We start from the raw sequence: 286,882 nt of genomic DNA, 5'->3' as shown, positions 1-286,882 counted from the left end.
AAGGATAACAGTAAAAAGTGATGTATACAGTTATGGAGTTGTTCTTCTAGAAGTATTAACAGGAAGACATCCATTGGACCCAACATTACCAAATGGAGCTCATTTAGTTCAATGGGTTCGAGACCATTTAGCTACTAAAAAAGACCCTTGTGATATTCTTGACCAAAAGCTAAGAGGAAGATCTGACCCAACAATGCATGAAATGCTTCAAACATTAGCTGTTTCATTCCTATGTCTAAGTTCAAAACCAGATGATCGACCAACCATGAAAGACATTGTGGCTATGCTTATGGAGATTAGACATGTTGAGGATTATTCAAGACAAGAAAAAGGTGAGTTTTCAAAGACAGGATTGGCTTCACCACCACAATCACAATCACAACAAACTCAATCTCCTACTAGGAAGATGATTTCACATGGTTCGTCTAATTGTTCTTTTGCTTTCTCAGACGATTCTATCTCGAAATGATAATACATATAGAAAAGTTCTTAGGTAGGTATCAGAGGCGTCGCTTTTGCTCTTTATTGTTTTCGGTATATAGAGAAATAATAAATTAATTTTTTTAATATGATGGTGTACGTTATAGTTATACTAGATATACTGATTGTTTTTGAAATTTTTTTGAATAATTTACAGTGTTGAAAATAGAATTCAAACAGTTAGTTGTACGCGTGACAATAAACTGTTTTGAATTTTATTTTTGTCATAATAAATTATTCAGAATTTTTTAAAAATATACATCTGTTATAACTATAATATATAACATCGTATAAAAAAACTTAGAGTATAATTTCTTAGAAAGCCATATATATTATTGTTTTTTTTATATATATATTATATATACTAAATATGTGTATATTAGTGTTATTACATAAAGAAAAAAAAAGGTCCCATTAGAGCAAAAGTGGGATACTATTAGTGGAAGAATTTGTATGGTGATTATTATTAAAAAAAAATGTATTTTTTTTACTATATATGTTGTGGGTAATGAAAGTATTGATTTGTAGTAATAACATTTGTGTTAAATTTAGCAAATTTTGAAGAAAGTTGAGACCTTTAGTATGAGAGAGAGAGAGAGAAAACTATGTTGGGAAACATTGATGATGATGATGAGTGAGAGAGACTCAAGGGAAAGTATGTAGAAGTTATTTGAACAATGATTGGAACTTTTGTATTTATGTAATTAGAATTATTCTAAGAGTAACTGATTCCTTCACATACAACTTTCTTTCAATTTCTCTCTCTCTCTCTCTGTCTTTTTCTGTGTTTGTTGTGTATAGAGTCAGTCTTTCCAGCAGTGTTCACATGGTGTTCTATTTTTTATCACATGTCCATGTGCTCTCTCTGAGTAAGACTTTTCAGCTATATAATAAGAAAGAAACTCATTAATTAAACAATACTCACAAGTCTTAATCACATTACTAATATTAATTAACTACACATGCAGAAAAAATGAGGGAAAACATAATGGTATTATGCTCCTCAAATTATTAGTAATGTTAAATATTTCGCCTGTAGTAATTTATGAGATTTCGATTAGAATTTTGTAAAATAATTAGCATGAAGTATGAGAATTTTTACCACTTTCATTATTCACGAGGCAAAATTAATAACAGAAATCTTATATTTAACTAACGTTCAAAGTTGATAGGAAATATTTAACATCAGTAATAATTTAAGAGACAAAATACTTTTATATTCAATTAAGAGTTTTTTACAGTTAAATTCTCTAAACTATCATTCAACTTGCACTTAATCTTTAAGTTCAAATTTTAGTGGTAAAACCCTCCATATTATAAACTGTTAGCAAATTTAAAGAGACATTTATTTTTTACAGTTAACTGTCAACATGGACTACTTATGTATCACTCTTGTACATGTGACACATTTATATTAGTACACTTAATATTATTATTTAAAATTATTAAAAAAATATTTCAAAATTTATAATATTTTTTAAATATTTTATATTTTATTTAATTTTAAAATGAATTTTGAAATAATAATATTAGGTACACCAATATAAACTTGTCACGTGTACAAAACTATACACATAAATCATCTATGATAGCTAGTAACCAAATGACAACTTAAATTTGCTAACAGTTCAGTAATTTATAAAATTTTACCGTCAAAATTTAAACTTGAAAGATCAAATGCAAGTGAAACGATAGTTGAAAGGATTTAGCTGCAAAAAACTTTTCAATTAAATAGATAATTGAAATGGACTTAAGAATACAAGTGCAGTATACTCTAGCTCCATAATTAACTCATCATCATCACCACTTCTTGTTATCTTCCATCCACACAGTGTTATAAAACACCACTATGAAAGCTTCCATTCAGAGATTTTTTGGACTTGAGTGAGATCCCACCACCAACATCAGCTGTTGCTGTCTTTAGTCTAAACTAGGAAGAGAAACTAACTAGACTAGGCTAGACTAGTTGCAGTTGCAACTAACAACAGCTGAAGAAGAGACCTCATTTTTGTGGCCACAGAAATGTGGATGGGCCACACCATTTTGTTGTCTATCACATAGCTATATGAACTTAAGATGGGTCACTCACTATTGGATTCTAGTTTCTTTACTATGGTGCTAATAACATCCCAGCTGAACCCGCGGTACTGAAGCCACCGAATGATCCTTGATTTCCTCTTCTCTTTAGGCACGTCTTGGCCCCCTCGTAGCCATTGTTTCGAGGCTTGAACAAGCAAACGATCCATCGATGGCTCTGATAGGCCACGACTCGTCTCTTTGTGTTCTTCGGATTCTCCATCTTGAAAGACTATTTGTATTGCTTTCTCTATATCGTCTTTACTTACTCCCTTCCTATAAAGTGCCTGAAAAGGGAGATGATTTACTAAACAAAGTTAAATAAACAGAAAAATGATAACTTTGGTTCAATCTTTTGAAATTGAAAAAAAATTCATACATAAAAGATAATGATAAGGGGATTTGGTAAGATAGAAATGATGCCAAAAAAGTAGGCTATTCACAAAATGATGCCAATAAATAGGCTATTTTAGCCAATTATTTCGGTCAATAAGTTTCAAGTAAGTTTTGTTCAATCTTTGAGAAGAATTTCATACATAAAAATGATGTTAAATCAGATCTTGTTGTGTAGAAAAAAGGGCATTTGGCAAGATTGAAATGATGCCCAAAAAAATTAGGCTATTTTCACAAATTATTTCGGTCTAAATTTCAAGTAAAAAATGAATCTGAACAAGCGTAACCAAACTTTTTCACTCCAAAAAATGAAGCTTGAACTTAGAGCTACCAGCTGAGAAAAATATTAGTTAAGAGTAAGGACTCCAAGTGATAGAAAATCTGTTAAAATTAGAAGTATGCCTTTCATAAGAAAGTAGAAAATTTAACTTAAGAACAGAGATTAACTTACTTGCTTGATCCGTTGTGGTCCCCAGCTCGACGAAGACCATCTAGATTGACAAAATCCCTCTGCATACATGCTATCATTGATGAACCCTCTACCGAAAACAGAAACAAACAACAAACTTGAGCAAGACAACAAATTTTGTTCATTCAACATGTTTAAAGAATGTCACTACTTGGTAAAGTTTCTATAATTTGAAATCAACTGAACTAAGAATAAAATACCACCATTTGCGAAAATACCCTCAGCTCTTCGGCGAAAAGGAGTAAGGTGGAAGAGGATTAAAGTTAAAACTCCCCCCTTATACATTAATGAAAGACCCCAGTTAAGTATGGAAGTGGTTATTATGGTTGGAACGAAACAGAAATTTCTTTGAACAAGAGGAAAGTGAGGAAGAGAGGTTCGTTGTGGGATAGTGTCAAACAATAAAGTTGGAGATTTTTATTGTAATTTTTTGATCAATTGGACAAAGAAATGTACATATTAATGAAATGTAGTATAATGATATTCTTAGTTCTTAGAAATGCACCTGCACTTATAGTCATTAATCACTTCATCAACAATATCCAGAGAGAATTTCTTTCCACACAATTTTTTCCTTAGTTCAACAGCGGTGAAAGCCCTGCAAAAACATCCAAGATTTCAAATTGAAAAGATTCTACAATGTATGAAACTATAGATTATCACCAATCTTACATCAAAAATTCAGGACAAAATTTGTTACCACTAACCTCATTGCTAGTAACTTTATGACCAGTTTCTCAGCATCGAGCTTAGTTCGATTTTTCTGAGGTAAATTATCCCGATCACTACTATTCTCTCGATCAATAAATAACTCTTCATAAACCTCCTCATGTTCTTCCATTACATTATCTACTCACAAACAAAAATCAAGAATAAATCTAAGTTGTTTTAGCCAGTTTTCAAAGTTGCAGCACTGCAAAGAACTTGACATAAAAAGTTCATACCATGTTCAAACTCATTAGGCAAAAACTTAAAAGAAGGCGTCGGTAGATGTTGTTCGAATCGTGGCTTCGAATCAAAATTGTTTCTTTTCTGCACACCATTTTCATTTCCATTTCCACTATGGTTACTACTAATGCCTACTACATTGTCAAATGGAGTTATTGCTTCTGAAAATTCTAAAAATTCCTTCTTTTTTGAACCCTTGTTGATAAGCTCAGAATTCCCAATTTCATTACTTTTAGAAGCTTTTTTAGGAATGTACCTAATAGGAACTGAGGAATTATAATCTCTACTCTTCAAACATGAGATTGAACTATTATTCTTAACCCTGAAAATGATAATAATAAAAATGTAAACTTTGGAATTAAAATCACCACAAATTCAAATATAATTACAAATTTGGGTTCTAATGATGAAAATTGAATCTTTAGAACTTCAACGTGCTCTTGTTCAATCAAAAGATAGAGACTTCAAGATCGTACCAGGGAATTCGATAAGCTCGAGAATGAAGTTGGAATATTAGGGTTTTGATGGCAGAAGATCCCAGTGAAATCGTCATTTTCTTCCCCCAATTCGATTGTTAAATTTCAAATTCAGATTAAACCCTCCAATCAAAGAACCCTAATTTTACTTGGTAGTTGTTGTTAGTTAAAGTTAACACTATCTACGACAACAATACATTAAAACGACATTCACTTCGAAAACGACATAATAATAATAATTGGAGAGTAAAGGATTAGAGGTAAAATATTAAGGAATAATTACATATATTTTTTATAAAATTTTTATATTTTTATTTTTTTTTTATATTTTTTTGGTGTTTATAAAAGCAACGTGGAAACTATAAGAAAATTAAGTAACAGAAAAATATCATTCAAACAACATCAAAATAAGAAAAAAAAATCAATAACAAATTAATAAGAGTATAATATATATATATATATAAAAAAAAAGAATACATCAAAAAATTAATTTAATCAAATGAGAAATATATTTAATACATGACATTACTGAAGATCAAATGCTCTTCATAGTTGTGCCATATATGAATGTGTATACATATGTGTTTATTGATTTGAATTGTATAGTCTTCTACTTAATTAACTCATAGAGGTTGTTCATTACAGACATCCCCATATTTCTCTTTTATATATATATAGCAATAGCAATAACTCAGTTTATCTTTGTCGTGAGGTTTATTAGGATTTACCATGTCTATATTTCTGTTTTTGAGTTCTGTATAAATTTAATATATTTGATAGCAACTCCTTTCACAGTAGGACATATGCCAGAAGACTGTGTTTGGAGACCAATAAAATGTTCATTTTATTTGGGATTTGAAAATACTAACGTATACTATATTTTGTATTTGTCTCATTTGCAACTTAGATTGAATTCTAGAGGATGGTCTTGTATCCCTTGGAAAAGTAGGCTACAATTCTGATCTCTCTCAACAAGGAATTCCTCATTAGCCATGGCAATGTTCAGTACCATCTCACGCCGTTTATCAACTGGATCAACGACGACGGCAATTGGTGTTTTATGTTTTGTTCCCTCAGACAAGTAAGTTTCGTCTGTTGCTCTAGTGAAAATCAATGTATCATATCAATCATTCAATTTAATCTCAAATGTTAATTGAGTTATCTTCTTGTCTATTTTTCAGGTTGTGGGGTGCTCAAACTCAAACATCATTGCAGAATTTTGATATTGGTGGATCGAGAGCGTGAGCGTATGCTTGAACCCATTGTTCGTGCTTTCGGGACCCCTTAACAAATGTGCTGCCAAGGTTGCAACAATTTCTGTTAAGGGGTTTTCCCAAATCTATAATCATGCATACCAAAGTTATATTAATCCAATTTTGTTTTCATTAAGTCTTCTCAATCTTTTATTAGCTCTAATTTTTCTTTTATTAAGCGAACATGTAACTTTGCTGCTCACAATGTGGCTAGATGAGCCTTTGCTCATCATATATTTAGATCTATCCCGGTTTCCATGTTACCGGAGAACCTGTATTGTAATGACCGAGAGGTCTAGTTTATGGTTTATCTAATGACATCACGCTAATTTCAAAAAAAAAAAAGTCTTTCAAGAAATTTATAACATTATGTATAAAGTTTGCTATGAAAAATCACAAGTGTACTATTTTTACAAAAATTTTGTCCAATATTTTGAATTAGAGCAATTTTTAGAAACAATAATGACAAAGATACGACTAAAAAACTCGTGAGTAATAGCCCATAAAATTTGCAAAGAAATCCAATTTTGGACAAATTCTTTATTCCTATACTAAATAAAGTATTTTCACGGTAGCAAAATCATTGCTAAAGAGATACTTGTGTGTGTTCAAAAAAAAAAAAAAAAAAAAAAAAAGAGATACTTGTGTCAAAAGATAGTTAATCTTTTCCTCTAACCAGAAAATATCAAAAATTATTTTTAATTAGTAAAAAAATATACTGAATTACATTACTAAAGTACCATATGTATTACATTTACTACAATAAATAATAATTGGGAACTGAATTTTAATTAAATGATACATTAATCTTGACAAGAAATATTCTTACTCAACTTTCCAAGCATACAGAAAATGACAAAACTCAGAGGTACTTTTAGGTGAGTCAACATGATCATGTTTACTTCCATTGCAACAAAAGTATCTTGAATCAAAATCAGTAATGACATTGGAATTGGCTTCTTGTTCCAATGTACCAAGTTTGAAAATGAACAAACCAATTCCATGGCCAGTTTTAGGGCTACTAAACAACCAATCATGAACATCCCAAAAGATCTCCAATGGCACACTATTCACCATTATAGTCTCATTCCCTCTAAATCTCCAATTCAAGTTCATAACCCGAATCACAACCGTCCCTTCGACACTGATCCACATCTCAGGATCACCAGGCCCTGAAAGAGAGTTCTCAATAACAATGTCATGTTCTCCTCTTATTTTGTCTCCATATTTCAACATAGCTTTAGTGCAAAACAATCTTTTACCACAAACATTTTCTTTCTTGTGTAGCAAGGTAGCTTCATCCAAACAAGGCCTTGACCTAGTTCTCTTGTATGCATCATTCTTCAAATCGCCTAGCAACAATACCGCCTCATTATCATGTACCAAGGCAACATAGTAATCCGAGCATGGCTCGGGTGAGGAGGAGGAAGAGGAAGAGGTAGAGAATTTTGCCTGGCGAAAATCCCAAAAGATATCTACGCGTGTTCCTTCTACTATGTCAAAGGATTTTAGGCCTTTTTTACCCCAACATTGTGTGTTTGTCAAATCAATCTTGCATGTGTAATGGTTTTCTTTTGAAGGCTTGTCTATTTTTATGGTAAGGTCATGGTTTGTGACTCTTTTACACCATGTCAAACACACATTGCAAAGAATTTTTGCCAATTTCGCTTGGTAGACAAAGGTTGTAGCGCTCTGAGGCGTCGATTTGTGCATTGGGTTGAGGCTACAAATGTGTTTATGAGAAAGATCTTGCATTTTTTTTCCTTAAAAAAGGCTAGAGCGATACCTTGTTGAAACCCCTCGAGAAAAACCCAGTGGAAAAAAGCTCAAGAGAGGAAATACATAACTTCATTAATCAACAACTCTTTAAAACTCAAGATTTTAGGCCTCATAAGCTGAATGGAAAGAAAAAGTTTTGATTTTGATTTTGATTTTTCTAATTTCTCATCAAGATATATGAAAAATTAGAAAAATCAAATCTCAATCAATATGGTAAAATATCACAAATTGTAGGTTCATAAAAAAAACCTACAAAAAGAGAGAAAGAGAATGAAAATGTTAGACCATTTGGGGTAGAAATGGTGCAAAAAAGATTGAAGCTTTGAGAATTTTATGCCTTAGAATAATATGTGTTGTAAATGATGTGTTTTTTTAGCTATATTTATTTACTTTTCTTTTCTTATCTATAAATAGTTTATTGTTTCTGATCTTAGAAGTTAAAGAAAAAAGTTCAAAGCTTTGACATTGGTTAACTTATTACAAAAATAGTCTGCCATTAATTGAGGCTTATTTTAGTTCAAACAACACATCAAAATTGGCCTTTTTCTTAGCTTTTTGTTCAAATTTGAACAAACTTAATTTTTTTTCTTTTTAATATGAACTAATAATTAACTCAAATTTGCATGGAAAATAACTGCAACACTTGGGTACAATTTTAATTAAATTAGTTTTTTTAATTGGTCATTATAACAAAACAAAAAAGACAAAAAAAAAAAAAAAAAAACCAAATTCATGATCACATAAAAAGCAAAAAAAATTAGCCTAGAGTAATTTTAGAAATTGTAAAGATTTTCATTTCTATAAAAGGATGATAAAAAAATAATTTTTTTAACTCAAAATTAAAAAAAAAAAATCAATATCTTAATTAGTGTGACATTAAACATTTGTCTTTAATTTAATCAAAATTAAGTCTTAATTGGTAAAAATAATTTATAACTACTATTTAATTCAACCAACATAACAAACAAACCCCATAAACACAATTACTGTACTTAGTACTTTTTGCTATACAAAAACAGATAATTTATAGTTAAGTTACAAAAAAAAATGTCCTATATTATAATGAATAATGATATATATTAAAGAAAAACCACCTCTCTCAACAAGACTCTTGATCCAAATGAAAATGTATGCAGTTCATAATAACCAGCATAAAACAAGTCACTATACACAAAGAAACAAATTAAATAAACCAAATAAACATTGTGGTACTATTTTTCAATAACTTCTTCCTCAAGGCACCACGAAAAACTTCCCGCGAGGTGTAGACCTACTCCTTCGAAATTCAGACACATTACTCGTGTTGCTGCTCTCCTTCTGATTACGAGTCGCCCCATATGGTAACTTGTTTTCGACCACAGGCACAAGCCCTCCTCTGCATAACAATGTTAAGAATTAAAACATTTTTTAACAAAAACACCAAATTTTATTCCAATTGAGCAAAAGTACAATTAATTTACCTTGGTTCATGGTTTTGTAAGTGTCTTGAGAGGTTTTTTCGAGGTTTTTTCATGTCCAAAACACTATGAAGAGGTGAACCACCATAAACAAGCTCATTTTCTGGCTCAGAGAAGTCACTCTTGCGAGTTTCGTCCTCTGTCTTATCGCCACCACTACTGATTTCTAAGTCAGAAAACAATGTTGTCATAGCCTCAGGCCTATGAAATCTTGTTGGGATGAATTGTTTTGTCTTAGCAGCCTTAACTTCAGTCTTGCTTTTTCTAATCCCGCCTTGTCTAATGTTGAGAGCTTGTTTGTATTGCTCGTGATCATCGTGTTCTTGTTGTACTTTCTTGAAATTCAACTTCTGAAATGAGTACAAAGCTTCAGAAATGTACTCTTGTTGTGAACTTTGATATGTTGGTGTTGGTGTTGGTGTCATAAGCGATTTGTTGATGATCGGTACTCTTGAGTTGTTATCAGTTGCAAGAGACTTGTTACTAGGCACTCTAGCTGGAAATGGTACTCTTGAAATTGGTTGGTTTTCGATTGTGTCTGGCTTAACTCGGGTTTTGATAACTGATCCTCTATCTGTTGAAATGGATCTTCTAACGGGAGGAGAAGGCGATGATCTTTGCTTCCCATTGCTTGTTACTCTGATTTCTTCACCTAAGTATGACATCTTAGGTACTAAACTCTCCTTTTCTGTGAACCCGAGAGGGAACCTCGATCGCCTTTGCTTACCCGAAGAACAGCTTCTAGTCTAAGAATTAAAAATGATTTGACATAAGTGTTAAAAGGAAAATAGATAGTTCAACATTCCAACAAGAAAACATAACACTTCTATTATAACACTTACCTCAGAGATCTTAGTCTCATCAAAGGGTCTTTGAGAGATTTCGGTTTTCAAATTAGTGTTATTGTTGAGGCCATATCTTGGAAGGCGAAAAGGAGAAACAGCTCTTGCTTTTTGAGAATCCATGGCGGGTTTTAGAGTCCCGTTTTTGTATTGTTCTAGCTCGGCTTCCTTTTTCTCTAATGCTTGTTTAAGGTTTGAGACCTGTTATGGATGTATAATTAGTGCATGATTTGTTAGACAACAAGAAATTAGGAAGAAAATGTGATGAAGAAGTGAACCTCATCTTTTAATTCTTTGATTTCGCCGGTTTCTTTGTTCGATTTAGCTGCCCCGAGTTCTATACAAGCAACTCTCTCAGCAAACTTAAGAGTACTAATTGTTTCCCCAAGAGCATTAACTTCAGGATTTATATGTACAAACATCAATGTCTTGGCATGCCCACCTAGCAATAACAACAATGTTTTTAGGGGAAAAAACACATAGATTGTGATAAATTTAGGAGAATAAGAAAATGGAAGAGTATGGCATAGAACCCACTTCAAAAAAAAAGTTACTTATAGTCAAAATAAGTTAGAAAAAATTGTGACAAAGTATCTCATTAAGCTTTATGTTATTCGTAGCTAACAGAATTAGTAACACAAATTATATTTCGTTGTGACTAAAATTAAATTAGTAATAGCTTGTATTAAAGAACTAGCTAGTTTTTTAGTTACAAGTAACATTTTCTTGTAACTAAAAGAGATATTTAGTAGCAAAATTTTTTATGTTGTGACTAAAGCATTATCGCTAGCTCAAACAAGGATACAATCCAATCCAATAGTTAGCCGAAAAGAGCTACTGAAATTCGATTTTAGATATGTAATAATACACTTATAAGATCATGTGTTAACACCATTATTGATTTCCAAGGAAATTAACAGATTAAACAGAAGCTATAAATATGTCATTACCTAGAGAGTCTTGGAGAACTTGAGTAAGCTTGCTATTTCTATAAGGAATATGTGTACTTTTTTGTGCAAGGGCAGAAATAACATCTCCAAGTGCTGAAAGTGATCTATTAATGTATTGAGCTTCCTTTAGTCTTTCACCAACTGCCTCAGACTTATCAACTCTCTCACTTCCAGCCAAATCCACAAGATGTAGGCAACCCCTAAGAATTGATCCCGAAACCAACTCTTTTCCTTGGACATGAACTGTTAAAATACTAGAAAAACCGAAAAATATCAAACTAGTTAGAATAGTTTCAACCAAATAATTAGCAATATTCAATTGGAGAAACTTTCTTCACCTATGAGAACGGCTGCTCCTCTCGTTTAGAGCGGTCGCACCAACTGCACGATTCCTTTGGCCGATTCTCATTAGATCAAGAACATCTTGTGTACAAGTGACCGGAACTAAACAAGCATCGGGTACATTGAGGCCATTCAATTGAGAGTTGTTTCTTATATCTAATGTTCTGAGTTGTTAAGGTAATAACAAAATGTGTGCAATAAATAAAGACATGATTTTCCAAAAAACTATATCAATTGTTATGTAGGTACCAGCATCGAGTTTGGACTAAGGCAGAGTAAGCCCGCGCCTAAGGCCAACCCAGAAGCCAAAAAAATATACATACTTTTTAGTAGTTTTCGAAGATACAACATATTTTCTTTAAATAAATGACCCAATAATTTTTTTCTAAGGCCCACTTAATCTCAGGACCGGTCTTGGTAGGTACTCGAGAGGGACTCGAACCTCAGACTACAAGGAGCAAACCACATGCTTGACCATTTGAGCTACCCCTCTTGAGTAATAAAGACATGTTATGATCAAGCAACAAAAATCATTAGAGAAACTAATTAATAAAATCATAAAGCAAAGGATATCTTCTGTTGGAGCCATCAATGACAAGTAAATCTCTAACTTGTTCATTGTAAATTTCAATCATTTGAACAGCAACTTCATATCTTACAAATTGCAACCTTTCCTTTGAGATTTCAAACAAGTCTTGTAGCGCTCGGTAGTTTACTCCCCATGTTTTATCCGTTGTTAAATCAGGACCGCTCTGTCATAAATTGCAGAAAAACTTGTCAAGTTTTTACAGCACAAAATAAACTAGTTATGATTTATGATAACAAATCTAGTCTAGCATATTACCATTGTGTAAGTCTTGCCCGAACCGGTCTGTCCATAAGCGAAAATGCAGACATTGTAGCCGTCTAACACAGACCTCACTAGTGGTTGAGTGTCACCATAAATTTGCTCTGCATGATTATGTAATGATTAGAAGAAATCAAGTGATGATACATTCAATACACTAATGTCCTAGTTTAGATATATCAAAGATAAAATTATAAAGCTCCAAACTTTTCGAAACAGTTTAGTATCTCACAAAATCGGTCCTGAAAGTTAGTGGGTCATAAAAAAACATAGTTTTCGACCTTTTCAAAATTAGTAAAAAAATATATTTAAAAGGGTATAATTTTTGTTTGGGCTCTAAGCACAGGCCTAATCCGTCTATTCCCAAAGTTGGGCCTGGTATCTCCCAAGTAATCTTTTACTTTTCGAGACAGTTTGGTATCTCCCCGAGTAACATACTCACATACCTTGTGTGACATTAGTTCCAAAGACTTTGTTAAATGTAAATATTCTTCTTGAATCTTTGCCTTGCTTTAAGGGATTGACAATCATGATGTTTCCATTTTCTCCAATGTAATCAACGGTTGATTGTAAGTTAGATTGGCCATGTAAGAAAGGCCTCACTCTACAATACACTCTAATTGTTCCTGTGGAAAAGAGAATTATGAATCAAGCTCAAATATACTATAAGAAAAATATTGAAAATAGTAGAGTTTATGAAAGAAGATTTCACCTTTAAGGTCTTGAACTTGATTGTATAGATGACGATTTTCTTCAAGTACTTTTTGGTATGAATTAGAGGCCAATTCAAGGTGTTTAACATGATACACTAAAAAAGAAAGAAGAGAAAAAGTTACAAGTTTATCTACTCCTATATGAACATGTATTTTTATGTAACGCAACTGGTTACTAGTTACCCTTAACTGTTTTTCATATAATCAGGTGACCAAATCTTTATATTCTTACCAAGCCTTCTAAGGTCATCTTCCCATTGTGAATGTATATGATGAATTTCAACTTTTGTCTCTTTGAAAGAAGATTTCAACTCCTAAAAAAAGACAATTATATGAAGATGAATCCATTACAACATTGTAAGATTTGACATGACAAAAAATCATACATTGAAGTTATTGTATGGATAATCCTTTACCTGAAGCTGTTTTTGACTCATGTTAATCGCCTCGTCGTGATCAGACGAGTGACTAACTATGTGTTGAACAAGCTCACGCTTGCCGCCACAGATACAAAATGTGGACAAATCATTCGAAACCAAACTAGTTCTTTGGCTAAGATATCGCGAAATGGTTTCCAAAAATTCGGATGTAGAGCAATTTCCATAATCATCCTTCAAAATTTTCTTCAAAAACAATCCAAGCTATGAAGAAGAAGAAGAAGAACATCAAAGCAAAAAATCAATAAGTGTACTTGCATTAATGTTTCTTTAAGGATTTAAAGTACATTTGTATTGTAATTCAGAAGAGAAAATGTCATGAGTACCTGAGTTCCTTGGGAGACAAGTAATGTTGAGAAATCCTTGACTACCTTACTGAGAAAAGTGTCAATAACCTTAAAATTTCCAACCAAACATGTCAAATGTTAGAGGTTAATAAAACCTTAATGTTAACAAAAAACATTGGCTTACATTAACATGATCAAACTAAGGTAAGAGTCTTACCTACCATTGCATTAAAAGGCAATTCTTCTAATCCATTACTCTCTTGAAGATAAGCTTGTAGAAGTCCAAGTCCAAAACGATCAAAGAGGAAAGTCAAAACATTGGCGATTCTTGATTCTTCAACCGAAACCTCGTTGGAAAGATGGATGAACTCTAGAAGTTGTTCGAATTGTGAGGATTCGGATTCATCCAATGAATCATCTGTGCTCTCACTTCCTATCAAGGAGGATGGAGATTCTTTCGGACAAGATGTGATCCTCACCGTTCCTCCATACCTCCACACTCCAATTCCACCCGCTTGTTTCCATTCGTAATACCCTTTGAGGCATAGAATGCAATCCACAACTTTACTCGACGATCCTCCCTAAAAATTTGAAAATGTTAAAAGAGTTATGGAACCTCATGATTCTCACCAGATTGTCAAAAATTACACTGTGCGACCATAAAAAGACTATTATGGTCCTTTTGCAACCATAAACTTGGTCGCAGAGTGTAAATTCAATGTAGTTATTTTGCTAATTTAACATTTTCATGTTGTTAGTTTGGCAAATTTTCCTAATGTGTTAAGAAAGAAAGAAAGAATTCGATTTCACCTTTTCTAAATCAGATGCTTCGAAAGTCAAGAGCTTCATGTTCTTAACAGCCTCAAGAAAGTTTCTCATGTTTTCAAAGTATTGAATTGCAGATTGTGCTGCTGCTTCAACTGATTGTATTGGTATTATTGGATTCTCCACAACCTTTCAAGAAAATTTGTAACAAACTTAGGCAAAAAGAAAAGAGAAACCGATTTCATTCGACACAAAAATGAGCGAAATGCTCACCTTTAGAACAGCACCGGGGTTGACTTTGTTGAGGACATTGCAGAGAATGAGGCCATTTCGAAGCGAGAGACAGAACTCTTCTTCGGATGGCTCTTTAGAGAGTGTTTCCGAGGCGCCATAGTCCATCTGACGAAGCCATTGTGCTGCTTGGTACCTCCTTGAAGCTGAAACCAAAAGTTCACATAATAGTTTTCAGTTAAACATTTTCTAAACTCATTGGATTAAAATTGAATTCACCATAGCAAATACCATTTAATGTGAGCATTAAATTATTTGTTTATTTTCATAGAAGAATTTTGCTATCATTTTCAACTGGTTTCTAAGTAACTTGTAATAGAAATTTAGTGCTATCATAACTAAGAGCTACAGAAACTAAAACCAAAATACAGAAACAGAGAAAAACAGGGAAAATGGTAGTAAGAATCAACTCAAATTTACTAATCAAAAAATGGTTTCTAAGTAAAACTGTTCTAATATTTAAGCATTACATTATAACACTATCATTATTAGCTTTCTATGTTTGATGAAACCATTGTATTTCAATACATGAAAATAAGCTGGTTTTTTTTTCTCTTGCTGAATTTTTATTCTGATCTTATATAGTAAACCATGCTGATTTTCATTCTCACCACAAAAATGTAAAAAAATTTATAGTTGAATTATATCCCATTGAATCACCGAAAGCTAGAGAATAGTCGTGGTCATAGGCATAGCTTGAATCCCAACAAAGAGGAGGTCCCAAGTTCGAATACTCTCTCCCGAAATATCAAAACAAAAATCGAGAGAATAGCCTTAAAACCCCATGAAATAATATTATAGTTGAATTATATGCCATTGAATCACCAAAAACTAGAGAATAGCCTACTTGTAGTCATAGCCTAAACCCTAAACCCTAAACTCACAAAAAAAAGGTCCCGAGTTCAAATCTCTCCTCTTTCAGTGTCAAAACAAAAGGCGAGTGAGTAGCCTTAAAACCCCATGAAACACCAAAGCCAATTAATAAGTGGGACAAAAGGGTAGAGAATAGTCATCCTTGTAGTCATAGCCTAGTGGTACTATACCTCTCCCCACAAAAAGGAGGTCTCGAGTTTGAATCTCTCCTCTTCCAATGTCAAAACAAAAAGTAAGTGAATAGCCTTAAAACCCCATGAATGTTTAAGACAAAGACACCCAAAGGACTAAATATAGGCTCACATTGTGGTTAATAAGTGTGACAAAAGGGCGCTATGTGTGCATGCAATTATGTCTTAAACATGGGCCATTTTCCTAAGCCAATATGGGAAGTAATAATGTCTCAAAAATGGGACACTTTCACATCTCTTAAATGTCTGATAATTTTGCAATATGGTTAGCTCAAATCACACAATAATTGTTTACATGTGTTCATCTCTGTCAAGCCATGCCTTATGTCAAAACACTCTTAATAGGTAGTTTATATCTATCCATTTTGTTTGGTGAGAGGAAAAAAAAACAATTTCATAATTGTCTTTTAATTAGTGTCACTATACATATATGCATACACTCACAACATTAAATAATTAATATAACATTTTTAGAAATTTAGGTTTTGAAATGGTTGACACAATCATAACCATCAAAGCATAATAAAATTTATTTATAACCCACTTACAAAAAATAAATAAATAATAAAAAAAAGTGATACTAATTGTGGTAGGTCTAAGTCTAACCACATTGTTAAATGTTTCCCTTTAATTTTTTGTTTTTGTAAAATATATCTTAGTTGGGGTCAAATTGGACCCACCATTACCAACATTTAAGAGGTCCACATAATCATAAAAAGAAAAAAATCAAGACTATTCCATTAACAAAAATTCAAAAGATTATACTTCTTAATCATGACAATAAGCCTAAAACAATTCTCTTAATAAAGATATAATAATAAATAAATAAAAAACAAAACTTTGATGTAATATAACTTGGAAAAAAGCAAAAAGAAAAAGAAAAAGCAAGAGTCATATTTGATGGGAGAAGTGTTTGTTGGTACCTGCTTCTTCAGCTTTTCTTTGAGCCAATTCATAATCATTGATGATTTCTTCAGTGTATGCATATGAGGTCTCATTGTTAGAGATAGTTGGACCTTTTAACCCTCTCAAATTTTTACATGGTGAAGTGAAAAGTGATGAATTTGAGTTACTACTCTCTTGGGGCATTATTGTAAATTCTTCTTCTTCTTCTTCTTCTTCTTCTTCTTCTTCTTCTTCTTCTTCTTCTTCTTCTTCTTCTTCTTCTTCTTCTCCTTCTTCTTTCTTAACTCTACCAAAAAAAAAATGTCACTTTAGAAAAAACTAACAAGTACCCAACAAAATTCACTAAGAATCAAAGTCAAAGAAATAAAAAAGATTGAAAGTTTATCCAAAATAAAACAAAAAAAGTCATGAATATTAGAGTTGTTAAGTAAAATAACTACCAAAAAGAATATGACACTTTAGAGAAAACTAACAAGTACCCAACAAAATTCACTATGCATTAAACTCAAAGAAATCAAAAAGATAGAAAATTTATCAAAAACAACTACCAAAATTCAAGAAAACCAAGAAAGAAAGAAAAGAAAAGAATGCAGCAAGGCTTGATGAGAAAGTGAAAGAAAAATACTTCAAATGTTTAGAACAAAAGAGCTAAAAAAAAACTAGTTTATATGGCACTATTGTCAATTCTTCTTCTTCTTCTTCTTTACTCTACCAAAAAATATATATATAATGACAATTTAGAAAAGACAAACAAGTACCCAACAAAATTTACTAAGGATCAATGTCAAAGCAATCAAAAAGAAAGAAAATCTATATCCAAAAAAAATACTACAAATGTTTGAAGAAAACTAAAAAAAAAAAGAGGCTCATAAAGCTTTTACCTTTGAATTTGAATGTGATGAGTTTTGATGTGTAATTTTAGATCTGATCTGCCAAAATGGAAGAAGAAGAAGAAGGTGATGAAGTAAGATTCTTGTGAAGTTTATGAATGAGCAAAATATTCATTCAAAATCTAGTGGAAACTCAATAAATGCACCAAAGAGAGAGTTGAGAGATAGAAGAGAAATATTATAAGAAGTTGAAAATGGCAACTTTGAGAGTGAAAATAAGTAATGCAAAAAAAGCCAAAGCCAAGTGTCACACTCACATGTTTTGAGTAAATAGACAGAGAATGGTAGACAACAAATACTATACAATACAACTATGGTTGTTTTGTTTGGTTATGTTATGTTATTGAAAGTGTGTTTTTGACTTAGAGAATTTTCACTTTCTATACTCCAAGTGGTATGGAGAACCAACCATATCATGACAAGTGGATGAGTCTTTAGGTGGGATCATCTGGGCATGCCTATGCTTTTGAAAAAAGATTTGATCTTTATTTTATAGACACTGCATTTTATGTTGACCCCATCTCATCCCCCCAACCGCTATTCAAATTTTTAATAGCCGTTTGATGGGTTTTGTTTGTCTCTTCAAGATTTTGATCAATCTTGTCCCTTCATTTTTTTTTCTGGTTATTTAAGATTTTCGCCCTAATGACTTATATATTATTGTACCCTATAAATTTTTCAGCTCGATACAAATGGTTCTTGAATTATTTATAGTATTGTAAATTGGTCATTCTGTTAAATTTAGTCACGTGACAAACAAAATGATAATATGGTTATTTACTCAATTAATGTATAAGCATTGCGTGTATAATACACAAATCATAATTCGAGGACAAAAATCTTAAATAGTCTTTCTTTTTACTTTAATTGATTGATTAATCAAACTACTTTTGTATGTAAATCAATACCATCTTGTTAGGAGTAAGAATAACAAAGATTTTTACTAAAATATGTAACATTTTTTTCTTTTTTTTTTTCTTTTTTTCATAAGGGTAAATACTATTTTGTACTTTCTGTTTTGCAAAAAATATTAATTGAACCTTTTATTTTATTAAATTACAAAATGAATCTTATATTTTCTAAAAGGATAAAAATATATAGGTCCTTAAGCTAAATTTTCGATATTTTTTTTTTAATATAACCAACTTAAAGACAATTCTTAACATGAACAGATACAGAAAATATAACTAGTTTTGTCATAACACCTCTAGATCGAGTTATTATTAAGTTTTATTTTGACAAAAAATTAGTTTAGAGTTTTATTTGTATCATTTTAAAAAATACAGAGCTCATTTTGTTATTTAACAAAATAGAGGATCCAATCAATCACTTTTGTAAATTTACATAGTTCAAAATAATATTACTATTTAATAAATGTATATTATTTTGGTATTATTTGATGAAGAGATTCTCATGAGAAAATTAAAGTACCATAGTGTCCTTATCAATTGAATATTTGTCAATCAATTTATTCTTATTTTTATTTTTATTTTTTTGGTGTTGGCATCATAGCATACAATATAAGTTATATAAAACACCACAAGTAAAATGACCAAATTGCCCTTATTCAAAATAAGAAAGTGAAGTGCTTTCAATATATTGTGATGGTAGTTGGGTTTTTCACATTCTTTCATGGAATAAAGGCAAAGAAAAGAAAAGTATACGTTATAGAGTTCTTTTTCTATTATTTTTCATTTATTTGAAATAAGCAAGAGGCAAAAGAGTAAGGTAAAAAGACTAAAGAGGACAAGTTTTCAAACGTTGGATCCCAAAAATCTAAATGATTACAAAGAAGAGACCTTTGTTTTTTTATCATGCTCTTTATTTACATTATGTAACCCATTTAATAGACCACACTTAATGAAAGATTTCTATTCACTCTCATATCAAATTATATAACATGTTTTCACTTTGTTTGTTAGCTTTAATTTTGTTTTGTTTTTGATTAGTTAAAAAGAAAGTGGGAAAGAGAAGACTTCACTTACAAGCATGTTAATGGGGTCAATAATCAAAGTTTTTTTTTTTCTTCATTTTACCATATGACTCTTTTCTTTTTCTTTTTCATTTTTTTTCAAGTGATAATTTTTGTCAAAAGAGATATATATCTAAATTGGTAATAATAGTACTAGTGGTAGCACACATATTATTGGTTGTGATTGAGGGGCCTTTGCATATTTTTGGCGACATTTATGGAGCACTCAAAGGCACATTATAAGCAAAGCACACACTATATAGTACTACTATATTATCCATTCTCATTATATGTTATGCTTATATGCCCCATATATAAAAATTTGATGAGGAAATAAAAAACCTCTAGTGCTCTTCTTTAAACATAAAGACAAATACTCTCTAGTTCTTCATGGGTACTTACATAACAATTGTTATAATTATTTGGGTCTCAAATATAGTTAGATTAGGCCGTCGAGATCCTAATTGTAAAAAAGACAAATGTAAGTCCTATATAGCTAGCTAGACACCGGCCTCGACCCTGGGCGTAGGGCCCACCTACTTCAGGGATTCAAAAAAATTATTCTTTTAAAATTATAAATGATTTTTAACTAATTTTGAAAAATTTCATACTAATTTCTAAATAAGAGTCTAATATTTTTTCGTATGACCCACTAAATTTTTTAAGGTCGGCCTTAGCTACACATAACTTATTATGTTGTTATCAAAATCTTGAATTTATTGACTTTGATCTTCTTGTGAAAGACTTTCATGAGGCTTTAAACATGTTGATGTAACAATTAAGGTTTGGTTAGGCACGTCAATCACTATTAAAATTGCCTAATTTTAGAAAAATATTACTTTTTTCTATAAGCATGGCTATGGGGTACTAGTGGTGCTTAACACGTCTAGATATGTCACCTTGCGATAGTTATTACATTAAATTATATAGGACCTGATACTTAGTTAGACTAATAGCGATATTAAAATTTCTCTTTTTCGCTTCAAAATTTTAAAAATTACTATTTGATAGTGATTGAGGTGCCTACTATTAGCTAAAGACGAGCTAGGTCTGTGTCCTAGGCCTAGAGCCCACAATTAACAAAAACAACAAATATTTAGCTTATTGTTTTCTATATAAAAAAGTCTCAAAATTTTACAAAAATACCATTATATATAAAATATTACAAAAATACCAAAATTCTCCTTGGAACCCGAACGCTATCGCTCGCGGGTCGGATCTACGTACGGTATCCACATTACATTGTTGATCTTGATGATTACTACATACTCATGCATGTCTTTGGCCAAAAAGGAGTATAAGTATACATGCATGTGTGTTGTATGTATGTTACACAATTTGTGGTAAAAGTGTTAATTATCAAAAATAAAAAGGCTGTCCTAGTGTGGAACATAAATCCCTAGAAGTGATATCATTGTTGCTTTTCAATGGTGGTTGCATGAGAAAAATGATTGGGGTCCCCTATATAAATATATATATATATTATAAATTCTATATGGCTATATCTATAAATTATTGCTCACGCATGCTTCTACCCTATTTTCTTTATGTGTTTGTGGTTTGTTGTTAAGGTTCTCTATGGACTATGATCATTCTCATGCATGTTTCAATTTGTTCATTTCTTCACTTTTTGTTACTTAGTCAAAAGAAAACTATTTTTGTGGAAGTTTGTAGGTTGCTTGAGAAGTTTACTTCTAGTCAATAGAGAAATGAATCTTATATCATTATTATTTATTCAAAATCTCTATCATTTTGATGAATTGAAGTTTGTTGTCATTCATACCAACCCTTCTTATATATAAGAGGGAATTATTTAGAAAATTACACTATATATTTATTTTTTATTTTTTATTTTAATTTTTATCTTTTTTATTTATTACTCTTTAATTTATATCCAGTTTATATCTTTAATTATTATGTGCGTTAGAGACTCTAATTTTAATAAGTTATGTGAGATTACATTTAGTACTTTGATTATAAAAGAGAGTATTTATCAATTAAAATTATTTTGCAGTTATATTTGATTAATATGCAATAAAAAAATGATAATTTTTAACTTATCTCGAATTATTTAGGAAAAAAATGGGCTTAAGAATTGTGTTATATGAAAGTATGAGTTTGATTTAGGTAAGAATGAGTTCAGGTATTAGTGGGGGAGAAGTTGAAGAATACTCGTTTTTTATATATAGATTAATTAAATTTATCTTTAAATAAAATTTAATTCAAATATATCTCTTATGAATATTGTACTTAAATTATTCTCATATACTTACATAATTAAGACATAATTTCAAACATAATAGATTTGTGTTCTTTGTAGATGGATGAGTAGGTTTGTGGAAAAATTTTGGCAAAATTTTAATTAGAGAATAATGAAAACTATCGTAAAGTAATAAAGGTAAAACTGGTAGAATGATTGAAAAATGAGGTAACATAATAGATTTTGAAAAAAGATGGTAAAAATTAAAAGTATCAAATTAAAAGAGGTATGTAGTGTAATTTCCTCTATGGGCAAGTTTCCTAAAATTTTATAAGATTGCCATTTTTTTTCGTATATTCCAATAGTGTACATAAAAAATATAGTTCTAGTTTAGGTGGCCCTAAGCACAAGTCTAACCTAGGACCGGGCTTAGGATTATTTGTTGCTATTAAATTTTTAGAACTAAGGAATAAATAGAAAAATATTGAATTACTATTTCAATACAAAAGTAGATTATAGTTTTAAAAATATTACTTAAGTTAAAAGTAAATTTTGAGAAGTTAAAAAAATGTGACTTGAGTCTCGTAGGCAGGGTCGGCCCTTAGGTGAGGCGAACATAGCGTGCATCTTGGGCTGCTTAGGGGCCTAAAATTTTAATTTTGTCTTAACCCCAAATACAATAGGACTGGCCCTGCCCATAGATTCTATTTAGTTTTGGACATGTGTTTGTTGTATTTTATAGGAATTTTTACACTACATACTGAAATTTTCAACTTTTTTACTTTTTTTATTGTGAGGCAAATTTCTTTCAAAAATATTGAATAAGTTTTATATTGTATACTGTGTTAAGTTTTCACGGTTATTTTTTAGTTGTTTCACTGTTATTTTAATTGTCCTATTTTGTTATTTTACGGTTGTTTTATAAAAAGACAATATTTTTATAAAAAAAATTCGTGTGACAGTAAAATTGAAATTTTTTAATCCAAAATCCAGTATTTTTATGTAAAAACCCCATTTTATATTTATTATACATGTGATATCACAATATAAAGGAAAGTACAATCTAATTTTCAATTTCAAAACGTTATTTTTTTTCTTCAAAATTCGATATTTATTTTTAATAACATATAAATATTTAATGCCATGAACTCACATGGCACATGTCAAATTTCAATAATTTTGTTGTTCAGTCGTGTGTTTTTGTGAAAGCAATGGCCCATTTTGCGATTTGCTTTGATAACTTGGGCTTGGTTTGTAGCCTTTGGGCTAGTTTGGATATTGGGCCACCAAAAACACACTAGGCCCACTTGACCTAAAATGTCTTTTGTCTCCCAAAACACTAAAGTGGGTATTTCGTTGACAACCTAACTTAAGGTGACACAATAATGATCATGGACCTCAAGGCCATGAATGAGATTCAATTCAAAATTTGTTATTCTTTTATTTTTATATATAAAATTTAATTAGTTTTCTTTTATGTTTTTTAAAAAAAATTAGGGCATCATTAAGTGGAGGCCTTAGGCACAGACCTAATCCATTTGTGTCTAGGACCGAGCCTGATTATGATCGCTCTCAAAAAGGACAATACTATGTATTTTAAAGGTAACGAACTAAATTGTCTTGATAATATAAGTAGGTTAGTTTTTGGGAACATTAGTTTAAGTAGTTAATAGTCTGAAAAACTATGTATAATTTTGTGGGAGCTCCATATCATTAAGTGAGATCTAGATACCTAAATACTTAATATTACTTAGACTATTGGAAAGCATTAGAATATCCAGGTCCAGCCCTAAGTATAGGCGGGCAAGGCCTATGTCTAGGGCACACCTAGTCCAGAGACCAAAAATAAAATTTCTCCATTTAAAATTATATATTTTTTTTACTAATTTTGAAAAATATCACATTTAGTTCTAAGGGCTCAATTTTTTTTTTTTTTTTCTATGACCCACTAAATTTTAGAGCCGATTCTGACATATCCTATAGCATTTTCTAATTATTTCAGTTAAAAGTTAATTATTTAATTAACATTGCTTTTGAATAAAACTATTCATGTAATATATAAGAACTTCTCAAAATGATGAAGCATTAATGTCACTTCTCTTAGAACACATAAGAAGAAAAATAAGAGGCATGAAACTTAAGATTTGAAAAACAAAAATCAAAGGAGAATTAAGATGTAAAAGATTATATAAATATATATTAGTTAGGTCGACAAGAATGACATTACAACTAATACCCCACCAACTATATAGCCAAGGTAGCTGCAAAGCCATTTCTTCCTCTACTCTTCTTTTCAATCCAAACAAAAGGTCCTACAAAATGGAACACAAAGGGCCCTAATTTATCCTTTATATCTTTTGGGGTATTATTGAGACAAAAGGGCCCTTTTATATTTATTTTGTTGACATTATCTTCAAATACATTTGTGAAAATTTACTCTTGACTATATAGATTGTGCAATGATTTATGAGATGCTATTGGGAATAGACACAACCCTAAACTCATCACAATAAGTTGGATCCAAGTACACACCCAAAATCGCGATAATAATATCATTGATTTGTTCTTCGCCTTATCTTGACCTAAATTAAGCCAACTATCTAGTTACACATATTAATATTGTTACGAGATGTTGTATGGTGCTAATATAAAATTTAATATCGAATTCTATATATTTTAATTTAATTTATTGTTACAATATATTTTATTCAGTGGTGTTAGGTATCATTAGTTTTCTGTAATAATATTCACTTATATATTATATCTTTCGAGTTGCAAGAATAGCAGTAGCGCCCTAGCCAAGAGAAGAGAAAACATGATAAAACCCTAGCATAGAAGAAGACGTTTAGTCTTTTGAGAGAGAGAAAATATGGTTTTATTAGTAAATAACATTAAGAAAAAATAATAGTACTATTTAAGATGACAAGAAATATTTGAAAGAAAAATGAAGATAGGTAAATGATTTGATTTATAAACCTAACAATTTTAGGTTAATGTTGTTATTTGGATTATTTGGATCTAATTTAGGAGAAAAAAATTTATCACCTTTTAAATATATATATATATATTTATTGATTTCGAATAATAATATTTTTTTTAAAATAATATTTTAATTTTTTTTTTTATAGTTCATTAAATTTTAAGATCGGCCCTGTGTATATCTAATGGTAAAGTTGTATAGTTTTTACAATATGAGTGAGGACATTTTCACCTTTTACAATGAAATGAATACAATATAATACAAGCTTTTGATGATCATACAATAATATAGTAATAGTAATAATCTTTTGATTTCAAAAAGTAAATAAAAATAATAATCTTTAGAAATGGTATTATTCTAATTTTTATTTATTTTTTATATAAAAATGGCATTCTAAAATTAGAATAGTAGCATACCCTACCACTTTGGTAAGTACTAGTATTATTATACATAATATGTACGGACAAACTATAGGTCACTTTCTCTGTCATTTTTGTCCCCACATGAAATTATTATTATACATAAAATCATAATCTTTTAAGACAATTTTAAGTATTTTAATTCTGCAAGGAACATCTCTAATGAATATTATATAAGAAAAAATACTAATGGATGAAGATGAATGTATGTATTGTACAAGAGAGATTTATTAAAATAATACTCTATAGTGAATTTAATCAAAAAATTCCAAACTCAAAAATTATATAAAAAAATTGATGTGTTTCTTTTCTTTCTGTCTTTTTTCATTTTTTCCACATCACATACTTACTGTCATCATTAATGAGGTGTTAGTGTGTCACTAAATGATTAAAATATATTATGGTATTTAAATAAAAAACAAAAATTGTAAAGAGACATCTCTAATATTACTTGATTAGATTAAGTGAAAAACAAGATTACCATTTTTTAATTTTATCCTTAATCATGTGTATATAAAATTTAACACTATGGAAAAGAGAGAAATGGAAGGAAATGACAAATTCCTTTGTTTGGTAGGAAGAATTGAAGGAGAGAAATAAGAGGTGAAAGGATAATAAATTATTACTCGTGTCACTAATTTAAATTTTTTTATTAATGGAAGGATTGAAACTCTCTATCTTTAATTATTGTAAATTATAATAATACTCTTAACAAATATTATTAGGAAATATAGTTATAAAGATAAAATAGTAGTTTTATAAATTAGTAAGATTATTTAAAAATTTCATCCCTCGAACTATGACTTATATATTATGTGCCCTATTAAGTTTTTAGCCCATTAAAAATGATCATTGAACTATTCACAGTGTTGTAAATTAGTCATTCTTTTAAATTTTGTCACACATAAATAATAGAATGATGACATAGTTGTTTACACCATTGTCACATTAGTACCACGTTAACACCACATGTGTAAAATTAATTTAGAAAAAATAATTTATTTTTTTAATTTAGTTTTACATAATTTTTTAATCATTAATTAAATTTTAGTTTAATGATTTTTTAATGTACACGTGGTGCTAATATGATAATTGTCTAAACAATCACATCATTATTTTGTTTGACACGTGCAAGAAAACTTAACAGAAATATCACTTTACAACACTGTGAATAGTTCGGGGATCATTTTTTACCGCTAGAAAAATTTATGGGCACAATTATTGATAAGTCATAGTTCGGGAGACAAAGATCTTAAATAATCAATAAATAATTATGTATCAGTACTCTCCTTCTTACCAAACAACAAAAAGGACTATTACTCTCTTACCCTTCTCTTATATTTTTCATCATTTAGTAACTCTTCATTCATTCTACTTTCTCTTTTAGTGTATAGCTTTGTTCAAAAGAAAAAGAAATTAACCATACATGACAAAACAAAAAGTTATAAAATTGTGCAAATTTTGATTGAATTGTTAATTTTTATAAAGATTAATTAGTACACATAAAATGATAATTACAACTAAAATAATAGTAACCATTGAACACACATAGTACATATTTGAGAACATTATAAAGGTTATTAGGTCAAGTTCCAAAACCCAAATTGTTATCTTTAGAACTCGAATACATCAAAAAACCAAAAAAAGTTTTAAAAAAGTTACTAAAAAATGAAGATCAAAAAAGCTAAATGCTAGCTTAAGTCACTATCAATCTCTTTCTATCTAGGAAATTTTAGATAAATATCAAATAAAATATTTTTTTGGAGAAAAATATAATAGTTTAAATTTCTCACTCACATATTTAGACTTAAATATCTTATAATTTATTTTTCTAAAGTTACTCTCTAAGTTGGTTAAAAAAAAGTTAAATAGTTAATTATTAAGAAATTAAGAATCACAAAATTTAATTGGTTGTTGCTTTGTGGAAGTTTGATAAGGACTTCAAAAATTTTTAAAAATAAAGTAGAGCAATTGATGGGAGTGCTCTTAAATACTTGAAAAAAATTAATAATAAATATAAAGCATAATTTTTTGAAAATTTTGTAAAAATATAGACTAAAAATTTGAAAAAAAATTACAAATATTACTTCAACACGGAATTTTTTTTAATTTTACTCTGTGAACTTTTTTATTTACAAAAATACATCTCTAGTAAAAATAATAAACTGTTTTTTTTAAATTATTTTATAGTTTATTTATAGTTGTATTATAGTTATCATAAAATTATTTTTTTAGTTGTTTTATAGTTTATTTATAGTGATCGCGAGGTTGATTTTTAGTTGCTTTTTAGTTATTTTCTTTTTTATGTAGTAAAATATATTTTTGTAATTTTAAACTTTAAAAGTGTATTATTATAAAAATTTTAGTTCGTAAAATTATAAATAAAATAAAAATAATATTTTTTTAAAAAAAAAAATTCCCAAATTTTTTAAGTTAAAAATCAATAATAGAGATAATAAAATAAAGTAAAACTCAATGAATGACGTGGCCTACTCAGAGCCAACAATGAAATGATTCTATATCGTGTTCTTCACGTGTGCTTGCATGGCCATATACCATTTTTATTTTTTAAAATTTCAATTATTTTATTTTTGTTATCATAAAATGAGATTAATTACCCTTTAAACCCTAATAATAATGACCATATATTAACTATGAAGAACTTTTATTTATTTTTTAGAAAAAGCAAACAATATATTGAAATAAATAATTAAATTTGATACTGTCAAATCAGTGCATGAACTTAATTTGATTATGAAATCTATAAAAATATTTGATTAAGACAACTAATATTTAATCACTAAATATGTGAGATCTTTAGAATCATTTCCATCATAGTTTCTTCAATAATAATATTTAAAAAAAAAAACAGAAATACTGAAAATCGGGAAATTAAAGCTAGGTTTAATTTAATTTGCCAAATATAATAATATGGAAAGAAATGGAATATGTACTTTGATTTTATTTTATATTATTATTATTGGAGAGATTATTTACACCAACCATTTGGTTAGGAATAATATTATCGATTGTACTCAATAATAAAAAAAAGAATATGTATGTCTATCAAAATAAAAGAATATATGTAGTAAAAATGATGGTTTATTTATTTATTTTGTAAAAAAGTGATCACATAGTAATTTTTATACCTTAACATGTCTTGATTATCGATTCGTAACACTTTGAGGGTTTCCATTCAAAATGACACCACCTATAACAATCGTGCACGTGTTAAGGTGGACTAAGCATGCACTTAGGCTCCACTCAGTCTTACGCCAATAATATTTTTTCTTTAAATAAAATATACGTATTTTTCAATAATTTTTAAAAATACTATATTTTTTAAAATAGAGAATTTAATAATTTTTATTTTCGTAAAACCTACTCTATCTTAAGATCAACCTTGCTAGCCTTGAAGTAAAAATGATGTTGTTACTAAATATATATAGAGTTTTGAGTGAAAAATTCTTTGGTGGATTTTTTATTTATTTATTTTTTAAAAGTTATAATTCCTTAATTGATGAGATGCTCTACCTAGATTTTTATCTTGATTTTAAAATATTTTGTTTTAATATAGAAGTATTTATTTATGATTTTTTTTGCCTATAGATGTCTTTAATTTTGTTGCTATATATTTAATATCAAATATTATTTTTTTTTTAAAAAAAAAACTAAAATAGACCCTTATTATTATTTTTTTTTTTGTGTGTAAAAGAATTTAAGTTTTATTTGTAATAATGAATAAGAGAAAGAATCCTTTTTATTCATAATTCTTCTCCTTTTATCTTGTCGAGTGTCTAATATTTGTTAGAAAATATAATTGTTTCTTTTGCTTGATTAATGTTAATTAATATAGTGATCATAAAAGATATATATACAAACATAATTACATCGACTCAGCATTGGTCACCACTTTAGATTTGGACTCCCAATTTTGTAAAATGATAATTTAAATTTTATATTTTTAAAAATGATACAAAATTAATAGAATATTAAGTTCAATTTTTTTAGTAATTTTTTTAAGTAACTAACTCAAAGACAATTTCAACCACTCGAGGTTAGCTTAAGTGGCCATAGGAGGATGCGTGTGTGTTGGAGGTTCTGGGTTCGAGTCCCAGATTATGCATAGTTGTAATATATAAACGCTTAAATCAAAAAAAAAAAAAAAAAAACTCAAAGATAATTTCTAAGAATAATAGATGTAGAAAATGTATAACACCTTGTGATCGGGTTATTATTGAAATTTATTTTGATAAAAAATTAGTTAAGAGTACTATTTTGTTATTTAGCAAAATTAATCTAATAAGTAACTGTTATGAAATACAAGATCTAAAATGGTATGTAACGACCATAAAAAGAATATAATTTTTTTTTTTCCATAAAGTTGAACCTTTTTTTTTTTCAACAAGTTAAAGTTTTTACTCTTTTTAGTATCATGCTCTTATCACAAACTATGAAGAAATTACTAGGAAAAGAACTAAATTCTCTCAAAAATGTCAAATATTAGGAAAGTTGTATTTTTCATATTCATTTTTATTGAGTTAAAAGATGTGGATTTTATTAAATTATTAATTTATTCACATGGGAATAACCCATAAAAAGCTCTATTTTTTTTAGTTGATTTTCTAAAATAACTACTTATTACCAAGAATAACTTAGGAAAAGAAATATAAATGCATTAAAAACACATTCCACTATTAACTACTATTTTTGGGTGAAAAGTTGTGTTTTTATTTAATTAATATTCTATATGGCAGAAAGAATTACAGTATAAAAATAAGTGTAATTAACAAAAATAATTATTTTCTTAGGTATTAGTAAAAAATGAAAAAGTACAGGTGAAAAAAAAGGACAAAATCTGTAAAAAGCACTAACTCAAAAGAAAGTAAATAATATCCTTTTCAGAAAAAGAAGAAAGTAAATAATATAATTTCTACTAATGGGAATGTTGGAATTATAAAATATAAATTTTTTATTATTAACTAATAATTTCCATAATTAATTATTGTTTTAATTTTAGACAGCAAATTTTGATAATGAATTTTATTTGCACCGAAAATTTGTTAAGTGCACTTTATTTTTATAATTTTTATTTTATATAAAATATATATTTTTAATTATAATATTTTTTTTTTCTAATTTATATTCTTAAAAAAAATAAATTACATTTTAAATATTATAAAAAAAATTAAAATAAAAAATTATATGAAATATTATTAAAAAATTATACATGATTTAAAAAAAAGTTATAAAAATAAAATTAAAATATGTATTAAAATTAACACAAGATAATTTGAGAAAAAAAATATTAAAAGTGATTTTTAAAAATAATTTTAAACTTGAATAAATATTATAAATGAACTTATCATTTTATGAGGTGGAAATATAATTACCTTTTAAACCAAATGCAAAGTAAAAGTGCATTGAAAGAAGCGTAGAGTGCAATATAGAGAAGCGTTACCTGAATACAAAAAGATAAATATTAAGAAGTACCATACTGCTATTAATGCAATTAAGTATTAGATACCATATAATTTTAAAAAAATAGTTTTTAAAAAATATTTCTAATCAATCCTAAGAAGCCACCTATAAAAAATATCGGACACCACTAGTATGCCCAATAAGAATGCTCATAAAAAAATAAACATTTATTATTTGGAACCAATAGTGTTCAACACCATATAATTTTAAAAAAATAATTTTTAAAAAATATTTCTAATCAATCGTAAGAAGCCACCTATAAAAAATATCGGACACCACTAGTATGCCTAATAAGAATGCCATAAAAAAATAAGTATTATTATTTGGAACCAGTAGTATTAAACATCTTCTATATGTAATGCTCTACGATTGATTAACAATATTTTTTAAAAAGTATTTTTTAAAATTATATAAAACACGATACTTAATTACATTAATAACAGTATGACACTAACGAAAATACTAAGCACGGAGCATTTCTCATAAAAAAAAAATATATAATGTTGGGTTTGAGAGAAAGGGCATCTTAAAGTGGGGCCCACATCCGATTCAGTGCCACGGTGGAATCTAAATCTAATCTTCACTTTCTCCCACCGTCCCTACTACCCACTCTTCCCTCCAATCCACCGTACTCTTTGTGAAATTACACCTTCGCCCTTTATTTTCATTTTGTTTTTACTTTTCACCCCTTCAAATAAAAATTACCCTTTTTTGAAATTACATAATTGCCCCTTCACTTTCTTTTTGTTTATACGTTTGTCCCCCACTAAATTTATCATCTATGAGTAGGGACATGTGAGTGAGTGATCTAATTTTTTTTTATTCCATTGAATTTTATTTTTTAATATTTTAAATTGTGAAAACATGAGTCAAAGATTCTAAATTTCCTCCTTAAAATTTAAAAATGTTGAAATAAATTAGTGGAGTTTTAAATAGTTTATTATCTATGAGTATATGAGTATGTAGGGACATCAAGGTCTCATACTTTTATAATTAGGGTTTTTGATTAGTTTTTCTTAATTTTTTAGTTCTTTGAATTTTTTGTTAGATGGTTCAAAATAGTTTTAATATGAAAGGTTATTAGTTATGCTCAATATTATTACGAAGTGTCGTACTGTTATTAGTGTAAAAAAATATATCAACTGTTACACATTTTAAAATTAATAATTATTATAATATATCGAATCCCTAACTATTTATTATAAAATATCTCACTAAATCCAGCCTATTTGTTTCTTTAAATTAAATCTAGGTACTTTTTATGTCAACTAAACAATCATAAACATTTGATTATTATATTTGATAATTGACTTATTTTAATTTTTATTTTATTTTAGTGGACATGATATTTTTTATGGAGACTTGAACTCTACATCATGCACCACATGCACTCCATATTAAAAATTATTCTCCTAAATTGTGTAATCTTATTTTCAACCATTATCAATATAAGTATAGTGTTTATACATTTTTGGGTCACTCTATTTTTTTTAATATGAGTTTGGACTTTTAGTTTAAATAATTACAAATAGAACACTCTATTTTGTAAATTGATAAAAATAAAATATAGCACTTCTTGCCCAATTATTATTATTCATATTTTATACCAATTTATAATTATTTAAAAATAAAAAGAGTATTTAAAAAAACCCAATATAATTTAAACTTGATAATAATAAAATAAAAATAGCCTAAGATTTATTGGAATCTTACATGACTACGACCCATATAAAATGGATACATATGAATCTCTCACCAATAAAATGCTAAAATAGATTTTGTATTTATTACCACAAAAATATCTAAACTAAAAACAATGAAAAATGTTTAAAAAAAAAAAATCAAGAAAGTGGGATTATTTGTAATTTCAAGAAATATAAAGGACCACATTGCAAAATATAAAGCTTCTTCTTTCTTGGTGCAAGGTCTCTTCCACTATTTATAAGCTTTCTCTCTCTTTCTGTAAATTTTCATTCTTCAAAAAAACACTTTCTCTCTCTAAAAATTCACGCTTCCAGGCTCCAAAAAGGTAACAATGGTAATCAATCAATCGTTGATTTCATTTCGAAAAACTTCAATTCTGTGTATTAATTTGTTCAATTTTATGTGAAATTAGACCTCTTTCATTCAATCAATTTGTTTCGGTTGATCGAGAACTGTTGTCTGTGTTTGTGTATGTATGTATGTATGTATATATATACACGCATATTTGTATTCACATTGGATCTGCGTTTTGATTTGGTTAGGAATTATTATCGGGCGTATGATTTTAAGTACTAAATGGTGTTGATTTTGTGCATTGGTATGTGTTGAAATGCACAATGATATAACGCGTCGAATGTTTGAGGTATTCCGTGGGATTGAAATTTGAAATCGTTTTTTTGTGATCTGGATTGATTTGGTACACGGAACATGATGTTGTTTGCGGCACGGTGGTGTCGGTTCTTGGACTGTTGTTGTGTTGATTATTGGGAATATTTTGATTAAGAATATGTAACTGAGATAGCATTTTCATTTAGGTTGTTGTTGGTGTTGTTGCTTGTTTTGTTCAATCACTACTACTGTTACTAATATATAAAGCCAATAGTTAAGATCCCATAATATTAGGTGGGCACACTTTGGTTTGTTTATGGTACAGAAGAATTTACACTCAAGAGTCGAGAATCACATTGCTAGACATGATGTGTTTTTGTTTTGTTTTGAGGATAATGATTTATGTTTATTCATTTTCTTCTTTGCATAATCTTGTTTCTGTTATTGGGTAGGTCTCTTTGGGCATGGAGTCTAAATCGGTTGCGGATTTAATAGAAGCTTCCTCAGGGGTTCATTTTTCTGGATTTCACATGAATGGTCTGCAGGAAAGACATTCAGGTGTGGAGCAAGCAACAACTTCTGCTGCTGATAACATTGTTATGCAACCTTTTGTCATAGGTAAAGTTTGATTGGAAAACTTATTTTTGTTTTTTTATAAGAAAAAGATAATTTTTTTAATATATTATACATGTATGTATATACTTTTTTTTACTTGAGTTTGAACATGTATACGCAGCCTATAGTTCACTTTTCTTTATTAAAAAGATATCATCCTACGTAGTGGGAAAAATTATCCTGTGATCAAGGACGGACCTACAAAATATTTATTTATTGTATATAACTTTTTTAATATCTTCCTGAAATTTCAATTACTTATGTATGTCGTTCTTAATTTTTTTATATTTTTTTTCACCCTATAACTACTGTCTCTTGTATTTCTAAATACTGGGCTATGTTCTTTGTGCATAAAGTTTTCTTCTTTTACCTCTTTTTAATATCACATTATTCTTTGCATGGCAGGGGTTGCTGGCGGAGCAGCTTCTGGTAAGACTACAGTTTGTGATATGATTATACAGCAGCTTCATGACCAGCGTGTTGTTCTTGTTAACCAGGTAATCTCATGATGAAATTTTTCATGATTTGTGTGTTCTAAGCTTCTGGTTTTCTTACCTGAATAGAATTGAAATATACTTATTAAATTATTTGCTTGTAAGAAATTTAATTATATATTTTTCAGCTGAACATGGTAAAACTCATAGCATTGAGGGTAATAATATTTTTGTGTTGATTCTGAAAGTTGATTTTTTGGCATGTTTTGGGAAATTATGGATTTTCTGGTTTATGAGATTATGTTTAACTAGATGGAAATCCATATTTCTGCTGTTTGTTTGTTTCACAAATTTTCTTATCTTCACTTCATTTTATGCTTGAGGTAAAATCGAGTAGGTTTTTATTTGTACAAATATCACTGTGTAAGTGTGTTTCATGTCATTCTTATAATACTTTTTTTATGCTTCCTCAGGATTCTTTTTACCATAATTTGACACCAGAAGAACATGCAAGAGTGCATGAATACAATTTTGATCATCCTGGTGAGGGAAATTCTGTTTTACTCACACTATGTCTAGGATTATATATTTTTTAACTTCATTTGAACTTAGCAATGAGGTTTGTGCTATTTAACTTTACGTGATTAGTGCCCATTGTACCTTGTTTCTAATATCTGTATCCTGCTAAAATTTCACAAAAATATAATCTTGTTTTAACCAATTATTAAGGTCTATTAGAAATTTAGAACTGTTTGGTTTGAAGCCATAACTAGCATAACTATGATGTATTTCTCCTATCTGGTGCGGACTGTCTCTTTCATGTCTTTTGATGCAAACTTGCTTTTATTGTCAGATGCATTTGATACCGAAAAACTCTTAGCTTCTATGGAAAAGTTGAGGAATGGGCAAGCCGTAGATATTCCAAAATATGACTTCAAAAGCTACAAAAACAACCAGCATAGAAGGGTAACTTTTGTTTTCTTAACATATCGGTTTAATGTACTGCTTTCTGTTTTTATGCCTCTTTGTCATACTATAGAGAAGAATAAAGAGAATTAAAGTAATTCAGTAATTACAGTACACAAATATGTGCATGCATGCATTTATCAGTATGTTTCTTATCTCTATTATTATTCTCAATTTGAGGACCCTGAATTCAACAATATGCTCTGCAGGTAAATCCTTCAGACGTGATAATTTTGGAAGGCATTCTCATTTTTCACGATCCCCGTGTTCGAGAGTTGATGAATATGAAGATATTTGTCGATACAGGTCATTTATTTTCTTTTTTATCATTAGGCTGCTTGATGTTTTTACTCTGTAATTCTGATGCTTTTTGTTAGTTACTACTACAAATATGTGGTCTTGAGATGCTTATTTGACCATTTATTTATTTATTCAGTGTTATAGCATTGCTTTTGAGATTTCTGCTTTAATGTACATGGGATGCCGTGGTATGTTGATTAGTGTTACTAAGTTGAGACACTTCACATTGAAAATTTTTCAGTGCAGATGCTGATGTTCGTTTAGCAAGGAGGATTAGGCGCGACACAGTTGAAAAAAACAGGGATATTGGTACAGTTCTTGATCAGGTTAGTAACTCTTCATACAGTTTTGTTATTATGCTTATTGGAAAGAGATAGTATCTTTGAATTATATGGACCTCAATTAAGTTTAATGGGTCAGTAAATATACTTGGTGGTAATTATGTTGTGGTACTTTTTAGTAGCTATGAATGTCCCGAAAGTGACCGTTGCGACAGATGGTTTACCCTTATCATTTAACTAAGTCTTGTTGTTTATACATTGTCATTCTCTTTTTGAAAATCTCCACTCAATAGGGTTCAGGGTTCACTGCCAGTCTCTGTTACTTGATTCACTGTTTCATTTTCTTAAAATGTTTATCTTTGATTTGACGCAGTACTCAAAGTTTGTGAAGCCTGCATTTGATGACTTTATTCTTCCTACAAAAAAATATGCCGATATCATTATTCCCCGTGGAGGAGATAATCATGTGGCAATTGATTTGATTGTACAACACATCCGTACAAAGCTTGGCCAGCATGACTTGTGTAAAATATATCCTAATTTATACGTTATACATTCAACTTTTCAGGTATTTGACTATTTGTCAAGCTTCATTTTCTGTTGTTAATGTAATCTCAGCAACTTTTTTATGGCACTAATTACCGACTGACTTGTACAGATACGGGGCATGCATACCCTCATACGTGATTCTCAAACAACAAAGCATGATTTTGTTTTTTATGCTGATCGGCTGATTCGTTTGGTGGGTATATCTGTTCCTTTGAATATAGATTTATTTATGATTTTGCATTTTGAGAATGAGATAAGTCATTGAGTAATGATCTTGAAAACTATTACCAGGTCGTTGAACATGGTCTCGGACATCTGCCATTTACCGAAAAGCAGGTGGTTACTCCAACCGGTAAGCTGATATTCACATGAAACTTTTTTAGTTCTTTGTACCTTTTCCTTTCATGATCAATAAATATAGTTTGACTTCAGCTTTCTGGTTAATTGTGACTACTCGCTTTAGAAAAACAAACCATTATGTTGTCAGTTTAGGACTCATGCTTCATCTGCATGTTTCCTATCCAATGACTAAGTTATGTACTCTTCATCATTTTGAGATATCATTATGCTGTACAGATGATACCCTTCCTTATTTTGTTTCTTTTTTCTAATTTTGATTTGGCTAAGAAATTCCAATTTCTTGAAACTGTAATTGTTTATAGTTTGTTTACATCTTCTTTTTTTCGCAGAGTCGGTGTATACTGGTGTAGACTTCTGTAAGAGATTATGTGGTGTGTCAGTAATCAGGAGGTAATATTTGCAAAGCATTGTCTCATTTCTTCTTTTGTTTGGTTTTTCGTAGTTCTCTGAGCGTTTCTAAATATTCTTCTCATTGCAGCGGTGAGAGTATGGAGAATGCTTTGAGAGCATGTTGTAAGGGAATCAAGATTGGGAAAATTCTAATTCACAGAGAAGGAGACAATGGCCAACAGGTTTCGATTCGTTCTATGGTTGTACCTACTGTTCTTTAAATGTTTCATTTCCATTTTTTTTACTGTTCTTTCCTATGCTATGTCAGCTCGTCTACGAAAAACTTCCCCAAGATATCTCAGATAGGCATGTCTTACTATTGGATCCTATTTTAGGCACAGGTTTGTTTATTAACACCAAATTAAAATTAAGTCCTTGGGTAATCTTAATTTATATGTTTGTTAAGTAAAACTGTATCGATTGTTATCCATCTTTTCTTCAGGGAATTCGGCTGTTCAGGCAATCTCTTTACTCTTAAGGAAAGGTGTACCTGAATCCAACATCATATTTCTCAATCTCATATCTGTAAGTGTTTTGAGTTGAGTCTTTTTTTTACATACCGAAAAGCTGTAAGTTTTATCGAGTTTAAAACTCACAATGCTGTGAACAACCAGGCACCTCAAGGAATTCATGTGGTCTGCAAAAGATTCCCAAGAATTAAGATTGTGACATCTGAGATTGAAAGTGGTTTGAACGGAGATTATCGTGTCATACCGGGCATGGGCGAGTTTGGAGACCGATATTTCGGAACTGATGATGATGACTGGCAAGAAGTGACTCACTCAACTTAAAAACATAATAATAATAGTAATAATAATAATAATAATTAATAATAAAAGAAAGAAAGAAAAAAAAAGATCTCCATACTTATATGTCTTTTATTTTTGTCCACTCCAATCATCCTCTTATCCGAAAATCAGCTAAACTTGCTTTTGACTTATATATAATTCTGCTGGCTTCTCTACTTTTATAAGAGTTGAAATTTTGTTGACTTCCCTTGGCAGATTCTTGCTCTTTTATATAATCCTATAAATATATATCAATACTATTACATACTTCTTCACACACTTTGGGGTTTGTTTTGTTCTGTTTTTCTTTGTCTTCTTATTTTCATTTTTTCCTTTTGGTTAAAGTTTTCTTACCATAATAGGGTTGTGGACATTAGCCAAAATCAAATTGGGCATTGAGCACTTTGGCCCCATCATATATATAAGGATGGCCTCTAGTGTTTGGATATGAATTGGTTATATTATTAAGAATAATATTGTACAAACAATATTGTATATTACTTGGTATGACATAGAATTAAAAAAATAGTATTTTTCTAAGAATGATCATCCAAAATCAATCTATATATACGTAAAATGTATTCACAACCCAAGATGTATATACAAAAAAACTATTTGATAACATGTATATATATATATATGTGTATTTATCGATTGTGGTGGGTTGAAGTTTTGATTCGATTATAGGCGGTGGTAATATGATTGACAACAACCTATATAGCAATGCCAATAATGAGTAATGAGAATTGAAAAAGAAATACCAATGGCTAAGAGTAGAGTAGTTAGTAGAGTCCAAAAGTAGTACTTTGTCTTTGTTTGAAGCTCTTTTTTATCAAGTTGTGATCCAATTATTTAACGGATTAGAGAGTTTAGCTATTCCACACAAAATTAAGAGCTCAAGTTTTTGAGAGATAAGTACTTAAGGATGATGATGCCACTTGGCAAGGAGAGTGATCACTCATTACTCTATCCGAGGATGATAACCCTTGTTGGGCTAATCTTTTGACACGTGTACATGCATGGTATGACTTTGATCCTGATGGTATATTCCATATGACAGTGGTTATCTATATAGTTTGATGGTTGTGTGTGTTTGTTTTTTGCCATTTGGTCCTTCTTCTAAACTACTCATTGTGTTTGTATAGTTGTATAATATATAAAAATTCATTGTGGCAAAACACAAACACAACAACCATGTCGGCCTTTATTGGAAAGTATGCTGGTATAATTTCAATCCCAATCTCAATCTCTCTAACATTATATGTATATGAGAGTTTGATTAATTTGCTCTATTATCACTACTACTCCTATCTATGCTCTTACACTCAATCTGTTTTTGCTTTCATATTTGATTTTTGAGTACCATTTACAAGTACAAATATTTGGTTGGTAGAATCAAAATTACCATGTAAATTAAGTAAAAAGTGTATGTATAAATGATTTTTTCACATTACATTACCTTGTTTGATAAAAAGTAGTGAGTGAGTTTTTTCATATCACTAGTCATTTTGATTAGTGAATATTATATATGATTTAATAATTCATCTTTTGTACAAATAGAAATTCATAATTTAATATTTGTGGGAAACTAGTTTCAAAACCTTTACAATTGATTACAAACAATAATAAATAGAAAATGAGATTCTTCCCTTCTAAGCTAATTTTCTTCCTAAATTAAGTGGAATGGCTAGGTGTTTTTGTGTATTTGGCCATAATCTTTTCTTTGATATTTTGTATAATATTTGGACATATTAATATTAGTATAATTTACAATTTACTAGATTTTGATATTAACTTTTTTTTTTTTTTTTTTGGATTTAAGTGTTTATATATTACAATCATGTTTTATTTGGTACTCGAACCCAGGACTTCCAAAACACACACACCCGCTTATGGCCACTTGAGCTATCCTCAAGTGGTTAGATTTTGATATTAAATTAGACTATATATATATATATATATATATATATATTTTTTTAATTGAATCTTGATTGAATATATGAACCATATGAGCCATTCTCAACACTATTCTATGTCATCTAGATGAACTCATCAAAACTGCCAAATACATTGCTACTCCGGGTAAGGGAATCCTAGCTGCGGACGAGAGCACGGGCACAATTGGAAAACGTCTTTCAAGCATCAATGTAGAGAACATAGAATCCAATCGCCAAGCCCTACGCGAGCTCCTCTTCACTTGCCCCAACGCCCTCCCATTCCTCTCAGGCGTCATTCTTTTCGAAGAAACTCTCTACCAAAAGACCTCAGATGGCAAACCCTTCGTTGAAGTCCTCCAAGAAAACGGTGTCGTTCCAGGCATCAAGGTCGACAAGGGCACTGTTGAGTTGGCTGGCACTAATGGCGAGACCACCACTCAAGGCTTCGACTCACTGGGTGCGCGTTGCGCTCAGTACTACAAGGCTGGCGCACGATTTGCCAAGTGGCGGGCTGTGCTTAAAATTGGCGTAACTGAGCCATCTGAGCTGTCGATTCAACAGAACGCGCAAGGGTTGGCACGTTATGCGATTATATGTCAGGAGAATGGACTTGTGCCGATTGTGGAGCCAGAAATTTTGACTGATGGGGCCCATAGTGTGGAAAAGTGTGCAGCTGTGACTGAGACTGTTCTTGCAGCAGTTTATAAGGCTTTGAATGAGCAACATGTTCTTCTTGAGGGGACTCTTCTTAAACCCAACATGGTCACTCCTGGTTCTGACAGCCCAAAGGTACAATGAATAATTTTTTTTTAGAAGTGTTAATTACAATCTCTTAGTTAACCTTTACTTTTAAAATTACATGTCAGAATATATTTTTTTGAATTTTGTTCATAACAGTATTCACTATAGTTACAACATTATTCCTGTAAATTTTTGAATAGGTTACAGTACCGAAAATAGAGTTTTCGATATTCCAGTCTATGGCACGTGTTTAAAAAACTTCAAATTTATTTTCGGCATAGTAAATTATTCAAAATTTTTAAAAAATTTATAGGGAGGATGTTGTAACTATAACGAATATTACTATGAAACAAAGTTTTAAAAAAATTATTCTGGTATATGTTCAAGTACAAAGATTGACTAAGAGATTGTAATAGGAGATTGACTGTAGTACTCTTTATTTTTTTCCTCTTCTTCTCATCATTCTAAATTATTTAGTGAATTAAAATAAATATAAAAAATAAAATCAATTATTTAACACTTCTAAAATATACTAATATAAAACTTAGATATTAACTAATTTATTGTTTTTTAGTGATTTTTTTTACAAATAGAATATTTTCATAAATAGTTTCAATTAAGAAATTTATATTTATTTTTAGGTCTTATTTTAAGTTTAAGAAATTTAAAATTTGTGTTTGGTTGTTCTTAATACTTATGTGACATGTTAGACTAATTTAAATTAAAATATATGAGATCTGATATTAATATTGTACTAATAATAATACGAAAATTCGTGAACATGGATAGATAACACCAGAAGTGATAGCAGAGCACACTGTGACAGCCTTACGCCGGACAGTACCACCAGCAGTACCGGGGATCGTGTTCCTCTCGGGTGGACAAAGTGAGGAAGAAGCAACCCAAAATCTCAACGCCATGAACAAGCTCCAAGTGTTGAAGCCATGGACTCTCTCCTTCTCCTTCGGCCGAGCTCTACAACAAAGTACACTCAAGACTTGGGGTGGCAAGAAGGAGAATATCGGCAAAGCTCAAGAGGCGTTCTTGACGAGGTGCAAGGCCAACTCCGACGCCACTCTTGGAAAGTACACTCCTTCTTCAGCCTCCGGTGGCCTCGCCTCGGAGAGCTTGTTCGTTAAGGGTTACAAGTACTAAACAATTTGAAGAAAGAAGAAGATATGAGAGAAAAGCTTACTCTACGTACTCACTATGCATGATCATATAATGTGTTTTTTTTTTCAAGATTTCAATTTATGTTAATATATCATACTCTTTGGTATATATATTGTCAACTTCTTTCTTTTTTCCCTTTCTGATTAATTAATATTTTTTTCTTATACAAATTGTGTATGTAATTAACTTAATTTTACTTATTTTCAACTATATTTTTTGAATTTTTATTAAGGCAAATTAAGATTTTTGCTCCCTGAACTTTGACATGTACTAAATCATGCTCCCTGAACTTTTAAGGTCGTTAAAAATGTCTCCTGAACTATTGAGTGTTGAATTTAAGTACTTTTGTCTAATTTCATTCAATTTCACTAGCTATTTTTGTAATTGTTTATGTACGAAACCATGCTCCCCAAACTTTGATATCTACTAAATCATGTCGCTCTAACTTTGACATGTATTAAATCATGCTCCTGAACTTTCATCAATATATTAGACTTTTTTACTAAAATTGGACAAAATCCAACAATCTTAATAGCTCAGGGGGCATTTTTAACGACCTTAAAAGTTCAAGAGGCATAATTTGGTACATGTCAAAGTTTAAGGGACAAAAATCCTAATTAGCCTTTTATTAATGTTTTAGTCAATATGTATTGGATAATAATAATCAAACATATATATTATTTCAAGGGCTTAGCAAAAAATCATATATTTACATTAGTTGATTAACTTCTAAAAAGGAAAAGAAATGTAAAAAAAAAAAATTATTAGAATTTAATACCCAACACATGTATATTGTTAGACCAAAGATATATACATTACTATCTAGAACACTATCCTATACTGCAATTTTGGGGATTTTTTTTCATATTCAGCATGGTTAGATAAAAAATTCATCAATGTCCAACAAAATATGAAAGTGTTGAGGGACGTCATATGTAATTAATTTATATTTTTTTAAGAAAAAAGTTTAGTACCATGTTGGTCGCCGTTTGCCGCTATTAATCCCTATATTTTCGGCTATTGACTAATAGCGGTGGGATCTATTGCTATAATTAGTTGGTCGCTATTAATTAGAATTAGCGGTAGACTGAGCATCCACCACTAATAATTATTAATAGCGACAAGTATTAGCAGCGGGACCACACCACTAATTATTAGAAGAATTAATAATGTTATGAGCATTGAGAGTGCAAGGTTTGTAGCTCCAAATTCCAAGTACTAGTTGTCATCATTGAGTTGAGAAGCTTGAGTTGAATTGGCCTGTTCTTGAGGTTGATCAGAAGCTAGAAGCACTCTTGTAAAATTCTTGTCAAACTTATAGAAGTAGTCAATTACAGTATGGTCAAGCTTGTGAAAAAGTTGGAATTGAGGATGATTTGGAGGAGGAGGAGGAAAGCGACATCCTCGACTGTGATTGCTGGTGCTAGCTCCTCGAGTGAAATCACCACAAAAATTTCCCCTAGATCCAAAGAATTGAGAGAAATTAGTGGAGTTGAATGTGTTTGGAGCATATACCAACCTCAAGAGTAAGGAGGTTGTCTGAAGTTGCAATTAGTTTGAGCAAAGTATGCCTCCATGGATAGACTTGGGATCTTTTGTAGCCACATTCACACTTGGATCAACAAGTTCATCAATCTTTTTAATCTGAGACTCCGAAGCTAGAAGCAAAGCTTCGATTTCCCCAATCCGAGTATTGGTAGAGATTATGAACGTGTCATGTTCACTCTAGGCAAGCCTTTGAATATGGCAGCAATGTGAATGAGATTTGAGAGAACCTCTCCAACAGATGCAAGAAGGTCAACATGCTGCTTGACTTTGACGAGATAATCGTTTAGAGTCATCGTTCCTTTCCTGAGTTTTTAGAGCTTTGTTCAATATTTAAGAATTTTTTATGAGACTTAGAGTATTGAAATGTTGTTCAAGAGAATTCGAGATCTGTTGAGTTGAGTTACATCCAACCATTCTTGTGAGCAATCCTTCAAACATTGAGGAAGCCAAGAAACAAGGAGTTGGTCTTGAACTTCCCAAGAAAGGCTGAATTGTAGTTGCGCACAGCTTGATCAACATCATTGAGGAATTGTGATGGAGGAGTTGTATCCTGAATGAAATTCTGTAATTGATTTCCATGAATTACTGTTAAGATTTTGTTGAGATTAAACTCACTTAACCTGTCGAGTCAGTATGTCCATCTATTTGCTCATCAAATGAATTTGAAGAAAGCTGCTGCAAGTTATAACAGTTGGCTTTAATACCAACTTAAAGGGGACCCACCGACAACTATATATAGGGGTTTCTCTATTCTCAAATGAGGTCTGAGTTGAGAGTTTTGATCTCTAATCTCCAAAGCTCATACGTTAGATACAGTTTAGAAAGAGAGAGTCCAAGATTATAGTGAGTGTGTGTGGAGGGATGTAAAAGGGAGTATCACTCTTGAAGCGATTTCCCTCGATGTGAGGCATTTCTTTGTAATTTACTTACTGTGTTGAGTTGTAATCTTGTGCTCATTCTATTGCGTACTACTGGCTATTCATATTTAATAAAGATCCACCATTCATTCATTATCAAGTTAAGTTTTTTTTTTTTCTTATTTCAATTAAGTTTAAGTTTTGATTTTGTGATTGGTTTTAGTTTTGAATTATGTTTCTTGAACATTGTTACTGATGTAACAACTTGTTTTGAGGGTGAGGATTCACCACAGATTTGTTGCTTCCACAAGAGAAAATTGTGATCATTCAGTTTGATCGGAACAACGTGATTGAAGTACACAAGAGCATCATCATATTCTCTGTTTCGATTTCGAGCTGGTGGAAGTTGAGAGATATGAGTCCCAATTGGAAAAGCTGAGTTGGTCGGAGTTGTTGAAGTCATATGTGCCATTAATGGAGAAAATGGTTCTAATACCATATTGCAGGTCTTTAAAACCTCTTAGCCATTAAAAAACCATTACAGAAAGCAGATGGAAGAGAGAAGGAAAGAGAACAGAAAGGATAGACAAAGATTAGAAGAGAGAAAGAAATCTCTGGCATTGATTAGGCAATGAATTATGATTAGGTTAATTTAGATTTTTGCCTCATGAATTTTGACATGTACTAAATTATGCACTCTGAATTTTTTTGGTCGTTAAAAATTTTCTCTGAACTATTGAGATTGATGGATTTAAAGATTTTTGTCCAATTTCATTCAATTTTGCCAATTTAGTGATTGTTCATGTACTAAATTATGCTCTCAAAATTTTAATATCTACCAAATCACACCCTTTTAACTTTAATATGTACCAAATTATACCCTAAATTTTTTATTTATGTTAAACTTTATTTACTAAAATTGAACAAAAATCATTAAATATAATAATCTTAATAGTTACCATATTTAATCGTAAATAAAAATATGTATATCATTATATTTTATTGAATTATAAGTATATTTTAGGAAAATATATTGTATAGTACTTACCATATTTTAAGGATCGATATATAGTTATACCATTTTAATGATCGGTATAAACATTTTAGTTCCAATCACCATTAATATGAGATTCGATTACACACAATAAGGAAGTTACCCAAAAACTCCTACCTAGGTTTTCACCTTCACACACACATATATATACATATATATATATATATATATATATATATATATATACAGATTGCACAAAGAGAAGAAGGCTTGAATTCAAAGGTAACGTCATTTTGAGGTTTTAGAGTTTCTTCTATATATTCTTCTTGAATCTAAGATATGTAATTAATATTTGTTTTTTTTTTTCTTTTTTTGTAGGAAGTGGAAAACTCTAAGGACTCAAAGAATAATATTGTTTTATATGTATCATCAAAATGAAGGTACGTACATATATATATTATAAATTAACCAAATAATATGTTACATTAGCAATTAAACTCTTCTCTTGTTTATTATTTCTCACTTATCAACCCTAATATAATATCATTTTTTGATTTTTAATAAAATTTGTAAAACTCCACTAAACCAATTCATCCATCAAACAAACAACCAAATAAATAAATTAATTCTCTATCTAATAAAAAGAAAAACTTAAGAATAAATTTTAAAATTTTCTCTTTACAAAAAAATAAAAATCTTTTTAACATCACATTTTTTTTTTGAAGGACATTACTTTTTATTAATTTCAATAATTATTGTAATTTTGTTTTTTTAAATAACGTATATTTTTTTTTATTCTAATTATATTTAATTTTAGTTTTTCATTTAAATTTTTTTATTAATATTTAAAATATTTTTTATTTTGTTTTATCTATGTATTTAATTTTTGTTATGTCTGTCGACAGAGAACTAAGATCGTTATCGAGGTGGACCAGATGTCTCTTTGTCAAAAGTGTAAAAAAAAAGCGAAGGAAATAGTAGCTGGTGAAAAAGGTATAATAAATTATTAATATATACTACACATATTTATTTGTGTCATATTGTTATTAGTGTAATAATTCGTTAATAATTTTATTTTAGATTTGAACTCGGTGACGATTGAAGAAGAAAATAAATTAGTAGTGATTGGATCTGGGGTTGATCCAGCTCAACTAACAGTTTCACTAAGGAAGAAGTTAAAAACATTGGTGAAATTAATTAGTGTTGAAGAAGTACTTATGGATGAAGAAAATATTATGGTGAATAATGAAGAAGAAGTTAATCAGATTAATAATAATCAGCCTGATGATGATCAGCCTCTTTTATCTACAGTACTCCCACCTTATAATTATAATTATTATAATTATAATTATAATCAGCCTCATCCTAATTTTCCTATAATTTCTCATAATTATTATACTCATACTCCTTATCATAATCAAGATGATCAGACTGATAATGATGATCAGCCTCTTTTATCTACAGTACTCCCACCTTATAATTATAATTATAATCAGCCTCATCCTAATTTTCCTATAATTTCTCATAATTATTATACTCCTACTCCTTATCATAATCAAGATGCCAACATCTGTTCCATCATGTGATCATTCATATATATAATTATAATTATTATTAATAATTAACATAGGTTTATGATCATAATCATTATCATATATAATATATAGTTATTCAAGATTGGGATTTATTAGAGGCCATGGATTGAGGGAGTTTTGTTTATTTTATTTTGTTAGACAAATTATAAAAATAATAATATGTAATAAAAAAATCTGCCATGAGTTTTATTTGTCCATTTTCTTATTGGGTAATATTTTTTCGATTTCAATTGAATGTTAAATTAATTAATTATATTATTGTTTTGGGATGCTTTTGATATAGTTGCTCATTTAATTATTTCTATTAATTAGTATGTGAAAATATGCTCGTCTCAAGCCAATTAGCAATCTTTGGTCAAAAAATTTAATTAATTGAGCATTTTATATAATTTTTTTCATATCCTTTTCTTTTTATATATATATATATAGTAGTAAAAATCTAATATATAGAGTATTTTGAAAATATAATTACACAAAATTATACAAATATTGTATTAGTGACCAATTAGTTATTAGAAACCAAGGGTAAAATTTATTTTTTAATACCTCTTCTCAAATTAAGTGGGTTAGAGACCACACCTAGTTTGTCAATAAAAAAATGAGAAACCTGGAGTCTGAACAAACTTTAAGTCAAGCAATCTGCAGTTTATATTAGTATTTTTTTTTATGATTGTGTACGTTATTGTTATTTTAAGACATTTTATAAAATTTTAAGAAATTTTAAAAAATTTAACACGTCAAGGTTCAAATGGTTTGTTGCACATGGAAATGGAGATTTTTCCACAGTTTAAGTATTAATTAACCTTAGTCCATGAGTCAATTGTATTAAGCCAAATGGCTTAATGTATTACAATGGGATCTTACAAGCTCAAGAACCCTAGCTTCTTGCTATGTTGTTCACAGTCTAATTTTCTCCCTAAGGTTTTTCTAACTTCTCTAAGAAGAGAACCTAAAATGAAGTGAAGTGAATTGTCCCCCCTTACATGAAAGTATAAAGGGGTATTTATAGGCTACGATCTAGATCTGGTAATACTTGTGATCCGTTAGGGTTTCTATGTAAGCTAGGTCTAATATTGGGGTAAATACATGAAATAAATGAATTTGGGCCCACTGGCAGAATTCTGGCTCGTGGGGCAAAGGCGTTCGTACGTCTGGGGACCATACGGTCTAGGACAAATGTCTTGCAGGCGCCACACATGTGTATTGTGGTGTCAAATACGTGCTGTTGGACAAAATGAAGGTTTTTCTTTTAGTGGTGCGCGCACTATCATGCTCTGACACAGGGGACAAACCTTGATTCCGGTGGGACCAGGTGTCACCCTATACTAAGCTTCCAAGGCGCTTCTTGGAGTACCCTCTTCAGATGTGTCCCAATGTTCATCCAGAGGGCTTCGTTTATTCTATCTTGGGAAGGCTAGCGACCTTTCCTAGATCTAGATAAGTGTTGCTATAATTTATAAACACTACGCAAGTATACGCAATCAAGTAGTAAACTCACACAGGTGAGGTCGAACCACAGGGAATTGGACTAATTACTACTAAATTATACTATTGATTCTATCTGGTAAAAGAATACTTTTACGAATTAAATAAGACAATTCAGAAAATTAAAAATAACAAAGGAAGATTAATCAAGATAAGAAAATAGGGAGACGAATCCTGTTGTTAAGTTACCAATGTTAATGTCTAAATGCTATCCTTCTCTTGAAGTGAATGACAGATTATGGATTAACCTAGCTCTTTTCAGATCTTCTAGGTTCTAAATCTCATGCTCTCTAATTAATCTCTTAATTAAACTAACATGAAATCAGCATTAAGCAATAATCTAAATGTCACAAAGGCTATGTAAATACTTTCGTTTCACATCAAAACCTAGACTATCCAATTTTAGCATTCTCAATTCTCACTTTTCAGATTTCGAATTGAGATCATAAAACATGTAAAAGGTGATCAATCTTGCACATGGAAATTAAACACAAATATGAATAGTATTCACAATCAAGATGGAGGAATGGCAATTAATCATTAACTAGGAAAAACTTAAACAACATTCATCATTCTCCCTAAATAGGAGTTTAGTTCAAAACATCCATAATCAAATCCATAATTAACATTGAAATAGAAAAGAACATAGAAAAATTAAAGAGAAGAGAAAGAACTAGTTGAAGCAATTGATTTGGGTCGCCACACGCCGCTCTTCTAGCCTCCTTCTTTGTTTCTAGGGTTCCAATTCTGAATGAACCCTAATTTTCACGAACTCCCTCTATTTAAACCAAATCTCATCTTTAAAATTCGTGAAATTACGAAACTGCCCAAAAATCCCGTCAAAAGGGTCCCCGTCGCGACTGGCAAAGCCCCCGTCGCGACGGGAGTTCAACTTCGAATTTTTGAAACTTTCTGCCAGTTCCCGTCGCGACTGGCAAATTCCCCGTCGCGACGGGAATAGGCAGCATCACCAATTTTGGTTTTTCTTCTCGATTCTTTCACCGTTTTTCCTCAATTCTTGTACATACTTTCTTTAAATGCCCGAGGACCTGAAACAAAAGAATCAAGCGTAATATAGCCCTAAAACTAGAAACAAAGAGTGAAAACTAACCGAAATATGACCCGGATCTTAGACTAATTTTAGCCTAACAAATTCCCCCAAACTAGATTCTTACTCGCCCTCGAGTAAGATGAATGCTACTAACTACTAACTACTAACTACGCTATCAGATAATCATAATACTACTGCCTCATGTGTTGTTCTCTTCTATTGCTCAAATTAGAATTTCAATTCTACCAACTCTAACAATTAATTTAGATGCTCGGTTTATAAAACTATGTACAACTGCAAAAATTTATTCAATTGTGAAACATTGTTATAAAAGCTTTACTCTTTCCAACAGTTCCACAGCCCGATAACTCATAAGCTTGCATGCTTACCTTTCTCCACTAATGTTGACAGTATTCTTTGGAATCATTAGGTCTTTTCAAGGTTTAGGTAATATGGCTCAGATATTCAGGGATAGGCAAAAGTCAATTTTGGCTCAAGATATCATAAGCACACAAACAGAACCCACAAGCTTCTTACTTTTCTTTTTCTAAGATCCCATAATATTCCCAGGTTTACCAAGATTGATAGCAGACGTCTCTATTATTTTTCAACATCACTGAAATTTTTTTTCACACATATGTTTACTTTTTATTGTGTTTTTTTTTTTTTCATCATATTTCATTTTTTTTTTCAGTGACATTGAATTACACAAAATTTTTTTCCTTCTCAATCTTACAAGTTTTTCTCCCTCTCACTATTTCTTCACACTAAATGTTTCTCCTCCCCCAAACTAATTATGTAGCTTATGATATCATGGATAACAGGGTGAAGAAAAATTAATAGTGTGGTTGTAATTTTTTTCAAATTGATGGGTGAAAAACATAACAGGTTTAGGCTCAAAAGGTTAACTAGGGATACACATTATTACGGTAGGCTTGAAAGGCTCAAACTATCCAACAAATGCCTAAGTCATATTCCAATTGAACACTATCAAGGATTTCGTCTCAAAAGAATAAACATGCAAGTTCTAAACTATCCTGTCAATCTTACCACAAACCATCGTAAAACAATTATAACATATTTCACAGATTGAATATTTTTTCAGATAAACACAGGTTTCTAAGCATCCAAACTAATCCAAAGAGTTAACATAATCAAGCACACAGTTATTTTACAATTTCAGAACACATCACACTAATCAGCAGTATACAACTATCGTCAAACTTATTGCCATTCCTTAACTAAAACAGAAAAACTAAAACAGAAAATTAAAATGCAGAAATTAAAGTGCAGAATTTAAAAATTTTAAGTCTCTCCCCCCAAACTAAATATGACATTGTCCCCAATGTACTATTATACTCAAGGTGAGAAGGACTTACCTGAACCCCCATCAGAAGGGGTTTGGCCTCAATACTACTTCAAATTGGATCAAGTCCACCTCTTGCATCCAATAGGGTCCTTGTACCAAATGAAGAAAATTGACCTCCAATGTTGCTAATTTCAGAGTTTTGCACAAGAGGAAGTTTACCTTCAGAATTACCACACATCAATCTTTTCCAACGCCGCCGAATCGTTCGAAGTCGCTCTTTAGGTTTTGCTTTCTTCTTATCAGCTTTAACAAAAGAACCCTTCACCATCTCAATCTTGCAACAGGTAGGAATGTCAGTTGGGGAAAAAACATTAAAATTAACCTCTTCATCTTGCACTCTCAACTTTAACTCCCCCTTTTGAACGTCTATTAATGCTCGGCCCGTGGCTAAGAATGGTCTTCCCAAAATAATGGGAATAGTTGAATCTTCCTCCATATCAAGAATTAGGAAATCAGCAGGGAAGATAAACTTACCAACCTTCACCAGTACATCTTCAATTATCCCACGAGGATGAGTCAAAGAACGATCTGCCAGTTGCAAAGTCACTGTTGTAGGCTTTGCTTTTCCCAATCCTAGCCTTTTGAAGACAGACAATGGCATTAGATTAATGCTTGCTCCCAGATCACATAGAGCTTTAGTTTCCACCGAACCCCCTATAGAGCATGGAATATTGAAACTACCCGGATCTTTAAGCTTGGGTGGTAGTTTCTTTTGCAAAATGGCGCTACACTCCTCAGTTAATGCCACTGTTTCATAGTCCTCCAATTTTCTCTTCTTAGACAATATCTCCTTCATGAACTTCACATAACGGGGCATTTGTTCCAAAGCTTCAGCAAAAGGAATGTTGATGTGTAGTCTTTTAAAGACTTCTAAGAATTTGGTGAACTGCTTGTCTAGACTTGACTTTCTAAGTCTTTGGGGATAGGGTATTTTCACATGGTGATCAATGCTAATTGGTGGAGACTGCTGTGGTGGTGCTGGACTATCAGTAATCTTCTTATCTGATGATGCTTGAGTTGGTGTTGTTTGATCTTTAATCTCTTCATCCACTGGTTGTATCATCTCAGGCCCATCATATTTCTTTCCACTCCTTAAGGAAATTGCTTTACATTGCTCTTTTCCTTTTGCATCATTAGTGCTAGGCGAATTTCCTTGAGCTTGTTTTTCCACTTGAGTAGCCAATTGTTCCATTTGAGTTTCTAGAGTTTTAATAGAGGCTTTAGTTTCCATCATGAATTGGAGCAATAAATCAGCTTGGATAGTGGAGCCTCCACTAGAACTTTGTTGTCGCAACTGTTGTTGGTTTTGTTGGGGCTGGTTTCTTTGCTGGTAGAACCCCTGTTGGTTGTGCCCATAATTATTGTTTTGGGAATAGTCTCCAATGGCTTTTGCTTGATCCATTGGCAAATCATCCACATCTGCCTGACACTCAGAAAAGTGATGGGGACCTCCACATATCTCACAAACCACTTGAGCTTGTTTGGCTTGCACTGCGATCAGCTTTGTTAGGGCCTCAACCTGAGCTGTCAGCTTTGTAATGGCATCCACCTCTAGCACACCAGCTACCTTCTTAGTTTGACTCCTTTCAGTTGGCCACTGCTGATTGTTTAGAGCCATCTCCTCCAATAGATCATAAGCCTCATTAGCACTCTTTCTCATAAAGGCTCCACCAGCTGCTGCATCTATCAGGGTTCTAGTGTTACCAACCAACCCGTTATAGAAATTATGAACCAGCATCCACTTCTCAATACCATGATGAGGACACTTTCTGATTAAGTCCTTGAACCTCTCCCAAGACTCATAGAGAGACTCATTCTCTTGTTGACAGAAATTGTTGATCTCTCCTCGCAGCTTAGCAGACTTTGCTGGGGGAAAGAACTTAGACAAAAATTTAGTTGCTAAGTCTGTCCATGTTGCTATGGAATTTGGTGTCAAGGAGATTAACCAACTCTTGGCTCTTTCTCTAAGTGAGAATGGAAACAGTCTCAAACGAATGGCATCATCACTAACTCCATTGACTTTAAAAGTCTCACAAAGTTCCATGAAGTTCGAGAGATGCAGATTAGGATCTTCAGAAGGGAGGCCACCAAACTGAACTGAAGACTGCACCATTTGAAGTATGGCAGGTTTGATCTCAAAGTTATTCACATCCACTGCCGGTGGCCTGATACATGACTGCACTCCCGTCAGAGTAGGGAGAATGTAATCTCTCAAGCTACGACCATTAGCTTGGTCTTCCACGGCGCCTCCATTATTACCGTTATTACCCCCATTGTTTCCAGCATTATTGTTCACATTGGCAGCCATGATTTCTGATGTTTCAGCAGTTGCTGAAACTCTTTCTTGCCTCTTGTTCTTTCGATTCCTCCTGCAAGTTTTCTCGATTTCAGGATCAACTGGTAATATGACTGCTTGTCCTTGACGGCGCATACACTTAGGATTCCTGAAGTAGATAAAGAAAATATTGCAAGAAAAAGATTAGTAATTAGCAAGAAAAATAAACCAAAGTAGAAGTTAGTATAATTTTGTGTAATATTAATCTTTATACAATTCCCCGGCAACGGCGCCAAAAACTTGTTGCTATAATTTATAAACACTACGCAAGTATACGCAATCAAGTAGTAAACTCACACAGGTGAGGTCGAACCACAGGGAATTGGACTAATTACTACTAAATTATACTATTGATTCTATCTGGTAAAAGAATACTTTTACGAATTAAATAAGACAATTCAGAAAATTAAAAATAACAAAGGAAGATTAATCAAGATAAGAAAATAGGGAGACGAATCCTGTTGTTAAGTTACCAATGTTAATGTCTAAATGCTATCCTTCTCTTGAAGTGAATGACAGATTATGGATTAACCTAGCTCTTTTCAGATCTTCTAGGTTCTAAATCTCATGCTCTCTAATTAATCTCTTAATTAAACTAACATGAAATCAGCATTAAGCAATAATCTAAATGTCACAAAGGCTATGTAAATACTTTCGTTTCACATCAAAACCTAGACTATCCAATTTTAGCATTCTCAATTCTCACTTTTCAGATTTCGAATTGAGATCATAAAACATGTAAAAGGTGATCAATCTTGCACATGGAAATTAAACACAAATATGAATAGTATTCACAATCAAGATGGAGGAATGGCAATTAATCATTAACTAGGAAAAACTTAAACAACATTCATCATTCTCCCTAAATAGGAGTTTAGTTCAAAACATCCATAATCAAATCCATAATTAACATTGAAATAGAAAAGAACATAGAAAAATTAAAGAGAAGAGAAAGAACTAGTTGAAGCAATTGATTTGGGTCGCCACACGCCGCTCTTCTAGCCTCCTTCTTTGTTTCTAGGGTTCCAATTCTGAATGAACCCTAATTTTCACGAACTCCCTCTATTTAAACCAAATCTCATCTTTAAAATTCGTGAAATTACGAAACTGCCCAAAAATCCCGTCAAAAGGGTCCCCGTCGCGACTGGCAAAGCCCCCGTCGCGACGGGAGTTCAACTTCGAATTTTTGAAACTTTCTGCCAGTTCCCGTCGCGACTGGCAAATTCCCCGTCGCGACGGGAATAGGCAGCATCACCAATTTTGGTTTTTCTTCTCGATTCTTTCACCGTTTTTCCTCAATTCTTGTACATACTTTCTTTAAATGCCCGAGGACCTGAAACAAAAGAATCAAGCGTAATATAGCCCTAAAACTAGAAACAAAGAGTGAAAACTAACCGAAATATGACCCGAATCTTAGACTAATTTTAGCCTAACAATAAGCCTCAGTCCTGAGGCGAGTCTTCTAGGCTTCGGTTGGGCTCAGGCCCATCTTTTGTCTAGGCTGGACTTATTCTCGTGGAAAGGCTTTAGTCTAGACCATTTTAGGCTAATCCTACTTTGGAAAAGCCATGTGTCCCCCCTTCTGGAAACACGAACAATATTTATCCCCAAGTTTTGGGACTTGAGAGTAACGGAGGCTTGCATTCTTCTTTCTGGATTGCCATGGACACGTGGACAATCTTGAAAATGAAGAGACCTTTTCACCTTTTATGTTTCCGAATGCGGAAGGTTGGAAACTTTTGGATTACAGCTAATGTCATGCACATGTCATTAGCCTCTTGGTCTGTGAACCTCATGCACATTGGGAAAGACCATGATGCTTGGGATACCGTGATGATGGCTAATTCATGTTACCACAGGTATTGATGTGAATATCATTATGAAAAATGCCTCGGTTCCAATAAAGACAATTAAATGAAAGCTTTCAGCTCCTCAATTGTTCGATCATTTCTTTACGTTCTTAGATGATATATGAGTCGTTGATCGCTTAAGCTCTCATATCGCCTTCCTTCACTTATAAATAGGAGGAAGAAACACACTTCACTATTTTTGTTCACTTTGTAGAAAGCATAAACCTCCAGTTCGTCCCCGGTGAATGTCCAATCCCTTCGACGATATCTTAAATCTTCTTCTTTGGATTCGAGTGAGGGAGAATCCAGAAGCATCACCGCCAAATCTGTCTACAACTTGTTCAAGTTCATTGAAGCTATTGAACGTTCAAGCAGGGATCAACGAAATACTAGCTTGGGCATACCCTTCTCCTTCAGGTAAGTACTCTCCTTCTTTTGAACTGTTGATTTCTCTAGTTTTAAAATGCATCTTCATATTTTGAGTAGGAGTGATTGTTTGCATGTGGTGTATGGGGCATAAATGTGCACTATTTAGTCTTTTTAGGAGTTGTCAAGCCAACTTTAGCGAATATAGCTTACTATTTAATTTGGATTAACATTTGGAGATTTTACTTGTAATTTTTTTTCTGCATCGGTCGAGTTCAAATTGCTTTTGAATAGAATCAGCCTTAAATTCCTTTGTCTGGTGCTCTTACGACTTTGAATAAAATTTGGACTCGGACCCCGAACTGGACCCAAAGTTCGTCTGGGTTCGAGCTAGGATCTGGGGTCCGAGTCTGGGGTTTGGGTCCAGGTTCGGGTCAGGGTCCAAATCTGGGGTTAGGTTTGAGGTGGGATTGATTCATGTCTTGGTATGGTGTAGAATATTCATTTTTTTTAGTAAAAAAATCGAAAAATAATTTTAAAAAACATGAGTTAAACACAATTAAATTTTTAAGATGACAAAAAATATATTCTATTATCACTTCTTTCCCATATATATATGTATATATATATATATGATGAGATCATCAATGCTTTGCTCCTAAATTTTCAAATATAAGCCATGAGAAAGAGTACTCATTGTGTATCATTGATGAATGAATAGAATAGTTCATGTATTTTTCTTAATACACAATAACTCAAAATTTGACTCTATCAAGATTAGATAAAGAAAAAAAAAATTATTATCTTCAAAATGATAGTCACCATTTAACAAAAATTTATTTTACAAGCTCACAAATTTGATAATTGTCACATACATAAGTAGTGATATTCTACTCGTTGACATCTGCAGAATACTCATCCATAGAAATTGTTGATGAGAAAGATGTCTCATTACTATTGTTCTCTTGATTTTGAGGATATAGGTGAAGATTTGGAGGTACTTGTAGGCTTTCAAGGTTACCTTCAAGCATTTCTATGACTTCACTCATTGTAGGACGATCACAAGGTTTTAGTTGTATACACCACAACGCAACTATAACCATCTTCTTTATTGTCTTCAAATCTTCTTTTGTTGCATATTCATCTATTTGTATATCTTTTCCTTCGTTGAATTGCTTGTGTATCCATAAGGGAAAAAAGATGCGGCTTGAGTTTTCAGTAGCTGCATTCACATTTTTTCGTTGATTTGCCATTTCCATTAATAGCATTCCAAAACTATACACATCGGATTTGGCAGATACTCTTCCAATATTTTTATAGAATAATTCTGGAGCTATATATCCCAAGGTTCCTCTTGCAGCAGTTAAAGAGGCTAAATTGTTTTCCAAAGAACATGATCTTGCTAGCCCGAAATCAGAAACTTTTGGAATAAAATTTTCATCTAAAAGAATGTTGTGAGGTTTAATATCAAAATGAAGAATATGCATGTCACAACCTTGATGAAGATACTCAATACCACGAGCTATTCCAACTGAAATCTCAAATACTTTGGCATAACATAAAGAGATGTTCATTTTTTCTCGTGAAAAAATGTACTTATCTAGGGATCCGTTAGACATGAAATCATATATAAGAGCCCACTTCTTCCCTTCAACACAAAAACCAACCAATCTCACGATATTGACATGGTGAACTTTTCCAATGGTAGCTATTTCATTAATGAAATCTTGACCATTATTAGTCTTGCATTTCCCTAACATTTTGACTGCAACAAAAGGACCACTACAAAGTTGTCCTTTATATACAGAGCCAAATCCTCCTTCACCAAGTTTCTCCTTAAACTCTTTGGTGATCTTCCTAATGTCTCGATAAGAATATCGTATAGGCATGAGATTGTTATGACTTTGGAGGAAATCTTCTATGTCATTGTACATTGATAAATGTCGTCTTCTCCATTGATACACCATTATAGAAATTAGAATTAATAGTCCAGTCAATGTTCTTGGTGCGAAAAATCCCACTGATAAAATTATTAAAATAGGTAAAAGAAAAGAAATATAATTAGCATTTTCTTGCCAAGTATTTCAAAAGATCTAAATATAAAAAAAATTATTGGAATGAAAAGTCTCTACAAAAAAAAATTATTTTTAGTGACAACTTTTAGTCACAACATAAATTTTTTATGACTAAATGTGATTTTTAGTTACAACAAAAAATTACTTGTGACTAAAACATAGTATTGAGATACAATTGTCACTATTTAGTTTTAGTCACAACAAGTATTGTGACTAAAACACATTTAGTCACAATAAATTGTAATTTTGGTGACTAATACTTTTAGCCAGAGACTTTTTAATCACAATATAAGAATGATAATTTATAATTAGTTACAAGTTTTATTATGATTAAAAGTAAATTTTTTTATAGTGAGTAACTTGCTTCAATAAAAGTTTTCGTTTGCTTGAAAAATATAATCATACCGGTGTATATGTAACGTCCTTTCTCGTACAAGTAGTCTGCATAGAAACAAAAGAAAACAATAAACAATTAGGATAAATAAACTTAATATAGAAATAGAGATGAAATGATCAATTAATTAAATGTTATGAATAAAAAAAAATTAGCCATCACTTACATTTGATGTAATACATAGCTTGGCGAAGCATTATTAGAAATGTGACTGCATCATAAAAATAGCAAACAATCATTAGATATATAAATATTTATATATTTAAATCATTCTTTATTAATTATATTAGAATATTTTTATTATGGAAATTATTTTCTAATTAAGAAAATGATTTTCTATTTAAGGAAATAAATAAATAATTGATTTTCTGATAAATGAATATTTTATATTCATTAAATCTGGACAAAATCAATTATGTAATATTCTATATATGGTCAGATTTCTATATTCATTACCTGATTTGATTTCCTGAATTAATTGTCAAAATATTCTGACAATTAATGTGGCACGAATCGATGGAGTATCTCACCTATAAATATAGGGTCTCGGTCCCCGAGCTCCTCACTCATTCTGAATCCATTCAGCAAATTCCATCTAAAGAGAGTTGAGAGAGCGAGGAAGCCCGAACTCCAATACTGAAGCTATCGCAGGGATTGAAGCTCTGATACCAACTGTTAGACTATATATATAGTGTATATAATATAGCATATACAATGATATGAAAATGCGGAAAATATAATGAAATCATATCAATAATATGAATAAAATATGAATAAAACGTAAGTAGTTTTGTGGTTTGACATAAGAAAACATGAACCTGAGACAAATGCTCATATCTAGAACGGTTTTTAATGATCTTCGGACGACCACACTAGGAGCACTAATCTCAGTGATTGTCTATTATGTTAATAACGAAATTACTTTTAGGTAGAGCCCAATACCTAATGTCTAAAGTGAAAATATAATTTTTTATAATTAGGGAGTAGCCACAGCATCTTTAATTATATAAAATTATATATTAATTAAAATTCACCTTAATGGACAAAACTTGTAATTAATTATTTGAATATAATAATTTTACCCCACAGGGATTTTATTATATTTTTATAATTAATTAGGATAATATATTAAGTTAAATTCTCTTAATTTACCCCACAGGGAGTTATGAGGATTTTAATTAATAGTGTTATCACAAATTTTAATTAAAGATAGATTTCATTCCTCCATTATTTCTAAATTAAATACTTCATTAAATCTATCATAAAGTTCATCTAATTTTATTAGATTTAAAATTTAGCCCACAGGCAATTTTAGATTTAATAAAATTTTCATCTTCATCATGTTTCTACATTGGTAAAACATGAATTCATTAAAGCCTCAATTCTTTTAACATCTAAATCTTTTGTAATCCTATTCTTGCAGCTATTTCATCCACCTCTAAATATGCTGAAATCACTAGTGAAATCCCTGAGCTTAGGAGTGACAACTTCAAAATCTGGAAGGAACGAGTTCTTCTCCACCTAGCTTGCACTGACATGGATTATGCAATAAGGAAAGATGAACCATTGCTATCATCGATACTAGCACCGCTGCTGAGATTGCACTTTGCGTGAAAAGTGGGAGCAATCTAATCGTCTCTGCATCATGTTCATTATGTCCAGAATTCCTATGGGAATGCGTGGATCGGTGGAGCCACCTGAGAAGGTGAAAGACTTTATCAAAGTTATGGATGAGCAGTTTGACACTTCAGATAAATCTTTGTTCATCAACCTCATCCAAGAGTTCTCGTCCACAAAACTCACCGGTGTTAAAGGAGTTCGAGAACACATTTCTAAAATGAGGGACATCACTGCTCATTTGAAGAAACTCGACGTTATCATTCCTGATACCTTCCTGGTTCATTACATCCTTCACAATCTTCCTTCACAGTATGGGCCTTTCAAAATTTCCTACAACACACATAAAGAAAAATGGACTATCAATGAATTGATGACCATGTGTGTTCAAGAGGAAGCCAGGCTCCTACAGGAGCAAGGAGAAAGTGTTCACCTGACCACTCAACCTAAGAAACGCAAGCCATTCAAGAAGAACAAAGGGAAAAAGCCCATGGCTCCCAAGGCTGCCATAAAGAAAGATTCCATCAAATGTTTCTTTTGTAAACAAAAGGGACATGCTAAAAGGGAGTGCGACGGTTCAAGAAATGGATGGATGACAAAGGTAATCCAATTTCCTTAGTATGTTATGAATCTAATATGGCTAATGTTAATCTTAACACATGGTGGATTGATTCGGTTCAACAATTCACATAACAAATTCCTTGCGGGATATTCAAAATCTAAGGAAGCCGGTGGCAAGTGAGCAAAGCATCTTATCTCGGAAACAAGATGGGCTCACATGTGGAAGCTATTGGAACATGCAATTTAGTTTTAAGTAATGGTTTTATTTTAAAGTTAGAAAAGACCTTTTATGTACCAAGTTTCTCTAGAAACTTGATTTCAGTTTCAAGACTTATACCCTTTGGTTTTTCCTTTACATTTTCAGACAAATACTTTAATTTATATTATAAATCTGAATGTGTTGGAAATGGTATTTTGTCTGATGGTCTTTACTGCCTTAATTTACAAAATAATACCACTAATAATGTCATGCATGTTCACGCTGGCACTAAAAGATGTGTTATGAAAGAGGATTCCTGTACATTGTGGCACGGAGATTGGGACAGATCTCCATTGATCGAATTAAAAGATTGGTAAAAGATGGGGTACTCAATACCTTAGATTTTTTCGACTTTGATACTTGTGTGGATTGCATTAAGGGAAAGCAAACCTCCAAGTCTGTCAAAACTGGTGTCCATAGGAGTTCTGAAATATTAGAAATCATTCATACTGATATATGTAGTCCAGATATGGAGTCACATGGTCAGAAATACTTCATCTCATTCATAGATGATTACTCACGCTACATGTATATCTACTTACTTCATAATAAAAGTGAAGCATTAGATGTCTTTAAGATATTTAAAGCTGAAGTAGAGAAACAATGCAACAAGCAAATTAAGATAGTGAGATCAGATAGAGGAGGTGAGTATTATGGTAGATACACGAGAAGATGGACAAGCACAGTGCATTTGCGAAGTTTCTTGAAGAAAATGGGATTGTTGCCCATTACACCTTGCCCGGTACACCCGAGCAAAATGGTGTTGCAGAAAGAAGAAACCGAACATTAATGGACATGGTGCGGAGTATGCTTAGTAGCAACTCTAATCTTCCTAAATCCTTGTGGACTGAAGCATTAAAGACATCCGTGTACATATTAAACCGAGTTCCAACAAAGGCAGTCTCAAAAACTCCTTTTGAATTATGGAAAGGTTGGAAACCAAGTTTGAATCATGTACGCATTTGGGGATGTCCATCTGAAGTCAGAATATATAATCCACAAGAGAAGAAATTGGACCCGAGGACCATAAGCGGATTCTTTATAGGGTACGCTGAAAAGTCTAAAGGTTACAAGTTTTATTGTCCATCTCATAGCACAAGAATTGTGGAATCAAGGAATGCAAAATTTCTTGAGAATGCCTTGATCAGTGGGAGTGATCAATCAAAGGACTTAGGTCCTGAGAAAGATCCTTCAGAACCTTCCACTTCAAAAGCAAGATTGATAATGGTTAACACTCCTGTAGTTCAAACGAATGTTCAACAACCATTACCAATCACTGAAGATCCACAAGTTGGTAATGATAATCCAGTAGATCAAAATGTTCAAGAGTTGCACCTGCAACCGTTGAACAACCCGCTCTTGAACAATTTCTTGCTCCCAAGAGCCTCGTTGGTGAAGTCTTAAGAAGATCTCCTAGACCTATCAAACCAAAGATTTACAAAGACTATGTTGTGTATTTATTAGAATGCGATATTGGAATTGGAAATGATCCAGAAACGTTTTTACAAGCTATGAACAGTAGAGAATCAAAATTGTGGTACAATGCTATGGATGATGAAATGAATTCTATGAGGTGCAACAGAGTCTGGGAACTTGTAAAGTTGCCTAATGGGGCGAGAGCCATTGGCTGTAAATGGGTCTATAAAACTAAGAAAGACTCATTAGGCAACACTGAGAGGTACAAAGCGAGACTTGTTGCTAAAGGATTCACTCAAGAGGAAGGAATTGACTATACAGAGACTTTTTCTCCTGTATCAAAGAAAGATTCCCTCAGAGTCATCTTGGCATTAGTTGCTCATTTTGATTTAGAGCTGGAGCAGATGGATGTAAAAGCGCTTTTACGAATGGTGATCTAGAGGAGGAGGTATACATGAAACAACCAGAAGGATTCTCCTCTAGTGAAGGTCAGGATTTGGTATGCAAGCTCAAGAAGTCCATCTATGGATTAAAACAAGCATCCCGCCAATGGTATTTAAAATTTCATGATGTCATCTCTTCCTTTGGATTTGAAGAGAATGTCATGGATCAATGCATATACCTGAAGGAAAGTGGGAGTAAAATTTGTTTTCTTGTTTTATATGTGGACGATATTCTTCTTGCATCCAATGATAAAGGGTTGCTACGTGAAGTGAAACAATTTCTTTCAAAGAACTTTGAGATGAAAGACATGGGTGAAGCATCCTATGTCATAGGCATTAAGATTCATAGAGATAGATACCGAGGTATCTTAGGTTTATCTCAAGAAGCCTACATCAACAGAGTTTTAGAAAGATTTCATATGAAAGATTGTTCACCGAGCGTTGCACCAATTATGAAGGGTGATAAATTAAATTTGAGCCAGTGCCCAAAGAATGATTTTGAAAGAGAACAAATGAAGAACATTCCTTATGCTTCGCCGTTGGAAGCCTAATGTATGCTCGGGTGTGCACAAGACCCGACATTGCTTATTCTGTCGGAATGTTAGGAAGATTTCAGAGTAACCCGGGGATAGACCACTGGAAAGCTGCAAAGAAAGTTATGAGGTATCTTCAGGGTACTAAGGATTACAAACTGATGTTCAAACGAACTGACAATCTAGAAGTAGTTGGCTACTCAGACTCAGATTTCGCTGGTTGCAGTGATTCACGTAAATCTACATCTGGTTACGTGTTTATGTTTGCTGGTGGAGCTGTGTCCTGGAGGAGTAACAAACAAACTTTGACTGCTACTTCTACTATGGAGGCTGAGTTCGTTTCTTGTTTTGAGGCTACATCACATGGTGTATGGCTAAAGAGTTTCATTTCAGGCCTTAGAGTGGTTGATTCCATTGCAAGGCCGCTAAAGATGTTCTGTGACAATTCAGCTGCTGTTTTCATGGCTAAGAACAACAAAAGTGGAAGTCGAAGCAAGCACATCGACATTAAGTACTTAGCTATTAGAGAACGTGTTAAGGAAAATAAAGTGGTCATTCAACACATTAGCACTGAATTGATGATTGCCGATCCTATGACAAAAGGCTTGCCACCTCATAAATTCAAGGATCATGTAGAGAACATGGGACTTGGTTCCCTTATGTAATTTGTACAAATAAAGTTATTATTAATGAAACTCTTATTTTTGATTTTTCTCATATTTATGCGCATCTTAATTTTACATTTGAGAAAAATTTCAGAGGACCTGAATAAACATAAGGTTTAGGGTTTATTCACTTAAGTTCATTGCCACATAAAGTACATTGTTATATAATAAATGTATTGTAATACATGGAAGATAATACTCGATTCATAATGAGGACATGTCGCTATGATTCGTATGTTTATTATATAATGAGGAACGTTGGGTTTGAATATTTTAGTTTAAATGCTGACCAAGTGGGAGAATATTAGAATATTTTTATTATGGAAATTATTTTCTAATTAAGAAAATGATTTTCTATTTAAGGAAATAAATAAATAATTGATTTTCTGATAAATGAATATTTTATATTCATTAAATCTGGACAAAATCAATTATGTAATATTCTATATATGGTCAGATTTCTATATTCATTACCTGATTTGATTTCCTGAATTAATTGTCAAAATATTCTGACAATTAATGTGGCACAGATACTGATGGAGTATCTCACCTATAAATATAGGGTCTCGGTCCCCGAGCTCCTCACTCATTCTGAATCCATTCAGCAAATTCCATCTAAAGAGAGTTGAGAGAGCGAGGAAGCCCGAACTCCAATACTGAAGCTATCGCAGGGATTGAAGCTCAAAGATCAATGGCTGGAGGTACATCGATCCTTTCATTGCATATATTATTGATATGATTTCATTATATTTTCCGCATTTTCATATCATTGTATATGCTATATTATATACACTATATATATAGTCTAACAAATTATTGTTGGAAATGTGTATATATATACCCTCACAAAGTTTTTGATCATCTGGTTCGAATGTATCTTTAGTCGCACATTTACCAGAAACACAATGAACTTTGTTGGAATATTCATTGAGGGAACAAAACTCTTGAGTCCATTTTGATTTGTCAAAACTTTGGATCCATGAAAGGTGAAAACCATAAGCTAGTTGCTTGATAATGTCATGACATGATGAACCATGAAAACTTTGATCAATGAGAGTTACTTGTTCTATCAAGCAAAAATCCAATTTAGAAGGACTCATTTCATCAACATCCAACAAATAATATGACCATGTAAAATTATTGCTATTATTCTTTCTTGACATGCAAGGATTAGCATCAATGTAATAATAAGAAGATTTCATCATTCTTCTTTCACAGCTAATCAACACTAGGGTTTTCGCAACTTTTCTCATACTTCCAAACACCAAATAAAATTGGGGTGAATAAAAATTATATGCGTCAAAATATCCAAGGGACAAAGTGTTGGTGTTGAATGAAGATGAATGGTTTTTGTCATGTAATTCGTGAAATTTGGGATCAACAACTCGAATCGTATAGTTATTATAGTTGATTGCTCTTACGTAGTATCTTCGATACTTAAGGTCTGTGCGAATATACAAGTTTAAGACTGTAATGTTGTTCTCGCAAGAAAGATTGTACCTGCAAAGTTGCAATAGCTCAATAGAATTAAGATGCGAGTTTAAATTAGCTAGGGTGCGTTTGGTAATACTTTTTTTAATCAATTTTTTGTTTTTAAAATTAGAAAAATAAAAATATTTTCTAAAATCATGTTCTATATAACTACTTTTACTTTTTAAGTTTTTAATTAAGAATTTAAATTTTCAAAATAAAAAAAATCACTTTTAATTTTTTTAAACATATTTTTTAATCAATATTTTAGATTCCGACCCCAACTTAGACCTTAGAAACCGAATTCAGACCTGGCCTCAGATTTGGACTCGCCCCCGATCCTGACCTCCCTGGATCCGACTTAATAAAGTTACTAATGAAAATAAAAATGATATTTACAAAACACACTTTTGAACCACTTTTGTTTTTTAAAAACAAAAATTTTACTTATATTTTTGTGGTTAAAAAATTTAAAAATTAATAAAAGTATTACCGAACACCACCTTAGTTACTATATAACAGTTACAAAAAGTGCTATCTAAAGAATGGAGAACATCAATAGACATAAGATGTGAGTTAAAATTAGTTTTTTTTATAACAGTTACAAAAAGTGTGTTATATCTTTTGCAAAAATGCTTTATCGTATGTAGTGTAAATTCTCATAATTAATAAGAATGAAGCTACCTACCTAAAGTCTCCACAGCTGGAATGGTCAGTGGTGAGTCTGAAAGGATAATCTATATTAGAGATACTCCCACATGAAGAAGAATAACATATATGTTTTATATTATTCTTTGCATAGCAACTAATTCCATGGAGCATTAATGTTATGACCACCAAGACTAGAAGAAGAGGCTTTCTGCTATACATTTTGAATTGTGGGAAAGCTTCTGATATCATACTGTTTCTCCAATCCATTGTTGTTCTTATAAGTATGTATGTATATATATATATATCTCTGATCACATAATTTTATAAAGTCAGCTAGGTCAACTTGGCAACTTCCATAGTATAGTACGTAATCATAACAATTTGTAGTTGTTTTGTTGAAATTAATAAAGCAAAAAGGTTCTGTCCAGAAATAGTCTTTATGGGTAGCTCAACAACTTCGTTATTATATTATAGTGTTAAACAATGATTTTACTTGATGATATTATACACAACTAATATTGATCCCACATAGATATATATATATATACTAGATGAGAGTTACGTGGCGAGCCACGTAAATATTAGTTTTATATAAGTTCTAGTGGTTTTTGTTTAAGAATTCAGTAACTAATTGTAAATTATTTTACAAACGATATGTTTTATATAACTAATTGTTAAGAATATCATAATTGTGTATATAAACCTATAATATACACATTGTTATTCAAATGTTATAATGAGGATTTCAATCCATCCCGCTATACATCTCCCACACATTCACACACCCAATCAATTGAGATATCTCCAAGTAATTACACACTTAATTATTGTACTCAAAAGTCAAGTAATTATAGATTGGACATTATAATTAAAGAGAGAGCACAAAAGAAGAAAATACCAAATACAAATAGATATAGCTTATTAATTATATCTTTAGAATTTCAAGCTTTATTTTACTTTCTAATTAAGTAACAAGTTATTGTTATTAATGAGTATCTAATTAATTAATTACCAGGTAGTAGCTTTCGAATGCCTATATGTTTTATGCATATAAATATTCTATTAGTATCTATTTATATCTCTTGTTTTTATCGCTTTAATTCCTCTTTTGTGTGTTTTTTGTTTTTCAAATATTTACTTGGTTATAGATATGTGTGTTCAATGAGATGGCATGAAGCTTGAGACTTGAGTTAGCCAATTAAATGAAAAGAAAATAAAGCAAAAGGGATCAGCTGATTAATATGTTTTATACATTAATTATAAATAAATAAGCAAACAATACAATTACCATACTTGGATTTAGACTATAAAGATCAGATTTTTTTTTTCTTTTTTTCGTTTTAAGCTAATAGTAAAATGTACATGTTTTTGGAATCAATTTCGTACAACAAATTAAACCCCACTTCTAGCAAAAAATAATAATAATAATAATTAAACCTCACTCTGATAATTCACAACTGAAATTGAATAGTCGATATATGATAAAAACATTCTCTGGCTTTCATCTCAAACACTACTTTCAATAATTTACCAACTAAAAAATTAAATAAACAATTTTATTATTATTAATATTATTATTATTGAAAAGGAAAGAGCAAAAGGTTACCTTTAACGAGTTAGTGAATTTCTCGTGTCCAATCTAGTTGAGCTACCTTTGACTTAGAATTCTCCCAGTTATGTTCTCGCGAAAGAAATTAAAACCCAGAAAAAACAGATCCTAAACGTTGGCTAATCCACATCCGAATTCATCCCAACTCAGTGAAATTATCAAAGATGCTCGAGATTCCTCCAGTTATTAATTTAAAACATATCCATCCAATCACAAATCAACACAAATACACACACGCAGAGAATAAACTTTGCACCGATGGGTTGGTCGAAACGTAGCTCACCTGAACCCAATCAAGCCACCCGAGCTGAGTTTGTCGCCAGTATTAGAGCTTAGCTTGATCTGAAACCTTAACCGCCGATTCTGCGGGGAATATCGGGTTTGTTAGAGAAATATGTAGTTAAGATGATTTTTTTTTTAATTTTAAAAAAAAAAAAGATGGTTTAATTTTTTGGTTTAATTATTGGGTTTATTTATTTGTTAACGGAGATCAAACCTATTAACATCGTTAAATTTAACAGAATATTCTTAAGTATATTCCGTTAAACCAAGAATTGCCGTTAGATAGGCACTTTTAATATATAAAGATATATATATATATATTAATTATTGGTGAATTTTATAGAGGGACAACACTATAGTGATAATTAATTTGTAGCTACAAAAACAGTTACTTTAGTGATAATTTTTTAGTCACTAACATAAATATTTTGTAACTAAATGTACTTTTAGCCACAATAAAAACTAAAATATGGTATTTAGATACAAGTTTGTCACTAATTTAGTTTTAGTCACAACAAATATTGTGACTAAAAACATATTTACTTACAATAAATTGTAATTTTTGTGACTTAACTACGGACTTTTTAGTCACAACATAAAAATAATAATTTTTAATTGGTCACAACTTTTTTATTTTTAGTCACAAGTACTAATTTTTGTAGTGCCACTTTTGGTCCTACGTACTCATCATTAGGTACATTTATATTTTTTATTCGTTAAAAGCAAAGTTCTAACAATCCGTGACACAATTTTTTTATATGGGTGTAATTTACTATTTTACTTTATTATTGAAAATTTCTCATATATTAATGAAATCATTAGTATAGGTGTAATGTACTTACAGTTACACCATCCAACTTGGATGGATCATGTACACTCACATAAGAGACAACAAGTAAAACAAATATTGGGTAGACAAATATACATTACAAGAAATGTTACTTTTATTAGTGCATCTCGAAACTGTACTAGTAAAAAAGTCAAAATTTTATTAGTGTGCACATTTACAATGGTAAAATTCTAACTTTTATCAATACATTTACGTATTCGAAAAAGTTATTTTTGCCAACAATACTTTTCATTTTACGCTGGCAAAAATTATAATACCAACACAATACCAACTTTTGCGAACGTATTTTCTTGTATTGATGGTATAATATTAAATAACAACAAGTGGTATCATATAATACATAATTATCTAATTAGTATATATATAATATGTATTTACAAAATTTGTATTGAATCCATCAACCTGGTTACCTAGTCTACACTTGTCCACTTGTCCCAGTGGTGCACAAGTGGTATAGTATGTACATATACATATATATATATATATATATTTATATATTATTATATATTTTTTTGTCTATTCATATTAAATAATAATTTGATTGAGTCATGAAAAAGATTAAAACAAATTAATTTCTAAACATAATTTTCTAAAGCTATATAAAGTTTCAAATGCATTTCAGTTATGTAAATAAATCTGCAAATTTAGATATATATATATATACACACACATGAATATGTGTTTAGTAAAAGTGGTGATGATCATTTCATATATCTATTATTCCTTATTTATGATAACCCTAGTTCTTGCTGAGACACAAACCAGCCATGAGTGCAAAGAAGTTAGATGTGATGAGAATGGACCACCAATAAGATTCCCTTTCAGACTCAAAGGCAAGCAACCATCCCATTGTGGTTATGATCCTGGTTTTGACCTCTCATGTACTCATTCCAATCAAACCCTTCTTCACCTCCCAAATCTTCACTTGAAATTACATGTAACAAAAATAGACTATGAAGAACAATCATTGAAGGCATATAATCCTTATTGCATCCAAAAACACAATTTGAAATTCCTCAATCTCTCAAATTCCCCATTCTTTTCACTATACAGTGGTGATTCTATGCTATTGAAATGCTCTTTCAATGAGTCAGATTACTATGGGCACATGTATTCATCACCAATTCCTTGTTTAAGTGACTCATCCAAATATTTTGTTTATGCCATTGGTACTTATTCTAACATCTGGGGGGATATAGTTGGGTGCAGCAGGATGTATAACAATTTGCAAGTCCCACCAACAATATTCCATTCAATAAAAATGGAAGAAGTAGTGAGGATATACTTATGGTGGTCAAAACCGGATTGCAAATATTGTGAATCTAAAGGGAAGAAATGCACACTGATCAAGAGGCCTAACTCAAACAATGCCACCCAATGTTCCAAGGATACAATGAAAGGTATTTTTAATTAATTTATGATTGGTTATTACTTTTTAATTTTCTAATATTTTTAATATAAAACAAGCTTGTGTGTTTATTTATATCTATATTTTTTTTAACAGGTGTTTTATTTCAAGTTTCATTAATGACTTCAGGTGAGTATTTGTATTATGATTATGAATTCTAGAATTTAAAACAAGGTGAATACTAATTGATAATGAGAAGAGTAGTCCATTCATTTTATATATTCTATTATCTTTACACACATTGGAACTCTTTAACATGCACTACTACTACCTTGTTTAAATTTAGTGTCTTGAGAATCACTATATAGTATATATTGATATATATATATATAATTGTTTTTTTTTTAATTATATACCTTACTAATTTTAATAATTGATCAATATATATTAACAGGTTCATTTGCTATCATATTGGGGTTCCTTGCAACTTTTTATGTCTGCCATTTAGGGAAAAACAAGAGACAAAATGGGTTGAGAATCGAAAAGTTTTTGGAAGACTACATAGCATTCAAACCATCAAGATATACCTATGCCGATGTAAGAAATATCACAAGTGAGTTCAAAGACAAGTTGGGAGAAGGAGCGTATGGAGAAGTATTTAAAGGGAAGCTTTCCAATGACATATCTGTTGCCGTGAAGATTCTGAATAGAGTTTCTAAGGAAAATGGTGAGGATTTCATCAATGAAGTGGCAACAATAGGTCAAATTCACCATATTAATGTGGTTCGTTTGGTCGGTTATTGTGCTGATGGATTTAGAAGAGCTCTAGTATATGAATTCTTACCAAATGATTCTCTAGATAAGTACATATCAGTAAGAGGGTCAACTGATGATATTAATATATGTTCTCTTAGTTGGGAGAAATTATTAGATATAGTTACAGGCACAGCTAAGGGAATCGAGTATCTTCACCAAGGTTGTGATAAACGAATACTTCATTTTGATATTAAGCCCCAAAACATCTTGTTAGACCATAATTTTAAACCAAAGATTGCTGATTTTGGTCTTGCCAAGTTATGTTCAAAGGATCAAAGCATAGTGTCAATGAGTACAGCTAGAGGAACCATAGGGTACATTGCACCTGAAGTATTCTCTAGAAACTTTGGTAATGTCTCCTACAAGTCAGATGTTTATAGTTTTGGTATGCTATTACTCGAAATTGTAGGAGGCAGAAGAAGTAATAATACGAATGAAATTTACTATCCAGAATGGATTTTCAATCTTTTAGAAGAAGGAGAAGATCTTCGAATCTATATCGATGAAGGAGGAGATGGTAAAATTGCAAAAAAACTAGCAATAGTAGGACTTCAATGTATTCAATGGCACCCAATAGATCGTCCGACCATGAAAGTCGTAGTTCAAATGTTGGAAGGAAATGAAGAGTTAAGTATGCCACCAAATCCGTTTTCATCTACAAATCCATCCAAACAAAATACCAAGATGCCAAAGAGATTAATGACAACTATGGAACTAGAAACTATAGCTGAATGAAAAAAGAAAAAAATGTTTTTTTTTACTAATTTTATTCGGTTAAATTCACATGTAATTGTTGTTGTTGCATGTATATTGTTATTTTTGTGTGACTTTGTAATGTACCACCTCAACAAAAATTAAGACAAATTAACTTGACAATTAGTATGTTATCTGTTAATTGTTATGTTTCCCCTACAAGGTATTAATCAATAAATACCTTTATTATTGTAACTAGCAACTTAATCTCTTCAATTTTATTCAGATTAAATTCACAGAAATAAAAGGTCTCTTCATTTCAGTTAAGTTCTTTGTGTGTGTTCAATCGACATCGGAGTTTGTTTGAGCTTTGAGGATTGTTCTTGGATGTTCCTTGAACCAATCCTGGTGTATGAGATAGTGATTGTCATCTCCAACAAGAAGTATTAGAGCATTTGGTGTCCAAGAATTGTCATCAGAAGATTTCAAGATTCAGGTGAGCGATCCAAGAAGATGGAAAATGGAAAGTTCGATCTAGAAATCTTTTTTACAGGGAAGAACAACTTCAGATTATGGTGAGTCAAGATGAGAGTTCTCATGGTTCAACATGGTTTGCAAGATGCTCTTTTGGGAGAGAAGAATCTTCCTAAAGAATTATCGAAGAAGGAGAAGACTGAGCTTCTCGACAAGGCACACATTGCCATAATTTTAAGCCTCAGTGACAAAGTTCTCAGAGAAGTGTCAAAAGAAAGAATCTGTAGCTGGGGTTTGGAAGAAATTGAAGAGCTTGTACATGATAAAATTGATGGCAAAATAGGTTTTTCCTTAAGCAGAATCTGTATTATTTTAAAATGATGTCATGAAAAGAAATTGAAGATCATCTTGATGATTTCAATAAGATGATCCCAAATCTATATAGAATATTGGGATCAAGGTGGAGGATGAAGACCAAGCTATAATCCTGCTGAATTCTCTTCCAACTGATAGCTATGGGCACTTTGTTGATACCATGATGTATGGTAGAGAATCTTTGACATTAGAGAAAGTTCAAAGTGTATTAATGTCAAAGGAGATGGAGAGAAAGGCAGATTAGCAAGAAGACAGTGCTAGTGAAGTGCTCTTCGTCCAAGGAAAGTGTTCAAAGAAGGAGAACAAGGAACAAAGCTAAGCAAACAAAGGGAAGTCAAACGCCAAGTTCAAGAGAAGGTGTTTTCTTTGTAACAAATCAAGCCATTTGAGAAGAGATTGTCCAACCTTGGAAGATTACATCTCCAAGAAAGGTGGAAATGTAGATGTAGTGTCTAATGGAGATGAAAGAGATGGCTATGACAGTGCTAGTATATTAGTAATCTCAAAGGATAGATTTGACACATGTTGGATAATTGATACATGGTGTTCATTTCATATTTGCCATGACAGAAATTAATTCTCTAATTACAAAACTATCAATAGTGGGTCAAATTGGGAGATAATCATTTTTGTTCAATTGAAGGTGGTTCATTGAAAAATGTCACCTTAGGTGAATTATACAAATGTGTCATTAATGTATATTTTGTTTCCTTATTTATGTAAGGAAATTTTACTGAAAATCTATCAAGGTATAATGAATCTGTTTGAATGAATTGATAGTTTATTTGAACAGATTCTGACTTTCTTTTTGCGAATATTTTTCATTAATTATCTAATTGTTTCTTTACTTGTAAAGTGCGACTTGTGGTGTATTAATTGAGAGTATATTTTTACTCAGGTTGTAATTTTATATGTGAAGAATAAAATATTTTATTATATAATAAATACTATATATATATATGGAATTTCTTTATAATTGATTATTTTATTCTTTTTTTGATGTGAACTCAATAATCTCTTCAGCTAGGTTGTGTGATGACCAAGGAAAATTTCTTGGGGATGAACTTGGCTTTGATGGAGTCTAGATTCACAATGCTGATTAAACAAATCAGGATTTTGTCTGCACACTTTCTATATCTGTTCATGAATCCCGTCACTTAATGAGTTTTTGTAAGGAAACTAATTAATATTTTTTATTTGTATTCTGACCTTTTGAGCTCAATTTTGGGTTTCATTTATCACTATAAATATGACATAAACTAGCAATAAAAGGTTGAACTCTTCTACTTCTTATATTTTTAGAAGAGAGTGTTTCTTTTGTAAAGGATAGTTGTTCTGCTATTCCTTGGTGAGTTTGTGTATCTTTGTGATTACTTTTAAGTGAAGGAAATTCTAAAGTGAAGAACATAAAGAACAACATTCAGGAGAATGTTCATCCAAGTCTTGCTTTAGGAAGAAGCAAGCACCGCTATCTTTGGGAGAAGATTTCTACAAGTCTTGCTTCAGGAGGAAGCAAGCACCACTATCTTCAGGAGAAGATTTCTACAAGTCTTGCTTTGGGAGGACGTAAGCACCGTTATCTTTGAGAGAAAACTTTTACAAATCTTGCATCGGGAGGAAGCAAGCACAACTATCTTTGGGAGAAGATTTCTATAACAGTTCTCATCTTTGAACTGGTTTGGCAAAGCATTCAATATGATCACAACTTGATCTTCCTCCTTGATTGTTTCTCCTATGTTAGTTAGAGACAAAACAATCCTATTGAGATCATCCAAGTTCTGCTCCAATGGAACAGTAGCATTCATCTTGAATCCATAGAATTTTCCCTTCAAGAAAATCTTGGTGGTTGTTGACTTTGCCATGTACAGTTGCTCTAGTCTTTCCAAATTTCCAAGGTTGTTTTCTCCCTTATAACTTGTCTTAGAACATTGTCAGCAAGATTCATTATGATTGCTTATCTAGCTTGCTTCATTATGGTTTCAGATTCACCCTTCTTTGTTGCATCTCCTTCTTTCTCTAATTTTCAACCTTTTCTTCTAGTGCAGAATTCATTTTCTGGTAGATCAAGATTGCCATCATCTTCTCTTTTCAAAGATTGAAATCCCCTAATCCATCAAACCTCTCTAGGTCGAATCTGGTTGATGAAGATGCCACTGATCAACTTTTCTTGATTCTTGGCAGCTTTGGTGTTGAGTCTTGGATCCTCAAAAAACCTAGCTCTGATACCACTGTTGTAAATACCTACAATACAACCTCAACACACACACACACACAAACACACTGCATTGCACATAAACCAGATGACAAAACCAGAAAACAAATGCACAATAATTGGACATAATCAAAGCATAAAACAGAGGAAAAAAATAAAAGGTTGAGACAAGAAATTTATCCTGGTTCGGATCTCAATGTGTACTCCAGCTCTCCCCCAAGGAGTTTCTCCACTATGCAATGTTGTTTACAAACACTAATTAAGAGTTCTTCAATCAGAGATACACACAGAGAGATATAAGCCCTCAAATCATCATGATCGAGCCACTAACCACTTGGACAAAGCCAACTAACTTAGCAACTTTTAACTAACTTCCTAACCAACTTGCCAAGAATATAAAGTTGGTTATAAGACTTGTTTTCTATGAATTACATACCACAAATCTAAATCCTAAAACTAAACTCAGCAAAAGCACAAAATCTCTGATATTTGATAATGGGTGGTAGTGTAAGATCATCTCTACATATAGAGAGCCATTTTTTTTTAATTCATACTCTAATCGTGATTTTAGAAAGTCTCTAACATAGTAACATGCATTAATTCATGGGAAGAAAAAACAAATGCATTGCAATGTCAATAAAACATGTATAGAATTGAAAAGGTCAATAAATAACATGTAATAATCAAAGATTGTTATCAATATTTTTTCTTTTATCGTACAAACATTAATATCCTTTTACATGATGTGAATGAACATCCTTTGTTTACTCTTTCCTTAATTATTTGTACCCTTCATTACAGCTGGCTTGTGGTCCTTATTGGCCACCCTGCTTCATTATTAGAATTGTTCTAAGTTATTAGGTGAGCTTGCTTTATTGGTTAGCTAGGTTACAACTTATTGTGCCCATTACTACTACTACTACTACAATTTATTTGTTATCGAAGCTGTTAGGAATGCAGCTTCGAATTGTTGCCTCATGCAACCCGAGTTCTTGGACAGAACTCTAACTCAGTAACCAAAACCAGAAAACAGAGTAACCAACAAAACACAAGTTGTAAAAACGTATGAATCTTATTGAATGAACCAAATTGTATTACATATATACAAGTGTCTTGATTAAGAGTAAGCTAACTAAACTAGGATTAACTAATGCCTTATATACTCGGCAGTTAGTTAGGTACAATTAGTTAGGAAGTTAACTAACTCCTATGACACCTAGACAGTGAGGAAATAACTGTCAACCGCCAACAGTAAGTGGCAACTACTTCACAGATTTCCACCTTAGTTGTCACTTAAAGTTGGCCTCACGGTAGTGATTAAGCAGGCTCTGAAATTCCAAGTTGATCTCGAAATTTGTTGAACTTTGCTGTAGTCACTACCTTTGTAAGTATGTCTGATGGATTATCCTCAGATGCTATCTTCTCAAGCCTTACTTTGCCTTCTGCAAGTATGTCTCTGATGAAGTGTAGCCGAACATCAATGTGTTTGGTCCTCTCGTGATACATCTGGTTCTTGCTTAAGTGCAAAGCACTTTGGCTATCACACGAAACTATGATACATCTTTGATCAATGTTCATCTCTCTGCTCAAACCTTTAAGCCAAATTGCTTCTGTACAAGCAATATATTCTGCTTCAGTAGTTGACAATGCAACTATGGATTGCAGATTGGCTTTCCAGCTTATAGCACACTGATTTAAGGTGAAGATGTAGCCAGTTTGTGACCTTCGAGTGTCTGTGTCTCCTGCATAATCAGAGTCGACAAAACCCTGCACTTCTTGCTTAGATGACACTGACTTGTATTTGAGTCCCATGCTTGATGTTCCCCTGAGATATCTCATAACCCATTTAACTGCATTCCAGTGCTCAAGGCCTGGATTTCCCATGAACCTACTGATCACACTTAGGCTGTGACAAAGGTCAGGCCTAGTACATACCATAATGTACATTAAACTTCCCACTAGATTAGTGTATGGAATTGTTTCCATTTGTTTCTGCTCCTCATCTGTAGTAGGTGACTGAGTTTGTGATAGTTTGAAATGTTGTGCCAAGGGTGCACTGACAGGTTTAGCATCAGAGAACCCAAATCGATGCAAAACCTTTGAGATGTAATCACTTTGAGATAGAATTAGGCTCTTATTATTTCTATCTCTTAGTATTTCAATCCCAAGAATTTTCTTGGCTCGACCAAGATCTTTCATATCAAACTCAGAACTCAGTAACCCCTTTACTTTCTTAATTTCTTCACTGCTTTTGCTTGCTATTAGCATATCATCCACATATAGCAAAAGAAACACCACAGATCTGACACCAGCACTCTTGACATACACACAACAATCATAGACACTTTTCTTAAAACCAGATTTGGTGATGTATTCATCAAACCTTTTATACCATTGTCTAGGAGATTGCTTGAGACCATAGAGTGATTTCTTAAGTAAGCACACATGGTCTTCCTTCCCTTTTACTTCATAACCCTCTGGCTGCTTCATGTGAATTTCCTCATCTAATTCTCCATGCAAGAAAGCTGTTTTTACATCCATTTGTTCCAATTCTAAGTCATCTATAGCTGTCAAAGCTAATAACATTCGAATTGATGTGTGCTTTACCACTGGTGAGAATATCTCAGTATAATCTATACCCTCTCTTTGTGTAAATCCTCTTGCTACCAATCTAGCCTTAAATCTGCCTGAGTCACACCCTGGAATCATGTCCTTATGCCTGTAAACCCATTTGCAACTGATAATTCTCCCATCTTTTGGTCTTCTTACCAGAATCCATGTCCTATTCTTCACTAATGAATCCATTTCATTATCCATTGCAGTGCCCCATTTCTTGCTATTTGAACAACTCATAGCTTCCTTGTAAGACTTTGGCTCATTCTCACTCATCTCTGCAACATTTAGAGCAAAGTGAACAATGCTTGCATAGCCAAATCTGGTAGGTGCCTTTGAAGTTCTTTTGGCTCTATCCCTAGCCAACTGGTAATGCTGCAACCCTGTGTCAGCATCTGTTTCGATTTCACCAACTGGTTCATCTAGCTGTGTTCCAGATTCATCATCATCTTCTATCTCAGACTGATGATCTAGTTGTTGAGAACTTGAACCAAGTTCCACCTCAAATCTGGATCTCTCTGAACAGCTTTCATTTTCAGATCTTGTTGCAAGTTTTAGTGTATCCTTGTAAACAGAACTTTCATCAAACACAACATCCCTACTAACAAAATATCTCTGATGATTTCCTGGTTCAATGCTCCACATCTTATAACCCTTAACACCCTCTGGATAGCCCAAGAAAACACACTTTCTGGCTCTTTGTTCCAACTTGTCAAGTCTGATATGGGCATATGCTATGCATCCAAAAGTTTTCAATTGATTGTAGTTAGCAGTATGCCCTGTCCACACTTCAATTGGTGTCTTGAAATCTATTGCAGATGATGGACACCTATTGATTAAATGGCAAGCTGTCATGACTGCCTCTGCCCAAAAATCTTTTGGCAAACCAGATTGAATTAGCAAGCATCTAACTCTCTCCAGAATGGTCCTGTTCATTCTCTCAGCAAGACCATTCTGTTGAGGGTTTCTAGGAACAATTTTATGCCTTGCTATTCCATTCTTTCTGCAAAAGTTAGTGAAATCATCTGCACAAAACTCTATGCCATTGTCAGTCCTTAACTTCTTAATTTTTCTTCTAGTTTGTGTTTCAAGTAAAGTTCTCCAATCTTTAAAGGTATTGAAAGCATCATTCTTATTTTTGAGTATATGAACCCAAACATACCTAGAATGATCATCAATGAAAGTCAAGAAATATCTAGCTCCTCCCCTAGACATTGTTCTTGAGGGTCCCCACAAATCTGAATGAATGTAATCTAGAGTAGATTTTGTGTTATGTAAACCAATTCCAAACTTAATCTTAGTAGATTTACCATAGACACATTGTTCACAGAAATCTAAGTCTTTGATTACATTCTTTCCAAGTAAACCTCTATTGCTTAGAACTTCTAATCCCTTTTTACTTACATGACCAAGTCTTTTATGCCAAAGTGTAAAGGAATTATGCATTTCTCTAAAAGCAACAGAAATTAGATTTGAGGGAGAATTACCTTTTAAGATGTAAACACCATTCATTATAGCACCTGTCATGATGATCTTTTCATCTCTTTTGACATTAAGAACACCATTTTCCACCTTGATTGAGCATCCATCTTTGTCTAGCATAGCCACTGAAATGAGGTTTTTCTTTATTTCTGGTACATGTCTGACTTGTAACAACTCATTTTTGATTCCACCTGATGACTGAACCTTTACTGATCCAATTCCAACTATAGCACAGGATCTGTTGTCTCCCAATCTCACTGTTCCTCCATCAATCTTTCTGTAGTTGGAAAATTGATTTCTGTTTGGACAAACATGAAATGAACAACCAGAATCAATGATCCAATCTACTCCAGAGTCTTCATTTGTAACAACTAACACCCCTGCACTTTCATATCCATCACTGTCATCCCAAACACCAACAACATCTGCACTTCCATGTTTTTGGTGATAGTTGTTTCTTTGATTCATATTCAGGTTCTTGAGTTCAGGACAGTCTTTCTTAAAATGAGTAGTCTTGTGACAAATGTAGCATTTCTTTTTGTACTTTCCTTTCTGTTTTCCTTTCTTTTGGTTTTGATTGTACTGGTTTTCCCTTTGATCAGTTCTTCCTCGAACAATCAACAATCCTTCTCCAGGTTGTTCTTCTCTTAACTCAGATTTTCTTTTCTTGAACCTCTTCCAAAGTCAAAGAATCTCTCCCATAAATCATAGTATCTATGAAGTGTTCATAACTTTCCATGGGAAGTGAGTTAAGAACAATAATTGCTTGATCTTCATCCTCTATGCTGATATCAATATTTTCCAAATCAAGAATGATTTTATTGAAATCATCAAGATGATCTTCAATTCCCTTTCCAGGTTGCATCTTAAAGGAATACAACTTTTGTTTCAAGAACAATCGATTTGCAAGGGATTTAGTCATGTACAGACCTTCGAGTTTTGTCCAAAGACCAGCAGCTGTAGTTTCCTTTGAAACTTCCCTCAAGACTTTGTCACCAAGACTCAAGATTATGGCACTGTGTGCTTTCTCCATGATCTCGATCATTTCTTTCTTAGTCTTGTCTCTGATCTTCTCAACTCCAAGAAGAGCATCTTGAATTCCCTGTTGTACCAGTAATGCTCTCATCTTCACCCTCCATAATCCGAAGTCGTTCTTCCCTATGAATTTCTCCAAATCGAACTTAGCACTTCCCATAATTTCCCTGGATGTTCTTCACGTCTTGTCACGCTTGGCCTTTCTCGAATCAAGCCTAAGAACCCGTCCAGCTCTGATACCAAACTGTTAGGAATGCAGCTTCGAATTGTTGCCTCATGCAACCTGAGTTCTTGGACAGAACTCTAACTCAGTAACCAAAACCAGAAAACAGAGTAACCAACAAAACACAAGTTGTAAAAACGTATGAATCTTATTGAATGAACCAAATTGTATTACATATATACAAGTGTCTTGATTAAGAGTAAGCTAACTAAACTAGGATTAACTAATGCCTTATATACTCGGCAGTTAGTTAGGTACAATTAGTTAGGAAGTTAACTAACTCCTATGACACCTAGACAGTTAGGAAATAACTGTCAACCGCCAACAGTAAGTGGCAACTACTTCACAGAAGCTATAGCATTGAAGGAGTGTTTTTTTTATCAGTTTCGGCTTCTTGCTCAACAAAAATTAAAATATATTTTTTGGGTTATATTATAAAAATCAAGGCTATAGTGTATACCCATACTCATACCTTCAGTTTTTTGTGTTGTGGTGGACAAAAATAAGAAATTGTGAATATTTAGCCTTTGGCTTCAACTATTTTTTATAACCGAAGCCATAAATGCACGTGATGGCTGACGGATGTCCCTTATGGCTTCGGTTATTACAAAATAACTAAAGCCAATGACTTTAATTAACCGTAAACGCAAGTTGAAACCCCCTTCTTCTTCCTCTTTCCTTCTCTCTTTTCTCCGCCATCTCTCTCTCTAAACTTACAATGGAAAACTTAAATCTTGGTTGTATTTCTTCATTTTTTTTCAAAAAAAAAATCTTTCAATTTTAATATCCAAAAACATACATTATCCACATTGAAACAATTTTATTTTAGTGTTTGAAGTGTAAAATTGAGCTTTTTAGAAGGCGATTTTGGTTTCACTAGCTTCACCCGATTTGGTGTGTTTGGATGTTAAATCTCAACCTCAATCAATCTAACATCTATTTAAAAACAATTTTATTAAGGTACATTGCATTATCAATTTAAAAAAAATCTAAAGATAGATTTAAAAAACCTGAGCTAAAACCATTAAATTTTAAATTGACAAAAATAGTTTATTATTCTCACTTTTAAAAACACAATTTAAAAAATTGAAAACACAATTAAACAACATTCAAAAACTCATGGCTCTTATAGTTACATTAATATATCTTAAGGGATTTAATTAAGGTAATATGGGGGTTATAATGAGACTGTAACCATTCAAGTTCTCCTTAAAATCATTGCTGGAATTTGCTCCAAGTGTCTTAGGTGACATGTTGCCTGGTGCACCTAGAGTAAATTTCAACTACAAACTTGTAACTCCCCAATGCATTTTCAATACTGCAATAGTTATTTTAAAATAATAAAAAAACTATTATTTACCAAAAATCAAGAACAATTGTTCTTGATTCAAAGGAGAGAAAAGTGAAAAATGGAGAAAGATGAAGATGGAGAAAATGGACTACTCAACACACTTAGAGCACCCCTGAACTTTATTTATAGGCAGAGTTTATACAAGAAAAGGGAGAAAGCTCTTTAGAGCTGTTACAACAGTTGTAAGTTAGTTAAAAAATGAAATTAATTTTCTAACAAACTTTTTGGTGTGTCTGAATCCTCATTTTTAATAGGCCCCTCAAGTGACACGGGTGAACACTAAGTGTCACCTTGTGTCTAAAATGAGTAAAAGCAAAGATTGGTAACAGTTTGGTGAAGATGTCTGCCACTTGATAAGCCGATTCCACATAGCGCACATCCAATTGTTTGGCTAAGACTCTGTCTCAAATAGGTTTGTCTATTTCGATGTACTTTGTGCGAGCATGGATGATCAGATTCGAGGCTAAGGAGCTAGCTCCTAAGTTATCACACCAAAGGATAGGACAGGTTGGTAATGGTGTTGACAGTTCACTAAGTAAGGACTGGATCCAAATTAGTTCAGAGGTAGATAGAGTAATTGCATGATATTTAACTTCCGTGCTAGAGCGAGCCACAACATGTTGCTTCTTGGAGCACCAACTTATGAGGTTCCCAGCAAGAAAGATGGTGTATCCAAAAGTAGACTTACGATCATTAAAGTTTCCTGCCCAATCAGAGTCAGTATATCTTTACAAATCAAGATTATTTAATGGAGTGAAGGTGAGTCCAAGATGTGTTGTGCCTGCTAAGTATTGAAGAACTCTCTTGCAAGCTTCCCAATGATTAGTGGTGGGGCATTGCATGAACTGACTTAGTCTATTAACAACAAAGGTAATGTCGGGTCAGTTGTAACAGAGGCATTGTAAAGCACCAATTACACTCCAATACTCTATTGCATTGGCCAAAGGTGTGCCTGATTTTGTTGACAACTTGGAAGTTGAGCACATGGGTGTAGATTGAGGCTTGCAATATAGCATATTTGTTTTGATGAGCAGGTATTTGGTGTATTTGTGTTGAGTGAGATGAATGGTGGAGTTGTTTCTCATAACTTCAAAGCCTAAGAAGTAAGTGACAAGGCCAAGTTTCTTGAGAGCAAACTACTGATGTAGTTTGTTGATGATTTTGTTAACTGCAGAGGAATTGACACCAGTAATGAGTATATCATCGACATACACAAGTAGTAGAAGTAGTTGGCCATCTTTGTTTATGAAAACAAGCTTGTGTCTGATTTGGAATTTATGAAACCCCATTGTACTAATGATGTTTCAGTTTATCAAACTAGACCCGAGGTGCTTGTTTAAGCCCATACAAGGCTTTGTTGAGTTTGCAGACATAATGAGGAAAATTTGGATCTATAAATCTAGGAGGTTGTTGCATGTATATGGTTTCTTTGAGGTCACCATTCTAAAAAGCATTATTTATGTCAACTTGTTGAATTTTTCAGTTAAAAGAGGCTGCAAGAGTAAACATAATGCGAATTGTACACAGTTTGATGACTGGACTATAGGTCTGTGAAATCCAATCAAGGTGTTTGTTGGAATCCTTTTACAACCAAGGTTTGAGCCTTTCAACAGTGCCATCAAGGTTGTATTTAATTATATACACCCATTTTTTTGTGACAATTTTCATATCAGGTGAAGGGGGGGGGGGGACTAAAACGTAGGTTTTATTTTTGACAAGAGCAACAACTTCAACATTCATAGCTTTATTCCACATAGGATTGGCAAGGGCAGCTTGGAGAGATGTTGGTTCAGTGAGAGATGTGTCTGTTGTAAGATAAGCTTTGGATTTATAAATCCCAAGCTTTGATCTGATGACCATAGGGTGCAAATTTTGGGTGGCTAGTGGGGCAGAGACTTGAGTGTTTGTGTTTGAGCTGTGTGAAGTTGTGTGACTTTGTGTGGATATATTGTTTGAACTATGAGATGACGGATTGAGAGAATTTGTTTGTTGGGTAGATGACTCTAAAGAGGATGAAGGAGGTGGAGATGGTGGAGGTGCATGTGGTAAAATATGAATAACAGGAGCTGTGGGGATAACATAAGTAGTAGCATCACATATCAAGGGAGCTGAGTTATTATCAACAATGGAGTTGGCTGAAAAACAGAGAGTGATATGGGAATTCACTCTCATTGAAAGTGACACTGCGTGCTACATAAATTCTACTACTAGGATGTAAACATCTATAGCCTTTGGAGTTCAAACAACAGCCCAAAAATAGACACTTGGAAGACCTAAATGACATTTTATGAGTTTGATAAAGTCTTAGCAAGGGAAAACATGTGCAGCCAAAAACTTTAAACATATTATAATCAGGTTGTTGTTGGAATAGTTTTTTGAATGGAGAGAAAAAGTTAAAGAGAGGAGATGGAAGTCTATTAATTATATAGGTGGCAGATGTGAAAGCTTCCCACCAGAATTTGAGAGGCATGTCAGCCTTGGAAAAAAGGGTTAGGCCAATATCAACAACGTGCCTGTATTTTCTTTCAACACAGCCTTGTTGTTGGTGAGTGTGGGGACATGAGTTTTGTTACAATACCAAGATGTTAAAACATCTTGTAAATGGGTTCAAATTATTTGCCAAGATCAGTTTGGATAGCCTTTATTTTAAGTTAAAATTGTGTCTCAACATATGAGTTGAATTGAGTTAAAAGATTGATTGCTTCAGGTTTTAGTTTCATGGGAAATATCCATACGAAACGTGTAAAGTCATCAACAAAGCTCAAATAATATCGATAACCACAAGTGGAAGTGTGAAATGAAGGACCCCATACATCTGTAAAAATTAATTGAAAAGCTGCAGACGTTTTATTTATTGAACTTTTGAAACTAAACTGATGCATTTGCCAATTTGGCAAGCATCACAGAAATCGGGTTTATTACACTTTGTATTAGGTGAAATGCTAGACAATACTTTGGCTAGAATAGGGTGAGAAGGATGTCCTAGTCTATAATGCCAAATTATAGTGAACTTGGACTTATTAAAGACTGGATTGCTGGACTGCTCTGATACCATACCAGAAATCAAGAATAGTTGTTATTGATTCAAATGAGAGAAAAGTGAATGAAGAAAGATGAAGATGGAGAAAATGGACTGCTGTTAGGCTATTTTTAACCTAAGTTTCGGGTCACATTTTATAGTTATTTTTCTTCTTTATTATTGTTTTTGGAATAGAATTATGCTTGTTTTCTCTGGTTTCAGGTTTCTACACTTGGAATGTATAAATTGGTTAAATTTCGAAAGACAGTGATCTATAAAATAGAGAAAATTTTAAAAGAGAATAAAGCTGAAAATTTAAGCCTAAATTCGACTATGTTTTGTTCATATTTTGGAAAAAGTCAAAACATAAAAGTTTTAGATCTCTTTTTTATCTTTTCAACGCATCTTGAATCAGCTCATTTGGAGTTGGATGAGAAAGTTATGCCCATTTTACTAAAAGAGATCGAAGCAGAAAATTCCATCTCGCCGCGGCGAGATTTCCAGCCGCGGCCATAAAGTCTGGGCAAAAACGTGTTTTTTTGATGCACTTCTGGCCGCGGCGAGACCACTTCTTGCCGCGGTGAGCGTCCGTACGGTCAGGGGTATTTTTGTCTGACGAACCCTAAAAATTAGTTATAAATAGAAAACTGCGATTGGAAGTCAAAGGAAGCGATTTGGAACCCTAAAACACAGCAGAAAGCGGCAGAAAGAACAGAGTGATTCAAAGTGAAGATCCAGAATTTATCCACCAACAGTTTCTTTCTTTATTACTCTTTAATTTATTTATGTTGAATATTGTCATAGGAATGGTTATGGATTTATTTCTGAACTAAATTTCCCATTTAGGGAGGATGATGATTGTTGTTTAATGTTTTTGCCTAGTTAATGTTTAATTGCCATTCCTCCATTCTTGTTTGTGAAATTATCTTTATTTGTGTTTAATTCCATGTGTAAGCTTGATCACCTTGTGCATGCTTTATGATCTCAATTCGAAATCTGAAAAGTGAGAATTGAGAATGCTAAAATTTGGATAATCGATGTTCTATGTGAAACGAGAGTATTCACATGACTTATGTGACAAGTAGATTATTACCTAATGCTGATTTCATGTTAGTTTAATTAAGAAATTAATTAGATAACATGTGATTTAGAACCTAGAAGATCTGAAAAGAGCTAGGTTACTTTATAATCTGTCATTCACTTCAAGAATAGGATAGCAATTAGGCATTAACGATTTGGGTAAACAACAACAGGATTCTCCTCCCTATCATCTCATCTTGCTCAACTTTCAATTGTGTTATTTAAGTTTTCTGAATTACTTTCATTCTTTTTAATCATAAAACTATTGATTTGCCAAATAGAATTATAAGTATAATTTAGTAGTAATTAATTGATTGCGTGCACTTGCATAGTATTCAATAATTTTCGCAACAACTGCTCAAGACACTTGGAGTACCCCTGAACTATAATTATTGGCAGAGTTTATACAAGAAAAGGGAGAAAGCTCTTTAGAGCTGTTACAACAATAAACCGTTATAACAGTTGTAAGTTAGTTAAAAAATGAAACTAATTTCCTAACAAACTGTCTGGTGTATCTGAATCCTCATTTCCAATATTATTTTACTAAAAAATTTTGTTAGATTGATGGTCGGTTATTCTGTTAAGTTTAACACTTGACAGTTAAGTTTTTTAGCTGTCTATTTTGACACCAAATGACAAAGCTATAAATAGCTCTGTCCAATTCATTTGTAACTAGTTAATTGGTTAGACACACATTGTAAATACAAGAGTATTGATTCAATAAAAGAGCACTACTGCTCACGGTTTTTCTAAGTGTTCAAACTGGTTTGTAATTGTTCTTAGATCAGTGTGTTGGATTGCATAGGAATCGACTCATTCCTTACAAACTGGTATCAGAGCTGGACGGGTTCTTGAGTCTTGAAGAGACAAGCTCAGCGTGATAGAACGTGAAGAAAATCCAGGGCAACAATGGGGAATGCGAAGTTCGATTTGGAGAAGTTTACAGGCAAGAATGATTTCGGATTGTGGAGGGTGAAGATGAGAGCTTTGTTAGTGCAGCAAGGGATTCAGGAGGCTTTACTTGGTGAAGAAAACATCAAGGAAAGAACAGAGAAGGAGAAGACTGAGATTCTTGATAAGGCACACAGTGCCATTATACTCTGTTTGGGTGACAAAGTCCTGAGAGAAGTGTCGAAGGAGACAACTGCTGCTGGCCTATGGAACAAGCTGGAAAGTCTGTATATGACAAAGTCCCTAGCCAATCGACTGTTCTTGAAACAAAAGCTGTATGCATTTAAGATGCAATCTGGAAAATCAGTTGAAGATCATATGGATGATTTCAACAAGATAATTCTCGATCTTGAAAACATAGGCATCAAGATTGAAAATGAGGATCATGCCATAATTGTCTTGAATTCTTTACCTTCAGATAATTATGAACATTTCGTTGATACGATGATGTTTGGGAGGGACTCTCTGACATTGGAAGAAGTGCAGAGTGCTTTGATGTCCAAGGAGTTGAAAAAGAAACAAGAACTGAAAGAAGAGAATTCTGCAGATGGCTTACTGGTATCTCGAGGAAGATTTGATCAAAGAGAGAACAAGAACCATGGGAACATGCACAAGGGAAAGACCCAGTCAAAATTCAAGAAAAGATGTTACATATGCCACAAAACTTCTCATCTAAAGAAAGATTGTCCAGAATTGAAAAAAGGAGATCACAGAAGGTATGGAAATGCAGATGTGGCTTCAGATGAAGGGTATGAAAGTGCTGATGTAATGGTGGTAACTAATGACTCTGTGAAGTCAAATTGGGTGATCGATTCTGGATGCTCTTTTCATATATGTCCAGATAAAGAACATTTCCTTAATTACAAGGAAATTGATGGTGGAACTGTGAGGCTTGGGGATAATAGATCATGCTCAATAGTTGGGATTGGATCTGTACAATTGCAATTATCAGGGGGAGCCACTATGAAAATTCATCAAGTTAGACATGTGCCAGACATTAAGAGAAATCTGATTTCTGTGGCAATGTTAGACAAAGAAGGGTGTTCTATAAGGGTTGAAGGTGGAATTCTCAAGGTACTAAGAGGATCAATGGTAATGATGAAGGGTTCAATGATCAATGGAGTGTATGTACTACAAGGAATCACCTCAAGCAACCTGGCTTCAGTGGCTTCAAAGGAAATAACCAATTCAATGTCCCTATGGCATAAAAGACTAGGACATGTCAGCTTGAAGGGATTGGAAGTGTTGAACAAGAAAGGACTGTTGGGAAAAGATGCCCTACAAGATCTGGATTTCTGTGAGCAGTGCATTTTGGGTAAGTCTACCAAGGTTAAGTTTGGGAAAGGGAGACATACAACAAAGGGCACTCTAGACTATGTTCATTCAGATCTTTGGGGAGCTTCCAGAATTGTGTCTCGAGGTGGAGCCAGGTACTTTCTAACCATAATTGATGACTATTCTAGATATGTCTGGGTATCAATTTTGAAACATAAACATGAAGCCTTGAGTACATTTAAAGAATGGAAGATACTGGTAGAAACTCAAACAGGGAAGAAAGTTAAAAGGCTCAGAACTGATAATGGACTAGAATACTGTTCTGAGTTGTTTAACTCATTCTGCAAACAAAGTGGGATTGCTAGACACAAAACTGTGCCAAGAAATCCACAGCAGAATGGTCTAGCTGAAAGACTAAACAGGACCATCTTGGAAAGAGTAAGATGCATGATAATCTACTCTGGTGTGCCTAAAAATTTTTGAAATTTGAAAATTTGTAATGACTGTTACTTGATTAACAGATGTCCTTCAGCTGCAATCCAAGCAAACACACCAATAGAACTATGGTCTGGACACCCTGCAAACTATGGGAACCTAAGGACATTTGGTTGCATAGCCTATGCACATGTCAAACAAGGAAAACTAGATCCCAGGGCAAAGAAATGTATCTTTTTGGGTTATCCTGAGGGTGTAAAAGGGTACAAACTGTGGTGTATTGAAGCTGGAAACTTGGATAGATACATCATAAGCAGGGATGTAGTGTTTGAGGAAGACAAGGTGTATAGAGATGTCATGAAAACCCAACCAAAACCTACCAGTGATGAATCTGAGAATGAATTGGAGTTTGAGGTGGAGCTTGCTGGGGAAATTCACAGAGAGAATCAAACACCAGTGACTCAAGAGGGCATTTTTAATGAAGAAGATGAAGAAGAACAACAAGAATTGACTGAAGAAATGACTACAGAATCTCAGGGATATCAACTGACAAGAGATAGACAGAGAAGACAAACTAAACCTCCTGTGAGATTTGGTTTTGCAGACATTATACACTATGCTCTTAACATTGAGCAGTGTAACAATGAACCAAGAACCTATGCTAAAGCAATGAAGTCAGTTGATAGAGAGAAGTGGAATGCTGCAATGGATGATGAGATTTTATCTCTTAAAAAGAATAAGACCTGGATTTTGATTAAGAAATTGCTAGGACAAAGAATAATCCGGTGCAAATGGGTATATAAACACAAAGATGGCAGGTACAAGGCTAGGCTAGTGGCAAAGGGGTATACACAGAGAGAAGGGGTTGACTACACTGAAATATTCTCTCCTGTGGTGAAGCATACCTCTATTAGATTGATCTTAGCCATGACAGCAATGCTTGACCTAGAACTTGAACAGATGGATGTCAAGACTGCATTTTTGCATGGAGAATTAGAGGAACAAATTCTGATGCAACAACCAGAGGGATATGTCGAAGAAGGAATGGAAGACAGAGTGTGCTTGCTTAAGAGGTCACTCTATGGCCTCAAGCAATCACCTAGGCAATGGTACAAGCGTTTTGATGATTTCATACACAAAACAGGGTTCAAAAGGAGTGTGTATGATAGTTGTGTCTATGTAAGATCATCAAAAACCAAGGCCACTGTTTATCTACTTTTGTATGTAGATGATATGCTAATTGCTAGTAAGGATATTCAAGAGATTATTCAAGTCAAGAGAATGCTTAGTGGGGAATTTGAAATGAAGGATCTTGGACATGCTCGAAAGATTCTTGGCATGGAAATTCTCAGGGACAGGAAAGCAAAGACACTGAAGCTATCACAATCTGAATACATCCACAAAGTATTGAGCAATTTTGGCTTTTCTGATGCAAAACCAGTAAGCACACCTATTGCTCAACACTTTAAATTATCTAGCAATTTGTCTCCATTGAATGAACAAGAAGCCAAAGAAATGGAGAACATTCCTTACACAAACCTGGTTGGAAGCATTATGTACATTATGGTTTGCACTAGACCCGATTTAAGTCATGCAGTTAGTATTGTCAGCAGATACATGGGGAATCCAGGCATGGAGCATTGGAAGGCTGTTAAATGGTTAATGAGATATCTTAGAGGCACTACTGATGTTGGGTTAATGTACAACCCTGATGGAAATGAACTTGCTGTGAATGGCTTTGTAGACTTTGACTATGCAGGTGACATCGATACAAGAAGATCTCAGTCAGGCTGGATTTTCAGAGTAAACAATTGCACTATAAGCTGGAAAGCTAATCTCCAAACCATAGTGGCACTCTCAACTACAGAAGCAGAGTATATCTCTTGTACAGAAGCTGTAAAAGAAGCCATTTGGCTTAAGGGAATCACTAGAGAATTGGGGATAAATCAAGGAGCCATCACTATACTGTGTGACAGTCAAAGTGCTCTGCACTTGAGCAAAAACCAGATGTATCACGAGAGGACTAAACACATTGATGTAAGATTACATTTCATCAGAGATGTTCTAGCTGAAGGAAAGGTTAAATTGGCAAAAGTGCCAACTGCAGAGAATGCCTCAGACATGTTAACCAAGGCTCTTCCAACTACAAAATTCAGACATTGTCTGAATCTTCTCAGGATTACAAACTAGAACAGTGATCCTTGTCAAGTGTCTGTAATCTAGTTTAAAGTTCTTTTTGTGTCTATTGTTTGTAATTAGAGTTAGTCTTACCAGAATTCCAACTAAGGTGGAGATTGTTAGATTGATGGTCGGTTATTCTGTTAAGTTTAACACTTGACAGTTGAGTTTGTTAACTGTCTATTTTGACACCAAATGACAAAGCTATAAATAGCTCTGTCCAATTCATTTGTAACTAGTTAATTGGTAAGACACACATTGTAAATACAAGAGTATTGATTAAATAAAAGAGCACTACTACTCACGGTTTTTCTAAGTGTTCAAACTGGTTTGTAATTGTTCTTAGATCAGTGTGTTGGATTGCATAGGAATCGACTCATTTCTTAAAAATTTTTTATTGAAAAGAAAAATAGAATTATATAAAAATAACACATACTTAAAAATCTATAAAAATAATTTTAATTACATAATTTTCATTATCAGCCCATGAGAAAGAGTACTCATTGTGTATCAATATGAATGAATATAAAGTTTCATGTCTTTTCCTTAATAAACTAGTAACTCAAAAATCTAACTCTAACAAGATTAGAAAAAAAAGAATATTATTATCTTTAAAATGATAATCATCATCTAACAAAAATTTCTTTTACAAGCTCACAAATTAGATAATTGTCACATACATAAGTAGTGTTCTATTCGTTGACATCAGTAGAATACTCATCCACGGAAATTGTTGATGAGAAATATGTCTCATTATTATTGTTGTCTTGATTTTGAGGATATATGTGAAGATTTGGAGGTACTTGTAGGCATTCAATGTTACTTTCAAGCATTTCTATGACTGTACTCATTGTAGGACGATCACAAGGTTTTAGTTGTATACACCACAATGCAACTATGATCATCTTCTTTATTGTCTTCCAATCCTCGTTTGGTTCATTTTTGTTAATTTCTATGTCCTTTCCTTTGTTGAATTGCTTGTGTATCCATATGGGAAAAAAGATGCGACTTGAGTTTTCAGTTTCTGCATTTACATTTTTTCGCTGGTTTGCCATTTCCATTAATAGCATTCCAAAACTGTACACATCAGATTTAGTGGATACTCTTCCAATATTTTTGTAGAACAATTCTGGAGCTATATATCCCAAAGTTCCCCTTGCAGCGGTTAAAGAGGCTAAGTTATTTTCCAACGAGCATGACCTTGCTAGCCCGAAATCAGAAACTTTTGGAATAAAATTTTCATCCAAAAGAATGTTGTGGGGTTTAATATCAAAATGAAGAATATGCATCTCACAACCTTGATGAAGATATTCAATACCACGAGCTATTCCAACTGAAATCTCAAATACTTTGGCATAACATAAGGAGACATTCATTTTTTCTTGTGAAAAAATATATTTGTCTAGAGATCCATTAGCCATGAAATCGTATATAAGAGCCCACCTTTTTCCTTCAACACAAAATCCTATCAATCTCACGATATTGACATGGTGAACTTTTCCAATGGTAGCTACTTCATTGATGAAATCTTGACCATTATTAGTCTTGCATTTTCCTAGCATTTTGACAGCAACAAAAGGACCACTACAAAGTTGTCCTTTATATACAGAGCCAAACCCTCCTTCGCCTAGTTTCTCCTTAAACCCTTTGGTGATCTTCTTAATGTCTCGATAAGAATATCGTATAGGTATAAGATTGTTATGACTTTGGAGAAATTCTTCGATGTCATTGTACATTGATAAATGTCGTCTTCTCCATTTATACACCATTAGATAAATTATAAATAGTAGTCCAATTATTGTTCTTGGTGCCCATAATCCCACTGGTAAAATTGTTGAAATTAATGAGTGAAAAAAAAAACTTTAAATTATCATTTCTTAACAAGTATTCCAAAAGATGTAAACCATTTACCTGTGTATTTGTAACGTCCTTCATCCAATAACATGTCTGCATAAACAAAAGGCAAGATAAAAGATTAGGTAATAAAATGAAGTATAAAAAATACATACAATAAAGATGTAATAATGAAGGATCTATTCGTTCTTACATTTGATCTGAAACATAGACTGTCGAATAAATGTTACAAATGTGACTGCATCATAAAAAAAACAATTAAACAATATATCAATATTGTAGATATATATATAAATGTATTCAAAACATTATTAATTATTATTGGAAATGTTTTTATACCGTTACAAATTTTTTGATACCCCGGTACATACATATATGCAGTAATCTGACATTTACTATAGTGACAATGAACTTCGTTGGAATTTTCATCGAGGTAACAATATTGATGTCCTTTTGATTTGTCTAAACCTTGGATCCACGAAAGCTGGAAACCATATGCTAACTGTCTATTGATGTCATGACAAGACGAAGCATGAAAGCTTTGATCTATGAGAGTCACTTGTTGTATCAAGCAAAAATCCAACTCAAAAGGACTCATTTCATCAGCATCCAATAAATAATATGACCAAACAAAACTATTGTTATTATCATTTCTTAACATGCATGGAGTAGCATCAATGTAAGAAGAATTCACCACTCTTCTTTCGCAGCTAATTAACACAACTGTTTTCGAAATTTTTTTGTACTGATCATAAATTATTTTTCCATTCCTCGAATTATATATTTGCGCTGCATATTCACCATAGACATATTCAAGGGACAAAGTATTGTTGGCAAACAAGGTTGAGTAATTTTCATCATGTTTGTGAAATTTTGGATCTACAACTCGAATCGTATAGTTATTATAGTTTATTTCTCTTACGTAAAATCTTTGATATTTGATCTCCGAACTGTAAGAACTTTCTCGATCATGAACAGGCAAGTTTAAGACTGTAATGTTGTTCTCGCAAGAAAGATTGTACCTTAAGTCTCCACAGCTCGAAGGATCAGTTGTGAGTCGAAAAGGAGATGTTATATTAGAGATATTTCCACATGAAGAATAATAAGAAGAAGAACATTTCATATGTTTTGCGTTGCAACTTTGATGGAGCATCGTTATGACTAGCAAAAGAAAAAGAAGAGGCATTTTGAAAGAGTTCATTTTGTTTCCTTTTTTCTTTCTTTCTTTCCCAAATTAATCACTGTTTTTTGAATAAGGTTTCTGTATCATATCATCTATGTTTGTCTATATATATATATATACACTTTAATTAATACATTTCTCGGGTCAATTTTGGTAGCTCACCATTACATATTACATAAATAATTTTTCACAGTACAATAATTAAGTTATAGTTAGGAAGTATTATTTATCTAATATATATCAATATCTTACCAAACATAATTTTATACAAAGCCAGCTTGCTAGCCTATAGGCCAATTTGTCGACTTCCAATGTAATTATCAAATAACAATTTGTATTTGTTATGTGTGAAAATTATGTAACATAACTAAACAATTATATGTAGAAATAGTCTTTACAAAGCTAGAGGTGATTGGTTTGGCACATTTCTTAGTGTTTATCCTAAACATGTGATCACTATAATATTGAGTACTTTAAAATGAAAAATAACAATACATATGTGCGAGTTAGACACAAAATATATCAATAATATTTGCGCGTTGTTTTGTTGTTTTTATAATAAGTAACAAACACAGTGAAGACAAAAGGTAAGGAAGAATCTTTCTAACAGTAGGGAATATTTTATATATTAGTAGTAGATATCTATATCGTCACACTTATCACCATGAATATTAATTTAGTGTAAGTAAGGCCACCCATGACATTAACAGTCCTAAGCCCTAGTACTACTTGTGCCAACAACTGGTGACATATATACCACCACTAGTTGCAGTAACAAGTTGTCACAAGTGGTAGCATTATTTATAACAATTTGGTTGAATCGTGAGAAAGTTTAAAATATAATTCCATGCATGCGCACGGTAGATATTACATTAATTAATAATTAATTACAAATTGTATAGAAGAAAAAAATTAATTTCTATACACAATTTTCTAAACCTATATATATATATATATATATATAAGAGATCATCATATATAGGAGATATGAATATGTGTTTAGTAAAAGTAATGATGATGATCATTTCATATATATATTATTGCTTGTTTATGATAACACTAGTTCATAGCCAAATAATTGATGAGTGCATAGAAGGTAGATGTGGTGAAAATGAGCCAACAATAAGATTCCCTTTCAGACTCAAAGGAAGGCAACCACCCCATTGTGGCTACCCTGGCTTTGATCTCTCATGTAATAATGATTCTAACCAAACCATTCTTCACCTCCCAAATCTTCACTTGAAGTTACATGTAAAAAAAATAGACTATCAAAGGCAATCAATCCTTGTTTACAATCCCAATTGTGTCCACAAACAAAATTGGAAATTCCTCAATCTTTCAATTTCTCCTTTCTCCTTTGGTGGGAGTTGTATGCTATTAAATTGTTCTTCCAATCATAGTACAGATAAGGTACTTTTGAGTTCTCCAATCCCTTGTTTATCCAACACAAAATATTCTGTTTATGCTATGTATGATAGTAATTACCCAAGCAACATATGGAGGGATGTAGTTTCATGCAGGAGAATGTATCAAAATTTACCAATCTCATCAGGAATATTCCAATCTAATTCATCATTGGGATGGTCAAAACCAAATTGTACACACTGTGAAGTGAAAGGAGAGAAATGCAGATTGATGAAGAGGCCTCATGATCATGACTTGATGAACAATATTGATCAAATTGAATGTTATAATGATAACAACCAAACAATAAAGAAAGGTATGTAGTACATATAGTGATTAATAGATAATATTATACATTGGATATGCTAATTATTAAACAATTATATGCATGTATTCATATACATATTTTCTTTTTGTTAATTTAATAGGTGGTCCTTCACAAATTCCATTGGTGACTGCTGGTGAGTATTTGTATAAATTTGGGTAATTAATGTATAGCATGTATATGTGTCTATCATATAAGGAAAAACAAGAATAATCTTGCTAATTTTTTTATAATTGATCAATATAGGTTCATTTGTTATCATACTGGGGTTCCTTGCAAGTACTTTTTATGTCTATCATTTTAGAAAAAACACGAGACAAAATGGATTAAGAATCGAAAAGTTTTTGGAGGACTACATAGCATTTAAGCCATCGAGATATACCTATGCCGATGTAAAAAATATTACAAGTGAGTTTAAGGAAAAGTTGGGAGAAGGAGCATATGGAGAAGTATTTAAAGGGAAGCTTTCCAATGACATATTTGTTGCTGTGAAGATTCTGAACAGTGTTTCGAATGGAAATGGTGAGGATTTCATCAACGAAGTGGCGACAATAGGTCAAATTCACCATGTTAATGTGGTTCGGTTGGTTGGTTATTGTGCTGATGGATTTAGAAGGGCTCTAGTATACGAATTCTTGCCAAATGATTCTCTGGACAAGTACATATCAGTACGAGGGCCAATTGATGACATTAATGTATGTTCTCTTAGTTGGGAGAAATTACTAGATATTGTTTTAGGCACAGCTAAGGGAATCGAGTATCTTCACCAAGGTTGTGATAAGCGAATCCTTCATTTTGATATTAAGCCCCAAAACATCTTGTTAGACCATAATTTTAAACCGAAGATTGCTGATTTCGGTCTTGCCAAGTTATGTTCAAAGGATCAAAGTATAGTGTCAATGAGTACTGCTAGAGGAACTATAGGGTATATTGCACCTGAAATATTCTCTAGAAATTTTGGAAATGTCTCCTATAAATCAGATGTTTACAGTTTTGGAATGTTATTACTTGAAATTGTAGGAGGCAGAAGATGTAACAATACAGACGAAATTTACTATCCAGAATGGATTTTCAATCTTTTAGAAGAAGGAGAAGATCTTCGAATCTATATCGATGAAGGAGGAGATGGTAAAATTGCAAAAAAACTAGCAATGGTAGGACTTCAGTGTATTCAATGGCATCCTATAGATCGTCCAACCATGAAAGTTGTAGTTCAAATGTTGGAAGGAAATGAAGAGTTAAGTATGCCACCAAACCCGTTTTCATCTACAAATCAATCCAAACAAAGTACCAAGATGCCACAGAGATTTATGACAACTATGGAACTCGAAACTATAACTGAATGAAAAAAGAAAAAAAGTTCTTATTTTAAATTTTATTAGTTGGTTAAATTTTCATGTAATTGTTGTTGTTGCATATATATTTATTAAAACTACTAAAAATTATTCATATGATTATTTTTTGTGCGAAGGAAAACCCTAAGGTGTCGAATATATATCATAAGAGGTGGCATATCGTTATTTTTTCATTCCAATATATTGGGTCTCATAATTGAATAAATAGAAAGGATAGTGACTTTTCACAGAATTAGCAATACCACCTCGAGGTGCATTTAGTTGTCTTACATGAGACTCGGGATATTCCTCACTCCATGACACCTTTCGCGCATCCATTCCGCCCGCCCGTCCAGACGCGGCTCGTTTGGCTCCTCGCGGAGTATAGCTCACATCCAAACAACTCCGGAGGAGATTGACCCTTCCCCGAGCCAGTCCAGTCAGAAAGAGGATGGCTCGCCCACGAGCGACAACACGACAGAGACAGCACGCCTTATGACGAAAGGGGAGAGTGAAACCTAGAACGACACCGCCACGAAAATGATACTTACCGGAATGAAAGTTGGAAAAAAACCTACCGAAAAGAGAGATATTTACCAACACTACTAGAGCAGAACGACACTGACAACTCCCGCCTATGCCTATGTCTCAAGTAAATAAATAAGCTAATAGCAACCGCGCGTTATAGCAACTTTTGATTTCAATGTAGCTGTAGCTTCAAAGCCAAAGAGGAAGTTTCTTCTGATTTGAAGGTTTCTGCTGTAGGAGCCCGCCCTGCGAGGCCAGAGTGGGCTCCGCGGTCAGGTTAGCGCCCATTTGAATTACGTTAGGGGGTCTTTCGCTTTCTTTTTCCAGATCTACCGTTAGGTTACTACGCTTCTTGGCCCCTATTCTCCCTGTTGCATCACATGGTGGTGTGGCTCGCAGCAGAACGGGTTTATCCCGACAGCGGGAAGTTTAAATGGAGTGCCCAGTGGTTCCTTGAGTGCCAGCCGTAGAGAGGAATGCCTTCAACTAGGGCGCTATTGGCCACTAACCACTCGCTCGCCGGCCGCTCGGGCTCCGCGTTTCAAGTCAAAGGAAGCATTGGCACTATGGAAAGAATCTATCTCTGGCAAGGGCAAAAGCGATAGGCCAGTTTAACGAGGAAAGGTCTCTCAAGCCGGAAGGAGTCCCCGCGACCCCTACCACGACCACAGGTAGTTACAAAGGCAGTAGGAAATGGATGGTGTGAGTTTGTCAAATGCTCGACAAGCCGCTACATTAGCGGCGCATAAACTATGTTTGTCAACCAAGTTTGTTTAGTGGTCGTAACGTAATGGGTTAGTGGGGAAAAAGCGGGCCGGGATTCAAAAGAATTAGGCGAAGTGTTTGTTCCTGAACGATGGAAGTGGAAAGACACTAAGGGAGAGGGATATACTCCTTATTTTTCTGGTAGTAATTTTAGGTACTATTGCATGTAACGTAGGTTTAGCGGTTCTAGAACCATCAATGATTGGCGAACCTGCGGATCCATTTGCAACTCCTTTGGAGATATTGCCTGAATGGTATTTTTTTCCCGTATTTCAAATACTTCGTACATTACCAAATTAATTATTGGGTGTTCTTTTAACGGTTTCAGTACCTGCGGGATTATTAACAGTACCCTTCTTGGAGAATGTTAATAAATTCCAAAACCCATTTCGTTGTCCAGTAGCGACAACCGTCTTTTTGATTGGTACGACAGTAGCCCTTTGGTTGGGTATTGGAGCAACATTACCTATTGATAAATCCCTAACTTTAGGTCTTTTTTAAATCGATTCCATTTTTATTTATTATTATTATTATTATTATTATTATTATTATTTTGAAAAAAAATAAATAAATTACGACGTGTGTATGTAGGGAATAGTCGCTTCAAAGTGAATTTTCCTTAGATGCGGTTAGTCAATTCTATTTTTGATATATTTCGAGTATATGGTTGATGTTAAAGATTCAAAACTCATTAAAATTTATGTGAAATGCTTTTTATTTCTAGAATATCCAATATATGTTTTATATCTTCTATGCGAAATTTTTTAATTTTCAGAAGGTCTTCTTGACTGTTATTCAAAAGGTCTAATAACGTATGGATATTGGACCTTTTGAGACAATTATAGACCTGGGGCAATTCTGATTGGTCAATAAAAATATATTTCAATGCTATTTCTTTTTTCGTTTTCCTTGGTTTAGCCACTCTACCATGAAAATCAAAAAAGGGTAAAGTGCCTTTGTGTTGATTGTTTTCTAAATGGATTTGCTCAATACAATTGATGAGAGAGATAGGACACTTGTTTCTTGTAGAATAGCTATGACCATAATGAAAAGGCATAACAGAATGAAAAGAGTAGTGTGAGGACTACATAATTACATAAATAATTGTACCAGTAGCAAACTAATGAGGTGATTAGACTGTTGATGTTTCTTAACACCAACCCTAAGTAAAATGGTGATTGAGTCACACCGAGCTTGTTAACAAGAAACTAATATCTTGAGTGCAAGAGGCCCTTAGTTAAACAATCTAAAATTTGGTCTAATGAAGGTACATAATGGGTGTCAAGCTGCTGTCAAAGGACTTTTTTTTTTGAAAAGACAAAGTGTTTATCTTAGATTACACTACTACAATGTTAGCCTTTAGAGGCAGTTTTTTCAACCCCATTTATAAAAAGGGAAGCTAAAGGGTGTGAAAATACCCGCTATGTTCGAAATTGACATTTAGAGGCGGTTTTTTGATAAAAACCGTAGGTATAAAATTGCATTATACCATTTAGAGGCGGTTGGAAATTAATTTTTTTTTTTCTGAACTACCCTATGCCGTCGGTTCCTTCATAGAACCGACGGCATAGGGTACACGTAAACCTGACACGTGTACCCTATGCCGTCGGTTCCTATGAAGGAACCGACGCCATAGGGTCGATCAGAGTATAACCCTTTTGCTCGACCTTCCTTCTTCCTCCCCACTTCACTCAGCAACCCAGAAAAACCAGAGACCCATTTCTCTCAGCCAAAACCCTCGCCTCCACCACCTTCTCCCCACCCTATCTCCCTCATTTCTCAACCATTTCAGCCCATTTTTTTTTTTAAAATCCTCCATTTTCGATACTTAATAACATACACCTAAAAAGTTCTGATTTTTTAGCCTCTAAAAGTGTCATCCGAACCCAAATAGTAAACTTTGGGTGTGAAATCCGGCCACCCATTTTTGTTGAGAAATTGTTCAATCTCAACCTCGTTTAAGGTATAAATATTGCTTCTATTCTTATTGTATTATGTATATTGTTTTATTTTATGTTTTTGTAAATTATTATTTGAGTTTTTTTATTTTATTAGTAATATTATTGTGTTTTATGTGTATAGTGTCGGGATTTTTTACGGTGGTCGTCGGATTGCGGTTATTAGGTAATAATTTATACCACAATGTATAGTATATATATGTATTTGTATATTTTATTGAATATTTGTATATAATGTGTGTATATATTGTGTGTGTATATAGTGTGTGTATATTTTTTATGAAAATAATTTTTGTAATTGTATTTTATATATTTTTTGCAATGTATATTTATTGTGAATAAAATGACATTGGAGGGATTTTATTAGTTTAAAAAAAAAAATTAGTTTAGAAATAAAAATTTTAAAATGGAATTAGTTTATAATGTGCTATACAATTTAATTGGTACTCATTTCATTGTTATAACGTTATGTAGAAAAAGGACCTCGAAGTTGCAGATCCTCCCCGCCACCGTGTTTGGATTAAATCTCGCACCAAGAGTAGAAAACTTGTCACTGATTACGACAAGGAAATTGCCGAGAAGATAGTAAGTATATATTAATTCATATACTAATTGCTTGAATATATAATTCAATTAGAGTTAGTGTATATAATTCATATACTAATTGCTTGAATATATGCGTGCATTAGGCTCAATTAGAGGAGAAGCTTAGTCAGGGACAAATTCAGGTCCAGGGCCAAAACGATATCCTCACGCAGGCGCTCGGGACACCAGAGCATCCTGGACGTGTCAGGGCTGCTGGGTATGCTATTACTTCAAATGTTATTTATTTAGTTACACAAATGAAATCGTTGCTAATTTGCATTTTATGATTTGTAGGTTCCTGACCAGGGCATCTCAACTGTTCGGCAGGAAGAAAAGGGAAGTGTCTGATGTTGTGGCTCGGCAAGCGAAGGAGATTGAACAATTAAAAGCCGAAGTCCAATCCCTTAAGCAGCAGAGGAACGCTGCCGAACAAGAGGAAGAAGGAGAGGTGGCTGGTGAGGCGTATGTTCCACAACCATACGCTCCTCAGGATGAGGTACAACCACAAATTTATGCTGAGGAGTTCATTTCCCTCAACGACCAAGGTATCCTATACAATTTTGATGACCATGCGGCCCTTAATCAGCAAGTACATCTCTGCTCTGACAACATCGACAATATTGTGGCCCGAGGGTATTTGTACGAGCATGTGGGTGTGATCAAAGTTCACTGCCAGGATTACGATGATTCACATGCTCGGATCATGGTTTCGGAAATACTGCATGAGGACGCTGAAATCCCAGTCCCACTTGAAGAGTTCAGATATGTTAGGGACGTGTACCAGATGTTCCTTCCTTGGCCTAAACACTTAATTTTAACAACCGAGGTAACTTCTCAACTGAAATTAATTATTAATGATTAGTGGAGTTTGAATATCTTCAATATTCATCCGTAGTGAAGTAGGTTCGCGAATATATGTCTTTGCGGTGGGATGGATGAACAAACTATCGTTATATATGTGTTATTTGTCGTTATACGACCATGTTCAAAATTTTTGGGATCATTCAATTACAACCGTTATGCTGCCGAAATTTCAGTAGAACTTAGATAAAATTTGATATATATATATTATGTTGTTTTGTTTAGGGTCCACTCGCTCAACCGCCCTCAAGACGTGATGCGTCAAAGGGGAAAGCTCCGATGCTTTCTCCACAAAGCCGTGGTGCACGGGAAGATGAGTTGTTCACGGAAGAGAAGATGGCGTTGATCCCTAATTCGGCCGAAATGGATGATTCATGAATTCCTAAGGCTCAAAGATAAACGTGATATAATCACAATTTCGTCCCCCGAGGATTCATTGCACCGCGTACCCGGATCATTTTATGCGGAGAGGATTTGCGACAGTTGCTACGTGTAACTACATCGGCAACCGGGGAATGCCGTTTGGAATGATGTATACTCTTCTTTAATCTAATTAACCTTATATCAAATTATAGTTAAATTATTATAAGGCACTAACACTTTTTTTGGCGAGGCACATATGGGAGAGCATCAACGGTTCGAGAAAAATTTTCAAGTTTTACGACCCGCAGCTTCTCACAAAGGTGCATGGGATCGGCGATGAAGAACAGAGTCAATCTTTTGACGATGCGGCAAGACGATTGGCTAATTGGTTATCATTAATGAACAGCAACCACCAAATGTTCTTTATTCCTTGGAATATCGGGTAAACTTTATTAAATTCTTTAGTGCTAATTGTTCATTTCTATATTATGTCTTCAAATTATTTTTATACTATCTTACTTATATTCCAATATAATTTTCTAGGATGCATTGGACGCTAGTGGTGGTTGCGCCAAAGAAAATTATCCATTTAAACCCTCTAAAAGGCCGCCCAATTCCCGAAGAAATAGAACAAATGATCGGAAGGTAATTATTTAATGACTTCTTATGTAACGAATTTAAATTAACTAACGAATTGAAATGCTAATATAATTTTTCCAAACGGGGCATTCATGTATATAGGGGACGCACATCGGTATCTTGGCCCGTGGCAAGGAATTGCACAAGCAACCGTCCAAGACAACCTAAAAGCCAAGAATGCGGTTTTTATGTTTTGAAATATATGACTGACATCGTCGCACGTGCCAACCCCAACCGTTACATAGAAGATCAAAAAGCTGTAAGTTTTAATTATTGATCATAGTATATAAATTTTATAATAACAAATATATAATATACATATACATAAACTAATATAAATTTTTAATTTTTTTAACAGTTTGGGGGTAAGAAGCAATACGATCCAAAAACAGAAATTTTACCACTACAGCGAAAGTGGATCGAACAATTGATGGCGGTGATTCACGGTGACGATTGAGGCTCAAAGGTCGAAGAATTTTTCTTCATTATGTAATTTTTATAGATTAACTTGTAATTAGATTTATTAACTTATTAATATTTTTAACTAATTTTACATGTTTGTGTAATATTTAATTATTTTTATGAAATCAAATTATGTTTTTACCCAAATTTAATTACTATTTAATTTAAAATGTAATTAATATATAATTAAATTAAATAAATATGTAATTTAAAATTTAAATAAATATGTAATTTAAATTAAATAAATATGTATATAAATTAATAAATATAAAATTAAAATAATATAATTAAATTAAAAAAAATGAAAATAACTGAAATCTGAGGAGTTTTGGCGTCGGTTCCTACGCCACATATGGCGTCGGTTATTGGCTAGGAACCGACGCCATATGTACCCCTATGGCGTCGGTTCGTAGCTAGGAACCGACGCCATAGGGGTATATATGGCGTCGGTTCAAATCAAACCCTTTAGCGTCGCCCTGATAGGCGTCGGTAGCGAATTTCGCGAAAACCGACGCCTAAAGGGCTTAAAAACCGCCTCTAAAGGGTGTTTTTGTAGTAGTGTTAGCAACTGAGAAAATGGGATCCACAGGGGGAAATCCCTCCCCTTTACAACAAAGAGTATCGCTCTCAGAATAGCGAGCACTTTTAGCCAATGAGTCTACAAAGGCTAGATAAGTGTGATTGAAATGAAACAAAGAAACATTCGAGAAACTGTGTTTAAGTTTAGAGGCAGCCGCAAACCAAGAAACACACTTCCAGCTGGGGGATCTTTCATTTGAAAAGGCTTTGAGGACAACTGAGGAATCGGATATCAGCGCGAAGTCATCCCAATTATTCTTTTTTGCCCACTGGAACGCTGAGAGCCAGGCAAAAACTTCAGCAGCTACCTCAGTCAAACCATCCGTAGCTTTAGCTTCATAGAACCAATCCATAGTTGCACGGTCCCAAGCCAACATTCCAGCACCAATTTTGCCCTCCTTGAAGGACCCGTCGACAAAGATTAGACGATTAGCCGTGGGCAGATTCTGCAAGTTCAGAGAGGGGGAAGCAGAGACCGTTTGCACCGTATCTCCTTTCTCAGAACTCTGAGAGAATTCCCAAAATTTCCTATGGACGGAGTCCAACATTTCCTTGACGTTAGTATCCTTCTCATCAGAATTATGCCACAGAGCATTCCTTTTACTCCAAATAGTGTCTATAATAACTACCAAGCAAAGAAGAAATCTGGTTCTTTGTGCACAGTCAAGATTCGAACCCATCTCAATGATAAACGTCTTCAAAGAATCACAGTGGACAACGTTTGTACAGAGAGGAACAGGGGATCCGAACCATACGCCAGCAGCAAGAGTGCACTTCACAAACAGATGCAGGGAATTTTCTTCATAGTTCGAACAAAAGCAACAGTTAATAGAAGGAAGACCCGCCTTACCTCCCATCGGAAGAGCACCTGACAAGGCTCTCCAAAGAGTCATTCTCATTCTCGGGTGAAGTTTGCCATGCCAAATCCACTTCCATAGGGGGTCAACTGAGCCAAATCTCCCTCCCTGGTGCAACAAGTAGGCTTCTTTAACAGAGAAGTTCCCATTGTTAGCTTGCTTCCAGATAAGGAGGTCCTCATTAAGGTCAGTAGCAATTTTGATAGTACTGATCTTAATTCCCAATTCATCTCCAAAAAGATAGCAAAGATATTCGGAATTCCACTGTCTGGTTCTTCGAAAAAGGAGGTCGGCCACTGACCGAAGGCCCGGGGCCTTCTCACGAATCCACTCCATCAGATCAAGAAATTCAGAATAAGTCAACCATGGGATCCAAGGTTGGAACCAGATATCGATCAACTCCCCCGAAGCAATGATAGTACAGGAACCCGAAAGAATGATTTTTCTCGCATTGAGGATTCCTTTCCACACGAAGGAGTCAGATATTCTTTGCTGCACAGACCAGAAAGATTCCCGGGGATGGCTTTATAAGCTTCAGTCCAGGGTCTTCTAATACCCGACGCCAAATTCCAGGCTAGTTTGGCCAAATAAGCATTGTTAATATCCTCCATTCTTCTAAAGCCCAAACCCCCTGTGCATTTAGGCCGACACAAAGCATCCCAAGAGATAGTGGCCAAAAACCGTTGTTTATCCAAACGCCCGTTCCACCAAAACTTCCTGATAATAGCATCCAACTCCCGGCAAGAAGACAACGGGAGTTGGTAAGGACTTTATCTTTAACAAAGTGCAAATTCAGCTCAATGTGCTTTGTCCTTGCATGACAAATTGAATTTGAGGCCAACACACTTACACTCATATTATCACACCATACAATCGAGACTAATGACGGAGAAAATTACATTTCTTTAAGTAGAGAGTACTCCACCCAAGCTATTTCTACTGAGACATGTGCTAGAGAAATGTAAAGACTTTTTATTGTTAGAATTGTTGAGAATATTATTATAGGATCGCAATTAATTCACATATCTTTATTATTTAAATATCAAATAAAATAAGAAAAACTTAAAACATATTTCTAATGAAAATAATGAATAAATTGAGATTAGATATTATACTAGATGTGTAGCAAATTAATGTGATCTCATTCTATCAATTCTTTGATCCTGGTTGTTGCAAAACAATAACAAGTGATTGACCAGGATCTTCAAATTCAGACTATGTACTTGACTTGGATACAACTTGCTTCTTAGAGTACCGAGATACAAGAGTCTCTCCAAAATAAACAAAGTAGCCTCCAATCAATTTCCTATCATCTGGACAACAAGCCTATATAGCATCTGAGTACGTAACCAACCAAACTCATTGTCTTCAGCGAGTGTCCTTGGTCCATGAGTCTGGAAGCTCGTTCATTCTCCCGAAGGCTCTGGTACTTAAGCTGACATGAAGACTTCACTTAATGAGGAGTTGGTTAAGCTAGTTATTTCTAACTAACTTAAAAACCTCGCTTCTTGTAGCCACCGACTTTAATCTTGTTCCTAAGCCTATAAATACCACCTTGACTTATTATTTGAAAGAGACACAACATGAGGTTCAGAACTCAATTCACAACAAGATTTACAAAGTTAAATGTGTAAATTGTACACAAACTAGAAGCATAAATGTTTACAAAGTTTTTTGGAGCAATTACAAAGAAAGAATTAAAAGTGAGGAGTTAGTCTGAACCACTTTATTTATTTATTTATTCTTTGTTACAACAAAATCAGAACTCAATCCCTCTATCCAAGTAATATTTTCTTATTAATGTGTAATATTTTAATTTTTATGTAGTTTAATATTTTTATATATTTAAATAAAGATTGATGATTGAAAACAGAGCTAAGAAGTTGAGTGCACTATTTGATAACTAAATAAAGATGGCAGAAACTGCAGTTGGTTTTGTCATAAACAACTTGATTCCATTACTAGCTGAAGAAGCATACTTGTTAAGTGGTGTGCATAATGATATAGAACAAATCAAATGTGATCTAGACTACAATATGGCTACCCTAAAAGATGCAGATGAAAGAGCCCAAATACATCAAAGAATCGACAACAATCATGGTGTTAAAATGTGGGTTGAAAAACTTAGGAGAGCATCATTTGAAGTGGAAGACATTATTAATGAGTACACAACTTGTGGCCCAACAACACGGTCGTCACAAGCATACATTTATTATATTTCTTTGAAAAAATTCTTGTTTGGTAATAAAGCTAAGAGAACGCCATGACATCGCCTCCAAAATACAAGATATAAAACAAAAAATTCGAAATATTAATGAAAAAAGTAAAGATTTTGTTTTATGTCCACATTCAGAGAAAAATCTACATCAGTGTGTGGTATGATCCTCGTAAACATTCTTGCTTCCTCAAAGAAATAAAGATTATGGGTATTGAGGATTCAAGAGATGAGTTGATTCAAAAGGTCAATGCTGGTTCATCAGGGTTTATTGTGATCTCTTTGGTTGGGATGGGGGGACTTGGTAAGACCACTCTTGCAAACTAAGTATATATTCGTTCGAAAGATAGCTTCGATTGTCATGTATGGATTGTCGCAGTCATACAAGAAGGTGAAGCTACTACAAAAGTTAATGAAGAAATTTTGTGAGGCAAGAAAAGAAGCATGTCTTGATGGAATTGATGTAGCAGATGAAACTGCTATGAGTACAAAATTAAGAGACCACTTACAAGGTAAAAGTTATCTAGTTATTTTTAATGATGTTTGGAATACTTTTTAATGGGATGACATGCAAAGTGCTTTATCTAGCGATAATGAAAGATATGGGAGAGTAATTATATATCACAACTAAAAATGTGGAAGTTGCAAATTTTTGCAAAACATCATCAAATGTTCATGTCCATAATTTGCAACCACTTCCACGAGAGGAAGCATGAGAAATCTTTTGCAATAAGGCTTTTCGAAATGAGTTTAATGGGCATTGTCCACGTCACTTGGAGAAGTTGTCTCGTGAGATTGTAGTGGTAGTCAAAGCATGTCTTTTATCGACTAAACCTAAGGTTGCTGATGAATGGAAGAAACTACTTACATGCCCTAAGCTCAAAGTTGGAAAGTAATGAACACCTCACAAGCATAGACTAAAATCTTGTCTCTAAGCTATAATGATCTACCTTATATTCTCAAATGTTGCTTCTTGTATGTCGGTTATTTCCCAGAGGACCACTCTATTAGAAGCGGAAGACTCATTCAGCAATGGATTCCTGAAGGCTTCGTGAAATCAAAGAGGGATAAGACATTAAAGGGAACAACTCCTAAAGAATACTTGATAGAACTAATAAATAGAAATCTTATTCAAGTGTCGAAGACAACTATTATTGGAAAAGCTAAGACTTTTCGTATTCATGATCTTCTGTGTGACATTATCCTAAAAAATATGGTAGAATTAGACTTTTGTCAAATTTTTGCTGGAATGATTTGAATAGCAAGATCTTAAGTTGATGCATGTCAGTTGTCAATGGCAGATCTTATGAATGTATTCAAAGCAGTGCTCCAGAACTTGCCCAAGTGCGATCTCTTTTTATTTTCGTTGAAGAAGGATTGCCTCATAATTTTGTAAGTGATATCCCCATCAATTTTAAGCTCCTAAAAGTTCTTGACTTTGAAGATGCACCAAATTTAGATCACCTTCCCAAAAATATCGGAACCCTTTTTCACTTGAAATACTTAAGCTTTCGTAAAACAAAGGTCAAGAATTTACCGAAGTTAATTGGAAGGTTGGAACATTTAGAGACTTTGGTTTTGAAGAGATCACTAGTGGTTGAGCTACCAATTGAGATTAAGAAGCTTAAAAAAGTTGTGACATCTTTTTGTTTATAAATTTCAGTACAATAGTGATGGCCTCATGTCTTTTGATTCATTGAATGGAGCAAAAGTAAAGAAAGGAATTGGATAGCTAAAAGCTTTGCAAAAGTTAAATTTTATTGAGGAATGTTGTGGGATATAACATATTTGAAGAGTTGAAAAAGTTGGTAGAGTTGAGAACATTTCAAGTCACTATGCTGAGAAGTGAAGATAACAAAGAATTTTGTGACTGTATTCAAAAGATGAGTCATCTTGAAAGCCTTTCAGTAAGTTCAATAAGTGAAAATGAGATAATTGATTTGGAATCCCTTTCTTCCCAACCTCAATATCTTGAAAACCTCTACTTACAAGGACCTTTATTTGATGAAGTTTCCCAATTGGATTACAAAACTTAATAATATTGTCAAGATTTCACTTCGTTGGTTGAAACTAGAAGATGATCCACTGAATGTGCTTCAAAGTCATCACAATCTTTTGGAATTGGAACTTTCATTTTGTTGGGAAAAACTATTGCAATTAATAATAAAAAATTATCAAATATCAACCAAAGCACCATAAATAATATAAAATACACAAATCAAGCATAAAAGTGAGACACCAAGATTTTTACATGGAAACTCAATGCGCGAAAAACCACAGGACCGTAGTCTGCTCAAATAATCCACTATCACTAAAGTTTAATAATGGGATTACAAAGTTATTCTCTAGTAAAACTAGAGGCTCACAACAACATCAAGATTAAACAATCTTGGATAACCAATACAATCATCATCATCATCTCAAAAGATGGATACACAAATAGAAAAAGTTTGGGTCACACCAAGTGGGTATTGTAGAAAAGCACCTTAGAGAGGACAATCTCCAAATCGAAACCGGTAGATTGGTCGAACGCCTTTCAAGGATTCACCACCCAAAATTTGAGCTAAAATGGATGAGAATCAACCACTTGATCTTCAATAAAAAATACCAAAACCCTTTTCTCTCTCTAGCTTTCTTTCTCTTCTTTCCCTCTCTTTTTCTTTCTCTCTTGGCTGCTGGTTTCTCCCCCGCCTCAGTTGGTGGACTCTACTAAGCCTGCTCTTCACCTACAAGCTTTAAGCTTCTCTTTACGCAAAGTCTTTATCACATATCGGAACCATTCTCACTGGTTTGCACCTTTTCTAAGTGCAACTCTTTTATCTCAATTACATCATGAATCCAATGATATCTAACATCAAAATTCTTGGATCTTGAATGGAATGTTGAATTCTTGGAGAGGTGAATGACACTCTGACTGTCACAGTAGACAATGTATCTTTCTTGTTGTAAGCCCAACTCTTGTAGGAACTTTTTCATCCATAAAGCTTCTTTACAAGCTTCAGTTACAACTATGTACTCAGCTTCTGTAGTAGACAAAGCGACACACTTTTGTAACCTCGATTGCTATGAAATAGCTCCCCCTGCAAATGTCATCAAGAATCTTGAAGTCGATTTTCCTAGAATCACAATCACCACCCATGTCTGCATCTGTGTACCCATCAAGCATAGGTTTACCACTGCCAAAGCATAAGCACAACCCGAAAGTACCTCGTAGATATCTCAATATCCATTTCACTGCTTCCAAATGATCCTTACCAGGATTAAAGAGGAATCGGCTAACAACTCCAACTGCATGAGCAATATTTGGCCTCGTATAATATGCAATTTGGTCATGTGAGGAAACATATCGACATCCAGAAGAATTTTTTAGTCTTTGTTTTTATGGTCGTGTACGTTATTGTTATTTTAAGACATTCTACAAAATTTTAAAAAATTCAATAAAATTTAACCCGTCAAAAACAAGGTTCAAATAGTCTGTTGCACATGGAGATGGAGATTTTTACATGGTTTAGATGTTAATTAACCTTAGTCCATGAGTCAATTGTATTAAGTCGAATGGCTTGATGTATTACAATGGGATCTTACAAGCTCAAGAACCCTAGCTTCTTGCTATGCTGTTCACACTCTAATTTTTCGCCTTAGGTTTTTCTAACTTCTCTAAGAAGAGAACCTAAAATGAAGTGAAGTGAATTGTCCCCCCTTACATGAAAGTATAAAGTGGTATTTATAGGCCGGCTAGGATCTAGATCTGGTTATACTCGTGATCCACTAGGGTTTTTATGTAAGCTAGCTCCAATATTGTGGTAAATTCGTGAAATAAATATTGGGCCCAATGGTAGAATTCTAGCTCGTGGGGCGAAGGCGTCTATACATCTGGAGACCATGCGGTTTGGGACCATACAGTCTAGGATAGATGTCTTGTAAGCGTCGCACATGTGTATTGTGGTGTTAGATACATGTTGTTGGACAAAAAGAAGGTCTTTCTTTTAATGGTGCGCGCACTATCATGCTCTAACACAGGGGACAAATCATGATTCGGTGAGACCAGGAGTTAGAGGACAGCCACCTCACCATATACTAAACTTCCAAGGTGCTTCTTGGAGTACCCTCTGCAGATGCATCCCAATGTTCATCTAGAGGGCGTCATTTATTTTGTCTCGAGAAGGCTGGCGACCTTTCCTAGATCTAGACTAGCCTCAATCCAGAGGCGAGTCTTCTAGGCTTTGGTTAGGCTCAGGCCCATCTTCTCTCTAGGCTGGACCTATCCTCATGGAAAAGCTCTAGTCTAGACCATTTTAGGCTAATCCTACTTTAGAAATGCCACGTGTCCCTTTTTTGGAAACACGAACAATATTTACCCCAAAGTTTTTGGGACTTGAGAGTGACGGAGGCTTGCAATCTTCTTTCTGGATTGCCATGGACACGTGGACAATCTTGAATATGAAGAGACCTTTTCACCTTCTATGTTTTCGAATGCGGAAGGTTGGAGACTTTTGGATTACAACTAATGTCATGCATGTGTCATTAGCCTCTTGATCTGTGAAACTCATGCGCATTGGGAAAGAGCGTGATGCTCTGGATGCCGTGATGATGGCTAATTCATGTTAGCGCAGGTATCGATGCGAATATCATTATGAAAAATGCCCCGGTTCCAATAAAGAGAATTAAATGCAAACTTTCTAGCTCCCCGATTATTGATCATTTCGTTACGTTCTTATTCTTAGATGATATGAGCCGTTGATGGTTAAAGCACTAAAATTGCCTTCCTCCACTTATAAATAGGAGGAAGAAACACACTTCACCATTTTTGTTCACTTTGTACCTTGATTTTAAACTGAGAGAAAGCATAAACCTTCAGTTCGTCACTGGTGAATGTCCAATACCTTTGACGATATCTTAAATCGTCTTCTCTGGATTCGAGCGAGGGAGAATCCAGAAGCATCACCACTAGATCTGTCTACAAATTGTTCAAGTTCATTGAAGCCATTGAACGTTCAAGTAGGGATCTAAGAAATACTTGCTTGGGCATATCACTTTTAGGCCAGACGTTGCTGGGCCTTACCACCCCTACACCCTTCTCCTTCAAATAAGTACCCTCCTTCTTTTGAACTATTGATTTCTCTAGTTTTAAACTGCATCTTCATATTTTGAGTAGGATTGATTGTTTGCATGTAGGGTAGGAGGCATAAATGTGCACTATTTAGTCTTTTTAGGAGTTGTGAAGCCAACTTTATGTAGCTTACTGTTTGGATTGAAATTTGGAGATTTTACTTGTAATTATTTTTCTGCATCGGTCGAGTTCAAATTGCTTTTGAATAGAATCGACCTTAAATTCCTCTGCCTGGTGCTCTTAGGGCTTTGAATGAAATTTGGACTTGGACCTTGAACCGAACCTGAATTCTGTCTGGGTCCGGGCCAGGATCTGGGGTCCGAGTGTGGGGTCTGGGTCCAGGGTCCAAGTCTGTAGTTGGGTTTGAGGTGGGATTGGTTCATGTCTTGGTATGGTATAGAATATTGATTTTTTTTTAGTAAAAAAATCAAAAAGTATTTTCTACTATCACTTCTTCCCCATATATATATATATGTATGTATATGATGGGATCATCAATGCTTTGCTCCTAAATTTTCAAATATAAGCCATGAGAAAGGAGTACTCATTGTGTATCATTGATGAATGAATAGAAAAGTTCATGCATTTTTCTTAATACACAATAACTCAAAATTTGACTCTATCAAGATTAGAAAAAGAAAAAGAAAATATTATTATCTTCAAAATGATAGTCACCATTTAACAAAAATTTATTTTACAAGCTCACAAATTTGATAATTGTCACATACATAAGTAGTGTTATTCTACTGGTTGACATCTACAGAATACTCATCCATAGAAATTGTTGATGAGAAAGATGTCTCATTATTATTTTTCTCTTGATTTTGAGGATATAGGTGAAGATTTGGAGGTACTTGTAGGCTTTCAAGGTTACCTTCAAGCATTTCTATGACTTCACTCATTGTAGGACGATCACAAGGTTTTAGTTGTATACACCACAACGCAACTATAACCATCTTCTTTATTGTCTTCAAATCTTCTTTTGTTGCATATTCATCTATTTGTATATCTTTTCCTTCGTTGAATTGCTTGTGTATCCATAAGGGAAAAAAGATGCGGCTTGAGTTTTCAGTAGCTGCATTCACATTTTTCCGTTGATTTGCCATTTCCATTAATAGCATTCCAAAACTATACACATCGGATTTAGCAGATACTCTTCCAATATTTTTATAGAATAATTCTGGAGCTATATATCCCAAGGTTCCTCTTGCAGCAGTTAAAGAGGCTAAATTATTTTCTAGAGAACATGATCTTGCTAGCCCGAAATCAGAAACTTTTGGAATAAAATTTTCATCTAAAAGAATGTTGTGAGGTTTAATATCAAAATGAAGAATATGCATATCACAACCTTGATGAAGATACTCAATACCACGAGCTATTCCAACTGAAATTTCAAATACTTTGGCATAACATAAGGAGACATTCATTTTTTCTTGTGAAAAAATATACTTATCTAGAGATCCATTAGCCATGAAATCGTATATAAGAGCCCACCTTTTCCCTTCAACACAAAAACCGATCAATCTCACAATATTAACATGGTGAACTTTTCCAATGGTAGCTACTTCATTGATGAAATCTTGACCATTATTAGTCTTGCATTTTCCTAGCATTTTGACGGCAACAAAAGGACCACTACAAAGTTGTCCTTTATATACAGATCCAAACCCTCCTTCACCAAGTTTCTCCTTAAACCCTTTGGTGATCTTCTTAATGTCCCGATAAGAATATCGTATTGGCATGAGATTGTTATGACTTTGGAGAAATTCTTCGATGTCATTGTACATTGATAAATGACGCCTTCTCCAACTATACACCACTAGGGAAATCAAAAATAAAAGTCCAGGTAACTCTCTTGGCACCAAGAATCCCACTGGTAAAATTATTAAAATAAAGAAAATAAAAATATTAAGTTAGGATTTTCTTTCCAAGTATTGTACATAAGTTGTAAATTTTAAAACTAATTAAATAGAAGGTAACCATATATATACCAGTGTATTTGTAACGTCCTTCATCATATAAAAAATCTGCATAAAATCATAAAAAATAAGAAAAACGACTAAAAAAATACATAAGGATGGATCATGAATGAGTTAAATGTTCTTACATTTTATGTAAAACATAGTCTGACGAATAAGTATTACAAATGTCACTGCATCATAAAAAAAACAATGAACAATTAATACCAGAAAATATATATTTACATAGTTAAAACATTGTTATTTAAATTGTTGTAAATAAGTTTATACCATCACAAAATCGTTGATTCCCTGGTTCAAATATATCTTCACTCACACATCTTAAATAACGACAATAAACTTTGTTGGAATTTTCATCGAGAGAACATTGTTGATGCCATGTTTTGTCCAAACCTTGAATCCACGAAAGATGAAAACCATATGCTAACTGTCTATTGATGTCATGACAAGAGGAAGCATGAAAGCTTTCATCTATGAGAGTCACTTGTTGTATCAAGCAAAAATCCAACTCAAAAGGACTCATTTCATCCGCATCCAATAGATAATATGACCAAACAAAACTACTGTTATTATCATTTCTTAACATGCATGGAGTAGCATCAATGTAAGAAGAATTCATCACTCTTCTTTCGCAGATAATTAACGCTAAAGTTTTCGAAATTTTTCTATACTTAATAGGATAAATTATTTTTTCTTTTTTCGAAGTACATATTTGTGCTGCATATCTACCATAGACATTTTCAAAGGACAAACTATTGTTGGCAAACAAGGTTGAGTAATTTTCATCATGTTTGTGAAAATTTGGATCTACAACTCGAATCGTATAGTTATTATAGTTTATTTCTCTTACGTAAAATCTTTGATATTTGATCTCCGAACTGTAAGAACTTTCTCGATCATGAACAGGCAAGTTTAAGACTGTAATGTTGTTCTCGCAAGAAAGATTGTACCTTAAGTCTCCACAGCTCGAAGGATCAGTTGTGAGTCGAAAAGGAGATGTTATATTAGAGATATTTCCACATGAAGAATAATAAGAAGAAGAACATTTCATATGTTTTGCGTTGCAACTTTGATGGAGCATCGTTATGACTAGCAAAAGAAAAAGAAGAGGCATTTTGAAAGAGTTCATTTTGTTTCCTTTTTTCTTTCTTTCCCAAATTAATCACTGTTTTTTGAATAAGGTTTCTGTATCATATCATCTATGTTTGTCTATATATATATACACTTTAATTAATACATTTCTCGGGTCAATTTTGGTAGCTCACCATTACATATTACATAAATAATTTTTCACAGTACAATAATTAAGTTATAGTTAGGAAGTATTATTTTTGTAATATATATCTATATCTTACCAAACATAATTTTATATAATGTCAGCTTGCTAGCCTATAGGCCAATTTGTCGACTTCCAACGTAATTATCAATTAATGTACAATTTGTATTTGTTATGTGTGAAAATTATGTAACATAACTAAACAATTATATGTAGAAATAGTCTTTACAAAGCTAGAGGTGATTGGTTTGGCACATTTCTTAGTGTTTATCCTAAACATGTGATCACTATAATATTGAGTACCTCAAAATGAAAAATAACAATACATATGTGCGAGTTAGACACAAAATATATCATTTACTCAAAAAAAAAAAGACACAAAATATATCAATAATATTTGCGCGTTGTTTTGTTGTTTTTATAATAAGTAACAAACACAGTGAAGACAAAAGGTAAGGAAGAATCTTTCTAACAGTAGGGAATATTTTATATATTAGTAGTAGATATCTATATTGTCACACATATCACCATGAATATTAATTTAGTGTAAGTAAGGCCACCCATGACATTAACAGTCCTAAGCCCTAGTACTACTTGTGCCAACAACTGGTGACATATATACCACCACTAGTTGTAGTAACAAGTTGTCACAAGTGGTAGCATTATTTATAACAATTTGGTTGAATAATTCCATGCATGCGCACGGTAGATATTACATTAATTAATAATTAATTACAAATTGTACAGAGAAAAAAAATTAATTTCTATACACAATTTTCTAAACCTATATATATATATAAGAGATCATCATATATAGGAGATATGAATATGTGTTTAGTAAAAGTAATGATGATGATGATCATTTCATATATATATTATTGCTTGTTTATGATCATAACACTAGTTCTGTGACAGTCAGTAGTCCCGTGATCCGTAAGGGGAAATACCGGGTAAGCTGTGCAATCCCACACCGCCTGGGGAAGGTCAAGTGGGATGATTCTGAGACTGTGTAGGTATGGGACTACACAGCTGAAGAGGGCTTAAATGGATTGATTGGTACTACCTATGTCAACAAGGTGCATCTTGTTTTTCGGTAGCCCATCACGAAAGAACTCCACAGTTAAGCGTGCTTAGCTTGGAGCAATTTCAAGGATGGGTGACCTCCTGGGAAGTTTTCCCAGGATGCGTGTGAGTGAGGACAAAGCACGCTAGAAACACTCGTGTTGGTCTGTAGGGTGAGTCATCAATCCAGGAAGCAGCCAGAGTGGCGTACTCGTGTATAAGAGCCATTATTCCGTGGGTGGAAGGACCCAATGGAGGCTTGAAGCGGGGACGTTACAAATGGTATCAGAGCCTTGACCTAGCCGGAAGTGTGGTCGACGAGGACGTCGGACCCCGTAAGGGGGGGTGATTGTGACAGTCAGTAGTCCCGTGATCCGTAAGGGGAAATACCGGGTAAGCTGTGCAATCCCACACCGCCTGGGGAAGGTCAAGTAGGATGATTCTGAGACTGTGTAGGTATGGGACTACACAGCTGAAGAGGGCTTAAATGGATTGATTGGTACTACCTATGTCAACAAGGTGCATCTTGTTTTTCGGTAGCCCATCACGAAAGAACTCCACAGTTAAGCGTGCTTAGCTTGGAGCAATTTCAAGGATGGGTGACCTCCTGGGAAGTTTTCCCAGGATGCGTGTGAGTGAGGACAAAGCACGCTAGAAACACTCGTGTTGGTCTGTAGGGTGAGTCATCAATCCAGGAAGCAGCCAGAGTGGCGTACTCGTGTATAAGAGCCATTATTCCGTGGGTGGAAGGACCCAATGGAGGCTTGAAGCGGGGACGTTACAAGTTCATAGCCAAATAATTGATGAGTGCATAGAAGGTAGATGTGGTGAAAATGAGCCAACAATAAGATTCCCTTTCAGACTCAAAGGAAGGCAACCACCCCATTGTGGCTACCCTGGCTTTGATCTCTCATGTAATAATGATTCTAACCAAACCATTCTTCACCTCCCAAATCTTCACTTGAAGTTACATGTAAAAAAAATAGACTATGAATGGCAATCAATCCTTGTTTACAATCCCAATTGTATCCAAAAACAAAATTGGAAATTCCTCAATCTTTCAATTTTTCCTTCCTCTTTTGGTGGGAGTTGTATGCTATTAAATTGTTCTTCCAAGTTTCTGTATAAATACCAATTCTCTTCTTTCAATTTTTAATTTACACCGAGTTAATCTATTTCACACACAATTTTTTTTTTTTTTCTGAGCAATGTCTCGTACATACCTTTTCAAAGCTCCAATGTTCAATTGTTTAATATTTCTAAAACCCAATCATGTAAAGGATAATAGGTATTTATAGACTCAATACCTCCACTAATAATATTCTAACAGAATTTAGTTACAAGTTGTCACTAATTTAGTTTTAGTCACAATAAATATTGTAACTAAAAATACATTTAGTCACAACAAATCGTAATTTTTGTGACTAATACTTTTAGCCACGGATTTTTTAGTCACAACAAAATAATGATAATTTATAATTAGCCACAACTTTTTTATCTTTAGTTACAAGTTTAATTGTGACTAAAAGTAAAAAAATTTATAGTGTAACTACCTAATTGACGACATAATAAGAAGACACATGTACACAACCTAGGCACATGGCCGGCCCTGAAAATATATGGGCCCAAGACAAATTAAATTTTGGGGCCCTAAAAAATATATACAAAAAAATTTAAAAAAAGAGTGTTATGGGATTTGAACCCATGACCTTAGACATTACTCCATCCACCTTAACCAACTAAGCTATAAATGTTTGTTGCCTATAATACACTTAAATTTTACTTAAATAAAAACCTAATAATTTTTTTTATTTTTTTATTTTGGGCCCCCGAAAAGTGTGGGCCCTAGGCACGGGCCTAGCCCGCCTATGCCTAGGGCCGGCCCTGCCTAGGCATACAAACTTAATAATTCTCCACCTTGACTAGAGTTATGTACATTACAAACTTGAGTCAATTAGTAGCTACATTCATAAATTTGAGGCAATGAAAGAAGTTTGTTGTAGGTAAAGCCCTAGTGAGTTCTTTTGCTGCATTGTCATTTGTGGCAATCTCTGAGAGTTGAACGACCTTGCCAGATATATCTCTAATGAAGTGTAACCTGACATCTATTTCCTTGGTTCTTTCATGAAATATTTGGTTTCTGCTGAGATGTAGTGAATTTTGAGTGTCAGAGTATAGTGACACATATTTGATTAATTATAAGTTTACTAGTGGTGTTTGAGTTGTCTTTATGATAGTGAACCTTGGCTTGATATAGTTTCCAATCAATTTTATTGTAGCCTATCACTTGTCTGCAAATCTTATGTTGAGATCACAAGTGTATCACCTTTCTATCATATTTATGGATTATGAAAGACTTGGTTGGTCAGTTTCTTGATGCCATTATTACCCACAATTTCTATTTTGGATCAAAGTAACAAATTTTGTATATTTTTGCGTAAGATTTTTTGACCTTGTATTGGAAGTTTCTATTTGCATAGAATCTAAGCACACTTGTAGTGTTTCTTTGTCCTTGTATATTTGTGCTTCTTCTATTTCAAGATATTGAGGATTTGTAATTAGTAGTTCGTCCTAATCATTAATTTAATGTCTCTCTATTCGGGTTGTTTTCTAGTTGCACAACTATTTCCTCAGCCACTAGTTTTGCACATAACGTCAATGTAGTCGAATATAGTTTCACCATCTTCCAGCATTGAGTGTTGCATTATTTTTTGTTGAGTAGTGCATTGTCTACCATTGTTGCTATTGTATTTGTTTGTGTCACTAATGAGCTGCTCATTTCCAAGAAGAATGGATTGTTGGTTGTTGTTGTGTTGTTGACCACGTTCACACATGATGGATTCGTTGTGAAGTCGGGTTCTTTCAATTTTAGTTATATGTAGAAGAATAGGCTTTGATCGTCATTTATCCTCAACGGTAGGTATCCTTCTTTCACTTGGTTTTTCAGTTGCATGTCAGTATTTTTTTTGCTGCATTCCAACACTTCTTTCAGCGTGTGTATTAATTCTTCATATTTACAATCAATTGAGATTAATTGTCCACTAAATTTGCATAATTTATTCCATCATCAAACTTGTAACGTCCCCGCTTCAAGCCTCCATTGGGCCCTTACACCCACGGACTAATGGCTCTGATACACGAGTACGCCACCCTGGCTGCTTCCTGGATTGATGACTGACCCTACAGACCAACACGAGTGTTTTCAGCGTGCTTTGTCCTCACTCACACGCATCCTGAGAAAACTTCCCAGGAGGTCACCCATCCTTGAAATTGCTCCAGGCCAAGCACACTTAACTGTGGAGTTCTTTCAAGATGGGCTACCGAAAAACAAGATGCACCTTGTTGATATAGGTAGTACCAACCAATCCATTTAAGCTCTCTTCAACTGTGTAGTCCCATACCTACACAGTCTCTGAATCATCCCACTTGACCTTCCCCAGGCGATAAGGGATTGCACAGCTTACCCAGTATTTCCCCTTACGGATCACGGGACTACTGACTGTCACAATCACCCCCCTTAGGGGTTCGACGTCCTCGTCGACCACACTTCCGGCTGGTTCAAGGCTCTGATACCATTTGTAACGTCCCCGCTTCAAGCCTCCATTGGGCCCTTACACCCACGGACTAATGGCTCTGATACACGAGTACGCCACTCTGGTTGCTTCCTGGATTGATGACTGACCCTACAGACCAACACGAGTGTTTTCAGCGTGCTTTGTCCTCACTCACACGCTTCCTGAGAAAACTTCCCAGGAGGTCACCCATCCTTGAAATTGCTCCAGGCCAAGCACGCTTAACTGTGGAGTCTTTCGAGATGGGCTACTGAAAAACAAGGTGCACCTTGTTTATATAGGTAGTACCAATCAATCCATTTAAGCTCTCTTCAACTGTGTAGTCCCATACCTACACAGTCTCTGAATCATCCCACTTGACCTTCCCCAGGCGATAAGGGATTGCACAGCTTACCCGGTATTTCCCCTTACGGATCACGGGACTACTGACTGTCACAAAACTGTCTGTTGCAAAAGACGAGAAATGGAATTACGTCTTTTTCCTAAGAGGATAAAAGTTAAATTATTGTTAGTCATCTTGTAGAAACTATAATGAAACTGTAATGCAACTATTATAAATGTTGCGAGCCAACTAACATAAAAACTAATAAAATTAATACTCCGTATGCAATAGAAAAGAAACTTACTTCGACTTTGCTCTGTTCAACTCATGTATTGCAAATTCCGAGCCGTGTAATTAATATCATTGTTGTAGCTCAACTATTATTCAACTGAAATGCAACCAAGTTTTTGTAAATAGGCGTCTTTAAGAAACTTTTTGTCTATTTTTTTTTACCGTTTAACAACAATCAATTGTTCAATAATAGCAATATTTGGAAAAGCAACTATTAGGCATCTGTAAACCAATTCAATATATTCATATAACTAATCATGTTATATAACTTTCTTTAAAAAAAATTGTCTTGATCTGTCAATATGAGTCACATGCAATTATGATAAGTACCATTGTAGCATTATCAATTTGTAATTAATGATATGTCAAGTTTCAGAGGGTTAGCAAAACTGTAATGAAACTGTAATGCAGCTCTTCAGAAACTTAACATACCAAAACAATTTTTTGATGTATGTGTCTATAGATGTATGTGAATTTTCTATACCAATCGTGATTTGATATGATCAAATTTACATTGTGAATTTGTAAAACAACGTCAATGCAACGAGATAAACATTTGTTTTAGTATTTTTTGCATTTTTTTCGGATCATACCTGATTTGGATTGATTGGAAACTCTAGATCTATTTATAAGAGATATGCATTTTATGAATCTAAGAATTGATATTAGGAGAATTAGTTTTCTACAATTTTAATCGTAATTTAGGGTATTTTAGTTTCGAAGTAGTGTTTGCCTGTTGAAGACAGTTGAAACCGTTACATGGTTGTTAGCTGTTAGTTGTGATTGATTACACGTGTCATTGTATTGTGAGTTAGTTAGAAAGTCTGTTATGGATTTCATCTCCTGCTACTCTATAAATGTTGTAACACTTGTTCATAATCAATGAGAATCTTTTGCTAAGTCTTTCCTTCTCTTTCTTCTCCTTCCTCTTATCTTTCTTTCTCTGTTCTGTTATGTTCTTGGTGTTCATCAATGGCTAGAAACTTCAACATTGCCTGATTTTGCATAAATTAAAAAATATCTGTATGTAGATGATATCTTGATTTGAAAAGCTCCTCGAGCTTGGTTTGAAAAGCTTCAGGATTGCCTTTTGTCTCTTGGCTTCACATCATCCAAATCTGATCATTCCCTCTTTATTCAACATACATCTACTTCTGTTACACTTATTCTAGTGTATGTAGATGATATCTTGATTTCAGGGAGTGACAATGATGCTATTGAGTCAATTGTTGCAGCACTTAACAACCACTTTGCACTTAAAGATCTTGGTCCCCTTGCATATTTTCTTGGGATCAAAGTGACCCAAACAGCAGCTAGTATTCACTTGTCACAGGAAAAATATGCTAAGGATCTTCTTCTTAAAGCTCAAATGAGCAATGCCACACCCTCACCAACACCCATGACTAGTGGTATTCGATTATCTGCATACCAGGGGGAGCCATTGGAAGATGTTCAGTTGTATCGGTCAGTTGTTGGTGCACTCCAATACCTGACCATTACAAGACCTGAACTCTCATTTAGTGTAAACAAGGTCTGTCAATTTATGCAAAAGCCCTTGTCTACACATTGGACTGCAGTTAAGCGAATACTCAGATATGTTAGCGGCACAATAGATCACGGGTTGTATCTGCAGAAGTCTGAGACTTTGGATCTAGTTGCCTATTGTGATGCCGACTGGGCATCAGATCCAGATGATCGAAGGTCAACCACAGGTTTTGCCATTTTCTTTGGCACAAATCTGATTGCTTGGAAAAGCAAAAAGCAGCAGACCATTTCGAGGTCCAGCACTGAAGCCGAATATAGGAGTGCTCCAAGTGTTACAGCAGAGCTTACATGGCTCCAATATTTGTTATCTGAACTCAAGATTCAACTCACACAACCTCCTACAATATGGTGTGACAACCTAAGCACTATTATGCTAACTCAGAATCCTGTCTTGCATCAAAGAACAAAACATATTGAGCTTGATTTGTACTTCATTCGTGAAAAGGTTCTCAGCAAGGTTAGTCAAATCAAACACATCTCTTCCTATGATCAGTTGGCTGATGGGTTGACTAAAGCTATTTCCATTCAAAGGTTTGCTGAGTTTAGACACAAACTCAAAATTGAAGATCATTCAATTATGAGTTTGAGGGGAGGTGTTGAAGATAGTTGAAACCGTTACATGGTTGTTAGCTGTTAGTTGTGATTGATTACACGTGTCATTGTATTGTGAGTTAGTTAGAAAGTCTGTTATGGATTTCATCTACTGCTACTCTATAAATGCTGTAACACTTGTTCATAATCAATGAGAATCTTTTGCTAAGTCTTTCCTTCTCTTTCTTCTCCTTCCTCTTATCTTTCTTTCTCTGTTCTGTTATGTTCTTGGTGTTCATCAATGGCTAGAAACTTCAACATTGCCTGATTTTGCATAAATTAAAAAATATGTGTTTTGCTTTCTTACGGTCTTCTTCTCATATTTATGGTGATTCTTTGTCTGGCTTGATTTCTTTTCGGTTAGCCTACTGGTTTGGTTGCTCGAAGCTATCGTTGTTGAAGAGGGTGGTTCATGCAGCTGAATGGTCAGAGCAAGAGGTATTCTTCTAAATTTTTGTTGCTAGGCTTTATAAATATTTATAAAAGCCCAATGTATTTGTGAAATATTTTTATTTAAATATATACCGAAAAAATGGCCATAAAAAAATGACGAAATTGCATTGTATACCCACTTCACTTTATTTGTTTTTATTTTTACATTCATTTCCATATTCTTTAAGATATACCCACTTTTATAGATGATGTCCCTATTATACCCCATTAAATTAATGTAAATCATGTGCTACACTTAAGTAGAGAGTAAGAATATATTAGGCAACCCACTCATAAAAGTGGGTAGATTTTAATGAAATAAAATATGAAGATATTTTTGATTAATAGATACAAAAAAGTAGTATTCCTCGACTTATCCTTAAACAAAATCTATAAAGACTTACAAATAAGCTTGTTTCCAATAAATAATAAGGAAAACCACTAAAATAAGAAATAGAGAATGAATGTAAGATCATGTCTCGCATTGATTTTAATTTTTTTCTTATTTCAAAATTGTGTTTTAAAATATGAGAACATACCAAACAATTGTTGTAGTCTTTCAAAAAAAAAAAAGTTTTTGTTTGATATGTTCTAAAAACAATTTCAACTTTCTTAATAAGTATAGTGAACTCTTCATATTCCACGAGTTCTACTTATTTTTGGAATTTCATAAAGTGTTTACAGAATACAAGATCGAAAATTTCTGAATTATTCTCTCTCTTTCTGAAATTGACTCTCTCTTAATTGTCTAGATTTTGTCCCTATATTTATAGGAATTTTAGGGTGACAGTTATTCCCTTGAGATCTTATCATAAAAACTTTTCATGAAACGCGTATAATTCTTACATTTTATATTTACAACACATGGGATAAAAATAAATAACCGCTACATACAACTGCTCTTATCTTTATCTATATGTGGTTATACTGACTATGCCTCTTCATCTCGCAATACAAATGACCATTTTTTGAAAAAGTTTACTTTTTGTGTGTATGTATAATCTTCAGAAGTATTTGTCACGTTCTTTCTGTGATGTTGAGGGAGACAAACACGAGATACAGTCATAATATGATAATTCTAAGATTGATTATATTGTGTATGTATCCCAGGACTGGCCCTAGGCTAAGGCGGGCTAGGCCGTGCCTAGGGACCACTCCTATTGAGGGCCCAAATGAAAGAAAAAAACTTTTAATAAATATATATTGATTTAATAATTTTTTAAAATGCCTTTATTTTTAAAAAAAGGGTCCAATTTTTTTTTTCTAGGGCCCAGTTTTACTCAGGGCGACCCTGATATGTCCCTCAGTCTTTAAACATACTCACGAGTATATGGGTCAATAAATTGCAAGTTCTTCAAAAACTCATTATCTATCATTTCCAACTGACTAATGTTGAGCAGTATACTCCATGTATCGTGAGATTATTGATTTGGAATCTATTCTATAACAGAAGCTAAAATGTTATAAGATGCATTTAATTATACTTTTTCAGTGTTATCGTAAATATTTTTTCTTGTAGTGTCACATCGATACTGGTCTTACAAAATGGTAATTGTTATTCATATCTCACCCTTATCTTTGAAAGGATGAGTTTGAATATTTCAACCAATTGTATTTTTTGAAACAAGATTATTTGAACGTATTTACTTCTTTTATAACCCGATCAGTCGGCTCGTCTTCCAGCTTTTTTACACGTCTCGTAACTATATTACTTGCTCAAAATATGAGTATAACAAGATGTAAAATACCTCTACTACTCGTGTTAAAAGAATACTTTTTTTAATTTTCAAAAGTAAAAAGCAAATTTTCAGTTATATTTCCAAACACACTCAAAATCTGCCAAAAATGAGTAGTAAATATGATCAGCCAGACACAAACTACATATTGACCTATCATAACATTAATCAACAAAAAGTATATATGATTACTTTACAAGTTAAGTATGAGAAGTTGCATCTGCATAAATAAAAGAAATTGCTACAAAATATATATTTATTTATCTTCTGCATTATGCAGATTGATTCACACGTACATTAATTAATTAATTCATAACATATTAGTTATTAGTTAAGACATATATATTTGAAGATAATTTATTCATAACTCTTTAATTTAGACATATATATTTAAATTAGAAGCCATCACTTGGTAGTATGAAGTGTGGAGCAGAAGCTATTTCTGGTGGTGGCGGCGACTGTGGCGGCGCTATTTTAGAAGTAGAATCACCAACGCCAAACATCCAATTTAATGGCGGACTGTATACATAATATATAAATATATAATTAATAAATTAAATTATTAATAATAATAACAATATTTCAATACTATAAATGATAATTAGGAAATTAAATAAAAAAAATTAAAATTAAATTACAAAAACATACCTCATCATACTGCCAAGACGTAGGGCAAAGGATGGATGTTGAAAGAGAATCATAATGATCATATATATGTATATTAAATATAATTTTTGTATATATTGATAGTACCCTAACCCTAGGCTATGTACTATATATATTAGTGGAGATTGGAGAATTGTTGTTAGGAATATTTAAATTGTGTGTAAAAAATACTTATATATATCACAATCATATGAAATACATTTATTTTAGATATTTATTAAAAATATTTTTGGGTATTTGGTCATTATAAATGTACATTAATCAAAGTCAAATCTTCTGTCTTATTATTGGAAAATATTACATAATATCTAGAAAGAATGAGTGATGCTGAAGACTTGACTAATTCATGGCGTAATTAATGATCATATATATTTTAATAATAAGTCAATTTAATATGAGAAATGCTAAAGGCCGTGTCTAGCACCCTTCTATGTGTCAATATCGCTATTGGTCCAACTTAGTATCGGGTCCCATATAATTTAATATAATAGCTTTTAGAGACTATCGCTAGCCAATCGCAACGCGACATGTCGAGAAGGTGCTAGGCACTACTGGTGCCTAATATCAATGCTCATTTAATATTTATGACCACTGAAAGAGAAGTTTAAAAAATTTAGGTGGTGTATTTGGTTGGAGGTAATTAAATTGAATAAAATTAATAGAAAGGAAATAATTTTTATTCCATATTATTTGGTTGCATTTTAAAATATTGGATATCATTATAATGGAATGACCTTTTTAATATTTTGGTAGAATGACTATTCTATTTTGAAATTGAAAAAAAGACCATTCTAATAATGCAAAATTTTAAAAAAATTAATAATTTTTTTTATCAATTTTTTTATGTATTTTAAATTTTATTACATTCCATTTTTATTTTTATCTTTATTCTCATCCTCATTAATATTCATATATTTTTATTCTTCACAAAAGCCACCTAAGTGCTTAAACTACAAGTTAATCCAAGGGTATATTTTGTTTCCAATATTAATTGTTTGAAAATATATATAAGACAATTTTATTATAGGACCTCTCAAAAAAATCCTATCACTAGGGATGTTAGAGAGCCAATATAAATAAGTGTTTTTACACCATATGCTGTAATTTTTAAATTTTTTTATTGTGAGGCAGAATTTTTATCAAAATTTTTGTGTAAATTTTATATTGTTTACTGTATTAAGTTTTCATGGTTATTTCGGAGTTATTTTTTAGTTGTTCCACTGTTGTTTTGATTGTTCTGTTTTATTATTTTATAGTTATTTTCTAAAAAGACAATATTTTTGTAAGAAAATTCTGTGTGACAATATAATTGTAAACTTTTGCTTAAAATTCAGTATTTTTTTAAAAACTCCTATAAATATAAGTATGAATTTTGTAAAGTGAAGAAACATTGAATTATTTTCTATTTTGCATTTCAGAATTTTTTTAGATTTTCTTTTTTCTTTTTTAAATTGTTCTTACTTTCATTGTTTAAGAAAATATTATTTCATTGTTTAGTTCTCATTACTATTTATCTTCTTCTTCATTGTATAAAGAATTGTTGACAAGAGAAATTGTTCGTACTTCTCGTTACTATTCATCTTCTTCTTCAATTTTTTTTTTCCTTTCTAATGAATTGGCTTAAAAACCGCCTCTAAAGCCCAATTTTATAGTAGTGTTACTCATCCACTTGATGTCTTCAACCAAATCAAATCTAATTTTCTCTTATAGAAAACTAAAATTACTTTAAAATTAAAATTCAACCCTGAATTATGATTAAAATTATAGAAAACTAATCGTCCTAATATTCATTTTTTAGATATAAAATGCAAGTCTCTTATAAATCGATCTAGAGTTCCCAATCAATCCAAATCAGGTATGTTTCGAAAAAAAAAAAATACAAAAATACTGAAACAAATAATGTTGATCTCGTTGCATTGGCGTTGTTTCATACAAATTTACAATGTGATTTTGATCATATCAAATCACGAATAGTATAGAAAATTGACATACATCTACAGACACATACATCAAAAAATTGTTCTCGTTTGTTAAGGTTTCTGAAGAGCTGCATTACAGTTTCATTACGGTTTTGCTAACCCTCTGAAACTTGGCATATCATTGATTACAAATTGATAACGTTACAATAGTATTTATCATAATTGTATGTGATTCATATTGACAGATCAAGACAAATCTCTTTAAAGAAAGTTATATAATATAGTTAGTTATATGAATATATTGTATTGGTTTACAGATGCCTAGTAGTTATTTTTCTAAATATTGCTATTTATGAACAATTGATATTGTTGTCAAATGGTAAAAAAAAAAATAGACAAAAAAGTTTTTTAAAGATGCCCATTTACAAAAACTCAGTTGCATTTCAGTTGAATAATAGTTGAGCAACAACAATGATATTAATTACAGGGCTCAAAATTTGCAATACATGACTTGAACAGAGCAAAGTCGAAGTAAGTTTCTTTTGTATTGCATACAGAGTATTAATTTTTTCAGTTTTTATGTTAGTTGGCTCGCAACATATATAATAGTTGCATTATAATTTCATCATAGTTTTCCACAAGATGACTTAAAATAATTTAACTTTTATACTCTTAGGAAAAATACACAATTCCATTCCTCATTTTTTGCAACGGACAGTTTGATGATGGATAAATTATGCAAATTACGACGCTAGTGGGCAATTTATCTCAATTGATTGTATGAAAAAATTAATACACAAGTTGAAGTGTTGGAATGCACCTAAGAAAATACTAACATGCAATTGAAATACCAAGTGAAAGAAGGATACCTACCGTTAAGGTTAAATGACGATCAAAGCCTATTCTTCTACATACAACTAAAATTGAAGGAACTCGACTTCACACAACCACGGGTGGATGTATATGGACCTCTATAGAGGCCATGGCCCCCCCAAAGTTTCTATATCCTATATTTTTTCATGTATATAATTTATTTTTATTATTATATACTATATGGTGGCTCCTACTTGAAGTCAAACATTTTTTTTATTTTAAAAAATAATAAAAAAATGGATACTATAAATAAGTCCAACGCGAATTACTTTATATTATATATATTGAATAATTATATATATATATATATGTATTCTCAGAAGAAAAAAAAAAACACATTTGTTTCCTTTTTTAAAATCAATTATTTCCTCAGACACATATTTTTTTTTAAATTTTTTTTATAATTAAAAAAAAAAAGTGAAAACTAAAAAATTTAAAAGACCTTCAAGATAGATAATTAAGTATTATTATTCTCTTCTTCATCTCTCTTAGATAATTAGGTATTATCATTCTCCCATTTCATACGTATTACATGAGCTACCTTTTAATAAATAAAGGGATTGAATTATATTTTATTTTGATTATTTCTATAGATATATTATTTATCATTAAGATAGAAAATAACATCTATATTTAATGTTTTGGCAACCATTTCTGATTTATGTTAGTGGCTGGTAAAAACTAGAAAAACAAATATTTTTCCAATTGTGTATAAAGTGATAACTCTTATTCTTATACTTTTCTACAACTACCACAAAACGATCTTTTTCAGCTATGAATATAGTGAAGACTACACTTCACAACAAGATGGAAAATGAATTTTTAAGTGATTGTTTGCTCGTGTATATTGACAGAGAAATTGCCAAAAAATTTAGTATAGATTCACTTATCGATGATTTTTGTGATATGCAAGAAAGACATTCTGTATTTAATTTTAATTATGAATTTAATAAAAATATTGAGATTTTTTATACTTAAATTTATAATATAGTTTGGCCCCCCCTAACTTTTCATGCTGGCTCCGCCGCTGTTCACAACGTATCCATTGTGTGTGAACGTGGTCAACAACACAACAACAACCAACAATCCATTCATCTTAGAAATGAGAATCTCATTAGTTACACAAACAAATGCAACAGCAACAATGGTAGGCAATGCACCACCGGCAGAAGAACCATTAACTCAACAAAAATCAATGCATGACACAATGTTGGAAGATGGTGAAACAATGTTCGACTTCATTGACTTTATATGCAAAACTGGTGGCTTAGGAAATAGTTGTGCAACTAGAAAACAACCCTAACAGAGAGGCAGAAATTAATGATTATGATGAACTACTAATTACAAATCCTCGATCAACATCTTGAAATAAAAGAAACACAAATATACAAGGATAAAGAAACACTACAAGTGTGCTTAGATTCTATGCAATTAGAAACAACTTCCAATACAAGGTCAAAAAGTCTTGCACAAAAACATACAAAATTTGTTACTTGGATCCAAGATGCAAGTGGGTACTAATGGCATCAATAAACGGACCAACCAAGTCTTTCATAATTCGTAAATATGACAGAAAGGCAATACACTGTGATCTCAACATAAGATTTGCAGAAAAGTGATAAGCTAATACAAAGTTGATTGGAAACTATATTAAGTCAAGGTTTACAAACATAAAAACAGCTCAAACACTACTAATAAACTTGAAATTGATCAAATATGTGTCACTATACTCTCTGACACTCAAAGTTCACTTCATCTCAGCAGAAACATAATGTTTTATGAAAGAACCAAGCAGATAGATGTCAGGTTACACTTCATTAGAGATATATCTCAAATGGTAAGGTTCAACTCTCAAAAATTTCCACAAATGACAATGCTGCAAAAGAACTCACTAAGGCTTTATTAACTACAACAAAGTTCTGTCACTGGTTTATGAATGTTGCTACTAATTGACTCAAGTTTGTAATGTACACATAACTCTAGTCAAGGTGGAGAATTATTAAGTTAATTTGTATGCCTAGGTTGTGTACATGCATGTGTCCTTATGCCTCTAGTTAATTAGGTAGTTAGTTATTTGTTAGTTGTTATAGTCTGTTAACTTCACAGACTAGCCAATTCTGTTAGGATATTATTAGTGGAGGTATTCAGTCATCACATTGTAAATATTCTTGTCATTACGTAATAAAGCTATACACATTCAGATTAGATTTGGCCTCAAGTGTGAGTGTTTATGTTCTATGAGTTGTGAGTGTTCTCAGATTGCTCTTGGAGCCATTCCTAGCATGTGGGATTGAGTTCGAGGTTCAACAAAGGCGCATGGGAATTGGGTTTTAGAAATATTAAACAATGGAACATTGGAGCTTCGGAAAGGTATGTGCGAGACATTGCTCAGAAAAAAGATAATTTGTGTTTGAAATGGATTAACTGGGTGTACATTAAATTGGTAAAGTTATAAAGCTCCACAAAAAAGAGTTGGTATCGGAAGAAAATTGTGTAGTGGTAAAGGATGAGATTAAAGACAAAGTTTATCTAATAAAATTCAATATTTCTCAACGTTATTGTCCCAAGCTTTGGCCGAAAGAGAGAGCTTGAAGAAACTTGGGTATACTTTTATTTGGAATCATTTTAGTATTCCAAAACACGAGTTCATCACTTGGTTGGCTTGTAAGAAGAGATTGCAAAACCCAAGACCGACTAACCAAGTTTGGTATCACTGATAATGAAACCTGTCTTTTATGTGATACCTGCCCTGAAACTTATTGCCATATTTTTATTGGCTGCTGGTACAGTACTAAAGAGATTTGTAGCATAATTTTATGTTGGGCAGGAATATTTGTGGTGAATTGTTTTGAACTGGACAAAGTCTTGACTTGGATCAAATTATTCATATTTACAGTTTTTTCTTTATTTAAATTATCAAATTTTTAATTTTATAGTATTTTTTTATGATGTCAATTTGTAAGGGTTCATTTATTTAGTGGTGATTAGTTTCAAGCAAGAGGTATATATATTCACCAATTTCTATTATTAATTAATTATGAATACTTAAAAGAGTTTGAATATTTTAAATATTCATCTACCGTGAAAAATGATGCGAATACATATAATGCAGTCACATGAGTGATAAAATTTTATTTGTTAATTAGCATGAATTTTTTTTTTTTTTTCTATCATTTAACACTTAACAAACTTTGATATATTTAATTTAATACGAATAATAAATTAGTTACTAAAAGTAATATTTATATATATATATATATATTAAGGGTACAAAAGTAAATAAACAAATAGTTAATAATAATACTAATGTAATTTTAGTTGATGCTCAAATATTTTAAAATAGAAACATGCTTGTACATGCACACATACATGCATGACCACAAACAATACATTATATGTAGCTTTATTATACATAGCAAATCTAACCAAACCAAAGCAAATAAGAAAATTGGAAAGCAAGTAAATAATTAATAAACAAATTATTAATTAAAGGGATCAAATCCACAAATATGTAGCTTTATTATACATAGCAAATCTAACCAAACCAAAGCAAAAGCACACAACACACAAACAGAGTTGATAAATAATTAATAAACATAATTCTGTCTTTAATTATTAATATCTCAAATAAGAAAATTGGAAAGCAAGTAAATAGATTTGTGCAGCCCCACAATTATTGATGAGTACTATAGCAAACTCCTCAGCTGATTAGGGAGTAACCTTCTCTCCCTAGAAAATTAAATAATATATTTAGAAAAATAATCAGATAAAATTAATCACTAATAATTATTTAATTAAAAAATTACTTCTCACACGTAGAAAATGAAAACTTACCCTCATGAAAATAAAACCGACCATTCAATGACGATTTTAACCGTTAGTGATTTTTTTAATTTTCGGTTCCCCCAATTTCGGTTTGAACTTTCTTTTCGGTTTTCTGAATTTCATACTCAGCCCTATGTATACAACAGAAACAAAATTTAGTTAAGCACAAAAAGAAGAAAGAGAGAAATCAAACATTTAATTTTATATATGGTTTTGATTGATGAATAAAAATAACTGATAATATACAAGTGACTTGTTTTATGCCAATAAATGATAATCCAAATCAAGGAAATAATTTTTTTTGAAACTAAATTAAGGAAATAATTAATATGTATGATACGAGCACATGATAAATTTTTATATATATATCAATTGCAAGTTCATAGCTATATCATATGAAATATTTTTTAAAAATAAAAGACATTAATTAATTAATGCATTCATGTTTGATCAATAATTAATATTAATACAGAAATCGGTAGAGTAATAAAAGAAATAAATTATATCTCCACAAAACTAAAATATTTTACAAATGATTTAATAAATAAAAATTAGAATGCATATTTATTACCTGCAGAGTTGGGAGGCAATCTCGGCAACCACTTACTAATCTCGGCAACCACTAAACTTACATTCTTGTACTTTATAATCTCCCCTATATTTATATCATGAAATAGCATAATAACATAAATAAAGTTAAATAATAAATCTATAAATTATTGAAATGATAAATGAGCCAAATAAAATTAATCTTACTCATTATGTTTTCAAAAGGAATGGAGTCCCAGTCCAATTCAAGTCCTGTGTGAAATAAAAATAAATTGATTATTAATAAATATATATATATAAATATATATATATGAAACATATTTTACTCAAAATCTAAAAATAACACTGTACGTATGTCATACCTCGTATCGATTCAAAGATAGGTGTCAACCATTCGCATTGCCACCACTGCCATTTTCCATCGACTCTGGAAAAGTGTTCAATGTGTGCTCCAGCACTTTGGAAGATGTTAAAATTTTGTAACACCATGAAAGTTGTCGGCAATTCCATCAAATTAACATTCTTAAGGTTTGTTAATTGTTGGAATCCACATGACACCTCCTTAAGCTGTGGGCAATACCCGATCTCCAACGTTTCAAGATTACATAATGCTTCTTCTTCAATTACTATCAAACTCAATTTACTCAATGAAAACAGTTCAAGTTTCTTAAGGTTTGGAAACCCTCCTTTCTCAAACTGGAGTTTCTCTCCACAATATCCATCTAATGAAAGTCCCAAATTCAAAAGATTGTAAAGACTTTGAAGCACATTCAGTGGATCATCTTCCAGTTTCGACCATACTAGCTGAATCTTAACAATATTATTAAGTTTTGTAATCCACTTGGGCAACTTCCTCAAACGCCCTTCTAAAGTGAGACGTTGAAGATATTGAGGAGGGGAAGAAATGGATTCCAAATCAATTATCTCATTTTCAGTTATTGAAATTACTGAAAGGCTTTCAAGATGACTCATCTTCTGAACACAGTCACAAAACTCTTTATTATCTTCACTTCTCAACATAGTGATGCATAACGTTCTCAACTCTGTCAACTTTTTCAACTCTTCAAATATGTTAAATCCCACAACATTCACCTGAATGTAATATAACTTTTGCAAAGCTTTTAGCTGTCCAATTCCTTTCTTTACTTTTGCTCCTTTTATTGTATCAAAAGAGAAAAGGCCGTCCTTATTTAATTCAAATTGAACAACAAAAAGATGTCGCAACTTTTTAAGCTTCTTAATCTCAATCGGTAACTCAACCACTAGTGACCGCTTCAGATCCAAAGTTTCTAAATGTTCTAACTTTCCAATAGATTTTGGTAACTCTGCAACCTTTGTTTCACGAATGCTTAAGTATTTCAAGTGAAAGAGGCTTCCGATATTCTTGGGAAGGTGATCTAAGTTTGGCGCATCTTCAAAGTCAAGGACTTTTAGGAGCTTAAAATTGATGGAGATAGCACTTACAACATTATGAGGCAATCCTTCTTCACCAAAAACAAAAAGAGATCGCACTTGGGCAAGTTCTGAAGCACTGTTTTGAATAGAGTCGTATCTGCCATTGACAACTGACATGCGTCGACTTAATATTCTGCAATTTGAATCATTTCCAGATAAAACTTGACAAAAGTCTAATTCTTCCATTTTTTTCATGATAATGTCACGCAGAAGATCATGAATACGACAAGTCTTAGCTTTTCCAGTAATATATGTCTCTGACACTTGAATAAGATTTCTATTTATTAGTTCTATCAAGTATTCTTGAGCAATTACCTCCAATGTTTTATCCCTCTTTGATTTCACGAAGCCTTCAGCTATCCATTGTCGAATGATTCTTCCGCTTCTAAAAGAGTAGTCCTCTGGGAAATAGCCAACATACAAGAAGCAACATTTGAGATAATAAGGTAGATCATTGTAGCTAAGAGACAAGATTTTTGCTATGCTTGTGAGATGTTCATTACTTTCCAACTCCGAACTTAAGCTTGTAAGTAGTTTCTTCCAATCATCAGCAACCTTGGGTTTAGTTGATAAAAGACCTGCTATGACTACCACTGCAAGTGGTAATCCTTGGCATCGATCAACAATCTCACGAGACAACTTCTCCAAGTGACGTGGACAATGCCCATCAAACTCATTTCGAAAAGCCTTATTGCAAAAGAGTTCCCATGCTTTCTCTGATGGAAGGGGTTTTAAATTATGGATGTGAACATTTGATGATGCTTTGCAAAAGTTAGCAACTTCCACATTTCTTGTTGTGATAACAACTCTCCCATTTCTCTCATTATCACCCGAAAAAGCACTTCGCATGTCATCCCAAAAAGAAGTATGCCAAACATCATCAAAAATGACTAGATAACTTTTGCCTTGTAAGTAACCTCTTAATTTTGTGATCATAGTAGTTTCATCTGTTGTATCAATTCCATCAGGACATGTTTCTTTTCTTGCCTCACAAAATTTCTTCATTAACTTTTGTAGTAGCTCCACTGTCTTGTATGTCTGGGACACCTCAATCCATGCATGGCAATCAAAATTATCTTTCGATCGAATATACACTTGGTTTGCAAGAGTGGTCTTACCGAGTCCCCCCATGCCAACCACAGAGATCACAATGCGCCCTGATGAACCAGCTTTGACCTTTTGAATCAATTTATCTCTTGAATCCTTAATACCCACAATCTCTGTTTCTTTGAGGAAGCGAGAATGTTTACGAGGATCATACCACACATTTACTGATGTAGATTCTTCTGTGACTGTAGACATAAAACCAAATTCTTTACTTTTTTCATTAATACTTCGAATTTTTTGTTTTATACCTTGTATTTTAGAGGCAATGTCATGGCGTTCCTTAAGTTTTATAACCAAACAAGCATTTCTTCGTAGAAATCCGATAAATTTATGCTTGTGACGACCTTGCTGTTGTGCCACGAGTTGTGTGTACTCGTCAATAACATCTTCCACTTCAAATGCTGCTCTCCTTAGTTTTCCAACCCACACTTTAACACCATTGCTATTGTCCATGCTTTGATGTGTTTGGGCTTTTACATCAGCGTCTTTGAGGAAAGCCATAATGTAGTCTAGATCACATCTGATTTCTTCTACGTCATTATGCACACCACTCAACAAGTATGCTTCTTCAGCTAGTAATGGAATCAAGTTATCTATGACCAACCCAACTGCGGTTTCTGCCATCTTTATTAGGTATCTAGTAATGCACTCGACTTCTTAGCTCTGTATTTGATGAACAATCATCAATTTATTGCACATTTATAAATTATTCATAATTACATATGTTTTGTTGCCATAAGATAATACTACTATATCCTATTCAGGAGCTCTTTCAGCAAGCAACCTCCGATCCGTGATTTCGGAAGCTCGTATATATTCCTGAATGTATACCCTGACGTGGAGACCTTGCTCAAATGAGAGTTGGTTAAGTAAGTTATTGCCTAACTAACTTAACAACCTCAACTTGTAGCCACCGACTTTAAGATCATGATCCTGAGACCTATATATACCACCTACACTCGTCATTCTTCAGAACATCGATTACGTTGAGAGAGAGAGAGAGAGAGAGAGAGAGAGAGAGAGAGAGAGAGAGAGAGAGAGAGAGAGAGAGAGAGAGAGAGAGAGAGAGAGAGAGAGAGAGAGAAGTACAAAGAAAAGAGAGAGATTGGGTTTAGATTTTGTAAGAAGAATATCTTCAGTAGATGAAGAAGATTCTTGGCTAAGAGTGTGAGAGTTGAAACACTTTGAGAGAACTCAATAGAGAATTTTCTCGACTGTATTGTACCTGTTCTTACTCAATTAATAAAGAGGATTTGGTAGTGTTCCAGAAACAGGAGTTGAGCCATAGATCACATCAATCTATCAGACTTGAACTAGTATATATCTTGGTGTTGATTTTATTATTTTACTGCTTTAATTATTTCCAGTTTTCCATACTCTGTTCATCCATATTTTCTTCCTATTATTGTTCGTAATTTGTTAATCTTGTCATTGTTTATTGTTTGATTGTTTAAAGTTTAATTGATTTGATTCCGCACCTTTAGTTGTAATTTTTCTACAAATCCTATTTGCTAGCAACTAAGGATGAGTGCCTAGAACAGTTTAGAATTTGGAAAACTCAGGTGGAAAACCAAATAAATCTTAAAATAAAGAACCTTATGACGAATAATGGGTTGTAGTTTATTAATTTTGAATTTGACAAGTTGTGTCAAGAATTTGGAATCACTAGGCATAGAACCGTAGTGAAGACTCCAGAGCAAAATGGTGTTGCTGAAAGGATGAACCGAACCCTATTAAACAAAGTTCGATGTTTACAGTTCAGTTCTGAATTAGAAAAACCTTTTTGGGCGGAAGCTCTAGCAACTGCAACCTACCTTATAAATAGAAGCCCAAAAAGAGTGATAGACTTAAAAATACCTTATGAGAAATGGTACAACAGAACCCCCAACCTAATGAATTTAAGAACTTTTGGGTGTACAACATATGTACATCAATCTATTGACAAGTTGGAACCTAGATCTGTGAAGGGAACTTTCCTAGGTTATGCCTTAGGAACCAAGGGGTATAGAATCTACATTTCCAAGAAGGGTAAGCTAAATTTTGTGATTGCTAGAAATGTGATTTTCAATGAGTTGGAATATCCTCATTTGACCTTTGGGAAAGGTAGTGTGTTTCCATGTAAATGCAGGTAAAACAGGGAAAAAAATACTACGTGCATGGAAGTGGATTACGGAACGAAGCTCCCGGAAGAAGGGTCACAGATGAAAGCTAGTGTAAAACTGAAAGGTATAGTGCGCAGCCACAAGCTTATACTGAGCAGGAAGATAACAAAGACCAAATAGAGGTTCTGGAAGGATTTAGATAGAAAGGTCTGGAAGGTTATCAGTTGGCGTGTGATAAAACTTGAAGAAAGATTCATCCTCCAGTAAGGTTTGTGGAAGTAGACTTAACTGCATTTTCACTGGCGGTAGGACAACAAACTAAAATTGAAGAACTCGAAAGCTACAAAGAGGCAATTTCAGGTGAAAATAAGTCAAAATGGCTTCAGGCCATGGATGAGGAGATGGATTCACTTCGGAAGAACAAGACTTGGGTTGTTGTACCAAATCTTGAGAACAAGTAGATCATTGAATGCAAATGGATTCTCAAGGTGAAAGAGAGAATCAAAGAAAATGAACCACTGAGATTCAAAGCCAGGTTAGTGGCTAAGGGCTTTACTCAGGTAGAAGGTATAGACTACACTGAAATCTATTCACCTATGGTTAAGCACAAAATGTTAAGATTGAGCATCTCTGATGGAGTTTGAAATTGAAGAGCTTGATGTTAAGACTGACTTTCTCAATGGATTCTTGTATGAAGTGATCTACATGAAGCAACCACTTGGGTTTCAGGTGAAAGGGAAAGAAGTTGAATTGATGTGCAAGCTTAACAGGTATTTACATGGCACTACTACAAAATTGGGCTTTAGAGGCGGTTTTTCAGAGCTTTCAGCGTCGGTATTGGCAAAATTCGCTATCGACGCTGTTTCAGGTGATGCTAAAGTGTTAAAAACAACCGACGCCATAGGGTCTTCCTATGGTTTTTTTTCATATTTACAATTTTGTATTTTAGCATAATTTATATATATTATTTTATTATTAATATAATTAAATTAAGTATAAATTATATATAATAACCATAAATACAAATTAAATTGAAAAGTTGAATAAATACACGTCTACATTACTCTAAGTGTTTGTATATTAGCTATCTTTTATTAATATTTTATATTTTATATTATGTGTTTGTAGTTTTGTAGTATATTAGTATATTTTTATAATTTTTTTATTATATTAGTATCATTTATGTAGTATATTGTATTTTTGAAGAGAAAGGGCTAAACTTTGCATGAAATTTTTTGAAAACTTTGAACATTAATAACTTTTGATTCGGTTGTCTGTTTGAGGCAATTTTTTTTTTGAACTTGGGTATTTTTTCGCGTTCGACGCAACCCAAACTGCAAACGGCGGTTTTTCAAAAACATGTTGTTTTGTATACTAAATTCATGTTATGCACCCATTTTACCTAATTTTTTGTGTTTTATTTTGCTATTTTACTTAAAATAAACTAATAGAATTCTTATTTTAAGTATTAGAATCAATGTTTATAATGTATTTGTTAATTCTATTGTGTTTTGGTATATTGGTAAAGACTTATCAAACTATCCTTTTGGTCACAAGTTTAAATCCCAATATAGACCCTTTTTTGTATTTTTTTTATAGCTTACTATATCTATCCTTAGCACTCAACAATATATATCCTATGTATTACATCAATATTATTCTAAAATTACTCTAAGCATTTATAGATCATCTAAATATATATAAAAAAATATTCTTATAAAAGTAGGTTAAAGAAAGCATACCTTATACCAAAAATTATGTACTTGTCTTCCGATAAAGTCACTTCCGATAAAATCCTAACAACCAAGTTTAAGAGAAATTAAAATAAAATATTATCCTAATTCTACTGAAATTTCGGCAGCATAACGACTATAATTGAACGTTTCCAAAAAATTCAAACCTATTAATAACAACAAAACACAATTCAAAACAATATAAAATAATCACAACAACATTTCGCAATATAAAAATTTACCACTCATTCGACTGCAATACATATATTCACAGAACCTAATTTACTACGGATGAATATTTAAGATATTCAAACTCATCTAACATGCATATTATTCCACCCATCGATCCGGCGCAGTACAATATATTACAGAACCTACTTCACTACGGATGAATATTTAAGATATTTAAACTCTACTAAGCATTTAATTTATAATAAAATTTAGTGAATGTATACCTCGATTGAGCTAGCTAGAAACCGATCAATACCAAATAAGTCAGATCTTTGCAAATTGACCTCACAACCTACAACATAAAGAAATACTACAAAATTATAAATTTTTTTATTTAGCTACTTACTAGTTATATAATTTATGAGTAACTAGCTAGTTACTAACTAGTTAATTTATTACTACCTAGTTACTAATGAGTAACTAGTTAGTAATAAAAATACATGAATAGAATGAAAATTAGTAACTTGCTAAGTAGTTATATAATTAACTATCTACTAGCTACTAAAAAAAATAAAAACACATGAATAAAATTGAAAATAGATAAAAATTAATACAAAATAGAGTTAATTTCTAAACTTTTTTTTTCTAAACTAAATTTTTAGAAAATAATTTCTAAACTTTTATTTTAATACTCTCTTATCTCATTCTCATTCATAATATTTAACAAAACTATTAGTTTAAAATACTCAATATATACATATATATACAATATATAAAATACTCTCTTATATATCATACATTTCTCATTCACAATATATATACACACAAATTAATACATATTCAATACAACACAAAATACATATATATACTCTCCTATATCACATTTTTCATTCACAATATATATACACACAATACATTTCTCATTCACAATATATACACATAATACATATTCAATACAACACAATACATATTTAATAATATAGAAAAACCCTATAAAAATTATAAAATAAAAAATAAAGTAATGTACATTACTAAAATTAGTAGAAATTAGATTTATACCTTAATAGACGTTGAGATACAATATTTTCTCCGCTAAAAACGGTGGCCGGAGGTATAACCACCACCACCACTACCTCTACCTTCGGTTTACCCTAAAAAATGAGGAAAAAAGTGATATTTTCAGGTATATAGTTTTAGGTATAAAAAATAGAAGATTTAGAAACAAAAATGAGCTAAAATGGTGAAAAAAATGGTGAAATGGAGGTGATTTTTCATGGTGGTTGGCGGAGAGGGTTTGGGGTTCTCTGGTTTGGGGGTTTCTGGGTTGGCTGGTCGCGCATGAGGAAGATGATGGGCTGGGCTAGGGTTATAAACCCTTTTCACGTCGGGTTTTTAGAAATAACCGACGGCATAGGGGGCACACCCTATGCCGTCGGTTATTTCCAAAAAAAACCGACGCCATAAGTGGTGTCAAAAACCCTTCCAAAAAATTCCAACCCTATGCCGTCGGTTCTTTAATATTTGCTGAAAAAAAGTGCCTCTACAGGCTTGGTTTGTAGTAGTGTGGTTTGAAACAATCCCCAAGGCAATGGAATAAATTCTTTGATACTTATATGCAACAAATTGGGTTTAAACAATCAGCATATGATCACTGCTTGTATTTCAAGAATCTAAAACAATCTACAGTTGTCATCTTATTGTTATATGTGGATGATATGATCATCATGAGCAAGGATAGATCTATGATTAAAAGTATCAAAGCCAAGCTTCAAAGAAAATTTGAGATGAAGGAGCTTGGGCCAGTTCAAAAGATACTTTGTATCGAGGTTTCAAGGAACTGGAAGGAAGGGACCATTAGCTTGAAGCGGTCTAGGTTCATCAAGAAAGTTATCCAAAAGTTCAACATGGAAGATGCAAAGAGTACATCCGTTCCATTAGGGGGATAGTTCATTTTATCGAAGGAACAATGTCCTAACAATTCAAAGGAGAAAGAGGAGATGAAGGATGTACCATATGCTATGGTCTTATGATGTTTAATGTATGTGATGGTGAGCACCAGACCAAATATAGCTCATGCTCTAAGCATTGTAAGTCAATTCATGTCCGATCTGAGCAGTGAACATTTGAAGGCCCTTAAATAGTTATTGAGATACTTGAAGGGCACTTGGAATTATGGTCTAACCTACGAGAAAGCAAAATGAGAATTAGAGTTAAAAGGATTTGTGGATGCTGACTGAACAGAGATACTAGAAAATCAACCACTTCCTATATTTTCTTGATAAACCAAAACTATATAAGCTGGAAGGCCCAATTACAGTCCGTGGTTGCTGTTTCCACCACGAAAGTAGAGTTTATGGGGACTACGGAAGCATTCAAGGAACATTATGGCTTCGGCGAATTCTATTCAAATTGAAACAAATCAAAGGGGGAGAGAATGTGAATTCAGATAGTCAGTCATCCATCCATCTTTGTAAGAACCCAGTTTATCATGAAAGTGCAAACATACAGACATAAGACTCTACTGGATTATAATTATGATATATATCCTTAGGGCTCGTTTGGAACGCCGTATTAGGTCGTATTGTATTGTATTGTATTATATTGAATTGGATTATATATCATATTTTTATATAATACTATGTTAAACTTTAATTTATACTAAAATATTATATATTTAAGTGTCCATAAAAGTTAATACCACATATAATTTTACATAAAAATATTGCATAAAATACAATTTAATATAATACAATACAATACAATACGATCTAATACGGCGTTCCAAACGAGCCCTTAATGATCATATTCTCTCATATGTTTTTTCTCTAATAATTATAAGCTATATTTCTCTTTTTATTTTCTTAAATAATTAAGAGTCAAAATAAATTAAGTAGTAAGTACGTATATTTTTTATTATGAATATTGTATATTGTGTTTTAAATTAATTTCTGAATTTGATATATAGTAAATTTGATATATAATTAGATAATAAAGAACATAAATTTAAGAAAAAAAAAAAAGAAATTCTGTTAAATTAAGATATTTTCCCATTCTATAAATTTATTTATTTATAAGAAGATAATAAGCTTACCTACATAAATATCTGTCAATGAACATGTAGCTGAGATATATGAAAGACCCTTTGAAGATAAAATTAGACACCTGCAAAAATATAATTAAAAATATTCAAGAATAATCAGAAAAAACAACTGCAGAAATTAAGTTAATTAATTGAGATTAAAGCTCTTATATTTACTTTCTTACAAATTAAGTTTCTGATAATATACTTCAACGAGTTGATGAATATGGAATAGCTCTGAGATTATTAAATTCTCAAAAAACGAATACAGCAATAATAAAATATTTATAATTTGTAAGAAAATTGTGAAGAAACAAGTCTATATTATATGTATATTTATAATTAATATATAAAGAGAGATATTTTAATTATATATAAAGAGAGAGAGAGAGAGAGATTTTTATAATATGTGGAGGACAATGTAAGTCGCCAAGACTGACCAATTAGAAGCATTATATATAATTATTTATCACACTTTTGTGACATATATTAATTTGACTTTTCTGCAGCTCCAAAATAATGTCAGGGGTAATGTAGTAATTATATAGATACACTAAATTGATACATAGTTATATAGCTTATTTTGTTTTATTATTAATCTAATTAATGTTTTTTCATAAAAATAATTGTAATTTTTTATTTGTCATGTAGTGATGAGTACCTAACTTAAAAAATAAAAAATGGAAAAAAGAATATAGTATAAATTATATGTATTGTGGGAAAAATTAAATAAGGGTTTTTTTATAAAAATATTGAATTTTGGGGTAAGGTTTATATTTATACTGCCACACGATAAAATTTTCGAAAATATTGTCCCGACTCTCTTTTTTTTTTCTTTATACAGTACATACTGTAAATCACAAATGAGACCTCTATTTTCCACACCTACGGACAAAACTATCACAACAATACCAAAACAGCCGGAAAACAACCACTAATTCTGGCGACATAAAATAGAAACATTAAAATCAACATCAAATCAACACCCAAAAGCTTCGTGAATAACAAAAATCAACAGATCAAAAAGGTTAGAAGCTTAAATCCACTCAAATTCTTTTAAATCCGAAATTACAAATGATGCTCAAACATAGATCTCAAAATTCTTTTAACCTGTTGTTTGAGCACTTTAAATTCTTAAACATATATAATAATACGAGGGTTGTCATGATTTTTCTAATATTATTTTTGGGTTATTCCACTGATGTTTCGTATGTTAACAAATGCTGATTTCAAATTACACAGGTTAAATGAACCATTGAATATGTATTTCAGGCAACCAGAATAAAATAATCATAGACAATAAAGCTCAAATAGAGAACATGCACATGTAACAGGTTACTACACAAGCTTTGTTTAAATTACTACACCAAGAAAAACTGGCTAGCAAGTTATGAAGGAACAGTGTACACAATGGGATACCAAAGTGATTTAAATGTACCATAAAATGTGAAAGACGTAATAGTCTTGCCTCCTATTGAAAGGGTGAAAGCTGGAAGACCAAAAAAATAGAGGATGGAAGCTGGCTGGAAAAAGAAACAACATAATAAATGCAGCAAATGTGAGGGTTGGGGCACAACAAGAGAACATGCAGGGCAAGACTACATCAAAAATAAAAATAACCAGAACAACTAAAAAATAACACTGGAACAACAGAGGAAAACTGAACATATATATGTTAGGTTTTATGCCCTAAATAAAACTCTTTACAATCTGATTAGTTATCAATATAAGAAATTTGAAGTGATTGATGTTTGCATGAATTTTACATGCTAATGGTTTAATATGTTTAATATGTTTATTACATTCATACACACAAAATCAGTTAAATCCAGATCATATGTTTATTCACAACTACAGTATCGTCAACACAGTGGAATGTGATTGTGATCATATGAATCAAAAGTTTTGGTCCCTGTTTCATCAGTGTTATTGGATTTACACTAATGTGATAATCAGCGATGATGTGTACTTACACTTGGAGTAAGTGTTATGTTCTTTCCAGGACATTAGTAAAGTATACTAGTTTCGAATGTATGGAGTATACATTGGACTGGACCGATATTGCAACTAAGTTAAGATATTACAAACTTACCGTTATACATATCTTTCCAAGTCAATATCAGTAGTTGATCTTAAGATTGAAAAGAATCTAAATCCTGATACGCTTGGGCTCAACTCAGGAGTGCTATTCATGTTCTTTGATTTATTAGTTAAGCCTACTTTTGGGTCAGGGTGATACGTATATTTTGGGAACATGATAGTATGATTGAGTGGGAGTGCTGAACATAAATATGGAATCTATAACCTATTTGGTGTATAGAAGTTAAGTGATGATTCCCTTCGAGCTTAGCAAATAGAAGTAAATGGATGAGCTCTTGTTTAACTGACTAATTATTAGATCACTAAACACCATTTACAGGTAGCTAAGTGTTTTAAGGGGCAAAATACATTGAGGGGTGAGAACGGTAAAGAAATCCCATCTCGATGTAAATCATCTATATAGAGGATCTTTAAATCACAATAAGATTATAACAATGGTTAAATGAGATAGTATATTGGTATCGTGAAACATACAATATGCTCTATATAAGTCTGAGAGTGCAATTCTAAGTTCTAAGAGTGGATTCAACGAAGAATTAATAAGTAGGAATTTACTTGGTAAATTTGGTTCACTTATTGGAAGCTCAGCATATAGATCCATGGTCCCCATTCTAGTTGAGAACATTCTGCTTATAAGACTCATTAATTGATTCGTGATTGATCAATTATAATTCTAAAGTTAGACTATGTCTGATTTTATGAATTTTCACTATTCAGGGGTGAAATTGTAAGGAAAAGAGTTTTCTGGGTTTATTTATTTATTAATGGACTTTTTATGTCTAATTAATAATTAAATTAAATGACAATATTATTTAATAATGTATTTTAATTATTAAATAATTAGTTTTGGCATTTAAAAGGTTAGAATTGGAAAATTGGCATTTTTGAGAAAATAGAGATAAAATTTGATAAAATTGCAAAATTAAGTGGGGCCCATTACAACACCTATGGCCGGCCACTTATAAGGGTTTTTCAAATTATTATTTTCATTATTTTAATGCCAAATAATTCTAAACTTAAACCTAGTAAGTTGCCTATAAATAGAAAGTGATGGCTCAGTCAAATCACAAGTTTTCATAAGCCTTTCTGACAGAAATTTCTCTCTTCAGAAAAACTGAGCCTTCCCTCACTCTCTACCTTGGCCGAAACCTCTCTCCCTCTTTTCCTTCATCTTTTTCGTGACCCTAGTGAAAGAGTAAGTGCCCACACACAGTAAGCAGTAACTCAATCATAGATTGGAAGACTGTGAAGGATCAAAGCTTGAAGAAGAAGGAGATTCGGGCTCAGATCTTGATTATACTGCTACGAGAAAGGAATCAAGGGTTAGAGATCTGAGTGGAAGGAGACATTTATTCCGCTGCATCAATGTAAGGTTTTCTTAACTTTATATGTGTTTATTTTATCGTTTTAGAAAGTTCATATTTAGGATGTTAATAAACATACTTGTGAGTAGATCTAAGATCCTGGTAAAATAATTATCCAACAATATATTAGAGCATAGGATACTGAAGAAAAGAACAACCATATATACCCACAAAATCCACCCCCTTAACCAACATATGGGCTTAATCCTAGACACTATTATGAAGCTCAAAGACCACCAATTCTCAACAAACACCACCACCTTCTCAAGTGACCAAAAATGAACTATCTTCTGACACAATTAACCAATTTATGAGTGAAACAAGATCATCCATTAGTAACTTAGAGATTCAAATGGGTCAAATTATAAAATTGTTGTCTAAACGCAATCAAGGGACTTTGCCTAGCACTATTGAGGTAAATCCTAGAGAACGATGTAATGTAATCACTCTAAGAAGTGGTAAAGAGTTGGACAGAGCCAGTTAATCCAAAGTCAAAGGTTAAAGTGGAAGACAAGGAAAAGAAGATAGATGATCAACATGCCACTATTCCAACAAAAGAAAAGGATACCGAAGACATTTTCAAGAAGGAGAAACCTAAATATGAAGAGCCTACACCAAAGATTCTATATCCTTAAAGGCTTCATAAAAATAATCTTCATAAGTAGTTTTTCAAGTTCTTAGAAGTATTCAAGAAGTTGCATATCAATATCCCCTTTGCTGAGGCACTTGAGAAAATACCAACTTATCAAAAAATTTTGAAGAAAATTCTATCAAAGAAAAAAATTGGAGGAATATGAAACAGTAGAAATTGTTTAGGAGTGCAACCTAATCTTGTAAAAGAAACTACGTCCCAAGCTCAAAGATCCAGGTAGTTTCAATATGAAGAGGTGACATTTAATGCCTTTGAAGCAATAGATATTCCTACTTTTTGTAGAATTGAGGTGGTGAATGAGTGTCAAATAATAAATGGTCGAAAGAAGAAGAAGACCAAAGAACAATTTCGTCCTACTCGACATCGAATGAAAAGCTTGTTTTGTGGGAAGTTTGAAGGTTTTGATGATATTGTGGATATATAATTGTAATATTCTCAACAATAAAACAAGGTTTTCCCTATTTGATACATTAACACTCAAGGATGATCATGGTAGACTTGATCTAAGTTGAGTTTAAAAAAAAAAAGTGAGTGTCAAGTTGGATATGTTAAATAAAGCGTTCTTGGGAGGCAATCCAATTTTATTTTTAGTTTAAAAAAGTACTCCTATTACATTTTTTAGAGCCACCTCGTATGAAATCTATGTCTACTTTAAATATGGTCTAGTTTGAATTTCTTTCCAAAATTTCACATCGACGCGCCGCCACCACCACCATTTTGATATACTTGGCAGGGGTGTCAGGTAAGTTTTCTTTCCTTTTAGTTTATTTGCACATTGAGAACAATGTGTTTAATAAGCTTTGGGGGGATCTTTCTTATTTTTTTTATTTATATTTAGTTTTCTTTTTGTTCGTGATATTTGTTATGTATTTAGTTGTATTTGTGTTTTTATGTCTGGTAAATAGTATGTTAGTTGGTTTTTATGAGTCAAGTTGTCACTTTATGAGCCAATAATATATTAATACTAGGAGTATGTAACATGATTGTAAGAAATTTTTTGCAATTGTTGGATCTAATTAATTGGTAAGATTGCATTGTGATTTAAATTTAAATCCTCCATAAAAATGAATACGATACCATACTTGGTAAATTTTGATTATTTGAGTGTTGTTTATACATGCTAAATAGAAAAGTGGAATGATGGAGGAATTCATTCGAGAAATTGTTTACTTGCTATTTAAGGTGGAATCATAAATGATGCATGTTTTTGAAGATAGTCTAGTAAATTTTTTTTAGACCGATTAATCCTTTTAAGCCAACCTTGTAATTATTTTATCCCTAGTTCCCTAGTTGAGCCTATTGCAAAACTCTAGGAATTGAAGCAAAGCATTGATGATCCCATCATATGACTAGCTAATTACAAGCTAATATTATATGTAGTTGTTTTATGTTTTACAATTTGGGATGACTTATGCTTACCTATTAATAGGAATTAGTTAACAAACCTTAGTGCAACTGATTAGCTAGGGAGATAATTAATTGAGAGATAAGAAAATATGGATAGAGACAAGTCATGTGCCTTATCACAAAATGTTACAACATGAAAGAACAATAAGTGATCTGAATTAATCCATGCATTCATAATATATGATCTTCATTACGATTGTGTTTGAGAATGATATGTGTGGTGAATAGCTTTTTTAAGTTTTAAACTTAATTAATGTGACAACTCAATTCACAACCTATATATGAACAAGAATATTATTCATATTGAAAAGTCTTAAATTTCATTCCTGGACTTATATCCCATTAAATCAAAACTTAAAAAGTAAAATCAGCTAATAAATGACAAAAGTATCATTATATATAGGTCCTACGGATTTGAAGTATATATAATAATATGGGTGACTATTCAATGTTACATTTTTATTGTAACCATATGGTTATATTTTTCTTTGACATGTAATAGCAGGTTACTAATAGGTAAACATTCCGTTTTTAGAATTAATTAATTATAATTAATTATTTTCTTAAAATAATTAATTAAATATTTAACAAGACTTTTTTTAGCAATTAATATTTATAAATAGTTTTTTTATTTATATTTAAATCCTTACTCTAATTATTTTAACAATTAAGCCATTTAATTATAATATTTATGATAAAATTTATTTTCTTACAAAAATTAAACTTCTTTTTACACAAATTAAAATTTTCTTCTTATAATAAATTTTTAAATAATTAATTATTTTTAAATGATATTTAATTATTTTGTTACAATTAGATGAACTAAGTATGAAGCCTCAAGCTAGTCAATTGATAACAAGTGTAGCCATTTTTTTCTAAAAAATTCTTCAACTTATTTCACTTTTTACTTTTTAAATATTTAAATAAAAAAAATTAAATAATTAAGTGTAATAATTTAAAATTAAGATTACAAGTATAATAAAATTTAAATTATGAAATTATATGTGTATAATTTTAAATTATAAAAAGTTTTGTTATAAAATTTTAAATAATTTAAGTGCAAAAAAGTAAATTGCTAAAAGAACCTTACATAGTAATAAATTACAAAAAAATTAATTAATAATTATAATTAATTTAATTTTAAAATATAATTAATCTTAATTAAAGTTTTATAAGGAAATAAATTATTAGGTTACTTTCAGGTTACAAGTTATTTATTATTAATTTTTATTTAATTTCTAAATTAATCACAACCATTTAATAGTAATCCAATGGCTTAAAAAAATATAACCATGATGGTTACAATAAAAATGTAACCATTGAAACCTCTTCCATAATAATATATATGTTTGGTATTAATTAGGACAATAATCGTATTATAAAAAAAGTAATATTAATTACTAAAAGTAAACTTATAACATAATCTTATGGAAAAATTTGACTGTACATATAATTGTAAGCCAAAATAAATAAATTAATTAGTCATATATTACACTAAATAATCCGGCAAATGGTAGAATTGTGTTTAGTGAAGAAGGTTGTGAAAAATGTTGGGATATAATTAATTATCATTAATTATATATGATCTTAAGTATTTTTTAAGTATACACTATATTTTTTGCAATTATATTAATTAATCTTTTAATGAATTAAAAAAATTAATTAGATATAGAAAATTAGGATGATTTTTTGTTCAATTATTTTTTATCTCCATATGAGAATTATATCATTTAATGGATAATATTGTTCCACATGTATTAAATGTAAAAATATTGAGTGTTATATTAAAATTATATGAGTTACTTTATTCATCACCAATTAATTTTAAAATGAAAATCCATAATTCTTTCCACACTCTATCTGACATGTTTTTTATTTTTCCCAACTACTTTCGATCTACTTTCTAATTCTAATTTTTTTACATAACAATTTATGTATTGTAGTTATTTAAAATAAATTTTCACAAATTTTGAAAAAATATAAAAATAATTTACAGTTTCAAACAATCTTTTTCAAAAACTTATTAAAATAAGTACATGTGTAATAAACTAATTGAACCTTATTTCGACATTATGAATTATTTCAAATTTATCAAAAATTTCTAGAATGTATCTTAAATATTTATTATGATGTAGAGTTGATCATACCAAAAATATAAAATAATATATTAATACCTGAGGGGCTAATTTGTGCACAAATTGAACAATTGATAGCGGAAGTAAATCTCATGGCAGCACACAGGTATGCGCTACATTCTTGGAACAAACATTTTTCTCAATGGTTTAGAGCTGTTTATTTTGATTTCTTTCTCTCTTTTTTCTTGTTAAAACAAAAAATTCTCAAGTTTAAATTTTTGATAATTTCACTAGCAATTTCCTTTGAGATTTTCAGTCATCTATTTCCAATAGCTATTATTTGGTTTGTTGATCTTGATTTGTGTATGTGCAATAGAGATTCAATGATCATCAAGTGAAAAGCAATCTGAAGCTTGTAGATGAAAGTTTCGAGGAGGATGAAGTGGTTCCATGGGATTTTTTTTTTTTGGTGTATCCACTTTATTAGCCGACGGTTTTAAACTGTCGGCTATAGTATAGCCAATAGTTTTAATCCGTCAACTATACTATAGCACTAGAGAAAATATATGTATATTGTTGCCCCTAAAACAATAGAAAATCTCCCCTAATGACTATTAGAGGCGACAAGTCACCTCTAAAAAGTCGTCTCTAATATTCACGCCAAAAAATATTGTTAGGGGCAACAAAAAGTCATATGTAATTAGGGGTGACAATGTCGCCTCTAAAAATAATCTACGAATTTCTGAACTTAACTTTTTGGCCGCCCCTTAAAGTCTTGTCAGAAAATTTTTTATTGACTTTTAGGGGCGATAATGTCGCCCCTAGAAGTTTTTTAAATTATATAAAAAATATTTAATTTTTAATTTATAAAAAATAATCATAATAATAAATAAAATGAAAATTAATATGAAATATAAATTTCTTCATTTTAACAAAGTAGCATAATAATATAATGAAAGTAAATAGTTCTTACAAATGTAATATTAGTTACTAAGACAATTTAACTAAAACATAAAAACAATATAATAGTAGTTCTTGGTTCTATAACTAAGACAAAAAATCATCTGATCTCTCATTCTCATTGAACTCTGAATGATTCGGTGGCTGGCACTGTAATGAGGTGGTTGTAGCGGCTGTGCTGTATGCAGTGGCTGTAGCAGTTGTGATGTAGGCGGTGGCTATAGCGGCTGCACATGTTGGTACCACCATCATCCACTGATATAGATAGGCTGCCTGGGCATGCTGTGATGACGAAGGTTACTGCGATGATCCACCCATATGAGTTAAACACGGAGAGAAAGTAGAAGGATGTTGTTGCGAAATTCCTCCGTGCATGTATGGATGTGTGTACGGTGGTCCATACATGTAGGGATGAGGCGGTGGAGGGTGCGATGGTTATGGCAGAGCCTGCGAGAGTGGTTGTGGTGGATGCTGAGGCTGTGATGTCGAAAATGTATGCATGTTATGTTGTGCCGCTAAATGATGAGAATGTGCAAGTAAACCTTGAGACATGTGAGTCTGAGACGATTGAGGCACTAGAGTGGAGTACTTACTCTTAAGCATATTAAAGATTGCTGACTTTGCAGGGTCCATAGTTGATGGGTCGAATTGTGATGAAAATAGATTAATTAAGCATCGTCTCATGTCATTCGCCAAATCTTGTGAAGGCGCCTGTGATTGGGTAGATTGGGCATGACTAGTTGAAGATTTACCCCTCAATCTGCAACCAATTTCATGAATGTGACCCCGCCTCTGACCAAGTGTATCTTCGAATAAGGTTATGTAATCAGATGATGACTCAGAACAGAATCTGCCTGAGAACGAGCTGCTCAAGCTGCCTCCAACTGCTCCTATATTAAATCAAAATGTTAGAATAATACATCACTAATATTATGAAAATATAATAAGTTACGAAAACTTACATATTCTTATTTTGCATATTCATTGATAAATTGCTTATTCTTTTCAGTATGGACTTCCCTCCATGTCTCGATGTAATCCGGGGTCTCCTATTACTTATCAAATAAACATTAGAGATTATACATTTTAATATAACTTAACTACAGTTATATTTGAGCTTACTAATTATTGGCGACGCTGAGCCAAGAATTTTGTTCCTTAGGTTGAAACATATTTCATCTTTTCTTGAATTTTCTTATTTTGTTCAAATCGAGCAAGAAAAGCTATGCTAGTAAAAATTTCACACTGTCTTTGCCATTGTTCTAGAGTACTATCAATTGGAGGATTTTTAATGCATCCTCATAATCCTCAGGTTTCATATAGAAACATTTGAAATTCTTGTGTCGACTAGTTTTCTTTATTCTGTATCTATTAGCACACTCGGTGTTGACACATTTTAAAAAAAATTAAGTATGCAGATTCTCCTCAATTTGATAGTAATACTACATAAAAAAACAAAAATATTAATTATATTAACAAATATAATTTTAGCAAAGATAATTTTTTTTTAATTATTTACCCGAACTCTTCTAAGAACTTGATCCTTGTACTATTGGGGCACTACATTCTAATCTTTGAAATGTGTAGGACACATAGCAGCAATATAATCGCTCAAAACACGTGGGAAAATTGCATGCTCTACTCCCAACATAAGATGTCTATGACCAAGATAAGATGTCTTCCCAATAACACGGATGGAAGATGTATCTTCATTGCATGTAGGATAAGCTTTATACCCCTAACCACTCTATCCAGACAGACTACTGCGAGCAGGGAAATTGTTAACTGTCCACAGGAGGGCAGCTCTCATGTTGAACATAGTATTTGTATTGCCATCTCTTCTTTGAACCCCATTACTCCATAACTCTTTCAACTCGTCTATAATGGCCTAAGAAATACATCGATGTCTGTACATGGTGTTCTTGACCTAGGAATAACAATACTCACCATGAAATTATCATCTTTCATAGAAAGCCATGGGGGAGATTGTAGTTCGCCAGCACAACAAGCCACTGTTAGGTTTTATGCCCTAAATAAAACTCAATTTCAATGTAATCTATTTTATTCAACATCAATAAAGAAACAGAAGTATTTTTCATTCATTTGTGTATGTTTTGGTTCACTTTATCAATTGCTTGTCTAATTGATTTATAAATTCATCTTAAACCATTTTCACATACTTGATCATGTTTATTGTGCTGTCATCACATTGGAAAGTAAACATGACTATGTGAATAAAGTTTCCTAAATTTATCAGACACAGGGTTTTACTGATATGATAATCTACAACAAGAGTTTACTTGTATTTGGAGAAATACTATGTTCTTTCCAGAACATTGGTTAAAGTAAAGCTCGGGTTGGATGCATGGAGTATGCATCGGAAGGGACCGATATTGAACTTTGAATTAGATTTAATTAAAGTTACCGTAAAATCTATTCAAGTCAATATCGCCAAGTTGATCCTAGATCAAATGATCTTAATCCTGTTATGATTAGGCTCAATCTTGAAAGGCTATTCGTGTTCTTTGATTTGTTAGTTAAGCCTACTTTTAGGTCAGGGTGATACGTACATTTTGGGAACACGGTAGTGCAATTGAGTGGGAGCGCTAGCATAAACATGGAATCTATAGCTTCTATCTGGCAAATAGTAAGCAAAGGATGATTTCCTTCGAGCTTGGCCAAACGAAAATAAATGGTGGAGATCTCATTTCACATAAGCTGAAATATCATTTATACGGGGTCAAGTGTTTTAAGGATAAAATACATGGTAGGGTGTTACGGTAATTTAATCCCTTTACTATGTAGATCATTCATATAGAGGATCATTGATCAAATTAGGATTATAACAATGGATAACTAATGATGTGTCTATATGGTGGAACATATAGAGCATTCTATATACTGAGAGTGCAATTCTAAGTTCTATGCGTGGATTCAACGAAGAATTAATAAGTTAGTGAATTTTAGTGCTAAATTCTTGATCTACTTATTGGAAGCTCAGTTATATAGACCCATGGTCCCCCCACTAGTTGAGATAATATTGTTTGTAAGACTCATGTAATTGGTTTTGATTAATCAATTATAATTCACAAATTAGACTATGTCTATTTGTGAAATTTTCACTAAGTAAGGGCGAAATTGTAAAGAAAGAGTTAACAGGGGCATATTTGTTAATCATGATACTTTGTATGGTGCAATTAATAAATATGATAAATGACAATATTATTTAATAATTATTTATAGTTATTAAATAGTTAGAATTGGCATTTAAATGATTGAATTAGGAAATTGGCATTTTTGAGAAAATCAGATACAAAAGTGGTAAAATTGCAAAATTGCAAAAATCAAGGCCCAGTCCACCTAGCCTAGGGCCGGCCACTTATGTTATCTTTTTTAAATGATTTTTTCATTATTTTAATGCCATATAATTCAAATCAAACCCTAGAGGAATGCTATAAATAGATAGTGAAGGCTTCAGGAAAATTACACTTTCTGAATCAGAAAAACCTGAGCCTCCACTCTCTTCTCTAGCCGCCACTCTCTCTCTCTTTTCTTCCTCAATATTTCGAACCTCTCTTAGTGATTAGAGTAGTGCCCACACACATCAAGCAATACCTCAATCATAGTGAGGAAGATTGTGAAGAAAGATCAACAGCAAAGGAGATTCAGCATCAAGGATTCAGAGAAGAAGATCCAGGTTCAGATCTTGATAATACTCTGCTACAGAAAGGAATCAAGGGTTAGAGATCTGAACGGAAGGAGTCATTATAATTCCGCTGCACCCAATGTAAGGTTTCTTAAACTTTATATGTGTTTAATTTATCGTTTTAGAAAGTTCATATTTAGGATGTTAATAAACATACTTGTGAGTAGATCTAAGATCCTGGTAAAATAATATCCAACAGCCACATGTTGTAGAATTGACTCAAATTTCCAAAAGAATTAAATCCATCGGCAGCTAATCCCGAACGTACATTTCTAGGGTCTCTTGCAAAATTGGGATATCTAGCGTCAAACTCCTTCCATGCAGACCCATCCACAGGGTGACACATAACCCCAACTTCTTTCGATCTCCTAGTATGATGCCATATCATCTCTTTCATTGTATGCCTTGAGCTGTACATTCTTTTTAAACAAGGGGTCAGTGGAAAATATCGCATCACCTTACACGGGACCTTTGCTAATCTAAGAAGAAGATATTGATAATAAGATGAGTAGAAGCACTAACCTGAAGCCATTGTTGGAGATTGCATAGAAGGTTATGATATTCTAAGAATACACTATTTCTCTAAAGTCATTATTGGAGATTGCACAGAAGGTTATGATCTTCCAAGAATACACTATTTCTCTTATGAGGAAGGAGAGAAAACAAGAATTCTAGTGTTTCTTGGGGCCCACTACCTTTTTATAGGCTCATTATAGAATAAGTTTTGAGTATTTATAATTTGAGCCCTCAACAAATTATAAATCAACTTACGCTATTTACACATTATTTTCATGACAATTTAATAACCTTTTGATACCCATAACATAATTAGACACTTAATTTTGTATCACACTTTATAATAGCATATATATATATATATTACATATATGCCCATAATGGAATTTTAGTCCAACAGTTTACTCAAAAAAATTGGCTTGACGACGTGAACGTTGTTTTTGACACGTGGTGGCACGAAGGGAACAAACCTTGGGACCCACTTCCTAGGATAGGTGCAAGTCTCCAAGTGACTCAGTTGGAAAACTTTTTTGGAAAATTTCATAACTTAAACGTTTTAGATCTCTTTCTCAACTTTTTATAGCATCTTGAATCGTATTCTCTAAAATTCTAGTGATCAGAGAGAGATATGGATATTTTACTGAATTGGGTCGAATCAAGGAAAATCGAGTAGAAGTACAAGTATATATGCTAACATAGTAGAAATTAAGAAGATTCATCATACTAAATCTATTCTACAGACAATACGTACAACAATAGAAACACTAGAGTCCACAAGATATACTAAAAAGGAAAAAAAGAACAATACATTTAACATAATGATCATCATTCAAAAAATTCACGTACAAGCTTACAAGTTTGATAAATAGTTTTAATCTATTAATTGATGATATCAATATGCAGAATCCTCTTCACATGATGTTAATGAGAATGATGTCTCAACACTATTATTGCTCTCTTGTTCTTGAGGATATAGAAGAAGATTTGGAGGTATTTCAAGGCAATTGAATTTACTTTGAAGCATTTCTATGACTTGACTCATTGTAGGGCGATCACAAGGCCTTAGTTGTATACACCACAATGCAACTATGGCCATCTTTTTCATTGTTTCTACTTCTTCTTTTGTAGCATGCTCGTCAATTTTTATTTCCTTTCCTTCGTTGAGTTGCTTGTGTATCAATAACGGAAAATATATGTGGCTTGAATTTTCAGTATTTCCACTAGCATTTTTTTGTCGATTCGCCATTTCCATTAACAACATTCCAAAACTGTACACATCAGATTTACTTGATACTCTTCCAATATTCTTATAGAATAATTCTGGAGCTATATATCCCATGGTTCCTCTTGCAGCAGATAAAGATGCTACGCTATTATCCAATGAAAACGATCTTGCTAGCCCAAAATCAGAAACCTTTGGAATAAAATTTTCATCTAATAGAATATTGTGAGGCTTAATATCAAAATGAAGAATAGGCATGTCACATCCTCGATGAAGATATTCAATTCCACGAGCTATTCCAAGCGATATCTCAAAAACTCGGGTAACACTTAAGGAGACATTCGTTGTTTCTTGGGAAAAAATGTACTTGTCTAGAGATCCATTCGACATGAAATCGTATATAAGAGCCCGTCTTGTACCATCAACACAAAATCCAATTAATCGCACAATATTGACATGATGAATTTTTCCTGTCGTAGCAACTTCATTGATGAAATCTTGGTCATTATTAATCTTGGATTTTCCAAACATTTTAACTGCAACAAAGGGACCACTACAAAGCTGTCCTTTATATACTGTACCAAACCCTCCCTCACCTAGTTTTTCTTTAAAATTGTTGGTCATCTTTCTAATGTCCCGATAAGAATATCGTATAGGCATGAGATTGTTATAACTGTGGAGGAAATCTTCGATGCCATTGTACATTGACAAATGACGTCTTCTCCATTTATACACCACAAGGAAAATCACAAATATAAATCCACAAAATGTTCTTGGCGTCAACAATCCCACTAGTAAAATATTAGAAAAAAAAATATCGAAATTAATAATAAAATAAAATAACATTTTCTTCCCAATAATAATAATAAAACTATTTGAATGAAAGGTAACATTACCAATGTATTTATAAGTTCCCATATAGTATATGTAGTCTGTGTAGAAACAAAATAAACCACATAAAAGGATTAGAAAAAATGCACTACAACAATATATAGAATGGAAATAAATATGAGTTAAACACTAAGAATAAAATGATTATTAGTCCTTACATTTTGTGTAAAATATAAACTTGCTCATAAAAATTTCAAATGAATTATCTGCATCATAACAAATAGCAACAACAAAACATGTTAATATAATATTTATATTCAAAACATTCTTAATTATCTCTAGCTAGAAAACATCCTTACCACACTTATCAAGGCTTTCATTTGGTTTGAATATTTCTTTAAATAAGCATTCAGAATAATAACTGCAACGAACTTTGTTGGAATTTTGGTTAAGGCGACAAATTTGTCGAACACCGCCTACTTCTGTTTTATCGAAACTTTGGATCCAAGAAAGTTGAAACCCTTGAGCTAGTTGTTTGTTGATGTCATAACAAGAAGGTTTGGCTCCATGAAAACTTGTGTCATCAATAAGAGTCACTTGTTTTATCCAACAAGACTCCTCTAACTCGGAAGGACTCATTTTATCGGTATCCAATAAATAATATGACCAAGTAAAACTATCATTATTATTGCTTAGTATGCAAGGATTTGCATCTATGTAAGAAGAATTCCTCACTACTCTTTCACAACTAATCAACACTATAGTTTTCGCAATTTGTTTGGACTTTTCCTCAAAAGGATTTTGATTTTTTGACTCTAAATAAATTATTGTTGCATAACTATCATATAAGTTGAAGTCTCCAATGGACAAAGTATTGTTGGTGAATGAAGTGTAGGTTTCATTTAGTTTGCGAAAGTTGGGATCGATAACTCGAATCGTATAGTTATTGTAGTTGATCGCTCGTACATAGTATCTTTGATATTTGTTTTCATGAACAAGAAAGTTTAGTACTGTATTGTTGTTCTCGCAAGAAAGATTGTACCTGAAAGCTCAACTCAAAAAATGAGTTGCGAGTAGGAAATACTTTGCATAACACTTTATAAAAAGTGTTACCAAATACTAATTTTTAATAATTTTTTTATGGAATTTTGTATACTTTTAGTTACAATTAAAATATTGAGTGGCTTCCGTAACTATTTTTTAAATTAAAATAAGTTTCATAAAAATGATTATTGTTTACAATAAGAATCAAAATATTGAAATTTTTAAAAACTAACATAATTGAGTTCTAAATAGCATTTGTTCCCACCACTTTATCTTTCCCCAATAAACAAAAAAATATAAATAAGTTACCATATGAATTTTGTTTTTTATTTTAAAAATCACAAACAAAATTTATATTTCATTTTTGTAGTTCAAAAAAAATCAAAAATAAAAATTTTTACACACCCATTATAACTAAAATTTTGGTATAACTAAATTTATAATAAATATATATATATATATTGGGCTTTCTACCAAAAGTATATATACATATATATTGCGCTTAAAAATTAAAATAGTAATAAATCTTGTATGGAAATGCTTTATAATTTTCAGTAACAAGTAATTTTTTGTTACTACAAAATATGATATTTACTCAAAAAAAAAAATTATGTTGTGACTAATATGATATCGTAGTACCTGAAGTCTCCACAGCTAAGTGGATCAGTTGTGAGTTGAAATGGATATGTTATATTTGAGATGCTACCACATGAAGAAGATGAAGAACATACAATATTTTCTGCATAGCTACTGCCATGGAGCAATGTTATGATCACCAAAAGAAGAAGAAGAAGAAGAAGAAAAGACTCCATCAATAATTATCACCACAAATAGTTTAACATAAAATTATCTATATGAAATGGAATAAGAAATTATTCTGGCCATTCAATCATTGATAGCACTACTCTTCTGAAGTCAATATTGGTGACTCTATTTACATAAATTAATAAATAATTTTTATATATGATATTATATATATTAATAATTTCCATCACTAACCATGACTTTTCTAATTTGAAATTAGTTTATGCATTAAACACGCAACACAATTATTTAGTTGACTTCTTAAGTAGAATTAACTATTACTTAATTTCCTCAAAATTACAGCAATAATGTATATTTGCGGTATTGTTTATTATTAATTAAGATATCAAATTACATATTTTAATTTGAAGAAATATTAAAGGGCAGTACTCATGGTATTTAGCATCTTAATTTGTAATCTGTAATATTGTTACTAGTACTAATATCAGGTCTTACTTATTTTATTTTAATAAATATTTAAAAATTGTTAATCAATTATAAAATACCATCTCATAGTAATACTAGACACCTTTCGGATTTAATATATAGTCCCGATGTTATATGATGGTCTTATGTTTTTATCGGAAAGGGATGTCCTTTCTGAACTTTATGCTATTCTTTTGAGCGATTAGCTGATCATGTTTAAGGAAGATGAATTTCATTTAAAAGAAAAAAAAAACATTAAGATATCATATTACATATTTTGTGGACTTCTATGAAAATATATATTTTATTGGAAAAATTCAAAAGAAAAACAATAAATAAAAATATCATATAAGTATGTGGCTTACATTACTATATGTCTTCCCCACAAAAATAATTTAGAACCATTTATGCATAATTTGCCAAGAAGTTATCATCTTATTTAATTAATTCTCATTCAAATAATTCTGTGGTCACAGTCAGTTTTGCCGACTTATTATTACATTTTCAATTATCCACACAAAACTAATACTAATTTGACTTTACAACTATATGTGAATAGAATATCAAAGTATCATTTGATTGAATATACATAAATATTAATATCAAATAGCACATATGAGTATTATTATAGCTCATAATCATAATGAGTATGTTAACACTAAAGCTCATAATCATTTCATATTTTCTTATAATAACAATTGAGAGTAGAGTAGCAAAAGCAACCACCCAAAATGATGATGATGGTGATGAGTGCAAAGAAGCTAGATGTGGTGAGATGGAGCCACCAATCAAATTCCCTTTCAGGCTCAAAGGCAAGCAACCACCCCATTGTGGCTCTCCTCGGCTCGGTTTCGATCTCTCATGTACTAATTCCAACAAAACCATGCTTGAGCTCCCAAATCTTCAATTGAAATTGTTTGTAACACAAATGAACTACAAATTTCAGTACATGGAAGCCTATAATCCCTATTGCATCCAACAAAAGAATTTGAAATTATTACTCAATAATCTTTCTACTACTTCTCCTCTTCACTTCTTTAATAGTCAATATATGAGGTCTATGCTATTGAAATGTTCTACCAATCATACAAATAATGGGGTTTTGGATTCTCCAATCCCTTGTTTAACAACTAGTGACTCATCATCATCATCTTCCAAGTATTTTGTTTATGCCATTGATTATAATTTTTATGGATACAACTATTGGGGGGATTTAGTTTCATGTAGCAAGATGTTTAGCAATTTGCCAGTCCCACCAGAAATATTCAAACATGAAATTTTTTCCTTGGAATGGTCAAAACCGAATTGCGAAAATTGTGAAGCTAAAGGAAAGAAATGCAGATTGAAGAGGCCTCATGACTCGAATGATGATCAAACTGAATGTTACAACCCAATGAAGAAAGGTATGTAGTAAAATTAATTTCTCTCTTATTATTGATCCAAATTAAAACAATTTCGATTGTGTGTTTTTTTGTTTATATTTCTCTCTTTTGTTAATTTTACAGGTGATCATGATCAGTTGAAATTTGTATTGATGACTACTGGTGAGTATTTGTATTATAAATAGTAGAATGATTTTTTATAACACTTTTTTTTGTGTAATATAATTAATGTTATAAATTCTTATAAATTTAAATATTCTTGTTTTTTCTCATCCTTAAAATCAATATTTATTTGTATGTATAGGTTTCACAACAGGTTCATTTGTTATTGTATTGGGGTTTCTTGCAACTTTTTATGTCTACCATAAAGAGAAACAAAAGAGAGAAAATGGGTTAAGACTTGAAAAGTTTTTGGAGGATTACATAGCATTCAAGCCATCAAGATATACCTATGCCGATGTGAAAAATATCACAAAAAAGTTCAAAGATAAGTTGGGAGAAGGAGCGTATGGAACCGTTTTTAAAGGTAAACTTTCCAACGACATTCTCGTCGCGGTGAAGATTTTGAATATCTCAAAGGGAAATGGAGAAGAGTTCATCAATGAGGTAAGTACAATAGGTCAAATTCACCATGTCAATGTGGTTCGTTTGGTCGGTTATTGTGCTGATGGATTTAGAAGAGCCCTAGTTTATGAATTTTTACCAAACGATTCGCTAGAGAAACACTTATCAACAAAACAGTTGATTGGCAATGAAAAATGTTCTCTTAGTTGGGAGAAATTATTTGACATTGCTTTAGGCATAGCTAAGGGAATTGAGTATCTACATCAAGGTTGTGATAAACGAATTGTTCATTTTGATATTAAGCCTCATAATATCCTATTAGACCACAACTTCAAACCAAAGATTTCTGATTTTGGTCTTGCAAAATTATGTTCAAAAGATCAAAGCATAGTGTCAATGACCACCGCTAGAGGAACCATAGGGTATATTGCACCCGAAGTATTCTCTAGAAACTTTGGAAATGTATCCGACAAATCAGATGTCTATAGTTTTGGAATGTTATTACTCGAAATTGTAGGAGGGAGGAAAAATGATAACATGAATGAAATCTACTATCCAGAATGGATTTTTAATCTTTTAGAAGAAGGAAAAGATATTCGAATCTATATTGATGAAGGCGGAGATGGTAAGATTGCAAAAAAGCTTGCAATCGTTGGACTTCGGTGTATTCAATGGCACCCATTAAATCGTCCGAATATGAAAGTTGTAGTTCAAATGTTGGAAGGAAATGAAGAATTAAGTATTCCGTCCAATCCATTTTCATCTTCATCAAGTGATCATCCGTCCAAAACAAATACCAAACTACCAAAAAAATTTATGAAGTCTTTAGAATTAGAAACTATAGGTGAATAAACATAATGTGTAATTCATTTCTTATGAAATTGCATGTATCGTTGTATATTTTTGTGTATTTTTATATTCAATACATAGTGTAAGATCTAAATTCTTTAGTTATCAAGTTCTATTACCGATTGTTACTATGCTTATTATACCAATTCGATTAAAGTGTTTGGGCTGTAAAGAAATAAAGCTAAAACAGTATAAGACAATCGAATTACAAGCTTCCCTTGCACTGAAAAAAAATTACAGTCAAGTAGTGCTTGGATTTCCCAAACCAAGATAAGTAACTTTTGATTTGTTACTATGCTTATTGTTTGACAAGTGGTTTCTGGAATTTTACCAACTTGTGTACAGCTTCTCAAAGCTCATGTGCCTATTTCTTCCTATTTGCCCTGTAATGGCCATAAGGAAACAATTTTTCATGTTCTGGTAGGGTGTTCTTTTGCTCGAGCATGCTGGAATCGATTGTTCAGATATCTCTCTGTAAGTTGTTATGGTTTCTTGGGCAATTTGGAAGGCTCGTAATGAGGTGGTTTGGCAAGATAAGACCCCTACTACGTCATTAGTTGTTCTTTGATCGATATAATTTTGCCAAACACAGATGAATTCTTCTTTGTCCATTGTTTCTGCTGGATGCATGAAACATAATGTGTAATGGAGTACACCAGCATTCTAATCAGATAAAGGTATATGCTGATGGAGCATTATTTAACGATGTTGGTCATGTCGGATTAGGTTGTTTGGCAAGAACTAATGAGGGAAGGGTACTGGAGGCCTATACTGTGAGCAAGATGGGTGTTGTTCTACCGAAAATTACAGAAATAATTGGTATCAAGTAGGCTCTGAGTTCAGATGCATTCATGGTCTAATAATGTGATCTTGGAGACTGACAGTTTGGTTTGTGTTCAAGCTATCCAAAGTAATTTACATATACCTTATGGCCTCTTACTTAATGATTATCATGTTATTTTTATTTTTCTTGAGTAATGTTGCTATTCAATTTGTTGAACGATTTACAAACAAAATCGTTCATTATCTAGCGCGCAACTCTTGTATTTCTTCAAATCGTATTTTTAGAAACATGATTTATCTCCTGAAACATTTGCTATTAATGGATGAATTTTCACTTTAATGAAAATTTACTTTTTATTTAAAAAAAAAAAAAATGTAACTAAAAATGGTAATTTGCTTCATATCAATATTGTTTGGCAAGAGACTCTTGTTTCTTTACAGATCGTGTGCTTCAGTTGAAGAATTGTTCCTCTGAAGTGCGTTTTATTGTTTTGAACGAATTTATTAATTAATAGATTTTATGATTTTTTATTCAAAAAAACAAGATAGATAGATAATTTAGTCATGCGACACTTGCGATGCATATGGTAGACTATTACTTACTCTACGTCACTTAATTCCATATGTATCAATATTGCCAATGTTCAAGGGTGAAAATAGCTAATTAATGGAATAGAAATAGAAGATAATCACCAATGAATTAGCTTAAGAGAAATGTTAAAATACACTATTAATATCTAATACTTTCTTTATTATTGTGAATAAGTAGCAACTTTCGTATAATTTTAAAAAATATCTTCTAAAAAATTAATATTACTAATTAATCGTAAAATTCCAATAATAAATTTTATTTTATAAAATGTCCAATAAATCAAAGTCGTCAAATTTACACATTAAAGAGAGAAGAGAGACTTATTAGTCAAGTGGTCTTGCACGTTGAAATAATTATATAAATATATCTAGTTGGTTAGTTATGATAAAGAGTTATAAATGAGTGATATGAATTAGTCCACGCATATATAATAATGGATAATAATTTTGTAGGGTCTACTATAAAGACTTTAGCTACTTTCTTCTGTTTTTTAATGTTGTGTCTCCTTGTAAATTTTTCTTTACAATAGTGGCACTATAGTACTATCAAAAATCTTAATAGTAAATAAAAAAAAATAGATTTTATGAATTTTTTATTTTTAATCACAATAAAAATTATAATTAAAAATAAAAAAATTGTGAGTAATTATAAATCATCATTCTTAATTAATGATTTAAAAATCTGAAACTAAAGACATTAGTTACAAAAATTACAATTTAGTATGACTAGATATATTTATAGTCACAATAACTAAATAAGAATTGTGATATTTGGTATAGTATGAAATGAAATGAAATTTTTATTATTTTGATCAAAATATCCTTTACTCTTTTAACACTACTAAAAAATCCCAAATTCCCGTTGGTTTTACACTGTCAGGTAAAGAATTCCCGACAGTCCATAAAACAGTCGCCTATACGAGCGTCGCGAATACTAGGTAGAATAGACGACGGTTGAAAACTGTCGAGAAAATAGTATGGGCCACGGTTTAAAACCGTCGCCTATAGTGAACACTATAGGCTACGGTTTAAAACTGTGGCCTATACTATAGGCCATAGTTTTAAACCGTAGCCTATACTATAGCCCACAGTTTAAAACCGTCGCCTATAGTGTTATAGGCACGGTTTTAAACCGTCGCATGCAGTAAAATTTTCAATTTAATTATAAATTTAATATTTTTCAACAACGCTTTTTGCTAGTCATTTTGCTACCAAAAAAAGGAAAAAAAATTAAAATAATAAATAATTCTACTCTTTTTTCCATGCATTAATTAATTTTTATGAATTTATATAATATCATTAATTAGTTAAGGTAAAGTATAAATATAAATTAAAAATGAACAGAAACTGAAATATATGCAAACTACTTACTCTAACTTACATAATTGTTAGTTATATAAAAGTATTTGATTGTAGTGTAAAGTATAAACAAAAAAAAATTGATCATCATAATAGCCCTTGTTGCACCGTTTGTGTTTAGACGCATTCAATCCATTGATCACGGAGAAGATTCATCTCATCATTTAAATACGGGTTGCTCTTACCCTGCAAAACAAAATTGAAAAAAAAATATATAATAATTAGTAAAAGACCTTGTACACTACACTACACTACATTCTCTTTTGAATTGATAACTCTTTATTATCAATTCACTCTAAGTATATGAAATTGATAATTGAACGATATAACAAGGTAAAGGAGGAACATCAGCAACTTCTCAACCCAACATCAGAGATAAAGGTATTTTGACTATATGACCTAACTGATATATATTTAGAAGCTATGTATATATATATGTATTCAAATATATAATTAGTTGTTTATTTGATAAAAAAAATTTGAAGTAGTACTATCAATGATTTTATATTATATATATACACTCAAGAATTTTGGTTTTTGTTGCTGCAAAATATAAATAATAATTGGATATTGTCAATCAAGAGATGTTATTTCAAAGTTATTCAAAGATAGTCTCTCTGCATTTAACTTTATAAAGAGTTAAAGACTGCAACTTTATATATTTCTCTCAGCCTTTGCATATTTCATGTGGCTATAGGTTTGTTATATTCTATAAAATAGATAGATCAGGAAGATTATACTATGATGTTATAAATATAAATGTATAGGACTTAATGGTTGGCTGGATTGTGTAAAAACTTGGATAAATATTATGCGAGAAAAAAGAGATTCTCTTTCTTTATTTGTTTCCCCATATGCCAATGTGTGTATACATATTGAAATCATGTTATATGATGTGACAAAATTACAAAGAGTAAAACAGCATACTTCAAACTAAAAATGACAAAAGAATATTAACTGATAAATGTGATGAATCTTATAAATTTAGTAGTGCACACAACAACAAGTAGCTCGAAAATAACAACCTTTGCACATCTCGAAGTAGTGCAAAAAAGTAAAAAAATTATACTTTGTAATTGATGTAGAATTTTCCCTGAGACGGTCCAAGCAAAATAACCAACACAAAGTCAAACTATTTAACTCAGATGCCAATGAGAAAACAATGAAGACAATAAAATCAAATCTCAAATTTTATTAGTTACAGATTTGAACACAATCAAACTTCTAATTTGTCATCTATACATAGATGATACCTATAATCATTCTCCAAATGAGTTTGAGATTGACCAACCAATAGTGAAGTAATTGATTATCTACTATAAAACTTTCATTTTCTTATAAATATTGATCATAATTAAAAAATATTATAGAAAAAACACTTCACAATAAACATTTATAGCAGTAGTGGGAGGGGGTATCGATAGGCCCAATATATGTTGGTAGCAAAACATTGATCATAAAGCTCTCTTTCTCTCTAATTTCTTGTCTTGGGTTTCTCAGACAAATTCGATTTTTTATTTGGTGATCACAGTGTTTTTCTTACAGTTTTCACATTGCTTTTGACACGTTGAAGCCTAATTCTGATCATATTTTTCATCACTACATCTTCTCTATTATTACTGCTATACATATATTAAACAAACTACTATAACCTCTTTACCAATTAATATATCTTTCATATTTTTCTTCTTCTTCTCAATGACAAGATTCACTCATTTTCACAACACCTCTTCAACTTCAATTACAATGGTAATTAACTCATCACATGATCGAATATCGATCTCTTTTCTCATTCAGGCAAGCTAATAATTAAGGTAATTAATTATTGACTTTTAAGTATGTTTTAATTGGGTTTATTTATTTTTTGTAGAGTGGTGTAATGCCGTTTATGTTAGAATCAAAAGTTAGACTTATAATGGGGTTGCCGTTTATGCCATTATCTTGCAGAATACAACTTATACAGGGCAAGGTCAAGAAAAAATCGCATTCTCTCCATCCAAAACCCTTTTCAAGAAGAATTTAAAAACAAAAATTGAAAAATCAAAAGACAATTAGGCCAGCAATCCAAACTCCAATCACCCAACTTTTCAAATTCATTCACTCTAAACTTATTTCATAGAGCACAAAAATGATTTTGATTCAACATATTTTCCTCTGATAGATATAGTAATTTTTTTCATTTTTTATTCCTAATCAGATGTTGTAAACACCAAAGCTAAGTTCATGGTCGACCGAATTGTAAGAAGAGAGAAGCTCACCTGGTGCTAGGGACGTTTCTTGGGACTTCTAGCTCGAGTTCAGTGGGCAAACCCAGAAACCCTTCTGGCGCTATCAAAGGTCAGGTGCGATACATGACTCACGAGAGGTGGGCATTGTGATTGTGAACGAATAGGGTCAGCAGGCGTCGCCGGTAGTGGCGGAGGTGCACCGCCAGTGATAGAGAAAGACCCGAGTGAGTGACTGAGTGAGATCGAGGGAGTGAGAGACAGGGAGTGAGTGAGATGCGAGGGTTTGATGTCTGTCTTATGGTGAGAGGCGCAAGAGTTTTCATTTTTTAGCCCTATTTGCGACGGTTTAGAACCGTGGGGCAAAGTATGGGCCACGATTTAAAATAGTGGCCCATACTTTGCCCAACGGTTCTAAACCGTGGGGCATAGTTTTATAACTTTTTTAAAAAAAAAATTTCTACACTTTTAAACCGTCGCCTAATCTATACGAGTGTTAAAAACTGTCGCCTATAATATAGTATAGGCGACGGTTTTCAACAATCAGTTAATTTTTTTAGCGACGGTCCCAAAAAAAAGCGTTTTTGGGACTGTCGCGAATTCTGCATTTTGTAGTAGTGTAAAATAATTTTTGTTTTATAAAATGACCATTATGATACAAATAAAAAAGTGATATATATATATATATTTATGTATGATTTTTAAATTGTATTTTTTAGTTCTAATTATCAAATAGTAAAGGCTAAATACTATTTTAGACCCTATGTTTTGCAAAAGTTACAGATTGGACCTTTTATTTTGTTAAATGACAAAACGGACCCTGTAATTTCCAAAATAGGACCCTGAGTTTAATTTTCGACAACTTTTTTAATATAACCAACTTAAAGAAAATTCTTAACACGAACAGATACAGAAAATGTAAACAGTTTTGTCATAACACATTTAGTTTAGATTATTATTAAATTTTATTTTGACAAAAAATCAGTTCAAATTTACGGTTTGAGTTTCTAAAGTGGATACGATTTTTCATTGCGATTTAAGTTACAGCGTTAGTTGCAATAGGAATTTCTATGTAGAATTTTGTAAAAATATATAAAAAAAATAAAAAATAAAATAAAAAAAAGGCTGTTCTGAAGACTTACACATGACTTGACTAAGTCATAGGATGTGCTTGTCTGCACTTAATGACCCAAACAAATCTTATTCGGTCAAATCTAAGGTAATTAAGTGTATTTGTTTGTACTTATTGGCACTTAAAGATCTGATTCGGTTGGATGTATTACCAATGCTTAATAAAATTCAGACATCTTTATATTTATTTTTCTAATATTATATATCTATTCTTTTACAACATTAATATTACCTCATTTCAACAATTCAATATATATATATTATAAATAAAATTTTGACAAAGTCTTATTTTTTGTTTCTCAATTTTATATTTATACATATATATGGGACAAGATTATGGTATGACCTAACAAAAGTTTCTTATCGGTAGGGTACTTTTTTTAACCATTGATTTTAGATCGCGTGGCTATTATAATATAAGGTGTATACTCTTACGATAAGACAACTTATATACGATTAAAACTTTTACATATTATAATAATATTTAATAATATTTATTTTTTAAAAAAAATAAAGTTAATAATTAAAAATTTTATTAATTTTTATTTTGAATTATTATTTTTTTTTAAAGTTACTTTGAATTATTTTTATATTGGTATTTATTAAAGTTACTATAAGAAATGTCACTTTTGCCAGCACATTTTTGTTCTGACAAAAGTTTGGTATTGTGTTGACAAAATGAAATCTACTTTTGATGTGTTTGTAAAGTCTTTTTTTGACAAGTTAGTTGACAAAATATTTTTTCTTTTATGGTAAGATTTTTTTGCATACATACCCGAATTCTTACCTTGTGATTTCAGTTTTTAGTTGCTCTTTTCTTTCTTAGGAAAGTTGCACTTTTTAGCTGAACTTTCCTTTATTTGGAAACTTCTTGTAAGAGAAGCAATTCTCTTATGGAAAGTTGTCTTTTTTAAGGAAACTTTGATTGTTGCATTTTCCTTATTGATTTCGATTGTATCTTGATACAATCAGAATATCTAATCTATTTTTGGCAGGAATCAAGCATTAATAAAGGATCGGACCCGATTATAGCAAGTTTCCCGTTTCGGTACGTCTGTTGCGTCGGCATCCGAGATCCGATCTTGCAGATCGTGTTTTTTTAGGAAAGTTTTTGTACAGCTGTAGATTCGATCTTGTGACTGTCTCTAAGGTTTCTATGTTCTATAAATAGAGCCTAGAGAGCAGCCATTCGAATTAGCTCTTCCATTATTCATTTTTTGCACTTATCTTATTTGAGAGAAGAGAGTTTCTTTGTTTTGTGAGAGCCTAGTTGTTCATCTAGGTTCTAGTTGTTTATTTCTGTTCTTACTCTGTCCTAGAGGTTGTGAAGAACTACTTGATTGAACAAGAGATTGGTCTTCGGGAGAACACTTGATAAAGCCTTACTTCGGGAGGAAGTAAGTACTTGGTCTTCGGGAGAAGACTTGTTGAAGCCTTACTTCGGGAGGAAGTAAGCACTCACACTTCAAAGACGAAGGGAGTTCGGGCTTGAAGGTGTTTCAAGAAGTCAGATTCATAAAGTGGATTACAAAGGATTGCGGCAATACTTTAGAGGGAGTGATCTAAACTTGTTTGAGTCAATTGTCTTTGTAATTTTGATACTTTATTAATTGATTTCATTCTCTGGGTGTGGCCCCATGGACTAGGAGTGTTTGGGAGAACACTAATACCACATATAAATCTCTTGTGTTAAGTTATTTATTTTTCTGCAAATATTTTATATTCTGTCTCTTCTGTTTTGTCACTGCAAAACTGATTTCTACAGTAACAGAATTACTTTCTGCTTCTGCAGACGCATACAGTTTTATATTTTTATATGTATAATTGACATTTGCAAAAACACGGTTTTTCAGTGTTGGCAAAAAAGAGTTGGCAAATAAACGTTAGTATTAGAACTTTTACTGGGGTAAAATGAAACGTGCTGGCAAAAATATTTTTCCCAACACGTAAATACACTGGCAAAAGTTATAATTTTGTTACTGCAAATGTGCGCTGGTAAAATTTTAACTTTTTTGCCAGCGCAGTTTACAAGATGCGCAGTAGTAAACTGCGCTGAAAAAAGTGACATTTCTTGTAGTGGCTATGGAGTTTGATTTGAGGTTGATGCAGGCTTCGAGTTTTGGGAGAAAAAACTTGAAGCTCTATTAGAGTTCTGATTGTGTTGTATGTCTGTGAAAGATTCAAGGGTTTCAGATTGTTCGAATAGGGTTTTTGTGTAAGTTCAAAAAGGTGTAGTTTTGATTAGAGTCAAAAAGGAAGGAAAATGTCTAAATCAACCTTGGAGAGTTGATTTATTATTTTTGTTAAGTGTAGGGTCAAAGGTAACATTTCCTATACTATAGTAAATAAAAATATATAATCAAATGCATCTTACAAGAAAAGTTATAACTGCATTGTTTTATAGGATCAAGTTAAGAAACTATTTCCTCAAAAAAATTGAAGACACACTCAACAAACCAATCTTCATTATTAATAAGATTATTTGATTTGTAAGCTAGCTAGACACATGTATTATTACATCCAACATATGAATGTTTACAAATAAGAAAGACAACTTATTACTCAAAAGCATAAAATACAACCACACATAGAATAACACAACAAGATTAAAATACATCAAAGTGGAGTTGAGAATTAGGAACCACTAGGGTTGTCACATCCTTATTTGGTTCCCAAAGATCATCACTAACCAATTTGGTTTCCTTGCAATCACAATTTTTCCAATGAGCAACCCAATTAAGAATCCGCACCCATATCCTACTGCCACAACTTTCCAACCGAATTGAAATAGAGAATTGCTTGACTCATCTTCTTCAGATGATGGAGGTGGTAGTTCCAATGGCTTGGAGTGATTTCCACATTTTGGCAGTACCCAAGTTTCCTTCGTAACAACTGCTATCAAATGTGATGAGATGGGACTGTGGTATAGGTCCAACCAATTTGTTGTGTGAAACATTGAAGTACTGAAGAAAAGATGATTTGTCCAATTCTCTTGGGATCTCTCCTGAAAGGGCATTTTGAGAAAGATCTAACGATTCAAGATTTGTTAGACTACTCAATGATGATGGAATGCCACCTTTGAATCGGTTGTTGGACAAATCAAGAGAAATGAGCCCTTTTAAGTTTCCAATGGCTTGAGGAATGTCTCCATCAAATTTATTGTTGGAGAAATTGATGAGTATAAGAACTTTTTCCACTCTTGAATACCATATGCCAATGCCTTTGATTGTTGTTGTAAGCTCGAAAAAATATTGATACCCAAGCGTACCATAACTTGTTGTGATGCTAAAAGTTGGTGATCTCATATAATCAAAGTCTTCATCAATATTGCTTGTACTTGTCATGGACTTCCAACTTTGTATATATTTCAATGGCAATTTTCCAGTGAAGTTATTGTTAGAGATATCAATTACACGCAACTTAGGAAAATGAAGGATTGTTCTAGGCTCCTCTATAGCTCCATAAAATCCATTTCCCTGCAACTTAAGAACTTCTAACTTTGGAAGATTTCCCAACCAATATGGGAAAACATCACTTAATTTGTTACCTTCCAAATTGAGGTAAACAAGCATCTCACTATTGGTAAGCGATTTAAATATTTTCCCTTCAAATTGATTTATTGATAAATCAATGTATCTTATTTGGTTTCCTTTGAATTCAGGAGTGTTTCCACAAAAATGGTTATTTCTAAGGGTCACTATCGATAATGACTTACTAAAATTACCTAAACAAGGAGGAAGCTCACCACGCAAACTATTATCTTTAAGGTCAAGAAATTGAAGAGAAGTTTGGTTGCATATTGCAGATGAGAGTTCTCCTATTAAAGAGTTTCCAGCAAGTGATAAACTCACCATTGTTTCTCTGCTTACACTCAACATCCAATTTGGTATCTGATCACCAATAGGGTTATACTCAATATACAAAAGTTGAAGCTTTCTTTGATGCCTAAGAAAATGTGGAAAAGTTGTTAAGTTACAGTTGGATAGTACTAGTGAAGTGAATTGTGGAAACGTTTCATTATTTATTCTATTGTTAACATTTAATGAGAGTTGGTTTATGGAAAGATCAAGGCAAGTGAGGTTGTTAAGGCCAAGAAACATGTCAAAATCCACTATACCACTCAAACTATTACCTTGTACGAAAAGAATTTCTAAATTGATGAGATTTGAAAATGACAATGGAATCGGACCACTAAGTTGATTAACAGAAAGATGTAGTTCACTGAGTTGAGTTAGGTTTCCAACAGAAGAAGGGATATTTCCTACAAGATTATTTTCAGAAAGATCGAGATAAAGGAGTTGGCTCAACATACCTATGGAATCTGGAATCACTCCTGAAATGTTGCAATCACTTGCTGATAACTCAGTCAAAGAAGAAAAGTTTTGATTTAGTGATGATAGATCCCCAGATAACGGAGTGTAACTCAAGAACAATGACTTGAGAGAACTCCTTTGGTTAAGCAATGGAGTTATTCTTACATTGAGATCTTCATTAAATCGCAAGCTGAGTTCTTGTAAGTTTGGTAGTTGAAAGATATTAGTTGGGAGTTCACCTTTTAGTTCACAATCTTTGAGTAATAAAGATTTCAAAGTTGTCAAATTCGCCAATGATTTTGGAACTATTGAAGATATGCTTACATAACTGAGACAGAGTTCTTCAAGGCTTGTTAAATTCAAAATCAAGCTCTCAAAGTTTGGCTTTTTGAGTTTCAAAAGATTTTCTTGTGAAATTGGATCTATGTTGGCACACAAAGAAAGTTGCAACAATTTGGATAGTTCTGAAACCTCAGAGGGAATTTGGCCAGAAAAGACAGAGCCTGATAGGTCCAAATTGGTGAGCATCGAAAGTCGGTTGATAGCATTGGGTATGTGAGAGTAGTTAAAATGGTTGTTTCCAAGATTAAGGCTTTGGAGGTGAACCAGGTTGAAGAGGGTGCTATTTGAGTCAAGAGAGCCATAAAGATAACTATTGCTAAGATCAAGGGTGATGACATGGCCTGTGATCTCATCACACACAACACCATCCCACATACAACAATCTTCTTTGTTGCTCCACAAGGCAACCTTTGAATAAGCATCAGGATCATTAGTAACAGACTTGTTAATAATAAAGCTTTCCTTAAACTTCAATAGAGAAGACTTTTCAAAATCATGGCAAATAGGCTGTGAGAAAGAGAAAGATGATAATAAAGTGAGGAAAAGAAAGAGTACATAAAGAAGAAGATTATTACCAACAAAACTAGAGAATCCCATAATGATTTTCAGATTTGCAAACAAGTGAGAATTGAGCTCTACTATTTATAGAAACCAAAACCTTATTATCAACTTCACTAAAATTATTTAAATTATATGTTATTACGTCATATATGTCCACTAAAGACTTGACTATGAAGTTTTAAGTTTATTATTTAAATTATATGTTATTACGTCATATATGTCCACTAGATACTTGGCTATCAATTTTTAAGTTTATTATTTGAATGAAAAGTTTTTTTATTTTTAAATTTTAAAATAATTTTTTTTTGCATTTTTACAGAATTCTACCTAAAAATTCTTATTGCAACTAGTAGAGCAACTTAAATTACAATAAAATATCTAAAAACTACTTTTAAAACCCAAATCATAAATTTAAAAAAAAAATTAAAAAAATAATATATAAAATAATTCACGTACAAATAATTATATAAATATATAGTTAGTTATTTTACATGATAGAATTATAAATGAGTGATATGAATTAGTCCACGCGTATATAATAATGGATAATAATTTTGTAGCTACTTTCTTCTATTTTTGTAATGATGTGTCTCCCTGTAAATTTTTCTTTGCAATAGTGGTACTACTAGGGACCCAAAAACTTTTAAATACATCTTATTTTAATAATTTTAAATTTATATAAAATTTATATTTTTAATTATATTAAATTTTTTTAACTTTTTTTCTTTCAATTCATATTCTTAAAAAAATATACTTATCAAACAAAATTAAATTATATTTTAAATATTATGACAAAAAAATTATAAATTTTTCTTAAAGAAATAAAAAATATATATACATGAGTTAGAAAAAATTATGAAAATGAAATTAAAATAAGTATTGAAATTAACATAAAATAATGTGAGGAAAAAAAATTTAAAAAATATTAAGAGTAATTTTTAAAAATTATTTAAGTATATTTTTTTAATAATAGGATGTATTTATAATTTTATAGAGTGCAAATAGAAGTCTCCATAGAATTTATCACTATAAAAAATCTTATAGTAAATAAAAAAAAATATAATTTATTATTACAGAATTTTTTATTTTATAGTTACAATATTTGTTGTGGCTAAAGTTAAATTAGTGACTACTAATTGTATTTAAATACTATATTTTAGTTACAAATAACTTTTTATTAATGTGACTGAAAATCATATTTAGTCACAAAAAAAATCATGTTATAAATAAAATTTTGTCACTAAAAGTAGTTTGTTTTCGTAGCATTAGTCACACTTAATGTTATATATTGTACCGAATTTGACACATTTTTTTAAACACTATTATAATGATATATTACTAAATATAATAATACATCACTTTTTTAGCAATTCAATACTTCTAATTCATCATCATACAGTATAGGTACCTATATAAATAATTTTGTAGAAATAATATATTTCTAAATAGTATATCTATTATATAATTATATCTATTTTTTATATCAATAACGAGATATCACCTTTTTATATGTTTGGCACCATAAAATAACCTCTAGTGTTTCTTTTTTACGATGGTAGACTAGTGCATTTGATTTTAGTCACAACAAATATTGTGATTAAAAATACATTTAGTCACAACAAATTATAATTTTTGTGACTAATATCTTAGCTACGGACCTTTTAACCACAACATAAGAATAATAATTTATAATTAGTCACAATTTTTTTCACTTTTAGTCACAAGTTTTGTTTTAACTAAAAGTAAAATTTTTTATAGTGTAAATAGGATTCGATATTAATTGTACTAATATTAATATTACAACTCACAAAGTGTTAAACACTATAAATACTGTTTAGTATTTCTCATTTTTTTTTTTTATAAAGTCACCTTAAGTGTTTCTCTTTGACGATGGTAAGTAAGACTTAGTCAAGTCGTCGTATATAAGTCCATATACATAAATAATTTTGTAGAAATAATATAATTAACTTGAGTTTTACGAGGGTAGAATAATATAATTAATTAGCTTGAGTTTTACGATGGTAGATTAATATATAATTAATTACTTGCCCGTATTATGTACGTAACTTAATTTCAAATAGAAAATCATGATCACCATTACATTGGAATAATTAGTTGCATGATAGATCAAATGAGTATAGTGATATGAATTAATAATTAGTCCACATATATAATAATATCTTTTTCCACATTATATCATAATCATCATATACAATGTCCAATATATTATATTTAGGTCAAGTTTTTGATCGATTGTCTTAATTTATATCGTGTGCGTGACACTTATATTGACTCCATATTTACACATAAATAGGATGAAATTTTCATCTATTCCACTTTATTCTTAAGGCACATAGTCTTGGACATGTGGTATTAATTGGTAATTGGTTGTGCAACAACCTTAATTAGCATCCTTCCTAGAATATTTTTTGTTATGATTTTGTCAATGTAGTCTTCTTGGTGTATAGCTTCAATCTCCCATTGTTTCTGTTCCTTTATACCCATCCTTCATCTCAAAATCTAATTTGAGCATTAATTCTTTTAATTTTGTCAACATTAGACTTTTCTTTGTTGATTATTGCATATTATCTACATAGAGCAATAAGTAGATAACTTTATTTATTAAAATTAACATATTTTTAGTAAAATTATATTATATTTGTGACTAAAAAATTATCACTAAAATTATTTTTTAACAATAAATCTAATATCAATCATAATAGGGTAGATCACACAAAAATAATAAATACTAATTTTCTTTTTTGTGAAATTTTCAAAATACAAAAAGTTGTTAAAGTAAAAAGAGAAAGAAAAAGAAAAAAAAGAGAGACAAAAGTTATAATAATATAAAGAATTGTGTGTGGACCATATTGATAAATTTATATTAAAATAATAAATTTTGGATAAGAAACGTGTGGAAGTAAATGAAATCAAAGTAATAAGTATGATATTGAGATTGGTTTAATTAATTTTATATTTTAAATTAATAAATGATTAGTTAATGCAGAGAAAGAGCATGCAATGGTAGTTTTCTCTCATCATCAATTGCAATCTAAGTTCTCAACGATACCGTTTCACATGAAGCTTGATGATCATAATGATACTGATGAGATTGAGAAGATGATGAAGAAAGGTAGAAAAATCATTCATTGTAGGTTCGGGTTTCCCGGATTAGGATTTTGACATGTGATTTACTCGGTTTTAATATGTGATTAGGGTATTCATCCAACACGAGACTTTTCGTTCAGGTCGACCAACTCACTTAAATTCGGAAAAGAAGTAAGAACCGCATGTAATATGTGATATGAATATGCGATTGTATGTATGTGTTAATGTATATGCATACTTGTTATGATTGCTACACTACTAACACTTGTACGGAAACGGTATAGAGTGCACTGGTATAGTGCATATTGTTTAAAGAGTACATTAAGCTGTTACCAGCACAAGTACGAGAAAGTAGAGGGTGTGTGTGGTATATATATCACTTAGTAGTACTCAAGGTACGAAACAAACCCTACCAACACTCGTGCAATTACGTACGTAGTGTATGTGATACAGTGCCTGTACCCTAGTATGAAACGTTCTTATTACTCATCTGTTAAGCCTTGTAAATAGGTGTATGGGCACCTAGATACAAGTCGTTATTATGTGATATGTTATATGTTTGTCTTCAATTTTATGTTGGATGTAATAATACATGTGTGTAGCTAGCTTACAAATCAAATAATTTTATTAATAATGAAAATTGGTTAGTTGAGTGTGTCTTCAATTTCTTTTGTAAGGAATTAGTTTCTTAAATTGATCCTATAGCTTGAATCTTTCACACACGTACAACACAATCAGAACCCTAATTATAGAGCTTCGAGTTTCTTTTCCAAAAACTTAAAGTTTGTATCAACCTTAAATTGAACCTAATAGCTCTCCCCTGATCAAAGATTAAACCACACACACATACACACTTATAACAATAAAACTGATAAAGAAAAATAAGAAAAGAAAATACCAGATTAATAAAGGTTCCCCAAAGATGTTGGGTGTTTCCACTTTCGAGCTCGCTTAAGAGTGGTTCATTTCCACTATTGGATCTTCAACGATCAACACAATACAAAAATAGAATCCAAATCTCAAGTAATTGATTGGTAATCCTTAATCTTTTACATTTATTTCCTCTCTTCTCTCTTTTTCTAACTCTCTTCTTTTCTTTGTGTATGTAACCTCCTAGAAATGGACCTCCTAGCCCTATCCCTAGGGCTCCAAGACTTAGCTCTTCAAGTCTCTTCCTTTTACTTCGATTTGGTCTTTTGTTTTTGTTTAGTCTACTATTATTTATATTTGTAGTGAGCTGAGAGTGTATGTTGAAGTTAGTTGCAAAAGTTTAACTAAGATTGCAACTAACCTTCGTTCAGGGAGAGTTTGTTAAGGTCGAAGGCCACCTATTGCAATTTTCCTTTTATTTTCCATGCAAGTTGTAATAAATTGTTATGTTGATCGGTAGTGTATATGGAGATTTTTTTCCAACAATTTCTACCTGAATCACCATATGCACTCATAGTTGCTAGACTTAGATATTCTAAGGGTTTTACCAACATGTGTTAATCCCTAATAAGCTTAACCAAAGCTTAAACTTATTTAGGGAAACCACCTTAGTTCCCATTACTACAGGGTTTACTACTGTAGGTACCTTGTCAATCTCAATTTTCCCTAAAGTAATTTTATCCATGATGAAATGGTATTTAATCTCTATCTGTTTCATTCTATCATGAATTTAACATAGAATTCTTGCATAAATAGATACTACTCTGGCTGTCTGAGTAGATAGTAGGTACTTTCTTAGCTAGGTTTAGCTCTTCTAGCTAGTAAAATTACCTCTAGTAGTTATGAAAAAAATAGGTTGATGTAGATCTTATAGTGTCTCTATCCCTTGCATAGTCTGCTTCCATAAATCCTTCAATGTTCTGATGCGCCTGGTGTGCTTGGTATATGCTTTCCAATGTTCTTTCCCTAGACATGAACTAGGGGTAGCAATTCGTGTTTGCGGGTCATGTTCGTGTCGTGTCGAGACCCATGTATAATGGGTATATGCTCGACCTGAACACAACTCGTTTAATAATCATGTCAAAAAATGAAATCCGAACACGACCCGTTTATAAACGAGTTGATACAACACGACCCGTGTAACCCGTTTATAAGCATATTTTGTTTAAACATGTCAACCAATAACACGTTTATGAAGTATTCAACACGTTTATAACCCATTTATGACATGTTAAAGTATAAAATAACTTTAAATAAGTTATTAATGAGTCAATTTCGTGTTAGTTGTAACAATCCGAACATGACCTGTTTATTAAACGGGTTAGACGAGTCAACCCGAACCCATTTAAGGTAAACCCAAACCTGCTAACTCTCGTGTGGGTTTTAATTTGTATTATAATATCGGGTCTGACCCATTTTTCGGCCCTAACATGAACCTACTTAACAAATTGATTGCATAAGGAAGGTCAAGTCTAGTGTTGACTATAAGATACATTATAGATCCTATTGCATTTGGATAGGGTACTTCTGATATTTTATTTATTCCACTTTATTCTTTAGGCACATAGTCTTGGACATGTGGTATTAATTGGTAATTGGTTGTGCAACAACCTTAGCATCCTTCCTAGAATATTTTTTTATGATTTTGTCAATGTAATCTTCTTGGTGTAGCTTCAATCTCCCCTTGTCTCTGTTCCTTAGGATGGTTATACTGTGCAGAATCTTAGTTGCTACCCATCCTTCAACTCAAATTCTAATTTGAGCTTTAATTCTTTTAATTTTGTCAACATTAGACTTTTCTTTGTTGATTATTGCATATCATCTACATAGAATAAGTAGATTACTTTATTTACTAAAACTAACATATTTTTAGTAAAACTATATTATATTTGTGATTAAAAAATTATCACAAACTATTTTTTTAACAATAAATTTAATATCAACCATAATAGGGTGGATCACACAAAAATAATAAATACTAATTTTTTATTTTTGTGAATTTTCAAAATAGTTACAAAAAATTGTTAAAAGTAAAAAAAGAAAGAAAAAGAAAAAAAGAGAAAAGTTATAATAATATAAAGAATTGTGTGGACCCTATTAATAAATGTATATATAAATAATTAATTTGGATAAGAAACGTGTGGAAGTAAATGAAATCAAAGTAATAAGTATGAAATATTGAGATTGATTTAATTAATTTTACATTTTTAATTAATAAATGATTAGTTAATGCAGAGAAAGAGCAATGGTAGTGTTCACTCATCATCAATTGCAATCTAGGTTCTCAACGACACCGTTTCACATGAAGCTTGATGATCATAATGATAATGATGAGATTGAGAAGATTATGATGAAGAAAGGTAGAAAAGCATTCATGGAGTTTCCATACGTGTCAAGTCCACAAAAGAAGTTAATGGTTGATCTTGTATCAACGGTGGAGAATGGTCTTAATAAGAAGCTCCTTCCATCTACTCTTCCACCAAATGTACAATACTATCAAAATCAAACTAACACAACTCATGCCTCTCTTCACATCAGATCTGGCAAACCATCTTCACATGTAAGATATATACTCTTTCTCTTAATTTCTTATCCTCTCAAAATAAAAATGAGAAAGATTATATTGTGTTAATTTCTTGTGTTTTGAGTATTAATTAAGTATTAAGTTTCACATGATGATTAACATTGTTGGAAGATGCTTAATTTTTTCGGTGATCAAATGCGTCGATTAACAATGTTGATTGTTGCGTTGACGGACACAAAAACCCCTTTTTGAATAGTGATATTTGTAGTTATAAATTTGCATTAGAAATATTAATTATAATGATTATATATATATATATGTATTAAATATTGTTTGGAGGTTCACAATTAGCAAAAAAAATTGGTACACTATCTTATTGTGATCATAATAACATGGTAATTATTGATTAAATGTTGGAGAAATATGTAGTTTAGTAATATTAATTATTTTGTTACCAATCAATTAGCACAAAGGTTATATATAAGTCTATATAAGAAATAAGGTAAAGGGGTGAATTATATATTGAATGTAAAATAGTTTTTTTTTATTATTATTTTTTGTTGGAATTTCTCCTTAGTTTGTCATGAATTTAATTAGTTTAAATTTTCTAATTCAATCGAATTATAAACTATCAAAATATGGTACATTATCTTAACATTTAATCACACCAAGTTAATTACATAAACCTTTCTTTGGTTTGGATCCTAACATTCTAAATATATGTATTATGTTTTGGTATATAGATTGATTTCATATATGGAGGTTGGATTCACCGCGAGCTACCAAATGGAGGAGCATTGAACATAACAAGTCTCTCGGCCTATCTAAATGCATCAACAAACTCACCAAACTTCTTATTGGAGATAATCCGTAGTAGTCCTGAAACCCTAGTACTCATTCTCGACCTACCACCTCGAAAAGACCTTGCTCTCTATCCAGATTACCTACAAAAATTCTATGAAGACACCGAATTAGATGCTCAAAGACAAATTCTCGAGAAAATTCCTGAAGTTAAGCCTTACTTCTCTTCATCTCTTTACTTTCGAAGAATCGTGTCTCCTACTGCTATTGTAGTCAAAATTGAGTCAGAGGCTGGAGAGCGAATAGATGAGATTATACAAGAACATGTCGATCTTATTGCAAAGCGAGTGCTCCAAATTTGGTTAGAAAAATGTATTGTTGAGAACAATGAAAAAGTTGATGAGATTGAGAGAATGTACCTTCTAAAGAGAGATAAGATGGTGAGGAGTAAAACAATTGAGATCGAATTTTCTTCAAGTTTGCCCTATTTGTTTGGACCTGAAATTGCAAATCGAGTATGGGGTACTGTACAAAAGTATTTTTCTACATCATGATATATTTATTTGTACAAGGTTATACAACTTTTGGGGGAGAAATTAGATGAAATATGCCTCTAGTAACCCTTTATTGAAAAATGTATATAGTTTTATTTCAATGCATTTGTAAACTCTATTATATTTAATAGAAAAATGTTAAATGATATAAGAAGTTATACTAATCTCACATGTTTAAATTTAATAATTATTATAAAATTTTGTTAATCATTCGTTAGAGTCGACCCGAAAATTGAGTAGGGGCCCGTACCCAAGGCCTCTAACCCTGGTCTGAAGAATCTCTTTATAAAAGGGGTTATTTTTAGAAATATGGAAAAAATTATTAATGTTATGATAAATATGGCATAAAAAGTATATGCATTATCTAACCAATCAAATTAAAAATATGGTTTTTTTGTTTTTTTCTAAAAAAAACCATATAAAACATTAAAAAAAAATCTGAATTTAAAATTCATAAAAAAATAAAAACTTAATTAAATTACCATAAAAAATCTTAAAATTCCATTCGTATAAAACTATAGTGATCGCCGAAGTTGTCACTCGTGCCGAAAACTCACTGGAGTTTACTGCCAGCACCGGAAAAGTCGCCGGAGTTTCTGTCGGCACCGAAAAAGTCGTCAAAATTAGCATTGTCCCTGAAAAAATCACCAAGAAACTGGTTTCTTGATGAAAAAACTGGTTTCTTTGTGATTTTTCCGGTAATTTTACCGGTGATAATGCCAAGTCCGACGACTATTCTGGAGTTTGATGTCGGTGTCGAAAAAGTCGCTGAAGTAGTTGTCGGTGTCAGAAAAATCGCCGGAGTTATTGTCGGCGTCAAAAAAGTCGTCTGAATTGGTATTGTCGCCAGCAAAATTACTAGAAAAATCACCAAGAAATTGGTTTTTTCATCAAGAAACAGGTTTCTTCACCAAAAAAGTAGTTTCTTCATCAAGCAACTAATTTTGTTACACAACAATAGTAAAGATTATGAAAATAAAATAAAAATGATATACACTGAAAATAATTGAAACTAGTTTCATCAATAAACCAAATAGAGAAAAAAAAAATACAAAAAAATTACCAAGAAATTGGTTTCTTCATCAAGAATTCTTCATCAAGAAATTGGTTTCTTGATGAAGAAAAAAAACTAATTTCTTGGTGATTTTTCTGGCGACAATGCCAATTCCGACAAATTTTCCAGAGTTTACTGTCGGTACTGAAAAAGTCACCGGAGTAGCTGTCGGTGTATTAGTCGTCAGAGTTGCTACCAACGCCAGAAAAGTCATCAGAAATGCCATTGTCGTCAGAGAAATCACTGGAAAAATCACCAAAAAACTGGTTTCTTCATCAAGAAACCAAAAACCAGTTTCTTGGTAATTTTTTCGGCGACTATGCCAATTCTGATGACTTTTCCCAAGTTTGATATCGGTGCCGGAAAAGTCGCCGGAGTAGCTGCTAGCATCAGAGAAGTCGTCAGAATTGGCATTGTCAGAAACCGGCTTCTTGGTGATTTTTCAGTGATTTTTCCGGCGACAATGCCAATTCCGACAAATTTTCCAGCGCCGGTAGCAACTCTGGCGATTTTTTCGGCACCGACCTCTTTTCGGTGACTTTTCCGGCACCGACAGCAACTCCGGTGACTTTTCCGGCATCAATAACAAATAAAACTTCCTAAACAAATAAAAACATTAAATATGGGATTTGAAAACCTAATTACATATATATGGCATATCAAATACCATAAAAAGATCTAAAAACAAAAAAAAAAATACCATATAAATTGGTCAAACTTAAATGTACCATATTTATCATAAGAACTTTTAAAATCCCATAGTAAGTGTAATTTCCTCTTATAAAAGAGCTCCCAATCAAGTTTTGAAAAATGCCATATTTATACTTTTACTACTATTTATTAAAAAAAGACAATATTTCTAAAAAGACAATTTGTTTTTTTTAAAATACTATATATTTAATATTTTATTAAGAAAAAAGCCTAATTATTTTTTAAAAAATACTTTATTTTAACTTTTTACAATTATATACTAAAAGTATATAATTTGTTCAATTTAATATGTTTTGATTTTCTTTTGACAAAGAAAAGAAAAAAACAATAAACCATAAATCTTATGAGATGCACCCTTAGCCTTATGGCATTTTTTATGTTATACTTTAGCTTGAATTTCTACATAGTTTCAAAGGACATTTACATGACTCAATATTATTTGTTTCAATTTTTGCTTCATAATAAATTTTAAACAATTTCTAAGAACGTTCTCTTCATATTATAAGGAACTTAATCAATTTCAAACTTATGTTTTTTGCTTTTGGCAAATTTCAAAATATTGAGTTAGAGAAGCCCAAAATGGTTGCGTATATTATTGTGATCTTTAGTTTATGATTTGGGCTCATGTAACAAAAGTCCAAAAAGGTTCTTTGGCCCAATTTGTGGCTTTACTTAGTTTTTAGGAAAATTTATATTGTATACTAACTTTTGTCATTTTTTTACAAAATATTGTCAGGCGGTATTTTTTACTTTTTTACTGTATGTTTTTTAGGGTAAATAGTGGCATAAGTACCCAAAGTTTTAAGTTTGTAAGTGGCATAGTCCCAATGCTTATTTTTAGCGGCATAAGTACCCAATGTTTGTAAAACTGTAAATTTTCTCTAATTTTGTCAGTACAAGCTCTATTATTTTCTTAAACAGGTCACATATAAGGTCCAGATTCTTGATCATTGGGTCCAGACATAAACATGTAGTATCAGTTACTTCTAAATATTCTTTTAATATATTCAAAACAGAGTTTGTACTCACAAAACTTGAGGAAAATTACAGTTTTACAAACATTGGGTACTTATACCGCTAAAAATAAACATTGGGTTTATGCCGCTTACAAACTTAAAAGTTTAGGTACTTATCCCGCTATTTACCCTTTTTTTTTTATAAGTTTCATACTGCAGTATACTGTGTTAAGTTTTCACTGGTGTTTTACTCGTGTTTTTTAGTTGTTCTACTAGTGTTTTGAGTTTTTCTGTTTTGTGTTGTACTGGTGTTTTATAAAAACACAGTATTTTTGTAAACTTTTCCGTGTGACAGTATATTTGTAAAAGTTACCTCAAATTCTAGTATTTTTGTAAGTTTCCTAATTATTAACTGAAATTAAGAATTCAATATTATCATGTTTAGTTAATTTATTTTGACTTTCAACTATGGGATGTCTTTTATAGATTACTATTGCACTTGTTCAAAATAGGCTTGGCATATATCAAAATAGCAAGTCATATTTGTACCACTCTTGAGTCCAAACAGTCACCAATTCATTCCAAAAAAAAAATGCTTAGAGAGTAAAAGATACCCACAAACTCATCGGAGAACGACGACTACATAGGGAGGAGACGCGGTTGGGTATTGTTCTTCTTGAGATGTTCATTCTAATGGTTCCATCCCCTAACTCTGGATTGGTCGAAGTCGGTTAAAAAATGTCGCCAAAGTTCCTTCTCTGGTGACTTTAACTAGCAAGTAGAGCTCACTTTGACATCATTTTTCGATGAATTTTCACCATTTAGCTCTTATCTTACAAAATGTGTGGTGGTTTGGAGCAACTATATATGCATGCCCAATCTTGAGATAAAGCGGGCTAGGCCCATGTATAGGGGATAAGTTGAAAACTACCCTTTTTTTATAACACATTAACCAAATATAACTCTAAAATAATTTTAATTGATAAATACCCTATTTTATAATCAAAGTACCAAATATAACCTCACAAAACTTATTAAAATTAGACTTTCTAATGCACATAATGGGGATATAACTTATAAAAGTGGGTATAAATTAAAGAATAGTAAAATAAAGGTAAAAATTAAAATATGAAACAAATAGTGGGTATAGAATGTAATTTCCTCTGTAATTAGGGTCCACTCAAATTAAGGACCCAAAAATTAATGAAAAATGATAATTTCGTAAATTTTTATGAATAAAACTATAGACTAAAAAAAATCAATATTGTTTTGGTACAAAAGTTCAAAATATAAATATCAAATGAAAACAACTCACCATAACTATCACAAATAGTCCCATAACTATCACAAAGTCCTTAGTACTCATCTAACTTTCTTTCTTAACTCTTATCAAAATTTGACACATTATAATACTCTACAAAACATCCAATATATTGTAGGTCCAATATTACAAGACCTTCCATTTTTTGAGTTTGAAAGAGAATTCATTCAAGATCTTTATGCAACTAACTACTACCACAAAAAACACTTAAAAACATAACCTACCACAAATGAAGGAATATTTAGTCAAAATAATAAGAGAGCTTATGAAAATTGGCCATGTGTGTCTTATGATCCATTACTATTTCTTTCTACTATGTCTCCTCTTTTGCCACCTGCATGTGTTACCCCTCTAATTTCTCCTATAATTAATTTGCCCACAAACACACCAACATCAATCATTAATGCAAATCTCATATTAATTACCTCATTCATCAAAAAAGAAAAAAAAAAAAAAAAGGTCTCTTGGTTTGATTATTGTGTTCCAAAAGTTGATCTTCATCAACAACATTAGTTAGAGACCAATCCTCATAAGCCTTTTGTCTCTATAGGTAAGGAAAACTCACTATACTTACTCATTGCCCTTTCTTTAAAGAAATATTTATGAATTGATTATTCATTTATTAATTCAATTATTTTGTTTCAAGTTTTCTTTTTATTTGCTCTTTAATATCAACCATAATAGGGTGGATCACACAAAAATAATAAATACTAATTTTTTATTTTTGTGAATTTTCAAAATTAGTTACAAAAAATTGTTAAAGTAAAAAAAGAAAGAAAAAGAAAAAAGAGAAAAGTTATAATAATATAAAGAATTGTGTGGACCCTATTAATAAATGTATATATAAATAATTAATTTGGATAAGAAACGTGTGGAAGTAAATGAAATCAAAGTAATAAGTATGAAATATTGAGATTGATTTAATTAATTTTACATTTTTAATTGATAAATGATTAATTAATGCAGAGAAAGAGCAATGGTAGTGTTCACTCATCATCAATTGCAATCTAGGTTCTCAACGACACCGTTTCACATGAAGCTTGATGATCATAATGATAATGATGAGATTGAGAAGATTATGATGAAGAAAGGTAGAAAAGCATTCATGGAGTTTCCATACGTGTCAAGTCCACAAAAGAAGTTAATGGTTGATCTTGTATCAACGGTGGAGAATGGTCTTAATAAGAAGCTCCTTCCATCTACTCTTCCACCAAATGTACAATACTATCAAAATCAAACTAACACAACTCATGCCTCTCTTCACATCAGATCTGGCAAACCATCTTCACATGTAAGATATATACTCTTTCTCTTAATTTCTTATCCTCTCAAAATAAAAATGAGAAAGATTATATTGTGTTAATTTCTTGTGTTTTGAGTATTAATTAATTTGGTCGAAATTTTGAGTATTAAGTTTCACATGATTTTTACGTTGTTGGACGATGCTTAATTTTTTCGGTGATCAAATGCGTCGATTAACAATGTTGATTGTTGCGTTGACGGACACAAAAACCCCTTTTTGAATAGTGATATTTGTAGTTATAAATTTGCATTAGAAATATTAATTATAATGATTATATGTATGTATTAAATATTGTTTGGAGGTTCACAATTAGCACAAAAATTGGTACACTATCTTATTGTGATCATAATAACATGGTAATTATTGATTAAATGTTGGAGAAATATGTAGTTTAGTAATATTAATTATTTTGTTACCAATCAATTAGCACAAAGGTTATATATAAGTCTATATAAGAAATAAGGTAAAGGGGGGAATTATATATTGAATGTAAAATAGTTTTTTTTTATTATTATTTTTTGTTGGAATTTCTCCTTAGTTTGTCATGAATTTAATTAGTTTAAATTTTCTAATTCAATCGAATTATAAACTATCAAAATATGGTACATTATCTTAACATTTAATCACACCAAGTTAATTAGATAAACCTTTCTTTGGTTTGGATCCTAACATTCTAAATATATGTATTATGTTTTGGTAATATAGATTGATTTCATATATGGAGGTTGGATTCACCGCGAGCTACCAAATGGAGGAGCATTGAACATAACAAGTCTCTCGGCCTATCTAAATGCATCAACAAACTCACCAAACTTCTTATTGGAGATAATCCGTAGTAGTCCCGAAACCCTAGTACTCATTCTCGACCTACCACCTCGAAAAGACCTTGCTCTCTATCCAGATTACCTACAAAAATTCTATGAAGACACCGAATTAGATGCTCAAAGACAAATTCTCGAGAAAATTCCTGAAGTTAAGCCTTACTTCTCTTCATCTCTTTACTTTCGAAGAATCGTGTCTCCTACTGCAATTGTAGTCAAAATTGAGTCAGAGGCTGGAGAGCGAATAGATGAGATTATAGAAGAACATGTCGATCTTATTGCGAAGCGAATGCTCCAAATTTGGTTAGAAAAATGTATTGTTGAGAACAATGAAAAAGTTGATGAGATTGAGAGAATGTACCTTCTAAAGAGAGATAAGATGGTGAGGAGTAAAACAATTGAGATCGAATTTTCTTCAAGTTTGCCCTATTTGTTTGGACCTGAAATTGCAAATCGAGTATGGGGTACTGTACAAAAGTATTTTTCTACATCATGATATATTTATTTGTACAATGTTATACAACTTTTGGGGGAGAAATTAGATGAAATATGCCTCTAGTAACCCTTTATTGAAAAATGTATATAGTTTTATTTCAATGCATTTGTAAACTCTATTATATTTAATAGAAAAATGTTAAATGATATCAGAAGTTATACTAATCTCACATGTTTAAATTTAATAATTATTATAAAATTTTGTTAATCGTTCGTTAGAGTCGACCCGAAAATTGAGTAGGGGTCCGTACCCAAGGCCTCTAACCCTGGTCCGAAGAATCCCTTTATAAAAGGGGTTATTTTTAGAAATATGGAAAAAATTATTAATGTTATGATAAATATGGCATAAAAAAGTATATGCATTATCTAACCAATCAAACTAAAAATATGGTTTTTTTGTTTTTTTTTTCTAAAAAAAACCATATAAAACATTAAAAAAAATCTGAATTTAAAATTCATAAAAAATAAAAATTTAATTAAATTACCATAAAAAAATATTAAAATTCCCTTCATATTTATTTTTTAAAAAAACAATAAAAAAAATAAAACTATAGTGATCGTCGAAGTTGTCACTCGTGCCGAAAACTCACTGGAGTTTACTGCCGGCACCGGAAAAATCGTCGGAGTAGTCGCCGGTGCTGGAAAAGTCGCCGGAGTTTCTGTCGGCACCGAAAAAGTCGTCAAAATTAGCATTGTCCCTGAAAAAATCACCAAGATTCTGGTTTCTTGATGAAGAAACCGGTTTCTTTGTGATTTTTTCGGTAATTTTACCGGTGACAATGCCAAGTCCGATGACTATTCTAGAGTTTGATGTCGGTGCCGAAAAAGTCGCCGAAGTAGTTGTCGGTGTCGGAAAAATCACCGGAGTTATTGTCGACGTCAAAAAAGTCGTCTGAATTGGTATTGTCGCCAGCAAAATTACTAGAAAAATCACCAAGAAATTGGTTTTTTCATCAAGAAACCGGTTTCTTCACCAAAAAAAGTAGTTTCTTCATCAAGGAACTAATTTTGTTACACAACAATAGTAAAGATTATGAAAAATAAAATAAAAATGATATACACTGAAAATAATTGAAACTAGTTTCATCAATAAACCAAATAGAGAAAAAAAAAAATACCAAAAAATTAGTTTCTTCATCAAGAAATTGGTTTCTTGATGAAGAAAAAAAACCAATTTCTTGGTGATTTTTCTGGCGACAATGCCAATTCTGACAAATTTCCCAGAGTTTACTGTCAGTACTGAAAAAGTCACCGGAGTAGCTGTCGGTGTATTAGTCGTCAGAGTTGCTACCAACGCCAGAAAAGTCATCAGAAATGCCATTGTCGTCAGAGAAATCACTGGAAAAATCACCAAAAAACTGGTTTCTTCATCAAGAAACCAAAAACCAGTTTCTTGGTAATTTTTCCAGCGACTATGCCAATTCTGATGACTTTTCCGAAGTTTGATATCGGTGCCGGAAAAGTCGCCGGAGTAGCTGCTAGCATCAGAGAAGTCGTCAGAATTGGCATTGTCAGTAACCGGTTTCTTGGTGATTTTTTCAGTGATTTTTCCGGCGACAATGCCAATTCCGACGAATTTTCCAGCGCCGGCAGCAACTCCAGCGACTTTTTCGGCACCGACCTCTTTCCGGTGACTTTTCCGACACTGGCAGCAACTCCGGTGACTTTTCCGGCATCAATAACAAATAAAGCTTCCTAAATAAATAAAAACATTAAATATGGGATTTGAAAACCTAATTACATATATATGGCATATCAAATACCATAAAAAGACCTAAAAACAAAAAAAAAATACCATATAAATTGATCAAACTTAAATGTGCCATATTTATCATAAGAACTTTCAAAATCCTATAGTAAGTGTAATTTCCTCTTATAAAAGAGCTCCCAATCAAGTTTTGAAAAATGCCATATTTATACTTTTACTACTATTTATTAAAAAAATACAATATTTCTAAAAAGACAATTTGTTTTTTTTTTTTAAAATACTATATATTTAATATTTTATTAAGAAAAAAGCCTAATTATTTTTTAAAAAATACTTTATTTTAACTTTTTACAATTATATACTAAAAGTATATAATTTGTTCAATTTAATATGTTTTGATTTTCTTTTGACAAAGAAAAGAAAAAAACAATAAACCATAAATCTTATGAGATGCACCCTTAGCCTTATGGCATTTTTTATGTTATACTTTAGCTTGAATTTCTACATAGTTTCAAAGGACATTTACATGACTCAATATTATTTGTTTCAATTTTTGCTTCATAATAAATTTTAAACAATTTCTAAGAACGTTCTCTTCATATTATAAGGAACTTAATCAATTTCAAACTTATGTTTTTTGCTTTTGGCAAAATTCAAAATATTGAGTTAGAGAAGCCCAAAATGGTTGCGTATATTATTGTGATCTTTAGTTTATGATTTGGGCTCATGTAACAAAAGTCCAAAAAGGTTCTTTGGCCCAATTTGTGGCTTTACTTAGTTTTTAGGAAAATTTATATTGTATACTAACTTTTGCCATTTTTTTACAAAATACTGTCAGGCGGTATTTTTTACTTTTTTACTGTATGTTTTTTAGGGTAAATAGTGGCATAAGTACCCAAAGTTTTAAGTTTGTAAGTGGCATAGTCCCAATGCTTATTTTTAGCGGCATAAGTACCCAATGTTTGTAAAACTGTAAATTTTCTCTAATTTTGTCAGTACAAGCTCTATTATTTTCTTAAACAGGTCACATATAAGGTCCAGATTCTTGATCATTGGGTCCAGACATAAACATGTAGTATCAGTTACTTCTAAATATTCTTTTAATATATTCAAAACAGAGTTTGTACTCACAAAACTGGAGGAAAGTTTTACAAACATTGGGTACTTATACCGCTAAAAATAAACATTGGGTTTATGCCGCTAACAAACTTAAAACTTTGGGTACTTATGCCGCTATTTACCCTTTTTTTTTATAAGTTTCATACTGCAGTATACTGTGTTAAGTTTTCACTGGTGTTTTACTTGTGTTTTTTAGTTGTTCTACTAGTGTTTTGAGTTTTTCTGTTTTGTGTTGTACTGGTGTTTTATAAAAACACAGTATTTTTGTAAACTTTTCCGTGTGACAGTAGTAAAAGTTATCTCAAATTCCAATATTTTTGTAAGTTTCCTAATTATTAACTGAAATTAAGAATTCAATATTATCATGTTTAGTTAATTTATTTTGACTTTCAACTATGGGATGTCTTTTATAGATTACTATTGGACTTGTTCAAAATAGGCTTGGCATATATCAAAATAGCAAGTCATATTTGTACCACTCTTGAGTCCAAACAGTCACCAATTCATTCCAAAAAAAAATGCTTAGAGAGTAAAAGATACCCACAAACTCATCGGAGAACGACGACTACATTGGGAGGAGACGCGGTTGGGTATTGTTCTTCTTGAGATGTTCATTCTAATGGTTCCATCCCCTAACTCTGGATTGGTCGAAGTCGGTTAAAAAATGTCGCCAAAGTTCCTTCTCTGGTGACTTTAACTAGCAAGTAGAGCTCACTTTGACATCATTTTTCGATGAATTTTCACCATTTAGCTCTTATCTTACAAAATGTGTGGTGGTTTGGAGCAACTATATATGCATGCCCAATCTTGAGATAAAGCGGGCTAGGCCCATGTATAGGGGGATAAGTTGAAAACTACCCTTTTTTATAACACATTAACCAAATATAACTCTAAAATAATTTTAATTGATAAATACCCTATTTTATAATCAAAGTACCAAATATAACCTCACAAAACTTATCAAAATTAGACTTTCTAATGCACATAATGGGGATATAACTTATAAAAGTGGGTATAAATTAAAGAATAGTAAAATAAAGGTAAAAATTAAAATATGAAACAAATAGTGGGTATAGAGTGTAATTTGGGATAAGTTGAAAAATGCATCTTTTATTCATCAATTAATCAAATTTATCTCTAATTTTATATTTATTTGAAACATACCTCTTTTTATATGTATTGTACCTAAAATACCCTTACATAAGAGAATCACATGGAGAGTATCTTGAAGTGACAGGGGCAAAATTGGTACAATGTTTAAAAAAAAAGAGGTAAAATTAATAGATTTTAAAAAAGAAGGTAAAAATAAAAGAGGACAATATAAAAAAGGTATAGAGTGTAATTTCCTCGTGTAATTTCCTCTGTAATTAGGGCCCACTCAAATTAAGGACCCAAAAATTAATGAAAAATGATAATTTCGTAAATTTTTATGAATAAAACTATAGACTAAAAAAAATCAATATTGTTTTGGTACAAAAGTTCAAAATATAAATATCAAATGAAAACAACTCACCATAACTATCACAAATAGTCCCATAACTATCACAAAGTCCTTAGTACTCATCTAACTTTCTTTCTTAACTCTTATCAAAATTTGACACATTATAATAGTCTACAAAACATCCAATATTGTGTAGGTCCAAATTACAAGACCTTCCATTTTTTGAGTTTGAAAGAGAATTCATTCAAGATCTTTATGCAACTAACTACTACCACAAAAAACACTTAAAAAAATAACCTACCACAAATGAAGGAATATTTAGTCAAAATAATAAGAGAGCTTATGAAAATTGGCCATGTGTGTCTTATGATCCATTACTAATTTTTTCTACTATGTCTCCTCTTTTGCCACCTGCATGTGTTACCCCTCTAATTTCTCCTATAATTAATTTGCCCACAAACAACACCAACATCAATCATTAATGCAAATCTCATATTAATTATCTCATTCATCAAAAAAGAAAATAAAAAAAGAAAAAAAGGTCTCTTGGTTTGATTATTGTGTTCCAAAAGTTGATCTTCATCAACAACATTAATTAGAGACCAATCCTCATAAGCCTTTTGTCTCTATAGGTAAGGAAAACTCACTATACTTACTCATTGCCCTTTCTTTAAAGAAATATTTATGAATTGATTATTCATTTATTAATTCAATTATTTTGTTTCAAGTTTTCTTTTTATTTGCTCTTTAAACATTTATGAGTGTCGGCAAACTATTTTTTTTTCTGGAATTTAATGTCCTAATTATCACTTATTACTAGCTAGTTTCAACAAAAGTATTGTTCATTGAGACCTTGTAAATTTACATGATTAATATAAGAAGAATTTCAATTTTTATAGTTTTTATAGTAAAAGTTTGCAAAATTATTAAAGTTATTTTAAGAAGTAATTGGTTACCCGTTTGCCAACACTTATAAAATAAATTAGAAGGTAACTGGTTACACTAAATTTGCTTTTTCCCATATCTTTTAAATTTTCTTATGAAAACAAAAATCATTTTTCTACACACATATAAAAACTCATAATTTATACTTAATATAAGTATGCTATACCTATACCAAACAAGATATTTTCAGTACTTTTTTTCATTATACCATTGATTAAATATATAAATAGTGATCATTAGTTTATTACATATTTATTTATTTATTTTTGTTTGCTGCATGTGATTTGTGTTTCTGATTCACCTTGGTAATGTAAGTTGCCTGGAGTCAAATATATGATAATTTATTTTACCTAAACTTCCAACAACATAGTATATTGGTACTAACTAAAAATAATATATACATATATACATATAGGCAGTTCAAGTCTCAACACACTTGTTAGGTGGCTCACCCTCACCTCACCATCCCAAATACTACTAGTAGATTTTGGTCCAACATATTAAATGTAGAATAAAAATTTCGGTAGTAAACCCGTCAATAAATGGTCGTTCTAGTAAAATTTTTATTTGTTTCGACACTATTTTTATAGTCTTATTATTTTTATAGTCACAGTTGCATGTAACTATTTAAGATTTTCCGTAAATTTTTAGAAAACTCTGAATAATTTACAATACTGAAAAATAAAGTTTAAATAATTACTTACACATATAGGAAAAATAGTCGTCCCTGCAACAAAATATATAAATCTTATTTTTTATATTGTAAAGTACTTAATTTTTTAAAAAAATTTATAAATTGTTTAAAATAACTACAAAATATGTGATCATGAACAAAAAAAAAAAACTAAAAAACTCTAGTGCAAAAACAAATAAGGTTCTAACAAAATACCACTTAAGAGTACATAGATTTACCCTAAAATATAATATATACACACCACTATATTCTATGTTAATAATAACAAATAGTGTTCAATTACCAATATCCACCAATTTCCTCTTTATTATTTTATCTCTTTCTTATAAAGGGAGATAGATTATAAGATTAGACTACACACAATGTCATAAAGGTAATTAAAGTAAGAGATAGAAACATATTAATATAAAATGATGCCACTTGTTCTCAAGGCCATTCTCATATAGAAATATGGGAGCTACCCTTCAAAACTATGACCCATAATGACTTTAATTTCTCACTTGGATTTTTGTTGTGAAATACTATTATCCATCCCTATCTTTTTCATATTGACAACCCCACATTTCTCTTTGAGTAATATTTCCCAACAATTTGAAGTGGATATACTTGATGTGACACATTTTTATTTTTTTGTGACATTTCATTTAATATACATACATAATTGAAATTAAGAGTTATAGAGACAAACTACAAAGGGTCAATCAATTTCTCTAGCTTCAAACCAAATACAAGATATGACCCTTTTTTAAGGCTATTTAATTAATAGTAACATGACATGCCATTTTTTTCTAATCACCCTCCTTCTTACTCAACAATATACAATCAAGTTATTGCTAAATTGATGATGTGCCCTAAATTTTTCTCAAATTTGTGATTTGGTGAGGGTTTATATCTAAATAAACAAACAAAAAAAGAATCTAAAATAATAAATAATGATCACCTAGGTATGTGTATGGCTATGATGTTTTTGATCCATATGATTCCAACAACAAGATTGTGTGTCATTATATCTTATAAAAATTATAGATTTAGATTACTTGTATTGTTGGTATGCTTAGAAGAAATCTACTCCTTGTCTATGTCCCACATAGTGATACCTTTCTTGCTCAATTATCTTTCCTCCAATAGAAGAGACTTTCTTCCTTTTATTCCACTAATGTAAGGTAAGAAAATTTTGAATCCATTCCCAAGATTCCAACTCTTCCCAATCAACAATCTCTATTCTCTCTAATTCTTTACACTATTTAATGGTGTAGTTTTCCACAATGAAATTATTCTCTTTTTTAAAAAGAAATAAATAAAAATCTAATGAAAGAGCCTAGTTCACTCACTCCTAGTCATTTGACTTTATTATTCACTATTTAGAAATGGCCCACCATTTAAAACAAATAATTATTTTGATTGAATACCAACAAAAACTAGTGTTTGATATTAAAAAGATGATGGGTGTGATATTATGATCACTCTATGTTTGATATTAAGTTGTTGTTTGTTTATATAATACATCTCTCTTCCTTCCATACATAAATTTGGCATCCCTTTGTAAATGTATTTATACAAATATCTAATTTTATTGTTGTTCATAATAATAATTAACCTAGCTAACAAATTAATAACCAAACATTCCTTCAAATAAAATTTATTTACATTTTCTTAAGTAAACCAATTAACTTAAAACACAATCAAAGAACAAACATTAATATAGATATTGCCATATTTGGATTCCATGCATAATAGTCTTAAGTGGGGTCATTGGTCAAGCCAATTATTCAATTATATATATTTATATAAATTTTCAATATAATATTATTATGAGAACTTTATAAATAATTAACAATTTTTTTTTACAATATTTATTAAAATAAATTATGTTACACTCAATATTTATAAAATCCATAATAATACTATATATACATCAATAGTAGTGTTGTAATTTAACATTTCTCTAATAATAATATTAAAATATTATTATTTAACACATTTTTTTTTTTGAGAAATTTCACTGTTATTATAGATTGAAATCATTTATAACAACGGAGAAAACAGGATAGGGAATTTCTCCTATCCAACTTACGTCATCATCCAACCCTAAAGCATATTTAGCTAAACCATGTGCTGCTTGATTAGCAGTTCGTTTCACATGGCTTACTAAAACTTGAGGGAAAAAAGATAAAAGACAATGTACATCCATAATAAGATCCGAAAAACATGATAAATCTGTGGTTAAGACATTTAAAGCAGATGAAACTCGAGAAGCATCAGTTTCTATATGAGTGAGAGGTAATTGTGATTGCATCACCCAATTAATGGCATGAAAAAGCGCTTTCGCCTCCATTTCATTCGATCTAAAGCTTCCTTGTACATGTTTGGAAAGTGCAGCCACCACCAAACCATTATGATCCCTAAATACCCATTCTTTTTTGCTCCAAATCAGTAGCAACATCCACGTTGAGTTTGAAGCCATGAACCTGCAGTGGCAACCACTTTTGGACATGCTTCTCTGTCGTTGATTCTGGCGCTGCATTGTGATTGTTAGCAGTAGCTACTGTTCTAACAGGAGCCTGATGCCGAGTAAAGTCTTCCTAGAATCGAGTAGCATACTGGACAATTGCTGATGGCAGTCGAGGATCCCCACCGTGAACAACTTTGTTCCTATGTGTCCAAATCCCCCACAACACACATAAGATAGTTTCGAAATCTTTCTACTGGTATGTGGAAGATAAATGGTGCAAATAATCACCATTGAACATGCTATTAGCTTGTCGATAATCAATCTGAAACTTTGTATGTTTCCAAATATCTTTAGCATGATTGCAATCAAAGAGAGCATGACCAATTGACTCCCAATTCGACTTACAAAGAGCACATTTCCCGGAATCTAAAACCTTCCTTTTAAACAATGCAGCTGCTGTTGGTAAAATATTTTGAAACACTTTCCAAGCAAAGATTCTAATCTTAAGGGGCAATTTTAAGTTCCAAAAGTATTTCCACCATTCACTATGCTGATTAGATGTTGAGGAGGTATGTTGTTCTTCCAAAGATGTAGCTAAATGGAAACCAGATTTGACATTATAAATGCCATTTGTTGAGTGGTGCCAGATTAGGCGGTCATTATCAGCAAAGAAACTCAACGGAATAGACAAAATTCGATCAATGTCAATTGGCTGGAAGTAGCTATTCAAAAGAGAGACATTCCAAACACGCTCATCAATAATAAAACTAGAAACTGGCATCGGGATAGAGCTTGAAAAGCTGACTGGTTTAAAGTCAGTATAGCTTGGTATCCAAGGATCCTTTCCACTATCCACACTTCTACCATTACTAATTTTAAACCGTAGCCCTTTGAGAAGCAATTTCTTACCCCAACAGATACTTTGCCAAGTCAAAGAAGGCGAGTGACCAATGTTTGCATCCAGAAACGAACAATTTGAAAAGTATCTATGCTTGAGGAGTCGACTTAGTAGAGAATTGGGCATATCAAATATCCGCCATGCTTGTTTGGCCAAGAGTGCTTGATTAAAATGAACAAAAGATCGGAATCCCATACCACCTTCATGCTTAGATTTGCATAGAGATTTCTATCTTTTCCAATGAATTTTTGTGCCATTTTGATTGCTACCCCACCAGAAGTTGGCCATCATGCTCTCCAATTGATCACAAAACTTCTTTGTAAGTTTGAAACAACTCATTGCATATGTTGGAATGGATTGAACCACAGCTTTCAAAAGTACCTCCTTGCCACCAACAGAAAAAATTTTCTCATTCCAAGCATTAAGCAGTTTCCAAACTTTTTCTTTGATATTACTGAATAGCTCCTGCTTGTCCCGACCAGAGTATGAGGACAATCCCAAATATCGCTCATGGCATTCAGTAATAGGCATATGGAGAGTATGAGCAAAAAAATTATGTGCAGCTTGAGAGGTATTCGGCGAGAAAGACATTACTGATTTGTCATTGTTGAATACTTGTTGCGAAGCCTTATGATATGTATCAAGTGAGTTCTTAATAGCAATGGCAGATTGTTCATTCAATTGGCAAAATAATAAACTATCATCCACAAAAAGCAAGTGTGATACGGTGTGTAACATCATATTAACCTGACAACTTCTATAATTAGTTATGAGTTATTTATATTATTTATTAAATTAATATATACTATTGATATTAAAATACACCAATAATAATATGTGACCTAGTAATATTATACATGTATCTTAAATCTCTCATCATAATATTGTACATGTATCTTAAGAAGAGATACTTTGCTTGAAAGTATCAAAAAAAATCAACAAACAATAAAATAAAAAATTCCTTACCTTTTTTTTCTTCTTCTTATTTTGGCATCAAAATTCCTTACCCTTTTGAACAATAAACACACACAACAAAAACTACCCATAACACTATTTAAACCAAAGAAGCCAAATACAAAAAAATAATACCAATAAATTCAAGCCCACTCCTTCTTTCCTTCAAACCAACCAACTCTTCCATTTCACCCCAAAAACAATCCAAATCCATAAAAAGCTTCAATCTTTCACCTTCAATGGCGTAAAGCAATCCCAAAATCACTCATCAAAGTAAAATAAAAATCCAATCTTTAAATAAAGAAAGAAAGAAGAGAGTGAGTTAGAGAGTGAAGTTTGTTTTGGGGGTTTTGGATTTTGGTTTTTTTATGAAGAAGATTGAAAAAAGTTTGAATCTTCAATCTGGGAAAGCAGGGAGATTTGTTCTTGGATGGTATTTTCGATTGCATCCATGAAATTACATTGGCTTTGTCAATTTTCTCTGACAGAAGAAATATGACAGACTCTGCTTATAGAGTCGAAACGACGTCGCGTTTAGCTCAATGGAGAATCGATAATTTGTCTTCTTGTACTTACAGAAAGTCTGATCCTTTCAAGATTGGAAAATGGAATTGGTAAGTAAAAAAAAAGAAAAAAAATTAAAAATGTAATTTTTATTTTCTGTTTGGTTACTGAGAAAATTTTGTTTTCTTTTGAAGGCATTTATCTGTGGAGAAAAACAGAGTTTTATTGATTAAATTATATCCTGAAATATCTAATTTCACAAGAGAGACTCCACCGATTGCTTCTTTTATTATTAAAGTGGTTTGTTCTGTTGGTGATCGTAAGGCTCTGATTCATCCTGGTAATGATCAATTTTGAATATCCACCGTTGATTTTGTTTTGATTATTATGATGTGATGATGATGATGATTTATTCAATCTTGTATTTGTATGCAGAGATTAAGGATAAACAGCTTAAGAATAATGAAGATTTCATTTGGGCTGTTGATGTTCCTTTAACTGGAAAATTCATTATTGATGTTGAATTTCTTGATTTGAAGATTGCTTCACCAACTGTAAGTATTTTTTTTATTTTTTAATTATTATTTTTAATAGTACACGTGTCAATCATTTAGATATAGTTAGGTTGGTTTCACTATTTTTGTGATATGGTCTCTCAACAATTGGGCCTACTCTACCTAATGATGGGCTCCTCCTAGGCCCGAAAAATCTACTCGAGCTTTTCGGGCCTAGTTTACTTTATATGGATAGGTCTAATGTTCGAGTAAGCTCTAATTTAGATCATACAATAAAATACTTAAATTTAAGTTTTGATTTTCATCTTAGTGTCTCATTATTTGAGCCAAGTTTATTTCAAGCTCGAGTCGATTTAAATTTAAGCAATATTGTCACATTATTTAGGCTAAATTTACTTCATGCTCGAGTTGACCTAGATCGAAAATGTCTCAATGTTTGAACCTAACAAATACCTAATTCAAGAGTAAAAATTCTTTGTAATTTAGGGTGGAGAGCCTTGCTCAATTTGGGCAGATGGACAAACACAAAAACAATCAAACACAACCGCTCTTTTCTCGCTCAGCAAAATGTTAACGGAAGGTATTCACACAGACATCGTGATCCATGCTTCCAATGGAAGCATTGGAGCTCACCGCGCAGTACTGGCATCAAGATCACCGGTTTTTCGTAGCATGTTCTCGCACGACCTCAAAGAAAAAGAATTATCCATCATAAACATTTCGGACATGTCAATTGAAGCATGTCAAGCTTTTCTCAACTACATTTATGGTACCATCAAACACGAAGAGTTTCTCTTCCACAGGCTCGATCTTCTCCAAGCCGCGGACAAATATGACATCTCGGACCTAAAAGAGGCGTGTCACGATAGCCTACTTGAGGATATTGACACGAAAAATGTTCTCGAAAGGCTTCAAAATGCGTCTCTTTATCAAATGCCAAAACTCAAGGCTAATTGCATGAGATACCTTGTAAAATTTGGTAAGATTTTCGATATTGGTGAAGATTTCGATGCTTTCTTGATATCTGCTGATAGAGAGCTCATAGCTGAAATCTTCCATGAAGTTCTTGGTGCTTGGAAAGGGTTTTAATTAAAAAGGAATGGGATTTGTGTCTTAATTGGGTTTTTTATTTTTCATTATCTAAATTTAAAGTCCATAAAGATGGACTCTTAGAAATATTGCTTAATTAGTATATGCAAAATTTGTTGTCAAAAAGAAAAAAGATATTCTTTTGTGCATATGGGATTTGGAATTTTTAGGTCCTTGATGATGATGATGATGATTATGTAAATATATTGTTGGTTTTTAAAGGCATTGATTGATTATCTTTTGTATAATATCTTTGTCACATAACTTACATTCTTCAATGAAAGAGATTTGGATATTATATTTTATCGTAATAATTTTGATACATTTAAATTATACATATTTTATTTTATATTGTATTTGTAATTAATTTTGTGATATAACATAACATATATACTTAAACAACTTAAACTTGTTTGAGAATATTGTTTCACATGAATTAAATAAAAAACGATAAACATCGGCATAAGTATTTAAAGTTTTAAGTTTGTAAATAACATAAACCTAATTTTTTACAACTGTACTCAATGTTTATAAAATTATAATTTTCTTAATGTTTTGTCAATACATATCCTATTAATAATAACTGGTACTACGTGCTTCTGTTTAGACCTAATAATCTAGAATATGAGGCTGAGTCTATACTGACGAAACTAGAGAAAAAATACAGTTTTACAAACATTAAATTCCTATGCCGCTAAACATAAATATTCGATTTATGTCACTTACAAACTTGAAACTTTAGGTACTTATACTACTATTTACTTATACTACTTTTTACTAATTAACTTTGAGATAGAACCTTATATTTCTCCGCAAAATTCAAGAATAAGATTTGTAGTATTTTTTTTAATTCAAAATAAATTGCCAACAAAGAAAAGTTATAACAGAGCAAAGATTGTAAGTGGGTTGATTTTTTTTTTTTTTAATTTAATCTTATATTAAAATGGTCTAATTTGTTGTAATGAAATATTATCACCAAAACTGAAAATCAGCAGAAAATTCATGCAGATAAAAGGCATTTATCATATGTAAAAAATAAAAATTGACATGTGTTTCAAAAGCAAAATAAGACTACATATTTTTATATATTTTTGTATTTATCATATGTAAGGACAACTAATTAACTCACCTGAAAAGCAGAGAAGTTGGGTTTGTTTTCCCCAGAAAAGAGGTATAAATGTCTTGTGCTTATTTATCAATTAATATTACAAGTGATAACATAGAGAACTTAATGCATTTTGCACTACTTATAATCTATGTTTTGATCCGAATAATTAATGGAATATTATTAGGATCTTTTTAAAACTAATGAGTATGGGCCAGGATTTCTTATGACATAGAGTTCATTTGAAGCCCTAATCCCCTATGCATACATAAGGAAATTACACTCTATACCCTTTTTATATTGTCCTCTTTCATTTTTACCCTTTTTTTAAAGTCTATCATTTTTACCTCTTTTTTTAAACATTGTACCAATTTTGCCACTGTCACTTCAAGATACTTTCCATGTGACTCTCTTATGTCAGGGTATTTTGGGTACAATACATATAAAAAAAGGTATGTTTCAAATAAATATAAAATTAGAGGCAAATTTAGTTAATTGATTAATAAAAGAGGCATTTTTCAACTTACCTCCTATGCATATTCATATAAATTATAGAAATTTTTACAAATTTAACTAAAAGTTTCAAAAACAAAACAAAATTAAAAAAATATGTCAACATGGTTTGTTTTTATTTTACGCTTTAAACTTTTTTATTTACTAAAATACATATTCATTAAAAATAATAAAATTCAAATATACTGGGATGAACATTGTGAGAATTCAAAATCATATTAAAAAAATTCAAAATATAATAAAATTAATGAAAAAAAAAAGATTATGCTTAAAGGAGATCTCTTCATAAATTTGTCACCTCAATATGAGTTTCATATTTGAAGAACAATTTTAGATGTGACATTTTTTTCCTCAATATATTATTTGCATTTTGCATACTTTCTTAACATAAAATCAACTCCCACAATTATAGATTTTATTTCTAATAATGAAAATAATGAAAAATGATAAAGGGTTTAAAATAATCTCATAGCAAATAAAAGTATTTTGGTTTATGGAAATGGTTAAAATTGAAAGGTTTATACTCAAGCTGTCTGCGTATAGGTGGGCTAGGTCTATACTTAAGGACCAACTATCTTAAGAGCTTAAAAATATATATATTTTTTAAAATTATATATTTTTTTTTACTAATTTTGAAAAATATCATTTTTTTTAAATAAGAGTCTAAAAATATTTTTTTTCTTCTTATAGTTCAATAAATTTTAAGGCGGTCCTATCTATACCCTATTGTCCATTGTTCAATATTATCCTATTAGTCAACCCTAAACCTATATTGCTCACCCTCCAATATGATATTATTGAAGTTAATAGTAACATAATATGAGTCACAAATCACTTAATTATTATTTCATTTTCCCTTTCATTTAGGGTTTATTCACATGACACTTTCCTTTTATCACAAATAATGATATAGAAAAAAATCCATCATCCTTAATTAAGTTAATTTCATGCCTAAAATTGTTAAGAATTATTCAATATTATTCTTTATACTAGAGTGAATATATTAAGAAAAAGCATTAAAACAAATCGACCCAAATTTTGTTTGATTAGATACAAAAAGAAAGAAGAGAATACAATTTTAGAAAGTTACTTTGTCACCAAAGATTTGGAATAATATTAATATATATATAAATATAAAGAATATCAAATTAAACAAATAAATTAAAAGGTAATTTAAGATCTTACATTCTTGTATGAATATATATTAAACATCATGTCTAATACTAATATAAGATTATTAATTATTAGCGGTTTTTTTATTATTATAATTATTATTAAATTTAAATATGTAATGTATAGTACTTTTTAATAATTTTTTTTTCAGTGCTTCTTGCAATAAAATAATAAATAAATAAAGTTTTATTTTTTTTTCTTTTTTTAAAAAAAATATTTAGTAGTTTTTTTTTTTTTTTTTGAGGGAAAAATATTTAGTTGAAACGGCCAGCAAGTTAAAAAAAAAAAAACTTCCCTTAAAAGGTTAAATTTAAAAGCATTTATTATAATTTATCCTTTTGTAAGTTGGAAGTTTTTTATATTTTCAGATAAGATCAGTAAATACTATAAATTATCAATCTGACTAATTTTGCCAGCCTAATTTTTATGTTATCTATATCTATAATTACATATATATAAAACCAAAAAATGAATATATAATATGTATATATTTTTTTTTTTTTGTATTTAGACAATATATGTAGGAAGTTGCATTTCACATAAATTTCCAACCCAATAATTTCGGATTTTAATTAATTAAAAACAAAAAATCATATCTACAAATAATCTTACAATTGACCAATGAACTGTAATTATTATTAATTTAATTATTTTTTTTTTAAGATTAAAAAAACTGTTTTCTGTAAATGATGAATAGATTCCGTTACACTGAAAATATTTCATTCCAAAAATAGTCATAAAATTAAAAACTAAAGCCTTTAAAAACAGAGGAAACTGCAGCCTATTTTTCATACCAAAAAAAAAAAAAAAAAACAGAGGATTGAAACAGAGGAAAACAGAGAAGAGATAATCCAAACCTCAATGAAAGCCATGGCACTTTCTTCATCTCTTCTCTCATTTCTTCTTCTCTTTTCTCTGTTTCAATTCTCGACCGAAGCCATCAAACAAGTAAGCATTCCCCGAAGACACCATTTTTCGGTTATTTTCTTCTTTGTTCATTCTAACTCATAATGTTGTTGTTGTTGTGTTACATTGTTTTGAATTTAGTCTTACATTGTCTATTTGGGAACACATTCTCATGGCCCGAACCCTACGACACTTGATCTCGATAGCGCTACTAATTCGCATTATAGTTTGCTCGGAACATACTTAGGAAGGTAAAAAGAAAAATCAAATTGGTTTTGTTGCAAATTGTTGTTGTTGTTTTCGGGTTTGATTATTTTTAACGCAGCGAGGAGAAGGCGAAAGACGCGATGTTTTACTCGTATAATCGATATATTAATGGCTTTGCTGCAATCATGGATGAGGCAGAAGCTTCTGCTATTGCAAGTAAGAAGTGTTCTGTTTTCCTCTGTTTTTTAACTCTGTTTTTGTTTTTCGATGTCTAAGTTTTGACATTCGGTTTTGTTTTGTTTGAACGTTGTAGAGCATCCGAATGTAGTATCGGTTTTCTTGAACAAAGCTAAGCATTTGCATACCACTCATTCATGGGATTTTCTTAGATTGGAAAGAAACGGTGTCGTTTCTAAGGATTCCCTTTGGACGAAAGCTCGGTTCGGGGAAGATACCATTATTGGTAACCTTGACACTGGTATGTACAAAGTAACTTATTCATAACAATTCAACTTTTGCATCAGTAGATTGTAAAAATTGTGTCATTTTCTGCACTAATTTTGCTAATGTGGATGTGAAATTGTTGTATAGGTGCTTGGCCTGAATCAAAGAGCTTTAGTGATGAAGGGTTTGGTCCTGTTCCATCAAGATGGCGAGGATTTTGCCAGCGCGGTCCCAATGATGGTTTTCGGTGCAACAGGTCCATTCTAACATCCAATTTCCTCTGTTTTTTCCTTACTATTTTTGGTACTAAATTCATTTTTTTTATAGGAAGCTTATAGGAGCAAGGTACTTTAACAAAGGCTACACTTCCTATCTTAAGACACAAAACACAACCTTTTCCCCGAAACAAAACGCCACTCTATTCACTCCCCGAGACCACGATGGACATGGCAGCCACACCCTTTCAACTGCAGGCGGTAATTTTGTTGAAAGAGCAAGTGTTTTCGGTAATGGTAATGGCACTGCAAAGGGTGGTTCCCCGAAAGCTCGGGTGGCTGCATACAAGGTGTGTTGGACACCAATTGATGGCAATGAGTGCTTTGATTCGGACATTATGGCTGCTTTTGAGGCTGCAATTGCTGATGGTGTTGATGTTCTTTCTGTCTCACTTGGCGGTGGCACAACCGAGTTTTTTCAAGATGGTCTCGCCATTGGCTCTTTCCACGCTGCCAAGAATGGTATCACGGTTGTTACCTCAGCTGGAAACTCAGGCCCTCTTCCTGGCTCGGTTTCAAATGTTGCTCCATGGATGATAACTGTTGGCGCAAGCACAATTGACCGAGAATTTAGCGCGGTTGTTGCTCTAGGCAACAAACGACACATCAAGGGCGAAAGCCTTAGCGCAATTGCTTTGCCAGCTCGAAAATTCTACCCCTTGATAAGTGGTTCAGGTGCTAAATTGGCGAACGCGTTGTCTGCTGACGCGTGAGTTGAAACTAATCAAATCGCTTTCTTTTCTTAGACATGTTTTGAAAATGCTTGACATGTTTAGTTAATTGTTTTCGCAGGCTGTTATGTAAGCCTAAGACTCTTGACCCTTCAAAGGTGAAGGGCAAGATCTTGGTATGTGTTCGGGGTGACACTGCTAGAATCGAAAAGGGTGAGGAGGCTGTTCTTGCTGGCGCGGTTGGGATGATTTTGGCTAATGATGAAAGCAGTGGAAATGAAATCATTGCTGATCCACATTTTCTCCCTGCTTCTCATATCACTTACTCAGATGGAAATTTGGTACTAAACTACATCAACTCTACCGAAAATCCCTATGCATATCTTACTCAAGCAAGGACTGTTCTTAACACAAAACCCGCCCCAACCATGGCTGCATTCTCATCTAGAGGGCCAAATCTCGTTGAGCCATCTCTCCTCAAGGTATGCATACTCAAATTTTTAACAGGCTCTCAGGAAAACTAGACAATAAAACTTTTAACAAAATTTTGATTTTTGTAAACTCATTGTTTACTTTTTTTTCCTTTTTTTTTTGGTTATTGCAGCCTGATATTACAGCTCCTGGAGTGAATATCATTGCTGCATTCACAGAATCAACTGCTCCAACCGAGGTTGAAATAGATCATCGTCGAGTTCCATTCAACGTCGAGTCAGGAACTTCGATGTCATGCCCTCATGTCGCCGGTGTTGTTGGTCTTCTCAAAACCCTTCATCCAGATTGGAGTTCAGCTGCTATTAGATCTGCCATTATGACTTCTGGTAACATAACAAATCTCAATTCACTTAGTAGCCTATTTTTCGTCGATTTTAAACTTCGATTTTAGGCTATGTTTGGTAGAGAAGAAAAGCGAGAGGGAAGAAAAGAAACGAGAAAAAAAAGAGAAGAAAATTATGGTGTGGGACCCACCAAATTTTTTCTTCTCTAATTCGAAAAGAAAAATAGAGAGAAAAATCTCCGATAAATAAGGATAATATAGTAATTTTATTATATACTAATTTTTTTTTCCTTATTTTTTTTTCTAATTTCATGATTTTTATTGTAGCAAGGACTAGGGATAATTCTAACCAACCAATGTTGGATTCAACCTTGGAAAAGGCAACACCATTTGCTTACGGTGCGGGCCATATCCATCCAAACCGAGCTATGAACCCTGGACTTGTCTATGACCTAAACACCGACGATTACTTAAACTTCTTATGCGCTCGTGGCTACAACGAATCGGTGCTTAGAGTTTTCTCCCATAATCCATACAAATGTCCCAAGTCTACAAGTTTGTTAAACTTCAACTACCCTTCAATTACGGTTGCTAGGGTTGGATCTCGCTCGGTGATTGTTACTAGAAGAGTTAAGAATGTTGGCACCCCGGGAACATACAAGGCGTTTTTGAGAGTGCCAGCTGGCTTTTCGGCTTATGTGAAGCCCAAAGTGTTGAAATTTAGTAAAGTTGGTGAAGAGAAGTCATTTGAGATTGTTTTGAAGGCTAAGGTTATTGGAAAACCTAAGGATTATGTGTTTGGAGAGTTGAAATGGTCTGATGGGAAACATAATGTGAGGAGTCCTATAGTGGTTAAATACTAACAATGGAATGAAAAATTGTGTTAAGACAACTATAAAAAAGAAATAGTTGGATTTGAATAGATGATTGTGTAAATTTGATTAGTTTATAATATGGTCTTTGTCCTTAAATTATGTAACACAATGATCCTAATTTTATGTTCCATTTTGGACCAAAAAAAAATTAAGATTGTTTGATGGTGGAAATTTCTTGCATTAATAAAACTTCCATGAATGAAATGAAAATGCCTTTTTTTTTATTATTTATATTTAAGATATCATATATATATTTATAATTTTCTAAAATTATTTTCAAAAGGTCCCAAATTAAGCTATTCCAAATGTGGTATGAATTGAAATAAAAGTGAGAATGAGAATAAATATTGTAATGAGAATTAGCTTCTATTTTAAACAAGAAACAATTGTTATTAAATTTATTCTTCTCTTTTTATTGCAGATATTATTGTAAAACAAATACAAAAACAAGTGATTATCTTTGTCCCCTTGTGCCACTTTAATTAGCCCATAAATTATGAATAATAGCTTATGAAAAATATTAACCTTTAAATATTGCACCATGTGTTACAAATTATAACTATGGATACTAAGTTGATATTTATTTTTGTTGTGCCAAATTCGAGTACATTTTTTTTCTTTTTCTTTTTGTGTTTGTGTCTCTTAGATTAATTCATTTCAATGTCAATTTTCATAATAATTATGAATTTCCACATAAATTATTATTTTCCATAATACTTATTATTCCCATAGCTATTATTTTCCATATTATTTTGTATTTTAAATACCTAATTTTATATAAAGAATCATACCATATTTTATGGGATTTACTAATGAATTATTTTATTTTGACTTTTATTAATTTATAAGTTTATTCCTATATGTGTCACCATTTAAACTTTTCACCTTATTTTAAGTTGAATAATGCATTTCTCTTTATGTGTCATACACATCATTATTTTTATTTTACATGAATATTGGCTGTCATTAATTATTTATTTTATTTTTCTATATCAAGGTACCTCTATATAGAATAAGACTTAAAAAAAATTATTTTGTCCTTACAAAAAAAGAAAAAAAATGTTTTTTGTAAGATCTTTTATTATTTCTTTCTTTATTTCTTTTGTAATTCACATTTCAAACACACAATATTTTTAACATATTTTTATCATTATATTAGAAATTTCTAACTCCTCAAAAAATTATTTTGATAGATTTTTTTATCGACATTCATGATAGTTTTTTAGTATTTTTTTTTTTTTTTATAAGCGATCTCATACGTTATAGTTATTTAACAACGTTTATATATTTTCAGAAAATTTTAAATAAAAATAAAATCTATCTAAACGGGTAGATGTCATGCAAATTTTTCTCATCAATTTTCTTACATCCCTAATTATAGATTCAAATATGGGAGTAAATCAAGTCAACCAAAAAAAGAAAAAAAAATGTAGAAAATTTTGGACGTAAAAGTGACCAAATGCATAATAAAAAAAAGTCATTAATCCAATTTTTAAGTGACCTTTATTAAGGGAGTATATAATTTTGGGATGAAATTAAGCAAAGACAACTATTACAACAAATTTTTATCCAATCATAATATAAATCCTACATGAAAAAAAATTGTTAAGTTGACCAAAATAATCATTACTATTATTATTATTTAAAAATAAAGATAAGAAAAACCTATTTATAGATTTGTTAATAATAATATTTTGCTACCCAAAATAGCAAAAAATCAAGCTTTAAAAACAAAGGAAATTGCAGCCTATTTTCCAAGACAAATATTTTTTTTCTTCTTTTTTTTTTCTTTGATACAGAGAGAAAAGAAGAAATTGAAGCCATGGGACATAGTTTAGTTTCTTCTTCTTCTCTTGTTCTTGTCCCAATGGTACTTCTTTTCTCTCTGTTTCAATCGCCAACCGAAGCAATTCAAAAGGTAAAAATTAAAATTAAAAATTAACCAAAATTTTTTCATAACATTTTCTTATGTTATCTTTTTTCTTTACTTATCAAAATTCTCTAATTGTGTCTGATTTTCATGTAGTCTTACATTGTCTACATGGGAGCTCATTCGCATGGCCCGAACCCTACCTCGATTGATTTAGAAACCGCTACATCGTCCCATTACGCTATGCTCAGTACTTACAAGGGGAGGTACTTAGCTAATTTTGACACAAAAATTTCTCTTCTTTGTTTTTTCTTGTTTGTTTAGTTTTGTTGTATATGTTGTTAAATTTTTTTGTTTCGATCGAATTTTAATGCAGCGAGGAAAAGGCGAAAGAATCGATGCTTTACTCGTATAATACATACATTAATGGCTTTGCAGCTGTACTTGATGATGCTGAAGCTACCGAGATTGCAAGTATGAATTTTACTCTATTTTCCTCTGTTTACTCTGTTTTTTTTTTAAGTTTTTAATAAGTAATAATTTTTTTTTTCGATATAGAGCATCCGAATGTGTTATCGGTTTTTGAAAACAAGCCAAAGAAATTGCACACAACTCATACATGGGATTTTCTTGAATTGGAGAAAAATGGTGTTGTTTCGAAAAGTTCGTTATGGAAAAAGGCACGGTTTGGTGAAAATACAATCATCGGAAACCTAGACACCGGTAAGTATCTCATTTGTTAGGATATTATGCCCTAAATTGTTTATAAAATCACATGAAATTGTTGTAACCATTTTATTTTTGTATGAAATTGTATTTAGGTGCTTGGCCAGAATCAAAAAGCTTTAGTGATGATGGAATTGGACCCATTCCATCAAAATGGAAAGGAGTATGTCAAGATGATAACAATGATAAATTCCGTTGCAACAGGTTCATTCAATTTTTTTATATATATAACAAATTCTTGACTTGAAATATTATAAAAAGATTAAGAAGAAGAATTTGCCGTTGATATAGTTTGAATGTTACGTAATGTTATCATGGGAATGATTGTATAATTGTGAATTTTGAAATTATATATTCATATTATATGTTACATCATAACTATATTTATTATATTATATTTCACACCACACCATAACATTTTTATAAAACAAATTATTTTTTTTTTGAAAAATGTGTAAAATACAATATTTTTGAAAAATAAATTGAAATTTCAAGCTTAAATACATTTTTTTTTAATTACTATAATATACATTTTTATTATGATTACATACATTTGTTTTTAATAAATTTATTTATTTTTTATATTTTTATAGGAAGCTTATAGGTGCAAGATACTTTAACAAAGGCTACCTTGCATATCTCAAGCTTGTCAACGGTACAATGTCCCCACTACAAAGCAAAACAATTTCCTCTCCCCGCGACACTTTCGGCCACGGCACCCACACCCTATCCACCGCCGGAGGCAATTTTGTCCCCGGGGCAAATGTTTTCAACAATGGTAACGGCACAGCCAAGGGCGGGTCTCCCAAGGCACGCGTGGCTGTGTACAAGGTGTGTTGGGATGGAGACATGTGCTTTGATTCCGACATTCTCGCCGGTTTTGAGGCCGCGATAGCCGATGGAGTTGATGTGCTTTCTGTCTCCCTTGGCGGTGCTGCCGTCGAGTATTTTCAAGAAGGTATTGCAATCGGCTCTTTCCATGCTGTTAAGCATGGAATGACCGTTATTACCTCGGCCGGTAATGATGGACCGAGTGAACAGACTGTCGCTAATACTGCGCCGTGGTTAATAACCGTTGGAGCTAGCACAATTGACCGCGAATTCACCGCTCCCGTCACTCTTGGAAATGGAAAGATACTCAAGGTGATTTTTTTTTTCATAACACAATTTAAATTCTCTTTTATTAATATAATTCATCCAATTGTAAATATGACAGGGTCAAAGTCTTTCTTCAATACCATTACCATCTAAAAATATGTTTCCATTACTAACTGGAGCTGATGCTAAGTTGGCCAAAGCAAATGCTTCGGAAGCGTAAGTAAAATAATTAATAAATTCAGTTTATCAGAGCTCGTTTGATACGTCGTATTACAATACGATATAATACGTTAAACACTGATGGATGACATAATTTTATAACAGTTTGTTATGTAAGCCTAACACTCTTGACCCGAAGAAGGCTAAGGGGAAGATCTTAGTCTGCCTTAGGGGCGACAATGCTCGAATCGAAAAGGGTCAACAAGCTGCTCTTGCCGGTGCAATCGGAATGATTTTGGCTAATACTATCACAGATGGAAATGATGTCATTGCTGATCCTCATTATCTTCCAGCTTCTCATCTCAACTACAATGATGCAAATTTGCTCTTTAGTTACATCAAATCTACTAAGTACTAATATTTTTTCTCTTCTTTTTTTTTTTTTATCATAATGGAAGAAATTTCTTTCAATAACATAATTTATTTTTTTTTATCATTATTTAGGTCTCCTTTGGCACACATTGCTCAAGCAACCACTCTATTTGATGTCAAGCAATCTCCTTCTATGGCTGGGTTTTCATCTAGAGGGCCTAGTTTCATTGAACCTTCTATTCTTAAGGTTTTCTTATTAATTAATTACTAATGATTTATGGGATTTTTTTCTAAATGTTTGTTTAACTTTGTTTTTTTTTTTTGATATGTTGTAGCCTGACATAACGGCTCCGGGAGTGAACATCATTGCTGCATACTCTGAAGCTACGGCACCGACTGATGTTGAAACTGATCGTCGTCGAGTTCCATTTAATGTCGATTCGGGAACTTCCATGGCATGCCCTCATGTTTCTGGTGTTGTTGGCCTTTTGAAAACCCTTTATCCTAATTGGAGTGCAGCTGCTATAAAATCAGCTATAATGACAACTGGTAAACACTGCAAAAATACAGCTACTTTTAGTGATAAATTTTTAGTCACAACATAAAATTTTTTATGACTAAATATGACTTTAAGTCACAAAATCACAATTTTTTCACTTTTAGTCAAAATTCTTGTTGTGACTAAAAGTGAGATTTTTTGTGGTGAAAAGATAACACTTTTTTTTTTGTTATAATATAGACATTCTATAACATTATTTTTTTTTATGTATTTACACTAAATTTCTCAATTGAATTTCAGCTAGAACAAGAGATGGGACTAAGAAGCCAATATTGGACTCAGACATGAAAAAAGCCACACCTTTTGCCTATGGTGCCGGCCATATCCATCCTAACCGAGCCATGAACCCTGGACTTGTCTACGACATGGAAACTCACGATTACTTGAACTTCTTATGCGCTCGTGGCTACAACGCAACGACTATTAAATTATTCGCCCACAAACCATACAATTGCCCCAAGTCTTTCAGCTTGGTTAACTTGAACTACCCTTCGATTTCAATCCCCAAACTTGGTAAGCGAACCATGGTTGTTACTAGAAGAGTTAAGAATGTTGGCGGGCCAGGAATATACAAGGCGCTTTTGAGAGCTCCAGCAGGTGTTTCGGTTTATGTCAAGCCTGCAATCTTGAATTTCGACAAAGTTGGTGAGGAGAAGACATTTGAGATTGTTTTCAAGGCTAATGTTGTTGGAAAGCCTAAGACATACACTTTTGGTGAGTTGAAATGGTCTGATGGCAAACACATTGTGAGGAGTCCTATTGCAGTGAAATTCTAAGTTGATTTATGTGAATGAAAAAAAGTAGTTGTGTAGGGATTGAGCATAAAATTCTGTACAATAATTTTACACAAAATCATTGTGATTTCATTGTTGACAGAACCCCATTATTCAATGTTGGATTTTAATCAATAAAATTGTAAATTTCAAGGTGATGATCAAATGTGCATTCTTATGTATATATTTTAATAAAACTTTCCTTAAATTTACTTTTTTTAATTATTATTATTAAATGTTAATAACAAATCCCTTTGTTGTTTCATCAATTATTTTACGATTTTGTCCTTGAGTTTTTGAAATAGTAGTGTAAAAAAAAGTGTTTCAAATTATTGCTATTTGATTCGGACCTGTTGTAAAAAAGTCGAGGCATTTTGAATTGTTTGTTGACACGAACAAAATCAAGGAAAACCTCTGAAATTATTTCAATATTGGATCTTGGAATATAATAATTCCGAATAGAATCTCTTTAGAAATAAATCTTTTGTCTCAATATAGTAGCCTTTTTCTTACGGAACTTTCGTTATTGGGTTAGCCATAGGTTTATTTGATTACTCCTAGTAATTTTTCACATAATTAGCTAATTCTTGTTATATTATCTTGTATTTTTCATATTAATTAACCCATAAACTATTTTGAATACTCAAAAAATAATTCATAACTAAGGTCAAACTTACAACCCGCATAGCAAGTGGAATTGCTCACAAATTAAGCTATTAATTTTTATGGTCAAACTTACACACATATCAAGCTCTTTACAATATTCTCCATTAATAGCTAAAGTCCTAAAGGAAAAAAATCAGTATTACAAATAAAGCAATAATTAACAAAGACTTATTTGTACTTAAAGTTTTTCAAGTTGATCATCATTTTTTTCTTTATTGCAAATTAGTCCCTAGGCATATAAGTTTTGGTACAGTGATCCCAAAATTTTATTATTTATAAACATTAAGTTCTTAATATTTAAATAATTGTAATTTTGTTGATTTTTAATTATTTATTCATTTTATATTCATTAATTTATTTTTTGTGTTAATATTTAATAATTTTTGGAAAGATAATGTTTAATTTTTATTTTAACACATATGATCAAATAATTAAAATATATTTCATTTTACGCGTTTTTAAAATATGTGAAAATAAGAAATATAATTGTAGAAGTAGAAATAAAATATATAAATAAATGATTTATTTTCCAAACTAAGTAACTTATCTTTTTTTAAGATTTATTTTCAACTATGCTCAGTTTATATTATTTACATATTTTAAAAAATTATTAATATTAAAATAAAACAAAATATTTAAAACTAACATAAAAAAGTTTTCTTTTTTGCAATTTGACACCTTCAAAACAGTTTTCTTTTTAACGTAAATCTACATAAAAACCCATATAACAACCAACAGAGAAATATAAATCGCATCTAAAATCCACATATCAACCCACACATAGAAATTACCGAAGCAACTTAAGCCGTAAATTTGAAAAAAAAAATTAAAAAATAGTATATAAAGTAATTCAATATAAACTAAATAAATAAAAAGCCAACACAACTATAATTGTTTAACAATATATATTTTTTTTTTGGATATAAATAAGATCCTTGTATTGCATCAAAAGAACAATTACAATCAAATTGCAAATAAAACAAGCACTTTAAGGGTTCTCATCTCACGAGACCAAAGGGCTCTATTTCCTTACAAGAGTTAAAAGACAAGAATATAAGTTTCATTTTTTACTTTACTCACTTTGATCCCTCTTATATATAATTCAAGATATATACTTTAAAAGTTGTAAATCTCATGAGAGCCAATTCCAATCCAACTCAACAACTCTTTTGTAAGTCTCTTGCTAAATTCACATTGAATGAATAAGTGTCCATGAGTTTCCAACTCAATCTCACACAAAGGACATATTTCATCAGTCTCTAAAACACCTTGAGTCTATTTTTAGTTTTCAGCGTTTTCCAACCAGCCATCCAAGTAATAAAATAATATTTCGAAATGCTAAACCGAGACCAAATTCGAGAAGCATACCAAATAGATGTAAAGGAGGCGGGAAAAAGATTTTTACAAACCTGATTGACAGAGAATTGAAACGCTTCAAACTAATCCTTCGTTTGGATTAATCTCCAATACCAACTACTGGTTTGAGTAGGCTGGTAGTTCCACCAATCTTCATGTTTTAAATAGACTGGAATAAAACGAAAAATTAGACTAAAAAACCCTTTTGTATACCGAAATATTGTCTATTGAAGCACGCTGTAGAAAAAGTGTACTATAGTCATAGATTTATCATATATTGTATATTCATAAAATATATATAATTATATAATTATAGGTCTATCATACTAAATAAATAAGATAGCTTTATTAAAAATAATGTATATACAAATTAAGTGTTTTTTATATTAATTGACTTATATATGATCATTTTCAACCATTATACATTTTTTTAACACTATTCATATTGTTAATTTTACTATAATCAACCACTAACTATCTTTAAATATGCTCTACCATCAATTTAATCATTTATTTTAGACATTAAGATGATGTAAAAAATATTTTCTAGTCAATATAGGTCGATAATTAATTACTTTTATAAGTATTATTAACTATTAGATTATAATTTGATTCATGTATTATATTTTATTACATAAAAATATTTATAAAATTTTAAATTAATCTAAATAAATTATATTAGATCACTCATAAATAGTTAGCACTGTCTAAAAAAGAATGTCAGTCATTAAAATTACTATATATGAAGCCTTATCATCATACATGCTGCTCGCGCTATTAGCCCCCCTACAATTCAATCTTGGCTCTATATATTTTCACATGCTTTAAATTCTAATCCTTGGATCATAGTCATATATAAATATGAGCAATGTGCAAATCTAGTCTAAGACAAATCACAAAAATGTCATTAATCCATAAAAAATTTTATGATATAGAAATTCTTGAATGGAAAAAAGACTCAAATGCACAATCCCAATATATATATATAGTCATCAATCCAAAACGGTACATTATCCATTTTTACAAGAGACCTTTACGAAGGAAAGAATATTAGCTATTATTTTTTGGAGGAAAGGAAATGTCACTATAAAATTTTGTTTTAAGTTGAACAAAATGAAGTGTCATTACTATTATTATTTATATATAGATAGGTTTTGTTTAGTAGTAGTAATAATATGAGTGAAAATGATCACCACATGCAGTTACTTAAACAAATATTTTGCTTCCTAAAATAGCCAAAATCAAGCTTTAAAAACAGATGAAACTACAGCCTAATTTTCAAGTAAAAAATTCACATTGTTTAACTTTTTCTTTATTCTTAGATACAAAAGAGAAAAGGAAGAAATTGAAGCCATGGGACATAGTGTAGTTTCTTCTTCTCTTATTCTTGTCCCAATGTTACTTCTTTTCTCTTTGTTTCTATCACCAACCAAAGCCATTCAAAAGGTAAACAAAGCATAAACTATTTTCTAATAATTCATTTTCAACATTTTCTTTCCTCTGATCTATATACTGAAATGTCTTTAATTGTCTTTGATATTCATTTAGTCTTACATTGTGTACATGGGAGCACATTCGCATGGCCCAAACCCTACCTCGGTTGATCTAGAAACCGCCACATCTTCTCATTACACCTTGCTCGGAACTTACAAGGGGAGGTACATAACTTTGATACAAAAATTTAATTGTTCCTATTTTTTTTTCTTTTAGTTTTCACTACAAAAAAAAAAAGGTATTTCTTGTCGGTTTTGTTGTGTTGGTTCACTAAACCAACGTGTAATCGTCTAATGTATATGTTTGGGTGTTTGCGTCGGTTATCAACAGATGAAATTGCATAGATGCATCGATTGATAATTGACACAAGCGATGTTTGTGTTCGGGACCCACTGACGCAAACAATAAATTATTTTTTCTCACAAAAAAAAAAAACAAAAATCTTCCGTTCAATTGTAAATTGATGCAAATGTTTAGCATTAGTCGCCTGACTCACAATTAACTATTGCATTAGTGTACATGCCAATTGTGTTAATCAATGACGTTGAATGACGTAAATAGTGTATTTTGTAATAATATTAATTGTGTTTTTGTTCTCTTAATTTTGTTTCGATCTAATTTTTATGCAGCGAGGAAAAGGCAAAAGATTCCATTCTTTACTCATATAATAGATACATTAATGGCTTTGCAGCAGTTCTTGATGAGGCTGAAGCTTCTGAGATTGCAAGTAAGAATCTTACTCGATTTTTCTCATCATTTCTTTCCGTTTTTACTCTATTTTTTATGTGTAATAATAAGTAGTTTCCATTCTGTTAATGTAGAGCATCCAAAAGTGTTGTCGGTTTTCGAAAGCAAACCAAAGAAACTACATACAACCCATTCATGGTCTTTTCTTGATTTGGAGCAAAATGGTGTTATTCCCAAGAGTTCATTATGGAAAAAGGCGCGATATGGTGAAAATACAATTATCGGAAACCTAGACACAGGTGAATATCTCACTTTTAAGATTTCTTATGAAAAATCTACCATTATTTTTTAGTTTCTAAAATCCATGAAATGGATATAACTTTAAGTATTGTTTTTTGCTTAAAATTTTGGTAGGTGCTTGGCCAGAATCAAAGAGTTTTAGTGATGAAGGGATTGGACCCATCCCAAAGAAGTGGAAAGGAATTTGCCAAGATGATGTCAAAGATGGGTTTCGCTGTAACAGGTTCATTTCTTTGTTTTTCACATTCAAGTATTTTCAGTGGTTAGATAAATATTATGTTTGGTGTGATTAAATTATATATAAAAAAAATTGTTAACAAATTCTCTTGCAATTAAAATTTGATTTTTTTGTAAAAAAAATAAATAATAAAATAATAGTATCAAAGAATACATAATGTTAGAATGGGGAAGAAAATATTTGTGCAGAAGTACTTTTTTATAGCATATTTGTAGTTTATGTTATGGAAAAGTGCTATGAGTCATTAACAGGGCCGTCCCTAGGCATAGGCGAGTTAGGCCCGCACTTCAAATAAAAAAAATACATTATAAAAAATACATATCTTTTAATAATTTTTAAAAATACCATTTATCTTTATAGTAAAAGCTTAAAAAAAAATTTTTGCCTATAGCCCATTTCAACTCAGGGCCGGTCCTGGTCATAAATAAATAAATTTTGAAAAATTGAATTTTTGCAAATGCCAATAGTTATACTAAATTTTAATATAAATACTGTTGTAACACTCTGCAGCAGCATAATGTAATTCTGTTACTGCAGAACACAGTTTTGCAGAAACAAACCAGAAATAAATAGTGCAAAATTTAAAAATTTGACACACGAGAATTGTATGTGGTATCAATGCTCTTTCAAACACTACTAGTTCACGGGGCCACACCCAGAGAATGAAATTACTTAGTAAAGTATCAAAGATTACAGAAGCAATTGACTTAAACAAATTTAGACTCCCTCTAGTGATTTGTCGCAACCCTTTGTAATCCACCTTGCTAATCTGATCTCTGAAACACACTAAGTAGTGAACTCCCTTCAGTTATTGATGTATGCTTACTTCCTCCCGAAGTAAGGATTAAACAAATCTTCTCCCGAAGATATATGCTCACTTCTTCCCGAAATGAGACTTGGAAAAGTCTTCTCCCGAAGACCCACGCTTGTTCAAAGCTTCTGTTCAGCCTATTCTAAGAATAGTATGAGATCATAATAAGAAAACCAAAACCTAGTTGAACACTCTAGGTTTTTACAAATGAAACATTCTTCTCACAAAGAAAGATATAAAAATATGAGACTAGAAGAGATAAATTTGTTTGGCTGCTCTCTAGGTCCTATTTATAGAACATAACAACCCTAGAGACAGCCACAAAAATGATTTCCCAGCTGTACAAAACTTTCTTAAAAAAATTTCTGATTTGCAGCATTAGAATTGGGTTTTGCAACAGCAGATCAAAACCAGAAAGGAAACTTTCCAAATTGAACCAAGATCACAAATTTGGACTTCAAACCTACCAAATAAAGTTTATTTGATTTGTTCTAATAAAGAGAAAACCGAAATCATCCATTAGAAAAAGGGAAAGTCAAGTTTTTCAAAGCTAGACAACTTTCCATAAGAGAATTCATTCTCTTACAAGAAGTTTCCGAAACCAAAAAGAGTTCAGCTGAGAATGAATCTTTTCTTAGAAAAAAAGAGTAATTTAATGCACAAAATCAATATAATTAAAACAATTTAAATGCTCAATAAAAATACATATTAATTAAAAAATATTTTGACAACTAAATTACCTAAAAAAACCTAACAAATTTCACATTTCAAAGAAATCATACATGATTTTTTTTATATCATGACATTACTATTAAACCATTTTGATAATATAATATATATTCAACTTTTTCTTTTTGAAAGGGATTGGTAATATAATCTTATAATAAGTGAAATTGTCATAATAATAAAATTTTATGTATAATTACAGGAAGCTTATAGGAGCAAGGTACTTCAACAAAGGCTACTCAATGTTTCTCCAGCTTGTGAACCGTAAAATAACCCCTAAACTCAACAAAACCATGTACACACCCCGAGACCATGCCGGTCATGGCACCCACACTTTATCCACTGCGGGAGGCGGCTTTGTTCCCGGGGCAAATGTGTTCAACAACGGGAATGGCACTGCCAAGGGTGGCTCTCCCAAGGCACGCGTGGCTGCATACAAGGTATGCTGGGAAGGAGAAATGTGCTTTGACTCTGACATTTTGGCCGGTTTTGAGGCTGCAATTGCTGATGGAGTTGATGTGCTCTCGGTCTCTCTGGGCGGTTCTGTTACCGAGTTTTTTGAAGATGCTATTTCAATTGGCTCTTTTCATGCCATTAAGAATGGTATTGTGGTTGTTGCTTCTGCTGGCAATGCTGGACCGACTGAAGGGTCTGTTGGTAATGGGGCGCCATGGATTATAACCGTTGGAGCTAGCACAATTGACCGAGAATTCAATGCTTTCGTTTCTCTTGGAAATGGAAAGCACCTCAAGGTGAGTGAAGAGAGCCTCACATTCACTAATTTTTTTAAAAAAAATTGTAATTGACAATTAAATATAAGTAAATTTGAGATATTTCGAGGTCATAAACATAGCTTAGTAAATTTGCACTACAAAATATCTTACTTTTAGTCACAACAAAACTTATGACTAAAAGTAAAAAAATTGTAACTAATTATGAATTATCATTTCTGTGTTGTGACTAAAAAGTCACTGGTAAAAAGTATTAGTTACAAAATTACAGTTTGTTGTGACTAAATGTATTTTTAGTCGCAACATCTATTATGACTAAAACTAAATTAGTGACAACTTGTATTTAAATACTATATTTTAGTCACAAATATTTTTTTGTTGTGATTAAAAGTCACATTTAGTCACAAAAATTTTATGTTGACTAAAAAATTATCACTTAATGTAACATTTTTTTGTAGTGTTGAATTCCCTTAAAACAATGTTAAACAAAAATTGTTGTACTTTCAATAAATGTTTTGAATTCTCTTTTAACATATTCTACCAATGTATATGATAGGGTCAAAGTCTTTCTTCCATACCATTACCATCTCCAAAGATGTATCCATTGATAAGTGGAGACAATGCTAAGTTGACCAAAGCCAATGCTTCAGAAGCGTAAGTATAAAAAATCTAAATATGTTTTATTAACATTATATATAATGTTGTCTATAATATTCACTTTTTTTTTGTACACTAATGCTAATTAACATAATTTAATTTCAGATTGTTATGTAAACCTAACACTGTTGATCCCAAGAAGGTGAAGGAGAAGATCTTAGTTTGCGTTAGAGGCGACATTGCTCGAATCGAAAAGGGTCAAGAGGCCGCTCTTGCCGGTGCAGTTGGAATGATTCTTGTTAATGATCTCATTAGTGGAAATGATCTCATTGCTGATCCTCATTTTCTTCCAGCTTCTCATATCAGTTACAATGATGGGAATTTGGTCTTTAACTACATCAAATCAACCAAGTACTAGGCTAATGCTTTTCCTTTTTTCATTTTATATTGAAAAGAAGTTTTAGTTAGGGTTTACGGTTTTTATGACAAAAGTTTACAAAAATATATGTGAACTTTTTTCAAAAATGTTATTCTATGGATTTGTTTTTTTTTTTTTTATTTTTCTCATAAAATATATAATATTTTTACGTATTGTTTAGTTTCAACTTTAATTTTCTCCTTTTAGGTCTCCTATGGCATACATTGCTCAAGCAACCACTGTCTTTGATGTGAAGCGATCTCCATCCATGGCTTCATTCTCTTCTAGAGGGCCTAATACCATTGAACCAACTATTCTCAAGGTTAGCATAATTAATTTTTTCTTTTTAGTGTTTTTTTTTTTAATTTTATTTAATGTTTTGGAATAAGTTAGAAATACTTCTTTTTTGTATTCATTAATCGAAAATACTCTCATATTATATTTCATTAAATGTACCAACTTTTGTGAGTGGATTGTCTAATATACCTTCTCCCTTTACTTAATCAGTGTAGTACATAATTTACATTAATCTAAGGGGTATAATGGGGACATCATTTATAAAAATGGGTATATTTTAAAGAATATGGAAATAAAAATAAAAATTAAAACAGGTATAAAGTAAAGTGGGTATACAATCTAATTTCTTTTAATGTTTTTGCTATTGTAGCCTGACATAACAGCTCCTGGAGTGAACATAATTGCTGCATACACAGAAGCAACAGGACCGTCCGATATTGAATCAGATCACCGTCGAGTTCCATTCAATGTCGAGTCGGGAACATCCATGTCATGCCCTCATGTTTCTGGAGTTGTTGGCCTTCTTAAAACACTTCATCCAAATTGGAGTGCAGCTGCTATAAAATCAGCTATAATGACAACAGGTAAAACAACATTTTTTTGTGTTATAATAAACATTCTATAACACTTCTATGTATTATAATTTACACTAAAATTTTCTTACTTGAATTGTAGCCAAAACTAGAGATGGGACTATAAAACCAATAATGGACTCAACCATGAAAAAGGCAACACCTTTTGCCTATGGTGCTGGCCATATCCAACCAAACCGAGCTATGGACCCTGGACTTGTCTACGACATAACCATCGACGATTACTTAAACTTCTTATGTGCTCGTGGATACAATGCAACCGCCCTTCAAGTATTCGCTAACAAATCATACAAATGCCCTAAGTCTTTCAACATGGCTAACCTTAACTACCCTTCAATTTCAGTCCCTCGAGTTGGTTCGCGATTGGTGACTATTACTAGAAGAGTTAGGAATGTTGGCACTCGGGGGACCTACAAGGCTTTTGTGAGAGCCCCGATTGGATTTTCGGCTTATGTAAAGCCTGCAATGTTGAAATTTAACAAAATTGGTGAGGAGAAAACATTTGAGATTGTTTTGAAGGCTAAGGTTGTTGGAAATAAGCCTATTAAGGATTATGTTTTTGGAGAGTTGAAATGGTCTGATGGAAAACACACTGTGAGGAGTCCTATTACAGTGAAGTACTAATTAAGATGATTAATTAATTTGTCAATTAATTACAATTTCTTGTAAATGTATAAGTATTTCATGTGAAAAAAGCTATTTCTTTCTGGGATATATGAAGTAATTATGTAAAAGATTGTATTTGGAATTTTCATAGTTTCATTTTAACTTATTTCTTTTCCATACCCAATTGATCCCCCTAAATTACTATTTTAAATGTATGTAATAAAACTAAATAAAATTTGGAAAAACAACTACTTCTAAATAGTCTATCTGATTGTATTTTAAAAGGTAAAGATAATTAATTTAAAGTGTTTTCAACAATTCTAATTCATTTATAGGTACTATATATATATATATACATGTTTGATATTTTAATCATATAACCACTACAAAAAATAACTATATGATAAATTTTTTAGTCACAAATTTTTTATGACTAATGTAACTTTTAGTTATATCAAAAAGTTACTTGTGACTAAAACATAATATTTGGATACAAAATGTCACTAATTTAGTTGTAGTCACAACAAGTATTGCGACTAAATAAACCACATTTAGTTAAACAAATTATTATGACTTTTGAAATTTTATTGTGACTAAAACTAAGTGATATTTTTTATAGTGATAAAAAAAAAGGTAAATAATATTTTTAACTTTGTATTTTGTAAAAATTATTGATTATACCATCTAATTGGTTAAAAAAGAATTAAATTGAGTGGTGGTGAGCGGAGCGCATTGGTAAGTAGTACACTATGGTGAGTTTAGAAAATGGAGAAGTTAAAATGAGAGAAATATTTTTATGTTTAGGTAGAATAATAGTATATAAGTTGTGGCTTTCAGCAACAACTTATATACTATTATTGCAAAATTGTGGCTTTCAGCAACAACTCTGCTGCTGTAAATTGCAGAATTGTGGCCGTGTGTTGGGCGGTTTGGGGAGCCAGGAACAACCTGGTGTGGAACAAGAAACCATTTATTTTTGAACATGTTGTTTCGTATGCGTTTCGCTATCTTGACCAATGGAAAACTGCTCAAATATCTTCGGATTCATCGTGGCCGATCCTTACGGCTGCTGATGTTGGTGAGCAGTGGACACCTCCTGACGGTACTAGTGTCAAGATAAACGTCGACGCGGCAATCTTTGATGAAGGGAGGAGCTTCGGTTTGGGTATGGTGGCTAGAAACTCCGATGGTTTGTTGATTGAGGGAAGGATGAAGTACACTGCGGTCCAAGTGGAGGTGGCTGTTGTAGAAGCAATAGGCATTCAGGAGGTATTGAGTTGGTTGAAGGAGAATCGATGGCCTCAAGTTTACATCGAAACCGATTCCCTGTGCGTGGTGCAAGCTATTCATAGTTCCATCGATATGATATCCTTGTTTGGTAGCGTCATTCAAGATTGTAAAACTATGCTTGCTTCTCTTAATAATGTTGTTGTGTCTTTTGTTAATCGATTAGCTAATGTAGTGGCTCATAAGTTTGCTAGAGCTGCTAGATTATATCCTGATTGTACTTGCATTTTGGAGACTGTTCCAACTGAGTTGCTATCTTGTTTGGTAGCGGATGTAAGGGTTTAATTTCAATAATAAGACGAAATTTCCATTCCAAAAAAAAAAATAGTATATTTTTATCATGTGTTTAATAAGTGAATTAATTTAGATCCATACTATGCTAACCTAAATTTTTGTATGTATATATATAGTGACATGCACTATTCTCCAATATTAATATTGTACGTAAAACCCTAATTTCTATCACTTGTCCTACAAATATTATTCTTTATCCAAAGATGTGTCACTTGTCTATAATGCTTATATTTTAAAAATTAAAAGAAATGTAGTTTATTATAGCCACAAGATCATAGGATATTTTCTCTCTTCTTTTGCTTTTTGGACAAAATAATCTAGAGATATGGGACTGAAAATTACTCATGAAAGTATGAAACATTTTACTTTTGTTTCCTTATATAGCCCAAAGTAGTGGGGATAAATCAAAGGCTTTAATAATTACATTCTCCAATAACTATTCATTATATCTTTTATTTCTTGCCATTATATGAAAGGTTTCACTTTCACATTGTCTTATTACACACTCTTATCCACACACACGAATATACAAATAGATTCTTTTTTTCTTTTTCTTTTTAATAACTTTTTTTTAGGTTAGATCAAATAATTCATCATACAAAAATAAGAGAAAGGAGTTTCTACCATCCAATATTAAAGCTTATTATCTATCATGTTTAACAATCATGTGTCAAGATATTAACATTGTACAATGCATCCTAAAAAAATTAGAATAATCATTCTTGAATTGGTTATATTATTAATAGTTATTTTTTGTGACAGTCAATAATCTTATAATTTGTAAGGAAAAATAATATCAAGTAAGCTATGTAATTTTACATTATTTGGCATTACAAAAAAATTTACATTTAGTCACAACAAAATTTGTGACTAAAAGTAAAAAAATTGTGACTAATTATAAATTATTATTTCTATGTTGTGATTAAAAAATCCATATTAACTAAAAGTATTAATCACAAAAATTACAATTTGTTGTGACTAAATGTGTTTTTAGTCACAGTACTTATTGTGATTAAAACTAAATTAGTGACAACTTATATCTAAATACTATGTTTTAGTCACAAGTAACTTTTTGTTGTGACTTGTGACTAAAAGTCACATTTAGTCACAAAAAATTTATATTATGATTAAAAAATTATCACTAATTGTAGCTATTTTTTGTAGTGTGCGAAAAATTAAATATGATGATTTTGAAACTATGTAGATATGAAACTACGCAGTTAAAAAGTACTTCTCAGCCATAACAAATTAATCATGTTTATTTCACATACAAGATTGTTGCAAACTCAACAAATTAAATGTTAATTGAGTAATTATAAACTATAATTTAGTAATTTCACATTTTTTTTTTGAAAGAAAAGTGAAATTACCTTGATTGAACATACAAATTTTTTTAATTATTTTATTTTTAAAAACATAAAATTATGAAAAAATTATTTACCAATTTGATGTCCACTAAGACAATAATGCATGTTTTGACTCATTAACTATCCATGTTATTCACACACAATATAGAGCACAGTCCCTACATTTGATCATATTTTTCTTGTCACATGTGAATAATGTCATGATACACATGATAATTAATTGGACCACCTTAACATTCTAGTGTTTTCTTGATGAAAAATAAATATATAAATTCTTAAATGTCTTAATTAACTTTTGTTTTAAGCCAAATTAATGGGTTACTTAATTAATAGATAAATATTATTTTAAACTCTGTGTATTATCAAAGTTATTGATTGGACCATTTATTTTGTTAAATAATAAATTAAACTATGTATTTTCTAAAATAATACAATATAGTACCTTGAATTGATTTTTTTATCAAAAAAAAATTAATAATAATCTTATCTAGAGTTGTTATAACAAAATTATGTATATTTTCTGAATTTATTCGTGCTGAAAATTATTTTCAAGTTGGTTTATATTAAAAAAGAAAATGCAAAAAATTAGCTCAAGTTTATCATTTTATAGAACAAAAAGTCTACTTGGTACCTCTTACAAAGTATATATATGATCCAAATAAGTATTAACCTTAATTAATTGGTCTCTGATTGAAATGGAATTATTAATTTATTATGGACCATTAGTTGTGATAAGGAAGAGTGAGCCTTCACTTGCCACTTTTTTATATTTTTTTTGGGTGAGTTTAAAAGTAACTTTCTAATTATATATTAAAGTAATTATACTTTATTTTAAAATATAGTGTGAGTTTAAATGTCAAGTAGTAATTTCATGTGAATTTTTATTTTTATGTTTGACAAATAAGTTAGTAAGTGCATAGTTTAATAACATTAACATCTAAAATTGGCAATATTTTATAATTCAATAATATATTTAACTCAACATAAGAATTGAAAAATATAACTGAGACACTTCAATTATCTCCAATTATATAATTACTGTGTAATTACTTAGTTGAACAAACACGACAAACCTTATAATTATTTTGGAATTACACTTACATGGTCACCATTTTCCAAACGTGGACCATTTGTTTACAAAAGTTACTAATCAAACTCTCTATTTTTGTTAAATAATAATAAATCAAATCTTGTATTTTTTTAAAATAGTACAAAATAGTTAGTACCTTGAGCTCAATATTTATCAAAATAAAATTTATTAATAACTTGACCTGGAAGTGATCAGTGATATAATATTTTTTTTACATCTGTTCGTACCAGAAATGGATTCACGTTGGCTACGTTAATTTTTTTTGGAAGAAAATTGAGCTCAAGATACATAATCTAATTTATCATTTAACAAATTATATATAAAGTCCAAAATAATATTTATGTTTATATATATACTTAATTGAAAATAATAATAATAATAAAATTGATTAGTTTATATTGTTACTAATATTGTTTTTTTACAAATACTATTATTGAAACTAGTGGATGCTCCCATCATGATAATGCTACACTTACTAATACTATCATAATATATATTGCCAATAAAAAAATTAGTGGATGTTCCCATCATATGATAATGCCTTTACTGATACAATTCATAATATATAATAGGCTTTTTCTTTTTTCTTTTCACACTAGTCCAAAATGGCTTGTCAAATATATATTCACTATATATATTATGGGCAAGTATGGAATAATTTCATATAGCTTCAAAGAAAAACTATATATGGATCATATTGTTTCATCTTCTTTTCTCTCATTATTTCTTCTTTTTATTTTGCTTCAACAACAAGGGGAAGCCACTAAAAAGGCAAGCATATAATATAAATATATATATTTATATTATAATTTATACTCTCTCTCTCTCATCATAAAATGTAATGTGTTTATTTTTAAATATTATATATATCCTAAAATATTCATAATTATGCTAAATCTTATAAAATCATATACATTTTATTTTATTTTTTCTTGAAAAAGGGTAATAAATCCTTTTATTCATATATATTTTTTTATCAACTTATTAAATCCAATATAATATAATATGCAAAGTAAAATGAAAAAGTTCATCATCACTTATCTATATATTAATATGTGTATGTAGCCTTATATTGTGTACTTGGGAACACATTCACATTCTCATGGTGTGAACCCTTCTTCTGATGATCTTGAAAGTGCCACAAATTCTCATTACAACCTTCTTGGATCATACTTAGGAAGGTAATATATTTATAATAATAATAATAATAATAATAAATTATTTTATTTTTATATATAATTCTTTAATATTTTTTATATATATAATTGTGTGTATATTTGGTGCAGTGAGGAAAAAGCAAAAGATGCCATATTTTACTCATACAATAGACATATTAATGGCTTTGCTGCAATTCTTGATGAGACAGAAGCTGCACAAATTAGAAGTTAGCCATTTTTATTTATATGCTGCAATCTTTTATTTCAAATATAATAAGGTATTTTTATTTTTAGTATATGATGAAGAATATTATAACTCAATTTTTTTTCTTAAATGATAACTATATTATAATATAGTAGGCAATCCTCATTCTCTCTCTCTTTTTTCAAGAATTTTTAATGTACTTAAATTGTGATTTTTGTGACTATTATCTTTAGTCAAAGACCTTTTAGTCACAACATGAATGTTGATTTATATTTAGTCACAACTTTCTTATTTTTAGTTACAAATTTTTTGTAACTAAAAGTAAGATTTTTTATAGACCTTTTGTTTTACAAAAATTACTGATTTGATCATTTATTTTGTTAAACGATAAATGACTTTGTATTTTCCAAAATGATATAAAATAATACCCTAACCACAATTTTCGTCATTTAAAAAAAAAAAATATATATATATATATATAACCAATTTGAAGTCGATTTCTAGCACGAATAGATAAAAAACTTAACCATCAATCTGGTCATGAACCTCTAAATCAGATTATTATTAAGTTTTATTTTGACAAAAATTAAACTCAGAGTATTATTTATTATTAATTTTAAAAAAATACATGGATTAATTATCATTTAACAAATAGATAGTTTAATTTGTAATATTTATAAAATACGATTTAAAATAATATATTGTGTATACATATAAAATTGTCTAACTTTATAACATTAATTCTTATGTATGTATAGAGCATCCAGATGTGATATCAGTCTTTCTGAGCAAAGGAGTAAAGAAATTTCATACAACTCATTCATGGGAATTTCAAAGATTGGAAAGAAAAGGTGTTATCCCTTATCAATCTATTTGGAGCAAAACACAATTGGGTGAAGATGTGATTATTGGAAACTTGGATAGTGGTAACCATTTATCTAATATTCTCTATTATATTTTCATGCTTCCTTAATGAAGTTTCACATTGATACAATTTGGTGTTATATATTAAAAAAACAAAATCTATCAAATTAATACATAAATATTTTCTTATGAAATATTATTTCATAAGTGTGTTGATTGTGTTGATACTTCTTTTTGTAAATCTATGCAAGCAACGATACTAAAAAATATCGTTGCTATATTAATGATTACTATTAGCGTTAAACTATATATAGTTGTCAATAATTACTATTAACGACAATTTATGTATGTCATAATAAATGAGACTAATAACATTTTGTTAATGGTAAATGTGTTGATTTCACAGGTGTTTGGTCTGAATCGAAGAGTTTTGATGAATATGAAGGGATCGGACCTATTCCATCAAAGTGGCGTGGAAGTTGCCAACCAGTTGTTAAAGACAAAGTCCGTTGTAATAGGTTGGTCCTCGTCCTCATCATCCTATTATTTTTATGTAATTATATTGTTATTATATATTAGTAGTGTCTAATACTACCACATGTTGAAATCTTATAAATAATACATCAACGATTTTACATAATAATTATTAAATTAAAATATATATCTGATAAATATTACGTCGACAATTTTATTACATTTTCATATTATGTCGTTGACGATTTTACATCTTCATATTATGTCACAACTTATATTTGAAAATCACTAATTTCCTTTATATTTTCTAGAAAACTAATAGGAGCAAAATACTTTAGCAAAGGCTATATTGCACTCATGAAGACTCTCATCAACAACACTTCTTCGCTTCAATCCTTTATGCGAAAGGTGAACTTTTTCACTAGTCGAGATAGGGAAGGGCATGGTACACACACACTTTCTACTGCAGGGGGTAGTTTCGTCCATGGAGCAAATATATTTGGAAATGGGAATGGCACAGCAAAAGGTGGATCCCCAAAAGCTCGTGTTGCTGCTTATAAGATCGGTGGTTGGCTAAACGCTGATGATATGCCTAATGCGCCTGCCTACACTGATGCTGATGTTATGGCGGGCTTTGATGCTGCAATAAGTGACGGTGTAGACATAATTTCACTCTCTCTGGGTAGTGATACACCTACTGAATATTTTGATGATGTAGTTTCGATAGGGAGTTTTCATGCTATTATGAAAAACATTGTTGTGGTTGCCTCGGCTGGAAATGAAGGACCTGATCCAAAGACTGTAACTAGTGTATCGCCATGGACTATAACCGTGGCAGCTAGCACACTTGACCGCGAGTTTTACAATTACGTTTCTCTAGGAAACAAAAAACACCTTAAGGTACCTAATTATGCTAATTATTGTTCCTTGATCATAATAAATTAACTAACATAATGAATTGTAAATTGTGTATTAATTGTATGTGTCAGGGAGTAACTCTTTCTTCAGGAGGCTTGCCATCACAAAAGTTTTATCCATTGATTTATGGGTAAGTATTAAATGTCTTGTAAAATAAATTTTATGGGTTTAATATTTATTGAGATTGTTAAAGAGTTCAACATTGATCATGCTTGAAATATTAAAGTTAATATACACTACAAAAAACTGATACTTTTAGTTACAACATAAATTTTTGTGACTAAAAAGTCACAACAAAAAGTTACTTATAACTAAAACATACTATTTAGCTATAAGTTGTGACTAATTTAGTTTTAGTCACAACAAATATTGTGACTAAAGATACATTTAGTCACAACAAATTGTAATTTTTGTGACTAATACTTTTAGACACGAACATTTTAATCACAACACAATAATGATAATTTATAATTAGCTACAACTTTTTTATTTTTAGTCACAAATTTTTTTGTGACTAAAAGTAAGATTTTTTTATAGTGATACCATAGCTAGACTACTCATTTATCATCGTGATTTTAGTTTTGAGATAAAACTCTATACTTATAACCATATACCTCATCTTACTCTACCAAACCTCCATATTATGTTCTACCATGTTAATTAATGAAAATCCATGCATACTAGTCACTTGTAGCCAGTCTCACATTGATCATGTGAGTTTAATACGGTTGATAATGCAATAAGCTATTTCACTTCTCACTAATTGATTTTTGATGAGATGTAGCCTTATACTTACTCTTACCATATTATAACTAACACTAATATACTTTTTGAAACAAACTTTCACATTATCCTAACATATTGTATGAAGAGCTAAAGAAAAATCTAACGAGTATTCAACCATAAATCCAAAACCCTAACCAAAATGTAGAGCCAAAAAAAGAGTCGTGTATTGACAACTTTTTTTAATCACAACATAAATTTTTAGTAGTATATGTGATTTTTATTCACAATAAAAAGTTGCTAACATAATATTTAGATACAAGTTATCATTATTTTAATTTTAGTCACTACATGTATTATGACTAAAAACACATTTAGTCACAATAAATTGTGATTTTTGTGACTAATATTTTTAGTACGAATCTTTAAGTCACAACATAGGAACGATGAATTATAATTAGTCACAATTTTTTTTACCTTTAATTACAAATTTTATTGTGACTAAAAATAAAAAATTTTATAGTGACGATACTTAGTTCCACATTGTGGTAACTTACTTTCTAATATGAATAAAAATAGTTATGTAAAAGTTTTTAAGGTATATCATTTAGTATGGTTTTGATAGAAACAATTACAAAAACATTAATATTGTAATAATAATTGTATATATGTTTTGTGTAGTGGATTCTGCAACCCTAAAAGTCTTCAACCAAATATTGCAAAGGGAAAGATTTTGGTTTGTCTTGTTGGAGATAATACTACAACACTTGAAAAGGGTCACCAAGCTTCTCTTGTTGGTGCTGTTGGAATGATTCTTTTCAATCATCCCTTAATTGGGAATGAAGTCACTCCTGAGTCTCATGTGCTCCCAACATCTCATCTCAATGCCATTCAAGGCAATTTTCTAGTTGATTACCTCAACACTACAAGGTATTTTCTAAAATATTAAAAATACTAAATTTAGATGGAAAAAAAATAGATTACAAAATTCTAAATATGAAGCTTATTTTTCTGTTAACAAAAGTTTAATAATATATATTAGAGTAATTTACGGCATAAATACTTAAGTTTAACTTTCAGTTGCAAATAAATACCTAAGTTTAATTTTTGGCAGTAATAATACCTAAATTATATTTCTGAAACTCTATAGGTATCTAACCGTTAAATATTAAGTCATTAAATCCACGTGTCATTTTCTTATTGTTATATTTAAACTAATTTTTTTTAAAATAATAAAAATTTAATGACTTCGACCAATCAAGAATTGTCACGTGGCAATTTACTTAACCAGGTACCTACAGAAGTTCTAAAATTATAATTTAGATATTATTACCGCTAAAAATTAAACTTAGATATTTATTTATAACTGGAAGATAAATTTAAATATTTATGCCTTAAAAAAAAAAAGTTGACAAGTTTCTAACCATATATATATAAAAGTTTTGTAAAGATTAAATTAGAAAATTGTGACAAAGTATATTTAGTATTTTTGTTATTATATGTCCATATTTACAATAAATTTATTTATTTTTCTAAAAAACTATGAAAGATGTAATTTTTCTTATACTTAATATATTCTTATGCTAGTTCTTTACTATAGTTTTTATTAAGGAGAATAAATTTGATTTCACATTCTACAATAATTTTGACAATGTAGAAATCCTGTTGCATACATAACTCCAACAAAGACTAAAATTGGAGTAAAGCCAGCGCCAGTCATGGCTTCATTTTCATCAAGAGGACCTAACGTTATTCAACCAGCTTTAATTAAGGTCATCAACTAATGTTAATTAATTTTATTCTTCTCAAATCATAATTATATTTTATCATGAAAAAAATATGAGTTGACATTATTTCGGACTTTGTGTTTTGCAAAAGTTATTAATTGGACCTTCTGTTTTGTTAAATGATAAAATGAACCCTGTATTTTTCACAATGGTAAAAATAGGATCTTGATTTTAATTTTTGACAATTTTTTTAATATAACTAATTTGAAGACAATTCCTAACCCGAACAGATACAGAAAATGTAAATTGTTTTGTCATTACACCTTTAGATTGGATTATTATTAAGTTTTATTTTGACAAAAAATCAGTTCAGGGTCTTATTTGTACCATTTTAAAAAATACCGGATCTATTTTGACATTTAACAAAACAGATGGTCCGATTGGTAACTTTTGCAAAACACAGGATTCAAAATAGTATTTACCAAAAAATATTGATTAAGTTTCTCAACTGTGTGTGTATATAGCCAGATATTACAGCACCAGGAGTCCTTATTATTGCTGCATATAGTGAATCTGCTTCACCAACAAGTGAATCATTTGATAAGCGTCAAGTCAAATTCAATGCAATCTCAGGAACTTCAATGTCATGCCCTCAAGTTTCTGGGATAGCTGGTCTTTTGAAATCTCTATACCCAAATTGGAGTTCAGCAGCAATTCATTCAGCTATAATGACTACAGGTATAGATAGAATATTATCTGTATATATAGACACAATTTTGTAGAATGTGGAAGTATGATTTAGAAAGTAGAATAGTGAGATGTATAGTCACTACAAAAAAATGTTATTTTTAGTGATAACTTCTTAGTCACAACAAAAAAATTACTTGTGACTAAACATAATATTTAGACACAAATAATTGTCACTAATTTAATTTTAGTTATAACAAGTGCTGTGACTGAAAATATATTTAGTCACAATAAATTATGATTTTTGTGACTATTACTTTTAGTCAGACTTTTTAGTCACAACGTAAGAATGATAATTTATAATTAATTACAATTTTTTCACTTTTAGTCACTGTAGTGTTCAAGAAGTACGAGGTTTATACTTCTTATAATACCCATCACCTTATCATATTTTCTAAAGAGCATTAATTTCGATCTACAAATACTATTATCATTTACTTCTCATTATATTAATATATTTGTAGCAAGAGTTCGTGATAACAACAATGAGGCAATGTTGGATTGGGACATGAAAAAAGCAACACCCTTTCAATATGGTTCGGGTCACATTCAACCTAATCGAGCTATGGATCCTGGACTTGTGTATGATCGAACAATCGATGATTACATGAACTTTTTGTGTGCTCATGGCTACAATGAAACAATGCTCAAGAAGTTCTACAATAAATCATATAAATGCCCTAAATCATTCACTTTAGCCAACTTCAACTACCCTTCCATTGCAGTTACAAATCTAAGTTCAAAATCGGTTACAATCGTTATTAGAAAAGTTAAGAATGTTGGCTCGCCAGGCACCTACAAAGCATATGTGAGAGCTCCACCGGGAGTTTCGATTTATGTTAGACCCAATAATTTACAATTTACCAAAGTTGGTGAAGAGAAGAAATTTGAGATAATTTTGAAGCCAAAGGTTGTTGGGAAGCCTAAAGATTATGTGTTTGGACAATTAAAATGGTCTGATGGAAAGCATTATGTAAGGAGTCCTATCGCAGTGAAGTACTAAAATTAATAAGGAATAATGCAAAATATTGATCAAATATTATGATCATATTATGAATAATATTTTGTATAATATTTTGTCAACAATTCAAAGAGTATTTGGTTATATATCCATTTATTTATTATTTTTCTGTGTTTATATTTATATATATATAGTCACATGCAATTTCCCTAATATTATTGTACCTAAAACCCTAATGGATCAAATATGTCTATCATTAGTCCTAAAAATATTCTTCTTTAGCCAAAGATTTGTCACTTGTCAATAATGCTTATATTGTTTAAAAATTAAAAGAAATTCATAGCAACAAGATCATAGGATATGTTTTGTTTTGTATATAGGAGTTGCATTAATTTTTCTTTTCTCTTGTTTTGCTTTTTTGAAAAAATTAATATTCTATTTATTATGATCCACACACTATAAAATGGGAATGAAATTTGCTTATAATAAAACATTTACTTTTGTTAAATGAAAGGCTTTCATTACAATATTGTTGAAGTATATCTTGTACATGTTTATAATAGTTACATTCCCCAATAACTCTTCCATTTATATCATGTACATGCTCTTATAACAACTACAAAACCCTAGCATAAAACCCGATATAGTCAAATGTATTAATTTATTTGGTAGGTGATATAAAAGTCGTATTGTATTAAATAATAAGTAATACTATATTTGGATAAAATATTAATTGTATTGTATTAATTATTACCACCATAAATTTTAATATAATGTGAATTGAATTATTTAATACATGCAAATGATCCGTATAAGCTTGTATTATAATATTTACAAATTAAGGGTCCAAGATTGGGACCCGGGCCTCGGTCCCGCCGAACCTCGAACTCAAACCCAGACCCCAAACCCGAACCCAAATCTTGGACCCGAAATCAGCCCTCAGCCTTGGACCCTGAACTCGACCGCAGACCATAGACCTAAACTCGGCCTCGGGCCCCTAACCCCAAACCCTAAACCCCAATCCATTTAGCAATTGTAGAACAAGATCCTGGTCATTAATAGAGGAACCATCAATATAGCAAGAGAATCGACAAGATTCTAAACTTTATTATCAACGTATTTAGAGATGGAAAGGCTACATTTACGAATACTAGCCCTTGAGCTAGAGAAGACGCACTCGTGATTAACTCAAAAAATTTTGTTCTAAGGCACGCCAAACTGCAAAAGACGTGTTGAAACTTGCCACAGTAGCAAGAAGTTCCTCTATCATCGATGATCAAAGCCATGAGAGCAACAACTGGTCCTTGCATTCCCATTGACCGTGCATTGGATTAGGTTTTCCAATTACAAGGGTGAGACGAGGAGCAACACTTGTGAACAGAATTTCATCAAGTTCATGGTCAATCATAGTTGGAACCACCTGTGATTTCCATGCTAAAAAATTGGTGCAATCGAGTTTGATTGCGAGCGAGAATGAGAAGGAACTGGAAAATATCTTGTTCTAAGGCAAGCCAAACTGCAAAAGACGTGTTGAAACTTGCCACGGAAGCAAGAACTTCCTCTATCATCGATGATCGAAGCCATGAGAGTAGCAATTGGTCCTTGCGCTTCCATTGACCGCGCATTGGATTAGGTTTGCCATTGACAAGGGTGAGAGGAGGAGCAACACTTGTGAATAGAATTTCATCAAGTTCATGGTCAATCATAGTTGGAACCACCTGTGATTTCCATGCTAAAAAATTGGTGCAATCGAGTTTGATGGTAAGCGAGAATGAGAGGGAACTGGAAAATAGATTCTAGATCGAGTTAGTCAGAGCTGGAGTAGTAGCTGGGGCAGGGGTTGTTCTAGAGGCCACGGGATCAATTGAGGAGGACTCCAATGGTAGTTGATACCATGTAGAAACTGATGAAAAGAAAATAAAGAACAATGAGTTTCTATTCAAGATCTTTAGGTGGTATCGATCCTCAAAACTTAACCAATATCAACTAAGACCAAGCTATTTAAAGATGAAAGAGTTTGTAAAAATAAAAAACAAATCAAGAAAACCTAATTACAACTTGTAACAGAAAACTAACTAACTAATGCTTTCAACTAATAGTTAGTGGTACTAACACACCCCCTACCGCTTCAACATCCCTTTTAGTTCAATTCTTTTTCAATGGTCAAAATTGAAAATAGTGTTCAAACAGCTTACTTCACACGCGTATAAAATAAAAGAGGGCATTTTACAAAAATACTGAATTTGGGTTAATACTTTTCAATTTTACTGCCACACGGCAGATGTTACATTTATACTGTCCTTCCTTTTTTTTTTCTTTTATACTGTAAATACCAAAAAAAAAGGTATGAGACCTCTATCTTTCACAACCACAGACATAATCACTACAACAACACTAGGACAACCAGAAACAACCATTAATTCCGACAATATTGAGCAAAAACAGTGAAATTGACATCAAATAAATAATCATGGAAAAATAACTGTAAAACAACACTAAAACAATCAAACAAAACAAAAGAAAAAAATGATTTAAAAAAACAAACAATTTGCTGCAGAGCCTCAACACCAGATGCAAAATCAACTATATTTGCAAGTTCATTCCTAAAAAATCATAATAAAAAAACTACTAAAACAACACTGAAACAACACAAAAACAAATGAAACAAATATAACCACTTAAAAAATATAAAAGAACCACACACCTCAAAACTATTTTGTCAGTGAGCTCGTTAAATGTATTTATAGGAGAACCAGAATAAAAAAAAACTACAAAAATAACCAAAGAGAACGAAGAAGAAATGTATTTATAACCTTCATCTTCCACACCCACGGACAAAACCACCACAACAACACGAAAATACCCAGAAAATAACTATTAATTCCAGCGAGATGGAGCAAGAGCAGTGAAATCGGCGTCAAATAAATAAATTATGAAAAACAACAGTAAAACAACACTAAAACAAATAAAAAAAATGATTAAAAAATTAACTATCTTATGCACATCCTCAATACTAGATGCACTATATTTGCAAGAAAGTTATGGAAAATTAGAACAAAAAAAAATCACACTAACTCTTATATTTTCCAAAAACGTGACTAAGAACTTCAAAAAAAATAAAAGAAAAATGAAAAGAAGATCTGAACAAGAAGATCTGAACAAGAAAAAAAATAAAAAATTTATATGTTAATGGAAAAAAATAGGGAGAACTTGAGGAAGTAGAGAGTGAAAAAAAAAAGAAGAAGATGATGAATAGTAAGAGAGAATAATGGGGAAGTGAGATTAAATGAAAGAAATGGGTATTAATTTAGGGTATCATATTTTTATCTTCAATTTTAATTAAAAGAAAATTAAAAAAAAAAAAAAGAAATATGTCACTAAAGTGACAACACAAGTCACATCAAACTTTTATATCATTTAAAATATAATATATTTTTTTTAGGGAAAATATAATATAATTTTAATTAAAAGAAAATAAAAAAAAAATAAAAAAATCTACCACTCCCACACGTTTTTTAATTTTGTTTAGTTTATATATATAATATGTGGATAGACAATTGTGAAAAGTAAAAAAGTAAAAAAATAAAAATAAAAAACGGTACACATATATAGTATAGAAAAAAAACAGTAAAAATGTAATATTTCCCTTACAACAGTAAAATTGAAATAAAATAGGAAAAAACAGTATGTGGTGTAAATTTCCCATAAAAGAAGCACGTGTGCAACAAACTATTTAAAATCTTAGTGCATGTTTGGTATCATAACTAAAAAACTGTTTTTTGTTTTTAAAAACAGAAAATTGTTTTTAAAAACAATTTGGCTTGTTTGGCCTTGTTTTTTAAAAACAGTTTTCAGAAAACAAAGTTACAAAAAACAAGAATTTTAAAAACAACAAAATGTTGTTTTCTGTTTTAAAAACTAATCCACCTTTGGTCAATATTGTTTTTAAAAATCACTAACCAAACATGACTTGTGTTTTAAAAACTTTAAAAACTATTTTTTGTTCTCATTTCTAAAAACAATTTTTTAATACAAAAAACAGAAAACAATACCAAACATGCTCTTATTTTTTTGACGTGTTAAATTCTTTAAAATTTTACATGATTACAACGTAAATGACTATAAAAAAAATAAACTAAAAAATTATCTTAATACCGAAATAAATATAAAAATTATTAATCGGTGCACCCTTGCACCCCTTTGGCGATGTATCATAAAAAACTCTCCAATATTTAATTTTTTTTTTTTTTTTGGTAATGAAACCATTGGATTTCTTAATCAAAAGTTAAGAGAAAAGTGTTCCTAGGGGAAATACCAAGCCGCCACAAAAGCAACATCCTTTTAATAATACTTTTTTTTATTCATTATTATAACACAATTAATATTCTATTTTTATTAATAAAATAATATGAAAATATCATGGATAAAAATAAAATGAACCAATATTCTGAAAGAGTAAATTGCATCTTAATTTTTACATTATCATATTTTAACACTCAATTCCTTATCAACCTTTAATAAAGTGTTCCTACCAATTAGGGCAAAAAAACAAGCCGCCACAAAAGAAATTGCATCCTTTTATAATATTTTTTTATAACATAATTAATATTCTATTTAATTATATAGCTGTATTAAGTTGAGTACTTAGGTAGCGTTTGGTTAGAAAGAATAAAAATAAGAATAGAATACAATCAAATTTAAAATCTATAAAAAATTAATAAAAAATTATTAAATTTTTTCTCATTTTTACATTAGAAATAGAAAAGTCATTTCGCTAAATAATGGAAAAGTCATTCTATATTGGAATTATATTCTAATATTTTTAAATGCATCCAAATAAAAAAAATAGAATTAAAACTGTTTCATTTCAATTCCAATACATTTTATTACCTTCAACCAAACGACACCTTAAGACAGATCGACTCTAGGCATAGACGAGCTAGGCTTATGCTCTTAAGACCCACACTTTTCGTGGTTCCAAAATAAAAAATAAAAAGTTTTATTAGGTTTTTATTTAAGTAAAATTAAGTGTATTGTAAACAATAACTTATTTGTTTGGAGTGTATGACACATTACACAATGGTATAGGTCCTATCACACTATTTTTTAATATTTTTTTTTATATATTTTTGAAAGTAAAGGTTCCAAAATTTAAATCGCCTTAGGTCATATATTCGATCAGGGTCGACTCTCTCTTAACACACAGTCTAATTCTAACATAAAAAAAACGTGACTAAACAATTTTTTTTAGCAACAAACTCTTTCAGTAATTAACATATGAATGCAAAGATTTTTTTTTAGTAGTGATATGTATATTACATTATTGCTTTTTATTATTTAATCAATTATAAATTGTTAATTAAGTATGAACCATTCAAAACCCTACATTATATATACATTAATTCCAATAATGTTTAAACCCTACAAGATGGATCAATTATATCAAGTCCTAATAATTTATCAAAGTGTTGCCACTTGCACTCAGTGCACATGCATGTATTACAATGAAAGAAATTTAGAGCCATTAGGAGGAGTACTAATTAAGTATAAAATAATAATTTAAAATGAAGAGGAAACCAATGAATGATGATTAAAGCACAATACTTTTTTTATTCCCATTAACACAATATATTCTATTTTTATATATGAGCACTTGCATATAAAACTATACGTATACATATAGATCAGCACTTGAAAATGTAGATATTTATACATTCAAATTGAGCCAAATATATGTTTAATTATTAAAAAAAATAATAAAAGAAATTAAGAAAATAGTTTTTATAAAATGTTGTTAACCAATCGTAGAATATCACCTATATATATGCTCGTAAAATTAATAATAAGTTTTGAGTATGAGTGAGATAAGCAATGAGAGAGAAGGTGAGGAAACTATGGAGAGGTTATTAATTAATCAGTAATCACTACTATTAATTTAAAGTAATTTATTCAAAGAAAAAAAAAATCTAATAATTAATTTTTCATAATTAAAGATGTTTTATTATTTAAAAATATATACATATAGTCACTTTGAACTTTAAAAGAATAAAATAAAAAAAGTGAGGGAATCAAGTTGCCAAAGAAACATGAAAGTTGGGGACTAATTATTATACAATAAAATAAGGTACATATATTATTAATTAATTATGAAATAATGTAGATATGCTACATTATTTTGACCATAAAAATGAAGAAGAAACCAAAGATCTAATTATCACCCAATTCAATCTCTTTCTTTCAAAAGAAAAAAATGGCACCACATGGTAGTGTTGTTGTTTCTTCTTCTCTTCTTATTACCATTTTTCTTATTTTCATTTTGCTCCAATCACAAGCTCAAGCCACTCATAAAAAGGCAAGCATTTATAGTTATATATATATAAATCTCATAATTACAAAAAATTAACCATCTTCATTTTAATAAATCTATCTTTATTTATTTTTAACTTTAACAGTTTTGGAGATGGAAACTGAACTTCCGGTACTCCTCCAAAAAATACATTTCATTTTTCGAACTTATTTTTTAGCAAATCAAAAGAATTTTTTGTGTGTATGTATAATTGCAGCCATATATTGTGTACATGGGAACACATTCTCATGGTGTAAACCCTACCTCAGATGATCTTGAAAAAGCCACAAAATCTCATCACACTCTTCTTGGATCTTACTTAGGAAGGTTATTATCATTAATTAATGTCCAATTAATATTAATCTCATACATCTCTTCTTTAATTTTTCTTTTTTTCCTCATAAAGATTTAATTTTTTGGATTTTTTGTGCAGTGAGGAAAAAGCAAAAGATGCCATCTTTTACTCATATAATAGGCATATTAATGGCTTTGCTGCAATTCTTCATGACATAGAAGCTCAAGAAATTCAAAGTAAGTGCCACTACAAAACAAAAAACAACAAAACACAAAAAGTTTTAAATTTTTCAATAAAAGGTAAAAATGGTGGCTAAAAAGTTAAAAAAAAAAGTCAAAATTTATTGTGAATAAATATATATTTTAGACGCAAACAAATATTGTAATAAAAATTTAATTAATAACAATTTATATTTAAATATTATACTTTAACGATAAGTAATTTTTTTATTGTAACTAACAGTAACATTTAGCTGTAAAAATTACTTTGTCTAAAATATATATAATCTATCATTTTAATAGTAAAAGTGAGTAAATGTATGTTTTGTTCACACTCTTTTCTATTATGTTATAATATATGATCTAAAATATTGTGTTTAATTAATTATATATTACAGAGCATCCGAATGTAGTATCCGTTTTTCTGAGCAAGGAACTGAAATTGCACACTACTCATTCATGGGAATTTCTTGGATTAGAAAGAAATAGCGGTCGTGTTCCTTCAAAATCTATTTGGACGAAAGCGCGATTCGGTGAAGATGTAATTATTGCAAATTTAGACAGTGGTAATTTTCTTATTGTTCTTAACAACTAACCATAATATGCGAAATTAATAAGATTACATATATACAGTAATGTACATATTGCTTTATAAATTAATGAGTTCCAATTTAAATAAATATGATTGATTAATTTAAAATGTCGCATCATTAACGATATGTAATTCTTTTTTACAAGTGTAATTAGATTAACTAATCATATAAGTTACAATTATATATATTTTATGTATAGGTGTTTGGCCTGAATCAAAGAGTTTTAGTGAGTATGAAGGAATTGGACCCATTCCATCAAAATGGCGTGGAATCTGTCAATCCGTCGTTAAAGATAAAGTTCGATGCAATAGGTTAGTCAAAAAGCGTAATATAAGTGTTGATTCTGATTTAAATTACAGTTTAGTAAATATGATATAAAAAAATTATAAATTCTTTCTTATCTTTAGGCTCAAATAACTTATAATTAGGATCGGCTCTGAATATGATAATGACTAATCAATCTTCTCGATTTTGAATATTTGTGTAGGAAGATAATAGGAGCAAGGTACTTTAACAAAGGTTATATTGCACTTCTAAAGTCCATAAATATCTCTACTAGCGAAAACTTATTTACTAGTCGAGACATTAGTGGACATGGGACGCACACTCTTTCCACAGCTGCGGGTAGCTTTGTCTCTGGAGTAAACATATTTGGCAATGGCAATGGCACTGCAAAGGGTGGATCTCCGAAAGCTCGGGTGGCCGCTTATAGGGTTTGTTGGGGCGAAGGCAATTCATGCACGGAAGCTGATACTTTGGCTGGATTTGAAGCTGCAATAAGTGATGGTGTAGACGTAATTTCAGCCTCCATTGGTGGTAGACCTTCTGAATATTTTAAGGAATCGATTTCAATAGGTAGTTTTCATGCTGTTATGAAAAATATTGTTGTCATTGCCTCAGCTGGCAATGACGGATCTAATTCAAACACAGTAGCTAATGCGTCACCATGGATGATAACCGTTGCTGCTAGCACAATTGATCGCGAGTTCCATAGTTATGTAGCTCTTGGAAACAAAAAGCATCTTAAGGTAATATTCTTTAACTTTTTATATGAGAGTATACAATATAGTTATTTAATAGCAATACATCTTGCAAAGTTCTAAGAAATTTATAATGATCTATTATATAGAAAAAGCATAGTTCAAACAATTTATTTTACACGTGTACCAAAGAGATGTATGCAATAGACTATTTGAACATTACAGTGCGCTAAATTTGTATGATTTTTTTAAAAATTTACAAGATTTCTTAATAACTACTTTGTACACTTCATATAGAAAAAACTAAGATTAAAACTATTTGGATGTCGAAAATACAAAGGAGAGCATCCACTAAAAAAAAAAAACCTACTACCTTTTAGTCACATAATTTTTTTGTGACTAAATTAATGAGAACAAAAAATTATTTGTGACTAAAATATAGTATTTAAATACAAGTTGTCACTAATTTAATTTTAGCCACAATAAATATTATGACTAAAAACACATTTAATCACAATAAACTGTACTTTTTGTGGCTAATATTTTTAACTACCGATTCACAATTTTTTATTTTTAATTACAAATTTTATTATAACTAAAAGTAAGAAAAAAAATTGTAATGATCAATGCAGCTCTAAACATAAAAGTTTCCTATAACTATTAAGTGACATATTTTAATATATAATCTCATGACTGTAGGGACTAAGTCTTTCTTTAGGTGGCTTGCCATCTCAAAAGTTTTATCCTTTGATTTATGGGTTGGATGCAAAAGCTGCTAAAGTAAAAGATCCTTTGAAAGCGTAAGTAATTAATTGTAGTCATCTCTTTTGATAAAGAGAAGATTTGAAGTTCAAATCCTCTCTTCCCAAAAGATTGAAGAAACAAATTGACTAATTATTTAATTAATTATATACACATTTATTTAATATTCATTTCAGACAACTATGTGAGACTGAGAGTCTTGATCCAAAGAAGGTAAAGGGAAAAATTTTGGTATGTCTTGTTGGGGATGAAAGTTTCACACTTGATCAAGGTCAAGAAGCTTTACTTGCTGGTGCTGTGGGAATGATTCTAGTTAATAATGTCTCAGTGGGAAATCATGGCTTCACTGCTGAACTTCATGTGCTCCCTACATCTCATCTCAATGTTACTCAAGGAAATTATGTATTGGAATACCTCAAAACTACCAAGTAAGTACTACTACTAACATGATTAGGCCTGGGCTAAAACGGGTTACGGCTGCACAGGCTTTGACCTTGTGCATAGGTGAGTTAGGCTTGTGCTTAGGGCTCATTTAATCCAGAAGCCCAAAAAGAATTTCCTCTTTAAAAATATTCATATATTTTTTATTGATTTTTAAAATATTACATTTTTTTCTAAATAAAGACACAAAATTTCTTTTTTTCATATGGCTCACTAAAATTCAGGACAGGGTCGGCCTTATAGGGCCCACTCATTTTAAGGACCCAAATGAAAAAAATACTTTTTAAAAAATATATTTTTTTTTATGATTTTTAAAAATACCATTTATTTTTATAGTAAATGCCCAAAAAAAAAAAATTTGTCTATGGCCCATTTCAACTCAGGGTTGACCCTGATTCAGGGTCAATCTTGAGTCTACACCTAGGGCCAACCCGACCCAGGGCTTGGAGAAATTATTTTACTTTTTAAAATACTACATTTTTTTTTAATAAAGGATCAAATAGTTTTCTTTTTTACTCAAACTCATGCACTCAATTTCATATTCTTTTTTGTGAATATATGCAGGGTTCCTATGGCTTACATCACTCAGCCAAAAACTGAAATAGGACAAAAACCATCCCCAATTATAGCTTCATTCTCATCAAGAGGACCTAGCATTATTCAACCAGCTTTGCTTAAGGTCTTGCCCAAAAGACACAATTTGTTACTAATGATTTACAACCTCATTTATAGCAATAAAATTTGTTGTGAATTAAAACATATTTAGCAACAACATATCATAGTATTTGTTACTATTACTTTTAGCAAAAACATTTTAGTGATGACATAGGTATTATGATTTTCTTAAGTCACAATTTTTTCACTTATAGTCATAATATGTCAAAGCTTACTTTAGCTTTTTTTTCACTTACAGCCAGATATCACAGCACCAGGAGTTAATATTATTGCTGCCTTTAGTGAATCTGCACCAGCAACTACAGACTTAGAATTTGATAAGAGAAGAGTCAAATATAATGCAGCCTCTGGAACTTCAATGTCATGCCCTCATGTTTCTGGAATTGTTGGCCTTCTTAAAAACATTCATCCAAATTGGAGTCCAGCTGCAATTCATTCAGCTATAATGACTACAGGTATATATAAATATATAAAAAATTTCAGGAAGAAGCATCACTTTTGTTTCTAGCTGTAAGAGAGTTTTATTTTTGGCTAATTAGGATTTTTTTCCCCCCGAACTTTGATATGTACAAAATCATGTCCCCTGAACTTTTTTTGCCGTTAAAAATTCCTCCTGAACTATTGAGATTGTTAGATTTAAGGATTTTTGTCTAATTTTAGTAAAAAAACTCTAACATGGATGAAAGTTCAGGGGCATAATTTAGTACATATCAAAGTTTGAGGGGCATGATTTGGTAGATATCAAAGTCTGATGAGCATAGTTTAGTACATAAACAATCACTGAAACAGTAAAATTGAATGAAATTAGACTAAAGTCCTTTGCACACATAAGATAAAAATATGCATGGAAGCAACTAACTGATTGAGTCTTGTTCTCGGCACTATTAATTATTCAAAATTTATTGAAATTGGACAAAAGTGATGCTCCTAATATATTCATATATTCTGCAAATCTTAAAACAAGGATTATTTATTTCTAATCAAACTAATCTATTTGCAGCAAAAGTTCAAGATAACAACAAAGGACCATTGTTGGACTGGAACATGACAAAAGCTACTCCATTTGAATATGGCTCCGGCCACATTCAACCGAACCGAGCTATGGATCCCGGACTTGTCTACGACAGAACTATTAATGATTACTTGAACTTCTTATGTGCTCATGGCTACAACAAAACATCACTTCAACTTTTCTATAATAAACCATTTAAATGTTCCAAATCATTCACTCTAGCCAACCTTAATTACCCTTCGATTACAGTTACTGATCTAAGTTCGAAATCGGTGACAGTTACTAGAATAGTTAAGAATGTTGGCTCACCGGGCACCTACAAGGCATATGTGAAAGCCCCAATTGGAGTTTATGTATATGTTAAGCCCACAATTTTAGAATTTACCAAAGTTGGTGAAGAAAAGAAATTTGAAGTTCTTTTCAAGCCAAAATTTGTTGGAAAGCCTAAAGATTATGTGTTTGGACAATTGAAATGGTCAGATGGAAAGCACTATGTTAGAAGTCCTATAGTAGTAAAGTACTAATTTACAAAAAGAAATGAGAAAACAGTGTGGCTGAATGTTATATTTAAGAATCTTAATGCAAATTAGTACATGTATTTTATGTCATATTTTATTTAATATAAGTATTTACTAAAGAAAAATATCTTACAACACACTACAAAATATTTCATTTTTAGTCACAACAAAATAATTTATAATATACTCGGCTGGATATGAAACAACAATTAATACTTCTCAAACCCTTCACCAAGATAGAATAAAGAAGGCTCTATTTAGTATACCTGAAACTAAATCTCCTAGCACAGATAGGTTTGAGTCTGGTTTTTTTTATAGTTGTTTGGTCGAAAATTGGTGATGAACTCTGCTATGGTATCACTGAGTTTTTATGCCCAAGAAATTTCATTCAACTCAAATTTCTCTCATACCAAAGCACGATAACCCGTCTAGAGTTGTGGACTTTAGGCCTATTGCTTGTTGCACAACAATTTACAAATTTGTTTCCAAGCTATTGTGCTCTCGTCTTGCTAAAGTGCTACCTCTGTTGGTGAATGAGAATCAAGGAGCGTTTGTTCACGGGAGATCTTTAGCATATAATGTGATGATATTGCAAGATTTTTTAAAGAACTACAGAAGGAAAAATATCTCTCCTAGGTGTGACATCAAGTTTGACATAAGCAAGACTTAAGTGAGTTGGGACTTCCTTGAAGCAATTCTGAATGCTTATAATCTGCCACAGAGATTTGTGTCATGGATTATGAAGTGTCTTCGATCTACTTGCTACTCGATCATGTTGAATGGGAGAATTCAAGGGAGCTTCAAGGGTGAGAAGGGGCTTAGACAATGAGACCCTCTCTCACCAGCAGCAGCTAGGAACACTAATTATAGGTTCCATCCTATGTGCAAAAGCTTAAAGCTTATCAACCTCTGTTTCGTTGACGACTTGATATTGTTTAGCAAAGGGTCAAAACAATCTATTCATGTTCTGGAAAAGGTTCTTGAAGAATTCAACAGTGTTTCGGGTCTAAACATAAATACTGCCAAATCTCATATTTATTTTGGCAGTATTGATCATGCTGAAAAAATTGATTTGTGCAACACTATCCAGCTAACCGAATGCAACTATCCTCTAACCTACCTGGGGATCCCTTTGAGACCAACAAAGTAAAAGGCTGAGGATTGTGGAATTGTGCTCAATAAAATCAAGCAACGGATTCAAACTTGGACTAGTAGACACCTATCATTTGCTGGGAGAGTTCAATTGATACACTCGGTATTACTTTGTCTTAAGAATTATTGGATGATATTCATTCTCCCCCGAAGTGTGACTAAAGAGATTGAAAGACTATGCAGGGGCTTTCTTTGGGGATTGAATGGTAACAAGAGCAAAATTCATGTCGCTTCTTGGGAGAAAGTTTGTCTCCTAAAGGCTTATGGGGGCTCGGGTTTAAGGATAGTGTTAGATAGAACCATGCTAATATAGCAAAGTACATATGGGCTATCAACACCAAAAGGGACTTGCTTTGGATCAATTGGATCAATGCAATCTACTTGAAGAACGTCCCCTTTTGGTCCTACGAGCTCAAACAAGACACTAGTTGGTATTGGCGTAAAATTTGCAATTCGAGGAAAAGATTTTTGCTTGCTGAAATTATAGCAACAGGAGGCACCGACAAGTTCAAAACTAGGCAGCTCTACAACTATGAACTTGCTCAAATTCAAGTAACTTATCACAGAGTTATCTAGAACTCTTTAATTCTTCTTAAACATCGTTTTATGCTATGGCAAATAGTGAATAATCAGCTTCTTACCAGAGATAAAATGATATGGTTTTAAATTTTTTTAAAAGTTCTAGACTGTCTGATTTGTGGCTTGGCCTTGGAATCACATGAGCATTTATTCTTTCTGTGTGAGTTTTCCTAAAGAGTGTTGGATAAGATTTTTGACTGGTTGGGCTATAGGGCTTGGCTTAGGGATTATAAGGGCTAGAATGACAAGTTAGCTTCGAAAACCAAAGGTCTATTGCATTTTATACAGGTGTCTATCTTGGTTGCCTCCATTTACAATATTTGGAGGAACAATAATAAATGTGTCTTTGAGGGCGAGAAATGCTAAAAGGCACCAGTGGTGCCTAACACCATCTTATGTGTTAATATCGCTATTAGTCCAATTAATTATCGAGTCTCATATAATTTAATATAATAGCTTTTAGGGAGTATCGCTAGCCAATCACAACGCGACAATTTAAAAAAGTATTAAGCACTACTGGTGCCTAATAGCAATGCTCTTTGAGGGCTGCTCTAACTCTATTGATCATAATGGTTCGAATATAAGAATAGCTTGTTAGTATAGGTTGCAAAATGTAACTAATAGAAAAGGTTCTTGTAAAGAAAGTGATTTTTTGAGGAAGTTTCAATGTAATTATTAGCTTACGGCTTGTAATTGGTTTTGTTCGATTAATGAAGTATTTTTTTTCTTAATAAAAAAAAATAATTTATAACAAACAACTTACTATGTAATATTTTAAAAAGTGTTCTAAATTTGAAAAATACTAAAAGTTATAACAATTTTTATACAAAATATATTATTGTACAAAATTTAACAAATACTACTTTTTTATTTACTATAATATTATAATTATAATTAGTTACTTTTTAATCAATTCTATATTATTTATTTACCATATCATTATTATTTAAATATTTTCTTTTATATTATATTCTTAATAAAATAATAGATGTCATCAATATAATTAATTATTTTGACCAAATATCACACTCCAAGAGCTTCTTTACTTTTCTCTATTTTACAGCTTTAACTTTGACACAAATACAGCTCTTATTTTTTCTGAACATTATTTAAATATTATATTTTAAATACATTTTATTCATTTTATATAAATAAGTAATATGGGCATAAATGTTCTTTAATATTTATCAATTAATATAATATTACACATATATAAAAAAAAATTAATAATACACATATAAAAAAATTTAAAAATTATATTAAATATATTTACTTCAATAAATAATTATCTCTAAAAAACAAATATCTCAATTTAACAAGCTATTACTCTAACCACAAGAACAAAATCAAAAATTACAACACTTAATCATCTTTCTTAATCAACCACAACAAATTACAGAGTATTACATAAACAAAGGCTTCTCTTTAGTGTTTACAACTCTCTCTATTTCACTTCAAAAACAAAACAAAAACAAAAAAGACACTAACAATAGTAGTAAAACTCCATCCAAAGATCTTTCTCAACAACAATAATCAAAACAAACAATTTTTAACCATGATTAGTAATCTTAATTCAAAACAACTGATTAATAAAAAGCTAAGTAATTTACCAAAAACTGAAGTTCTTCTTCCAACCTGCACAAAACAAAAACAGAAAACAGAATATGACATTAAAGGTTTTTGTTTAAGTTAATAAAAAAACACAAAACAGACAAAGTTTAAGGAAACCCCAGTTGAAAGAACAGCTCCAAGAACTTGGGAAAACTAAGGAGAAGGTGGAATAATCTGAAACCTATGGAATGGGTGGGTTAGGAAAGATAAAGATTGAAACTTTTTTTCACTTTTGATCAAACTAAGTGAATAAAAATGGTATCTTTCCTAACCACCCACTCTGTAAGATTCTGAAAATCCATTCCTCTCCTTGTTCTCCATTAATGGCGGCTCTCTTAGGGTTAGATCTCTTCTATACTCCTTTATTTATAGGTACCATTCTAAACCCTTGTCATCTTTTGGCCGTTGATTTGTTATCTGAGATAGAAATATCTGACCGTTCATTTGGTGTGATGACGTCAGTTAACGTGGTTGACTCATTTGGGCTTTTGCCAAGTTCATGTTTTTTATGGGCTAATGTGTTTTTAAAGTCATATTTTTATAAGAGGTAAGTTGAAAAATGCCTCTTTTATTCATCAATTAATCAAATTTACCTCTAATTTTATATTTATTTGAAACATACCTCTTTTTATATGTATTGTACCCAAAATATCCTTACATAATAAGAGAATCACATGGAGAGTTTCTTGAAGTCACAGGGGCAAAATTGGTACAATGTTTAAAAAAAGAGGTAAAAATGATAGATTTTAAAAAAGAAGGTAAAAATAAAAGAGGATAATATAAAAAAAGTATAAAGTACAATTTCCTCTTTTTATAAATACTTGATAATATGATAAAAAAATTATAAAAATACAGTTTTACGGATTTTATTTTTTATTTTTTATTTTTTTTATAAGAATTATTATTTTCACGTTGTAAAAAACTTGTAAAAATAACTTATAAAAAAGCCAAGTTTGGTACTGAGAATGCTACAAAAACTAGAATTGTTCTTGCTGATACTAAGATTCACATATTGGGATCTTTTATAAATATTAAGTATGCAAGAAAATCTATTTGTGACATTATTTTGCTGGAAAAGTTTACTCAAAATTAAGAGTTGTTTCTACTAGATTGATAGAGAGGTTTCGAATTCGATTTCGGAAAAATATTGAGAGTGAATTTTAATGTCTTTGTTTAGGATATTTGATTATGAACGTTTGTGATGTTGTTGCTCAATTCATTGTACATCATAATATGAACTTTATATGAGAAAAATAAAGGCCCATTTGTTTGAATTTTAAGTTTTCCACCAAAAATTTGATCAAAAAATTTATTAAAATACATTAATATGGAAAAAAAATATATATTTTTACAATTTGAAACTTTTTGTTTATAAAATACAAATTTCAGTATACTATTTGATATTTTATTTATTATTTTATAATTAACTTCTCGTTTTTTACTATCTTCTTAATTTTTGCTGAAAATATCGTATTTTTGTAATTTTAAAAATGAAAACTTTAAGTAATACATAAAAAAATACTTTTGTTTGAATTTCAAGTTTTCTTTTATAAGGTACTTATAGTTTCTTGTTTGGCTAAAAAATATGTGAAATTCAATATTAAATTGTCTTCATAATAATGAGCAAATCAAATAATAAGCCAGAATTTAGGAGAACAACAAAATAGTTATGAAACATCACTCATTTGAATTGGAAGACTAGTTTTGTAGAAGAGTTTTTAAAGTTTTAACAATAATTTGATATTAAAAAGAGTTAAATGTTATCAACAATTTCATTTTAAATGACATATTCCAATGGTAACCATAAATAGAAAATGCTATAAAAAATGCTATGAAAAAATGAGGTAGAATAATTTAGCCCCCAAAAAGAAATCCAGCTGCTTGATCCTCATTTCCATTACATAGCTTGAGAGCTTCTATGACTGCTTCTCTTCCGAATCCGAGCTCAACCAGCTTCGAAATCTTGCTTTCGAAATCGGATCCCTGAGCAGTACCTCCTGTAGAAACAAAGAAAAGATAAAGTTTTGATCTTTATGTCCCAACTTGTAAAATAAGTCCAAGCAAAAACAGGTTCTCGTATCATCCGATTCGAAGAACTCACCAGAAGATTGGGCTCCTTGTGATGCTTTTTTGCTCCCATCCATTGTACTTCCTGATGCCACCTGAAGAGTAAGAAAAAGTTGAGATAAGACTCTTACAATGTCACCTAATGAAGACACCGAAAGACGTTTTAGATTCTCACCCCGGTTCCCGAGCTGGATGCTTCTTTGGATAGCCTTTGTTCATCCAAAAAATGTTGTGGTATGTCTTTCTCTGTAAAGGGTTTGGTTCATTTCGGTTAATATCAATTTCAGTCAATTACTTTCGAAAAGCTTAATGGATATGACATTACGAACCTTGAAGAAACGGTACAGAAACCTCTCCTCCACCGACTCTCAAAACATTATCCTTCAAATCTATGCTGCACTGAATTTGTGTAGGGGTGTTTCAGAAATAATACAAACTATGAATTGCCGAGATTAGACGATATGTACTACCTGATGCTTACGAAGCATATCCAGTCCGAAAAGAAACTCCATGTTCGGTTGATCGAGAACCATGAAAGAACAAGGATAAAATATGTTTCCAATCTACAGAGATCATTCAGCAAAAGTGATATGTTATGTTAGACACTTTTAAATAGATTTTTTTTAAAAGAACAAAAATTAAGACAACTACATTGGAAATAAAGATACCTTTATTGGAGCTACATGAATTTTGCCTAATATCTCTGACTGGCCAACACCATGAGCAATGCCCTTATAACGTCGATCTAAAAGCCGCAACAGCCTGGATAGATACCATACGAACGACAAAACCACAAGAAGCCTTACAAATTAAACACTCGATTCGCTAATCGTGAATATTTTGAACAACAAAATTAACTCCTCAATCTAATTAATCAAAGAATTTAATAATTTTAAGCTACCTAAAACCTAATTTATTGACATTAAACATACAAATAGTAACTCTAAGAATGCACATACATACTCACATAATATACCACTAGACTTCTATTTATATATTTATTTTTTATCTGGACTCTTGAACTGTGCTAGATTAACATCATGTTAGTGCTATATCAATAAATTTTTTAAATAAATGATCATAATGCAACTACAGGGAGACATTTGCAACAATTTTTATAGTTCAAACTTCAAAGGGAATTTTCGCAACAGAGAAAGGGGACAAAACTTAACAATAGTCAAAGTTCTGGGGAGGGGGATAAATCCTATTTATTCTTAATCAAAACATTCATACTCTGTTGGTCCTTGCATTTATGTTAATGCTTTGTAGTAAACTATGATAATTTCCAAGTTTTTGTATGACAAGAACTGTGATCAGAATATAGAACACATAAAGCACATACCCACAACGCTCGGCGCAGCTTTTGGATATAATTGTTGACTGTGCTCCACTATCAACAAATGCCTGGAGAAAACAAATCATAATCAGCAACTATTGTATAAAACAATTGGAACTGAAGTCAACAAGAAACGAAACATGTCAAATAATGCCGCTCACTCATCTCAAATCAAAACCCTAAACTGTCGAAAAGAACATTGAGATATTCTTAAAGAGTTTCAATTACCTTTAATGGTACCCCATTGACCTCCATGTCAACATACAACATAACCTGAAGAGTTTCAAGAAATAGATTCATTTAAGTACTCAAAATGACCAGGGAAGGAAGGAACGGTAAATAGAGTTGAATATTTTACATACCACCCTAGCGAAACCTTCTGGGTTATGTTCTAGGGCAGCTGCCCAATTTTCATCAATTCCTTTCTGCAAAATGTTTAGAAATTAAATTAAAAAGAAGTACAGAGTCACATCGATTGAGTGTTAACTAAACATATATAAATTACCTGTTGAATGGCAGCTTCAATTTTCTTTTGGGCTTCAACATCAAAGGGATCAGCATAAAGAAGGGCCTAATCACACAATAACAGAAAAAATATAGGTAAATTTGGACTTCGATCAAATACAAAATTATAATTAATTATAGTGACAAAACAAATGGACTTACAAGCTCTTCGTCTTGCTGACGCTTCATGTCAGATCTTTGGCGATGACGCTCGCGTAAAAGCTCCTGCAATCGATTGACATTGTCCCCGGAAATAGCTTGTGCTAAATCAGGATCGGTCTGTAGAAGAGAAAACAAACAAGTTCAACAAAAAGATCATACAAGATAGAGCTTAATTCTAGTTGAAAAAACTTGGCTAGTTTACATGCTTCAAAACCGAGTAAACACAAAGAAAACCTAATAAGAAACACAAAACCCCTCTACCTGAAACAGCTGTGCCATCATATTGGAATCACTTCGAAGGTGTCTCTGGAAAGCTTCAGGATTTGCAGCAGAGCCATCTGGATTCATGCCCAACTCATTGGAGGCGGCACTGCCACTGGAAGGATAAAAGAAACATTAATTGGCACACAATTGAAGTGAAAAAACACAAAGTATACTCCATGGATGTGTGAGTCAGTAATATGTTGTAAACATATAATATTGATAGTAAATAAGTAATAGATGAGTATATTAGGGAAGTGGATGAGCTAGACATGCCAAATCGCTTCAAATTCTTAGTTGCTGAGATGAAATGTTTCTAAGTGAGCTGTCCTAATAGTCCTAAGGTGTGTGAGCTTAAAACATTAGGGAAGAGTTGGTATAAAGTGAGTGAAAAATTACTCAGGGAGATACTGAACTGTCTAGAAAAGTTTGGAACTTTGTAATTCTTTCCTTAATACCAATTAATACATATATTCTAATTCTTTCAAGTACTGGATTAGATCAATAGTGTATCAACCTTGTGGATTAGATCAATAGTGTATTGGATTAGATCGAGTATTGAACAACTAACCGTTTGAGTTACTTTTTATATGTTTTTATCTGTTTGTTGTTCGAACCAAACACCCCCACTAAGGTTTCCCTATATTCAATTTCCATCAATCTTCAATTCTATCTCAATTTATCCCTATAGTTTCTACGATTGATTTGTGAATGGATCCCTACTTGGAGACTAACCATAAGCATCTTTCAAAAGACAGACAGTAAGTAAAAGAACAACCTTTGGTCCACAAACTATGAGCTTAAAAGAAATTCAAATTTCACAACCAAACATCTTAAAATTCCATAACAAATCACAGAACAATAAATGAAAGAAAGCCTATAATAGGGAAATGGATGAGCTAAGAGTAGTATATATTTTTCAAAGAGCCAGAATTCCTATGGAAATTGCTATGTAGCTAGCTACCTAAGAAAAACTCAATCCTCAGACCTTGTGGGAGCAATTCACATGCCTAATCATTCGAGCTACTTCTCGAATACATGGTTCTAATATGTAAACACCCCCACTCAGATTTGCCTAAATATTCTATTTCAATCAATCTTCAATTCCATCTCAATTTGTCTACATAGTTTTTGCTACTGATTTGTGGATCCCTACTTGGAGACTAACCAATATGCATCTTTCAAAAACAGTTTGGTCAACAGACTATGAGCTTAAAGAGATTCAAAATCACCCCCAAACATCTTAAAATTCCATAAAATTACCATCAATCTTCAAATCCATCTCAATTTTAGCCTATATTTTCTGTCATTGATTTGTGAATGAGTCCCTACTTACACAAGAACCTTTGGTCCACAAACTATGAGCTTATAAAAGATTCAATTTCAACCCCAAACATCTTAAAAATCCATAACAAATCACAAAACAATAAAACAAAGGATCCATATATTAATTCTTACAACAAAAAACAAACATACCCAGATGCAGAATTGGGTACCATCATCAACAAATCATCATCTTTAACACCCACACCACTCAACTTATCAGAATTCCTAACCTCCTTCCCATTATAAAGCAACTGCTGCTGTTGTAACGGTACATGAGTCTGCTCACATTCAAAAAAAAACAAAAACAATCAAAACACAAACTTTACACCGAAATCAGTTCACTCAACCCAATCCAACCCAACCCCAATTCAAAAAATCCAATCATTATTAAATTAACATACCTCAACCTCTAGCAAAGCTTTCACATTCTCAACCTATACCAAGAAAATCAATTCAAATCAAACAAAAGCTATAAGTGAAATTGAGGAAGAAGAACAAAAGGGTTTATTACCGTTTCATGAGGGTCGACATCTAAGGTGACGATGTTGTCATTGGTAGTCATTACAGTGATCTTCATCTTCTTCTTTCTTGAGTTTGAAAAGGATCTGAAAGTTTAGGACTTTGTATTGGAGAAGTCATCAGTTCACTATTTATATACAAAATTTGGGCTTTGGCTAACTTTGTTGACACGCCAAAACGAATTAAACGACACCGTCATGGGATAAGTCATTTTTTGATAATTCGTCTGTAAACGACACCGTTTTATAAGTTTGGGATTGTTGTCGTTTTTTGATATTCGCCTGTAAACGACACTGTTTTTGTAAGTTTGGGATTGTTGTCGTTTTTCTATATTCGCCTGTAAACGACACCGTTTTTGTAAGTTTGGGATTGTTGTCGTTTTTTGATATTCACCTGTAAACGACACTGTTTTTGTAAGTTTGGGATTGTTGTCGTTTTTCTCTATTCTCCTGTAAACAACACCGTTTTGTAAGTTTGGGATTGTTATCTTTTTTGAAATTCGCCTGTAAACGACACCGTTTTTGTAAGTTTAGGATTGTTGTCGTTTTTTGATATTCGCCTGTAAACGACATCGTTTTTGTAAGTTTGGGATTATTGTCGTTTTTTGATAATTTTTCTGTAAACGACGACGTTTGATTTTGAATTTTAGTTCCTTTTCTTGATTTTCCTTTTTGGTTAGTACTTAAAAGTCATTAATTAAATTTGGATAAACGACATGTCGTTTCTTCGTGTTCTGCAATCAACGACATGTCGTTTAAATCGTCATCATTCTGTTTTTCTTCTTGGGAAAACTCTCGATTTCTCTGTACCTTTTCACTTCTGCGACGATTACCAGTCCCATTCCACTTAAATTAGGGTTATTCTTCCTACACAAAATTACAGACAATAAATCATGTAAGTACACTTAAAGATGTAATAATCATCAGCTTCTTTGTTTAATTCCATAGAAAATAATTTTTAGGTTTTGAAAATTTCGTATTTTTATTGAGTAAAAATTATTGTGTTGAAGGAGGAAATCAGTGAATCGTCCATCAACACCAGATGTAGTGGAAATTCAGGACAAAGAACCCACGCTTCAAGAACTTCTTAACATAAAGGTGAGTTTTTTTTTTCATTATTATTATTGAAATTGATTAATTCCTTCCTTTTTTTTAGAAGAAATTTTTTGAATTTATACCAAAGTTTGGGGTTCTTTTATTTATGACAGTTGATTGAGAGTGGTGAGAAGGAAAGACTAATGGATCTTCTTAGAGAAAGGCTTACTGAATGTGGTTGGAAAGATGATATGAAATATCTTTGCAGGTACTTACTTTAAAGTTCTGTTTTTTAAGTTAATCTTTTGGGTTATTAAGTTATTTTTTAGATTATTAGGATCAATTAATAAACTAGATTCCAAATGTTAGGTGTGGAGATTAGTAACTGGCTGAATCTGGATGTGAATTTTTTTCTTTTTCTTTTCCCTTAAATCCATTTGAGTTTCAAAATCTAAGTGTATATGTATACTATATACATAAGCCTCTCATCTATTTTTGATTAGAAATCTTTATTGGTTTAATGAATTAGAACACAAACTAGGATGGTATTGACTATTATTTAGTTTATATATGGAATAGTTGATGACCCTATCAAGTCTTTTTTAGTTTCTGAAAATTAATATATCTGATGTATTGATCCAAATCATTATAACAAAAGCTTGAGACAGAAATTGAGTAATTAAGATATTTTGAGCAATGGATTGTTTTTCTAAGTCCACCTTACTTTGTGTTCAAATGCTGATAAAAGTGCCAATTTTTGATGATTTGTAGAAATTGGTATCCTCGTCATATCATCTTCTTATTACTTACAATCTTAATTATACCTTTCCTTATGAATGTAGGCAATTCATAAAGAAAAAAGGGAGGAATAATGTTACCTTGGACGACCTTGTACATGTCATTACCCCGAAAGGAAGAGGTGAGACAATTCTCTTTCTTATTTTTGTTGGCTGCTGTGGTTTGTGTTTGCAAGCTCTTACTATGATAGATGTCCCATAAGGTTCACTTATGTTAGATAACTAACTAAGCTAAGTTGTTTTACTTAGCGTAGTCGTCGTAATAGATTGAATGTTAGTTGATTGTTTGTTATGTTTGTTAGAAGCAGTAGTTAGTTAGAAAGGGTTTCAAAAATAAGTGGTTTTGGGTCGGAATAATCACTTTTAGACTCATGGGAGATTGGCTATCTCGAATTAGCTTCTGTTGCTCTTCGTAATGTGTTGATCTTAGTCTCTAGTTGAGGCTAAGGTTTGAGAAATAAAGGCAGAGATTTCTGGTTTGCTTGTGAATGTTCTTGGCTTGAGATTTGAGATTTCTATGGGATTATTTTCTTTAGAACATTTTAGCTGATACCCTGTGATTTTGAGATCGAATCCGCGATAATAAATCTTAATACGAAGTTGTTTGTTCATCTTGTCCACTAAAAATGCTCTCATTGTTTGTTTTCTCATGGATAAGGAAAAACTTAATGAACAAGTTAACTTAGTAATCTTTTGACCAACCATACCATTACCAACTTCTTAGTTTTTCCCAATTATGTACAAATGTTTACATTATTCCTACAAATATATATATGTGTGTGTATTATAGCTTGGTCTAACAAGTTTAGTGGCATGGTATGTTTTGTTATTATGCAGCCTCCATTCCTGATTCTGTAAAAGCTGAGCTTTTGCAAAAGATTCGTACTTTTTTGGTGTCAGCAGCTGTTTGATGATGATGATGATGTGATGGTGGTGGTGGTGGTGATGATGATGATGATCATGATCATGATGACGACGATGATGACGATGATGATGATGATGATGATGAAAGCATTATTATTATCTCATGAGCTTGAGAATTAAGATCATCACAGGAATGGAACTGAGGAATCACATGCTGTAATATATCTTTTCTTTGTTAACAAAAATGATTTTGTAACTTGATACACTTGAGTTCTTAATGGATAAACTTCATTAGTAATCATTTCATTTTTAAGTATATATTACTTAATACTTGTGTTTATGGTTTATTAGGAAAATACATGTATTATATAGTCCGTATAAATATATATATATATATATAAATAAATGTTTATGGAAAATTCTACAATGCGCCCCTTTAAAATTGATATATTGATCCACGCCTATCTGTTTTAGCATTCGAAATAATTTTTTAGTCAAATTTTTTCTCATGATCATGTACGTTATATTTATTTAAGACATTTTGCAAAATTTTAAAAAATTTAGAAAAGTTTAACACGCCAAAAACTATATTTAAATATTGTATTGCACACGTGACTATTTTGTTTTATACGCGTGTAAAATTGACTGTTTGAACATTGTTTTCTACATTGTAAATTATTCTGAATTTCTCAAAATTTTGTAGGATATCTTAAATAGCTATAACGTACATGAATATTAAAAAAAATTAGACTAAATTTTTTTTTCTGAATGCCGAAATAAGTTAAGAGTGCATCAATACATCTCTTTTAAGGGGGTGCATTGTAGAATCACTCAATGTTTATTAATCAATTTAGAAAATTATTGTTTTTTAAACAGAAAAAAGTCCCAGCAAGAAACTTGTACGAGCAATTTTCTCCGTGAAATGACAACTTAACTAAAAGTAATTTTGTTAGCAGATCGTTTTATTAGTAAATTGGAAGAAACTTAAATGATTGGTAGAATTTTGTTTAAAATAAACGTTGTTAAAAAAAAATTATCATACAAAATTTGAGGAAGGAAAGGAGTTTTTATAATACATGTATTTTTACCAAATAGAGTAATAATAATGTTTAATGATAAGTTTGTCAAATGGAACATAATTGTTTAAACGACATGTCGTTTGTTTGAGATTTTTATCCAAGAAGAAAACAGTTAACATAAAACGATATGTAGTCTCGAAGAAAACGACAAATCGCTTTCAACCATGCACTAAAACGACCACGCTTTTCATTAGTAAACGAACAACAGTAAGAGAGCAGAGTCAAGTTGTTGTCGTTTGTGGTCTTTCACTCATAAAACGACATGTCGTTTTCTTGTCCCAATCCCAATTCCTCATTGGCGCTCAATAAAGCTACTCACAAGAGAGTGAGAAGAGAGAGAATTGCTTAGGAGATTTCGGAGTCGTCGTCTTCTTCTTCGTTGCTCCCATTAACAGGGACACCCTTTACCTTTCTTAATTAGACTCAACTTCAATTAACCCCAATACCTTTTTTCAGAAAAACCCTAGCTTTTATTTATTTTATAGAAATGTGATAACACCCATTACCGTATTCCTGCTTTTAATCCAAATTTTCAATCTTTTTGTTATTTGATCTAAACCCATATATGATCATTTGATTGGATTGGATTTATTGGTGAAGCAAAGATGTCAACTGGGCAAGTGATTAAACGAGCTAAATACAAGACCTCAGTCAAGGACCCTGGCACTCCTGGTCTTCTCAAGATGGTCTTTTTTCTTTTGTCTTTTTACTCTTTTGATTGTACTTTTATTGATTAATGTTTGGATGAAATATTTGTGATCAGATGGATATTTTACTTGATGGGAAATAGAAAAAAGTGTTTAAAAAATCCCAACTTGATTCATTGCCCCCCAAGTGTTTGAAAGTTAGTAAATTTGAAACTAATATCTTTAATGGTGAATTTCAATATCGGGTAGAAACTGATAGCCAATTATAGAGTAAAAGGTCGGTATGGTGGTATCTAATATCAATGGTCAAAAAGTATTTTTTATAGGTTGGGAAACTGTTGATTTTGAGTTGCTGCAATGTATGTTTATGGATGATGATTTTTCTTTGTAACTTTGGAATTGTTACTCTTTTGATGCAGAATGAAAGAAAGTTTTCATTCAGTCCTCATGATCCTACTTCTAATGTAAAGCTAAATGTGGATTTTGTACACATTAAAGGTACTCAGTTTCAGGAAGTCTTTTGAGGTTGATGCTCAATTCTCTAAATGCTGTTTCTTTATTAATTCTGTAATAATATTCAGGTCATAAACACACTAAAGAGGGTTCAAATAAACCACCTTGGCTTAATCTCCCCCATGATCAGGTTTCTTTTGTTATAGTATTCCAATATGTTCAGTTGCCACAATGACTAGTTTGAGTTTCTTTCAAACTAATCTCTTGTCCCTTTCTTCTTGGGATGTATTGTTACAGGGTGGGAGTTACATATTTGAGTTTGAAAGCTTTGCTGATCTTCATGTATGCCGAGAATTTGTGGGTAATTCTCATTTGCAAGCACATTTTTCATGACAATGTTATTCCTTCCTCAGCCCGATAGTTTCTTCTATTTGAAGTTCTGTTTAATATCGATTTCATTGCATTTTGTATTTAGGTAATTGCCTTGCAAAGGCTGCAGAAGCTGCAAAAGTTGTTTCTGCTCCGAAAGTTGCTTCCGATAAAGTTGCAGTTACATTTTCTGATGAACAACTCAGTACAGCAGATTTGGAGCTTCGGATGAAGCTATTGCGAGAAGATAGGTAACCGAATGTTACACATATTACTTTTTGAAGATCTAAGATCTCTTTTTAAAAAGAAATAATTAAAGTTAAAATGTACAAGTACAACAGGACTGATCTCAATGACTCACTGATTTGATTATTAAAACCTTTTGTTCATAGAACTAAGATTGTTCATTCACAGCGAATTGCAGAAGCTTCATAAGCAATTCGTGATCGGTGGTATCTTAACAGAATCAGAGTTCTGGGCAACAAGAAAGGTCAGTTACTAACTTTACTAAAGTAATTCATTCAAAGGATTGTGATATTTTAACACTCCCTTAAATCTGAATTCAGAAATTGCTTGATGGCGATAGCAACAGAAAGTTAAAACAACGGATTGGTTTCAAAAGTACGATGATATTAGACACCAAACCTATGGCCGATGGTCGGGTATAATCTCTCCTTTTAAAGTATTTTTGTAGTCATTTTCTTTCCACAGTGTTGATGTGTTTCTCGGCATAGATTTGTAGAAAGAAAATTCATAAGTCCCTTGGTTCTTTTCGGTCTTATTATTATCTTTTATCTTATCTTATATTATTTTCTTTTCTTTACTATTTCTTCCAGACAAACAAGGTAACGTTTAATTTGACACCAGAGATCAAATATCAGGTATGTCTGTCTATTTAGGCCCCCTTACTCCTTTAGTCTTTTTTTGTGTGGAAAATTTAGGTGGTCAAAGTTTTGATTGTATGATCTTTTCTATTCTGTGCTTTTTGTGTTTCTAAGAATCATACATTTTTTTTCATCTTTTTAGATTTTTGTTCTGAAACCAGCTGTTCACCGAGCATTCCTTAATCTCGTTCCCAATAAGGTAGCGCACCTGTTGAAGGAATTTCTTCGTTAGTTTGCTATTTTCCATTCGCCATTATTAGTTAGGCAATAGGTATATTGTCTATTGCTCGGTTATTTTGTTAAACGCTTGCTCATTTCTAAACTAGATGAGTGAAAAGGACTTCTTTACTAAATACTTTAAAGCCGAGTACCTCATTAGTACAAAGAATGCTGTTGCCGCAGCAGCAGAAGCTGCAGAAGATGATGAACTCGCCATTTTCTTAAAAGAAGATGACATATTGGCACAAGAAGCTCGCCGAAAGGTAATCCTTTAATGCAAACTTCTGCTCTCTTTTTCTCATTCGTTCCTTCATAGACATTTCTATTAGAGTATTTCAATCCCCAATAATTCGTATCTGCAGATCAGAAGAGTTGATCCAACTTTGGACATGGAAGCAGATCTAGGAGATGACTATTCCCATCTTCCAGTATGTAGTGTATCATCATTCTTCATTATTTGTTAGATCGGTTACACGTAAATGCTAATCATGATTATATTGTTGTTTTTCTTTAATATTTCAGGACCATGGAATCTTTCGCGATGGTACCAAAGAAGTAAGTGAACCACAAAGTGAGCATTATAAAAGGACTTTGTCTCAAGATCTTAACCGTCAAGGTGCTGTTGTTCTTGAAGGAAGAACTATAGGTGAAACTTTCTATCAATCTATTAGCTTTCGCTTTCTGGTTTATTTCTAGATTGATACGACTTATGAGCTACACTCACTCTTAAGGAGATCCCCAATCTTTTTTAGCCCACAATCCATATGTGTCTTATAAAGCCTCCTGCTGAATGCAGATTGTTCTTTATAGTTTCAGGTACATAACATTTGCTTCTACATTTAACTGCAGATATGGACTTGGAAGATCCACGATCGGTTGCTGAGGCACTAGTACGATCGAGGCAAGGTATGCACGGTTTATTTGTTAATTGAAATGATAACCTCTCTTTTTTACTATATGAACTCAAGTCTCGCCTTGGTTTTATTATATTTGCCCCACTGGTTTAGTAGAGACCGATGAGGATGTGACACAGGAGAGACTCGATAGGCTTTCTCGTATGACTGAAATAGAAGATCTTCAAGCACCTCATGATCATCCTTTTGCTCCACTCTGCATCAAGGTTTTTGCACCATCATTACTAGTAGAAACATGTAATAAAGTGTATATTTTATCTGTTGTATTTTGTATAAATTTATTTTCTTGAAAACAGGATCCTCGAGACTATTTTGATGCACAGCAAGCTAATGCACTCAAAACATTGGACGATATACGAAATAAATCCGAACAAAAGAAATGCAACCTCAGTATCGGTGAAGCTTATCACTCATTGAGGGATTCCATATCTAAAATCAAGACTTTGGGACTGAGTAATCCCATTGTTAAACCTGAAGTTGCTCTTTCGGTAACAGAAATCTGATCATTCAAGTGATAATATATGATAGGCTGAGTTTTAGTTTTATGCTGAAAAGTATAACTTCTCATCTCTATGGCAGGTTTTTAATGGATTGACCCAAAATATCTCAAGCACCAGGTACCAACTTGGGAAGAATCCTCATGAGAGTATTCTGGACAGTTTACCGAGCACAACAAAAGACGAACTTCTACACGTGAGTTCCCGAAACATAGATCTAAATGCCTAAAAGTTTCTTTTTTCTTAGTTAATCTTTGTTAGAGATGTTATGTCTTATGTGAAAATCTCTCTCTTGACAGCATTGGATGTCTATTCAAGAGTTACTAAGACATTTCTGGTCTTCATATCCAATTACAACAACGTCTCTTCATACAAAGGTTAGTCTTGAACTGCTTTTCTTTGAATCTATATGCCTTAGTATTGAGATTCATGGTGTCGATACTCGATATACATGCAGGTAACTAGATTGAAGGATGCCATGTCAAGTATATACCGGCAGCTAGAGGTATAGTATTGTTGTTCATTAGAGTGTCTGAATTCCATTTTGCCAAGGTCCCGAAAAATAAAATTTCGCTACCTAGTTGCAATCATGTGTCATGGGATTAGAAGTAATGATTTTCTGTATTTTGTGAGTAATAACAGGAAATAAAGATAAAGCCTTTTGTGATCTCCTTTTGCTCCAAACAGAAAAAGACCAATAACAAGTTGTGTCAAAATAGTTAACTCAATCGAAACCGAAATGCCTTCTAGGATAAGCAAAACATGATGTGGATAATGTGTGTTAGTAGTAATAATGATGGTAAGGTTTTTTGTGGATGAAAACAGGAAATAAAGGAGTCAGTGCCATCAGACTTTCGGCATCAGGTTTCGCTCCTAGTTCGGCCAATGCACCAGGTCAAAATAAAGCCACACCTCTCAGTAGTGATTTCCCTATGTTTAATGTTTGTTTGTACTATGAATTAGCTATCAAGGAAGAGTAAATTTGTTGTTTATAAGCTCTTCTCGTTTTCCATTTCGGTGCAGGCTCTTGATGCTGCATTTCAACATTACGACACAGACCAACAGAAGAGATCATCATCGGCTAAAATTGGAGAAGGGCCAAATGGATATTAGTGTAGTTTGGCCTTGCTATAATGAGGAGTAATATTTTGGCTCATAATATGATGAGTACAATTTACTTATATCAATTCAATTTTGCTTTGAGTTTCATTATAATGGGTTGTTTTTTTTCCCCTTAAATCCCATTGTTGTAAAATTGTGCTATTTTCTTAAAAGTGAAAGAAAAAGAAGAAGAAAAGTACCCAATTACTTTTTTGAGTTCCTTTTCATTGCTCATAATGTTGGAATAGTAACAAGATTGTTTCGCTATAGACCCGAAAGAGTGAACTCAAGGGTCAAGTCTTTCTCGAGTTTTCACTTCGAAGTAAACTCGAGAAAGATAACTCAAACCGTCAAGTCAAGCATGTAACATTACCTTTCTCGAGTTTTCTTTTCGAAGTAAACTCGAGAAAGATAACTCAAACCATCAAGCATGTAACATTTTATGGCGCAATATAAAATTATACCAATAACATTAAGACATAAAATTAAGATCCAAGACCTAAAAAATTTGTCACTCTCATAAAAGTTGAGCTTCCTAGTTTCTTTTTTTTTCCTTCATTTTTGGTAATTTTATTCTCCAAATATTAGAATTTAGAATTATGCAGCTGCAGCCAACTTTATAACCTCTCATAAAGATAGTGAATTGGTTTCTAAGCAAAATTAAATCAACCACTTTATAAACTTGAATTCAAAAATCCCTTTTCTCAAATTGCCAAAAGAATCAATTTTGAATCTATTGCATACCAAAATAAAGCATTGATTGAAACAAATAGAAATATAATAACATTCAATCAAATTTATATAATTAAAAAAAAAAAACATAATAAAGGGAAAAAGAAGCCAAATTTAAAAGAAAGAAAGAAAGAATCTTTAATACAATAATGATTGATTAATTAGAAGGGTGGAGGAGCATAGTAAGGGAAGAAAGGTCTTCCATTTGCGGTGGCTCCGGCGGAGGAGGAATAATCGACAGTATCCTTAATCTTGTGAAACCCATTCTTAAAAACTCCGAAACCGAACAACAATCCGATCAGAACTACCACCAGAATTACACACGTGCAAAACATGCACACCCTACTTCCACAACACATCTTCTTCTTCTTCTTTCTTTGGCTTTTTGATAGTAAAGATCGGATCTTTATCAATATATAATGGGATTTGAATGAATGGAATTGAGTGTTGTGTTTGAGAGAGTGAAAATGTTTTTAGGTAATGTTAGGAATGCTTGGACGCTATAACAATTTTGGGATTTTGAGTTTGGCTTATGTTTTTTTTTTTTTTTTTGGTTTGGTTCCTTTTAAGTAAAGGGAACTTTTTTTTTTTATTATCTCCTTTTTTTTAAGAAAAATAAAATAAAATAATGAAGGGGAAAATAGGATTATGATGAGGTGGCAAAAGAGTTTGAGGAAAGTTTTTGGCTTTCATGTTTTTTATTCTTTTGGATACTCATTTCCACTCAAGATTATCTCTATATATGTTTGGTAGGAGGGATAATTGTACACATTAAAGTCAAATGTTGGAGGTCGTATAAGAATGTATATGTATAAGGGTGGTATTATATTAAATAATAAATAATATTATGTTTAGATAAAGTAATGTGCTGTGTTAATTATTACTATTAAAATTTTTAATATAATATAGGTTGTATTATTTAATTTATGAAAAATGGTTCATATTAATTTATATTATAATATTTACAAAGGATTTGGAGTTAACTCTAATCTCCAATCTGGAATCCAGGATTCGGGACTCGGACCTAGACGCGGATCTGGAATTGGTCGCTCTATCGAGTTTTTTCACACGTGACAAATAAAATAATAGCAAGACTGCTTAGCCAATTGCCACGTCAATTACATATCAACGCCACATGTGTAATTAATTTTAAAAAAATGATTTAGTATTACTAATTTCTTTAATCATTAATTGATTTTTAGTCTAATAATTTTTTAAAAATGCATATTTTTTTTATTTTTTTTAATGTTAAATTATACACGTGATGTAGTAATTTTTTTTTTTTGATGAAATTTCAACTTCATTAAATTAACAATCTGAATACAATACATCCATAACAGCAGCTGGAGCATTAGACACAGAAATAATACGACCAGATAAGGACCGAGACATTCTAGCAACAACATGTGCTAGACGGTTTGCTGATCGTTTCACAAAACAAATTTTTATTAAAGGCATAGAAAGTAAAAGAGAATGACAGTCTTGAGCCAAATTCCCAAAGATGGAACAGAGGGATGAATGATTGCGAATCGCCTGGATAGAGACTAAACTGTTAGATTCGAGCTCAACATGTTGCCAACCTTGACGCTTGATCCAGCTCAACGCCTCTTTGATCCCCATTATTTCTACAACTTCAGGTCCGAAAGCACCATGAAAACAGTGAGCTTTTGCTTCAATGAGAGAACCCGAATCATCCCTGGCAACCATACCATAGCCATATTGGTTATCACTTGCAAAGATCGCAGCATCAACATTAACCTTGATTGTATTTGTTACAGGTTTAGACCAGAGCTCAACTCCATCATCAAAGCTACTAGAGTAGATTGAAGATAGAGAGGTGTTATCCTGAGCTTTACGCCAATGATCAAGAGCAATGCGAGCCGAAGTAAGAACATTCGCAACAGTGAGAACCTTGTCCTTCCAAACTATTGAATTTCGTGCTTTCCATAAGGACCACCCAACCATAACAAGTGAGCAGACCCGATCAGCATCAAGGGAGTGGAAGAGCCCATCCAACCAACTAGCAAAGGAGAGGTCAAGAGAGAGCCCAACAGGAAGACCCATATGATTCCAACAGGAAGTAGCAAAGGAGCAAGAGAGGAGAATATGAGAGATAGTTTCAGGTACAGCACAACAGACGGGGCAAAGTGAGGGAACATCAACATGTTTAGTTCTGAGATTGACACAAGTCGGCAAAGTCCCAGACGCAGCACGCCATAAGAAATTCCTGACCTTCGGCGGGATCTTTAATTGCCATAATTTTTGCCAAAATCCTGAGTTGTTATTACCCGTTCTTGGATCTTTTGAAGCCTGAAGAATACCATAAGCATTTTTAACAGAGAATTGACCAGTGCTTTCATCAGACCAAGACCAGAAGTCAGAAGAAGCCGAGAAGCTTAGAGGAATACTTTAAATTAAATTAGCATCCCTATCATTGAACATGTCACGGACTAACTCTACGTCCCAACTTCTGTCATCCATCGAAAAAAGAGAACTGACCTTATGTCCAATTAGGCCAACATGGGAAGAGGTGATGTAAGGATTACTAGCATCAGGGAGCCAAGGATGGTGCAAAATACTCGTTGAGGAACCAGTACCTATAGTGCGTCTAACACCCTGTCGGACCAAGTCTTTGGAACTCCAAATGCTGCGCCAAACATAACTAGGATTTCGGCCCAAGTCAGCTGAAAGAAAATCATCATAGGGAAAATAGCGTGCTTTGAAGATCTTGGAGGCAAGGGAGTCAGAGTGACACAGGAACCGCCAGCCCTGCTTAGCTAGCATAGCCAGATTAAAATCATGGAGAAGGCGGAAGCCTAAACCGCCAGCTTCTTTTGGACGAGAAAGACGATCCCAATTCATCCAAATAATACCATTGCCTTTGCTGCTTGTAGTTTTCCACCAAAAACGAGCCATTAGTTTCTCAATCTCATCACAAGTACCAAGGGGAATAAGGAAGACGCTCATAGCATAAGTGGGAAGAGATTGAACCACTGTTTTTAAGAGAATCTCCTTCCCCGCACTAGATAGCAGCTTACCAGTCCAGCTATTAATTCTGTTCAGAACCTTATTCTTCAGAAAACCAAGAATAGCATTTTTGTTTCTCCCAATTATGTTGGGGAGACCCAGATAAAGGCTGTTTTCAGAAGCTTCAGGCATATGGAGCATAGAGCAGATGCTATTGCGAAGATGACCATGAACATTTGGACTGAAGAAAACAGATGACTTACCCAAATTTATTTGCTGACCAGACGCAGATTCAAATTGCCGAAGAAGGGATAGGATGCTACCAGCAGCACCATTATTAGCTTGACAAAAAACATAGCTATCATCAGCAAACAGCATATGAGAAATAACGGGCGCACCTTGAGCAACACGACACCCTTGTAACAACCGCTCTCTTTCAAACCGAGAGATAAGAGCCGAGAAACCTTCCGCGCAGATTATGAACAAGTAGGTGGAAAGCAGATCCCCTTGGCGGATTCCCCGGGTTGGAGTGATTGGCCCCATAACATGACCGTTATGAAAGATAGAGTACCGCACACTAGAAACACAAGTCATAATCAAGTCGACCCACCGTTGGTCAAAACCCATTTGAAGCATAACAGCTCTTAAGTATCCCCATTCAACTCGATCATAGGCTTTGCTCATATCAAGCTTTAACGCCATATAACCTTTCTTACCATGAACCTTCCTTTTTAGATAGTGCATTACCTCAAAAGCAATCATGATGTTGTCAGAAATTAAGCGCCCCGGGATGAATGCACTCTGAGTGGGAGAGATAATTTGGTCAATAATAAGCTTCATGCGGTTAGCAAGGACCTTCGCGATCACTTTATAAGAGACATTACACAGAGCAATAGGGCGGAGATCACTCATAGTAGTTGGAGACTTCTTCTTGGGAACCAACACCAAATTGGTGTCATTGAAATTACAGGAAAAAGTACATGATTCAAAGAAATCACAAGCAGTAGAGATCAAGTCTGAACCAACAATATTCCAATGTTTCTGAAAAAAGCCAGGACCCATACCGTCAGGCCCCGGTGCCTTATCGGGGTGCATTTGAAAAAGAGCCAAGCGCACTTCATCACTAGTAATCGGCTTGAGTAACTCAGCATTTTGGGCAGTGGAGATTGAACTATTAATGCCACTTACAACCTGGTTATAATTGACATTCCCAGCAGTATAAATGTTGGTAAAATAATTGACAATTACCTCTTCAAGACCACTATTCCAGGCTGTCCACACACCAGAATTATTTTGAAGGTATTGTATGTTGTTGCTGCGTTTTCGGGTGCTAGCCATAGCATGAAAAAATTTAGAATTTTTGTCCCCACTGTGTAACCAAAACTGCTTCGACCGCTGCTTCCAGTATAATTCTTGTTGTGCTAGAATTTCAAAATAGTTATTTTGTTCATGGCCGAAATTGACAATAGAGGAAGGATCAGAGTTACCTTGAAGAGAAGCAAGTTTTGCTTTACTGTCACGAATTCTTTTTTTGAAATTGCAGGTTATGTTCTTTCCCCATTCAGATAAAGCTTTGCTGCAGATTGTTATTTTACCTTGAAGACTCAATTGAGAATTATTTTCCCAGCAGGATTTGATAATTTCTGCACAAAGAGGCTCCCTGGTCCATGCATTTTCGAACCTGAATTGATGCACCAGACCAGTGACAATCGCAGGGGAAGGCTCAAGAAAGATGGGCAGGTGATCGGACGAAGAGACTTCTCCATTTGAAAGGGTTGCCGACGGGAAAGATTGAAGCCAGAGAGAGGAGACAAGAGCTTTATCAAGGCGTATCTCAACCCAGTTACTTGTTCCTTTGCCACGTTCCCAGGTGTAAGGATGGCCACGAAGGTCCATATCGATCAAACTACAATTACTCAGGACATTTTGGAAGCCTTCGATCAGCGAATTCGGGTACAACCGGCCTCCTCTTTTCTCATTTTGATTGCCTATGTTATTAATGTCGCCGATTATACACCATGGAAGCTGGGATTCAGAGGAAAGAGTGGTAATAAGCTGCCAAGTCTTGAAACGAAGGCTGCGATTTGGTTCTCCATAGAGACCAGTTAAACGCCATACAGGGAGATTGGGAGAGTTTATCTCAATGTCGATATGGTTATTTGAAAAAGCAAGAAGTCGCACATCACGTGATGTAGTAATTAGGTAAGTAGTCATGTCATCATTTTGTTTGCCACGTGTAAAAAAACTTCACAAAATGATTAATTTATAATATTGTGAATAGTTCATGGACTACTTATAACGAACCCAAACTCATACCCGAACCCGAGATCCAAACCTTTGTTGTTGAAGATGGAAAAATATTAAAAATTTATTAACTTTTATACTTTTTGTGTAAAAATATAATTATTTTTTAAAAATATATATATATTATCAAACTTAAAAAAAAAAAGTAATTAAAACATATAAATTGTTTTCCCCATGTTTTCTTTTAACATTTTTCTAAAAAAATTTCCATAATCATATTATAAAATGAAAATTCCCCGGATTTGTATCCTATTAATTTATGGGCCTTCAGCCCAACAATAGAAAAAAATGAAACCCGTCTGTTGGGTCAGAAACGGGCTGCTTGTTTTGTGGCCCATTGAGCCCAACCCGGGCCATATATTACTTTCATTCTCTCTCTCTCGTAACACCCTAACCCTAACCCTAAAACTGCACCAGACCTTCTTCCTCTTCTATTTACTGAACTCAGGCAAAACCAGGCAAGGCTGCTTCCCTTTCTCTAAGGTATTCTATGCTATGCTATCTTCAACTCTAATCTCTACTCATTTCATTTTTTGTTTTCTCTTCAACTCTAATTTGGGAAAATCTCAGGCAACAAGTTTCGATCCAGTTAGTTCCATCCTCGTTTGATTTTCTTGGTTCATTAATATTTTTTTTCTGAAACAAATTTCTGTTTGTTCAATTTTTGGTGTTTATGTGATCTCAATGAGTTTGTTTTTTGATATTGTAAATATATAAAAATTTTATCAAGATTACTAAGTAAGTTATTGTTTGTTTATTGTTATACAAGTCATGAACAAGTTTGTTCTTGCTTTATGTTTGTTTATTTTAAATAATTTGAGTAATTTTAGTTTAGATTGAACTTGATATCATAATGAGTAATTATCACTACTGTGTATGTAGGTTAGCAAGAATGTATTCAACAAAGAAGAAGATCCTCAAGGATAACAATGCCGAGCCTACTGAGTTTGAAGAAACAGTTGCACAGGTATAATAATATATGTTTATATGATATATGTATGTATGTATTTTTTGTATCGTTTTATAGTGTTTATCATACTGAATTTATCGGTCTTGATATGTTGCAGAACCTGTTTGATTTGGAGAACACTAACCAGGAACTGAAAAGTGATTTGAAAGATCTTTACATCAACTCAGCTATGTAAGTATTTTATGGGGTTTTTGCTTCATATTTTTGTTAGGAACTTTTACTAAATTGGAGTTTGTTTATTTTTTTATACAAGCCAAGTAGATATCTCTGGAAACCGCAAGGCTGTAGTTATCTATGTTCCCTACCGATTGAGGAAGGGTTTCCGAAAAATTCATTTGCGTCTTGTTAGGGAGTTGGAGAAGAAGTTCAGTGGAAAGGTAACATATTGAATTGTTCGAAGTTTTTTAACATGATGGTTTTGATTTCGTCATGAAACGAATGTTTTTCTTTGTTATTACATGACAGGATGTTGTCATTGTTGCAACCCGAAGGATTGTGAGGCCACCAAAGAAAGGCTCTGCTGCCCAGCGTCCTCGTACCCGTACACTTACAGCTGTCCACGATGCCATTCTGGAGGATGTTGTTCATCCTGCTGAGATTGTTGGCAAGCGGATTAGATACCGAGTTGATGGCTCCAAGATAATCAAGGTATATATGAGAAAGTAAATTTGTCATTACCAATTTCGCATAATTGATAGATAGATCACAGCCCTGATGAAATGTATGTGTGACAGGTTTACCTTGATCCAAAGGAGCGCAACAACACCGAGTACAAGCTGGAGACATTATCGGGTGTTTACAGGAAGCTTACCGGTAAGGATGTTGTGTTCGAATATCCAATCACTGAGGCTTAAGTGACTAGTAACTTTCATTACTTGAATGATGGGTTCTGTTCTGTTGCTGTTACTTCAATTTAGAAGTCTCATTTGCATTTTTCAGATAGGTACTCTTGAAGTTTTGACTTGTGAGATTTTCATATTTTGATTCAGACATAGCAATGTTTTTTTATTCTCTTCTTCTTGTGCTTATAAAAATCTTGATAGTTTGTTATGAAAGATAATTTATCAATCATGAGTTGCTTGCTTTTATTTTGAAGCTCTTCTTTCTCATTTTAATGAAGAATTCAGGGAAATTTTTATTCCAAGAGTGAAGTTTTTGTTTATATAAAGAAACTAAGGAAAGATGAATGGGATGAGTAATGCATATTTCAACAGAATTAAAACCATATTTCATATTTGTGTTAAATATTATTAGTAGTTGATATGGAGCATTTTTTGTATAGTTTGTAATTCAGGTAGGGATGTACATCGGGTATCGGGTGGGTTTGGGTGCGGATTTTGGGTTTTTGAAAAGGGCAAACCCAAATCAATTTATTATTATTTAATAATAATTACATTTATATTTCACACAAATCAATTTAGATAATTTTTTTTTTTTACTACTGTTATATTAATCATTCAAACAAAATGTAATACAACAGATAAAATTGAAGGTAGACAATCCTTCAATCAAAAAAATCTCTATCCACTGATAGAGTAAATTAAGCCAAAATATTAAAGACCTTACTCTAAGGGAAATTGGAAATAAGATTTTAATAACTAGACTAAATCATTGGGATGAGTATAGCCTTGAACTTCATGAATCAATGTCAAAATATATCTCCAGATTGTTCCAAATGAGGCTATAATAATTTCCAATTCCTTAGTCTTGATAAAGCCAATAGTTACATTCCGTGCAAAGTTCTTCTTATCACCCGAACACCAACTATTGGAAGAGAAAAATTCCATTAATTAGTTGTAACTTTTAGTCGGCCTGAGGGTGGAGTTCACCATTTTATTAATGGTAAATGTGGTTGAATTTAGAGAGTAAATTGAGTCATATATTTCATTGGGGCATTTGGTCGAGCACCTAGTGAACACAAAACAATGTATTGATTATAATAATGCCATGGTTCCTGTACCAACACCATCTTCATGAATCCAATTGTATTGAGGCCATTTAGGATCGAATCTGATAAAAACATTAGAGAATATTCTTCAGGAACGATGAGAGTTTATACAGTTTTGATGCCCCTCAGCGTGAAGATTGCAGAGCCAGAGAAGGCCATTTCCCACACCAGTCAAAAATGCATAGAAGAGAACGATGAGGTTGGAGAAGAAGAAAGAACCACCACCGGGCACAGGAAATGGGGTGGACGCCCACCGATATTCTACCGGATGAAAGAACCGGACGAAGCCAGACACAAACATAGTTAACAATCGTAAGGAATAACTGCTATAATTTAGATAATTTTTTTTAAAATTATACTTATATATAATAAACACAAAATAATTACACAATTATACAATAATATCATATAATAATAATTATATTCACATTTCTCCACACATACTCAATTACAATTCAATTTATAACTAGTTTTACTTTTTGGATTTATAATTTTAGGGTTCGGTAAATTAAAAATTTAATTATATAATTGAATTTTTCGAGTCGGTCTGGGTTTTGGACCCTAAATTTAAATTTGCTATATAAATACTTAACTTTAATTTCTAGTTGCAATTTTTGATTGGTCCAAGTCATTAAATTTTTATTATTTTAAAAAAAATTAGTTCAAATATACCAATAAAAAAAATGACACGTGGATTTAATGGCTTAATATTTAACGGTTAGGTATTTACAGAGTTACAGAAATATAACTTGGGGATAAATTAAGGAATATCTTTTTTTTTTTTTATCCATTAATCAAAAATACTTTTATATTTTAATTCATTAAAATCTACCTACTTTTATGAGTGGGTTGCGTAATTTTTACCTTCTACTTAAGTGTAGAATATGGAAATAAAGTTAAAAATTAAAACAAATAAAATAAAGTGGGTTACAATGTAATTTTCTTTGCTAAAAATTAAACTTAGATATTTATTTACAACTGTAAGTTAAACTTAAATATTTATGCTACAAATTACTCTAACTTATTTGGGTTGGAATACGACACAAATTAGTCCATTTGAATTCAATATATAGTATATAAGATATCTTGTTTTCACTAATTTATGATAATTAATTAATTTTATCAATTTTTAACTTTATATAGTTTTTATTAATTATTACTCAAATGAAGTTCAAACATATTAATACAATTAAAAATGTACATGCAAAATTTAAATGTGATGCTAATTATGTTGATCAACTCATAAATAAGTATTATTAATAAAAAAATATGAGAAAAATAGTGTAAACTAATTGGTTACCTTTAGTTATCATAAAGATAATTGGTTACTTCATTTTAATTTCTTAACAAAAAAAAAATGTTCAATTTTGTTTACTCCCACATTGATTATAAAGCCCATGGGTATATTTTGTGACAAATATTTAGAGAGATTTTGATGTTTGAAATTCTTAAGTTTATTTCAAATTGAAAACATTGGTTTAATTTCTAAAATAAGTTGAATTTAAATTTAATTTGTATTCATGCCTTTCATTAGATTCTAATAATCAAGTTCTAGGGAATCTTAACGGGTTAGTCGTGGAGAATAATTTATGATTGACGATTATTGTCCTCCACATAGATTGTGTATTATTTTAATAGAGATATGAGTATAGTTAAGGGAAGTTTATAGTGGATCTTCAAATATAAGCAAAGGTGGATAGCGATGGGGCTTTGATCTCGATCGAAGCAAGTGCTAGATTTTGATCGGAGCACAAACAGGTCGCAGTAGGGCTTGGATCTCGACCGGAGGCTATTATGATTACAATTTTAATGCGTTTTTTTATCATTAACTTTAAAGTTTTGCAAATTTATTAAGATATTACACATAATAACTTATGTATCACCTTACTTTCACATTTTGATACTTTTTATAAAACAAAATTATGTAATGTGTAAAAAATTTTGAACATAAAGTAGGTAATAACTTATAAAATTATTTACTTGCAAATTATGTTAAAAATAAGTTCAAATAAAGTAAGATTGAACATAATTCAAAATATATATTTAAATTTTAGTGTTCACTCCATCATCAAATTGAACATTTCTATAGATCACTATATTAAAATATTTGTTTTAGGATTCTTAGGTTTTCCCATATACAATTGTTGTTCCATGTGTAGGTGAAACTGCACACACTAGAATAAGTATATTTTTTTTTTCTTATGTTACTTTTTTGTATCGGTCAAAGGTGTAAGTTTACTTTTTGAAGTTACGAATAAAAATATCAATTACTCTATTGGCATAAATTTATGATGTGGTTTTTTTTAACCGATCAATATCTTTTTCGACAATAAATTTAACATATTGTATGTTAAAATTGTGTATCGAGAACACTCAGCATGAAATAAAAAGATTATTAAGTAATACAATTTCAAATAAACATAATAAGGAACAAGAAAAGTTTGAACAACGTCAAATGCTGTTTTCTCTTACTAATTACTTACCCTCAATTTTATTTGGGAAAAACATTGCAACTTTGTTAGGGAAATTTTTAATATCTTATGGAATAAATAATAATCATGAAAGGAATGAATTTTACTATATAATTACAAATGAAAAAAAAAAAGCACATGTACCATCATATTGTTTTTTCTCCAATTTATTAATTTAAATAAAATTAAACACATGAATTATTAAATTGCATAGACCAAACTTTGCTCTTGTATTATTAGTCCATTATTAAAAAAAATGTTATCACTAATTCACAAATATATAAAAAAAAATAATAAATAATATTTTTTACTTAAGATCTTATGAAATAATTTATCATGAAGGGAATGAGTTTATCATGATATTATTTCTTACATTTTTTTAATTAATTTAAATGTTTATTAATAAATATTGTAGAAATATATTTATATATATATATATACAAGGAGAACTTGGCTATTGTAATAATATTATTCCATTTACAATAAATATATCATAAACACATTATATCACTATTTCACTAATAAGTAAATAATATCAATATTCAATATCTTATAGGATAAATAATCATGAAAAAAATGAACTTTTTAATCCCATAATTACAAAAGACAAAATATATATTAAAAGTATATGTACCATCATGTTATTTTTTTCTTACAATTTTTGATTCAAACTAACACTAATGGATTTATTAATAAACATTAATTATAAAATTAAAGACTGCAAACATGGCTAGTGTATATACACACATTATATCATGGGAAATTGATCTTATTCCTTGAGGAATCAGATCAACCAATAAATATGGATCAATGATATTTTTTTAATAATAAATTATCATAATTTGTTTATTCATACATTGCAATCTTAAACACATATTTAAATCATAGCTTTAAATAAATAAATTATGTATGATCCAAAACAAAATCTATAACATGTATATTATATAAATCAATACTTCTTCCAAAGAAAAAACATAAAAAAAAATAAATAATATTTATATTTATATTTAAGTCCCACACTACACTCCCACCTCTTCCCTAATGAAAGTCTTATTGCCTCAAAATAATAAATTATACTAATTAAACATCAATTTTACCTAACACTATGAGGAGGTGTTATTTTATAAATAATTAGCAATTTTTTAATTTTAAGTATTAAATTGAAAAAGTTATTTATAATTTTTTTTCGAACTTTAACTTTACCAAATCGTACAACTTGAGCTTTTTAGGCCGTTAAAAGTTCTTACCAAATTATTAAAATTATTAGATTCAAGACTTTTGCCTAATTTCATTCAAGTTTACTAACAAATGCTTAATATGGTGATTGCCCATATACTAAATCGTATCTCCAGAATTTTTATCCGTGTCAGGTGTCCGTTAGTAAAATTGAACGAAAATTATTAAATTTAATAATCTCAATAATTCAACAATTTTTTTAACAACCTCAAAAATTTTGACTCACACAATTTGGTACATATTAAAGTTAAGTAAAATTAATCTTAATTAACCAATTAAAAATATGTGAGATCCAATACTTAATTATAATCTTATGGTGCTACCTTTTACTATTTCAATATATATTTAAAAATTTGTACAACGCACCTTTTTTTTAAATGAAATATAAACTTCATTGAAATTTAGCATTCAGAATACAAAAGTTCCTGAAAATCAGGTGGTAGGTTCTGAGTATGAATGCTACAACCAGAAAAAAACCGAGAGTGCCTAGCCACATAGTGGGCAACTCGATTAGCTGATCGTTTAATAAAATTAACAGAAACATGTGGAGAAGAAGAAAGTAAATGTTTACAATCATTAACAACTACACCAAAAACAGATGACATGGTGTGAGAGGTACGAATGGCTTGAACAGTGAGCATGCTATCAGTTTCGATCTCCACTTTTCCCCAGCCCTTAGTTTTGATCCAACTGAGAGCTTCCTTGACACCTATGGCTTCCACAACTTCAGGCAGAAACGATCCCCGGTTGCATACAGCTAGAGCATCCAATAGTAGACCTGAGGAGTTTCTTGCAACAATGCCATAGCCATAAGAGCCTTCCCCTTCAAAGAGAGCGGCATCAACATTAATCTTGATTGTATGAGATTCGGGTTTAGTCCATTGCTCAACCTTAGAGACATTGGTTTCAAGAACCGATGACAATAAGTTTTGTTTATCTTGAGCTTTACGCCATTGATCAAGAATAGATAATGCTGATGAAGAAACACGTTGGGGAGAAGTTGCTTTTTTATTCCAAACTAAGCTGTTGCGAGCTTGCCAAATTGCCCAGCATAACATAGCAATTCGGCATTTAGTTTCCATATCAGATGTTTGAAATAGATTGCAGAGCCACATACTTGTTGTAGTGTTGGAAACAATAGCTACCGTGGGATGTGCATACTGCCAGCAGGAACTAGCAAAAGAGCAGCTGATGATGGCATGAGAGGCAGATTCTGGGTGACATTTGCATACTGGGCAGTTCGAAGATATGTCAACATGCTTGGTAATGAGTTGTAGACAAGTGGGGAGAGTATTCGAGACCAATCGCCACATGAAATTCTTGACTTTCGGAGGGATTTTTAGTTGCCAAAGTGAGCGCCAGAAGCCAGAATTATCAGCGCCAACATGCTGGTTTTTTGTTTTCTGCATCAGAAAATATGCACTTTTCACCGAGAAAGTGCCATTGCTTTCTTCACTCCAAGACCAGCAATCGTCTCCAGCAGAGGCACTAAGGGGCAGCCCAAAAATGAGAGATGCATCTCGCATATTAAAGATGTCAGTAACAAGGTCACGGTCCCAAGAGGAGGTATCCATTTCGAAGAGAGAATTGACCATCCTATTCAGCAGACTTGGGTGTGTAGTTGTGACATATGGGTTGGAGTTGTCAGGTAGCCAAGGATGGGAAAGAATACTGGTTGTGGTCCCTGAACCTATAGTGCGTCTGGCACCAAGTTTAACAATGTCCTTTGCTTGCCATATACTTCTCCAAATGAAGTTGGTGTTGTTTCCAAGTTCAGCACCAAGAAAATCAGAACGAGGAAAGTATCTTGTCTTATAAACTTGGCTAACAAGAGAATTTGGTGTAACAAGTAACCGCCAACCTTGCTTAGCTAACATAGCAAGATTAAAGTCGTGAAGACGACGAAAGCCAAGGCCTCCAAAGTCTTTGTGAACTGCCATCTTCTCCCAAGACATCCAAATTATACCATTACCCTTACTAGATGATGTCTTCCACCAAAAATTGGCCATTAGAGTTTCAATCTCATTACAAATCTTAAGGGGAATGAGAAAAACACTCATAGCATAGGTAGGGAGTGATTGAATAACCGTCTTAAGAAGTATTTCCTTACCAGCTCGAGATAGAAAACGACCACTCCAGCTATGTATACGATTCACCACCTTAAAAGGGTCTACTGATGTACCCTATCTATCTATTCCAACATTTAGAAAAAAAAAATTAGTTTAATTTTTTTTTTATGTTCGTCTACGTTATAGCTTTTTATGGCATTCTACAAAATTTTAAAAAATTTTAAAAAAAAACTTAACATGCCAAAAATATAGTTAAAACCATCTATTTCATACACGTATAAAATAAAAGAGTCTATCGTACAAGATACTATTTGAACCCAATTTTTAGCATGTTAACTTTTTCCAAATCTCTTTAAATTTTACAAAATTTCTTAAATAACTAAAACGACTATAAAAAAGAATAGGCTAAAAAATTCTTCTAATGAGTGCATCTATAGATCTAGAGTGCATTATAGAAGTATCTTATATCTTTTATTAATTAAATATTTTTATTTTTATTTATTTTTATTTTTTATTTTTTGAGAGGGTTCATTTGTAGTACGGATTTCTTCTTCTTCTTCAACACTTCAGATCTCACTCTCTGCAAATAAAAATCCAATCTTTCTTCTTCTTCTTCGCCCTAATTTTCCAAATTCAACTCTGAATAAAAACCCCAACTTTCCTTACTCTCTACTTTCTCTCCCCAATACCCATTTCCCTCTCCACAATCCCAATCTCAAGATTCAATCTTTTTCCCCTCTCTTGATCCATTTCAATGGCTTCTCCTGGCAATCCAAATCCCCAATCTCAATCTCAACCCCAACAACAGACCTTCGATATGCAATCTTTCTTTAAACCCACAACAACAACAACAACAACAACAAACCCAAATTCTCAAAACCCTAATAATAATTCTTCTTCTTCAACAACCCATTTCCCAATTCCACCACCATCTTCATACCCACCACCTTCTTCTTCCTCCTCCGCCGCCAATTTCTCTTACCCACCTCAAACGTCGCCGTTTCACCACCATCAATTTCAGTACCACCATCCCCAACTCCATCATCATCATCTTCCTCCTCCTCAACACCAACAAATCCCATACTCTCTTGAACAACAAGCTCATCAAATTCATCAGCAGAGATCTCTCTCTTACCCTACTCCTCCTCTTCAACCATCTCCTTCTCCTCCTCCTCCCAATTCAGGTGCACGAATCATGGCTCTCCTCAGTGCTTCTCCTCCTCCTCCTCCTCCTTCTTCCAACTCTTCTTCTTCTTCTTCGCCAATCATTGAATTGCCGCCTATGATTCCAATGGGAATTAACCCAACTGGGCCTATTCGAATGCCCAGCAGTAAGCTTCCAAAGGGTAGACATTTGAATGGGGATCATGTTGTTTATGATGTGGATGTTAGGCTTCAAGGTGAAGCTCAACCACAGCTTGAAGTTAGTCCAATTACTAAGTATGGTTCGGATCCTCAACTCGTTTTGGGTAGACAAATTGCGGTTAACAAATCATATATTTGTTATGGATTGAAGCAAGGGAATATTCGTACTCTTAATATTCACACTGCAATAAGATCTTTGTTTCGTGGTCACACTCAGGTTTGGATTCAATCAACTAATTCTCAACAATGTTGCTAAAGAACTTAACTTTGTTATACATTGATTGAACTGTTCTTATTTTGATTTATCATAGTATAGGAGTGGCCTTAAAAATTAGTGCTTTTGTACTTGAAAGGGTAGCTTAAGTGGTTAGACATGTGGTTTGTTTGTTTGATAGGTACTTACATAGTAAAAGCTCTAGTTTTCTTGTTTATGGTTAGGCGGGTTGGTAGCCTAGTTTCGCGAATACGTTCATTGAATAAAACTAAATTTAAAGTTTTTGATGTTGTTAGTTAGTTTAGTAGAAATACTGCTGTGATCATATAGATTAACAATGGTTTGTTTTCGGTAGGTACTTACCTGGTAAACGGTATAGTTTTCTTGTTTATTTTGATTTATCATTAGTAGTAGTATGTGCTTTTGTACTTGAGGGGTGGCTTAAGTGGTTAGACATGTGAGTTGTTTCTGTAGATTTCTTGTTTATGGGCAGGCGGTTAAGAGCCTAGTTTGGCGAATAGGTTCATTGATGGTTACTGAATAAACTAAATATAAAATTATTTGATGTTGTTAGTTGGTTTGAAATTATGTACTAAATTTAAACTTAGATACATAGGTGTGTGCTAAAGAACTTAGTTTGTTTTAGCTTTTGTTGGAACTTAGGTACAAAGACTCTATCTATGGTTATAGATTGATTGAACTGTTCTTAAAAAATAATACTTTTGTACTCTTGTGGTCAGACATGCGGTTTGTTTTCGATAGGTACTTACTTAGCAAAGGCTTGCCTAGTTTTGAGAATAGGTTCATTGATGTTTACTGAATAAACTAAATTTAATGTTATTTGATTTTGTTGGTTGGTTTAGTATAAATACCGCTATGGTTATATAGCTTAAGCCTTAAGTGGTCAAACATGTGGTTTGTTCTCGATAGGTACTTACATAGTTTTCTTGTTTAATTAGGTGGGTAGCCTAGTTTTGTTGTTCATTGGTTATTCGGGCAGCCTAGTTTTGCTGTTTATGGTTAGGCGGGTAGCTAGTTTCGGTATGGTTATATAGTTGAACTTGGCTTCTTGTTCTTTTCTTGCTTAATGTTTCGCCTTGTTCATTATCCAGAGCATGGGATTACAGTAAAGGGAGAAACAAATATGGATTCTTATTGTCTTTTTTTGTTAATCTATGTAATGTCTTCTTCTTCTGCAGAGGGTCACAGACATGGCTTTTTTTGCTGAGGATGTCCACCTTCTTGCTAGGTATCCCTCTTTCTATAATCGTGAGTCATTTTTCTTTTCGGTTTTGTTTTCTGGTTATTAATGTTCTTCTCTGCAGTGTGAGTGTGGAAGGACGGCTGTGTGTATGGAAAATATCGGAAGGTCCAGGAGGTGAAGAAGGTAAACAACCAGAGATCACAGGGAAGATTGTCATCGCTGTTCAAATAACTGGCGAGGGGGAAGCTTCACATCCCAGAATTTGCTGGCACTGCCACAAACAAGTAATGCTTACCTGATAACCAATCACCTCTTTTTTTTTTTTTTTTTTTTTTAATGCGTGTGATTATTGTTGTCTGAATGTCTAAGAGATTGTAATAATCTAAATACTCGTATGCAGGAAATGTTGGTAGTTGGGTTTGGAAAACGTGTTCTGAGATTTGATACTACAAAAGTTGGGAAAGGCAAAGTCTTTTCGGCTGAAGAACCTATCAAGTGTCCAGTAGAGAAGCTGGTTGATGGTGTTCAGTTTGTTGGTAAGCACGATGGAGAAATAACAGATTTGTCAATGTGCCAATGGATGGCCACTCGTTTGGTTTCTGCTTCAGTGGATGGAACGGTTCGTACTCTCATTCTTTTCCTTTTCTTCTCTCTCTATTCTCTAATTATTCTTCACTCGGGGGTTGTGGTTTCTGTCAAATCTGTCTTTCTTGGACAATCAATAACTTTGATTTGTAACTAATTTATGATCAAATTTATTGAAAGGTGTGTTTTGATTAAAGTTTACTCGAAATAAATGCAGATAAAGATTTGGGAAGATAGAAAAGCGCAACCGCTTGCGGTCTTGAGACCCCACGATGGCCACCCGGTTAATTCAGCTACTTTCTTAACAGCTCCCCACAGGCCAGAACACATTATACTTATCACAGCTGTATGCTTCTGAAGTTTTTCGGTTGAATAATATTCTAATTGTACTTGTGCAATGCATCTTATCAGAGTGATAAGCGAGTTGTAGCTCTTGATATTAAGTTTCGTTTCAACTTCTTTCAGGGTCCTTTAAATCGAGAAGTGAAGATTTGGGCATCGGCTAGTGAAGAAGGTTGGTTGTTGCCAAGTGAGTCGGAATCATGGAAATGTACTCAGACATTGGAACTTAAGAGTTCAACCGAACCTAGGGTAGAGGATGCATTCTTTAACCAAGTTGTAGCATTGCCACAAGCAGGGCTTCTCTTACTTGCAAATGCTAAGAAAAATGCTATATATGCCGTACACCTAGAATATGGTCCTAACCCGGTGGCTACACGAATGGATTATATAGCAGAATTTACTGTGACTATGCCGATTTTGAGTTTTACTGGGGCAAGTATATCACCCCATGGAGAACATATTCTTCAGGTTTTTTGTGTCCAAACACAGGCTATTCAGCAATATGCTTTGGATTTATCGCAGTGCTTGCCTCCACCAATCGAGAATTCAGCACTAGATCGGTCTGAGTCCAATGTTTCACGTGATAGGGCTACTGTTGAAGGATTCCCTGAAATCTCACCACTGAAGCCAACTGCACAAGCGAGCAACTCTGAAAGTGCCATGAGGTATCCTGTTGGCTCTTCTATCGAGGCAACATCTTCTAAAGAAATTATGACTCGGAGTACAGAGGTGAAATCTGTTGCGTTAACACCAACAGCAAGTGATGCTGACATTGTTTGTGCTCCATCACCGCCTCTTCCTTTGAGTCCAAGGCTGTCGGGGAAACTATCCGGTTTTAGAACTCCATTAGATACCTTTGAGTCAGGTACTTCGTTTAGTGATCATGCTTCTGGAGAACAAGCAAATAATGATTATCCTGTGGATGATGATTCTAGGAATGGTGAGAAGAAACTTTCACAAGATGATTTCTCGAGTGTCGTTAATAGTACCAGCTCCGGCATGTACAAACACCCAACTCATCTCATTACTCCTTCTGAGATTTTAATGGCAGCTTCATCTGAGAGTACTAAATCCGTTGAATGCAAGGCTGGAGGTGAGGCAAACACCCAGGATGTGCTTGTCAATGGCGATGCAGATAATACCGAGTTGGAAGTTAAAACTGTGGGTGAATCAAGATCTAATCAAAATGATGATTTCAGAGTTCAGGAAGAATCTACAAAGGTTTCGGAGAACAAAGAAAAATATTTTTGTTCTCAGGCATCAGATCTTGGTATCGAGATGGCCCGAGAACGTGCAATATCAAATGTCAATGAAGCTTGTAGTACAGATGAAGCTCGGCAAGTTGATGATGCAAGCAGTACAGAGGCACAGGTGCAACCTACTCATGCCAGCGAGGAAGATCAAGACTCTACAAGAGACACATCTGCAAAGGCTTCCGAATCATGTTCTTCTACTGCAGCTAATCCTATGCAGACACCGAATACAAAATCGAAAAAGAAGGCAAAAAACTCTCAAGCATCTGGTTCTTCTTCTCCATATCCAGGTGTGCTCAATTCAGTGGATTCTAGCAATGAACCTGGTGGGAGTTCGAGTTTGGAAGCTGCGTTTCCTCAAATTGTAGCCATGCAGGAGATGCTTAATCAGGTGTTTATTCCAGCTTTTGGAAATTAGGACATGTTTTCTAAATCCTTATTTGGTTCATGGTATACATGTCTAATCATTGTTTCTTTGATCACTTTGTGCAGCTAATGACCATGCAGAAAGACATGCAGAAGCATATGTCGATGATGGTTGCAGTTCCAGTAACAAAGGAGGGAAGAAGACTGGAGGCTGCTATTGGACGAAGCATGGAGAAGGCTGTTAAGGCCAGTAATGATGCTTTATGGGCTCGTTTTCAAGAAGAGAGTGCGAAAAATGATAAGATATATCGGGATCGAACTCAACAAATTGTTAGTTTGATTAGTAACTTAATGGGCAAGGACTTACCAGCCTTGTTAGATAAGACACTGAAGAAAGAAATTTCAGCAGTTGGACCTGCTGTAATTCGAGCAATTACTCCGGCTATTGAGAAAACGATATCTTCAGTTATTGCAGAATCTTTTCAGGTTCGAATTTTGAATTTATTTAGCATTCTATTAGGAAAATGTTGTGCTCGGATTGGATCTGACTTGATGCTTGTGCTTTCAGAGAGGAGTAGGTGACAAGGCAGTAAATCAGTTGGAGAAATCAGTCAACTCAAAACTCGAAGCTACAGTTGCTAGACAAATCCAAGCACAATTTCAAACTACCGGTAAACAAGCTCTTCAGGTACGAATAAGGGAACATTGATGCAGTTTTCCTTGCAATGATTGCTAAGAATATCATGGTTTAATGAATTGTCTTTTATCTTTTTCATAGGAGGCATTGAAATCTAGCTTTGACTCTTCGGTGATCCCTGCGTTTGAGATGTCATGCAAAGCCATGTTTGAACAAGTAGATGCTACATTTCAAAAGGGAATGGCTGAACATTCTAATGCAACTCAGCAGCACTTTGAGAGTTCACACTCTCCGTTGGCGCTTACTTTAAGGGTGCGTGTATACTGTTTTGTCTTATCACCGGTTTTTCAATTTGCTTGACTTACTGAAATCATTGTATGGTATTGAATGTATTTTCAGGATGCTATGAATGCAGCGTCATCGGTAACTCAAACATTAAGTGGAGAGTTGGCTGATGGTCAACGGAAGCTGATAGCTCTTGCTGCTGCCGGAGCAAAAGCAGGTGGAGTAAATCCCTTGGTGACCCAACTAAGTAACGGTCCTTTGGGTGGTCTCCATGAGAAGGTTTGCTCTAACTCCTGAAGTTCCCTTTTTAATTTTTCAGCAACATAATACTGATATTGCTCTCACTCTTGTTGTCTATAATAGATTGAGGTTCCCTTGGATCCAACGAAGGAACTGTCAAGATTGATTTCCGAACAGAAGTATGAGGAGGCCTTCACTGGAGCTCTACAAAGAACCGACTTGACGATTGTATCATGGTTGTGTTCTCAGGTATTCTTCTTCATTCCTTTCCCTTTCAAAGGAGAACTCGAGTAAGTGGTTTCGGTGAGATATTGATGAGAAAATACATGGTTTGACAGGTTGATCTTCGGGGTCTATTGTCAATGTCACCACTTCCACTGAGCCAAGGAGTGTTGCTTTCGCTGTTGCAACAGTTAGCGTGCGATATCAACAAAGAAACAACCCGAAAGCTAGGATGGATGACTGACGTTGCAGCAGCCATAAACCCTACAGACCCGATGATCGCAATGCACGTAAGACCAATCTTCGAGCAAGTGTATCAGATACTGCACCATCAACGCAACTTGCCTACAATCAACGGTGCTGAGATAACCAGTATCAGACTCCTCATGCACGTCATAAACTCCATGCTAATGACATGTAAATGAGGCACATTATTTCGTTCTTCTCCTTTTTCGTGTTGTAGAAGTACCCACCACCACCACCGCCACCATCACCACCACTCCACTTGTGCAAAGAGTACATTTACTACCAATTCGACTTTTTTTTCTTTCTTTGTTCTTCTGTACAAAATTGTCCAAGTGATTTCCAAAGCTTAAAGGGTCTCTTTCTTTTTCTCTCTTACCACCACCTTGTAGAGTCAATCGTTAAATCTTTTGTATCTGCTAAAATAGATTGTTGGAAATTTTGGTTGATTTTTGTTCTCTTTTATCATTCTTAATCTCTTCAATTGATTATCATTTCTTCCTTTTGGTTTCGTACCATTTATTTTTATCCGATTTGAAAAAAATCTAAACTCAGTGACCATGATTGGATCACTTATTTTGAAAATGGTAAATTTAATTTGTATTTTTTAAAATAGTAAAAAATTATACTTATTAAGAGAATTGCTAAAAGTGGTATCTAACACTCTTATATAACTTCAAAAAATAATACTAATAAAAAGTGCGAGTAATACTAATACCCAATAACAAAAAATTCAATTTATTGTATTCAATGGTAAACGAGTCCAAATTTGTGTTTACCCATTACAAAACCCCACTTTCATAACAGTTGTCCTCACTTAAAAACCAAGAAAAGTGCAAATGAAAAAAATGACAAAAACAATAAAAGGCCAAAAGAACAAGAGACACCAAACTTACACAATCCCATCACCACTTAACAAAATTGAAACACAAAGCTCAACAAAAAGAAGATGAAGATGAAAAAAAAGTACCATTCATTCAAAGTTCCAAACTTTTCTGTAAATTGAATAATAATATAATAACAAATAATAAAAAAAAATAAAAAATTGAACAATAACAGCAATGAAGAAGTAGAATCAGTATATACATAAAATTTCTCACAATGCCATTCTCAAAAATAGCATTTTTTTTACAAGGTTCCATTTTTTGAGGGGTTAAAGTAAAAAAGAAAAATTGAATTAAAGGCCAAAACTTTAAAAAAATTACACATTAGCCCAAATTGAAGAAGAAGAAGAAGACTGTTTGATTTCTACCAACACTGATCAGTTTCCCATCTCCGAGTTGAACTCGTAAACCCATACGAAGAAGAAGAAGAAGACAACGGTGATCTCTGAAAATGGTTACCCAAAGACAAATCATACATAGCCCTAGCCGAAGGATCAGAAAGCGTAGCATAAGCGTTATGAATTTCGATGAAATCAAGCCCATCAGAGATCGAATCATCTTCGTCTTCAGCAACATCTGGATGATATAGCTTGGCTAGATTCCGGTAAGCCATTTTGATTTCAGTCTGAGAAGCGTTATGCTTTACTCTGAGGACGTCGTAGAAGCTTCCGGTAATGGTGGATTTAACTCTGGGTCTTTCCGTTACCGTGAAAGCCTTGACGGCGGAGCTTCGTCTGCTTCGATTGGAGGAGGAAGAAGACGACGGAGATGATGGGAATTTTAGGAAAGGGGCGGAATTGAGTCGATTTTCCGGTGAGAGAAAGAGGGTTGGGAGAACTAGGGTTAGGGTTTGGGACATAATTGGGGATTTTGGGGGAGAATTGAGAAGTGGGGTTTTTTTGTATATGGAAAAAATGGGGTTTGAGGAGAGAGAGTATATATAAGAGTCAAAGATGAGGAGAGAGAAAGTTGTTTGGAGGGTACGAAAATCGATGGGAAAATGGGGAGGAAAGTGGAAACCGTGTGTTGTGTTGGTTTTGTAATTAAAGATCGGATTTTTATTGTTTTTTCAGTGGGTAGTGATGATGACCTGGCATTTTTATTTAAAATAATAAATAAATAAATATAAATATTTTTTGTTCTTCTAGAAGATCTATCTGTCGTTAAATAAAATAAGATCCTATACTAAATATCAATGCAAGTAGTTTTGTTCTTTGCCATTTGTTTAGTTTGTGAGGTGTTCAACTATGTATGAAATTAAATTCATAATTATAAGGGAAATGCTAATTAAGTTATTGGTGTAGTATTGTTATTGATATAATTGAATTTTGATAATTGTTAAAATGTATTATTGTTGTTTAGTACTATTCTTGGTGTTATATTAATATTTGTGTAATTAAGTATTGAGTCTCGTATAATTTATAAAAATAACTTTTAGGAAATATCGTTAACTAATTGTAAGACATCATATATAAAAGGTGGTAG

The 286,882-nt window shown here is 31.9% G+C and overlaps 31 protein-coding genes, 3 long non-coding RNA genes, 1 other non-coding gene and 1 pseudogene across 58 annotated transcripts in view; 22 read left to right on the top strand and 14 right to left on the bottom strand.

Annotated features, from left to right (window-relative positions):
* Positions 1–1,235, top strand: part of LOC115725787 (LRR receptor-like serine/threonine-protein kinase RGI3) — a 5,294-nt gene extending 4,059 nt beyond the window's left edge. Inside the window, exon 2 of the mRNA XM_030655397.2 lies at positions 1–1,235. This exon is cut by the window's left edge and continues 16 nt beyond it. Coding sequence (XP_030511257.1) covers positions 1–469 — 469 coding nt within the window. The 3' untranslated portion in view covers positions 470–1,235.
* A 949-nt stretch (positions 1,236–2,184) lies between these two features.
* Positions 2,185–4,995, bottom strand: LOC115694677 (uncharacterized). The gene is made up of 6 exons (XM_030621761.2): positions 4,843–4,995; positions 4,363–4,688; positions 4,126–4,267; positions 3,924–4,016; positions 3,401–3,488; positions 2,185–2,843 (listed from the first exon to the last, which is right to left on the bottom strand). The coding sequence occupies exons 1-6, from the start codon at positions 4,917–4,919 to the stop codon at positions 2,562–2,564; spliced, it is 1,008 nt and encodes a 335-aa protein (XP_030477621.1). The 5' UTR covers positions 4,920–4,995; the 3' UTR covers positions 2,185–2,561.
* A 1,784-nt stretch (positions 4,996–6,779) lies between these two features.
* LOC115725176 (uncharacterized) lies at positions 6,780–8,320 on the bottom strand. The gene has a single exon (XM_030654608.2). The coding sequence runs from the start codon at positions 7,848–7,850 to the stop codon at positions 6,921–6,923; it is 930 nt and encodes a 309-aa protein (XP_030510468.1). The 5' UTR covers positions 7,851–8,320; the 3' UTR covers positions 6,780–6,920.
* Positions 8,321–8,841: 521 nt separating this feature from the next.
* On the bottom strand, positions 8,842–18,251 carry LOC115694678 (kinesin-like protein KIN-14F). Its single transcript, XM_061116791.1, has 19 exons — positions 17,923–18,251; positions 17,657–17,704; positions 16,793–17,061; positions 14,788–14,951; positions 14,560–14,703; positions 13,971–14,330; positions 13,789–13,857; positions 13,442–13,666; positions 13,258–13,339; positions 13,025–13,120; positions 12,759–12,938; positions 12,310–12,416; positions 12,039–12,217; positions 11,462–11,626; positions 11,124–11,377; positions 10,452–10,615; positions 10,174–10,374; positions 9,335–10,077; positions 8,842–9,249 (listed from the first exon to the last, which is right to left on the bottom strand). The coding sequence occupies exons 3-19, from the start codon at positions 16,956–16,958 to the stop codon at positions 9,108–9,110; spliced, it is 3,441 nt and encodes a 1,146-aa protein (XP_060972774.1). The 5' UTR covers positions 16,959–17,061; positions 17,657–17,704; positions 17,923–18,251; the 3' UTR covers positions 8,842–9,107.
* A 14,395-nt stretch (positions 18,252–32,646) lies between these two features.
* LOC115694675 (uridine kinase-like protein 4) lies at positions 32,647–37,916 on the top strand. The gene is made up of 15 exons (XM_030621759.2): positions 32,647–32,755; positions 33,483–33,648; positions 34,051–34,142; positions 34,553–34,622; positions 34,933–35,045; positions 35,255–35,351; positions 35,592–35,671; positions 36,000–36,194; positions 36,285–36,368; positions 36,467–36,527; positions 36,865–36,925; positions 37,014–37,107; positions 37,194–37,266; positions 37,368–37,450; positions 37,540–37,916. Exons 1-15 carry the CDS (start codon positions 32,753–32,755, stop codon positions 37,714–37,716), a joined length of 1,449 nt encoding a protein of 482 aa, XP_030477619.2. The 5' UTR covers positions 32,647–32,752; the 3' UTR covers positions 37,717–37,916.
* Positions 37,917–38,770: 854 nt separating this feature from the next.
* On the top strand, positions 38,771–41,734 carry LOC115694676 (fructose-bisphosphate aldolase 5, cytosolic). The gene is made up of 3 exons (XM_030621760.2): positions 38,771–38,935; positions 39,757–40,439; positions 41,181–41,734. Exons 1-3 carry the CDS (start codon positions 38,908–38,910, stop codon positions 41,544–41,546), a joined length of 1,077 nt encoding a protein of 358 aa, XP_030477620.1. The 5' UTR covers positions 38,771–38,907; the 3' UTR covers positions 41,547–41,734.
* Positions 41,735–52,211: 10,477 nt separating this feature from the next.
* LOC115708468 (small nucleolar RNA R71) lies at positions 52,212–52,318 on the top strand. Its single transcript, XR_004009967.2, has one exon. It is a non-coding gene; the product is annotated as a small nucleolar RNA R71 (small nucleolar RNA).
* Positions 52,319–55,888: 3,570 nt separating this feature from the next.
* LOC133038672 (rust resistance kinase Lr10-like) lies at positions 55,889–65,360 on the bottom strand. Its single transcript, XM_061116786.1, has 5 exons — positions 65,136–65,360; positions 63,819–64,477; positions 57,650–57,694; positions 57,495–57,530; positions 55,889–57,034 (listed from the first exon to the last, which is right to left on the bottom strand). Exons 1-5 carry the CDS (start codon positions 65,345–65,347, stop codon positions 55,905–55,907), a joined length of 2,082 nt encoding a protein of 693 aa, XP_060972769.1. The 5' UTR covers positions 65,348–65,360; the 3' UTR covers positions 55,889–55,904.
* Positions 65,361–68,463: 3,103 nt separating this feature from the next.
* On the top strand, positions 68,464–71,021 carry LOC133039032 (rust resistance kinase Lr10-like). Its single transcript, XM_061117847.1, has 3 exons — positions 68,464–69,239; positions 69,344–69,376; positions 69,642–71,021. Exons 1-3 carry the CDS (start codon positions 68,510–68,512, stop codon positions 70,736–70,738), a joined length of 1,860 nt encoding a protein of 619 aa, XP_060973830.1. The 5' UTR covers positions 68,464–68,509; the 3' UTR covers positions 70,739–71,021.
* An 18,843-nt stretch (positions 71,022–89,864) lies between these two features.
* LOC115694679 (LEAF RUST 10 DISEASE-RESISTANCE LOCUS RECEPTOR-LIKE PROTEIN KINASE-like 2.1) lies at positions 89,865–92,521 on the bottom strand. Its single transcript, XM_061117846.1, has 4 exons — positions 91,593–92,521; positions 91,447–91,491; positions 91,311–91,346; positions 89,865–91,221 (listed from the first exon to the last, which is right to left on the bottom strand). The coding sequence occupies exons 1-4, from the start codon at positions 92,452–92,454 to the stop codon at positions 90,092–90,094; spliced, it is 2,073 nt and encodes a 690-aa protein (XP_060973829.1). The 5' UTR covers positions 92,455–92,521; the 3' UTR covers positions 89,865–90,091.
* Positions 92,522–93,347: 826 nt separating this feature from the next.
* LOC115725175 (rust resistance kinase Lr10-like) lies at positions 93,348–95,697 on the top strand. Its single transcript, XM_061116785.1, has 3 exons — positions 93,348–94,156; positions 94,269–94,301; positions 94,412–95,697. The coding sequence occupies exons 1-3, from the start codon at positions 93,424–93,426 to the stop codon at positions 95,509–95,511; spliced, it is 1,866 nt and encodes a 621-aa protein (XP_060972768.1). The 5' UTR covers positions 93,348–93,423; the 3' UTR covers positions 95,512–95,697.
* Positions 95,698–105,405: 9,708 nt separating this feature from the next.
* On the top strand, positions 105,406–107,510 carry LOC133038966 (disease resistance protein RPM1-like; annotated as a pseudogene).
* A 3,508-nt stretch (positions 107,511–111,018) lies between these two features.
* Positions 111,019–113,823, bottom strand: LOC115725173 (cysteine-rich receptor-like protein kinase 24). Its single transcript, XM_030654606.2, has 4 exons — positions 112,671–113,823; positions 112,529–112,573; positions 112,413–112,448; positions 111,019–112,294 (listed from the first exon to the last, which is right to left on the bottom strand). Exons 1-4 carry the CDS (start codon positions 113,527–113,529, stop codon positions 111,165–111,167), a joined length of 2,070 nt encoding a protein of 689 aa, XP_030510466.2. The 5' UTR covers positions 113,530–113,823; the 3' UTR covers positions 111,019–111,164.
* A 5,859-nt stretch (positions 113,824–119,682) lies between these two features.
* LOC115725172 (uncharacterized mitochondrial protein AtMg00810-like) lies at positions 119,683–121,078 on the top strand. Its single transcript, XM_030654605.1, has 2 exons — positions 119,683–119,695; positions 120,096–121,078. The coding sequence occupies exons 1-2, from the start codon at positions 119,683–119,685 to the stop codon at positions 121,076–121,078; spliced, it is 996 nt and encodes a 331-aa protein (XP_030510465.1).
* Positions 121,079–123,251: 2,173 nt separating this feature from the next.
* LOC133038671 (uncharacterized) lies at positions 123,252–124,064 on the bottom strand. The gene is made up of 2 exons (XR_009688172.1): positions 123,876–124,064; positions 123,252–123,746 (listed from the first exon to the last, which is right to left on the bottom strand). It is a non-coding gene; the product is annotated as an uncharacterized LOC133038671 (long non-coding RNA).
* A 6,083-nt stretch (positions 124,065–130,147) lies between these two features.
* Positions 130,148–141,050, bottom strand: LOC115725170 (disease resistance protein RPM1). 21 transcript variants are annotated; one of them, XM_061116773.1, is made up of 12 exons: positions 140,892–141,045; positions 140,719–140,789; positions 139,943–140,027; positions 139,638–139,809; positions 138,687–138,778; positions 137,912–137,979; positions 137,466–137,519; positions 131,422–134,284; positions 131,267–131,311; positions 131,082–131,165; positions 130,520–130,641; positions 130,148–130,414 (listed from the first exon to the last, which is right to left on the bottom strand). In XM_061116773.1, exons 8-11 carry the CDS (start codon positions 134,243–134,245, stop codon positions 130,556–130,558), a joined length of 3,039 nt encoding a protein of 1,012 aa, XP_060972756.1. In that variant the 5' UTR covers positions 134,246–134,284; positions 137,466–137,519; positions 137,912–137,979; positions 138,687–138,778; positions 139,638–139,809; positions 139,943–140,027; positions 140,719–140,789; positions 140,892–141,045; the 3' UTR covers positions 130,148–130,414; positions 130,520–130,555. The 21 variants fall into 21 exon arrangements, with proteins under 21 accessions (XP_060972756.1, XP_060972748.1, XP_060972757.1 ...); XM_061116765.1 differs by lacking the exon at positions 139,943–140,027; XM_061116774.1 differs by lacking the exon at positions 139,943–140,027 and having other exon boundaries at positions 139,638–139,804.
* A 13,230-nt stretch (positions 141,051–154,280) lies between these two features.
* LOC115725788 (rust resistance kinase Lr10) lies at positions 154,281–157,556 on the bottom strand. Its single transcript, XM_030621756.2, has 5 exons — positions 157,223–157,556; positions 155,899–156,581; positions 155,758–155,805; positions 155,605–155,640; positions 154,281–155,499 (listed from the first exon to the last, which is right to left on the bottom strand). The coding sequence occupies exons 1-5, from the start codon at positions 157,393–157,395 to the stop codon at positions 154,379–154,381; spliced, it is 2,061 nt and encodes a 686-aa protein (XP_030477616.1). The 5' UTR covers positions 157,396–157,556; the 3' UTR covers positions 154,281–154,378.
* Positions 157,557–158,354: 798 nt separating this feature from the next.
* LOC115694674 (rust resistance kinase Lr10) lies at positions 158,355–160,709 on the top strand. The gene is made up of 3 exons (XM_030621757.2): positions 158,355–159,216; positions 159,319–159,357; positions 159,500–160,709. The coding sequence occupies exons 1-3, from the start codon at positions 158,457–158,459 to the stop codon at positions 160,609–160,611; spliced, it is 1,911 nt and encodes a 636-aa protein (XP_030477617.1). The 5' UTR covers positions 158,355–158,456; the 3' UTR covers positions 160,612–160,709.
* Positions 160,710–169,067: 8,358 nt separating this feature from the next.
* Positions 169,068–171,982, bottom strand: LOC115725169 (receptor-like protein 53). The gene has a single exon (XM_030654602.2). It carries the CDS (start codon positions 171,947–171,949, stop codon positions 169,511–169,513), a length of 2,439 nt encoding a protein of 812 aa, XP_030510462.1. The 5' UTR covers positions 171,950–171,982; the 3' UTR covers positions 169,068–169,510.
* Positions 171,983–174,594: 2,612 nt separating this feature from the next.
* Positions 174,595–175,680, top strand: LOC133038670 (uncharacterized). The gene is made up of 2 exons (XR_009688169.1): positions 174,595–175,046; positions 175,130–175,680. It is a non-coding gene; the product is annotated as an uncharacterized LOC133038670 (long non-coding RNA).
* Positions 175,681–178,094: 2,414 nt separating this feature from the next.
* LOC115694861 (red chlorophyll catabolite reductase, chloroplastic) lies at positions 178,095–179,994 on the top strand. The gene is made up of 2 exons (XM_030621963.2): positions 178,095–178,511; positions 179,219–179,994. The coding sequence occupies exons 1-2, from the start codon at positions 178,197–178,199 to the stop codon at positions 179,828–179,830; spliced, it is 927 nt and encodes a 308-aa protein (XP_030477823.1). The 5' UTR covers positions 178,095–178,196; the 3' UTR covers positions 179,831–179,994.
* Positions 179,995–184,766: 4,772 nt separating this feature from the next.
* LOC115695956 (red chlorophyll catabolite reductase, chloroplastic-like) lies at positions 184,767–186,638 on the top strand. Its single transcript, XM_030623063.2, has 2 exons — positions 184,767–185,163; positions 185,881–186,638. The coding sequence occupies exons 1-2, from the start codon at positions 184,849–184,851 to the stop codon at positions 186,490–186,492; spliced, it is 927 nt and encodes a 308-aa protein (XP_030478923.1). The 5' UTR covers positions 184,767–184,848; the 3' UTR covers positions 186,493–186,638.
* A 10,037-nt stretch (positions 186,639–196,675) lies between these two features.
* LOC115725522 (BTB/POZ domain-containing protein At1g55760) lies at positions 196,676–199,121 on the top strand. The gene is made up of 4 exons (XM_030655074.2): positions 196,676–197,316; positions 197,401–197,546; positions 197,642–197,760; positions 198,208–199,121. Exons 1-4 carry the CDS (start codon positions 197,198–197,200, stop codon positions 198,808–198,810), a joined length of 987 nt encoding a protein of 328 aa, XP_030510934.2. The 5' UTR covers positions 196,676–197,197; the 3' UTR covers positions 198,811–199,121.
* A 3,283-nt stretch (positions 199,122–202,404) lies between these two features.
* On the top strand, positions 202,405–206,310 carry LOC133029002 (subtilisin-like protease SBT5.4). Its single transcript, XM_061116762.1, has 9 exons — positions 202,405–202,549; positions 202,649–202,758; positions 202,833–202,930; positions 203,028–203,192; positions 203,306–203,414; positions 203,486–204,142; positions 204,226–204,586; positions 204,709–204,922; positions 205,207–206,310. The coding sequence occupies exons 1-9, from the start codon at positions 202,463–202,465 to the stop codon at positions 205,740–205,742; spliced, it is 2,337 nt and encodes a 778-aa protein (XP_060972745.1). The 5' UTR covers positions 202,405–202,462; the 3' UTR covers positions 205,743–206,310.
* Positions 206,311–207,232: 922 nt separating this feature from the next.
* LOC115725168 (subtilisin-like protease SBT5.4) lies at positions 207,233–211,533 on the top strand. The gene is made up of 11 exons (XM_061116761.1): positions 207,233–207,672; positions 207,781–207,890; positions 208,001–208,098; positions 208,183–208,347; positions 208,446–208,554; positions 208,944–209,493; positions 209,567–209,664; positions 209,773–210,018; positions 210,112–210,226; positions 210,315–210,528; positions 210,779–211,533. The coding sequence occupies exons 1-11, from the start codon at positions 207,577–207,579 to the stop codon at positions 211,312–211,314; spliced, it is 2,337 nt and encodes a 778-aa protein (XP_060972744.1). The 5' UTR covers positions 207,233–207,576; the 3' UTR covers positions 211,315–211,533.
* A 3,153-nt stretch (positions 211,534–214,686) lies between these two features.
* On the top strand, positions 214,687–221,079 carry LOC115724462 (subtilisin-like protease SBT5.4). Its single transcript, XM_061117692.1, has 10 exons — positions 214,687–214,779; positions 214,882–214,991; positions 215,457–215,554; positions 215,649–215,813; positions 215,929–216,037; positions 217,792–218,387; positions 219,073–219,328; positions 219,543–219,657; positions 220,003–220,216; positions 220,308–221,079. The coding sequence occupies exons 1-10, from the start codon at positions 214,687–214,689 to the stop codon at positions 220,847–220,849; spliced, it is 2,298 nt and encodes a 765-aa protein (XP_060973675.1). The 3' UTR covers positions 220,850–221,079.
* Positions 221,080–225,466: 4,387 nt separating this feature from the next.
* On the top strand, positions 225,467–232,808 carry LOC115724459 (subtilisin-like protease SBT5.3). 2 transcript variants are annotated; one of them, XM_030653748.2, is made up of 11 exons: positions 225,467–225,640; positions 225,935–226,050; positions 226,156–226,253; positions 226,990–227,157; positions 227,502–227,613; positions 227,881–228,469; positions 228,559–228,617; positions 229,892–230,140; positions 230,868–230,982; positions 231,462–231,675; positions 232,149–232,808. In XM_030653748.2, the coding sequence occupies exons 1-11, from the start codon at positions 225,509–225,511 to the stop codon at positions 232,685–232,687; spliced, it is 2,391 nt and encodes a 796-aa protein (XP_030509608.2). In that variant the 5' UTR covers positions 225,467–225,508; the 3' UTR covers positions 232,688–232,808. The 2 variants fall into 2 exon arrangements, with proteins under 2 accessions (XP_030509608.2, XP_030509609.2); XM_030653749.2 differs by lacking the exon at positions 229,892–230,140 and having other exon boundaries at positions 225,484–225,640.
* Positions 232,809–238,794: 5,986 nt separating this feature from the next.
* Positions 238,795–244,575, top strand: LOC115724460 (subtilisin-like protease SBT5.3). The gene is made up of 11 exons (XM_030653750.2): positions 238,795–238,997; positions 239,209–239,318; positions 239,425–239,522; positions 239,903–240,070; positions 240,297–240,408; positions 240,585–241,125; positions 241,777–241,877; positions 242,016–242,267; positions 242,845–242,959; positions 243,194–243,410; positions 243,956–244,575. Exons 1-11 carry the CDS (start codon positions 238,896–238,898, stop codon positions 244,489–244,491), a joined length of 2,352 nt encoding a protein of 783 aa, XP_030509610.2. The 5' UTR covers positions 238,795–238,895; the 3' UTR covers positions 244,492–244,575.
* A 4,918-nt stretch (positions 244,576–249,493) lies between these two features.
* Positions 249,494–254,175, bottom strand: LOC115694847 (protein DNA-DAMAGE INDUCIBLE 1). The gene is made up of 15 exons (XM_030621948.2): positions 253,995–254,175; positions 253,885–253,917; positions 253,634–253,761; positions 252,158–252,272; positions 251,897–252,013; positions 251,736–251,801; positions 251,593–251,655; positions 251,459–251,503; positions 251,237–251,298; positions 250,563–250,656; positions 250,365–250,457; positions 250,224–250,293; positions 250,070–250,140; positions 249,929–249,989; positions 249,494–249,824 (listed from the first exon to the last, which is right to left on the bottom strand). The coding sequence occupies exons 1-15, from the start codon at positions 254,058–254,060 to the stop codon at positions 249,682–249,684; spliced, it is 1,227 nt and encodes a 408-aa protein (XP_030477808.2). The 5' UTR covers positions 254,061–254,175; the 3' UTR covers positions 249,494–249,681.
* Positions 254,176–254,756: 581 nt separating this feature from the next.
* Positions 254,757–257,013, top strand: LOC115724650 (transcription and mRNA export factor ENY2). The gene is made up of 5 exons (XM_030653981.2): positions 254,757–254,896; positions 255,012–255,099; positions 255,210–255,304; positions 255,879–255,955; positions 256,671–257,013. Coding segments are annotated over exons 1-5 (336 nt in total). The 5' UTR covers positions 254,757–254,894; the 3' UTR covers positions 256,745–257,013.
* Positions 257,014–258,100: 1,087 nt separating this feature from the next.
* On the top strand, positions 258,101–264,096 carry LOC115725755 (general transcription and DNA repair factor IIH subunit TFB1-1). 3 transcript variants are annotated; one of them, XM_030655362.2, is made up of 20 exons: positions 258,101–258,462; positions 258,843–258,921; positions 259,005–259,066; positions 259,174–259,237; positions 259,352–259,496; positions 259,660–259,735; positions 259,812–259,907; positions 260,082–260,126; positions 260,272–260,328; positions 260,456–260,611; positions 260,711–260,776; positions 260,871–260,994; positions 261,198–261,254; positions 261,359–261,468; positions 261,559–261,750; positions 261,842–261,955; positions 262,059–262,136; positions 262,217–262,264; positions 262,585–262,653; positions 262,783–264,096. In XM_030655362.2, exons 1-20 carry the CDS (start codon positions 258,382–258,384, stop codon positions 262,870–262,872), a joined length of 1,809 nt encoding a protein of 602 aa, XP_030511222.2. In that variant the 5' UTR covers positions 258,101–258,381; the 3' UTR covers positions 262,873–264,096. The 3 variants fall into 3 exon arrangements, with proteins under 3 accessions (XP_030511222.2, XP_030511221.2, XP_030511223.2); XM_030655361.2 differs by having other exon boundaries at positions 261,356–261,468; XM_030655363.2 differs by lacking the exon at positions 258,101–258,462 and having other exon boundaries at positions 259,174–259,233; positions 261,356–261,468.
* Positions 263,604–263,951, bottom strand: LOC115724883 (uncharacterized). Its single transcript, XM_061116760.1, has one exon. It carries the CDS (start codon positions 263,949–263,951, stop codon positions 263,754–263,756), a length of 198 nt encoding a protein of 65 aa, XP_060972743.1. The 3' UTR covers positions 263,604–263,753.
* A 5,112-nt stretch (positions 264,097–269,208) lies between the features above and the next one.
* Positions 269,209–270,921, top strand: LOC115724880 (small ribosomal subunit protein eS7). The gene is made up of 6 exons (XM_030654246.2): positions 269,209–269,346; positions 269,746–269,830; positions 269,931–270,004; positions 270,087–270,210; positions 270,299–270,481; positions 270,568–270,921. Exons 2-6 carry the CDS (start codon positions 269,756–269,758, stop codon positions 270,685–270,687), a joined length of 576 nt encoding a protein of 191 aa, XP_030510106.1. The 5' UTR covers positions 269,209–269,346; positions 269,746–269,755; the 3' UTR covers positions 270,688–270,921.
* A 3,737-nt stretch (positions 270,922–274,658) lies between these two features.
* On the bottom strand, positions 274,659–277,967 carry LOC133038669 (uncharacterized). The gene is made up of 2 exons (XR_009688168.1): positions 277,648–277,967; positions 274,659–275,854 (listed from the first exon to the last, which is right to left on the bottom strand). It is a non-coding gene; the product is annotated as an uncharacterized LOC133038669 (long non-coding RNA).
* LOC115724879 (enhancer of mRNA-decapping protein 4) lies at positions 277,963–286,304 on the top strand. The gene is made up of 12 exons (XM_030654245.2): positions 277,963–279,139; positions 280,336–280,385; positions 280,462–280,624; positions 280,741–280,959; positions 281,143–281,271; positions 281,391–282,911; positions 283,013–283,372; positions 283,455–283,574; positions 283,665–283,835; positions 283,923–284,087; positions 284,172–284,297; positions 284,387–286,304. The coding sequence occupies exons 1-12, from the start codon at positions 278,312–278,314 to the stop codon at positions 284,693–284,695; spliced, it is 4,161 nt and encodes a 1,386-aa protein (XP_030510105.2). The 5' UTR covers positions 277,963–278,311; the 3' UTR covers positions 284,696–286,304.
* Positions 285,576–286,256, bottom strand: LOC115724882 (chaperone protein dnaJ 11, chloroplastic). Its single transcript, XM_030654248.2, has one exon. The coding sequence runs from the start codon at positions 286,254–286,256 to the stop codon at positions 285,762–285,764; it is 495 nt and encodes a 164-aa protein (XP_030510108.2). The 3' UTR covers positions 285,576–285,761.
* Positions 286,305–286,882: the final 578 nt, after the last annotated feature.

Source organism: Cannabis sativa, chromosome 6 (assembly GCF_029168945.1).
Source record: "Cannabis sativa cultivar Pink pepper isolate KNU-18-1 chromosome 6, ASM2916894v1, whole genome shotgun sequence".
Lineage (NCBI taxonomy): Eukaryota > Viridiplantae > Streptophyta > Magnoliopsida > Rosales > Cannabaceae > Cannabis > Cannabis sativa.
The sequence above is the reverse complement of the archived record's forward strand: the minus strand, read 5'-3'. Positions and strand labels throughout refer to the sequence as shown.

Bases quoted from the DNA above. Each gene is read 5' to 3' on its own strand.
- LOC115694677 (XM_030621761.2), bottom strand. From the start codon at position 4,919: ATGACGATTTCACTGGGATCTTCTGCCATCAAAACCCTAATATTCCAA. The intron at 4,017-4,125 runs GTTAGTGGTAAC...ATGTTTTTGCAG, and splicing joins ATAAAGTTACTAGCAATGAG to GGCTTTCACCGCTGTTGAAC. The intron at 3,489-3,923 runs GTGCATTTCTAA...TGTTTTCGGTAG, and splicing joins ATTAATGACTATAAGTGCAG to AGGGTTCATCAATGATAGCA.
- LOC115725176 (XM_030654608.2), bottom strand. From the start codon at position 7,850: ATGCAAGATCTTTCTCATAAACACATTTGTAGCCTCAACCCAATGCAC.
- LOC115694678 (XM_061116791.1), bottom strand. From the start codon at position 16,958: ATGCCCCAAGAGAGTAGTAACTCAAATTCATCACTTTTCACTTCACCA. The intron at 14,704-14,787 runs GTGAGCATTTCG...TTTTCTTGAAAG, and splicing joins ACCCCGGTGCTGTTCTAAAG to GTTGTGGAGAATCCAATAAT. The intron at 10,078-10,173 runs GTAAGTGTTATA...TTTAATTCTTAG, and splicing joins ATGAGACTAAGATCTCTGAG to ACTAGAAGCTGTTCTTCGGG.
- LOC115694675 (XM_030621759.2), top strand. The intron at 33,649-34,050 runs GTAAAGTTTGAT...TTTGCATGGCAG, and splicing joins TATGCAACCTTTTGTCATAG to GGGTTGCTGGCGGAGCAGCT. The intron at 36,528-36,864 runs GTAAGCTGATAT...TTTTTTTCGCAG, and splicing joins GCAGGTGGTTACTCCAACCG to AGTCGGTGTATACTGGTGTA.
- LOC115694676 (XM_030621760.2), top strand. From the start codon at position 38,908: ATGTCGGCCTTTATTGGAAAGTATGCTG. The intron at 38,936-39,756 runs GTATAATTTCAA...TATGTCATCTAG, and splicing joins CTTTATTGGAAAGTATGCTG to ATGAACTCATCAAAACTGCC. The intron at 40,440-41,180 runs GTACAATGAATA...GAACATGGATAG, and splicing joins CTGGTTCTGACAGCCCAAAG to ATAACACCAGAAGTGATAGC.
- LOC133038672 (XM_061116786.1), bottom strand. From the start codon at position 65,347: ATGATATCAGAAGCTTTCCCACAATTCAAAATGTATAGCAGAAAGCCT. The intron at 64,478-65,135 runs GTAGGTAGCTTC...GCAACTTTGCAG, and splicing joins TCCAGCTGTGGAGACTTTAG to GTACAATCTTTCTTGCGAGA. The intron at 57,035-57,494 runs GTATGATTATAT...TAATTTTATCAG, and splicing joins AGGACGTTACATATACACCG to TGGGATTTTTCGCACCAAGA.
- LOC133039032 (XM_061117847.1), top strand. From the start codon at position 68,510: ATGAATATGTGTTTAGTAAAAGTGGTGATGATCATTTCATATATCTAT. The intron at 69,240-69,343 runs GTATTTTTAATT...TTTTTTTAACAG, and splicing joins TTCCAAGGATACAATGAAAG to GTGTTTTATTTCAAGTTTCA. The intron at 69,377-69,641 runs GTGAGTATTTGT...ATATATTAACAG, and splicing joins AGTTTCATTAATGACTTCAG to GTTCATTTGCTATCATATTG.
- LOC115694679 (XM_061117846.1), bottom strand. From the start codon at position 92,454: ATGAACTCTTTCAAAATGCCTCTTCTTTTTCTTTTGCTAGTCATAACG. The intron at 91,492-91,592 runs GTATAAAAACAT...TTTATGATGCAG, and splicing joins GTATCAAAAAATTTGTAACG to TCACATTTGTAACATTTATT. The intron at 91,222-91,310 runs GTAAATGGTTTA...CAATTTTACCAG, and splicing joins AGGACGTTACAAATACACAG to TGGGATTATGGGCACCAAGA.
- LOC115725175 (XM_061116785.1), top strand. From the start codon at position 93,424: ATGAATATGTGTTTAGTAAAAGTAATGATGATGATCATTTCATATATA. The intron at 94,157-94,268 runs GTATGTAGTACA...TTAATTTAATAG, and splicing joins CAACCAAACAATAAAGAAAG to GTGGTCCTTCACAAATTCCA. The intron at 94,302-94,411 runs GTGAGTATTTGT...TGATCAATATAG, and splicing joins AATTCCATTGGTGACTGCTG to GTTCATTTGTTATCATACTG.
- LOC115725173 (XM_030654606.2), bottom strand. From the start codon at position 113,529: ATGAACTCTTTCAAAATGCCTCTTCTTTTTCTTTTGCTAGTCATAACG. The intron at 112,574-112,670 runs GTATAAACTTAT...TTTATGATGCAG, and splicing joins GAATCAACGATTTTGTGATG to TGACATTTGTAATACTTATT. The intron at 112,295-112,412 runs GTATATATATGG...TAATTTTACCAG, and splicing joins AGGACGTTACAAATACACTG to TGGGATTCTTGGTGCCAAGA.
- LOC115725170 (XM_061116764.1), bottom strand. From the start codon at position 134,245: ATGGCAGAAACCGCAGTTGGGTTGGTCATAGATAACTTGATTCCATTA. The intron at 131,166-131,266 runs GTAAGATTAATT...ATATAAATATAG, and splicing joins TCCTTTTGAAAACATAATGA to GGGAGATTATAAAGTACAAG. The intron at 130,642-131,081 runs GTAATAAATATG...TTGTATACATAG, and splicing joins ATTGCCTCCCAACTCTGCAG to GGCTGAGTATGAAATTCAGA.
- LOC115725788 (XM_030621756.2), bottom strand. From the start codon at position 157,395: ATGGAGTCTTTTCTTCTTCTTCTTCTTCTTCTTTTGGTGATCATAACA. The intron at 156,582-157,222 runs GTACTACGATAT...TTGAGCTTTCAG, and splicing joins CTTAGCTGTGGAGACTTCAG to GTACAATCTTTCTTGCGAGA. The intron at 155,806-155,898 runs GTAAGGATGTTT...GTTATGATGCAG, and splicing joins TGAAAGCCTTGATAAGTGTG to ATAATTCATTTGAAATTTTT.
- LOC115694674 (XM_030621757.2), top strand. From the start codon at position 158,457: ATGAGTATGTTAACACTAAAGCTCATAATCATTTCATATTTTCTTATA. The intron at 159,217-159,318 runs GTATGTAGTAAA...TTAATTTTACAG, and splicing joins TTACAACCCAATGAAGAAAG to GTGATCATGATCAGTTGAAA. The intron at 159,358-159,499 runs GTGAGTATTTGT...TTGTATGTATAG, and splicing joins ATTTGTATTGATGACTACTG to GTTTCACAACAGGTTCATTT.
- LOC115725169 (XM_030654602.2), bottom strand. From the start codon at position 171,949: ATGGGATTCTCTAGTTTTGTTGGTAATAATCTTCTTCTTTATGTACTC.
- LOC115694861 (XM_030621963.2), top strand. From the start codon at position 178,197: ATGGTAGTGTTCACTCATCATCAATTGCAATCTAGGTTCTCAACGACA. The intron at 178,512-179,218 runs GTAAGATATATA...TTTGGTATATAG, and splicing joins CTGGCAAACCATCTTCACAT to ATTGATTTCATATATGGAGG.
- LOC115695956 (XM_030623063.2), top strand. From the start codon at position 184,849: ATGGTAGTGTTCACTCATCATCAATTGCAATCTAGGTTCTCAACGACA. The intron at 185,164-185,880 runs GTAAGATATATA...TTGGTAATATAG, and splicing joins CTGGCAAACCATCTTCACAT to ATTGATTTCATATATGGAGG.
- LOC115725522 (XM_030655074.2), top strand. From the start codon at position 197,198: ATGACAGACTCTGCTTATAGAGTCGAAACGACGTCGCGTTTAGCTCAA. The intron at 197,317-197,400 runs GTAAGTAAAAAA...TTTCTTTTGAAG, and splicing joins AAGATTGGAAAATGGAATTG to GCATTTATCTGTGGAGAAAA. The intron at 197,761-198,207 runs GTAAGTATTTTT...TTTGTAATTTAG, and splicing joins TGAAGATTGCTTCACCAACT to GGTGGAGAGCCTTGCTCAAT.
- LOC133029002 (XM_061116762.1), top strand. From the start codon at position 202,463: ATGAAAGCCATGGCACTTTCTTCATCTCTTCTCTCATTTCTTCTTCTC. The intron at 203,415-203,485 runs GTCCATTCTAAC...TTTTTTTTATAG, and splicing joins GATGGTTTTCGGTGCAACAG to GAAGCTTATAGGAGCAAGGT. The intron at 204,143-204,225 runs GTGAGTTGAAAC...TTGTTTTCGCAG, and splicing joins AACGCGTTGTCTGCTGACGC to GCTGTTATGTAAGCCTAAGA.
- LOC115725168 (XM_061116761.1), top strand. From the start codon at position 207,577: ATGGGACATAGTTTAGTTTCTTCTTCTTCTCTTGTTCTTGTCCCAATG. The intron at 207,891-208,000 runs GTACTTAGCTAA...ATTTTAATGCAG, and splicing joins CTCAGTACTTACAAGGGGAG to CGAGGAAAAGGCGAAAGAAT. The intron at 209,665-209,772 runs GTAAGTAAAATA...ATTTTATAACAG, and splicing joins AAAGCAAATGCTTCGGAAGC to TTTGTTATGTAAGCCTAACA.
- LOC115724462 (XM_061117692.1), top strand. From the start codon at position 214,687: ATGGGACATAGTGTAGTTTCTTCTTCTCTTATTCTTGTCCCAATGTTA. The intron at 215,555-215,648 runs GTAAGAATCTTA...CTGTTAATGTAG, and splicing joins TGAAGCTTCTGAGATTGCAA to AGCATCCAAAAGTGTTGTCG. The intron at 219,658-220,002 runs GTTAGCATAATT...TTGCTATTGTAG, and splicing joins TTGAACCAACTATTCTCAAG to CCTGACATAACAGCTCCTGG.
- LOC115724459 (XM_030653748.2), top strand. From the start codon at position 225,509: ATGGGCAAGTATGGAATAATTTCATATAGCTTCAAAGAAAAACTATAT. The intron at 226,254-226,989 runs GTTAGCCATTTT...ATGTATGTATAG, and splicing joins AGAAGCTGCACAAATTAGAA to AGCATCCAGATGTGATATCA. The intron at 228,618-229,891 runs GTAAGTATTAAA...TGTTTTGTGTAG, and splicing joins TTTTATCCATTGATTTATGG to TGGATTCTGCAACCCTAAAA.
- LOC115724460 (XM_030653750.2), top strand. From the start codon at position 238,896: ATGGCACCACATGGTAGTGTTGTTGTTTCTTCTTCTCTTCTTATTACC. The intron at 242,268-242,844 runs GTAAGTACTACT...GAATATATGCAG, and splicing joins GAATACCTCAAAACTACCAA to GGTTCCTATGGCTTACATCA. The intron at 243,411-243,955 runs GTATATATAAAT...ATCTATTTGCAG, and splicing joins TTCAGCTATAATGACTACAG to CAAAAGTTCAAGATAACAAC.
- LOC115694847 (XM_030621948.2), bottom strand. From the start codon at position 254,060: ATGAAGATCACTGTAATGACTACCAATGACAACATCGTCACCTTAGAT. The intron at 251,504-251,592 runs GTATGTAAAATA...GAAACTCTTCAG, and splicing joins CAGAAGGTTTCGCTAGGGTG to GTTATGTTGTATGTTGACAT. The intron at 250,294-250,364 runs GTAGTACATATC...ACACAAATTCAG, and splicing joins ATATGCTTCGTAAGCATCAG to TGCAGCATAGATTTGAAGGA.
- LOC115724650 (XM_030653981.2), top strand. The intron at 255,100-255,209 runs GTGAGTTTTTTT...TATTTATGACAG, and splicing joins AAGAACTTCTTAACATAAAG to TTGATTGAGAGTGGTGAGAA. The intron at 255,956-256,670 runs GTGAGACAATTC...GTTATTATGCAG, and splicing joins CATTACCCCGAAAGGAAGAG to CCTCCATTCCTGATTCTGTA.
- LOC115725755 (XM_030655361.2), top strand. From the start codon at position 258,382: ATGTCAACTGGGCAAGTGATTAAACGAGCTAAATACAAGACCTCAGTC. The intron at 260,127-260,271 runs GTATGTCTGTCT...TCATCTTTTTAG, and splicing joins CACCAGAGATCAAATATCAG to ATTTTTGTTCTGAAACCAGC. The intron at 260,777-260,870 runs GTATGTAGTGTA...TTAATATTTCAG, and splicing joins ATGACTATTCCCATCTTCCA to GACCATGGAATCTTTCGCGA.
- LOC115724883 (XM_061116760.1), bottom strand. From the start codon at position 263,951: ATGTGTTGTGGAAGTAGGGTGTGCATGTTTTGCACGTGTGTAATTCTG.
- LOC115724880 (XM_030654246.2), top strand. From the start codon at position 269,756: ATGTATTCAACAAAGAAGAAGATCCTCAAGGATAACAATGCCGAGCCT. The intron at 269,831-269,930 runs GTATAATAATAT...GATATGTTGCAG, and splicing joins TTGAAGAAACAGTTGCACAG to AACCTGTTTGATTTGGAGAA. The intron at 270,005-270,086 runs GTAAGTATTTTA...TTTTTATACAAG, and splicing joins CTTTACATCAACTCAGCTAT to CCAAGTAGATATCTCTGGAA.
- LOC115724879 (XM_030654245.2), top strand. From the start codon at position 278,312: ATGGCTTCTCCTGGCAATCCAAATCCCCAATCTCAATCTCAACCCCAA. The intron at 279,140-280,335 runs GTTTGGATTCAA...CTTCTTCTGCAG, and splicing joins TGTTTCGTGGTCACACTCAG to AGGGTCACAGACATGGCTTT. The intron at 281,272-281,390 runs GTATGCTTCTGA...AACTTCTTTCAG, and splicing joins ACATTATACTTATCACAGCT to GGTCCTTTAAATCGAGAAGT.
- LOC115724882 (XM_030654248.2), bottom strand. From the start codon at position 286,256: ATGTCCCAAACCCTAACCCTAGTTCTCCCAACCCTCTTTCTCTCACCG.